The sequence below is a fragment of the Camelus dromedarius genome, chromosome 16 (genome assembly GCF_036321535.1).
Source record: "Camelus dromedarius isolate mCamDro1 chromosome 16, mCamDro1.pat, whole genome shotgun sequence".
NCBI lineage: Eukaryota > Metazoa > Chordata > Mammalia > Artiodactyla > Camelidae > Camelus > Camelus dromedarius.
In genome coordinates, this window is record NC_087451.1 from 29858277 (window position 1) to 30138067 (window position 279791).

The 279791-nt window shown below is 54.9% G+C and overlaps 4 protein-coding genes and 1 long non-coding RNA gene across 21 annotated transcripts; 3 read left to right on the forward strand and 2 right to left on the reverse strand.

Moving 5' to 3' along the window:
* The first annotated feature begins 8052 nt into the window (after positions 1-8052).
* On the forward strand, positions 8053-75747 carry CYTH1 (cytohesin 1). 4 transcript variants are annotated; one of them, XM_064495460.1, is made up of 15 exons: positions 8053-8202; positions 27114-27196; positions 28337-28401; positions 30176-30242; positions 30495-30613; positions 30938-31018; positions 31931-32043; positions 33175-33323; positions 33702-33813; positions 38880-38956; positions 41884-41955; positions 42635-42789; positions 46856-46936; positions 49284-49478; positions 75711-75747. In XM_064495460.1, the coding sequence occupies exons 1-15, from the start codon at positions 8175-8177 to the stop codon at positions 75730-75732; spliced, it is 1419 nt and encodes a 472-aa protein (XP_064351530.1). In that variant the 5' UTR covers positions 8053-8174; the 3' UTR covers positions 75733-75747. The 4 variants fall into 4 exon arrangements, with proteins under 4 accessions (XP_064351530.1, XP_064351531.1, XP_031325078.2 ...); XM_064495461.1 differs by lacking the exon at positions 75711-75747 and having other exon boundaries at positions 8054-8202; positions 33702-33814; positions 38878-38956; positions 49284-49565; XM_031469218.2 differs by lacking the exons at positions 46856-46936; positions 49284-49478; positions 75711-75747 and adding an exon at positions 44486-46386 and having other exon boundaries at positions 8060-8202.
* On the forward strand, positions 75729-180567 carry DNAH17 (dynein axonemal heavy chain 17). Of its 3 annotated transcripts, none has more exons than XM_064495447.1 (80): positions 75729-76073; positions 77249-77433; positions 78283-78475; positions 78661-78760; positions 79013-79098; positions 79305-79430; positions 81182-81334; positions 81458-81547; positions 83238-83405; positions 83649-83765; positions 94800-95065; positions 95747-95942; positions 98095-98241; positions 101749-101857; positions 102328-102431; positions 104242-104382; positions 105179-105322; positions 106055-106237; positions 108745-108999; positions 110484-110653; positions 111117-111339; positions 112925-113041; positions 113163-113249; positions 114125-114277; positions 115990-116238; positions 118025-118147; positions 119218-119565; positions 119666-119757; positions 120180-120306; positions 121053-121205; positions 122498-122623; positions 122769-122876; positions 123501-123758; positions 123894-124054; positions 124601-124757; positions 125441-125545; positions 127481-127638; positions 128104-128242; positions 128346-128573; positions 128943-129080; positions 129977-130109; positions 131270-131397; positions 131835-131983; positions 134140-134422; positions 134513-134686; positions 134912-135119; positions 135671-135836; positions 137889-137991; positions 138903-139050; positions 139428-139519; positions 140468-140629; positions 141123-141287; positions 141400-141591; positions 144628-144894; positions 146933-147094; positions 148660-148893; positions 150217-150381; positions 151955-152050; positions 152189-152406; positions 156082-156289; positions 156529-156644; positions 158029-158221; positions 158536-158771; positions 159294-159416; positions 160816-161020; positions 161488-161652; positions 162886-163026; positions 163119-163289; positions 164886-165008; positions 165560-165753; positions 168514-168662; positions 169514-169641; positions 170826-171053; positions 173598-173789; positions 176314-176493; positions 176773-176955; positions 178040-178222; positions 178525-178668; positions 179063-179288; positions 180111-180567. In XM_064495447.1, exons 1-80 carry the CDS (start codon positions 75729-75731, stop codon positions 180356-180358), a joined length of 13509 nt encoding a protein of 4502 aa, XP_064351517.1. In that variant the 3' UTR covers positions 180359-180567. The 3 variants fall into 3 exon arrangements, with proteins under 3 accessions (XP_064351517.1, XP_031325076.2, XP_064351518.1); XM_031469216.2 differs by having other exon boundaries at positions 123501-123632; XM_064495448.1 differs by lacking the exons at positions 75729-76073; positions 77249-77433; positions 78283-78475; ... (3 more) ...; positions 81182-81334; positions 81458-81547 and having other exon boundaries at positions 83217-83405; positions 177944-178222.
* Positions 155829-228204, reverse strand: PGS1 (phosphatidylglycerophosphate synthase 1). Of its 11 annotated transcripts, XM_064495450.1 has the most exons (16): positions 216115-216266; positions 207150-207339; positions 204747-204824; positions 203129-203228; positions 202113-202302; positions 201236-201414; positions 198598-199170; positions 189274-189422; positions 184692-184820; positions 180089-180203; positions 161288-162875; positions 159649-160581; positions 159298-159487; positions 158957-159165; positions 158298-158700; positions 155829-157772 (listed from the first exon to the last, which is right to left on the reverse strand). In XM_064495450.1, exons 1-9 carry the CDS (start codon positions 216249-216251, stop codon positions 184701-184703), a joined length of 1716 nt encoding a protein of 571 aa, XP_064351520.1. In that variant the 5' UTR covers positions 216252-216266; the 3' UTR covers positions 155829-157772; positions 158298-158700; positions 158957-159165; positions 159298-159487; positions 159649-160581; positions 161288-162875; positions 180089-180203; positions 184692-184700. The 11 variants fall into 11 exon arrangements, with proteins under 11 accessions (XP_064351520.1, XP_064351523.1, XP_064351524.1 ...); XM_064495453.1 differs by lacking the exons at positions 155829-157772; positions 158298-158700; positions 158957-159165; ... (2 more) ...; positions 161288-162875; positions 216115-216266 and adding exons at positions 179666-179722; positions 227783-228204; XM_064495454.1 differs by lacking the exons at positions 155829-157772; positions 158298-158700; positions 158957-159165; ... (1 more) ...; positions 159649-160581; positions 161288-162875 and adding an exon at positions 179666-179722 and having other exon boundaries at positions 189274-189349; positions 198725-199170.
* Positions 228205-228749: 545 nt separating this feature from the next.
* On the forward strand, positions 228750-231944 carry SOCS3 (suppressor of cytokine signaling 3). Its single transcript, XM_031469208.2, has 2 exons — positions 228750-228945; positions 229496-231944. The coding sequence occupies exon 2, from the start codon at positions 229584-229586 to the stop codon at positions 230268-230270; it is 687 nt and encodes a 228-aa protein (XP_031325068.1). The 5' UTR covers positions 228750-228945; positions 229496-229583; the 3' UTR covers positions 230271-231944.
* A 4565-nt stretch (positions 231945-236509) lies between these two features.
* LOC135323239 (uncharacterized) lies at positions 236510-243643 on the reverse strand. Of its 2 annotated transcripts, XR_010384542.1 has the most exons (4): positions 243591-243643; positions 241876-242058; positions 237024-237555; positions 236510-236912 (listed from the first exon to the last, which is right to left on the reverse strand). It is a non-coding gene; the product is annotated as an uncharacterized LOC135323239 (long non-coding RNA). The 2 variants fall into 2 exon arrangements; XR_010384541.1 differs by lacking the exon at positions 243591-243643 and having other exon boundaries at positions 241876-242855.
* Between the last annotated feature and the right edge of the window lie 36148 nt (positions 243644-279791).

Here is a 279791-nt window from a genome sequence, read left to right on the forward strand (position 1 = left end):
CTATGTGTAAAACACACACTGGATTTTGAAGCCCTAGTACGAAAAAAATGCAAAATATTTTAATTATTTATTATATTGATTATACGTTGAAATGATAATGTTTTAGATATAGTGGGTTAAATAAAATATTAAGGTTATGTTTACCATGTATCTTGTAGTTGTTTAACGTGACTACTAGAACATTTTAGGTATTTGGCTTCCACGGTTTTTTTGGACAGCACTGGCTGCACGTACCAACATTTGCGTGCAGATTTAATTGATAATGATAGGTAACGGGTATTAAGTGTTTACTAGGCGTCTGCGTTGTTTTAAGCACTTTTATAACAACCCGAGGAAGTAGGAAAATGTTCTCCGTTTCCTGGATGAAAAAAACGGAAAGACTTGGAAAGAGTAAGCAGCTTGAATTGCGCTAGCTGGTGCGCAGGGAAGCCAGGACTCAAACCCCAGCAGTTGACTCCTGGGCCTGCGCTTTTAGTCACTGCTGCGTGCTGATCATGGTGACACGTTGGATCTGCGGGGAAAGGATGTGCTTTTCGGTAAATGGTGATGACAACTGACCTTCTTTTCAGAAAAAGTCTAGATTCCCTTTGTCATTCTGTACGTGAAAAACAGACAAAAAATGAGTGATGTGTGTGAACACCAGCTAGAAGACGGGAGAACAGGTATTCTCAGTGTATTAGGCTCTTTTAGGTTGAAAGTAAGGGACTCTCGGGTTTTCAGGTTTTGAGACTTTCTCCTACGAGGACACAGGAAGAGGCAGGTTCAGCCCCACCATCGCTCTGTCTCGGAGCTCGGGTGTCTTCGTGGGGGGATGGCCTTGGTAACGCAGACTCACGGATGGTGCCCGTCAACGTGGTCAGTCCTCTTCGTGAGAGCGAGCAAGTAGGGGGTGCAGAGAGGGCGCACATGCACTTCGCGCCCCGCAGATCGGAGGGAAGGAAGCCTGTGTGGGGTCTCTATGCTTTGGGGACGGGCGGGTGCCCTGAGCTTCAGGTTTCATCTCCGGGAGCCTGTTGTGACCGCATGGTTACTGCTAGAAAAAGCCCCCTCCCCACCCGCGCTCCTGGGGTCCTTCCCCCCACAGCATGTGCCACTTTCTGGAGTGCTGGTTAATTTATTATGTATTGTGCGTGGTGTTTGCTGTCTGTGTCTGCCTGTAACAAGCTCCCACTGGCTATCACCCATTGCCATAAATTAGTCAGTGTGTGGACAAAGGGGAAACCCATTTTCATATTAACAGAACCCTTTCAGAGGATGAGTACAGGTGACTGTCACCAGAGCATGGCCTATACACGAGGCGGAACATGCGTTTCTTGTTTTCTCCTATGTACATTCGAAAGGTAATTTATTTGCAGAAAATGGCTAATTGTAAGCCTTTTAACAGTCTCTTCATGTGGCCAGCAGAGGTCAGCACAGGTTGAATTTACTACATCCAGTGTTTTTGACTTTATTTTAAACGGCATTTAAAACTGTAGTGACTGCTTTCTGGTGTTGTTCAATAATGTTTATTTCAACATCAGTTTTTTTCTTCTTTCTCATTTGTGAATCATCCTGTTGCTTCTCTGTCTTTGTGGAGGAAGGTGTTTCTGTTTAGCATCATGAGTGTGTCAAACACGTATTTTCTAAGGCGTACAGGACACGCTTCCAGTGTGATGATGCCTGTCCTGTGGGGGGCACCATTCCAGCCCCCGAGGAAGCGGGTCGTCATTACCTGGGGTTCTGGGGATGGTGCTCGCCTCACCTGCTCTTAGAGGGCTGAGTCCGGGTGCAGACTCTTCAGCACAAGGGGCCTCTCTGAGCACCTGGTGAGTGTGTTGACCTCCCCCCGCCCCCCGGGAGAGAAATGCACAGAGACTCATACATTTTTTTTCAGTTGTATGGCATTTTTTGGTATGGATGATGGATTTTCTTCACGTAGAAAAAAGGTCAGACTTTGTGAAGAATTGCACCTTTCTCATTTTTTTCTTGCAAAAGTTAATGACTCTTGGAAAAAATTGAAATTCAAATTGTGTACATAAACAAAGGGTAAAAGGTATGGTTTGGGTCTTTTTTTCTGTATCTAATTGATTTTGGCTTTTGATAAAACTGCTTGAAAGTTCTGCCTCTCCGAGTGCGCTCTGGCAGGTGTCCAGGAGCCCCTCAGTGAACCCTGTGCAGCACACATAGGGGGCTTCCCTTGTCCTCGGGTCTTTTTTTTTTTTTTTTTGTGCAGTATTGATTTGATGCTATTTATGTCTGTGAAGAAAAACAGCACATTTCCATGTTTTTCAGGTAACCCAAGTAGAAGTAACCTTCAAGAGAGTTTTGCAGTATATTTCCAGGCATTCTGTGGATCTCTGCGGAGGGTTGACGTCTTTGTCACTTTCCACCCCAGCTGACAGATTCAGTTCCGGGGGTTTTAGGACATGCACATGATGGCACACCCCCAGCCCCTCTCCTGTTGGCAGCTTGTCAGGAAAGATCTAAGCTGCACAGGGGGGAGGCCATCAGGAAGCAAAATGATTTATCTCCAAATCCCAGAAAGGCTTCCAGGCACCACGGGCCTCTGAGAGTGGAGAGGTGGGGTGAGGCTAGAAACTGGAGGGTGGGTCGGGAGTGTTCATGGCGGGCAGTGAAGACCACCAGTTCTCCACCTCCTGTAGCAAGGCTGGCCCGGCGTGTCTGACCACATCTGTGGTCTCAAGGCTTGGGAGAGACTTTGGCGACTCATCAGTGACAGACAGAGAGCAAACAGAAGTGAAGGACACTGGATGCCATTCTGTGGTCATTTTAATCACAGTACATCATCCAGCTAAGTGGTGAGCAGAGTTTATGGGACTACTAAACACCAATTTAACCAAAAACGCCTGGGTAATTCCCCAGTGTAATTCCCCAGTGTGCGCATGTAGGGGAAAGGCTGAGCCCTGGTCTTCCCTGGCAGGCAGCGGCCGTCTGGAGTTGGGGACTGGAGCGAGAGGAGTGGAGGGGAGACCACGTCTGTGAGCGAGATTCGAAGGTGGTGGAGTTGGGCAGGAAACTGTGGTTTTCTGTCCTGAGCCTTAGGTGCTATTTGCTTTTTACATGATGTTTGAGTGTTAATTTTCTTAGAAAAACAAACCAGGCAGGGTGGAGAGAGGGGAGCCTGCAGAGGCCTGGGTGCAGGTCCGAGCAGGAGGGTCTGGAGGCCCAGTGAAGACGGAGCGCAGATGTCGCCAGCAGAGGCCCAGACGTCGAGGGCTGGCTCCTGGGGGCCTTGTGGTTGGCGTCGTGCCCCAACAACTGCACTCCACTTCTCTCCCGGGCCCCCTGGCCCCGCTGGATTTGTCCGGAAGACGGCTGGGCCGGGGGAGAGCAGGTGGAGGTGTTTCTTCCCAGCAAGTAGTGGGGGGTCCCATTGGCCACCCCCTCCCGCTGGCCCCAGTGCTGTGTCATTTCATGCTGGCTTCCCCAAACCCCACCCGCACTTGTACAGGCCATCCCCCTCCTCACTCTCCGGACCTCGCTCTGGTGCATCTCTGTCTCCGCAGGGTGGTGACCAACCTGGGGGTTGTGCTGAGAAAAAGACTTTCCCCAAACATTACATGAATCTTCATAGAAATTTTCTTCTGGGCTCTTTTTTTTAGATTTATTTATTATTATTATTTTTTTAATGGAGGTGCTGAGGATTGAAACAAACCAGGCAGGGTGGAGAGAGGGGAGCCTGCAGAGGCCCAGGCGCGGGTCCAAGGAGGACCTCATACACGCTAAGCGTGTGCTGTACCCCTGAGCTATACCCTCCCCCCTCTTCTGGGGTCATTTTAAACCGTTGTGTCTTTGCAACATTCTCATCTGTTTGTCGCCAGATGAGATGGAGCTGGGGTAAAGGATTAGGGCTATTTAAAGTATTTTATTAATTGAAAATATAAAACGTCTTGAGTCCAAACACCTGCATCCAAGTGCCCTTATGTGTGGTTTCCGCTATGAAGAGCTCTAAAGTTTTTCTTCCATTTGTTGGGTTCACGCTTCCTACAGGACCTGGGCCGGTCCTTGGTCTCCCCGGGACTCAGACCCGGCCCTCAGGCCTAGCGGCCTGTTCTGTTCCTTGACGCGCCGCTGTTTGTCTCGTTGTTTCAAAGTGCGCTCTCAGCTTCTGCACAGCTTCCCTTTGAGCGGCTGCACTCTGACCTGCCACTCTGTCTGGGATCGGCCCTGAGGGTGTGCCCGACGAGCCGGGTGACGGTTAGTCTCCCTCTGCCCGGACGAGCCCGTTACACCGCTGGCCCGTGTGATTGTGAACAGCGCCCACTTTCAGTCTCAGAGATGTCCCAACATGGAGCACAGGTTATGTGGTCACTTTCCTTATGAGTGAGTCAAACATAGAGTCTGACGCTTCACTAGTTAAATTTCTATTTTAAGGAGTTAAAGACATGCCTCTCATTCATTCCTTCCCTTTTTTAACGCAGTGTTACTTGTTGCACTGGCTTTGGGGCTGTGGCCATGCAGCAGGCGGCGTGGCGTTGGGCCGCGGTGCCCGCCGCGCTCGCACTTTTAAGGCCTATGTGGCAGCTCTTCTACCAGCAGCTGATGGACGGAGCCAGGCAGAAACCTGTCCTGGAGGCTGGCCCGCGGCGCTGCTGTGTGAGCCAGTCAGAGCCCCTCTTTTGAGAATGAGAGCAGGGCAGGACAGCGGGAGTGCAGCGGTGTTGGCGGCGCAGTGCCGAGAGGCACGAGGCCAGGGGTGGACAGATGCGGTGGAGGCCGGGAGGCTGTGGTGTGGATGGATCCTGTCGCCACTTGGGAAGTGGCAGCTCCGTGCTCCTGCTTGTCCGGGTCAGAGTGCTCATGGTCACCCTTGACTTCTTCCACACCGCACGTGGAATCCATCAGTGCGCCCTGGGCTTTGCCTTACGAGTAACAGCGTGCATTTCACCACTTCCTGCTTAAGCCACCGCCATCTCCTCCCCGGATGATTGTCACAGCCTCCTCGCCTCTGCTTGGCCTCCGCCCAGCCTGCCTGCCCTATGGCCTGTCCTTCCCCACGCTCTGGAGTGGCTTCGTTACAAAGGAATCGGTCCCTCCACCTTGCTGCAGATCCTGGCAGCGGCCTCCCGTCTCACCCACAGTGGACACCTCAGCCCTTCTGGCCTCCAGGCCCTCGGCAGCCCTTCCCGCCCTTCTCACCCCCTCCGGCCTTGCCTCTCGGCCCCCGCTACGCTGGCCTCCCTGACCCCACGTGGCGTCTGTCATCAACACTTCTTGTTTCCCTGCCCTCCCGGCTCCAGCAGAGCATAAATGCTGGGCGGGCGGGCGCTGCAGCTCTCAGATGTGTCTCCAGTACCCACCAGTGTGCTCAGGGAACGTGGAGTGGGAAGAAGGAAGGACAGGATTGTAGGCTGGATTGTAATGCTTAAATGCTTCTCTAAGACAAAGGTAGCACGAGAGAGGTTGAAAACCAGTGACAGATTGTGGGGATGTGTGCAACACTTCATGCAAAGGATTGGTAATCTGCAAATCAATAGGGAAAGATGGCCATTGGGGAAATGGGCGAAGGATGTGAACAGGCAGTTCCCAAAGAGGAAAGTCCTCAAACTTACGAAAAGAGCATCAGCTCCCACGGCGGTCAGCAGTCAGTGCACCTGTGAACCACAGCAGGACGCCACCTCTCACCCAGGGGCTGGCGGAGCTGGCTCTGTGGTCTCAGGGCAGTGTCTGGGGAGGTTGCGAGTTCAGGTGCCTCTGGGGCCTGTCCTGGAGAGACTCCTACCATGTGACAGTGAGTAGGAAGCACAGGTGACAGGGTCAGCGTCAGAGATCAGCCCTGACACCTGAAGGTGGAGGTGCTGGTTTAGGGATAAATTTAGGATTTGAAGTGGAGCCATGTGGAACTTCCAGGGGTTCACTGTGGACTGAAGATGGAGAGGCGAGGCACGGCTGAGATTCTGACGTTTGGCACTGAAAGGTGAAAAGTTGGGTTTTTATTAGTTGCCTCTACAAAGCACAGCAGATGTTTGAAACATATGCGTATGTATTTATTTATCATTAGGCAGGACAGGCGGATGGGGCGCTGCCCTCCAGGTACCTGTGCCACCCAAGTGTGTGCCCCGAGGTGGTGTTCCGGTGACCCACCTTGACGTGCGTGTTTCTGTCCCGAGGCGAGGACCTGCCCCAGGATGGGGGCTCAGCTTCTGGCAGACCCGTGGCTGGAGTTGGCATTTACAGCCGGGACCGTCAGAGGAGCGGGGCTCGGGGCCCAGCGGTGTGGCTGGTGAGAGGCACCAGAGGCCCCGCCGAATGCTGGGTTTCCCCTCGGGGTCAGCCGGGTCAGGGCCATGGGGCTCGGGGACCTCGTGTCAGAGCTGCGCTGAGGTCACACTCACCTTGTCACTTGTTAAGTGTAAGTGACTGAGTTATGGCACCCTTCGTCCCTCCCATGAGGTTTAGACCTAACAATTCTCCTAAGAATTTTTGCTGGGGAAATAACGAAAGACGTGTCAGAATGTGTGCACAGGCATCGAGGCTGGCGGACAAGTTGGAAACTGTAGAAGTCTTACAGTAGGAGAGCGGTTAAGTGTTACGTCCATGTCAACGGTAAGAAACATGATAGGTGTCCACTTACAGTCATGGAAGAGTGTTGTGAGTGGACATAGCTAGTTATAAAACAGCATGTAAAATATTCAAGTTTTGTTTCACTCTCTTTCTCTTTAGATACACATACATGTGTTTATAGACTTCTCTCTCTGTCTCTCTCTATATATATATACACACACACACACTTGTCTCTATGTACGTATCTTCCTTGACTTACTGCAGGGTTGCATACATCCTGATAAACTCATCATAAGTTAAAAATATCTAAAAGTCAAAAATGCGCTAACACCTAACCTACTGAACATCATAGCTTAGCGTCGCCTGCCTTGAATGTGCTCGGAACACTAAGACAGCCTGCGGTTGGGCAGACTCGTCCAGCACAAAGGGTGCCTCAGAGTGAAGCGCTGGCCGTCGCACGTGACGGGTGGAACACTGCACTGAGGTGAAAAGCAGAGCGGCCGTCTGGGCCCTGGGGCTCGTCCCCGCTGCGGTCGCAGGCTGCCTGGGAGCTGCACTCGCTGCTGGGCCCAGCGTCGCAGGACAGGACGGCACTGCGCACCCCTAGCGGGAAAAGATCAAAATTCAAAGTACGGTTTCTACCCAATGCAGATCGCTTTGCACCATCATAAAGTTGAAAAATCATTAAGTTGGGGACCATCAATATATTTAACTCTTGAGATACATTTATCCTTCTCTCAAGGTATATTTATCTCTTACGTTGTATAATATCCGTGGTTATTGTATGTTCTATATATGACAGATACATGAGGTACAGAGCTATAAAGAGATGTGTGTATATAGAGAGTTAAATATTATACGTAAGGGAAGAGGGAGAAAAAGTTGGAATATAACACATACAACAAAGGTCTGTATGAATATGAAGAACACACACTGAAGTGTCAGCAGTGCGTGTCCCTCGGTGGTACAACTGAGCTTTTCGAAACGTCACCACTGCAGCCTGATTTCAACAGTGAACATGTGTCAGGAATGTCATAGTTATGAGTATGCAGCAAAGAGCAGTTTGGTGTAATACAGTAGAACACAGAATGAGGGCGAAATTAAACTTACATTGGGAGTGATGTGATGCCCTTGGGTTTCTCTTTTTCTTTTTCTTTTTTTTGGTCTCTAAAATCTGTCTCCTGCTTTCATCCTGTGACCTCGTAAGGTCTGTAATGATTACGATCTCTTAGTCACGCTCTTGGGAAATACCCTGTTACCTCGTTGTGAGCCAGCCAGGGGTTTAAGTGATTCCATTCTAAGAATCACTTAGAGTGAAGAAAGAAACACCAGCTCTGTCTGTTGCTTTGATCAAATCTGGGAAAGACCATGGTTCCTCAGACTCCAGCCTCAGACTGCTTCCAGGGAGGAGGTGGCTAACCTCCAGGACTGGGGCTTGACTTCAGGAACTGGGTGGTGGCAGCAAACTGGGAGTGACGCTTCTGTGGCTGGAGGCTGATTGGTCCAGAGTGCGGCCAGCGATTTCCCTGTCCAGGAAGCAGCGCTGAGCTGTCCTGGCGACGGGAAGGCCCACAGGCATTCCCGCCGCACCCTGCCCTGCCTCCTAGGGCGTCTTTGCTCTGAGTTCTCCTTTGAAGAGCAAAACCCAGCAGCCTTCTGTGACAGAAAAGATGGTCCTTAAAACCGAAGAGGAGGATGGTGAGTCCCAGTCCTGGCCTGGGGGTGTGGGGTGGGTCGTGAGTATCTCTTGATCAGTGTGTGAAATCGTGTGCCTCTTGGGCAGGGGTACCAACCGGACTCTGGTTTTTATCTTACTGCTTTCAGGAGAAAGGCTGGAGAGTGCTTTAGAGGTTTCGAAGCTCAGGCGCTTGCCTGTGTGTGTGTGTGTGTGTAACTCTGTGTTTTTAAACCAAGGACGTCCCTCCACCCCCATGCGCGCTCTTTACTTCTCTTTGAAGACCCTCCCTGGGCGCTTCTTGGTGTCACGCGCCCTCCCACTTGGCGAGTCTGCACTTCCTGAACCTGAGCAACAGTCTCAGAAGCTCTGGGAGGTGCGGGTGTACCCAGAGTGAGTGTGACACTGAAAAGGAAAGACGCCGGAGGCCGGGTTGAAAGCACCAGTGAGGTTCAGGTTAAGTAACAGCCGTTTCTATGAAGTAAAAGTGTAACAAAGGGAGTGTCCGTAGTTACTTGATCTTCCTCCTCGGTGTCGGGGGAAGACTGCCGCCTCGAAGGGTCTGTAGGACTTCCTCCGCCTCCGCCACACCCACACCGTCAACAGTGATGCTGTGAATAGAGGATGACAAATTTTGTGGATTATAAATCCCAAGAGCTTTTGCAGAAGAACTGGCTTAAAGCTCACCAGGTCAGGGCTTTCAGACGTTCTGAGGTCAGGAGTTTTGCGTGTGGATGTGTGTGCTTTATTGCGATGCCTTCACCGGATGGTGGTGTTTTAACACCGTAAGGCAAAAAGCAAATGTGTACTGGTCTGCAGCTGGTGATAAATGAAACGAATAACTCAGAAAGAAACATCAGGCTGTTTTTCGAAGTGGATTTTTTGAAAGTTATACTTAATGTTGGGGGTTCTTTTTATGCTTTTCCTTATCTGGTTCTCTGTAAAGCAGACTTTCAAGTTTCACCTCAAAGTCAGACAGAGTATCTTGGACCGTATCCAGCGGGTGATGGGAAAGCTGCACCATGTGTGAAAGCCTGGGAGAGGGGACACACGGTTGTTGTAGTGACATTTTTGCATGTGAGGAGGGGAGGACAGTGAGAGGCAATTCTAGGTCAGGGCTGACCTGCCGGTGTGGGAGGTTTGGCATCTGAAAGGTGAGTCTGCAGTGGGCAAGGTCTCTAGTTCAGAAGGGGGCGCTGGTGAGAGTGGAGGCCAGTCACTGAGATGCTGGGACAGGAGGCGTGTGCCCGCTAGGCCTGGGCAGGCAGTGGCTGCTGGTCACCGAGCCGTTTCTTCCCTCTCGCCTGCTGCTGCCCCCTCTGGGGAGCCTGGCTTCAGACCCGCCAGGGTGGTGCTGTTGAACAGCATCGAGGGGTCCTGTGTGGTCCACCTCTAGCCATCCTGAAGGCTCCAACACTTGGCATAAACTGCTCAGTGCATGTGCTCTTGATTCGGGGTGGGCGGAGGCTTTTAGAGGTCAGGCTCTGGAGGCAGAATTAGTGGGCAACTTCGCTTTGAGAAAGTAGCCTTCACGACTGGGCGGTTCTCCATTTCCCTCAGGCCTCCTGGTAGCGTCTTGTCTACTTGGGATGTTAGGGAGGGCTGGGTGGCTAAAATTGATGCCCCTCATACTGGGATGAGATGCAGAAATGGTGTCAGGAGGATGTGGAAACGAGAGAGCCGATGAGCCTTCCCGGGTGGGCCCCCAGCATCCTGGGGACGGAGGGTCCATCGTCAGCATGGCACAGAGCTGCGGTGACCACATCACTATGCAGAGAGTCGCCCAACAGGGTGATGAGTTAAAAATGTCCCTACAGACATCGGGTCCTACCTGCTGTACAGACCTCCAGGCTGAAATCCTTAGCTTACGGGGGTTGCTTTGGCCTCTGTCCTTACCTGGTACATATGCTGGTTGATTTCCACTCCAGTCACACGGTCCGCGTCGGTGAGGCCCGGCCAGTGCCGTCGCGCGGGTCCACGTCGGTGAGGCCCGGCCAGTGTCTTCGCGCGGGTCCGCGTCGGTGAGGCCCGGCCAGTGGCGTCGCGCGGGTCCGCGTCGGTGAGGACTGACGAGTGTGCTGAGTTGGGCACTGTTTTCTTAGCTGCCGTAGGCTGGGTTTTTAGATACTTAATCTCACATTGTTAATGTCTGGTTCCCCTTGATTTGCCTTTGCACCTTCTCGTGGGGTCAGAATCCAAGCTCCAGGGTGTGTGGGACAGGAGGCCCTCCCCAGCTTGGGCTCGGCTCTCTGCTGGGTGCCCTGGGCCCTGACCGGAGGTGGCTTATTGTCCCCAGGGACCCAGCCACTCCCTGGCCTCCTCACCTGGCTTGGGGTGTGCCTCCACCCTGGTCTCGGCTTCTCCGCTCGTCCTTCAAGTCCTGGCTCAGAGGCTTGACCTCTCTGAAGCCTCTTAGTGTCCCCAGGCGTCCTCTGAGTCCTGGGGGACGTGACCGCTGTGGTCGCCTGGGCCGCGCGCACGCCTGCCCTGCAGGCCTTTCTGTTCTGTGCAGGGCGGGGCTGGAGCTATTTAAATCCCAGCTCTGGCCCAGGCTGGGCTGTGTGGATGCGCAGTAGACACTGAGCTGACGTGAACTTGATTATCCCAGTGAGAGGAGTGAGGACTGAGGACCTAGCCAGTGAGTGTGAACTGGGCTCCGTCTGCTTGTAGGTTATTTATACTCAGGGAGCCTTACCTCATCAAACTGGAGGTAACAGTGTTCATTGTCAGGACATATGCAAAGTTCACAGTTGGGCTTTGTTGTTAAGTTCAAATAAAATGGAAATGAAAAAAGATTTTAAGCTGCAGATACTATGGGAGTACAAAATTGTACCATTTATAGGACATTATGTGAGTAGAGCAGAAGGAAGTAGAGTGCCCTCCACCAGGATGCTGGACTTTCAGGTTGCATCTAAATACTCTCTCTGATGTTAACTTTCCCCCGTCCCATTCTCTTGATGCATTCCTTGTAATCGTGCCAGCCTTCTGGCGGCAGGTAGCTTAGGTCCAGGCAAGTATTAAAAGGAAAAGCTAAGGTACTACAAGTGAACACCCCATAGATATTTCTCACTCCCTTCCTTCCTTATGGGTTGAGTTTGTGTTCTGCAAAATCAAAAATGGTTACCTCTTTATTTTTAAGCAAGAGCGCCTGGCATTGTGCAGAGCGCACCTCACAGCAGACCCACATCACCGTCTGCTGTGACTGCACAGAAGGGGACTCTCTGGTCTCTGTGGAGCACGCCAGAGGCGAGTGTCCGTGGCATTGAACAGAGGGTCGGAACTGCTAGCTTTTCTCCATGAAGAAGGTGAACAGAAACGACCTTGGCTTCTGCTCTGAAAAAAGCGGACTTTATCAGTTGTCTGAGGCTTTCTGCAGCTGCCCGGGTCCTCTTTGTCACGCAATGTGAAGCACAGGGCTGACTGCTGGTGGGCCAGGCTTAGCATCTGGGGGGCAGTGGGGTGGGGGGCAGCAGGTGGAAAGGAGGGGCAGGTGTGTGGGTCTTGGCAGGACACAGGTATGGGCCCCCCAGAGCCCTTGCCAGCCCGCGGGGCGATCGGCTGATGCCAGGATCTGGCAGGTGCTGTAGATCTGGACAGGAGGCGCCAGGACCCACTGTGGCTCTGGAAGGTTCGCCGAAGTATGTATGTGGTGGGGCTGGCAGAACCCGTGGATGGTTTGCTGCTGGTTATGTTGGAAGTGGAGGGCTAGACCTTCTGGAAGATTCTTGCAGTATCTGTTTCTTGCTTTTCTCTTGCATTTTGACCACCCTGCAGAGGTGGCCATGCTGAACTTACTATCCTTGTCTCCGTTCCTCCTCCTGTTTGGTGCAGCCCAGTGGAGGCTCCCCTTTTAGGGAAGTCTGGTAACCTCTGCTGTCTTCTGTTTACTTCATGGAGGGCTTCTGCCTGCAGGGAACTCATGGGGGTTCATCTTGCCACCAGGACAGTCCATGGATGCCGAGGGCTGCAGGCTTGTGTGGCTGTGGAGTGACAGCCACCGCTGCAGCCCGGGGCATGTGGGACTCGGCCGGGAGTGGATGTCAGGCTGCTGAGATGCGCCGCTCTCATCACCCCACGTGTCCTGCTCCCGAGTCCCTGCTGATGGCCTTGTCTGGACACAGGCGACTCCGCAGGGAAAACGAGGACAGAAAAGTCAGGGCTGTGGCCCTCGGCTCTGCTCGTGGTCAGGACGCAGCCTGCCCCTCCTTGCTGTGAAGATCATTCCTTGACTTTTGTTGGTTCTTCCTTACTCTGTGGAGAAATCACCAATGATTACCTTCTGACCTAGAAAAATGCAGGTGTTTCTTTTCCACGCCGGTGGCTGGTTCTGCACCTTCTCTCTTTGTGGCGTCTTAGGTCTCTTCTACTTCATCTTTTCTGTTAAGAGTGAGGATTCTGATTCCTGGAAATCAGGTGGCATCGTGCGTAGAAAACCACGGCGTGATGGCATGGCACCCGCAGGGGCCTCCCGGGCGTTATGACAGGACTCAGGCGTGTTCCTTCCACAAAAGGAATACTTAGGCACCCGTCTGAGCAAACGTTTTGGGGTGAGTGTTGGTGAAATTTCCATATTTTCTCTGAATAGAAATCCCAACATAAAATGTTACCTTAGTTGTGGCCCCAAACATACAGAACGGGAGAGAATGAAGCGTCACCGTCTGGCCTGCTCCCTTCCGCACTCCTCGTCTCTGAGGGGGCCCTGGTGACAGTGTCCAGGGAGTCCTTCCAGACCTGTGCATTTGCCAGCAGGGGTGCCTGCCCCTGGCCCCGAGCCTGGAGATCTTTCTGTGCTGGTGTCTACACATCAGCTTGTCCTTTTTGTGACCAAATCGCGTGTGAGTAGCTTTCCATTTGTGCAATTTGGGGAGTTCATCCGGTGGGCGAATCATTGAACGGAACTGCTGAATCAAAAGGTACTGCAGAGAGGTCGCGCCGTTTGCACCGCCCCGGCGGGCCCGCGCCCCTCTCGTCAGGGCCGGGTCGCAGGCGCGCTGGCGTCTGCCAGGCGGTTGGAGCGGGGTGCTGCTTGCGCTGCGCTGCAGGGAGCTGGCCTTGCGTCCTGTGCTGGCCGTCTCGGTGAAAAGAAGTCAACCCGTCGTAAGTTTGCACGTTTGTTGTCCAAGTGGTTTGCCTTTAGCTCATAGAACTCAACTTTCCATTTGCTGAAGCTTTCATGTTAATGTAGCAAACTGAGTAGATGCTCTAAGATGGCGGCCATGTTATTCCACGCTCTATTCTAGAGTTTTTGTGGTACGTTAAAATCTTTGATTTGGCCAGAATTTATTCTGATGTAAAAAAGGTACATTCAGCTTAGTTTCTTTCCCCTCTAATTGGCTAATTGCCCCAACACTATTGACCAAATAATCCTTTTTTCTTTATGTTTTTTAATCTTTTCTTTATGAGATTTTATGGCTTGAATTTTATGACTCTGTGATTCAATATTTTTTTTTTAAGTTGAAGTATAGTTGACATACAATGTATTAGTTTCAGGTGCACAGCAAAGTGACTAAGTTATACGTGTAAATTCTTTTTCAGAGTCTCTTCCATTATAGGTTATTACAGGATACTGAATATAGTTCTCTGTGCTCTACAGTAGATCCTTGTTGTTTATGTATTTTATATATAGTGGTGTATATACATTAATCCCAAACTTACAGTTTATCGCTCCCTGTACCGTTTTCCTTTTGGTTTGTTTCTTTTCTATCTCTGTGAGTCTGTTTCTGTTTCATTTGTTCATTTATATCATTGTTTAGATTCCACATACAAGTGATACATGGATGGTATTTGTCTTTCTCTGATTGACTTCACTTAGTATGATAAATCGCTCATGTTGCTGCAAATGGCATTATTTCATTCTTTTCTATGGCTAAGTAGTGTTCCTGTGTGTGTGTGTGTGTGTGTGTGCGCGTGCGCATGCGTGCGTGCGTGCACCACAACTGCTTTATCCTGTCACCTGTAGATGGACATTCAGGTTGTTTCCATGTCTTGACTGTTGCAGATAGTGCTGCTATGAGCTCAGAATTTTGGTGTTTCTTGAGTTTCTTTCCTGCTGTTTTCCTTCTCTACTGCTGTTTCAAATGATTGATGTCTCTCACAGACTAATCTCTGGCAGGGTGAAGCCCCCGTGCCGGCACCGGGCCCAGGCCTCGTCTGGGGGGCCGGAACCTGGGCCTCCCCAGCCTTGCTGGCTGTGTGTGGGCCCCTGGCCCTGGGTCCCTGTCGCCAGGCCCCCCGGCCCCTCCCCACCCCCAGCAGACCTTCTCTGGGCCCAGGGCAGCTCTGACAGGGTTTTGTCTGGTCCTGGGACCTGGCTTTTTCTACTCTGAGGTTAGGGTGGGAACTGCTACCCTCTCGAGAGCTTCAGCCCCTTCTCAGAGCTGGGGCAGAAGCCGGTCTTGGCTTCTTTGAAGAAACATTTATGTTCCTAGCTTTTACTGAAGAATAACTCAGCATCTTAAAGCACAAGGATGGAGTAGAAGGGTTGGAATGCCAGGCCTTGGTTTCACGTGACACAGAGCAGGGGAGGTGCGGAATGCCGAGCCTTTGCCCGGACGGCCAGCAGGTGTGATCTGCAGGTGAACCGAGGCACTGATCTGCTTCCGCTTGGAAGCCGTCTGTGGGACCAGCAAGTGTCGCAGGGCCCGGCGTGGGGGGGGGGCCTGGTTCCAAGGGCAGAGGCGCATGGCTCGGCGGGGGTGGTGGCGGAAGCTCTGAGCTACTGGTGGTTGCCTCTGCCCTGGAGAGAGCACCCCGTGTTCCCGTCACCGCTCCCTCAGCCCGTCCGGCGCCCCTCCCGTCCCTCTCCACGCCGTCTCTGCCTCGCCTCCCTCTCAGCTGCAGAGCGGCATCCACGTCTTCATGTCCGATTCGTGCAGCTTTTCCGGGCATTTCCAATTTGTTCCCCCGTCTCCCGTCTGCGGCCTCGAGAGCCCTCGCCCTCCCGCTCCAGCCTCAGCTCTTGGGACGCCCTGGCCTTCGCTGTCTCTGACCCCCGGCACTGTCGCCAGTGTTCATTTGGCACTTACTTCTTGCCTATCCTTCTATCTTTAAAAGGAACAGCAACATGCCAGCTCTTTGGGGGCCAAAACCATGTCTTACATCTTTGTGTCTTCTACAGTGACTAACAGGGTGCCTGGTTTATGGGTGACAACCTTTTTCCCCCCAAGATTGTTGAATGAGCCTGAGAAAGTAGGTTTTAAAGCTTTCATTTTCTCTGTTGGTAGATTTCCAGAGACCTGCTTGCCCGTGCGGAGTCTCTCCGACCATTGATGTGATTTCATAAACTTGATCGTGGGGCCGTTTGTCTTAGATTCACCTTCTTTAGATGTGAGGCAGGCCACACTGCAGACTTCCTGTTGGGGGCTTTTCCCCTCACTTCTTGTCTCCTCGCTTCCTTGGATCATACTGTTTGTGCCGAGAGTGGACTGCTGTGCCGGCTCTGCTGCCGGCCGGTCCAGCTCGGATTCACATTGAGGCCCAGGCTCACAGGCTGCAGGTCCAGCTTGGCAGTGGCTCCCCTGTTGCTCAGTAGTAGCTGGCGAGTTAAAGGTGAGCCGTGGCTGCGACTTGTAGCGGAAAGGATAGGTCAGGATCTGCCTGGTGGGACCTGTAAGTCCCTGGAGTGTATGTGCATGTTTGGATGTTACCCCAGAAAGGGGGACATAGCCCGGAGGACAGTGCAGATGTTGGGAGATTTACAGTGTGTTACTGGAAAGCAGGAGCTTAGCCTCCTGGGCAGGTAAACCCCTGGGAACAGGACAGAGCACAGCTGCATGATACAGACACATTCAGAGGGGACAGCGTGGATGAAGAAGGTCTTTAGGTGATGGTTAATTTGCGTGGCCACAGAAATCCGGAGTTCTCCCTGTAAGAGGTGGCTCCTGATGGCTGGCGAGGATGAGCCTCTGATCAGCAAGAGGGAAGCGAAGACACGTGGAGATGAGGAGCTCTGGCGGAACTGGGAGGGTGGAACCTCGCCAGACAGAGCATCCGAGAGGGGCTCTCAGTCCACATGTTTGTTGAAAACTTGCCTCCTTGTGCAGCTTAAAGCAAAGGTTTCATAAATAGTTTTAGGGCATGTTTTTCATAATCCAGTGTGATTCTTTTTGATGAGAACTGCCATTTTGACACAAAAATAAAACTGTGGCTGTTTCTGTAAAGACAGGCTAGGCTGCAGAGCCCCAGTGTTTGGTTGGGTCTGGTGACCCTGTCATGGTGATGAGGAAGCCTCAGAGTGTGGGACCCACATTAATGTGGCAGGGTGGGGAGGCTCCTGTCAGCAGTTTCCTAAGGACAGAAGCCTGGAAGGCAGGGGAGGTTGGGGTGTTTCTAGTTCTTGCCTCATTTTGTTGCATATCTGGAGCAGTGGTTCTGAAGCAGGGCCCTTCTGCCCTGCAGGGGATTTGGCAGCGTCTGGAGACATTTGGAGCGTGCTGTGGGGATCGGGGGTGTCACTGGCGGCCAGTAGGTGGAGGCTGGGGTCGCAGCTAAACATGCTGTGAGGCACAGGCACAGGCGCCCTCCACACAGAGCGCTCCCCAGGTGGCAGCAGTGCCGAGATCGAGACCCTCATCTAGTTAGTGATTTATTTTCTATTTTTCTCCTTGCTGATTTGGCACTTGTCTTAAGTTCCCTTATTGGTCAGAGGCGGTGCTTCCCAAAGCTGTCTGCGGGCAGCAGCCCCTGGCGCTCCTGGGTTCTGGGTTCACGCCTGTGGAACCTGTGTCCTGGGGACTGAGGTCCTGAGTCTGTGTGTCTGCTGGTGCCTGTGGTTACCCTCACACCTCTGGGGATCGAGAGCCACTCCTTTCAGGCTGCAGCGATGTTTCTGGTCACCAGCAGCTCACAGTGCTGTCCCAGGACCCTCCTGCTAAACTCACGCTAACAGAATGTACTGGAAGGCGGTGTTGCAGCCTCTGGTGAGGAACACCCATTGCTGATATGCAGAGACCCACAGGGATGCAGGCCCTTTTTGGTAAAAAGGCTGGAGCATCCATGAGGAGACGGGGCCCGGGGCCCCAGAGGACAGAAAGCGGGGGGATCGTGTTGGACAGTGTGGTCAGCAGCACTGCCTGCCAGCGAGGGGTCGAGCAGAGGGAGGCGGCCGGGTGCTGAGGGGTGACGGAGTAGCCTGCTCTCTGGATCCCGCCCTGCCGTGCATTGATAGGAAGGAGAGGGCACCTTCAGTAAGGGTTAACGCCCTCCCAGTGAAGCCTCCATCAGCTGTTTGCTTCTGAGGGGGAGAAGAGCCGGTGCAGCCGCGTGCGGCGGCGCCTCCCCTCCCCCAGGCCTGAGTGGGGGTGGTGGGGGGGCGGGCTGATCGCATTCATGGAAATCAGCCTGCTGGACGCGCAGCACACGCTCCCGGTGTCAGCTGGGCGACAGCTCCGCGCGCGGCCATCTCCGTCCACGCCAGCCGTGCCCACTGGGACTGGGACCAGGATCGGCTCCCTCTCCACCCGGGGTTCTGCTCAGCTTTTGTTTCCTGCGGCCGCTGCCTCCTCTGCTGGCCGGTGCTGGCACCCATGCTGTGCGCGCTGCGTCCCTCCCTCCGCCTGCAGCTGTGGGGGCGGCCGGGGGCCTGGGGCCGGGGGGTCGCGGCGTGGGTCCACCATGGCCTCTGAAGCGGGGAGCCGCCACCTGCCCCGACTTTGACGGTGCTGCCCCGGGGCTGCCAGGATCCTGGGGCGGCCGGAGAGGGGACTCGTGCTGGGTAAGAGGCCGGTGGGCGGCGCGGGCGAGCTTCATGTAGCTGCGGACCCCCCTTTTTCTGCTCCCTGCCTGCCTCTCCCACCCAGAAGCCGGCAGCAGCTCGGGGTGTGCAGCGGCTGGGTCTCTCTCTGCACGTCTGTCTTGTGGTTTCGCCTTCTGCTCTCTCCTCCTAGGATTCTTCCAGTAGCTCCTTCAAATAGATGTTTAAGGCTTCAATGTAGTTTCTTCTAGGCCTGAGATTGACGAACAAGCTAATAACCAGTTTCTGTGGTCCTGCTTCAGTGAGATTAGAAAAAGGGCAGCAGAAAGCAGAGGGCCAAGTCCAGGGAGATCCCACCCCAGGAATTTTTATTTGGCTCATTAAGAACTTGGGAACCTTTCTGGGTATGGGCACCCATCTTTCCAACAATACACGTGGAGGAGGGGCTGGAGTCCCACATTTATTTTGATGCCGGGGATCTGTCCCAGCCATCAGACTGAAGGAGAGTGTTTTGGTCTGCAGAAATCTTCAGGGTTTTACAAAGGGCCAGCGTACAAATACCTTCTTCCCCCTTCCCCGCCCCAGCCTCTGTTTTGGAAGAAAGGGGCGTGGTGGCGCAGCTGTGCGGTTGTCATGATTGCAGCTGTGTGGGGCGCGCAGTGCTCCACTTAGGGGGGGACAGATGTTGGGGTTTGTCTGGGCAGGGACTCCCCAGGCTCTCTCAGAGTGGAGGGCTCGGCCGTGAATTAAGGAGCCAGAGGTAGAAAATGGTTCTCCTTCTTGAGCTGGTTCCAGCTCTGCCTTCAGCTCCTAAGATCCTTTCGAACACAGCGCTGGAGACAGAGGTTGGAAGTACGAGTGCTGGGAAGGAAACCGCTGCAAGGTTCCAGCGGTGCCAGATGCTGTCACGGCGAGGTTTAGGGAAAGGTTGGGGTTCTTAAAACGATTGTTTTCTAGTTTTCAGCTTTTATTGAAAGCAGATGCTAACTTTATTTTTCTAAACTAAACTTTTAGGATAAAACTTCATGACTTCATTTCTTTTACTGCCTTGAAATTTGACCACCTTTCCCTTTGGTTAGCTGGCTGAATCATAACGTTATGCAAACTAAGTCTTTGAGTTCTAGGATTCCTTAGGTAAAATGTGTTGATCCCCCTTCCCTATGTAAGATCAGATGATAAAATACCTTACTTTCATAAGACAGTTTATGGAGCTGTTTAATACACATCTTCTGATTGGGAAGGACAGGGACCATCACATGCCCATTTGATGCCTCAGGAAACCAGGGCAGGGAGAGGAGGTGGGTTCCCAGGTCACAGAACAACTAGGCGGTGACAACCCACGCAGATGTACCCCCCACGCCTGCTCCATCCTGGGCACTGTCTCGTCTCAGTTAGTGAGAGGCCTGAGCTGTTAGGTAGGTGGTTAGGTGAGAGGTTGGTCTCTAGGACTGAGGTGGGAACAAAGTTTTCCTTAAAGAAGCAGAATATGGTAATAAAGCGTTTAAATACACTTACTTCTAGAGGGGAGGCAGGATGGCTTTTGTGTGGAAATAATTTAAGCTAGAAGAGTAAATATTCATCTTGGCAGTTTGCTAGAAGGCACCTCTCACCTCCTGCGTTCAGCGGCAGTTAGGCCACGTGCCAGTTTAATTCTTTTTTGTCCTGTTCCTGTGTCCAGATTCTTTTAAAATCACTTAGCCTGTAGATTGGTGGTGAGAGACTTCCTTTATAGTGCTTCACACGGAAGTCAGATCGTAGCTTCTTGGGAAAAGGACTGAGGTAAGGAGAAATCAGGAAGTCAAGGTACTGCTAGTTAATTTTCCTTTGTTTAACTTATTATTAATTATGGTAGAATATATAACACAAAATTTACCATTTTAAGTGCATAGTTCGTTACAGTAGCATTAAGTACATTCACAGTGTTGTGCAGCCATCCCCACCATCCATCTCCAGAACTTTTTTTGTCTTGCAAAACTGAAACTCTGAACTCTGTCCCCATTGAACTCGGACCCCCCTCCCCCCAGCCCCAGACACCTACCATTCCTTTTTCTGTCTCTGCAAATTTGGCTTCTCTCATGTAAGTGGAATCCTGCAGCATTGGTCCTTTTGTGATTGGCTTATTTCACTTAGCGTAATGTCTTTAAGGTTCCTCCATGCTGTAGCATGTGTCAGAATTTCCTTCCTTTTCGAGGCAGAATAACATGGTATTACAGTTTACAAAGGATTGCTGTGGTTTTGACTTAGCAGGAGGGAAAAGGGATTGTTTCCCAGAGTGGGCAGACTGTCTGCAAAGGTGTGAGGTGGTCCAGTCAGCACGCTGTTGGCCGTATGTGTGTCACCAGGGTTCAGTCACACCCCTTTGCCACGTCCTCGTGTGCCCTCTGGTCTTGAGGTCTGTTTCTAAGTGTAAGGCTGTCACCGAAGCCCCTTGGTCATTGCAGCTCTCTGTTTCACGTATCTCTGTGTGGCCTTTTACCTAAAGACCATGTGAACTTCAGTTGTTTTCTTATCCGTCGTAAAGATCTGACTTCAAGTATTTCTAAGGGCAGCACAGAATCGAGAGTTTTGTGAAAGTTTACTGAGCATTTGTATGTCTCCAAAGCTTGGGTTCTTCCTAGTCTTTTGAATTTTTTCCTGTTGGAAGGCACTGGGATCTCCTGGGTGGCCAGAAGACTTAGCCCCGTGGCGGTGGGGCAACGGGGCAGAGCGAGTGACCTGACTGGGAGGACCTGCACAGACTGAGTGTGGTGTGACCTGGTGGTGTGACCAGCACTCGCCACACGGGGAGTTCTGTTCGCAGGCCCTTTGATCTTTGTCTTTGGAGGCGGTGGACACACCGCCTTTCGTCCGCGGGCAGCTTCCCAGATTTAAGCTCTTGAACCGAAGAGCTGTTTGTCAATGGCTCTTGTTCCCTCCGGAGCCGGGAGCAGTTTCTGGAGAGGGTGCAGGGAAGCCCGGCGCTTTGCTTTCCCAGCTGCTGTGGCTCCAGGCTGGGGGTGGGAGACGCCATTTCTGAGGCTGTTTTCAGTTTCATAAACTCCAGTTTGGAAAGGATTCGGCCTTGCTTAGCACCTGGCGCACGCTCTGGAGGGCTGGGAGCATGTCTGCACCCCGGCGCCCTCCTAGGCTGTGTGGGGACTGGACTGTCTGCCTTCTCCACACGTCGGGGGCACTGAGGACTTTCTGGGCTCTTGGCCTCACTTTTTAAAGTGTTTCCCTGCTGTGCTGGTTTAAATTTGGACCCTTCTTATCCACTGAAATGCAGGGGCTATATATAAAAAGGATGATGGTTGATAATTATGGTGGAAAAAATAAGGCAAATGGTATATTTTAAAGCTAGGCAGAGGGACCTGGTGTAGCTGGAGGACCCTCCGGGAGCTACGTCTGGGTCCTCCAGCACGTGGATCTCTGTTGGCCCCGGGGATGTCGGACAGACAGTGCTGGCCTCTTGGCTGCCACTGCCTGTGTTCCTGTTGAGCAGAAAATGCCGTCAGAAGAACTGCCTTTGCAGTTGAACTTCATGGCAGGTCTCTGGGCACCTGCCTGCGGTCGCTGGGGAGGAAGGAGCTGGGCCCTGTGCTCATACACCCGCCCCCGCCTGTAAGGAGGGCGCTGTCCCTTTAAGACAGCCTCCTTTGTATGCGCTGGATGGAGCCGCCGCAGCTCTGGGCTTCTGCCGCTTCTTGGCTTCTGCCGGGTAAAATCTGCAGAGCAGCATTTAAATAAAGAAATAAATAGCAGCTTCCCTTGTGTGGCTTTTCTATTCACAGCTGAACACAATGGCCCCTTGTGGTTGGAGGCTCTTTAATCCCCTTCACAAAATTGGAACCCTGCGAGGGCATGGCGAGGGGCCACTCCTGGGCTGGTCCCCGCGCTGTAAGCACAACACCTTGTAAGTTAACCTTTACAGGCGTGGATTCCGGAGGCCTCCGGGTGCCCTGCTCCGTGCCTCCCGAGTTGCCATTCTTTTCAGGGAAGAGGGCTTAGCTGCCTTCCTGGCACAGAAGCGTGGCTGTAGCACGTGGCAGTCGGGAGAGGGAGGAGTTGTTTGTTGATGGGCCATCTGGCCCATCTGCAGATCTTCTACAGCTTAACCCTCGTGGCTACACAGGGAAGCCGGGACCTGGGCAGATAGATGCCTTTCCCAGGGGCATGTGCCGCTTCCCCCGAACCTCGAATCTCAGGGTGCAGGGGGCTGTGGTCGTTGCCGAGGACCAGCTGTTCCTTTCCTGTCCTGGCGGCAGTTTTCCAGGGTCCTCCAGATGCCAGCCCGGGGACTAGGTGTCACCCACACCTGCAGCTCTCCAGCCACCGGTTTGTTTTTCCTGCTGTTAAATGAAATCAAGCATTTTGTATGTGGAATTTTTTTTTTCCCTCCTGGGCAGTGTGGGAATGAAGGCTTGAACTGAAGATCTGGTGTCACACTGATGAGTTTAAGCAGAGGAAAATGCCTTTGTTAAAATGTTGGACTTCTTTTTTTCTCATCTCAGAGCAGAACTTCACTAGAAAAATGAGATCCAAATCTGCTTTTTTTTTTCTAGTTCTTACATGATTTTTTGAACCAAGAGGGAACCAATGCTTGATTTAAGGTAACTAAGTGTGGAATGAAGAAGCGATTTAGAAATTGTGTGGTTAATGTCAGGAGACTGCTTCAAAGTCAGCGTGAATAAATGTCTTCCTGGTTCTAACTGCGCGTTGGCTAGAAGCATCTTCTGTCTGACCACAGGCTGACAGTTTTATTTTTCTTTTAAAAAATGCAGTAGTACCGAGCTGTGTTTTTTAAGCAAGTGTTTAGGAGCTGGTACGCCCCATGTCTCTCCGTACCCAGACCCACCCCCCAGAAGCCACCACTCATAATTGATTTTTCTGGGTTTTGATCTTCTGATCGGTGCTGCCAAGTGTGTGTTCATGTTCTTGTCCTGCTGGTGATTTCATCAAAGTCAGAGATTGCTCCTGACCTCCTCCTCTTACATCATCCCTTCCTTCGCCCTCTCCCTGTTCATTTTTGATGGATTATCACAAATGTTGGTTCATTTAATTTTCATCTTGGAAACTTTCACAGACATTGACAAGTGTGTTTTGTCTGTGGTCTTTCGCTCCGCCTCTCGCCCCCTGTGTAAGAGGAGGCGGAGGGGCGCCTCCCCCTTTACCCCGCCCTCACACCGCTGTCAGCTCTTCCTCCCCTTGAACACGATCACCTCTCACCCTGTTGCTAACATGCAGCTTCTATTCTGGAACCTGGAGTGGCTTTGGTGCTGTGTGCGCAGGTTGACTCCAGAATTGCCCACTGGCACTGGCACCGCGACAGGAATGTGCTCGCCACCGCAGGAGCCAGGTGGCGCTCTGCCCCACTCCCTCCCGGAGCGGCTCCCAGCACCAAGGTCAAGGCTCTTCCTGCCTCCTGCCTCCCACCGAGGGCAGCAGCGGGCCCCAGTGGCATGCTCAGTCTGGGCCCCGATTCCCTCCAGCTTTTGCTTTGCCGTTTCCAGCCGCCTCGTTCTGTCGAGAGGAGCCGGGCTGCTGCCCTCTGACGTGGTAAACACCTCGGCTCCTTCCCACTCGCGCTCTGTCCACGCGTCCTGACCGCGTTCCCCCTGCGGCCCGGCGGCTTCGCGCTCTGCTCGGGTCCTGTCCGCCCCGTGAGCAGGCTTGCTCTCCTCAGGCTCCCGCGTCCAGTCCGTCGTCCCTGTGAACGTGTCTTCCTCCTCCGGAAGGGGTGCTTGGCAGAGAAACCTTCTGAGTCCTCCTGGATCTGAAATGATTGCTTTGCCCTCCTGCTTGACTGAGGATCAGCTGTAGGGTCAAAACAGGTTTGTGTGGGACCTGGAAAGCCCCCTGCCCCGCCTCACAAACCCACCTCACTCCAGCCCTGCCCTCGCCTTGTGGGCCCTCTGGGTCCCTCTCTACTGCTCATCACGCTTCAGGGTCGTCTTTAACCCTCCAGCTTTGGAACTTTACGATGAGTATTTCTCTAGGAGAAGAAAACATCTTTGTTAGAACGACTTCCTGCTTCTGTTTCGTTTTGCTTCTTTTTCCAAGTCTGTCTTTCTTTGGTTCTTTGTTCTGCATGAGTGCCTCGACTTTACCTTTTATTCCTTTACTGACTCATTTTTTATTTTGGGAGAGGCTAGAGGGGCAAAATATGTTTAATTTCCAGGAGCTTATTCTTTTCCTGTAATTGTCTCCTTTTCAGAGTTTCTGTTCTTTTAAAGTTTTCTTCTGTTCCCTTAATGACCTCTGTCTGCTCCAGGCAGATTTTCTGCTCCCAGCCCTGTTGTTTCCCCATCGGGCTAAAGGCTCAGCCATCTCTGAGCAGAAGAAGGACACAGTGGACAGCGGGGCAGGAGCCCTGCATGGGGGGACGGAAGTCCACTCTCCACAGGGCAGCGCCAGGCCTCCTGGGTGTTGGAAGGGGGGCTCTGCCTGAGCACCGGCTCCCTGCTCGCTTGCTCACCACAAGTCGTCCAGTTCCTTTGTTTTTGCCTGGGGACAAACACTCAGAACTGTTGGAGTCACGGACAAGGCAGTGACAGGCATGCGCGGTCCATCCCTCGCGCCCCCCCCCCCCCCCGCCCCATGGAGCCCACTGTCAGAAGGAGGCATAGGCCCGCTGCCTCCTCTGTCCTGGAAGTTTGTTGAGGTCTCTTCTGCCAATGGCCCCGCTCCCCATGCTCTTTGATATTGTAGGTTTATGCCTTTATTCTCTCTAAAGTAGCATCTGTCTCAGAAGGTGGAGGACCACAAGCTAGTTTTGAGTTTATAATCCAGAAACTAGACTGTGGCTTCCCAGAAAGCTGCCAGGTGTGGGCGCTAGTGCAGAGTGGCTGGGCGCTGGGGTTCCAGGAAGGAGGCCACTGCCGAGTTTCCAATTTGGAATGAAAACGATCAGCCTCTCAGGCTCTCCAGCAGTCTTGAGATACAAATTTCCCCCCATCGCAGTTCTGTTTTTCATCATCCTTATTATGAGGATTGTAGTCTTGCCTCTGCTTGGGGAGAGACTCACTGGTGATCTGATCAGGCCATCTTGGTTCAAACACAAAGCCAAGTTACTCAGTTCCCCAGGGAATAGCTATTAAAAAATAAGCAATTGCTTCAAAGTTTCAAAAACCATGTTATGTTAGAACGAATATTTGTCTTCTAGAACCTCAGGAAAGTAGTGTCTTAAAGGGTACTTCTCATCTTCATGGACTAGAAATTCTTCTGGTTTATGAAGCCAGAAAAAGTCAGAATGAACCTCTTCAGGCGTGCTTTCCCCTAGGATGAGAGATGAATCAGTAGGGTGTGTGCTGTTTCTGAAGGTGGTTTTTGCTCTAACTGGAGCTGACTTGTTACCGGTTAGCTTTCTTCTGAAGTAGCTGCTGGAAGGCTCGTCCCTGAGTTCTCAGAGGCACAGAGGCCACACTTGGAAGGCCTGGCCTGGACTTCAGTGGTCTGTTGGCATCTCTGGAGCGACTCTCTCCTCCAGCCTCTGGTGCACAAGAAGTGTGTCTCACACTGTAGAACTCAGTGTGTTACTTAGGCTCTGGAATCCATTTCATGGGCTGTAGCCACTGTTAAACTAAAATATCAATGGATTTCACATGGCGAGGATGTTGTTTTTGGTATTGCTGTGTATGGGGGAGATTGGGTCGTGAAAGCAAATGCATTTCCTAACTGTGGATCTGGGAGTTTGAAAGACACTTCTCTAGAGCAGGGTGGGGGAAAGTGAGACAGAAGAGGAAACTCAGCCTGGAGTCTCCTGTGGCGAATTCAGCCATGCTGCGGACTCCCGTGGTCTGTCGTTTCCACCCTCTTTTGTTGTCTTACCTGATTTTTATGAAATACTTGGGGAAAACAGTGCTCCCTGAGTGCAGTGGCTTCAGTCCCAGTGCCAGTTAGCGAGTCGTGCATCCTCACTGTGCTTGCAGACAGCGCTGTTACTGTGTGTGTGTGTTTGTGTGTGCGCGCACAGGAGAAACGGAACACAACCCAGTCCAGCAGCCCCTGTGAGATCAATTAAAACAACATATCCTATTTACCAAATTACCATTTCAATGTGGAATCAACATAAAGTGTTATTAAAGAGGCAGTTCACCTTTTCAGGATGAAGGCCGGTGTGTATTTTACATGCATAGCACACCTCGGATCAGGCTAGTCACGTGGCAAGTGCTTCATAGCCACGCGCAGGCCACGCAGTCACCACCGCGCCGCACAGGGCGGTTCTACCTCGTGGAGGCGCCTGCGCCAAGGTGGGAGGCATCCAGGTCCTGCCCCCTCCCCTCAGGCTGCTTGGGGCCCCAAAGGGAACGGGACTTCCGAAACCCGGGCAGGCTCTGAGGCACTTGAGCCGCTGGGGGACTTCATCCTCACAGCTGCCCAGTGACGTGCGTGGTGGTCTCCCCACTTCATTAGTGATGAAATGTGGCCCAAACGGGTCCAGTAACCTGCGCACAGTGACCTCACTGCTGTCTGGTGGGCTGGGCCCGCAGCCGCTCCTTCCGACGACCCCACAGCTCCTCGCGTGCTCCGAGGGGTCCTCGTGGGGCCTTGCCATCCCCAGCCCCTGCTTTTATGGGGGGTGAGGTCTTGAGGGGAGTGGGGGTGTTCCACGGCGACGGCTGTGATCGGGAATTCAGCAATTCTGTTCTGACGACAAGGGCCCTTTTAAACACATGATTCAGAAAATGTCAAACAGTGTAAAGCAGAGAGAAAAGCCCCCGTAGCCCCATGCCCAGGGTCCAGTGCGGTTTTCCAGTTTGGGGCCTACCCTTCTGTACATACCAGTCTCTCCCCTTCCCCCTCCAGAAACAGCATGAAACTGGCATTCACGTTGCTTCGCAGGTGCTCCCACTCCCGTGTCGTGGATGTTGCCCCGCATCGGGGTTGGGCTCCGTCCAGAGAGATTGACTGACCAGGGGCCTAAAGCCCACCCGCCTCCGCCCGGGACGGAAGTGGCCGGAGCCTGGCTGATGGCGTCCTCCGTCGCTGCTGGCCAGCCCCTCACTCAACCTTAGGCAGCCTCTGCTGTCTTGTGTTTTATGATGGCTGTTCCTTTATCAGGACTTTTCTCTGTGACCCAAGTTCCCTCCTAACCTGGGTAAACGTGGCAGAGAACGGGAGCCAGAGCTGTCCCCAGCGGTCGGTCATTTCTGACACGGGCTTGTCGCCTCTTCCGTGGTGTCTCTGTCCTTTGTGGTCTCTGGGCTGTATTTATTTTGGACTCAGTAACAGCCTTCCTAGTGACCTGGCCCTCCCTCCCTGTAGTTCCCAGTGACCTGACTGCAGAGGAGCGGCAGGAGCTGGAGAACATCCGGCGGAGGAAGCAGGAGCTGCTGGCTGACATCCAGGTAGGAGGCCGGGCGGCGGGAGTGTGGCCAGGGGCGGCGGGTTGGGGGGGGGGTGTCCTCGTGACACCTGGCCTGCTCTCACCGCAGCCCTGACGAGGCGCAGGTACTGATGATCACCTCGGCTTGACAGGTGAGAATGGAGTCTCGGGCAAGGTGCTCTGTGAGCTCCACCCAGCTGGTCGCTGTCAGGCTAGAGTGACCCAGGTCTCTTGACTGCCCAGTGAGTGCCGCGTGGCTGAGGGAGACCGTTAGAACCCAGGCTTCGGGCTCAGTAGGCCCACGTCCAGTCGTGGCTCTGCCGCTTTCTGGCAGGGCGGTGCTCGGTGGAGAATTCGGGTTCTTTGAACTTCAGGTCCTGCGTCTGTAGGATGAGAAGGTTCCCACCGGCTGGATTATTACTGGATGATAGGAAGCCACCTCTTCCGGGATTCTTCGTAAAACACTGGGGTGCCCAGGGGCGGGGAGGGGAGAGGGCACAGGGCACACCCTGAAACCCCCAGCTGTGGAGTGTGGACAGGAGAGATGGGCCTGCTCCGGGGTTGGTTTGTGTATCCCTGGGTGGCCCCTGCTTCACTGGTAAGTGTGGGAAAGCTTAGCAAGCAGTTCTTCACTCGAAGCCCCTCTGCCGCAACAGGCCGGCCGTCCACTCTGGAGGCCTGCTTAGGTGGGGAGCGGGGAGGCACGCTCGGGCGGCGGGCCCCAGCCGCTTGGCGGCCGTGTTGGCCGAGGACCGCTGGCTGAGCCCCCAGGGCGTGGGAGGGTTGTCCTGGGGTCTTCTGTCAGACCCTGCCCAGTGAGCTGCAGACACACTCTGACAGACTGGGTCGAGGCAGACGTTTTTCAGTGGAAAAACACACATTTTATGTAGTGCGTGTGATTATGAATTTCCTTCCTAGTCTGTAAAATCCTTGAGGTCAGGCAGGAGCTATCTTTCTTACCGTTGTATTCCCGAGAATACAGGGGAGCTCAGTATGTATTTGTTGAATAGATGAATTATCCAGAAATTTTATAGTTGGGGGGGTTGTCTTATTTACTTTCATTTTGCTTTATTTTGGTTTTGGTGGAAGTTTTGTGAGATTTCACAGCTTTTAGTTTGATCTGCATCTTCCTCCCAGTGACTCTGGACTGTGTGTTTTGCAGAGGCTGAAGGATGAGATAGCAGAAGTAGCTAATGAAATTGAAAACCTGGGGTCCACAGAAGAGAGGTGAGTCTGTGCTCTTCCCGGGGGTTCTGTGGTTGTCGCTGGGCCACGCGGCAGCCTGGCCCGCGCGCGCGGCTTGTTGGAGGGGAACGTGTGGCTTCTGCCCTGCTGCCGGCAAGCGCGCTCCTGGCCGTGCCCTCTGCCTGCGCGCACGCTCCCGGGCCGGCCGGGCTCGCCGTCGCTGGGAAGGCTGAGCTAGAGAGCTTGGGAGGTCCTCCGAAGCTGGAAACCTAAGTTGTCGTGTGACCTGTTTCTTCCCCTCTCTTGTCCACTGCATTTGTGTCTTAGAGTTTCTGTTCTCCCCTTTGGGTAAAGGAAAAGCTTCAGGGATGCTGCTCATGCAGTTCCCGAAGGCCAGGGCCCGGCTGTGTCTGGCCCCCCCGCAAGCTTGCCTGTAGCTCCCAGCACTCAAGGAAGGAGAGTGTGGAAATGCGATGACTGTGCAGAGACACGGGTGTCTGCGGGTTGTTGTTTTCTCTTAACTGCATGAGATGTTAGTTGCTTTGAGAGCTCCGTTTTGAATGGGGTTCCCAGACCGTTTTCTAACTGTTGAATGTAGTGAACGGGCTGTTTCTGATTCACTGCGTGTCTGTGTTTTCCTAAGCCTGAGTCTCCCCGTCTGGCTGCATGGGACTGTGTGATTTTATTATTTTAAACTTGTGTGGGCGGGGCCGTCCGGGATTAGTGAAGCTGCGTGTCTGGCAGAAAGTGGCTCACTCAGCACGTCCAGCCTCTGTATGGCCAGCTCTGGGCTATAGCTTTCTTACTTCCCGTTTTTTAAAAAATGTGGCTTAAAAGAAATGGGTACCTTGGAGTTAATCAGAATTTAAAATTTCTGGTCTTATAAAAGGTACTCTTAAAAGAAGTGAATAAGCAAGCCACAGACCAGGAGGGACTATCTGTGTTGCAATATTTGTGTTTGAAAAAGGATTTGTATCCAGAATATACGTGGGAAGAACACATAAAACTTATTAATAAAAAGACAGCTTAAATTAAAAATGGGCAACACGTTTGAACAGACACTTGTATACGTGTAATGAGCAGGTGAAACGTGCTCAGCATCCTTGATCCCGAGGAGGTGCCGCCTCGCACGCAGTAGGACGGCTGACTTTACATAGACAGGGCTCCTCGTGTTGGTGAGAACAGAGTGGTGTCCCCACTGGGGAGACAGCTCGGCTGTGTCTCATCATGTGGACTGTATACCTGTGCTGTGCCCAGCCACTCACCTCCCAGGGGCTTAACTCAAGAGGAATGGAAGTGTGCCCACAAAGAAATGTGTATGAGATTATTTACAGCATTCTTTTTTTTTTGTTGAGTTATATACAGCATTCTTATTTAAAGTAGCCCCAAAACTGGAAATAGCTTTAAATGTCTACCAGTAGACGAGTGGCTGAACAGGCTGAGGTAATAAGACTGTTAACTCACATGGCGTACACTTCTGGGGTGCTGAAGACGTGCTGAAACTGGATGACGGTGAGAGCTGCCACCTCAGTAAACTCACTAAACATCACTCAGTGCATTCAAAATGAGTGTATTATATGAGAAAAAAGTCATGGTAAAAAAAAAAATCTCACTACAGTAGTAGGAACAAACGAACGTGGGGTCAGGGTCAGGGTTTCAGTTGACCTCCCGCAGCCAGACCCAAGTATGCCTGTGCTTTCCTGGGTCGGTCTCAGGAATCGCCGTGAATCCATGGATGTGTGTGGGAACTCTATTGGTCTTTCAGAACCTCCCGATTACCTGAAGGGCTTCAGTGGCTGTGGTGGTTGTTTTACAGGAAAAACATGCAGAGGAACAAACAGGTAGCCATGGGCAGGAAGAAATTCAACATGGATCCTAAGAAGGTAAGTGAAAAGGAGGCGCCGCCCGTGGTCTGTCAGGCGGGGCTTCCAGGCCGTCAGCTGAGCCCAGAGGCGTTGGAGACGCCTTCCCTGCCCGTCTGCGCGAGCCCTGCTTCCTGCAGAATTTAGGAAGTGCTGACTCGGTCCTTCCTCTGAGTCCGAAGCACCCACACCCCTCCTTCCTCCGCCCTTTTGCCCCCTTTCTGGACATTCCCGGGGCCTAAAGCACCGCTGGGATCTTGGCTGTCCCTCCAGGGCATCCAGTTCCTGATAGAGAACGGTCTGCTGAAGAACACCTGTGAGGACATCGCCCAGTTCTTGTATAAAGGCGAAGGGCTCAACAAGACAGCCATCGGAGACTACCTGGGGGAGAGGTAAGGCCCGGAGACGGATGCCTGCCAGGGAGGTTGGGCAGCTGTAGGGAGAGCAGCGAGCTCCCGGGTGCCCTGAGCTCTCAGGACAGTCTTGTCCCCAGGCAGCAGCAGCCAGGCTGGTGCTGAGCCTCTGTCTGGAGACAGCAGCTGGTGTGAGGGGGGCAGGTGGGGGCTTCCCCTTTCCGTGTGTGGATGGTGGCCTCCCCGAGCCCGCAGACTCAGCGTGGGAGGCCGCCTGGCTGGGGGTGGGGGCGACCTTGGAGTCCCAGCATCGGTGTCTGACTCCTCCTTCCCCCACCCCATATCTTCTGTTTCTCTTGTTAGAGATGAGTTTAATATCCAGGTTCTCCACGCATTCGTGGAGTTACACGAGTTCACTGACCTCAACCTCGTCCAGGCCCTACGGTGAGTGTATTCGCAGTGAGCGCCTCGGCCAGGGGAGAGGCGGGTCTTCGGTTGTGCCTCTGTCCGGTCTGGTGTTTCAGTGAAATTGTACTTTCGGCGGTTATTTGAGTATCTCGAAGCGTCTTAAAGGAGAGCAGTTGGTTGGCCTGTGATTGGAGTAACTGGATGGCTAAAGGGAATTAAATTAGAAGCAAAGTGTGCAGAACTCTTCTTCGGGGCTTTCATTTCACATTTTGGAAGTTGATAAATGTTTAAATTTTGGATCTTTTCTAATTTCACTTTAGAAAACCCTTTCATTTCCTGCCCTGGAATAGGAAGTAGGAAGTATGCCCTTCATTTTAGAAAGAGGAAAGTCAACTTTAATTTTTCTTGCTCAGTCTGTTGTTGCCTTTTGCCTTTTGAGAAATTGTCGTTTGTGGTATTTTCGTCGCCGTAAGTGTAAATAATGGCATCATCTTTTGTGTTGTTGTTCAGACAGATGAAAATAATCCAGAATAAAACCTGTTGGCCCGGGGTCTCTCTCTGACTTGGAGGGAGGGATCAGTCATGCCCGCTTTAATAGAAAATCTCTCTTCCTGCCACCTCATCTTTCTTTCTGAATATTGGAGTGCTTTTAAAATGAGTGTTATGAAAAATAAATAAATGAGAAAAATAGAGAACATGTATTTCAGTCTTGAGTTTCAGTCGAAGAGAACTGTTCTTCTGAACAGAAACCTTAATTTTTCATTTTCCCTAAATATTTTACCTCTGGGTGAGGGAACAGTGATGTGGTAAGTCTACATCTGCTCAGAGTAAAGGAACAGGAGACCGAAGTCCCCCCGCCCCAGTCCCCCTGTGCCCTTTGCTGCGGAAATCACTTGTGGAGGGTAGACTGTCCCCCAGCCCTGTGACGCGCCCTGTCTCCCCCTCCAGGCAGTTTCTGTGGAGCTTCCGGCTGCCGGGTGAGGCCCAGAAGATCGACCGGATGATGGAGGCCTTTGCCCAGCGCTACTGCCAGTGCAACAATGGAGTGTTCCAGTCCACAGGTGCCTTCGGGGTCGGTGCCGCCCTCCAGGCTCTCTCCCAGCACACGATCATTTCTACAGCTCTCTAGGAGGGCTGAGGTTCTTGCCTGAGAACATTGCTTTAAATGTGGTTTATAACAGTCAAAAGTTGGACAAGGACCTACTGTATGGTGCAGGGAACTATATTCAGTACCTTGTAATAGCCCATAATGGAAAAGAACCTGAAAAAGAACAGACATGTTTAACTGGGTCACTTTGCTGTACACCTGAAACTGATATGACACTGTAAATTATACTTCAATTACCAAAAAAAAGATTAAAAAGACAGAGCTAGAAACAATCCAAAGTCCAACAATTTTAAGATAGTAAACATGTAAGTTATGGTACTTCTGAATTCTGAAATATGCAACAGTTAAAAATCGTGCTTTTAAAAAGAGGCTTTATATTGACATGGAAAAGTGCTATTAAGATTAGCGAAAAAGCAGACTTCAGAACTGTATCTGTGTTAATTCTCACTGTGTTGCGGTCTGTGTCAGTGGGATGTGTGTGTGATGTATTACACGGGCGCATTTATGTAAGAAAGCAGAGCATGTTGTTACTAGGCAGTGGGATCATAAGGAGTTTTTAGTTTCTTTATTATACATTGTGTTTTTCAGATTTTCTACTCAGTTCATGTTCTTTTACAATCTGGAAAAAATTAGCATCTCAAAGTCATTGTTTTTCAGTTTATTGAAGTACAGTCAGTTTACAGTGTTGTGTCAATTTCTTGTGTACAGAACTCTTCAGTCATGTAGGAACATACATATATTCATTTTCACCGTAAGTTACTACAGGATATTGAGTATAGCTCCCTGTGCTATACAGTATAAACTTCTTGTTTATGTATTTCATATACATATTTTTAGTTTATATATTTTTATGGAAGTATAGTCAGTTTACAATGTTGTCTAAGTCGTTGTTGATGCTGTATGTCCTTTCTCGTCCCCCGCGCTTTGCAGTTAGCAGTGTGTAACCTTTCAGTCTGAGCTCATCCCGACAAGTGGATTTTGCCCATTCCTTTGAGGGCACAGCCTGTTACTCTCAGTTTCATCTGGTGTGTCTTGTTTCTTCGGGTGGGATGTTTCTAACCACACTTCTGTGTTCCTCCTTTAGACACTTGCTACGTCCTCTCATTTGCCATCATCATGCTGAATACCAGCCTGCATAACCCCAACGTCAAGGACAAACCCACCGTGGAGAGGTTCATCGCCATGAACCGGGGCATCAATGACGGGGGGGACCTGCCCGAGGAGCTGCTCCGGGTGAGCTGTCTCTGCCCCTAGCCTGGGGCCCTGGGCTCAGGCGCCCCGATGGAGGGGAGGGTGGGGCCACCGGTGCATCCAGTGTCGGCTCCGGCCATTCATTTAATTATGTGAATTTCATTAAGAAATTGGCGTTGAGGTCCAGCAGTTTATCAGTCTGAAACTGGCAGCTCAGATAGGAGTCAGGCTGATTGCTTTTCTTTCTTGGTTGTCCGCTGGCCTCGTATTTGTTTTGTCTCTGTGAGCTGCCTGAAGGTAGAGACGTTCTCCACGCCTGCCAGCGCGGTGTCGCTGCGCTTCTCACATGAATGCCAGGGAAGGGGATGGGCAGGAGGCGCTTCTAGAATCAGAGACATGCAATGTCGTCTTTCATCCCAGAATCTGTATGAGAGCATAAAAAATGAGCCCTTTAAAATCCCAGAAGACGATGGGAATGACCTCACTCACACTTTCTTCAATCCAGACCGAGAAGGCTGGCTGTTGAAGCTCGGTGAGTAACGCCCTCCAGGTTGGGGCTCCTGAGGTGGGAACTTAGACAGTAGGGCCGTGTGTGCGCTCGCGCATGCGCTGTGGGGAAGGGGGCTGGCGCCAGAGGCCCAGAGGAGGGACTTTGCTGTGAATTCATACTGTTCGAACAAGATTGCCTCTAGGAGGGAGGTGACTGCACAGCCGGTGCCTCGAGACCGCAGGGACTCTGGGGCACAGACGTGCCCGCATAAACGTTGCCCCGGTGTGGGGCCCCACATTCCCGAGTGGGATTTGTTTCAAGGCGGTTCCCGGAGGACCTGGTCCTTTGCCCTTCCTGCTCCCCAAGCACCAGGGGGGCGGCCAGCTGTGCCCCCCTACTTCCCATCACGCACGGTGGTTCCCGGCGCCCCCTCCCCGCCCAGCGCATCATCACCTCCTTCTGCATCTGGCTCCCCACAGGCAGCGTGCATGGCAAGCCCGGGCCTGGCTGCAGCGCAATCACCGCACTCTTACTCATCCGCGGGCGCGGGGCCCCTCCTTTCCAACCGGAATCAGCCACCTCAGTGGTCTCATTCATTCAAAAAAAAACTGGTCCTTCTCCCTCTGCCAGAGTGAGCTTGTGCTGCAGAGGTTTGTGTCGTGCCTTGCCCTGAAGGGACGGAGAAACTGAAAGGGAAAAGAGCAGTGGGCTTCCTGGGCCATTCACGTGCACATGTGGTCCCTTCACTGCTGGGGGGGGCCGAGCGCGCCCCTGGGCGGAAGGAGGGCACTCTGGGGGCCACTGAGAGAGCACATTCCTCTGTTCCCTTCTGTCTTGGCCCTCCCAAGCTCCCCCAGTATCAGGAGGTGTCATTAGAACAGTCCTCCTCCACCCTTTCAGCTACTGGCGCCGGTGTGATCAGAAGCCATCACACCCTAGGCCGTTACTGGCACATCAGGGAAGCCCTGAAATGGAACCTTTAATTTCTGACTAAGTTTAAGTCAGAGAGCAGTAGGCTTTATTTTCCCTTTTCAAAGCACATCCCGAATCTTTGTGTTTACACATAATGACCTAAGTCATACATTCTCCGTAAAGCACCACTTCACTGATTGGAGCCTTAGAGATCTTGAATTTGTCAACACTTCACATATCTTTAAGCCAGTAGAATCTCTGAAGTTAAGGCTCTGAAATTACTTACCCCAGAGGCAGCCACTCTGCTCTGCATCTGTATTGCTGGGTGGATGGAATTAAAAGGAAACCTGCTGGCGATTTAAAAAGTGCACCCAAGTTTGGCTTTACTTCCGCCTCCCACAAAATTTGTTTAAATGCTGATACTGAGTGTTAGCTTTGACAGCCCAGATACTACAATTAGAACAGTACCAAGATTATCTTGGTTCTTACGCCAGGATGACATGTAAATTCATGAGGCGTCCCATATCTTTTAAAACTAAAAAACATTTCTGGTTTCTGGGTCACTGCATTACTTTCCCCGCACCTCCACCAAACCCTCCTAAACCCTTCACGTGTGTGCCCGTCATCACACACTTAGAGTCAGCCCTTCCCATGTATGTGCCGCAGAAGGCGGGCCTTCCGGCCGGCCACAGTTACATGTTTATGTCTGTGTGTGCGTGAAACCATGAGAATGTGTATTCTCGTGTGTACACTTATGTACAGTTGCATTCACAGGCCTGTGTGTGCACATTTTTACATACACTCTAAAAAGTCATAGCCATCCGAAGGAAGACATTTGATTTTCCCCAAAGTAATCTTCACCGTCTTTGCTTTGGATTCTGGATATACTAGTGAACATTGGTTTTGTGAGAACTGATTTGTGGCATCTTTGAGGCCAGCTTTTTGGTGGTGCCTTGACCTTGCCTTTTCCCCAGTACGATGTGGCTGGTGAGGCAAGCTCTTGCATCACAGGCCAGACCCTGAGGTTCGCCCCGCCCCACGCAGACACAAGTGACTAATACAGTGCACTTTAAGATGAAAGGAGTTGGGTTTAATTTCTTTGTTTTAATTTTCTTTTCTCCCTCATTTGTATGTTTCCATGATTTTGGCTCTCCTTTTCCTTGCCCCAAACTCCAGGAGGTATGTAATCCCCTCACCCTGCTCGCTCGCTCTGCCCAGGCCACTGTAACTGCTGCAGCGTTTTCTTATTTTGTTAATTTTGGTTTTTTTGTTTTTTTAATTGCTGGTGGTAGTGTTAATGCTGCTTCTAACTTACCGTACAGTCCCTAGGGAACTGGTCAGGATCAGGGGTGCAGAGCGATTTTCACGCCTTCCCTTTTTGGGGTAGTACATGGCGCATCCAACAGCTCAGGACCAAGACGTAGGCTAATTTCAACTTTTCCTGAGCACTGTAGTGCAGGAAAACATACTGAGAGTGGGTTCGCAAAAGGAGAGAGTACTCACTGAATTCTCTCTTGGAATCGCTGGCCAGGCATGCACTGTATTGTAGGTTCAAATTGACGCCCATGAATTTCAGAGATTTCTAACTCAGAGAAGAAAGGAAGCAGAGAGTCACCAAAAGCCTCTCCAAAGCCTCGTGCTTCTGGCTTATGTAAGTGATCGGAGAAGCAAAATCCAGGAAAAGAATTAGACATTTGCCTTTGCCTGAAAAAGGGAAGTGGTGTTTCTTAAACTCGAAATGATGCCAAGTACAGTTAAAAAGGAAAAGCCAAAACCCTCAAACCGCTGCTTAAGGCCCTCTGGTTAATTTCCTAGGTGTTCGAGGAGGGCGTTACAGCCTCAGCCGTTTTTCATGCTTTGTTTGGTTGTTCTCCCTCCTCTTTTTCAAAGAGTATCGTTAAAAACCCTGAGTCGGCCTCTCAGTTATATTGTGGTGTCTCCCCGCCACTGGCTGATTTGGGGAACATGTTTTCAAGATGAGGAGCCCTCAGGTGTCAGCTGCAGCTCACTTGAGCAGAGCTAGACAGGGAGGAACAGCTATTCAGACGTTCTGGGGACTCACAGGTTGTTCCCTGCCCCGGGGGAGGACAGCGTCTGGCCTGTACACCTGAAGGGGTGGGGCCCTGGGGGCTGGGAGGTGGTCCTGTGAGTTCCACAGGGACTGTCCTAGGTGCGCGCATCGATCTGTCTGCTTGTTTCATGTCTGTTTTTCTTTCAATATGGAAGTGTTCCCCCTGGGACCACATGATGCTTCACGGCAGGGGCCTCCTTAACCAGCAGGTTATCGGGAAGTAGCTGAGCTTTCGTCATCAGGGAGAGAACTTGTCCAGCTTTGCCTCTTTTGCTAGATTTCATCTTCTTCCTCTTGGCATCTGACCCCTCTTCCATGACCCGCCCCAGCCCCAAGGGCCCCCAGGGTGGTCCTGGGAGGGGAACGCATGGTGGTGGGGGTGGGTTGAGGTGTCCTTGTGTGCTGAGCGCAAGAGACAGAAGAGCCACCTCCTCAGACTCTGAAATGGGGAAGGGGGTTCCTTTTTACAGCAAATTGGCTCCAGTCCTAAATACATTCCTTGTCTTCTTTTTCCTCCTCATTTATTTTGATTCGGCCCAGCCTTTCCTGTTTCCACATGCATGTCATACTTCCATCCATGGTTTCTTAATTCATGCCCTGGGGCCTTATGGGGCCAGAGGCACGTGCTCATGGAAACTGACCGACCACTGTCGGGGAGAGAGTCAGTCCTTGCTGCACACCAGCGCAGGGCGGGCGGGGCGGCTCGTGTTTGCTTACGGCAGACCTCCTTCCCTAACTAGGTCTGTGCCACACAGAACCCTGGCAAGTAACGCCCAATCCCTGAGCTCCCTGAGACTCCAGGCACCTGAGCAGAGCCATGCAAGGGCCCAAAGTCCAGTAGACCTTATAGTTGCTGCCAGGCCTGATGCTGGACACATTGTCTCCACGAATCCAGCAGTCATCCTTTGAGGAAACCTGGTGTGAGCACACAGCCGTGCCCCGGCAGCCGGACCTGCCCGTGCTCAGCTGCTGTGCTGGGGGCAGGTGGAAGGCACCACTGGGTCACACTAGGTTTATACCCATAGGTCCTCACTTTGTATGAAGGTTGGGGAAGTGATGTTCTCTGTGGGTTAAATCTTAGCAGAAAGAGCTTGTCCTGTCCAAGAGCACAAGAAATATTCATGAAACACTGTGCATATGCCACCACGTGAAGGCCTTCGGGTAGCTTTCCTGTGGTTCACATTCAGAAAGCTTGCCCTGGACCCGGTGTGATTCGAGGAGAAGAAAAGTCTAGCTCCCGGTCAGACTGAGAGCAGGACGTGCCTTCACTCACTGAGGTCACAGTTAAGTCTCCCTTCCTTCATGTCATCTTGGGATACCTTCATGACTGGCCCCAGTGTTTCTTTTTACTGAGAAATATTGAAAAGAGCTGAGGGAGCTTCGCCAGCTCGCAGCCACCCTGTCAGAGCGCGCTTGGCCCGTGGCCGCCCCCTCAGATTAGTTTTGCTTCAAGCTTCCAGTGAGAAGTCCGGAACTGAGTAGGGACCTCTGCTTCCCGGGGGGCTCTTCCCGGATCCAGGAGTCCTGCTGTCTCGCTAGGGCTCTGGGGGAGTTTAGGACACTGGCCCAGAAGCCTGAAATAGCGGGTGCAGAAGCGCGTGACAGTCAGGGTGTTGTGAGACTGCAAGAACCTGAGTTCCTTGTTCCGGAAAAACCAGACTTAATTTGAGGGGTGAAAATGTTTTACTTCCCGTTTCCTCCTCCTGCCCCTCTGGGTGGAGCCCTGGGCTGGTGGGCCTGGCAGAGTAGCTTGGACCAGGGGCTGACCCTCTCCCCTCCTTCCCGTGTCGCCCATGTCCACCGCACCCATAGGCTTCTGCTGACGCTTCTGAGTCCATCGCCGCCCCGGCCCCCGCCCCCGCCATGCTCACCCTGCTGTCCTGACGTCATCTCTGGGGTGCCACCCGACTTGCTTGCTCTGCTTGTACACAGACTTTCACTCTGTGAAAGGTGCTTCTGTTTTGGCTCTGTGTCTTGTTACTGATGTAAGTTTTGCCCCGGCCTCCGTGTTCTCCCGGCACCCCGCCCCCCGCTCCCCCCACCCTCCGGGGGCAGAGCTTCGGGCCTCACGGAGCCTGCGCACCCGGTGGCTCCTGTCTGACGTGCTTGTCTCTTTGCTCCGCAGGCGGCAGGGTAAAGACCTGGAAACGACGCTGGTTCATTCTGACCGACAACTGCCTTTACTACTTTGAATACACGACGGTGAGTATGTGCCTGGCAGTCGGCTGGGACTCGGGTGGCCGGGCCTCATTTCTGGACGGCTCCGATCAGACGTGGAAGAGCTGCGGCGAGTCTCAGGCCTGGGCCCGGGGGTGGTGCAAGGTGTCGGGCTCGGAGCCAACTCTGTCTCCACCAGGATAGCAGGTGTGGCAGGAGACGGCAGCAGAGAACATCATACCTGGCCTTAGAAACTAGTCATAGGGCCGAGCTGGAAAGAATGAACTTGGATCTGTGGCCAGAGAAGTGTCTGTGGCTCCATTGAAAGGAAGATGAAGGTGATTTGGAGAACTCAGATTGTGGGAGCAGAAGTGCTGAAGAATCTTGACTCAGAAGGAAGAGCCAAGGGGCAAAATGTACAATAGAGGAAAAGAAAGTGAAGTGAAGTGGGGAAGTTAGAGATTACCTGGAGCTTTAAGAAATTGACTTTCCTTAAACTGGAAGTTTTGTTGGTTTTTATTCGATGGCAATGGAATTATAGCTGCAAATAGGTGTTCCATGCAAGTCTCTTCTGTAATGAGCCTGTGAGAATGGAAGTTGCACCAGAAAACCTTCCGAGCTCCTCTGTCAGAGCCCCGGAGGGGCTGTTCCTGCCCTTCTCCCTGGTCGTTGGAGAGCAGACCGTGTCCTGCTGGCAGCACTGGGCCTTTGTGTCAAATAGATCAAGGCAGCTGAGATCCTACCGAGAAAACGAAGATCTGGACTCTTTCCTAATGAAGGTATAGAAAGGCAGGCAGACCTCTGCACAGCTCGGTGGGAGCCAGGACGCAGGTCCACGTCGGCCTCTGCCACCCAGGGGCGAAGCGGGGTCCTGCCGCGCGGGTTTCAGCCGTGCGGGTCCGCGGCCCACGGGTGTCGTGGGGGAGGAGGGTCAGGGCCATATCAGCCTGCAGTCCAGCAGTTTTCCGGGGGATGTGAAGCAGGATGTTGTGTGTTATCAGGGCTAAACTCATGCCACATAAGCTCTGCTTTTCTGTTACTAAATGCATTCAGATTTGAGAGTCGGGCATTTCAAATACACCAAACACTGTAGAGGCAGAGTTTTCCTTTCTCAGCCCCAGAGTACCACTGTGAACAGCTGCTAGGTTCCTTTCTGTTGTGCCCCCATCCCTGCCCCATGTATTGCCTTTTTTCTAGGCTGGTGACTAGAATCTTTCTTAGGTCTTTTTTTTTTTTTTTTTTTTTTTTTTTTTTACTGTTCTTGGGGTCAAAACGAACCATCTGCGGGCCCCTAAGCAGTGCAGCTCTGAGTCCTGGGAAGGTCCCTGTGGCTGTGGGGTGAGGTCCCAGAATCCCAAGGTTCTTCGTGACGCTGACCTTGGTGGCATCACCTGAGTTCATTCCAGCAGCACACCAGTGTCTCATCAGGCAGTAGGTGTCCAGAGAGAGCGCTTCCAAAGGTGCTGGGGGGCCTGGGTTAAGGTGGTCGGTGGAGACCACCACACGGAATTACCTGACACAGAGGAAAAATCTACTAGAAATAAGTTGGGGACGTAGCCACCAGGTAAAGAAAGGGCAGAACTCACTCGGTACGTGCCACAGCTGGAGCCCCAGACGTCCCCATGCCCGCGAGTCTGGGAGAAGCAAACTGAGTAGGAATTCTTCCCTTTTGCCTCCCCTGAGGGGGCAGTAGTGAAGTCTGCTGCTGGCTGGAAATTGGAGAAATGGGAAAAGTGAAAAACCAGGACTCACTTTCTGTAGTAGCAGCAGACGCTCTGGACCGTGCGCTCCTTTGAGAGGCCTGCCCGCAGCGGCAGCACTGGTGGGCGGTGCGTCCGGGGGTGCCGGCCGCCCGCAGCCCCGGAGGCCGGTCTGAGGGGCGCTCCCTCCAACGCCTCTCCCGTCAGCTGTGGGAGTGGCCCGAACACCAAGTGCCCGGCCCGCCAGGGGGTTCAGACTTCATGCAAACGAGAACCCAAACTGTGCGTTAAGGATATAACTATATAGTTGTCGAATTATGCCTTACTTACTAGCAAATGCGGTGAGACAAAGGAGTGATTAGCCGAAAACATGACCCCTGAGGCGGTCACAGAGATTGTACCGGAAAAGGCAGAAGGGCGACCCTAGCACCAGAGCAGCTGGTGCCTACAAGTGCGGAGACAGCCTGCGAGACTGCTTCCCTGAAAGGATCGTTTCCCTGGACCCGCAGATCGAAAGCGCACGTGGGGTTCGGGAACACTGTCCTAGGCGCTTGGCGCCAGGCTTAGTCCAGTGAAACTGTTGAACTTGGAACAGAGTCGCTGGCTGCTGGTTGTCTGGATACCAGGGAGAGGAGGGGTGAAGGCCGACGGATGACGTCTGGCAGGTGCAGGGGTGCGTGTCGGGGTGGCCTCTGCTGAGTCGGGGAGCAGCTGAGGGCCAGGAGGGGTGAGGGGATGCAGGGCTCTGTCCTGGACGGGAGTTGAGGGGCCTTTTCCGGTTGAGGTGGCATTGTCAGGCGGGCAGTGTCTCTCCGAGGACCCTGCAGGCGGGAGGAGAAATGAAATGAGAGGGTGATGACCTGCGAATCAGCTGTTGTTCCAGGCATCAGGGGCACCGGGCAGGGTGCCTGGGTGAGGCTGGGGCTCGCTAGGCTGCTGAGCTGGAACTGAGGCTTAAAAGACGGGTAGGCGAGCCAGGCAATGAGGCAAGATGATTTTGTGTGAAAGGGGCTTAGCAGCTTCCCCGCCGGAGGGCCCCTGCCAGGCTCACCTCTCAGGCTACTGGCGGAGCCTCCCCAGGCACTCTCCTCTCAGAGGCCCCTCGGTTACAGGGACCCGGACATGTGCCTTGGTGACACCCACGCATTCCTGGACCCTGTTCTTGTTTCAGAACATAAGGTGCGGGCCCTCGAGCTGGTCTGTGGACTCAGTGTCCCCGGGGAGGCACCGTAAGGAATGTAACAGGATCCTCTCTCTCCAACCCTCCTGTAGGATAAGGAGCCGCGCGGAATCATCCCTTTAGAGAATCTGAGTATCCGGGAGGTGGAGGACTCCAAGAAGCCAGTGAGTGTTCTGGTGTGATGTTCTGGGGGGATGGACGGGGTGCGAGCAGCAGCTCTTGGATGAGGAATGAAGCTGCACGGGTTGACAGCTGACCCATGGACAGCACGGTCTGGAGGTCAGTGCCCCACCCCTGTGTCACTCAAGGGTCACCCGTGCTCAGGAAAAAAAAAACAGAAAGTGTGAATTGAATTGAATTTAGCCTAACTTTTAAAATCATCTTTACAGTTCAAGCCAAAGGCGAGACTGAGTGACCTCTTTGATTCCGTCCGCCTGCTTTAGCGTCACTGAATATCACAAGGTGTAGAATTGTCCCTCCTCAGAAGGCGGCAGCACGCACGCCTGGTTGGGCTGCGTGCTTCACGGTCTCCCACCCCTTCTTTGCGCTCCTCCTTTGTTCTGGGTACGCGTTGCTGGCTTGGCTTTACAAGGCGTTGGGTAACTTGCAGTTCTCTCCGTGTTTTCCGCACATGCCTGCCTGATGTCTTTGCTGACGAGACCCATTTGCACACAGTCTGCATTCCCGGCCCCTCTTCTCCACAGGAAAGAGGGAATGAATGCCTGTTGTCTGTATCTTACGATGATCAGAATGAAGAGTCTTTCAGGAAATAAATGAACATGTTTTCTTTGTCAGCAGCCTCCTCGCATCTTTGTCACGCTTTCCCCTCTTCTTTGGTCCCAGAACTGCTTTGAGCTCTACATCCCAGACAATAAAGACCAAGTGATCAAGGCCTGCAAGACGGAGGCCGACGGGCGTGTGGTGGAGGGGAACCACACGGTGTACCGCATCTCGGCCCCGACCCCTGAGGAGAAGGAGGAGTGGATCAAGTGCATCAGGTAGGCGGCGTGTGGGCGTGGGGGCCGGCTTCTGCCTGACAGCCCCTGCCCCTGCTCCCCCGTGCTCGGCCCGGCCCGCCTCCGCCCCTTGTGCTGAGTGGCTGTGACCCCCCCCAGGGGCCTTCCCTGATTCTTGACCACCACCATGCTTTTAAGAGAGCACCTCAAATCCAGGTCTCCCAGTGCAGCACACAGACCCAGAGAGGGGCAGACGAGCAGGCTTGTGGGCACAGGTACCGCTTGCAGACGGGCCTCCTCACGTCGCAGGAAGCTGGTCTCGTCTTCGTGGTGGCAGCTCAGCAGAGACAGGGCCGTTGCGTTTTCTCACTTCTTAACCCTGCACGACACTGTTGTCCCTTTTACAGACGGCACACCGAGGCCCACAGAGGCTAAGGAATGGACGCTCGTCACCTGCGGATCCTGTATGCTGTTTTTACCATTTAAAAGAAATTTGACTCTTGAATCCTCATGAAATTTATTTTTTGTACATAGTTTGAAGTAAAGGATGTAACTTTATCTTCTCAAGTGAACGGCTGGTTGGCCTGGTATCATGTGTTGATGAATCCGTTTCCCCCACCGATCTCTCTAGTGTGCATGCCCGGTCCCCACATGTCCTGTGTCTTGGTGTGTGGGCTGTACCACCCAGGGCGCTGGAGCATCGCGTGGTCCCGCGTAGCCCCCCAACCTCGGTTTTGTCTGTGCTGGTACCTCCCGTCCTCCATGTAAGCAGTGCTTCTGTGGCTGGAGGAGCTCAGCGCTCTGTGGTCACCCTTGGGGTCGTTCAGCCCCTCTGTTGAGGGGACTGTGGCGCCCGCCTGGGGGCGGCTCCTTGCTCTGCCGGGAGCAGCTGGGCTCTCCAGACACGGTGCTCCGGGCACTCTCCGGCTCGGCGTCCATAATCCTCACTGGAGCCACTGAAGGTCGGCGCAGCAGGACTGGTGTCCCCACTGGACAGATGAGGACAAGGCTCAGGGAGATGAATTAGGTTGTCCCCAACCGCAGACGTGGTGCCGGTCTTTAGACCGGAGCCTCCTGACCCGGGGAGCGCCCTCTTGACCCAGGGAGCGCCCTCTTGACCCAGGGGGCCGTGCTCAGCTCCAGTGCCCACGGCTCTGCCGCTCCTCCGGTGCGCGAGTGGGAGGCCCCGCGCTGGAGCAGGGGCCTGAGCCCCGCCCCGCTGCGGACACAGCAGGCCTCCAGCCACGCGGTGGGGCCCAGGGACAGCCCAGCTGTGCACTTGGCTCTCAAACTGGTGGGCGTGGGGACTCAGGTTGCTTGGTACAGACAGTGGTCAACACCCAGACGCACCACGTGCCAGATGCTTCTGGGTGACACACTGGGTTGTGTGGCGCTCATGGCCGCCCTCTGTGGAACTGGAGCCCCGCGGGGGCTGCTGCGTTAGAGCACAGCGGTGAGGGTGCACAGCCGCCCTAAACTCAATCAGTCACCAGGCTGAGGCGGCAGCAAACGCCCCACAGTCACCTTGTCCCACGTACCACGTGTCTCTCAAAGCTTATGCCGTGTGTGGACACGTGAAGGTTGACACCACGACTTGGTCTTTGCAGGGACAGTCGAGTGGGGAGGGGTCTGGGGTGCGGCTGCCACTGGGAGGCCCCTGCCCGGGGTCGTCTCTCCTGGTCCTGTTCCTCAGTCTCCTCTCTTTCTCCTCTGCTTTCTCCCCTCGTCTGTGTTGCAGGGCGGCCATCAGCAGGGACCCTTTCTACGAGATGCTTGCTGCGCGGAAGAAGAAGGTCTCGTCCACAAAGAGACACTGAGCCTGTGCAGCACACGGAGCCGGTGTGCCCGGCCTGGGGCCCGGCATGGAGGCCCTGTCCTCCGCGCCTCCCACACGTCGGGGGCGGCTGCTGAGCATGGGCAGCTTGCCAGGCATCACCCTGAATTCCTAGAGACTAGCTTCAGCTTCTGCTAGCTATTTAAGTGGGAGATTGGTGGGCAGTTACCGCTGGAAGAGAGACTCGACGCCTGTCGCACAGGGGTTTTGAGCCTTTCTCTCTAATGGGAACAGGGCTCCCGCTGGCCCACAGCCCCCCAGTCTCTCCTCGAGCAGGTCTGATAGCAGAGCTCAGAGCCGACCATTTACCTCTCGGTTATTTCCTGGGAAGAAGCCTTGAACCCTGCACCATAAATACGTGTATCTGTATCTTATTACATGTTAAGGAAAAAAGTGGAATGGAAGAGAAGCCACGTACTATAAAGATATATTTTTGTTTTTTAAAAAAAGAAAAAGATAAAGTAGAGCTGTCCAGCTGTGTTCTGCCTGGTCCGCTTTGAGGACCTTCTCCCTGGAGAAGGAGCTCCCTGGGGCCCCCGAGGGCGGGGGCAGAGCAGGCCCGCTTCCCCAAGCTTGTGGGGACCAGTGGGGGCTGGTGGGGGCTGGTGGAGGTGGGAACTCGTCTGGGGGGCGGGGGGTGGCGAGAGGGTGGAGGAAGTCAGTCCGGCCTGCAGGGCAGCGCCCCACTTCTCCCTCCCACGTGCCTGGGGAGCACTGCGGGGAGGGGGCGCCGGCTGGACGCCTGCCTGTTTGCTCTTGCTGAACTCAGTCTCCTTGGGCTTTACAGTAGAAAGTTAGCATCTTCCCTTGAGCTTCGTACCTAATAACCAAAACTGTGAGGAAGGTAATCCCAGCAGAGGTCCCAGGACGACCTGTCTCTCATTTGGTTTTCCTTCTTCCTCCCCCCAACTCCATTCCTCGTTTTAGAGGAGGGAGCAGGTCTTACCCGGTCACCTTAGGACTTCAGCTTTTTCTGCCTCAGCACTGGCCCTCACCTGGACCCTCCTGCGCATCTCCGGGTGGGCCCTCTGGAGGGGAGGGTGCCTTTACCAGCGCAGGGCGGGCGGGGCCAGAGGTGGGAAGGCTGGCCTCCTGACAGCAGTGATGGAGCGCTCTCCTCCGTTCTCTCAGGGACTCGTCCAGGGCCGGCGGAGCAGGTGGCTCCCCTACATCGCCCAGGACCGGGCAATGCAGAGCCCCGCGTCGCCGAGCAGCCTGACCCTGGTTCCTCTGACACCTTCAGGCGGGCTCGCATCTCTGGAAATAGCTTTTGTGAGGGGAGTGGTGGGAGCAGCATTGGGGCGGCCTCCTGGGGCCCCCCCTTCCTGTAGGTCTGACCTGGAATGACTTTGGACTTTTTCATGCCAGGGCTGGTGAAGGTGACGGAAGAGGGTCCAGGCTGGGAACTTGAACTTTCCGGGCAGGAGAACCAGGGCTGGGCAGCAGAAGTCAGGGCCTGGGTGGGGCTGGTGCTGGCGCCCTGGTGGCACGCGGGTCCCAGCGCCGGTTCTCACGGACGTTCCTGAGACAGACAGGCTCCTGGACCAGTGTTAGCCTATTTATCAGAGCTGTAAATAGTCCGTGTATAGTTTTTCTCTTTTCAGATTATTTTGTATTTGTTTAAAATAAAAGTTTTCTCAAAATATAAAGAAACAACTGAAAGTTGTTGACAGGGTTTTTAAAAAATTATAATTATTATTCCACTTGTTTTTTGTTTGGTTGGTTTTTGGGGTTTTGTTGTTTGTTTTTTGCATTGTAAACGAGCGCCAAGGAACCGCAACAAATAAACTCCAAATCTGCCCAAACCGCTTCGTTGCCTGTGGCGCTCCTTCACGCCCGGTGGGGGCTCTGAGCACGAAGGTCATGCTTGTCAGGTGTGCGCGTGGGGGACTAGGCGTCACTGTAACCTTTCGTCTTCAGTCTAGTGATGCTGTAAATCGGACGCGGGGGGCACAGTTCTGTCTTCTGTCAAGGGGAGCAAAGCAAAAGTAACTGGTGTGGTCGTCACCCCCATTTCTGGAAGAAGAAACAGATGTCATAGGTCTAACTGCGTTAAGATCAAGAAAGGGGTGTGGGCATAGCTCCGTGGTAGAGCGCGTGGGTAGCATGCAGAAGGTCTTGAGTTCAATCCCCAGTACTTCCATTTAAATAAATAAACAAACAAACAAACAAACAAATAAATAAAAATCTAGACCATATTATATTAAAAAAAAAAGATCAAGAAAGGGATCTTCAGCTTTTTAAATTCATCTTCAGTGTTATTTCGGTTTCCAGCTGTGCCCCCACGACGCCAGGGAAGAGGCACCGTGAGATAGCACCCAAAGGCCGAGAAGACACTCCGCGCAGCATCGCAGGGTAAGGAGACGGACGAGGCCTGGCCTGTCCCCTCAGCGGGCAGTCCTTCCACCAGCTGGTCTTCCCCTATGGACCGCAGCGCGTTCCCATCTTCCCTTCCCCGCCAGCCCCGCGTGACTGCGCTGAGAAGGGAGGCCTTCAGGTGCCCTTCGGATGCCAAACTTGGCTGTATTCTTTTTCTTTGTTTCCTCCCGTCTCTGGAAGGAGGGAACTTCCTTCCTTCTGCCTGTCTTCCCCAGAGCTCTCTGTCAGGTTTCCCCTCTCTTGTGCATGTCTCATTCCCCACTGATTCCTCTCCCTCAAATTACAAAAATGTCCAAGTCTCTCATTTGGGGAAAAAACAGGAACAGGACAAGGGGCTGTCCCCTCCAGCCCCTCGTGCTCAGTATTGTACTGAAGGCTCTCAGCAGGGCCGTCAGGCACGAGAAGGAAGTAACACCCGACAGGAAAAGGGAAAAACGGACTTCATTTGCGGGCGGCATTACCTTGTGTAGAGAGAATCCTAAAGAATCTACCAAAAACTATTAGATAATGAATGAATTAGCAGGGTTTCAGGATATAAGATCAATATACAAAAATCACATTTTTCAATACACTAGCAATGAACAATCTAAAAATGAAGTTAAAACAAGTCCACTTACAAATGGCATCAAAAAGAATAAAATAGGAATAAATTTTAAGGTACAGAATGTACACAGAAAACTATAAAACATCACTGAAACTTGAAATTAAAGAAGGCTTAAGTGGAAGCCTCCGGTGTTCGTGGTGTAGAAGGCTGAACGTTGTTGCAGTGGCTGCTCCCAAGCTGATCTGCAGATTCAGCACTGTCCCCATCAAAACGTCAGCTGGCCCTTTTGCAGAAGTGGAAAAGCGTATCCTAAAATTCATATGGAAATGTAAGGAATGAAGAATGGCCAAAACCATCCTGAAAAAGAACGAAGTTGGAGGACTTGCTTCCTGACTTCAAAACACCACAATCTAGAATGCATGTTCTTGGCGCAAGGACAGACGTACAGATCAGTGGAATAGAATCAGGAGGCCAGAAATCAACTCACATATACTTACAGGCAGTTGGTTTTAGATGAGAGTGCTGCAGTTCAAGGGTGGGGTTCGGGAGGATTACCTTTTAAACAAATGGTGTTGGAATAACTGAATATCCACATGCAAAGGAAGCAGGTTGGACCCTTACCTCACAGCAGCTACAAAAGTTAACTCAGTATGGATCAAAGACCTCAATACTACAGAGCGAAAACAATAAACTCAGAAGGAAACAGATGTAACTCATGACCTTGCATCAGGCGACGTTTTTGAGATACAACACCAAACCACAGCAACCTCCCCCCGACCCCCGCAAAAAAAAAAAGATGAATTGGACTTCATCAGAATTAAAGGTGCTTGTACTTTAAAGGATGCCACTGGGAAAGCGAAAAGGCAACCCAGAGAATAAGAGAAAATACTTGTGAATCAGAGAAGAGTCTGGCAGACAGAATACATCAAGAACTCTTAGAATTCAGTAAAAAGACATAACCCTGTTAAAAATTGGACAAAGATTTTGAGGAGACGTTTCTCTAGAGAAGACCTACAAATGGCCAATAAGCACATGAAAAGCTGTTCAAAATCAAGTCGTCAAGGAAATGCAAACCCAGCCACCATGAGATGCCACCTCACCCCCACCAGGATGGCTAGAATTAAGAAGACAACAGCAAGTGTTCGGATGTGGAGAATTTGGAGCCCTCATGAGCTGGTGGGACTGTGAGATGGAAACCAGTTTGGTGGTTCATCAGAAAGTTAAATGTGGAGTTAACCACATGGCTCAGCAGTTCCATCAAAGGTGGACACCCACGAGAACTGAAAACATGTCCTCAGGAAGCTTGAACAGGAACGCTTACAGCAGCATGAGTCACAGCAGCCAGAGGGAGGAAACCAAACGTCCATCTGCCAATGAGTGGATGAACAGACCTCAGTATATCCACGCAGTGGAATATTACGCAGCCATGGACATTTTGTAGAAATGGGATCACACGCTCTGCAGTCCCTTGTGTCTGGCTGCTTCCACTCAGCACAGCGTTTTTGCGGTTCCCCTGTGACGTAGCCTGCGTCAGTGCTCCATTCCCTCGTAGCACTGAAGAGTATCCTGTTTTACAGACATACCCCATTTTTATCCATTCCTCCATGGATGAGCACTGGGCTAATTCCACTTTTTGGCTATTATGGACCATGTGGCTGTGAGCATCTGTGCATGGATTCTGTGAACATCACGGAGTTTGACAGTTCATCCTGTCGCCTCTGAATCCTTGCTTCCTGCTCACTTCTCAGCCGAGTGCCTGCTTCCCCTCCCTGCTTTCAGCTTTGCTGGAAGAGGATCTGGACTCACCCACCTGTCTGCCATCTCAACGTCAGGCTCTTCTACCGACCTCTGCCCGCCCACCACCTGCCGACACTCCCGGGCGCTGGAGCCTCTCAGGTTCCTCCGCTGGCTTCCTGGACAGATGACCAGTCCTGTGGTCTCAGCTGCTGCTACCAGCGTTCTTTATGCCCTCAGGTGAGACGTAATGACCATTTATTGAGCGCCTGTGTCTCGGCGCCTTTTCATTCACTTCTCCACTATCCCCAGCTACCACCCAATAAACAAGCATCCTGCCAGATGTCACCAGGTGCTTCTGGGGTTACTCAGACAGGTTTGGGACATGCTGCTTTGGGCTGCAAGGCCGGCGGCCTTTCCTGCAGCCTCCGCGTCTCTGCAGGTGCCCCGAGCGCGTGGCGTCTCCTGGACCTGTGTGCACGGTGCTCCTTCGCAGGCAGCTTCTCAGGAGAAGCCAGCATTCCCTTGTGCACCTCGGGCCAGCGCCTCCCTCATCCAGTCCAGACTCTTTCCTCTGAGGACCTGCAGGCCTGTCCCTTCCTGACTTCGGACTGTCGCTACCTCTCTGGCCAGCTCCGTATTCTTTGGGATTCGGGCCCTGCTCGCCTCCCAGCCTGGGCTCTTTCTTGCCCCTTTCCCGGTTCCTTCCTCCTTCCAGCTTCTGGGTTCTTGCAGTGCTTCCGTAGACCGTCTGCCTCCTGCCTCCTGGCCCCCCAGGTCGCTCTGCCTTCGGCCTGGAAGTTACCCCCCTTCCCCGGGAAGCTTCTGTTCTTCTCTTAGACCCCAGCCGGGCCCCCCTCCCCTGGGAGTCTTCCCGCCCCTCCTCCGCCCCCTGCCAGCTCCCTGCACTCTCCCCGTAGGGATTCCCATCATGCTGACTCTTTTCTCTTTGGAAAGTAACACTCTTAATTGTACAGCTTGCTGAGTTTCACATAATGACACTGAATTTTAATTTCACGGTGGTTTGTCTCAGCCTAGGCCAAATGCATGGGAGCCCTCCTTGTTTCGTGCTCACAAAACGACCTGGGGAGAGGGCAGTGGTGCCTGGTCTTACACCAGCTCGGGGAACTCAGACCGGCTCTGTCCCAGGCCGGCAGCAAAGGCCCTTCTGAAAGCTCCTCGGGGCTCCTGCCATCATTCGTGGCTTGATTTTACCTGGGGGCCGTCCAGCTCTTAGGCCCTGATCTCGAAGGGCCCTGGCCTGTTTTACTGGAGGCCAAGGGCCTGAAAGGCAAGGGGTGGCCCGGCGCTCTCCCTTCCTAGTGAGAACACACGGGCTCAGGGGCCAAGTCTGACTCCCCGTCCCGACCCTGCGCCCTGGTTAGGGTGAGGCCGGTGGGGCAGGAGTGTTCTGAGTGGCCTCTCCGTGAGCACAGGCAGCTTTGCCAAGCCTGGTCCACCCTGCGGGGTTGAAGGGAGGGCCCTGCACGACCTTCCGTTCGTGACTGAGCAGAGTAAACCCGGGGCCTCTGGGAGCCGCTGTCTGGTTTGCACTTCATCTTGGCTGCCAGGGAGCCCAGAGTCTGGGGCACCCTTCCTCACGCAGCTCAAGTCGATCCTGCTTTGCACTTTCATTTTTGGTAGTCGACTTTATTTTCCCAGAACGGTTTTAGGTTTACAGTTAATTGAGGGGACGGTACAGGGATTCCCCCTGTGCCCCCAGCCCTACGCCGGCACAGCACACAGCACTCCCCCACCCCCGGCATCAGCATCCCCCACCAGCGTGGTGAGCCTGTTACAATCCGTGAGCCCACGTCGACACCTCATAACCAGCGGCCACTGCTTCCATCGGGGTTCACTCTTGCTGTTGTCCCCTCCGGGGGTCTGGATAAACGTGCAGTGCCACGCACCCCCCGTCACAGATTCGTGCAGGGTAGTCTTACTGCCCCCAGCCCCGGGCCTCCCGATCTCTCTGCGGCCTGCTGTCTGCTCTCCCCGCAGCCCTGCCCGCTCCAGAGGTCACAGCGCTGGGGTCGTCCAGTGTGTAGCCCCTACTTCCCACTTTTCGTCGTGTTTTTAAATTTTTCAATAGTGCCTTTTTAAGGGCAAACATTTTGTATTCTGATGAAGTAAGTTTATAAATTGTTTTTCATGTTATGGTTTGTGCTTTTGTATTCTAAGAAGTCTCTGCGTAACCCCAGCTCACAAACATTTTCTCCTCGAAGTTTTACAGGTTTACCCCCTACAGGTAGGTCTGAGCCATCTTGGGGTAGTTTCGGGCGTGGCATGAGCTGAGGGTGGAAGTGAGCGCCCTGGCCTCATTCCTGATCTGGCTTTTGTCGTTCAGTGGGGTGAGAGCTGTAGGTTCCTCGGGGATGCTTGTGATCAGGTTGAAGATGTTCTCACGTTTTCCTGCTTTGCTGAGAGCTTTCCTCCTGGGCAAGTGCTGACTTTTGTCAAATGCTTTTCTGTGTAGACGCAGAATCTCACTTGAGTTTCTCTTTCAATGTATTAATGTGGTGAGTTATACTGAATAACATTTTAGTGGTAAATCAACTTTGCACCCCTGGGATAAAACACATTTGGTCATGGTTTTTAAAAACATATTACTGGATTCAATTTGTGAACTATTTTGTTAAGGATTTCTTGTGTCTACAACTCCTGAGGGATGTGGTGATGTGGTCATTTCGGCCATTGCACTAGGTGGTCAGTTCCCTGAGAGCAAAGATTCTGCCTCTTCAGGTCGTCTCTGGGCACCCAGCTTCTGGACAGCGCTGGGCACAGGGAGGACCCTTGGGGCATGTCTGCTGAATAAATGGCAATAAATGAATGCATGACAATAAAGCCACGGGCTGCTCTGGGCCGGGCAGGGTCATACTACTAATTTATCAGAACCTGTTTCCTGTACCCAAGAGAATGTGATTCAGGCGTGTTAGTAGCTCACGGGGCTGGCGGTTCTGACTCTTCAAGTGGTCCAGAGTTTTAGGGATGGAGGCGCTCTGAACTTGTGAGGGGAGAAGTAGCATAAGAAGGAGGAAGAAGGAGTCAGTTTCTGGGGTGTCACCTCCTCTTCTGATCCTTGACCCATTTCTCCCCACCCGCTCACCAGGCTCCCCGCCCTGCCTGGGGCTTGGCAGATGCAGCCATTTCCCTTCAACACCTGGTCAAGCCAGGTGCCCTCGCATCACCTTTGCGCTGAGTCTAAACAGACTGAGGGCAGGGCAGCCCCCTCCCCCGGCTACAGAGGGGTCCTAAAGTCAGCTCTCATGCTACGGTTTCCAGCATCATCCTCACTGAGTGTTTGCTGGGTAAGTCCCACGTACACATCACTGCTGTGCTCCGGGCCTCTTCATTTGGCGTTTCTCATGAGAAATCATGACAATTATCCATGGACTTCCTACTGTTATAATAAGCATATTGCTCCTTTGGTTAAGTAAACCCACGACCCTCCTTGGAGGCAGACATATGCATAGCCAGGACACGGAGGTGGTGTAACTGGCCAAGGTCCCCTCATCAGCACATGGTTCAGGCGGCACCTGCAGGTCATTCCAATGAACGGGACACTCTCAGGCCAGTCTCGGACTCAGGTAAGCACCGTGGTCCAGTGCTCTCCAGGTTGCATGACCGAGACATCATTCTCTTAGCATGGGTTTGGAAAGTGGGGTGTTTTGCACCAATATGCAGAAAGGGAATGTTACATTGATCTTATCTCTCCCCATACAGATTTACTTAACAAGTCTAATCTAAGTGGGAGTTTAGGGGAAAACCCACGGAAACAGTGGGTGTCTGGTCAGGCCATTTCAGATGGCTGGTCTTTTGCTCTTGATCCATCTCCTGCTTGACCAGTCCCTGCTTCACTCACATGGCTACCCAGGCCTTTTCATTATTGGGCAAATCTCAACACTCTTAAAAGGAAGACAACCTAATCCAGATTGCCTATAATGCATTTTCACGTTTTCCAGCATATAATCCAAAATAACTAGACTTGCAAAGAAGCAGGAGCATGTGACTCATACTCAAGAGGAAAAACAGCAAGTATAAACAGACCCCAAGGTGAACTAATGCTGCAATGAGCAGACAGGGACTTGGAAGCAGCTATTATAAATACACACTCAGCTGATGTTCAGCAAAGTCACCAGGGCAACTCAGTGAAAAGGAAAAGGAAAGACTTTCCAACAACCAGTGCTGGGACCACTGTATAAATAATAGAAATAAACCAACCTCACCCTCTTCCTCGTGACATACACAGAGATTGAGATGGGTCGTGGACCTAGCCCCAAGCCCCAGACTATAAGGCTTCTAAAAATAACAGAAGAATATGGCCTTCGGAGGAAGAAAAAATTCCTTAGGACACAGAAATCACTAACTGTAATTGTTTTAAAAAAGGAATAAATCAGACTTCATCAAACCACAGCCTGGGAGAAAATATTTGCAATAACATAGAACTGGCAAAAAGTGAGGAATGGTAACTCATGGTAGTGTTGATTTGTATTTCCCTGACTCCTGGTGATCATGGACCCTCTTTTGCACTGGCTGTTTGAATTTCCTCCTCTGTGAATTGCCTGTTCATGCCTTCTGGCGCTTTTCCTTTAGGGTTGTCTTAAAAAAATCAATTTTAGGAGTTTTCGTGATATTAAGAGATCTTAAGCTTCCATGTGTACCACAAGTGTTTTTTCTAGGTCTGATATTGACCTTTTGACTTTATCTGTGTTATGTTTTCCAAAATTTTAATTTGACAGAGTCAAATATGTCCGTTTTCCTGTATAGTTCTGAGTTTTTCATCTTACTCAAGGAGGTTGCCTTCTCTCCAGGACAAATGAATCGTTCCCTCAATTTTCTTCTAATATTTCATTTTAATTTTCCTTTTTTAGCCTTTGGATTCTTGGTCTATCTAAAGTTCCTTTTTGTTTATATTATGAGGAAGGGATCTAAGTTTATTTCACTCCAGAAAAGTCACTGATGATGCCAACACAGTCCATTCATTATATCATCCTTTCCCCTTTGAGTTGAGATATTAGTTTTACCGTGTGTTAAGTTCCATATATTTTTGCAATTGCTTCTTTTCCTGTGCCAAGAATGCTCTTTTCACTACATTACTTCTAAAGGAGCTATTAATAGTTGGTGAGTCAAACCTCCCTTATTATTCCTTTATTATTTTGAGATGTTCTTGGCTATCCCCAGACGTTTATTTTTTTCTCAGAAGCATTAAAATGTTCGTCTCTAGTTTGAAAAGCACGGGTGGGGTCACGAGGCCAAAGAAATACCAAGACATGCTGCCCAGAGCGTAAATGGGGACTGTCATTTCTCTTCCCAGTCAGCTGTGTCCAGTTTCCTGATCCAAGTGGCCACTTAGGGGGAAAATGCTTTGAAAATCAGAGCAGCTCACCCGAGAACGGCTGCTCAGTGTTTTTTGGATAGAATTTTGAGTGATGGTGTCGTTCCTAGAGTCTTGGAAGAGCTGACCCCCGCCCTCTGGGCAGGACCGTGTTCTTTTGTCTCCTGGAGATGCCCCTGGGGGTCTGCCTTCTAACTGGACTGACATCAGCCTTCCAGTGCCTGGTGATTCCAATCTCAGCCTTGTCCTTACTACCCTGGTGTCTGGGCATCTCTCACCCTCTGTGACCTCAGCTCCACTTCATTGAAGTGGCTGGATGCTCAGGTGCTCTTCAGAGATCAAACAAACAGCATCAGTCTGCATTGTGCACAACCTCCTCCTGACGCCGTGGCTCAACACTGACCATCAGCAGGTGGCCACTTGGGAACAAAGTGAGCAGCTGACAGGACCCCCTCTCCAGCCCGTGCATCTGCATCGGGTGGGCGTTTCCCGTGCAGTTAGTGCGAGAGCAGCCCCGCCTCTGCGTGCGCTCAGCCTCCCTGGTGGACTCGCCCATTTGGCGGCATTGCCAGTGTCTGTGTGCCCCGCTCACAGCCCCTGGGCTTCCTGGCTACGGCTTGTTCTACATCAACAAGGGAAACTGAGAGGACCCCCCTCCCTCCACTCAAGAGCATGGGGTCTCCTTCATCATGAAATGGCTCAGGATTCCGAGACGTGTTAAGTCCTTCAAGTCAGGAGGGAGGGCGCCCAGCACGGATCAGCGGAATCAGCCCTGACGACCTGTTCTCCTCAGTCTTTTCATTCCATCGCCGATTCTCAGCCCTTCTCTCCTTTCCTCCCCGGACCTCACCTTCTCAACACACATTCACATGCGGGCAAAAGCCCTGCTTTTTATGATTTTTTCCTTTTTGCTTTTGGAAGAATTTCAAAAGCACAGAAATGTTGCCAAAAATACATAGTATAAAGAACACCTGTGTGCCCAGCCCCGCCTGCTGCTACTCTGCCCGTTACTGCGTGCTCTCCCTCCCTCTCCCTCCCTCCCTCCCTCCCTCTCTCTCTCTCTCTCAACCATTTAAAGGTTACTTGCAAACACCCAGCCCTTAGGCCCCAAACATTTCTTTCTTTTTTTTTTTAAAAGGCATTCTTTATTTCTCTCTCTCTTTTTAATGGAGGTGCTGGGGATTGAACCCAGGACCCCTGCATGCTAAGCATGCACTCTACCACTGAGCTATTGCCCTCCCTCTAGCCCCAAACATTTCTGCGCATAATTCCTAAGAATAGGTATATCCACTAGACATAACCATTGAGTTGGTTATTTGTGGTCTGTTCATTAAATGCATCGGAGAAGCCAGAGTTTGTCTCATCCACCGTGATGGTTCACTCTCAGGAGTGCTTGGAGCTGCCGGTAGCAGAAGCCCATCCAGCAGTGGCTTGAACAAAGGGCCAGTCTGGCTACAACCCCTGACCAAAGACTGTGGCTCCCATGGGTGGCTCCCTTCATACTGCTGGTCTGTTACCCTCCCTCCACCCTTCAGCCCAGAGTACTGGTGGCTTTCCGCTCTTCCAGCCCCGGATCTGGCACTTTGTGCAGTGCTGCTGCCTCGTGTCCGAGATCTGGCTTGGTCCTCTCTACTCAGGGTGAAACAGCTGAGAGCATCCGGAGAAGGAACGCCCTTCTCACCTCAGCCCACAAAGGTCTCTTCTTCAGAACCTCCTAGCACTTGCTTCCTTGCACCAGCTTGACCAAGCATCCCATCTGCCCAGGGGGGTCCTCTGGTGCCTCTTGTCTCATGGAAAGGGGGGGGTCTATAAACAGTCATGGTAAAACATATTACATGGTAGGACAACTATAGCTTCTCTGTCACTGGTCATCCTTATGTTTACAAGTATTCGTGGCCCCCACCTTGTCCGTCATCAGAGGAGGCTCGTGGCAGGTACTCAGTACCCACTTATGTGGCTGTAGGAGCGCGTCAGTGGTTCTAATCAAGCCTGGGTGCTTGCTCAGAAGGGGACGATCACAGCAGGCTGCCTAGGGGACAGACATAACCTGGATCCTGCCAGCCAGTACGGTCATTCAGCTCTGGCAAGAATGAGACAGGTGCCGAAGATCCAGAGGCCCAAGCAAGACTGCCATGTGCCGGCTGGACTCGACCTTCAAGTTCTGGATCCCCTAGTCTTTCCTTGTGTGGCCGGCAGGGCCCTGGAAGGATCGCCGCCGACTGAAAACGACACAGTTACACAGTGGTGGTGGCACTTCGGTAGCCACACATCCCAGCCAGACGTGTCCCAGTGGCCAAAGTAACTGGGTGTGGGGTGGAGACTGGTAGTTAAGTCATTCCACAAATAGTCTTGGGCCAACTCCAGCCCTAGGCCGTGTCAGGTGCGGGGGGTTCAGGGGTGATCGGAAACCCCGGTGGGTGGAGCTCTCGGTTCAGGGGGTGGAGCCTCGGAGCCCCTGGTGGGCAGCACGCGTGATGGGGGAAGTGAAGGAGCCACATGCCTCCGGGCTCCTCGAGGACCAAGGTGAAGGTGGGCTCCTCCGCGCAGGGTTTCTCCCGTCGCCGTGGTGGAAACGGCTGTGAGTCGCAGCCCGCAGGATGCTGCCCTGAGGGACCGTCTCTGAGAGGCCCGCCTTCTCCCACACTCATGGTTTTGGAAACCAGTTCCAGCCGCCTCCAGCGCAGGACCTCACAGGAGCGGGGCCACCGCGGGTGTTGAAGAAACGCTGTGAGCGGAACAGCCGTGGAAAAGCCCATCTTGTAAGGCCTCCGCTGTCCGCCGTTTTGCAAATCCCAGGACGGGAAGTGCATGAGACCGGCGTTGCCCCTTCTTGGCGACCCTTTCCGTTTGCGTCACGGGGGATGGCTGCCGTCTGCAGGTGCGAGCTCGGGAACCCCCAGTTCCTTTCCTCACCAGGGCCAGAGACCCGCGGGTGTCCGCCAGCCCCGGCCCGCAGTGACCCCCGCCGCCGCGCCTTCGCCGTAGCGCCCGTTCCGCCGAGGCTGCACGTTCCCCCCGCGCCCCCCCGGTGGGTTCCATCGCTGTGTGGCTTGCTTTACGGTGTTAGACGTGTCTCATTTTCGGGTCTGAAAGGCCCGAAGGTGGAAATGGTAACTTCAGTCTCTCGTCCGCGAAGATCCCCCTCCGTGGTCCTCGCTCCCTCCCTGGTCTTCCCGCCACCCCGTCTTGTCACTCTCAGCGAGGCCTGGCTCGCGCGGGGAGGGGCGTGGTTATTGGAATCATCAATGGGGTGGATTTAACCCCACGCTCTGGCCAGTTCTTTTCCGCTTGCCCCACCTGTTCTCTTGTTCCCCTTTCCTGCTTTCTTTTAGGTTACTTTTAGACCCCGTTTTATCTCCATGATCATCTTACCACCTGACACAGACTGAACTGTGTCGTCCCCCCCCCCCCCCAGAATTCACATGTTGAAGTGGTCACCCACTGTGCCATAGTGTCAGGAGGTGGAGCCATTGGGAGGTGATCAGGGCTAGTGGAGGTCATGAGGGTGGGGCTCCCAGGATGAGATTAGTGCCCTTGTAAGAAGAGACATCTGAGGGCTTGCTCTCAGCCTTTCTCTGCCAGGTGAGGACTTGTCGAGCCGCCTGCAAACCAGGAACCAAATCTGCCGGCACCTTCATCTTGGACTCCCCAGACTCCAGAACTGTGAGAAATAAATTGCTGTTGTTTAAGCCACCCTATTATGCAATTTAAAAAAAATTTGGATAGTAAATTTCCATCTCCCCTCATGTTGGTCAGGTTTTCTTATAAACTAAAGGGAAGATGTTATATTTTTAAATGTTTAAGAAAATGGTTAAAGTAACACTAAGAACAGTCCCCATGGTGAACAAATCTGAAAGATTTTAACAGGTGAAACAGTTATGTCATATTTGGTGACAAAGTCAGTATAACCATGGAGGTAATCCCTAATACCTGGCTTTCTAACTAGAAGGGTCTAAAAGAAGAATTTCTTCCAAAAGTGGTTATTTTCTCATTCACTGTTAAAATGTTATCTTTGTGTTACAGAAGCAGGTTTGTGTGTGTGTGTGTGTATTTAATTATCTTCTGGGTAGCAATTTGCTGACAATAAGCTGCAAAAAATTGCTGAGAGGAACTTTTAAAGACATAAATAAATGGAGAGATATATTGTGTTCACGGATCCGAAGACTTAAAATCATAAAGATGTCATTTCTTCCCAAATTGACCTATGGATTCAATACAGTCCTAATCAATATCCCAGAAGCTTTTTTTAAAAGAAGAAATTTACAGTCTGTTTCTAAAATTGCTGTGGAAACACCGAAGACCTAAAATAACCCATATAACTGTGAAAAAGGAGAACTAACTTGGAGAACTTACACTACCTGATTTCAAGGCTTATTATAAAAAGTTCCAGGAGCCCAGGCAGGGTGGTGTTGGCACAAAGATAAATAAATTAGTCAGTAGAACAGAATAGAAGGTCCAGAAATGGACACGAACGTCTATGGTCAGTTTATTTACCACAAAGGTAGGCGGCATCGCAAAGGAGAAAACATAGTCTTTTCAACAAATGGTGCTGGAACAAGTGGACATCCTCATGCAAAAGTATAAACCACCGTATCTCACATTCTGAAGTTAATTCAAAATGGATCATAGATCTAAGTGTAAAAACCTAACACTCTAAAACTTCTGGAAGAAAACATCAAAGAAAATTTTTGTTCCTTTGGGTTAGACAAAGATTTTATAGACAGAACATCAAAATCACAATCCATAAATGAAAAATTGATAAACTGAACTTCATCAAAATTAAGAACTTCTGGTTTTGGGGAAAAAAAAAAGACCTAAGAGAATGAGAAGTAAAGCCACGGATTGGGAGAAAATAATGTGATTGTCAAATATCTGTTAAAGGATTTATATCCAGAATACACAAAGATCTCTCAAAACTAAATAATAAACAAATAACCTGATTTTTTAAATGGACAAAGGATTTGAACGGACACTTTACCAAAGGAGAGATACAGATGGCAATTAAACACATGAAAAGATGCTCAACATGTTCATTAGGGAAATGCAAATTAAAACTACGATGAGATACATATTTCTACTAGAATGGATAGAAGTTAAAAGTCTGACCATACCAACTGTTTGTGAGGGAGAACTTCATATACCGCTTGCAGAAATAGCACTTTGGAAGATAGTTTGGCAGTTTCTTAAAAAATTAAACATGTACTTACTTACCGTATGATCCAGGAATCCTATTCTAGACATTCGCCCAAGGGAAATGAAAATGTTATATATGTAATAAATAGCGACTGTACGCATCTGTTACATCAAATTGTACACCCCAAAGGGCGAGTTTTACTGTCTATAATTTATACCTCAGAAAACCCTAAATGACAACATCCTTCATGATTAGAACTCTCAGGGTTTTAATGGGTATGGAGGGAACATACCTCAGTATAATCAAGGCCGTAAATGGCAAGCCCACAGCTGACGTCATCCTCAGCGGTGAAGGCCTGACAGCTTCTCCTCCGAGGTCCGGGACCAGGGTGCCCCCCTCCCTGCTGTTCAGCACAGCGCTGCAGGTCCCCGCCAGAGCAGCCCGGCGAGAAAACGCGTCACAGCCATTCAGACCCGAAAGGAAGAACTAAAACTGTCTCTGTTTGCAGATGACATGATCTTACACATGGAAAGGCCTACGAACTCCACCAAAAAACTGTTAGAGCTGGTAAATGAGTCCAATAAAATCTCAGGATACAAAATCAACGTCAGAAATCGGTGCATTCCCACCTGACTGTCCTTTATGATTGGATTGCCGCATTCTGTTGATTCTTATTTTGTCGTTCGCTTTATGCCTTTGATAACTACGTAAGTTTGAAAAGCTAAAGCTCTAACCTGTTCTTAGAAACAATTAGTACATATACGTGAACTTAAAATGTGCAGTATACTGTACATATGTATTTACTTGCAATGCAATGTGCAGTCCAACTGTAGTAATTCTGCCTAATAAAACTGGAAAAGGAAAAATTATATAGCTACCAAACAGAAAAAAAAGAAATCAGTTATTTAATTATAAAAACGTATTTCATAAAAGGTTTTGCAACTTAAAAAAATCAGTGCATTTCTATACACTAACAATGAACTATCTGAAGAAAAAAATAAGGGAAACAATCTCATTCACAGTATCTTCAAAAACAATAAAATACTCTGGAGTAAATTTAACCAAGAAGTGAAAAGCTCTAGACACCGAAACCTGCAAGACACTGACGAAAGAAGTTGAAGAAGAGTTGCATAAATCAACTCCATGTTCACGGGTCCCAAGAGTTAGTATTTTGAAAACGTCGTACCACCCGAAGCCATGTATAGATTCAGTGCGATTCCTGTTACATAGTCCAATGGCATTTTTCACAGAAACTTCTTTAAAATCCTAAAATTTGTATGGAACCACGAAAGACCCCAAATAGCCAGAGCAACCTTAAAAAAAGAACAAAGCTGGAATCATTGCACTTCCTGACTTCAAACCGTGCTAGGACGCTACAGCAGTCGGCAGGACTCCGGCATAAAAATAGACACAGACTCACGGGAAAGAATTGAGCGCCCAGAAATAAACCCTTGCATACGCCATCGACTGAGACTTGACAAGGGAGCCAAGAATACTCAACAGGGAAAGGAGAGGATGGTCTCTTCAATAAACGGTGTTGGGAAAATCAGATATTCACATGCAAAAGAATGGAACTGGACCCCTGTCTTGCACCAACTCACAAAAATTAACTCTTAAACACAGCACCCGAAACCATGCAACCCCCAGGAGTAAACATTGGAGGAGAACTCCTTGTCGCAGGTCTTGGCAATGATTCTTTGAATCTGACCCCCAAAAGCACAAGCAACAAAAGCAAAACTCAACGCGTGGGGCTGCACCGACCTTAACAGCTGCCCACAGCAAAGGGACCGTCAACCGAATGAAGGGACAACCTACAGAACAGGATAAAATATCTGTAACTCAGGTGTCTGAAAAGGGGTTAGTATCCAAAATACAGAGAGAACTCATACAATAAGTTAATAGCAAAAATACAAATAATCCAATTAACAATGAGAGAAGAACCCGAGTAGGTATTTTTACAAAGAGAAACACAAACGGCCAACAAATACACAGAAAGGTGCTTAACATCACTGATCATCGGGGAAATGCGAACCAAAACCGCAGTGACGTGTATCGCCTCGCACCTGTCGGGAGCACTGTTTGGTAAGAGAGGAGCTCGGCGAGGCCGTGGAGAAAAGGGAGCCCTTGGGCACTGTTGGAGGGAGCATGCATCGGTGCAGCCACTGTGGAGAACAGTGTGGAGGTTCCTCAAAAAACTGAGAATAGAACCACCACAGGACCCAGCAGCCCCACTTCTGAGTGTGTGTCTGAGGGACACGACAGCGCTGAGCCGTTTTCCGTGCGCTGTCCACTGCGGCGGTGGGGCTGAGCGGTTGCCGCAGAGACCGTCGGGGTTCCAAAGCCCACGCTGCCTACTGCCGGGTCCTCTACAGGAAAGGGTGCCGACTCCCAGGACCCCTGAGGGGGGCTGTGAACTCGAAGACTTTTACAGCTGGCTTGGCTCTGTGAAACCCTGATAAGGCCTGGGAGAGGCCAAGAGCTCGGGGTCCGGGCATCTCAGAAAACCTAGTCTCCAGGGGGCCGCCCGCTGAGTTCCCAGCCCAGCGTGGAATTGTGTTTTCCCCTCCCAGGAGGCCTGTGGGTCACCGGTGATGAGACCAGCTCTGTCTCCCCCAGGGCCACACCCTTGGGAAATGGGAAAGTCATCTCAGTGTCTGGGCAGAAGGATTGGGAAGGAGACAAACTGGGCATGGCCGACCAGGGCCTGGACCCATGGGGGCCACGGCAAAGGCTTGGGTGGGGCCGGGGTGGGGGGCTGGGGCCGGCTGCAGAAAGGACTCGGGGGGCCAGGCGGTCTAGGTGAGGGAGCAGGAGAAGGGACAGTTTTAGCATTCGACGCTGTGGGGTGGGGGGCTGCACTGACCGAAGCCCAGAGTCTCAGATGTGTCACCTGGGGCCCGCGCAGTCCGCCGGGAGTGGGGACGGGCGCCATCTTCACCCGTTAACAGTGACGAGGGCCCATGCTTCCCGGCCTCGCCATCTGCACAGTAGGATCACAAGCCCCGGCCTCGCAGGAGTCTGTGAAGCGAAGGTGGTGCGTCAGCCTGTGAGCAGGGGCCCTGCGGTGAGTCCTGGCCGGTCCCCTGCCGACGCTCCTTCCCGGGGGAAGGCCAAGCCCCCAGCAGGGGCTGGTGAGGGTCTTCGGAGCCCGGCCCTCCCCGCGGCGAGCCCGGGGAGCAGGCGGGGGCCCTGGGCCACTCCCCACCCCCCAACACCACACCCGAGCAAGCTGGGAACAGGGCCTGTGTCTTGGTTATACTGTTTGATCAAGTGTCCTTTTCAATTTGGGTTTCTTTGCTTTCACAGGGGGCAGTTTCAATTGTGGCACAGGAATGTCAGAAAAACAGAAGCTGTAGCTCCCTTGACATCCCCTTGGGACCATGGGTCCTGAACGGGGGATGGAGGGCTGACCTTCAACGTGATGCTAGGCGGAGAGGCGGGAGGTGAACGGGGCTGGGTGTGGTGAGGGGCCCTACTGGGGCCTGGGTGCTTCGGCTTGGGGGCATTTGGGGTGACTTTATGGGGACAGAATCGTGCCTGGATTGCCGGCACAGCCCAGTACAGAGAAGGGATCTAGGGCAGTGATTGTGACCCGGGTGGGGCAGGGGCAGCCTGGACCTTGAACGGGGAGGTGGAAGGGCATCTCCGGGAGCTGGGGGAGTGGCCGAAGGGGAGCTGCCGGCATCAAACCCTGTGGAGCCTCACTGCCTGGGCAAAGCCCCGGACTTACTTCAGTGTTTCCACACCCTCACCACAGAGGCAGCTTTTTTCCCTCTCTCTCTTCTTTAGATTGCAGTTAATACATCTAATACGATTTACCGTCTTAACCGCTTTAAAGTGACTCATTCAGTAGCGTTTAGTACATTGACAGTGTTGTGCAGTCATCACCCCTTGTCTTGCTCCAGAACGCTTTCATCTTCCCTGAAATAAGCCTGTACCCATAAGAAGTCACCCCCATCCCGAAGTTCTAATCTTTTCATGTGATTATTTGTATATGTGTATCTTCTTTGATAAGGTGTCTGTTTAGAACTCTGGCCCAGTTTTTAATCGGGAGGAGGAATCTTTTGGAACTTGATGTATTTTTAAAAAGCCGCAGCCACGCTGTGTATAATTCCATGTCTATGAAATGCCCAGATCAGGCAAATCCACAGAGACAGAGTCATTACTGAGTAGCTGCGGGGGCTGGGGGAGGAGGGATGGGAGTGGCTTGCAATTTACTGAGTGAAGGAAGCCAGTTTGAGAAGGCTGCTGTTTGGTTCCAACTATGGGATATTCTGGAAAAGGCAAAACTATGGAGACAGTAACAAGATCAATGGTCACCAGGCTTAGGGAAGAGGGAGGGTGATGCACAGGATTTTTAAGGCAGTGAAACTACTCCGTTACTATGGTGATGGACACGTGCCATCATACGTGTGTCCAGACCCATAGACTATACACCCCACCAAGATGAAACTTTACGTGGACTGTGGACTTCAGTTATTAAGAACAGCATATCAGTATTGATTCATCAGTTGTAGAAAATGACCCACAGGAATTCAAGATGTTAATTTGTTTTCCCAGTTTTATTCAAAGACGCATGTAACTGCCCTTCAAAACTTGAAATAACAAACTCTCTCCAGAGCACAGGATCCTGCTGGTTTGGTGTGCCCGGGCAGGCTTCTCACAGGTAAGTGCACCATTTTCCTGTGGTTTTAAATAAGATCAGTGCTGACTCCGGCACCCCCACCCCACCCCGTTTCTAGCTCTCTGTCTCTGGACCCGAGCTTCGTGCATCCCAGTCACCTGGGGGTTAGATGCAGGTTCTCAAGGGGCCACAGGGTGGGGCTGGAGAGTCGTGGTTTCCATCCATTTCGCAGGTGACCTGGTGAGAGGACCACCCTTCAGGTAGGAGGCTCTAAGGTCTGAAGACCTTAAAGTAAAGCTTCGTAATTAAAGTGGCCCCTTGAGGGGCTGAACCAGCAGCATTTGGTACGTTGGGAAATCAGCTTCCAAACCTGGCTCCCCTGATTACAAAGTGGGCGGGGTCCTAAGAAAGTTCCAGACCCCTCTGAGAACCATAAGGGAATGCTTTTGGATTCCAGGACTTCTGAGTTCAGTTCAGAAAGCCTCAAGTCCTGGGAGCCCCCTCGGTGCCAGGCACGCGGGACGGCCGGCTGCCTGGGATGATTCTCAGTGCTTCCGCACCGGCAAAGACAGACAGAGGTTAAAGGACACAGTTTCTTATTGCTTAAGAAGCCTTCAGGGATGGAGGCCAGACTGGAGGGACCGTGACATGGGTGACAAATCCCCCAGTCGCCGCCGAGACGAGAGGGGCGTCAGGAGAGGTGTTTGCAGAATCTCAGATTCCACTGGGGTGTCCGCAGCCACCCCCGGGGGCTGGGAGCCGCCCTGCTTCCCAGATAAGCTGCCCCCACCCCAGTCGTGCCTGGTCACGGAGGAACGCATGTCCTTGGGGCAGATTTAGCGACAGACCGGCTTTTCACACCACAGGCAGGAAACTTCATTTCCAGACCTCATTCAAATTCTTCTTTCCTGACTCACTACGTTCAAAGCACATGTCATTTTGCAGACAAAGCCGAGAAGGCCTTCCAGCAGAGGCCCAGTCCCCCGGCCCTCGGCTCCCTCTCCCTCCCTCCCCTGAAGTTTGTAATTAAACTTGAATCTCAGTCAGTCAGGACAATAGGGGCTGGGGACGCGGGACATGCTGGAGTGGTGGGGCTGCTTCAGTGGGAAAGCCGTGGTCTTGCAGCTTTTCCCCCCTGTTTCCACTCCCAGGCATTAATTTAGGGCAATTGACTTTCATCTTGGAGACTTTTTTTTCCCGGTGTGAGATATGATAAACTAAGTCAATGAAGAGATTATAACCGTTTAATTTTTTTTTTTAATATTCCAAAGAAAAGGGGTCTTTGTCCTTTTAAGAAAGAAATAGTTGCTCTTTCCAGGTCGCAGGTAGAAGTTGAGCCGTAATCTTTCGGAAGCTGTTGCAGGGGCGCTGGATCCTTTAAGGCAGCCTGTCCTTGACCGCCCCCGCCTCCCACATACGAAGGGCGCCCCAGTGGACCAGGTGGTTGAGGGGCAGTTGGAGCAGAGGAGAGCGGGCAGGGGTGGGGCTAGACTGGCCCAAGGGCAGGAAGGCTCTCCTCTAAGGGGCACCGACCCTCCTGGACCAGACCCCAGGGGAGCTCTGAACACCTGGGCACTTGGCCCTGAGCCCCTGGAGGTGGGGCCAGAACTGAGTTCGGGCAGCTCCCCAGATGATCCCTCTCCGCACCCCCCGGAGAACCACTACGTTAGATCACCTGCTCCTCGGGTAGCCAGTGGGGCTCATCGCAGGGCATTCAGGCCCTGCGGGTGGGCTCCCGGAACCGGAACCGTGTATGCGCAGGAGGGCCTGATAGCTCAGCATAGTTGGCTACTTCAAGTGAATTTTGTCGAAACAGAGACCATAATTTTACTCAAGTTCTCAACCTTCAGCGTGCATTAGCATCTCCTGGGGGCCTCTTAAAATTCCAGTGGCTGCCCCATGCCATTCCCCGCACTGAACTGTATTTCCTGCTTAGCAGGGTGGGGCAGGCCCCCCCAGCCCTGCGTCCGGAGCACGCTCCTAGGCGATGCCGACCGTGTGGTCCAGGGACCACAAAAACAAAAGGCTTGATTGAACCGTTTTTTTTAAAAAGAAAAGTGAAAGTTACAGAGGGTTTCTTTTAGCTCACGTTTGATAAACACACAGATTGCAGGTGCCGTAGGTTCTTAGAATAAAGAATGCATTGAGTGTGCGTGTAACGAGGTGAGGGGAAGGGCCAGGAGGTGGGGGCAGCCTGGGGTGCTCCCTGGGTTGGCTGGGCTGAGACCTGGACCAGCGAGTGTCAGAGATGGACTGGCATCATCCGCAGTGGTTTTGATGGACTCTTGGAGCTGGCAGGAGGGACGGGACACAGGTCCTGGATGAATCAGAAGTATAAGTGCCTGGCGTTGGGTTTTGATTGCCGGGTATCCGTTTCAGAAGACATCTGTCTTGAACGAACATACAGCCAGCTGCACAACACAACACATGCACAATAGCCAGGAGGGGATCTTGGCCCCCACACCCATGAAGCTCCTGGTCCAGAAGGCCCCAGGGGACCTAGATGACTGGGCCCATAGTGACCCCACCTCCAGTCTCCTGCACCCTAATTTTCGCTTCTATGCTTTGAGCCTGTGAGTGACCCCTTGAAACCCCAGACATCCCTCCCTCAGACCCTAATAAGGGCAGAGCCTGGGGTCACCTCTCTCTCCCCCTACCATTACCAAGTCCAAACTCGTTCTGCTTGCCGCCCGACAGGCCAGGATATCAGAAGACGAGGTGTTGGGGCAAGGGATAACGACCTTTTAATCCTGGAGAACCACCTTCCTCAAGTCAGAATTCAGGCTCCTTTTACACCAAAAAGGGGAGGGGTGTGGTTGTTTGCTGTAATCTTCTTGGTGTCAGAATCCTTTGTTCTGGCAGCTGTCCGGGCAGGTCAGGTCGTGGTGTCCCTGTGAACTGCCAACAAGACAAACGTTATTTTCTATCTGCAGTTTTGTGTCTCTGTCTGAACAGGACAGTGTTGTGCCCTTAAAGGTCAGAGCTTTGGGGATGGGCTCTCCTGTATTTTTCAGGCTACAGGCAACATCCTTCTACAGAAAGTGCAGAACCAGCAGGCAGCAGAGCACAGGGTTAGAGCCAAAGGAACAGATCCAGTATGGAGTCGGATGTGTTCCTCCCTACCACACCACCACCTTGTTGTGTGGTCCCAGGCGTGCCCTGTACCCTCCACGGCCCACGAGGAATAAGCCTTGTTCCCTGATCACCAGAGCTACGGGGAGGGAACCCTCTGTCTGGAGCCCTGCCTGCTCCCCAGACCAGAGCCCCTCATCAGGCCGGAGCCAGGCAAAGGCCGTCCTCGACCAAACCTTAAACACGTGTCCCCCAGAGCCCTCTTGTCGGCAGGGCTGGTCCCAGGCTGGCTAAGGGCCCGGCTAAGCCAGTCTCAGCAGGGAACCCGGCTAAGTCTCCCCTCCTTGGCTCCTGCCCGAGCTCCTCGCCCTCACCTTTGATGTCTGCTCCTTAGCCTGCCTTTAACGAGGATCGTCCCCCCGGTGTCTCCTGTTAGTGATTTTCCACCCACGGCCGCCCTCACTGCTGCCCGCTGCAAAGCCCCAGCTGTGTCTGCTGCTCGCACACAGCTCCTCCCTCCACCAATCACAGCAAGACCCAAAACAAGCCGCTCTGTCACCTCTAATTGGCTTGTGGCTGCGTTGCCCTTTGACCCTGAGGCGCGCCTGTTAAATACCGGCTTCCACCCACCGTCCGCTTCGCTGCTCTGTGCCTGCGAGGTCTTCCACTAGCCCACCCCGCTTCCCAGCCTGGATGGCACGTCCCCTGCCTCGTGCGGGCCTCACCTCAGGGCTCCGCGGTGCCTAGTGTAGCAGTGACCTTCAGAGACGTCTCTCTGGCCACACTGCCATCCTCCTGGAGCCTGAGGCCCCTGCTGGGCCAGCCTGGCCGACAGGGTTCTGCTCTTTCTGCCCAAGGCCAGGAGCAAGGACGTGCCTGGGCAGAGGACAAAGCCGCCCGGCCTCCTGTCCCCTCTGCCAAGAGCTCAGCGTGCGGACATGTGGCTGGGCCAAAGTAGGCCCAGGGAGGCTGTGTGTGGTGGGGGCGGGGACGAGACCCAGATGGCCCAGCCTCCCAAGCACCGCGAGCACCCCCGCAGAGGAGAACCAGCCTGCAATTGTATGTAATGACGGGTCACGTCTGTTGGAAGCTTGTCTTCCAAGTTGATTCAGCAGGAGCAACAGCCCCCAGCGGACTGTAAGTAGCAGGTAAGCCTTTCGGCTGGTCCCCCACGGCCGTGACTGTCAGAGCCCGGGAAGCGAGTAAAGCACGTGCCTCGGCTGGTGGCCCCGGCGGGGCGGGCGGTGGCCAGCCAGCCACTGCTGCACAAGGACACGCTGAAAGCTAACTGTGCCACCTGACCACGGGGGCCCTGCCCTGTCGTCTTTGCTCAGGTAGGGCCTCGGGTGTGACCCGCTGGGAAGCCCCTTCCTCCGCATCACTCATGAGTGTCCCCTCCGCGCCGGGCAGGGCGTCCGCCTCGAGCCCAGGCTGTGACATGATGGGCAGGGAGTTGTCTGCCCAGCTCCCTTTGCCACGACCATCATTCCACCTGAGGTTTGGCTCCCTGTGTCCTGGAACACATAGACCCCGGGGAGCACAGTTTTGGTGGAAGTTAAGCCAGCTAAAACCTTGATCTAAGGTTTCAAGCTCCTCTGAAAAGTGATAGAGCTTCAAGGAAAGAAGGGTTTCATGCTTGACTAAGCCTGAGGAAATGCCAGGTTAGATGAGGTTGAACAGTCTTTGCAGCAGGACCTCTCAGAGCCTTTGTTCCTTCAGAGATCATGGCCGAAGGCCTGCCTTGGGCCCGGGATGGGGCCAGGTTGTGGGGGGAGCAGTGCTCTTCAAAAGGGCTGGAATCGGGGAACCGGGGAAGCAGAAAATGGATGCCGAATTATGTGACTGACTAGCTGCAGCTGTGTGCACGTGAGAGCGGGAAGTGCGCCTGCGCAATTCCGTGCCCGGCAGGACGGCCCTCTGGTGAGCAGGTGTCTTGAGTTTGCTGAAAGTAAGCAAAGCAAGTGTGGCTGGAGCTTGCGGGGGGCGGGGGGTGGAGACCGCGGGCATGGTAGGAGCCAGGCAGGGGTCATAGCCTCCGAAGCCCTTCGAGGTTTATTTGGATTTTTATCCCAAGAGCAATAGGAAGCTGCTGATGGCTTTTAAGCAGGTGTTGACAGTTGTCTTTGGAAAGATGCTCTGAGACGTGCCCCTGGGGACAAGACTGGGTGTGGACAAGGCCTGGGGGTGGGGGAGGGTAACAGCGGCTTGGACCAGAGGGCAGTAGCCACGGAGGAAGGTGGACCAGGTCAGAGATGCCGAGGAAGCAGAACTGATGGTGTCCAACCAGCACCTCGCTAGTCCCTGAGCAGCTGGTGGGTGATCCATTGGGTCGCGGAATCCTAAAGGAAGGCCGGGTGTGTGGGGAGGGGAGAAGGGGAGAGGTCAGTTTTCTGCCCTCTGACTATTGAGGTGCTGCTTCCAAGTAGGAGCCTGGAGCTCTGAGTTTGGTCTAGGCCAGCATGATGGAGTAACCCTGGTTACTGTGCACGGGTCCCCTTCACTTAGTCACCTGTCAATTAAAAACAAAACAAAACCCACGGTGTAAGAACTGAGAGTTGAGTTTATTCCATCTTATTCGGAGGACCGTCACTCAGGGGACAGCCTGTCAGATAGCTCCGAGACACTGTTCCAAAGACTCAAGGGAGAAGCCGGGATAGGTATGAATTTTTTGCTAGGAAAAAAAAACAACACATATAGTCAAACATCAAAAGATTACTGCTAATTACAAAGGACAGACATCTCAAGTTTATGATTTTAGTGCTTTCTACATGTGGGAAGAGGCAAGAATCTGGGGTCACTGAAATCTTCCCTTATATCTAAGGGGGCTGGTATCCAAGATGCAGAAAGTTTCCTGGTTCTCTCCATCCTGAATTCCCCTCAGGTGCGCTGTTTGTGGGCAACTGCGGCGGCTAAGGGCTTGAATCTTGTAGAGCTGGAAAGGCACGCAATCTTCTCCTTTTCTTTACAAACCCAGCCCTCCAATTCTGGGCACATGGATGCTAGGTAGAGACTACACTTCCCAGCTTCCCTTGCAGCTGGGTGGCCACGTGACCAGGCAGCGGCCAATAGGATGTGAGCAGGGGAGCCTGGGTGCCCTCTGGACCAGTCACTGAAGAGAGGCCCCTCCCTCCAGCCCAGCTCCTCCTCTTCCCAGGTTCAGTGGGTGGAGAGAAAGCGGAGAGAGTGTCTTCATGGAAAGAAAGCGATGGAGACCGACATTCCAGGCAACTCTTTAGGGTGGCAGCCAAGGGAATGGAGATGGAGTTGCAGGGTGAGCTGGAGGAGGACTTTCCTCTAAGATGTAGTGGCTCACTCCTGTTTCAGAGATGATGGCAGAAAAGGAGAGGTTCAAAGACAGACGAGCAGGAGGAGGGGGGCCCGGGGCACCGTGGAAGGGGTGATCTACACAAGGCAGGGCTGCCACCTCTGTTTTCGCAGGTTCGGTCGTGGACAGTTTACAAAGTTGCTTCCAGTGGCTTCTGTTTTCTTCCTGAGGTGAAAGGTGTGGTCGTCTGCCAAGGGGAGGGGAAAGGTGAGGGACATGAGAAAAATCAAGACTCAGAGGAGCTGTCCTGGAGCACAGTAGAGTGAGCTGACATAAAACATTTAATTGGAGGGAGGAAAAAACCCAAAAACCCAACCACCCAGCAGCGATCCAGGCAGTGTGTGGACCAGGTAAGTGTACAGGTGTGACTCCCCCCCACCCCCCAGCAGCCCTGAGCGTGGGCACCAGTCCAGCAGAGGGGGATGGTCAGTGTTACTGTGGAGGGTGAGGTCAGAGCAGGAGTGATATACACAGTGTCCCTGGGAATCCCAGAGGGAGGGAGGGAGGGAGGAGAGGATAGTGGGGGGATGATGGAGGGGACAAGCAGAGGCAGCCCAGGAGCTGGAGGGGCCGGTTAAAGCAGGGCGTGGATGTGCTGGGACCAACTGAGGCAGCCAAGGAGCCAGGAGCGATGAGGTCATCTCTGCGGACACTGAAGTCCCCTAGGGTAGGCGGGGAGTGAGGATGCAGAGAATACCATCTGACAGCGTCCTAGACCCCAGGCTCCTGTGTGAATGCGGATGGCTGGGATGTGGAGGGGATGGCACAAATATAGAGGGAAATCCTGGTTTCATAGTGAAGTGTGGACTTGTGTGTGTGGTAAAATACACTGTTTTGTGCTGGTCTTAGTCTATCAATAACCAATGTCATGGCTGGATAGGTCCTTGTGGTTCTTACTATGATTACAAGGTGTCCTTCAGCGGTAATGATTGGGGGTGGGGTGCGGTGGGGAGGGTACAGCTCAGTGGTAGAGCGTATGCTTAGCATGCACGAGGTCCTGGGTTCAATTCCCAGTACTGCCATTAAAAAAAGTGAATAAACCCAATTACTCCCCACCCCGCCCACAAAGGCTAAAATACTGGGCTAAAGAAAAAAAAACGCTTTATCAGCAAGAACCATCTGGAAACCTTGAAAGAATTAGAAGTCTATGGTGGGGAGGGTATGCGGTGTATATGCTTAGCATGCATGGGGTCCTGGGTTCAATCCCAAGTCCCTTTAAAAATAAATAAACCTAATTACCTCCCATCCCCCCCAAAAAGAGTTTATTACAAGACCTGGAAATTACGCAGCACATCAGGGGCCGCACGGTGAGGTTGTGGGAGGTAGTGGGAGGCATGCCTGGGGTTCTGCTTTTATTGGGGTTGAGGGTGGGGGCCCCAGACTTGTCGGTCACGGGCACGTTTCTTGGAGAAACATCTACATTCATTACCCACTTTTAATTCGTTGTTTGTTTTTATTGTTGTGTTGTGCATTCTGTATATATTCTGAACGTACATCTCTTGTCAGATACGATTTGCAAACATTTTTCTCACTCCGGGGTTTTTTTCGTTTCTTCAGTGTCCTCTGAAGCGCGAAAGGTTTTAATTCTGATGATGTCGAATTCAGCCTTTTCTTTGGTCACTTATGCTTTTGGTGTCACATGTCAGAAACCGCTGGTTTATTCAAAGTCGTGACAATCTACTTCTATGCTTTATTCTAAGAGTTTTATAATTTGAGATCTTACATTTTGGTCTTTGATCCATTTTTGGTTAATTTTTGTAGGTGATGTGAGGTAAGGATCCAACTTTATTCTGTTGCACGTGCTCTCATACACAGTTTGCTGAGAAGACCCTGCTTTCCCTCATTGAATTGGCTTCACATCCTTGTCTAAAATCAGTTGCCCATGAACATGTGTTTCTTTCTGGTCTCTCAATGCTATTCCATTGATCCATACGTCTGCCCTTAGGGCAACAGCCCTCGGTCTTGATTATGTAGCTTTGTAGCAAGTTTTGAAATTGAGAATTGAGAGTCTTCCAACTTTGTCCTTTTTCAAGATTGTTCTGGCTGTTGGCTTGGTCCCTTGTGGTTCCCTACGAAATTGAGAAGCAGCTTTTCCACTTCTGCAAAAAGGGAGCTGGGATTTTGACAGGGGTTTTGTTAAGCCTGTAGATTGACTTGAATTGTCGTCTGAACAATATTAAGGTTTCCAATCCATGGACATGGGACGTCTGGCCATGTATTTGTCTTCAGTTTCTAATGATGTGTTGTAATCTCTAGTGCATAAGTCTTGCATTTCTTTGTAAAGTAATTTATTCCTAAGTATTCTCGCTGCTGCTGTTGTAAGTGGAGTTGTTTTGATTCTGTTGTAGACAGGAATTGCTTTCTGAATTTCATTATCAGGTTGCAATGAGTATTATACTAGGGTGAGCCAGGATGCGTGTGACTCTGAAAGATGAAAGGTATATAAAAACAAAGGTAATAGGGAAGGAATGAAATAATCATTATTTAATCTAGAAGGCAGGAAAGGAAAGGGCATCTAGAAGAGGCTTTTGACAAGCACTGAAGAGAATAGATTTAAATCCCAATATATTAGTAATTTCATGAAATGAAATGAAATGCTCCGGTTTCAAAGGCAAAGTGTGTTCAATCCAAGAGCCTTTCCGCTGTGGCAGGTGATGGACCGTTGTTCACTTGCTGCGCTGCCCACTGGTCACTCAGCCTTGAGGAGAAGGTTCCAGAAGCCCCAGGCCCCAGGGGAACTTGCAGAAGTTCCATGGCAGTTGGTGTCCCTCGAGGGAAGGGAGCCATCTCCGTTACTGGTCTGGGGAGAAGCTGCCCGTCACTTGGCTCTGCTCACTGCTGGGGCGGCTGTTACCTGGCCGTGAGTTGTCTCGGGGTGCTTGAAGGCAAGGCTGCAGGGGCTCCAGAGGGCAGAGGTGGGCCCCAGGCCTCGATGGAGGGTGCTCTGCTCCCTGCGTGGGGCCGTTCAGGGGTGTGCCCACAGCTGGCCAGGCCCCTCCCCGAGGTCTGTCTCCCTGGTGTCCTCACTCCAGACTACTCTCAGCCCACTGACTTCCCCCAGAGCTCCCAACCCTGGCTTCTCCTGGCAAGTCCCAAGGGCCCAGCATAGGGCCACCTTCTCAAGAAGTGGTCCCCGTGCCCCCACACGGCCGTTTTTGCCCTCCTCCAGAACTGTCGTCATGGGACCACGCTATTAACTGGGACCTCCTGGCCTCCCCCCAACATCTGGCTGGATGGGAGTTTGAGTAAGAGCAGCCAATTAGGAGAGAGACCTGGGGGGCATCGGGGCCTCTCAGGCCACGTGCTCTGGAGGGAGCCCACCCGGCTCCATGCTTGGAAGAAAAGCTGATTTTGTAGGAGCCTCATCTACAAAGCCAGTGCACCAGAGCATGCCCCCTTAAAGTCATGCCCGGTGAACCTCGAAGCCCTCGGGCTCCCCCTGCACCCCTGCTCCCTCGTCTGTAGGATGAGGACAGCGATGTTGGCTCAGACAGCCCGTGGGGGAAAGTTTGGCAGCATGTGCAAATCTCTTAGGGGTGCCTGGTACACAGTCGGTGCTCCATAAATGCAGAGGTGACTGGTGTGTCCCTCCTCATTCCCAGACGTGCCAGTGGCAGGTGGGCTTCGCTCACTGGCCACCAGAGCTCCTATGAGTCATGGTATCTGTTTTCCCCAAGTTTTCTCACAGAGAAACGTGACGCTCTGAACAAATCCCAGACCGTGGGAATAACCCGCATTAGGCCACTGCCTCTGGTCATAGAGCTGTAACACAGAGGACAAGATGAAGTGTTTGTGACGTGTGGGGGACTGCAGAGCGGAACCCTTTCAAAAGCGGTAGCTACGGTCAAACGAAAGCCGGACTCTGTGAGTCCGCCAGGCACAAGCGTGGCGCCACCAGCGGGTCTGCAGCAGGAGAAAGCTCCTAAGTGTTGTGCTGGACCAGTGACAGCTGCTGGGCTGTCCCTCCCGGTCACCCGGGGTCCCCAGGCCCCCCAAAAAGCCGAGCCTCCCTAGGCTCCCCCAGAAATCCAGGAGCTGCCTGCCTCCTAGGCTGTAATTAATAAAAGCCAGCAGCAGCCTCAAATGTTCACGCAACCGAGCAAAGACGGGTCCAGCCCTGCGGAACCCACTCCCTTACCTCCCCCAGTGCCAGTCCTCTCAGCAGAGCCTGTCTTTATTTGGAATTTTGTTGTTTTGTTCATCATGAATTTGCACTGATTTTGCTATTTAAAAATACTAAGATACCATTTGTCTTGATCACTGAGATTTTGGGCATCCCTTTAAATTTTGTGTCTGCAGGAAATGCCCCCTTCATCCTGGCTTTTGGGGGCTTCAAGGAGATCCCCCCCAACTCTCCAGTTAACCCTGCCCCTACGGGGAGGGCCATGAGGGGGTCTCCCCGGGGGGGTGTGAACAGGTTTCTGAGGGGTCCGTGGGGATCCCTTTATGGGCACATGATGGGGGACAGGAGGGTAGAAGGGAGGGCCGGGCCAAGTGGGGTGCACTGGCTGGGGTGAGGACAAGGGGGGCGGGGTGAACTTTACGCCTGGGTGTCGGGTCCACCCCCTCTGTCTGAGTTCGGCCCTCTTCCTAGGGGTCTGTATCACCTCCCTGGGGCTTTTCAGCCTGAATCTTCTTTCCTCATTTTGCCTTTCTCCACCCCGTCACCTGCAGACTATCTTGCCGCGATCCTTTCCCCCTTTTCTGCAGCCTATAAACTTCATGGTCACAACTAACACAGGCACACACCACGGCTGGGAGGCCCTGCACCACGGTGACAGCCCACAGCGGGGCAGCGCGTAGCCGTCCAGCCGCAGCAGACGGACGCGAGCCTCTGGTCCCACCCCCATCCCACCCCCAGCCAAAAACAATGTATTCACCATGAGTCTCTTCTTTCTCTTGTTTGGTGGGAACAGGGATTTCAAGTGGCCCCAGGGGTGGGGGGAACAGAGACCCCCAGGGACAGGCTGCTCCTTCAACAGGTGTGAGAAAACTTCAGGATGACAGTCACACCGGATGTCAGACTGGAGTATCTGGAGGGAGTGGCTTCCACCATCCTCAGGTTCAAGCCGGACAAGTGGAGTAAAATGGTCGGAGTGGAGGAGAACATGGCTCTGTTCACTGAATTCTTCGAGAAGCCCGACGTCTCGGTTCTGGTGCTGACGCTGAGCCCCGCCGGCACGGTCGTACCCTGCCTGGGCTTCCCGGCCTCCCTCAAGTCCAAGGGGCTGTACTTCATCAAGCAGAAGCCCGAGCAGGTCAGCAAGGACAACTACAGGGACTCCCTGGTCTACGGGGACATCAGCCCCGCGCCCGTGGACCAGCTCATCGCCGTCGTGGAGGAGGTGGGTGCAGCGGGCCTTACGGGGCGGGTGAGGGCTCATAGCAGCAACGTCTGTTTCTCGTACTTTCCATGAGTGGCCGAGAGCCCTGCTGCTCAGAGCATCACCTGGGAGCCGGTTAGACCTGTAAGAGCTCAGGGCTGGCCACCCCACTGGCTGAGACAGACCCGCTCTCTAACAAGACCTCCAGTGAGCTGTGCACCTGCAGGCTGAGAGGCCCCGGCCACCACCTGTCCTCTCAACACCCTTAGAACCTTCATACTGCGCTGGGTACAGCCCTACCTGTAGCCTCCGAAGGTGTGGGCCATTCCAAGTTCCAGGAAACTGGCTTCCCAATACTGAGACTTTGAGTCAAGAAAGGGGAAAAGCAGGCGCTGTCTTTCTGCCGTCCTGCCTCCTCCCTCCTCCCAGGACCAGCCAGAGCTCAGTGACTTAGCTTTCTGAGTGACCTTTCTCCTCATCTTTGAAATGGGAGTGTGCATCCCCTGCTCATGTGAACTCGGGCCACAGGGGCTGCTCAGCCAGGCCCTAGGCCAGCCTCCCCTGGCATCTCAGGAGGAGGCTGGCAGGCCGAAGCTGGAGCACATGAGCATCCGGCTTGCTCTGCTGGGGCTGCGTCTGGGAGCTGCCAGGCCCAGATCAAGGTGCAGGCAGGGCTGGTCCCTTCCGAGGCCTCTCTCCTTAGCATGTAGACAGCCAAGTTCACGTGGCCTTGTCTTCCCACGATGCATGTCTGTGTCTTATCCTCTCCTTCTAAGGTCAACGATTATATTGGGTCAGGGCCCACTTAATCACCTCCTGAAAGACCCTCTGTCCACATGTAGTCACATTCCGAGGTGCTGGGGTCAGGGCTCCCACACGTGAATTGGAGGGGAACACAGTTCAGCCTGTAACAGCACACCCAGGCGGCATGGAGCGTCTGCTCTCAGCCAGGAGTGCGAGCTGTCGTGGCCAGGGTCTCCCTGGAGATGGTTTTGTCATGACAGAGGCATGGGGGCTGGGCTGTCATCCCTGGTCTTGGCATCTGAACAGTTGAGATGACCCCCCCGCCCCCGTATTTCTGCAGTGGGAGAAGGACTCGGTTCCCCCAGGATCCAGACGCCCAGGGCCCCCCATCCTCCTGCTTGTCACCCAGGTGAGAAGGCGCGGGCAGAGCTGCCAGAATCCTCTCCTTTCAGGTCCTGTATTCTCTGTTTAACCAAAGCAAAAACATGAGCGGGTGGCCCCGCGTGGTCTCGGAAGATGTCGTGAAGCAGGTGCACAAGCTGAAGAACGAGATGTTTGTGATGGGGGGCAAGATCAAGGGGAAGACCCTGCTGCCCATCCCGGAGCACCTGGGGAGCCTGGACAGCACCATGGAGAGGTAGGGGCCCCGGCCCGGGGAGCCTGCGGGAGGGAGAAGCCTCTGATCCACGACCACCACGGATGAACTGTCTCCCTGCAAACTGGTTTTGGAGCTGATGAAACAGATGAGGGCAGGATGGCGCCTTTAGGTGGCGCTGAGTCTGAGGTCAAAGGTACAGGGACAGAGCTGGATGAGGCACCAGAGTCCTTGAGACTCTGGCTCTGGCACCTGCTGGACACCTGAGCCCCAGTCCCTCCCTCACCACACACGTGGACTGGTTCTGGCATCACATGGCATACAAAGGACACCACGTTGTCACACATGTCACACAGGAACAGGGGCACCCAGCTTTAGGAGGAGGCACTGAGGGGCAGTGAGGGGCTTGGAAAGGGTTTTCAGCAGGTGGACGCTGTGACGTCCCAGAGGCCCTGGGAAGCATGTGGATTCCGAGGTCCCCTCGCACCTGCCCATTTGCAGCTGCTTGGTGTGTGCAGCTCTTGGAGCTGTTGCAGTGACAACATGTTGCATTACTGCCATCAGAGGGCAGCCGCTCCTGCAGGGCCCATCCTAGGGGCAGGTCCTCTGTGGGTTGACCTCAAAGCTCCCATCACATGCCCCCAGGGTGGTGACCCCAACCAGAGCTGCCAGAGGAGCCATCATGAATGTGGATTTTATTCCAGATCTGGTCCTCATCCTCCTCCTCTTTCTTGGGGCCACCAGCATGCCTGGCAATGCCCAGCGCTGGCTCAGGGTCTCTCCTGGCTCAGGGCCGCTGGGGGCAGGCTGGTCCCTGCCCAGAGGGGCAGAGCAGGAAGAACCCCATATACGTGTGGCTGAGAGCATCACCCCCACCCCCCTGCTCTGCAGGACCCCCTCCACCCTGGACAACTCGCTGCTGCACACCATCGAAACCATCGTCATCGACTGGTCCCACCAGGTCCGGGACGTGCTGAGCAAAGACTCAGCCCAGGCCCTGCTGGACGGGCTGCACCCCCTGCCCCGAGCAGAGTTTGAGTTCTGGGACACCCGGCTGATGAACCTCAAGTGCATCCATGAGCAGGTGACGTCTCTGCCCCTGGTGCTGGGCACCCGCTGCTCAGCGGCTGGCAGAGTCCTGAGCACCCAGCCTCCCCCTCGCTGACCCCCGAGGGGACCTGGGGAACCCCTGTGAGCCCCTCAGCTCCAGCGGGGTTGGTCAGGCAGCCTTCATCCAGGGTCTGTGACTTTCTGCTTCTCTTGTCTCAGCTCAACAGGCCTAAAGTGAACAAAATTGTCGAGATCCTGGAAAAAGCCAAAAGCTGCTACTGGCCAGCCCTGCAAAACGTGTATATGAACGTTACAGAAGGTGAGCAGGGGGCCCTTCGAGAACCCCCCCAGCCCCCAGGAAGGTGTCGGCGCCTTCTGGGAGGGGCTGGGCAGGCCCATTGCGAACTCCAGGGGAGGGGAAGTCCTCCCCATAAGCAGCTTCCTTGGCCACTGCCCTTTGAGGAAGACCCTGTTTCTTGAGAGAGCTGGTGTTCATAAACACACAGAGCCTGACTGGGGATGGGGGCCGGGTTCCACTCCCACGCGGCTGAGCGCCTGTTGTCCTGGGCAGGCCTGAAGGAAGCCAGCGATATTGTCCTGTATCTGAAGCCTCTGCAGATCTTGCTGGAGGAGATGGAACAGGCCGACTTCACGATGGTAGGTTAGCAAGAGAAGGGTCACCTGGCAGGGGCTGACCTCGTGTCCTGGGTGAGCAGGGGCTGCAGGCTTCCTGCCTGGGATCAGGTGCGAGGACCTAGGGGGTGACTCTTCCTTCCACTTTGGGGAGGTCCCCTCCCGGAGCCACAGGGAGGGGAGAGCTGAGACTCTGCGACCCAGTGCACGCCCGGCCCATCTCTCCCCAGCTGCCGACCTTCATCACCAAGGTGCTGTGCACCGTCTGCTTCATCTGGGCCACCTCCGGACACTACAACACGCCCTCCAGGATCATCGTCATCCTGCAGGAGTTCTGCAACCAGCTCATTGAGATGGTAGCCCCACTGGCCCCGGCCTCCCTCCCTGCCTCCCGATGGCTCCTCCCCCTCCCTGCCCGCCCTTGCTCCCCAGCGGCTTAAAAACAGGCAAAGATGTTGGTACAGGGATGTACAGGCTCCGGGCTAGGGCTTTGAGGCTGCTTGGTGTGGCCACCTAGAGTTCTCCACAACCTGCCCCATGATGGCGGGGAGGTGGAAAGAAAGCGGGGCTGCCCACTGAGTCCCAGTGTCACCAAACCAAAACTCGGGTCCACTCGCCTGTGTGCAGTAAAGCCAACCTGTGCGGAGTTGATTGTAAGGTGCCACACAAGGAGTCCAGGACAGCTAGAGCTCAAAGCCTGCACTCCTCCATGGGTTTCAGCAAGGCATATATATATATTTTTTTTTTAACTGATGTATAGTTGATTTACAATGTTGTGTAAGTTTCTGATGTACAGCGTAGTGATTCAGTTATATCCACACGTACGTGTATGTGTATTTTTTAATATTCTTTTTCATTATAGGCCACTACAAGGGATTGAATCTAGTCCCCTGTGCTGTACAGTAGGACCTTGTTTAACTATTTTAGAAATAGTAGTGTCTGCCTGCTGGTCCCAAACCCCTAATTCATCCCTCCTCGTCCTCCCCCCCGATAACCATGTTTATTTTCTTATGAAACAAACTTATGAGTCTGTTTCTGTTTTGTAAATAAGTTCATTTGTGTCATTTTTTTAGATTCCACATCTAAGTGATATCATATGACACTTTTTTCTCTGTCTGACTTACTTCACTTAGTATGATCATCTCTAGGTCCATTCATGTTGCTGCAAATGGCATTATTGTATTCTTCTTTATGGCTGACTAGTATTCCAATGTGTACATATACCACAACTTCTTTATCCAGTCACCTGTGGATGGACATTTAGGTTCCTTCTGTGTCTTGGCTGTTGTAAATGGTTCAGCAAAGCATTTTTAAAGGCCAGTGAGGGAGGGGCTCTCAGAATGTGATCAGCTCATGTACCATTCTCTGACAGGTTGATGGCGAGGTAGCAGGGTGGTGTCATAGGGGTTAATGGAACCATCCTTAGACTCCAGTAAGTCTAGGGGCTACCAGCTCGTGGGCATCAGGGAGCTGACGTCTTCTGCTCGGTGGGGGATTTAGCACCTGCAGAACAAGTCAGGAATGTGCATCAGATGCTGTTATCTGGGTGCTTCAGGGAGGAGCTGCAGCAGGGGGTGTGGGGGAGGGTCTGTCCCTGGAGGGCCATGCAGGTCCTGCTCAGGTACACCAGCACCCCAAGACCTGGCTAGGGGCTTTGTGGGGTTCATCTGCTCCTACGTCAAGCTGCCTCCTGTCCCCCTCAGCATGGACCCCTTCCCTGTCCTCTCTGCTCGAGCACACATTAGCCAGTCACCAAAAGTCTTGAGTTGAAGCATTGCAACCCCAGGCTGTCTGCAGGCCCAGAAGGACCTGGTGACCCGGGATCCTGCGGCTGGACCCCTAGAGAGACCCTAGTCATCTGCCACCCAAATCAGGTTGTGCTGCAGCCTTAGCCTGGTCTGAGGGGCCTGGCGAGAGAAACGGCTCAGGCTCCCGAAAATGGCCCAGGGGTCAGTCATCAGGCAGCCTGGATAGGAGCCTGGGGGATAGCGGATGTGTCAGAGGGGCAGCTGGTCGGGGGGGCCATGGCGGGTTGTTCTAACCGGCCAAACGGCCGTGGGTGCTGCGCCTGGACGTCCCCTGACGGCTCGTCTTCCCTATGGCCCAGACGCGGACCTACCTGAGCCCCGAGGAGGTGCTGAAGGGCCTGGAGGGTGAAATCGAAGAGGTCCTGGGCGCCGTCTCTCTGTCGGTGAGCGTGCTGAAGGAGCTGTACCGGGCCTACGACTTCTGCTGCGCAAACATGAAGCTGTTCTTCAAGGTGTGCCTTGTGCACAGAGAGGGGCTCGGGCAGACACGGGGCCGGGGTGACGGGGGCCCCAGCGCTGGACCCCGTGGATGGGTCGGCAGTCATCGCGGCCTTTTCTCTCTCTCTCCCCTCTAGAAGGACAAGGAGCCCGTGCCTTGGGAATTCCCTTCGTCCCTTGCGTTTTCCAGGATCAACACCTTCTTCCATCGTGTCCAGACCATCGAGGTAAAGGGGACCCTTGGCTCACCTCCCCATGCGCTCAGGCCTCCCTCACCTCGGGGGAGCCCTGCCTCCATCCTTATCTGGCTTTCCAACAGTCTCCTAGGAGGGGTAAAAAGTCCCACTCAAACGTCTGTGTCATGGGGAAACTGAGTCACCGAGTGCCTCCACCACAACCAGAGCTCTTATCCCCGAACGAAGTGACCCATTTTGGTTGTTCCTCCTTGTTCTGAAGCTTTCTGTCTATAAGCCAGTTAATGGCAGGTTCAGTGACCATGGTCGGGAAGCCCGGAGGCCACAGGAGACTTAAGAAGGACCCTGTTTGGATACGTGGAATGACATGTAGCAAGTTAAAATTTTAAATAGGTTCAGGATGGTTTCCTTCGGGGAGAGGAGGCGAGGGGTGGAGGTACATGCAGGCAAGAAGGTTTTGCTTTCTGTTTTGTAATCTCTTGTGTGGTTCCCCTCCCTTTTTATTTTTATTTTTATTTCTTGACTTTGTGCATATACTCACACTATTAAAAAAAAAAAAAGAAAAAGCCATTTGGCAGGGATTTTTCGATGGCCACAGGCGGCAGCGGCTCCGAGAAGTCCAGCCTGGTTCTCCTCCACACCCTCTGGGAGGCAGAGCGAGGCCCGTTCAGACTCCAGGTTTCCATCACGGAGTGTTTCTTCATGCCTGAAGCCTCCCAGCCCAAGAACTTGAGGGTCTCAGCTAAGTTTCTGGCCAAGTAGCCTTTAGCCCCTACATTACAGATTCTGAATCAGGATGAAGAGAGGCTCGTGGGGGAGGGGGAAACGGCCACGTCGTCCGCCTGCTGCCCAGTGGGCCGGGCCGGCCTCGCCCTCCTCCTTGGGGGCAGGAGCCCCAGAGCTCAGGGCGTGGCTACACTGTGGCTCCCCAGCGGTTGGCTCGGGTCATCTCTTGGTACAGCTCGGACATCCACGGGGAGATGGCACCAGGCTTGGCACCGGCTCAGGGGAGGGATGTGCGAACCCTGTGGGCATCTTCCGTCTGAACGGCACCAGGCACTGTGTCCGGCTCCTGGAAGCTGCCTGTGGTCCTTGAGGAGCCTCTGGGGCCTCGATCGGACTCCACACTGAAGCCTTAAGTAACGCGATTGGACTGAATGTGGTTAAAATGCCAAAACTCAGGGTATAGATAGGCAGCAACTGGGGATTCTGGAAAAGAAGGCACCACTATAGGCAAAAATAGTTGGGAGAGCTTCCAGGAGAAGGCGGGCTGAGACCCATCCCACGGAGGGAGCGGGATTTACACATGAGCATCCACCAGGCACCCTTTGCGTGAGGCCATCGGAGATCACCATGTGCCTTTCCACCTGCCGCCTCCCATGGCCCAGGAGCTGGGGGCCCTGGTAAAGCGTAGGTGATTTGGTGGCACGTCTCGGCCAGTGTTGGGTCAGGGCAGGAATCCACCCTTCATCTCCTCCTCCACGTCACAACTGGGAGACGACCCCGGAGTCCTTCCTTCCCTCTGCCTCTCTCTGCATTGCAGAAAAACCTTTAGAGCACCTGAACGCAGAGACACAGAGGGTCCCTCCAGAGTGTCGTGTGGCCCCCGGGTGTCTCACCGCCTGGCTCCTCCCTGCTGGGGTCAGGGCTCGATTCAAGACGGCCCCATCGGGTTTAGTTGGGAAGATGAATTGATGAGGGGTGCTGGGTGTGCCTCCCCCAGGATCTTTATAAAACAGCCATCGAGTTTCTGAAGCTGGAGAAGATCGAGATTGGAGGCGTGCGGGGGAACATCCTGGGAAGCCGGGTCACTCAGCTCTGTGAGGAGGTCTTCGACCTGGTGAAGGTTTTCGCCGACTGCAGATACGACCCCTTGGACCCTGGAGATTTGGTAAGTCAGGGGTCTTGGCCCCGAGAGTTGGGAAGATGCACGGAGGGAGGGCGGGTGGCAGGTGACACCAAAACTTGTTTTTAAAAAAGATGTCACAGAAATTCTGCCTGGGGAGCAGCCCCAGAGACAGCTCGCCCAGTCCAGAGGTCACCCGAATCCTGGGGCGGGGCCGTGGGTGTCAGAGGGAGCATGCCCCTGGCTTTGCATGCTGGTGACAATGCTGGTGTTTTAATTCACTTTCAGAGTTTTGATGATGATTATGCTGATTTTGAGACCAAAATTCAAGACCTGGACAGGAGACTGGCCACTATCTTTTGCCAAGGGTTTGACGACTGCAGTTCCATTGAGTCCTGTGCAAAGGTACGTGGCGGGGGCGGGAGGCTCCACACTGACTGGGAGTTCGTCAGAGCAGCACCGCCCTGGTGCCGAGAACGATCCTAGGGGTGGTCTCATCACACGGCTTCATTTGTAGGCGAAGAGCTGGGGCTGGAAAGGGCAGGGGCCTTCCTCGGTGCCTCACAGCGAGTCAGCAGCCAACACCTCGAGTAGCTTCTGACAGGTGTGACTGCCGTATCTGAGAGTAGGAGGAGAGAGTGGGAATCAGGTGGTGGTGATTTACGTCGTGCTCCATTCATCCTTATTTGATTCAGTTCCCGCCACTACTTAATAAGGAGCAGAAGTTTGAGGCAACGTTGCTATAAAAATAAAACACGTCCACATTTTGACCTGCCGAGCTGAACTGACACTTTCCAACAGTTGAGACCCAAGAAGAAACTCAGAATAATTACGGGGAGCCATCTCTGGGCAGCAGGGGTGACAGTTCATATTTGTCTGTCTTCCGCACACTTCTACGATGCCCGAGTTGTGTGCGTGACGTGGGTAGTATTTTTACTGTTAGAAGGAAGACATGATGCTGTTTTAAAACGCAGATCGCAGAAAAGCACGAAAACCCCTAGAGAATGGCAATCAGGGAGAGAAACACAACCAGCCAATACGCTTTTCAGTTTGGCGCAACATGTAATCAGGAGAGCGCAAGTTAAAACAGCGAGGTGCTTTTGTCAGGGATCGAGCCAGCTGGCCTGTGAGGAGCCAGACACTTGTCCCCGCTGCTGGCACGTGCACCCCTCCCCGAGGATCCCTCAGCAGGGGGCACGTTGGGAGAGGGAAGGGGGCTCCTGGACCTTCCTGCTCCAAACCCACATTCAGTGTCAACCCGCCAGGTCACCCACGTACAGGCAGAACACACCACCAAGCACGTCCTGTCCCTGCAGATACACCTCTTTCCCTAGGGCACAACTCGCTCGCTATTCCCAGGACCGCCCGGTTTTAAAACTTAAAGTCCAGCTCAAAGTCAGAGACCTCCCTCAGCCCCAGGCAAACCGGGACCCTGGTCGAGCAGTCAGGAGGGGCCAAGTAAGTGTGGGTGAGAACAGAGTCTGTGGCAATCAAGCGTGGGGCAGCATCAGCCTCTGTTCCCTTTCTATTGCTGCGGTGACAAATGACTGCGAGGGAAGCAGCCAGTATAATGAGTAAACCCGGACAAAGTAAATTTGCACACACACACACTCACACACTCAAAATAGCTCTGCTCAAAAGTTAAATAGACAGCGATGCTTATTGGATTTTTCAGTGTTTTGCATACATCATAGTCTCATCAAATAATTTGGAACATGGGCGTTAATGCACATCCGTCAGAGACCACAGTGGGTTTCTTCTGGCCCGGGTGGTACTTTTGAGATATAATTCACATCCTGTACCAGTCACCCGTTTGTACTGTGTACCGTTCAATAGCTTTTAGTGCATTTGGAGTTGTGCAACCATCTCGATCAATTTTAGGACATTTTCATCCCTGCCGGTCACTCCCCGCTTCTCCCCAGCCTCCCGCCTCTTCAGCCATCACTTATCTTCCCCGTCTCTCTAGATTCGTCTGTTCTCACTTGGTCCTTTTCTCAGATTTTGGCTTGGTCATCAACATTTTAAAAATTGAGGGGAAGGGTATAGCTCAGTCATAGAGTATGTGCTTAGCATGCATGAGGTCCTGGGTTCAGTTCCCTCTATTTAAAAAAAAAATTTGAAATTAAGTAAGTATATTGAATTACCTCCCTCTCAAAAAAATTAAAGTTGAGAAAGTGCACTTTAAAGTCCAGATTTTCACCCTCTTTTGGGAGAGTTGATCTGCACACATGGTCCCTCATGGCAGCTACGAGGGAATAGCTGCTGTTCCCCCTAGACTACAGGAGTGGCCCCGTGTGCCCCAGTCCTCACCACTCCTTATCGTCCTAGCCCCGCATTCTTCATGTGTTTATGGGACCTGCCTTCCCCCACGACTCAGAGGGGGATCTCTGTAGGATGTAGTGTGTGTGTAGGGTGTGGGGGGGGTTACAACTCACCTGGAGAATCGGTTTGAATATTTAAATGAGTAGTATATGTATGTGCGTGGGCAGCATTTTTTATTTCTCTGCCCAGTTTTATCATGTTTTTCACCCATGACTCGGTAGGTCAGAGTCCTCTTCCCCTCACTTTGCAAGCCTCTGGGTTGCTGCAGGTAATGCAATGCCTGGAGGAGATGCCTGATTACTACTGTATTATCTCATTTCATTCTCACAAAACCCAAGCTCTTTGCTAAACTCCTTACCTACGTTGTCCACCCCATGTTACCAGCTCAGACAGGTCAAGAAACCCACCCAAGGTCACACAGCTAGCCAGCAAGTAGGGAAACCAGAGCTCCAAACCAGCTCTGAGCTTGACTGCTCCCAGGAACCTTGCTCCGAACCACTCGTCCGGATGGGCTCCTGTGTCTGGGGAGGCGGCTGGACTGGCCCCCGGCAGCCTGGGGTGATGGCCGTCCTTCCGGAGGGGGGCTAGGGCTGGGCTTCCTGGGACTGAGCTGGGGACCCAGGAAGCCTGCCACCCCTGAGCACAAAGATCTCTAACACTGATGCCAGGATGTTCCTTTGCCTTTTAGATTCTTTTTAAAAATGCAAATGCTTGGGAATTTGAGGCTCTGCAAGTGTAATGATCAATTAAGTCTTGGATGGAGTTGGTGCTCCAGGCAAAGTACCTGTGAATGCAAATTAATACAGTGGCCCCATGCTGTTCCAGCTCTGGAACACCCGTCGTCGCTGCCCCACAACTCCTCCTGCAGGTGGCAGCCGGCCCCTCCCTGGTCTCCCCTGACGCCGACCTGGGTTTCTCTTGTTGGCGCTCAGCCCTCCCTGGCATCTGTGGTGTGTGATCTCAGTGTGTTCGTCGTCTTCCCGGCTAGAATATAAACTGGCCAAGGGCAGGCACTCAGTTTGGATTCACACAGAATGAAGCCCAGCGCACAGAGGTGCCCCGGAGGGCTCCCAGCGGACGGTGCTTGCCCCGCCGCGGGAGCGGAGCTGCTGGCTCCGGGCAGACCTTAGGCGGGACCCAGGGCCACCCAAGGGCACAGGGTCCTGAGCGGTTTCCAGCCAACGCTTTCACGTGCAAACTCCGGGTCCTCCCCTGTGTTGGTGTCTCCAGAAAAAAACGAAGCTGGAGCTGACGGACTGGGGTGCCAGGGGGTTAGTCCCTCTCATCTCCTGTCAGGGCAAAACGGGGAGAAGTGGCCTTCCCCCCCCACCCAGCCCCGCCCTCCCACAGGCAATGTGCCCAGTTGCTGTGTTTTCCAGTGATGAGGAGGGAGCTGGGTTGATGTGTCCAAACCCACGCACCTGTTTCCCCAGTGATCAAGAGACAGGAGGTGGCCCCGAGGAGGGGAGGAGCTGGCCTGGTGGGAGCTCCCAGTGGTGCCCAGGGGACTGAAGCCCACCCCAGGAGCTCAAACCGAGGATTCCCTCACCTACCCCGGGCGTTGTCGTGGGGGCACATCCCCGCTCCTGCTGTGACCTAAATCCGCTCTGGGCTCCAAGAGGAAGTCCTGTTCTAGTACGTAGTTATGTTTGTGCTTTAGTTAAAAAAAAAAAAAAATTGGGGAGAAACAGCTCTTGTAAACCATCTCCATCTGCTCAGTGCCTAAGAACATTTTCTTCCCATTTGACAACCCTGTGCTCTAATTAGGACAGGCCCTGGGGGGTCCCCTCAATTCCCCGCATGCTCCCAGGCTGCCTGGATGCTCTTTCTCGCTGCCAGTAATTCACACGCAGCCGGGAAAGTTCTAGAGCAATTTTCCACATGATCTCCTCCTGGCAGAAAATAAGATTAGCCTCCTTCCTGGAAGCCAGAGGCCAAAAAATAAAAATACGTAAGGGAAGGAAGAGAGTCAGGCAGTCGTCAGCCAGTAAGAGGAGTGTGTTTGTCCCGACTGACCCAGGTCAGTTTTTAGAGGTGCAGCCTGGTGACCTAGTGCGTCAGGAGCCCCCTGCGGGCAACGGTGCTCCGAACACTGGCTTCCCGGTGTCTCCCCAGGACTCACTAGCTGCTCCCTCTGGCTCTGGGGGAACCTGAAAGTCTCTCCCTCTTTCTCTGTGGCATTATTTCACTTTCCCCCAAAGGCTACTTTTAGGGACAGGAGTCAAAATTGTCACACCAGAAACTGGAGCAAATCTCAGACTCAGGCCCAGCCCTTCTTGGCACCAAGGGCTGCAGCCAAGTAGCCCGGAGGAAACGTGACCACGTGGTCTGAGCCCCGATTACTCCTCCGGGAGTCCCCTGCCACAAACACCCGCAAGTTTTCCTTGGCTGGTCCAGTGGGGCGCCCGGACAGGAGATGGGAGGGGAGGGGAGGGGGTGGGGGGCCTCCCACCCCCTCCTCCCACCCCCTCCTCCCCCTCCCCCTGGCTCGGGTGTGTGGGTGGGCGACCTCAGGCTGGCCTCGGAGCTTCCAAAACTTGTGCCATGTGTCAGTGTCCACCCCCACCAGCTGTCCCTCCAGGTTGCAGTAAGGGCCCCTCCCTCACCTCTCAGGTGCAGCCCCGGGCCTGCGCCATCCCCCAGCCTTCCCTGCACCCTGGCCACCCACCCCTGTGCAAGTGTCTTTGAAGAAACTCCCCTCTTTATCCCAATTTGAGCCACCTTCCGATTCTGGCCAGGACCCTCACTGAAACACTCACATAATTCTATCTTACCCTCTTCTAAGCTTTTCATATTTATTTGTTTAAAACCGTTTTAAAATTTACCTATATGTACTATTCATTGCTTCTAAGAACAGTGTAGAGCTTTAGCTTTTTAAACTTACATAGTTAGCAAAGGAATAAAGCCAACCACAAAATAAGAATCAACAGAATGCTGGAATCCAGTCATAAAGGACAGTCAGGTGCGCTCACACATAGACAAGAAATCAGTCATCTAAGTCATAAATAAGTAGTTCATTTGTGTCCCTTTGGGGGGGGGGTTCCACATATAAGCGGTATCATATGGCGTTGTTCTTTCTCTGTCTGACTTACTTCACTTTGACCATCTCCAGGTCCATCCATGTTGCTGCAAATGGCATTATTTTATTCTTTTTTATGGCTGAGTAGTATTCCATTGTGTATATACACCACAACTTTATCCAGTCCTCTGTTGATGGACATTTGAGCTGTTTCTATGTCCTGGCTGTTGTAAATAGTGCTGCTATGAACACTGGGGTGCATGTGTCTTTTTGAATTATATTTTTCTCTGGATGTATGCCTGGGGGTGGGATTGCTGGTTCATATTGTAAGTCTATTTTTAGTTTTTTAAAGAACCTCCATACTGTCCTCTATAGTGACCACACCAATTTACATTCTCACCAACCCTGTAGGAAGGTTCATTTTTCTCCACAGCCTCTCCAGCATTTACTGTTCGTGGACTTTTTAATGATGGCCATTCTGGCTGGTGTGAGGTGATACCTCGTTGTAGTTTTGATCTGCATTTCTCTGATAATTAGTGACGCTGAACACCTTTTCATGTGCTTGTTGGCTGTCTGTCTGTCTTCTTTGGAGAGGTGTCTATTTAGGTCTTCTGCCCATTTTTTGATTGGGGTGCTTGTTGTTTTGATATTAAGGTGTATGAGCTGTTTGTATATTTTGGAGATTAGTCCCCTGTTGGTTGTATCGTTTGCAAATATTTTCCCCCACTCTGTAGGTTGTCTTTTCGTTTTGTTGACGGTATCCTTAGCTGTGCAAAAGCTTTTAAGTTTAATTAGATCCCGTTTATTTTAGCTGCTAATTCCATTACTCCAGGAGCTGGTTCGAAAATATATATTGGCTGTGATTTATGTCCAAGACTGTTCTGCCTATGTTTTCCTCTAGGAGTTTTATAATATCCAGTCTTACCTTTAGGTCTTTAATCCATTTTGAGTTTGTTTTGGTATGTTAGAGAATGTTCTAATCTCAGTCTTCTGCAGGCAGCTGTCCAGTTTTCCCAGCACCACTTGCTGAAGGGACTGTCTTTTCTTCATTGTGTGTTCCTGCCTCCTTTGTTGTGCATTAACTGACCATGAGTGCATGGGTTTATTTCTGGACTTTATCCTGTTCCATTGATCTGTGTCTGTTTTGGTGCCAGTACCACCCTGTTTTGATTACTGCAGCTTTGTAGTATAGTTTGAAGTCAGGGCGTGTGATTCCTCCAGCGCCATTCTTTTTAAAGATCGTTTTGGTTATTCGGGGTCATTTGCGTTTCCCTACCAATTTTAACGTTTTTTTTGTTCCAGCTCTGTGAAGAATGTCATTGGTAACTTGATAGAGATTGCATTGACTGTATTAACTTGGGTAGTATGGCCATGTTAACAATACGGATTCTTCCAATCCAAGAAATGGTATATCTTTCCATTTGTTTATGTCATCTTCAAGTTCCTCCAGCAGTGTCTTGTAGTTTTCAGGGGACAGGTCTTTTGCCTCCTTGGGAGGTTTGTTCCTAGGTATTTTATTCTAAATTTTAGGTGTGATGGTAAATAGTATTGTTGCCTTAATTTCTTTTTCTGCTATTTCATTGTTAGTGTATAGAAATGCTGCTGATTTCTGTATATTAATTTTGTATCCTGCAAATTTACTGAGTTCTAGTAGTTTTCTGGTCGCTTCTTTAGGGTTTTCTATGTATAGTATCATGTCATCTGGAAACAGTGACAAGTTTTACTTCTTCGCTTCCAATTCAGATTTCTTTTATTTCTTTTTCTTCTCTGATTGCTATGGCTAAGACTTCCAAAATTATGCTGAATAAAAGCGGCTAACGTGGGCGTCCTTGTCTCGGCCCTGATCTTAGAGGGCATGCTTTCAGCTTCTCACCACTGAGTATGATGTTAGCTGCGGGTTTGCCATATATGGCCTTTATTATGTTGAGGTATGTCCCATCTATGCCCACTTTCTGGAGAGTTTTTATCGTAAATGGATGTTGAATTTTATCAAAAGGTTTTCTGCATCTATTGGGATGATCATATGGTTTTTATTCTTCAGTTTGTTAATGTGGTGCATCGCAGTGATTGATTTGCAGATACTAAAAAAAATCCCTGCGTCCCTGGGATAAACCCCACTTGATCATGGCGTATGATCCTTGTAATGCATTGTTGGAGTCGATTTGCTAGTATTTTGTTGAGGATTTTTGCATCTATATCCGTAAGTGATATTACCCTGTCATTTTCTTTTTTGTGATATCTTTGTCTGGTTTTGATGTCCGCTTTCTTTTGGTTCCCATTTGCATGGAATATCTTTTTCCACCCCCTTACTTCCAGCCTGCATGTGTCTCTAGCTCTGAAGTGGGTCTCTTGTAGACAGCGCATATATGGGTCTTGTTTTTGTATCCATTCAGCCGGTCTATGTCTTTTGGTTGGAGTGTTTAATCCAGTTACATTTAAGGTAATTGTCAGTACATATGTTCTTATTGCCATTTTGTTAATTGTCTGGGGTTTGTGTTTGAAGGTCTTCCCCCCCCCACCTCCTTTTTGTTCCCTTTACTTGTGGTTTGATGACTAGAGAAGTTCCTTTAATATTTGTTGTAAAGCTGATTTGGTGGTGCTGAATTCTTTTAGCTTTTGTTTATCTGTGAAGGTTTTGATTTCTCCATAAATGTGAACAGAAGCCTTGCTGGCCAGAGTATCCTTGGTTGTAAGTTTTCCCCTTTCATCACTTCAAATATATCATGCCATTCTCTCCTGGCCTGTAGAGTTTCTGCTGAAAAAATCAGCTGATAATCTTACAGGAGTTCCCTTGCATTTTACTTGTTGATTTTCTCTTGCTGGTTTTAATATCTTCTCCTTATCCTTAATTTTTGTCCATTTGATGACTACGTGCCTTGGTGTGTTCCTCTTTGGGTTGATCTTGTGTGGAACTCTCCGTGCTTCCTGAACTTGGGTGACTGTTTCCTTTCCCAAGTTAGAGAAGTTTTCAGTAATTATGTCTTCAAAAGTTTCCTCAGGTCCTTTTCTTTCTCTCTTCTCTTCCTGGGACTCCTATAATTTACATGTTAGCACACCTCATGTTGTCCCAGGGTTCTCTTAAACTGTCTGCATTTCCTATCATTCTTTTTTCTGTTCTGCAGCTGTAATTTGCCCTAGTCTGTCTTCTAGCTCACTGATCCGTTCTTCTGCCTCATTTAGTCTATTCTTGGTTCTTTCTAGTGTGTTGTGCATTTCAGTGATTTTATTCTTTAACTCTGGATATTGTTTATATTTTCCAGTTCTTTGCTAAAAACTTCACTCTGTGCATCTGTACTCCTCTTGAGTTCTCTGAACATCTTCACCATCATGACTTTAAACTCTTTGTCAGATAAATTGCCTAGCTCCTCATTGCTTATTTCTTCGTCTGGGATTTTATCTTGTGCCTTGGCCTGGGAGATATTCCTCTGCCACCTCATATTATCTATCTTTCTATTTGTATTTTTAGGTAGGTTACTTACATTTCTCAACCTTGGAGAGGTGGCCCTCTGTGGGAGACAATCTGTGCGTCCCAGCAGTGCACGCCTCTTTTGTCGCCCAAGGGCCAGGGTCCAGCCGGTCCCAGTGCAGAGTCTGGCCTGTGTGTGTGGGCTCCTTCCACAGGCTTTGGGATTATTGTTTTCTTATTTCTGGCATCTTCCCCTTGTGGATGAGGCTGGACTAGAGGCTTATGCAGGTTTCTTGGCAGGAGAAGTGCCTGCCCACTGCTGGTCCTGGACCAGCTTGAAGCTTGGTCCTGGACCTCTGGTGGGTGGGGCTGTGTCTAGAGGTGTTTGTGGCTCAAGAAGTCTGCTGGTGGGGGGGGACTGTGTTCCAACCCGGTGTATTGTTTGGCTTGAGGCTTCCCAGCTGTTAAGTCTACAGGCTATTGGGTGGGGCCGGGTCTTGGTGCCAATGATCCAATCAAGATGTCAGCCTCCAGAAAAGCTCATGTAGGTGAACACTCCCAGAATGTCCACCACCAGCTTTTATGTCCCCTGGGTGAGCTGCAGCCATCCCCTACCTCCCCACGAGACGTTCCAAAACCAGCAGGCAGGTCTGACCCCAGTTCCTGTGAAATCACGGCCTCTGCCCTTGGACCTGGCACGCGTGAGATTCTGTGTGTGCTTCCCAAGAGAATGAAGTCTCTGTCTCCCCAGTCCTGTGGGGCTCCTGGAGTGAAGTCCCACTGGCCTTCAAAACCAGATGTCCTAGGGTCTCCTCCTCCCAGTGCCAGAACCCCAGGCTGGGGAGCCTGATGTGGGGCTTAAGGCTCTCAGTCCTGTGGGAGCACCTCTGCGTCTTAATTATCCTTCAGCTTGTGGGTCGCCCACCCGGCAGCGGTCTGGGGCCCAATTATATCATGAGCAGGCCCCTGCTAGCGTCCCGCTGAGGTTCCCTCTTTATCTTTCCAGTTGAAGATCCATTTTGCCAGGTTCCAGTCTTTTTTTTTCAATGGTTGTTCAGCAGTCAGTTGTGGCTTTGCTGTAGTCGCGAGGAGAGGCGAGCTCGTGGCCCTACCACTCCGCCATCCTGACTGGAAATCAAAACGGTCTCTTTGGGAGCCTCTCACAGCCCAGTGAGCATCTCCTCTTCATGAGCATCTCCAGTGAAGCAGAGTCCTACCTGGTTCGTTGCCAGCTGCCTACGTCCTAAATGAACTGCCTTGCCTTGCTGGGGCTCTGAAATAAGCTTTTCGTTTTTTAAACAACTGCCACTGTGTCACGTCCACAGACCACGGGGGGGATGAGGTTGCCACGAGTGCTCCGGCGTGGTTACCGCCCTCAGGCATGTGTGGGGTGCCCCCCACCCCAAGTAATCAGGCCAGGGCTCTCTGGCTGCTGGGTCCTAGACACAACGCATGGAAGGGGACCCAGGCTTAACCTCAGTGTCATGGCCTGTGACCGTGGCAAGCTGTCCCAGTAATTTCCCCAAATCCCCAGGGGCTGAGCTCTCCCAGGCAGCGCTGCCTGCTGTCAGCGTCTGTGTGTGTGTGTGTGTTGTCTGAGCCCCGTCCCCGCCACCACCTCCACTCGGCCAGCCCCACGCCAAACACGTGCCCCTTTGAGCAGGGGTTGAACTGTGTCCTCCAGAGAGATGTGGAGATCCCGCCCCTCCCGGGACCTGTGAATTACTGGTAATAGTGTCGCTGCAGACGTAACTGAGATGTAAGTTGACGTCCTACTGCAGGGGTGTGGACCTTTGATCCAGTATTCCTGGGATCTGTATAAGAGGAAGAGGAGAGGCACACCCAGGGGAGATGGCCTCATGACAACGCAGGCAGAGGGTGGAGGGATGGGTCTACAGGCCAAGGACTGCCGGCAACCCCCAGGGGCTTGGAGAGGGGCCTGGGACAGACCCTCCCCTGGAGCTTTCAGAAGGAGCCCAGCTCCAACCGCCTTGACTGTGGACTTGTGGCCTCCAGGCTACAAGAATAAATTCCCCTGTTGGAGCCGCCCAGTTCGTGGTGCAGTGTCGCAGCGGCCCCAGGACGCTTGAACAGACTCCAGCTCACACCCAGCACTTGGTGAGCTGAGTGGTTTGGAGACCCCACGTGGTGTCAGATCGGCCTCCCTCTCTCCCTGCCCCTCTTTCCCCCGTAGCATTTTCCAGAGCGAAACAACCTTCCTGATGGCGGTTTCTCTTGCCCAGACAGGCCCTTGAGCACCAGTGCTCTCCCCCTAGGAGGAGTGATTCTTGAGACTAAGACATTGCTCCATCCGGTTTTAGTGTAAGCCCTGGTTATACAAGTGCTGTATCGTGGCTGGTGTTTTTTGGTGTTTTAAATGATAATTCTTAACTGTTTAAATCTTCCTTGCCAAAACCTCGATTTCTTCTGGGCCTGGAATAAATTTCTCCAGACCTTGGACCTAGTTTGTCTTGTGGGTTTATAAGCTAAGTATTTGGGAATTCATGCATCAGCACGAAATCAGAGGCGTCCGTTTAACAAGTTGTTACACAGAGCGAGCTTCTCCGTCTCAACGGCAGGTGTCTTCTTGCTCCTGAGGCTTGGCAGCGCACGTGGTGTCTGCAGCCAGGCGCCTGGGCACGTCGCAGGGAACAGGGCAGGCGGTGATGGCACATATCTCGCGTCTCCCCAGCTCCTGTACATGTGCGGTGGCCTCTTGGAACGGCCACTGATCCTCGCCGAGGTGGTGCCCCGGTACTCAGTCATGCTGGAGCTGTTTGACGCTGAGTTGGACAACACCAAGATCCTGTATGACGCCCAGATTGCGGCCTCGGCAGACGGGAACATCCCCCCCATCCATAAAAACATGCCTCCGGTGGCCGGACAGCTCAAGTGGAGCCTGGAGCTGCAGGAGAGGCTGGAGGGCCCCATGAGGGACCTCAAACACATCGAGCACCCGTGAGTCCCAGTGCCGGGCAGGTTCACCTCTGAGGGGGTGGGACTGTCCCATCTCCGAGGCCACGCCTTTCCTTCCTAGAACACCCTCCCAGGAGTCGTCCCATTGGTGCCCGCCGCCTCCTCTGGGCCCCTTCCCAGGGGGTGAGGTCAGGATGAACCCAGCTCACCCTTCCTGAGACGGTCACCCCACTGCAGATGACCAAAGACGCCCAGAGAACAAGCCCGGGCTACGTCCTCAGCGTGGGCCAGAGCCAGGGGGTCGGCCACTGTCACTTGCCTTTGCAGAGCCTGGAAAGCGGGGGGAGGAGTCGGAGAGCTCATGGCAGGACCAGTGGGGCTCCAGGTCGCCTGGATCGGAGGCTGTCAGCGTGGGGGCTGGAGGACAGGGTGTCCTGTGTGGTTAGGTCTGGCCCTCTGGTTGGTCCTCACTTGGCGGGGAGGGCTGGGATCAGGGAAGGCGGCAGTGATGAATCAAGTCCTGGCCTTTGGGGGCCAGTCCTGCAAGGGGGATCCTGTGACCTTCTGCTCTGGGTGCTGCCTGTAGAGGGGCCGTTGCTCATCGTAGATGCAGTCTCTCAGGCGGGAACAAACAGAGAGCCTGCTGTCGGCTGAGGCAGCCCGAGATCTGGCAGCCATAGTTGGGGTCATGGTGCCTGACTGTCCTCCTGACTCTGATTCCAGGGTCATGTCCAGCGTGGAGGCCAAGCTGATCTACCAGAAATACGATGAGATGATGGAGCTGTTGAGAAGCTACCGAGAGAGGATCTACCAGCAGTGGGTGGCGGGGGTGGACCAGGACTGCCACTTCAACCTGGGGCAGCCCCTGATCCAGCGGGACCCCGTCACCGGCCTCATCCGTGTCAACTTCAGCAAAGCGGTGGGTGCCTTCTGGCTGCTGTGTTGGGCGGGCGGCTGGGCCGGAGGCTGCCCTGGGGACTGACCTGGTGTTCCCCATGGGGGGCGCCCGTGTGGCTCTGAATCCAATCCCCTCTTACCAACAGCAGGGACTTGTAGGGTTGGCATTTATGTCCTGTTTAGCTAAAGCTTTATTATTTATTTTCTTAAGCATGCCCAGGACATATTTAAGATATGAGACAAAATCATAGCAACCTTGAGAATTTTTTTAAAAAAAAGATCTTGCAGGATCTGAACAAATGGGCCCCCTGTTCTGGCTGGACAAGCTGGAGGGAAACCCACACCGTCCAGGGCTAAAACCCGGGACTGTTGACCGTGCCCAAGGGCAGAAGCAGGAGCAGCCTGAATTCCTAGGAGCACCTGCCTCACAAGAATGCGTTTGTCCTACTCGGAACTCGGGTGGTGGCACCAGGAAGGCAGGGAACCCAGATGGGACTTTTCCTCTGAAACCTTCTCTGTCGCTAAAATTCATTCTTTCATTCAACAAATATTTACTGGGCACCTACTTTGTGTGTGTGTGAACCAACAGGGGTCTCTGTCCTGAAGCCTCCCTCCTGCAGGGAGGAGGGGAGAGACAGACAGGACAGAGAGGGAAGAGGGCGGGGCTGGAAGGGCAGGGAGAAGGCGTGGAGCGAGCCGTAAAGCGAGGTAAAGCGAGCTAGTAATGATGGTGACGATCAGTACCTCGAAGGAGGGGAAGGGCCGGTAAGGGGGCCACTGAGGGAACCAGAGGACGGGGACAGGTTGCTGTTTTGGATTCAAGCAAAGACTTGCAGGAGGTAAGGGAGCTGGCCAGCAGAGATGGGAGGAAGGTCTTTGAGGAGAACAAACAGCTAAAGCGAAGGCTGGGAGGTGTGCGTGCACCTGGCGGGTTGTGGCAGCAGGTGGCCAGTGGGGCCGGGTGGAGTGAGCGGAGGGGAGGGGAAGGGAGGATGGAAGAGGGGGAGGACGGGGCATGGAGAGCCTCATGGGCCACAAGAGGGACTTGGATTTTGTTCTGCATGAGATGGCAGCCTTGCAGGGTTTCGAGCTGAGGGAGCCCTGGTCTGATTGGTATGTTTCCAGGGTGTCTCTAGATGCTGTGTGTGAACAGACTTGGTTGGGGGGAGGGCAGGGCTGGAAGCCAGGGGGCCACTTAGAGCAATTTCCTGGCATCCAGGTGAGAGCCTGTGAGAGGGTGGCGGCCTGGACCAGAGCAGCAGCAGGGAAGGTGTGCAGAGTGACCAGACTTGACCCTGGTGCCAGTGAGGTGCTAGGCAGGCTGGGATCTGTGCAGGGGTCAGAGGGGGCAGCCTCTCTGTTCAGGAATGGGGCAGCTGGAAGCAGGGTGTTGCCAGCAGCTGAGACGGTGGGGGGAGGCAGCAGCCGGGGCCGGACCACTGCTCTGTTTCAGTCACATTGAGTTTAACATCCAAATGGAGATGTTGAGTTAGCAGATAGACGTAGGAGGCAGGGGTCAGGAGAAAGATTTGAGTTGGGGACGTGCTTGCCGGAGTTGTCCACCCATAGGTGGTTCTTAAAGTCGCGATGCTGGGTCAGTCAGCAAGGTGAGCAGAGGAGGGGGCCCCCCATCTGCAGGGGACCCCCGTCTGCGGCTCTGCAACACGCAAATCTCAGGAGCCTCTGAAGAGACTGATAACGGGAACCAGGAGGGTCTGGTGTCCTGGATGCAGATAGACCATGTGCCCAGGAGTGGGGGGGAGCCAGCTGCTGAGATGAGGCTTGGAAGCGACCAGTGGATTCAGACTTGAAGGTCACTGGTACCTTAACAAGAGCAGCTTTGGCCGAGCAGCGGGGCAGAAGCTCTGCTGGAAGGGATGCCCAGCTGTCCATCTCCTGGGCCGTAAAACTCGGGGCCAGGAGAGGGACAAGTGCAGGTCAGATTCTAGGGAGGAGCCAGGCGAAGCCCTGAAGCCTGGGGGTTATGACAGTGTCACTCACGGCGCTGCCTCAGGACCAGTCAGTAGGGCACAGATGGCCTGACCGCCAGCAGAGGCTGGCCCCCGCCACGCCTCCCCCCAGGCTGTGGAAGCGCCCCGGGGTCGGACCCTTGCTCGTGTGGCCTGCCACTGAGGTCACCCCCCGCCTGCTTCTGTCCTCTTCATTTGCTCTAGTTGGTGGCAGTGCTGAGAGACGTCAAGTACTTGAACTTCCAGCAACAAAAAGAGATCCCCAGCAGCGCTGAGAATCTGTACTCACAGTATGAAACCTTCCGGAAGTTTGTGGGCAACCTGGAGCTCATCGTCGGCTGGTACGATGAGGTGAGCCGGTGTCCTTTGGTTTCCTTTTGCTCGCCAAGCCGGGGGTTTCGTTTAGAGCAAATGCAGGAGTCACGTCTCCAAGTGGAATAGACCTGAGGATGTTTTCATGTTTGAAGGTGGCTGGAGCCCCTCCCCGGGGCCTCGCCCTTCCCGCCTTCCTGGGCTCGAGGTCATGTCACTCCCGCTTCAGATCACACCATCCAACCTCCGCCCCCATTGTCACCTGCCCATCTTTTCTTCTGCTCCTCTTGACTCCCTCTTAGAAGGACCTCGTGATTGCATTGGGCCCACCAGATACCAGGGCCCTTAACTGAATCACGTCTGCAAATTCTGTCTCTCCGGGTCTGGTGACATAGTCCCAGGTCCTGGGGATTAGGATGTGGGCGTCTTTGGGGACCATTATCTAGCCTCCCACAGTCTCTCCTTGGGACCCTGGGGATTTGGACTTGGGGAGCAGAGAACCCAGAGTGAGCAGAAACACAGGCTGCAGACGGAAGGGAGCAGGAGGGGCGGCAGAGGACGGGAGAGGCGGAGGGGAGCCCGGGCGCAGGCTCTGCGGGTCCAGTCCCCAGGGCTCCACCGGATGCACAGATATCTGTGTGCTTTCCTTCCTCCAACCCCGGCTCCTCCAGCAACCCCCACCCCCGCCCGTGACTGCAGGCAGCTTTACTGGGCTTACGTTTCTTGCAGCCAGCTTGCCCCCAAATGGAGCAACTGTCTGGGACCTGGGACATTTCCATTTCTGTGTCTTGGGGTTGAGTCTGTCCAGGAGATGCTTACACACTCCCAGACCCCTGGAGTGAAAGCCCCTTTCCTAGAGCCCTGGGGGGCACCCTCCCTCAGCCTGCCTTGTGGGGCCTTGAGCTGAATGTCTGGTCCCATCCAGGGTGTGAGGAGGGAATTCCCTGTCCTGCCCCTTCACCAGCCCCTGCTGAGTGTGCAGCTACACCGTGCACCCCCCTCCCACGAGAGAAAGAAAACGTAGTATTGTGAGTCCAAAGGGTGTTTCTGTTATGCAACACCGGCTGCCAGGACGCCTCACGTAGGGGATGGTGGCTGCATTCACCCCAGCCTGGGAATTCCATGCCGAGAGGAGAAGGTTGATGTATCAGGATACTCAAGGCCAGGTCTTGGGGAAACTGGGGAGGGCTCCTGTTCTTGCTAGAGGTGACCTCTCCTACGTGAAGGTGAAGTGAAGCGGGACGGGTCGTGCCGGCACGTGGATTTGTCAGAAGTAGCCCTCGCCCCAGCCCCGCCTCCGGGGCGCCACAGCCACCAAAGCCTCGACTGCAGGCCCGCTCCTCAGTCTCTTCCCGGATTAGGGCATGGTGGTAATGGAGCCTAAAATGTGTTCAATATAAACTAGAGCAAGCACATTTCCATTACTTTCATTTTTTTAAGATAAAATTTTAATCGACTCACTCCTGGGAGCGACGAACCATGAAATGCCAGGGCCTTAGTGCATTTCCTTGAATGAGCTTTCTCCAGAGTCTTCAGGCTCTAAGAGCACGCGTTCACCCGGCCCCTGGAGCACCTCCCAGCCACGGTGTTTAGGAAAAAAAGGAGGCTTTACGGATGTAGTAACGTGGGAAATGTTTGTGGGTTACTTTCAGTGCAAAGGATTTTTTTTTATGATGACACAATCAGAAACAAAAAAAAAAAATCCAACAGATGTTATTGAGAATAAAACCCCAGATTGACCTTCCACTTCTGAATTTCCAGACAAACCCCAGCTGAGCTCAGGCTGGTGCGGCGTGCTAGGGTCGGCCACGAACGCCGTTGTTTTCGCCGATAAAAGTGTCGGAGTCGGGTGAGGAGCGGGAGAGTGAGGTCGGCACCTGCAGCGACTTGTCACGGGCGCCGGTTCCCCTCTCCAGAGAGGCTCTTGGGTCCCTTAGGTGCCCTTCTGATGTCTAGTGTGGTTGCCGACGCCGAGAGAGACCCCGGGCTGCCGACACCCGTGCGCGCCCAAGCGAGGCAGCGGGGGTGTGTGGTGCTTTAAAGAGCCTGCTAGGCTGTCTGGGGAAAATGCCGGGAAGATGTGGATTTATGGCAGAGGCTGCTGAGAAATTAAATAAACAGGGCATGTTAGGGAGGTCTCATCACCACGAGCTTTGTTTACTCTGGTCCATTGCAGAGACATCATAATATTTAGCTATTGTCTGGGCTGTTTAATGTTTCACTGTTCAGACTGGTGAGTGGGACCCGTATTTCACGCTGACCCGCTCTGTGATTGCATCGATGCTTCCTTTTACTTCTGTCTGCTCTCCACTGGTGATAGCTTTTAAGCTTTATTTCTTTCTCTGCCCATACCGTGCCTTTTCTAAGAGATCTTTGTCTGAAAAGGAAGACGTGGGTAGGGGTGGGGTGGGGTGGGGCCACCATTTAAGGTACCAAACTTTTCAGGGGAGGGTGCAGCGCGGTGGTAGAGGGCGTGCCTAGCTTGCATGAGGTCCTGGGTTCAAGCCCCAGTACCTCTATTTAGATAAATAGTGAACAAAACTGACACAACATTATAAACTGACTACACTTCAGTTAAAAAAAATATACCTATGTATACAAAAAATAGTGAATAAACCTAATTACCTCTCCCCCTCAAAAAAGGATTAATTAAAAAAATTTTTAAATAAAATCAAGAAAATAAACTACCAAATGTTATGTAGTAAAGAACTATTGTGAAAGGCAAATAGCCTCTAATGTACGATTTTTTTGGCCTGATTTTTTTCTTAACTATTTTTTAACTGAAGCACGGTCAGTTACACTGTCAGTCTCTGGTACATAGCGCAGTGCCCCAGGCATGCGTAGACACACAGCGACGTACAATTTCAATTCTATATGCATCTCTCCCTTTATAGAGTAGAAGTGTCCTCGAAAACTTAGGTATAAATCAGAATGTTGCCAGATAGGACAATATTGCAAAGCGCAAATGGTGCTTATTATTTAAAGGAATGATTTATGGAAACCGTATGCACCCTCTGTCTTCTTTTTCTGTTCTGTGTGTTGAGCTTTCCAAGCATTAAACGAATCTCTTGGAGCGGGGTAGACCTGCATCACGCCTGGGCGGGACCCGCACGGCTCTTCACCCCGACGCCGTCCGGAATAGCTTCTCCCTGCGCAGATCCTGGACCTCCCTTGCTTGTGACCACGGAGGTGTGCTGAGAAATGCCCCGGAAATGTCCCAGCTACCCGTGTGTGTTTCTCTGATTTTCCTCTCAGGAGTCTAAGCCAGATTTTGTGAAGTTTGGGACTCTATATGCACTGTTTTTGCACTAGCGAACTTCCTTCTCTCTCTGCCCCGTAACGTGAGTGATCAGGAGTTAAGTATCGACATAAATCCTTGGTGATGGGAAGTCACTTTGCAAGTCGGGGTCTCCCGAACGTCGGCGTGCATGTGAACTGCCATCGGTCTGGTCAGTGTTGAGTGCCGAACACCCTCAGCATGAAGACAGCGTTACAGCTGGTTGGATTTGCAACACGGGCCCTGAATCTGTAGCCTTTGTTTTGCAGATAAAGACCACCATGATGGACGTAGAATTTCCACTGATAAAGTCAGAGTTGGAAGCAATCGATGTCAAATTACTGGACGCCGAAACAACATTGTACTGGAATGGAGATGGTACCAAAGCCACATTCATTTTTTTTTTTATCTTTTTGTGAGGGGAGGTGATTAGGTTTACTCATTTACTTTTGATGGAGGTACTGGGGATTGAACCCATGACCTTGTGCATGCTAAGCATGTGCTCTACCACTGAGCTGTACCCTCCTCCTCAAAGCCACATTTGTTTCCCCTTGGGTTACACCTGGGCGGGGTGGACGTGGATGGAGGGGAGTCCAGCCTGTCTGGCATCTGGAGTTCGTGGATGGAATTAATGGTCCGCCCGCCTGGGGACGGGAGGTCCTGTTCTGGAAGAGGCACGATGTGTGCGACGCCTCAGCCTTGGTTTTGGGAAGCTCCCCAGGATGACTTCCGGCTCAGGCCCCGGGAAGTGGATGTCCTCGCCGAGCACTGCGTCCTAACCATGAGTGTGAAGCCAGCACTTGCTGAATCGTCTATTTTCTAAGATTCCTTTCCGCTTCCATTCTTAGGTGTGTTTGAATATATTCAGGAGATGCGGGAAATTCTACACAACTTGCAGAACAGGATACAGAAGGCAAAGCGAAACGTAGAGGGAATTTCCCAGGCCATGAAGGTAAGTCGCCTGCAGAGAACAGAGTGGGGCTGGAATGGGGGCCTGGGAGGCGGTCCTGGGGAAGTGGCCCCACGGAGATGCTCACGGAAAGTGCCCAAGGCGGCAGGGTGGGGGGCTGCTTTCTGAGGCTCTGGTTCCCACGGTGATGATGTCAGGGTGGCCCCAAGCCACAAGAGCCCCAGGTCACTCTGTGGAATTCCATTCTGTTTGCTTTTATTTAGCCCACAGAGTGTGTGGGCAGGTCCCCTCTGCCAGGTGGGCTCTTAGGAACAAGGCAGGGGAGCCGGTGAAGATCGCTAAGATCAGCACCACCAGAACACGCTCATCCCTTGATGCAGAGCAGCCCAGGTCCTTTCTCTCAAGCCTGATCCAGAAACCGGGGGGTCAGCCTGCACTAGCGCCACCCCCCGCCACAGTCTGTCCTCAGCGCCAGAATTTGCAGACACCTGCAGTGGGGCCGTGGCTAAGTTGCTCACGAGAACACAGCTCTTCTGTCTTGAGACTCCTGGGGCTCATCAGGGTGTGAAACGCTCCTGTGTTACAGTTCACATGCATTTCATCACCACCCGCTTAGATTTAACTCAGTAAATTGTAGGCAAAAGCCATGGCTCACACCATTTTTTTCTGATGCAATTTTTTATTTGAATGGACTATTTCCACATGTTATTGCCTCAGAAAGGTGACCTCCTTTCAGAGTCCTTGCTTGTCCAAAAATATCTTTTGATCTCACCTGTAGCTCTGTTGTCCAAGTGAAGGACTTTTTGATATGGTCCTTTCCTTCCAATGGTCTAAAAGCATCCCTGGCTTTGCTCAGGCCGCCATGATTAAATGCTGGAGGCCGGGCTGCTCAAACCGCAGATGTGTCTCGTCTCACAGTCCTGGAGGCTGGAGGCTGGAGGCTGGAGACCGAGGTGCCGGCAGGGCTCGTTGCTTCTGAGGCCTCTCCCCTCGGAGTGCAGACGGCCATCTCCCCCACACCCGCCGCGTCCGCACACAGTCGTCCCTCTGTGTGTGTCTGTGTCCTCATCCCCTCTTCTCATCAGGACACCAGCCATATGGGAGTAAGGGCCCCCCTCACAACCTCACTTTAACATCATCACCTCTTTAAAGACCCTCCTTTCAAATGCAGTCACATCCTGAGATGTTAGAGGTTAGGACTTCAATGTGTAAAATCGGTGGGGGACCTAGGGGGACGCAGCTGAGCCCGCAGCCACCCCGTCTCATAGCTTCGGTGTGGGGAAGGCCGGCAGCGGCCTGCCTCCCCTTTGCTGCCCCCCCGACTCTGTCCGGAGGTGGGCAGAGCCCTTGATCATCTCCGGGGCTCCAACAGGTCACCAGAGTGTATCCAGATGTGTCCCCTAGATTCATAAAGTGCTTTTAGTTTGAAAATGGCAGCAGCTCCCCAGCCCCCGGGCACCTCCTCCGGTCACTCATACTCTCTCATGTGGCCCTTTCTGTCCTCCTGGACTCTCACCGTCTCCATGTTCGTCTCCGGGTCTGGCCACCAGACGCCCTCGCCCCCAGCTCCCAAGGTTCCCGGATGAAAAGCTCAGACACGCCTTCCCAGGAGGGGCTCCTTCCAGGCCTGATTGCGGGGGAGCACCCGGAGGTGTCTCCGTGGTCCCCCGAGGCCCCGGCTGGTGTTGAGTTACATCGTCTGAGGCTCACTGGCCAATGGTCCTCACAGCCCCTCAGCCTCTGCGGGGTCAGCCCGGGACAAGGGTGCTCGCTCCAAAGGGTGTGTCATGCAGGAGCCGGGCCCCAAGCCTTTGCTCCAGACGCTCTCCTCACGCTTGCACTATCCTCCCAGGACTGGTCGGCCAACCCGATGTTTGAGAGGAAGGACAACAAGAAAGAGGCCCTGCTCGACTTGGATGGGAGGGTGGCCAATCTGACCAAGCGCTACACTGCGGTCAAGGATGCCGGCCTGAAGATCCAGGCCATGGTCGCGGTAAGGAGACACCCAGGGGGACCGTCAAGGGCCCGCGTGCTTTCAGTAGATGGGGAGAGAGGAGGGAGAGAGACACGTTTCTGACAACCTCTACATCCACCCACCCACCTGCCCATTCACCCACCCACCCATCCTCCCACCTGCCCACTCACCCATCCACCCATCCTCCCACCTGCCCATCCACCCACCCATCCGTCCACCCACCCACCTATTCATCCACCCATTTATCCACCCACCCATCCATCCACCCACCTACCCATTCACCCAGCCACCCATCTGTCCACCCACCCATCCATCCATCCACCCACCAGCTCCTGCCCGGTCCCAGGCGTACTGCTGAGTGCTGGAGATATAAGGGTGGAAAGAACAGTCAACCCCTACCCTCGTGAAGTGTGGCGTCAAGGGCAGGTCTAGACCAAAGACAAACACATAATTCAGAGTTGTCATCGTTGCCATCAGAGGCACCAGTATGGATTGCTAGAGGGAACACAAGCGGGGGGGGGAGGCAGGGACAGGAGCCAAACCTGAATGGCCACTGGGGGGCTTTGTGCAGAGGTGACGTTTGAGCTGAAACCTGAAAGTTGGAAAGAAGCAGTACCTGGCGTGAGCGGGAGGGGGCAGTCCGTGCAGTCGCTGACGTAGGACAGCCTGGTGCGTTGAAGAAGCTAAAAGCAGACCTCTGTGGGTGGAGTGTGTACGGGAGGGCAGGGGTAGCCCAGAGAGTCACTGAATAAATTGATGAAAGCGAGCACGGTGCACCAGTGAAGGGACAGCCAGCCATTGGTTCTGTTTGCAGGAAAACGCCGACCTCTTCAGAGCCGACGTGACAAGCCAGTCCTGGAAAGATTACGTCAACTACATTGACAGCATGGTCTTAGAGGAATTTGAACGTTTCATTCGCAAGTCTCTAAATTACCTAATGGACAACATGGTTGTCGATGTAAGTTACAAATGTGGGCTATTATGCGTGCTCGTATATGGGCGTGATCAACATAAATAAGAGAAGGTTTCTGTTGGGCACACCTCCATGCCGCCACCTGGCACGTGAGGCTGGCAGCCTTACGGGGGGTCCAGGGACAGACAGGGTTCCGACGTGCACGCTTGGTCAGCGGAGCCCCAGGGGACAGGAGGGCTTGTCCTTTCTGAATCTCAGTGAGGGCTGCCCTTCCCGGCTGTGACCACCCTCCGCCCGCCCCTCTGTGGCTGTGGCCGCCACACTAGTCCTGAGCCACCACCACCCTACATGCTCTGGGTGGTAGCCATTCACTTAGTCCTCACAGTGACCCAGAGGGATGGGGGAAGTTACCTCCTTTGTTCTACGAAATGGCTCTTCTCCTTTTATATACTTGGGGAAACTGGGAGGTCAAGGTTCTTGCCCAAGGCCATGTAGCTGGTGAGTGACAGATGAGGACTCTGGACCAAGGAAGCCGGTCCCTCCTCTGCACTCACGCTGCCCTACCCCGCCCTGGATGCCCAGCCTGCATTTGGCCCTCAGGTGATGCATTTGGCTGCACATTTCTTGCTCAAGGGCCCCCTGGGAAGCATGCCCTCTGCAGTGGTCCCAGCCAGCGAGAGTTGGCCTGGTAACTTGGATGCTGCCGGGGTAAACATCTCTGTGCTGTGAACGGTGCGGCTGAGGGGGAGGCAATGACCCCGTGATGGCCTGTTTCAGGAGAGCGTCGCGCCGCTGTTTGAGGTCCACATGGAGCTAGAGGAGGACGGGCTGGTCTTCAGTCCGTCCCTGGAGGTCAGCGGGGACTATGGCTTCCTGGCGCTGATTGGGAGCCTGGTCGCTGACATCTACAACGTGGCCAAGCTCATCCCCCGGCTGGCCAAGGGCAGGATGAGCTACAAGGTCAGTCTATCTGTCCCTACCAGCGAGTGCTCTCCTGGATCAGGACTGCCTTCCTGACTTGGCACATTTTTCATGATGATGGTTCTGAAGCTTCTGTTATCTCAGGAGCTGGTGGATAGATGGGGGGGGGTACGGGGGTGGATGGGTAGATGGATGAATGGTGGGTGAATGACTTCTCCATCCGCCTGGCTTTCATTCCCCGGCCACCTCCCCACCCCCAACACTCTGCCAAGAGTGTGCCCCTCCTCCACTTCCTGTTACTTCACTCCCTCCCTTAATTTAAACCCTGTGATTCTCTGAGCCCTCAGGCCCTTTGACAAACGTGCTTGCCACTGGCTGCCACGTCTGTTTGCTCCCAATGCGTTAAATACCCACCTACTACATAAAACGCAGTCAGGTCAGATCTTGGGGGTGTGAAGGTGTAAGAAGCTCAGCCCCACTGAAGGGAGGTCCCAGCAGGTGTGTGTGTGAGCACAGTCTGTGTGACAGTCAAGCGAAAATGACCGCCAGGTGGGGGAGTCCTTCAGTGGACTCCGGCCCATGCAGGCAAAGGCATCTGGACGAGGCACACCAGAGCCCAGGACGGCTGGACACCCATGACATGTTACCCGTGTTTGTCATACGATTCCATTCATACAAACAAACGAAAGCCTGTCTGCCTGTGGACACACTCCGAGAACCGTTAAGAGTGCTTGCTTCTGGGAACAGGATGGGGGTTAAGGATGGAGGGGGCCAGGGGCTGCAAAGGGGCTTTTTACTTCATATGTGTTTACTTTGTTTGAACTTCTCGATAATGGGCGTGTATTATTTGTAATAACAAGTATCGACAGCAAGATGCTCTGTGCTGTTAGGGAGGGGGGCATGTGTGTAGTGAGGTGAGGACCAAGAGGAGGCACCTGGCAGGGTCACGGTGGGCTTCCCGGAGGAGCTGATGTGCGTTCTGCGTCCTGAAGGGTGAGAGGGGATTCCCAGGCAGAGAGGATGGCTTGAAGATTCCCAAGCTGCAAAACGGTGGTGTCCCCGGCCCAAACGCACGCAGCAAAATGCTGCAGAGTTCAGAACAGTTTGCCACCAGCTGTCAGCTCAGGTACAGACGTGGGACCCGACTCAGGCCGGTGAGAGCCAGACGCCGACATGAGCTCCAGAATCTGACAGAATGCCCGTCTGGGGCTCCTGCTTCCTCCCCGGGGCACTGATGGGACAGGACAGGACAAATGAGGACAAGGGTCCTGGCGGTCTGGCCACGCCCCGGGCTGTGCAGAGCCCTGCCCCGCTCTCATCGGTACCCGTGAGGTTTGAATTTATGGAGGTGACTGCGTGACAATGTGGAGAGATCAGAGCCATTGACAGAAAACTTGAATGCCACTCACGTTGCCCCCAGAAACGAGAGGCGCAGCAGGCCACGCGGGGCTGCAGGGGGCAGCGGGTCTGGGCAGGAGCGGGAGCAGGTGGAGGGAAGCCCGGCCCGGGGCTTTGCTGGGGTTTCTGCAGGAAGGCAGGACAGGGAGGGGGAGCAGCTCGGGTCTGGACGGTCTGTATAATGCTAGGGGGCTCTGGGCTCTAGGGGTTGTCTCCAGTTACCTGGTACCTGGCCTGGGATGGTCATGGCAGGGGGAAGGTTGGCTTGGAGCGCGAGGGTTCGTTCGATAAAGGAGGTGGGTGCGGAGCTGGCTGATTTGTACGCGCAAAGCGAGCTGCTTCCCAGCTCTTTCCCCTCCTAGAACTGGCCGGCGCTGTGAGGGGCAGTCTCTCCCCAGCTAGCAAGACTTTTTAAGATGTCAAAGCTTCTTAAGAGACAGAACATTTAAAAACATGATTAAGATGCACCCCGACCTTGAGATTCTCCAGCTGCATGAGCCCAGTAGCTATTTTTTTGCTGACACCAATTTGGGTTGAGTTTTCTGTCACTTGAAACTCAAAAGATCCTGCGTAGCCCAGATCCCTCTCAGTGCTCCTGCTCTGGCCGTCCATGTGGTCCTCATTCAGGTCCTCAAACGCCTGCCTCCCCCGGCGCAGGGCCTTTGCATGTGCTACGCTTCTCCTCTTGCTCTTTACCTACATCCAAGAGCTCCCAGACCAGCTCCTCAGGGAGCCTTCCTGAGACCTCCTCCCCATGACACCCGAAAGCGAGGGGCAGAGTCGTGATGGCTCATTTCTGTGATTTTTTTTGATGAACGTCTGACTCCTCTCCTGGACTGTCCCCACCATATGAGCCCTGTCCCCATCCCCAGTGCCCCCTCCCCAGCGTGCACACAGCAGGTGCTGAGTAACTCCTGAATGAGTGAAGGGACATGTGAGTCTCCCAGGGGCCTGCTGGGCGAAAGGCAGGGGCAGCGTGTCTTCTCAGGAGAACATTGCCCTTTGGCAACTTCCCCCACGTCCCATCTTGAGAGGTCAGCGACGCTTGCACCGACAGAGAGCCCCTCCCTGGGGCTGGGAGACCAGATTCAAGCCGTGATCAGCGGGCAAAGCGCTCACAGGTCTGCTCCCCTCCCGCCCCCTCCCAGACCGACCTGGAAGACACAACGGACCTCATAGAGATGCGAGAGGAGATATCCAGCCTGGTGATCACCGCCATGAAGGAGGCCGAGGAGTACCAGGACTCCTTCGAACGCTACTCCTACCTCTGGGTGGACGACCCCCAGGAGTTCATGAAGAACTTCCTCACCTACGGGCGTGCCATCAGCCCAGAGGACCTGGACGCCCGGGCCGAGGAGACCCTCCCGAAGACGCCGCCCACCCTCACGCAGTTCCAGCAGCAGGTGTGTGTGAACCTGGCCCCACTGGCTTCCTCACCGCCAGGATCCCCCCCGTGGAGGGTCCCTGGGCTTGATTTAAAACTTGGTGAGCTTTTTTTTTAATTGAAATACGGTTGATTTACAATATTGCATTGGTTTCTGGTGTACAGCAGAGCGATTCAGTTATACTTTGCTACTTCTCATATTTTTCATTAAAGGTTATGAGAAGTTAGTGAATACAGTTCCCCTGTGCTCCGTAGCAGGACCCTGTTTATCTGTTTTATATATAGGACATTCTGTATGCTAATCCCAAAGTCCTCAAATTTATCCCACCGCCGTCCCCTTTCCCACATGGAAACTATGAATTTTCTATGCCTGTGAGTCTTTCTGTTTTGTAAATAAGTTCATTTGTATCATGTTGTAGATTCCACATCTAAGTGGTGCCCTGTGGTATTTGCCTCTCTCTGTCTGACTTACTTTACTTAGTATAATCATCTCTAGGTCCATCCATGTTGCTGACAATGGCATTATTTCATTCTGGGTAAACTTTTTTAAAATGTAAGTTTTAGTATCATTCAAGTACAGAGAGACCAACAGATCAGGAGACGACTGTTGTTGAAAAGAGAGTTTGTGACTCGCAGTTCCCAAGAGGAGGAGGGCACACCGTGTCAGGCAGGGCCACTTGGGGAGGCACCGGCGTCACTCAGGAGGCAGAGGGACTGAGGGGACGTCATGGCTGACAGCTGTACCGTGGTCTTCATGGGGACGAGCGGGCAAGGTGGAGCGAGCGGGCTTCGGTTGGGCCGGAGTGCGTCAGCTCGGTGGACTCGGGTGTGTGCGGGCTGTCCCGAGCTGTCAGGCACCTGGCCCTGGGGTGAGTAGGGCAGGTGGGCAGTGGCCTGGAGTGTGACAGCCCCACAGAGAAGGGGGTGGGCTCTGGTTGGTGGTTTGCATATGAGCGGTGTGGTCCTAGAGGGTTGTCTGCCATCTCTAGGAACTAGCCAGCCCTAGGATGGGCAGTCCCTCCAGGGTCAGTGAGGCCCCAGATGCCAGAGCATCTTTAGAGAACGTGAGAAAACATAGCTCGGTTATGAACCTCCCCTTTTTTCCCAAAGCGTGATGAAGGTGACCCACCCATAGGGGAGATGTGCGGGGCTGGGGGTACATTTTGCCCCACAGCGGCGGGGACAGCTGGCTGGCAGAGCTTCAGATCCCTGAGGATGTGCAGCAGCGGGAAGAGGGCTGAGTTAAGGGAGGCCTCGAGGGCGCCGGGGACCCCATCGCCTCTTAAACCTTCCATCCTGCTCTTCTTCCGAAGCCCTGCGGGCTTGCTGGGCCGTGTCCGTTTCTGACAGACTGTCCGGTGTCCGGGGTGGACTGCTGGGCCCCCGGGACCCCTGGGGTGTTGGGAGAAGGCCACCAGCCTGCCGTAAGGGCCTCCCAAGTGCCCGCCCCGCCCCACCCCCGGCCACAGCAGCCCGACAAGCGGGTGGGGCCGTGTCTTCCAGATGGACTCCTACGAGAAGCTGTACGAGGCGGTGTCCAGGTGCGGGAACACCAAGGTGTTCAGCGGCTGGCTGCAGTGTGACTGCCGCCCCTTCAAGCAGGCGCTCCTCAGCACCATCAAGCGCTGGAGCCTCATGTTCAAGCACCACCTGAGCAACCACGTCGTCAACAGGTGGGTGCGGGGACCCGCCCCCCCCCCCCCCCCCGCCGGACACGGACCTGCCCCCAGAGAGCCCTGCGCTGGGGCACCCGGAAGTGGCCTTCCACGAAGTCTGGCCGGTCGGGCACCTCCCCGCACCCCGACTACGCTGGGGGGCGGAGGTCAGGCCCACAGGCCGGCAGAAAGGTGGCCCCTGGCTGGGAGTGAAGGCCGTCGTCCCCCATCTGTGGCGTCTTTACTGAGCACTTACTGTGCCCCGCGTTGGGCAGGGAAGCCTGGTGTGAAACGAGCGGACAGGGACCTGTGCAGGGACAGGTGGTGCGGGGCCGGGAGAGCTGCAGTCCAGCTCCTCCATCCGGGGGCCCGACTGAGGCCTCTCTGGGCCTCGCCCATCAGCTTAGCTGGTGAGGCGCGGGGTGTGTGCAGGCAGGGAAGGGGAGGGCAGGCCTGTCACCGGCCACCTCTCACCCCTCAGCCTTGCTGACCTGGAAGCCTTCATGAAAGTCGCCAGGGCTGGCCTGACGACGCCCGTCAAGGAGGGGGACTATGACGGCCTCGTGGAGGCGATGGGGCATCTGATGAAGGTCAAGGAGAGGCAGACGGCCACCGACAACATGTTCGAGCCCCTGAAGCAGACCATCGAACTGCTCAAGTCCTACGGGGAGGAGATGCCCGAGGAGGTGCACACGAAGCTGCAGGTAGACGGGCCGGGGCTGCGTCATCGCGGGAGCGGGAGCCGCGGGTGCAGCCGGAGGAGGGTGGCCGTTGGGACACGAGGCCTGCGGGGCCAGGCCTCCTTCTGGACAGTGGTGGGGAGTGGGAGAAGGCTGCCCGGAGAGGACGGGACAGGGAGGTGGCCTGCAGTTCTTCGACTTGATTGGTGTTTCATTGGATTAAAAATGCCTTCACATCCCACGTCTCCCCGAGGGCAGCGGGAGCCTGGGCGCGAAGGATGGTGGACAGAATGGGGCCAGCAGCCCGGAACGGCAGTGGGGCAGCTGCTTTCAGAATCCCCCAACCCAGAAGGCCGCCGGCCAGCTGCACTCCCCACGTGGGACAGACAGGCCGCAGCAGGGTGCTTGAAGGGGACTTGAAGACGCCCAGTACTTTACAGCTAATCTAGAGAATGCTGGTGTCAGAGCAGCTGTGTGTGCAGCTGGGCTGGGAGCAGGAGGGGCGGGGGGGGGACAGAGAAGATGGGTCCTGAAGCCGCGGCCCAGACACCCCCCCCCCTGGAGTTTCAGTCTCCTCCCAGGTCTGGCTGCCTCCACCCCCTCTCTCCTTCTCTGCTGGCACTGGTACTGTGTCCAGTCGCATTGGCCTCACTCCCCCTGCGGGGAAGTGCTGACTCCAGCCAGTGGCCAAGACCCCACAGCAGAGGGCAAGACAGGAGTGTGTGTCAGTGGCTTTGGTGACACCGGGCTGCCCAGGCCCTGCTTTGGAGCGTGTTATGTTTGGCCCCTGCCACCCTGCCCAGGGCTCAGCTAAGGTCTAGGGTTTTTTTTTTAACGGAGGTGCTGGGGAGTGAAGCTAGGACCTCACGCATGCTGAGCACGTGCTCTACCCCTGAGCTGTGCCCTCCCCTCGGGACTGGGATTTGAAGTGTGTGTGGCCAGGCCCCCAGGGTTCTGGGCCGTGGACAGGGAAGGGGTTCTGATAAAAATTTGGGTAAGCGTTTGAGGTGTGCCACTGCTGACAGAGACTTAGTGAATCGCAAAAGAAAGTACAGTGTCCATTTGTGGGCTGGAAATTTTAAAAAAATATTTTACGATTATTAGTACAACATTTGCCCGAGTGTGGGGAACTTGGAAAATCCAAAAATTCATCTGATTGTTCAAGCCACTCTTGAAATGACAAAATCATAGAACTGGAGCACAGGTGGGTGGCTGTCCAGGTAGGGTGTGGTGGGTGCAGATACAGAGAGCAGGCAGTTCCTTCTGATGATGGACTGCGGTTACAAGAAATCTATACGTAAGATAAAATTACCTAGGACTCCACACGCCCAAGACGCATGCACACACACGTACGCATGGATCCAGCTTACAGCGCAGGGTGAAAACAGACAGGCTCTGCCCGATGTTAGCACCGACGCCGGTTGCCTGGCTTGGCTACTGAACCACGGCTGTATAAGATTCCGCCCCCGGAAGGCGGCTGGGGGCGGGGAAGGCACACAGGACTCTGTGCTTTTTTTTTGCAACTCACCGTTGAGTCTGTAACTATTTCACAGTAGAGAGTTCAGAAAAGAACAGGAAAAGGAATGGTCCTTGGCCTTCACCTGTGCAGGAACTGCCGGAGCAGTGGACGAACACCAAGAAGCTGGCCATCCAGGTGAAGCAGAACGTGGCGCCCCTGCAGGCCAATGAGGTCAGCATCCTGAGGAGGAAGTGCCAGCAGTTCGAGGTAAGGCGGGGCTGGGGCGGGGCCGGGATAAGGGCGGGGCTCTGGTGGGGCGGGGCTTGGGGCACATCCTCCCAGACCCACTGGGACGCTGACAGTGTCTGCCCGTGTGTCTCTCCCGCAGCTCAAGCAGCACGAGTTCAGAGAGAAGTTCAGACAAGAAGCCCCATTCAGCTTCAGTGACCCCGACCCGTACAAGTCCCTGAATAAGGTATTCTTGCCCAGAGATGAGAGGGCATAGTCACTGTGGGGACCCTGACACCTTCTGATCTTTTCTCAGGCTGTCATCTTTGTGAGTCCAGAGACAGGCCCGGTGGGACCGGCCTCGGGGCTGTGCACGTGTGTGCATGCGTGTGTGTGTGTGTGTTTGACTGTGCACGTACATGTCAACTCGGGCATCCCACGTGGTCTCCCTCCAGGCCCACAGCCCACCGCATCTGAATATCCTGTAAGCTCACAAGCCCACCCTGCCACTCGGCCCCCTCCCTCTCCAAGGACCCCATCCTGTTCACAGTCTGCAGTTGGCTGTCCCCCAGGGTTTGCACTCAGTCTCCTCCCTGACCTGCTATGCTCAGCTGGCGGACAAGCCTTACCTGTATCCCCCTTGGTTCTCACTGCCCAAGTCCACACCCAGGACCCCCCTCTGCAAGTGGTACTGACATGGTTCAGGCTGAATCTTTTTCCACCTCCTCTTTGCTGCTTTTCCCTCTAATTTTTCCCTAATTTTCAAGGCAATTCAGCATTACTTATATAAGTTTTAATACGATAAAAAAATATATATATATAGTGAGAAACTTAGGGAAATTCTGGGAAGTCAGGAAATCTGGCATTGATACAACGTCCATTAAGAGTCAGTCCTCACACCTGCACTCAGAGATGAGTCACCTTCCCGTAAGATGAGAAGCCAGGCAGGGAGGGCACTGCTCTCCTGGGTGGGAAGTTTGCTGTCATCTTCTGTACTCGGGGTTGGAGGACAGCGTGCCGGTGGCTCTGAGGTTTACTAGGATGTGGCGGGGTGGGAGGCTGGGAAGGCTCCACCAAACGTGGGCAGCCCTGTTCACCAGCTTCCTCTTCATTCCCCTGCAGCAACAAAAGAGCATTGCGGCCATGGAAGGCATCATGGAGGCGCTGTGCAAGTCCGGGAGCCTGTTTGAAGTCACCGTCCCAGACTACAAGCAGCTCAAGGCTTGTCACAAAGAGGTCCGCCTGCTGAAGGAGCTCTGGGACATGATCATCATGGTGAGAGAGGCAGCAAGGGGCCTCGGGGGACTGGGAGTGGGGCGGGTCAACGCCAAGGGTGCCCAGGGTCAGGGTGGGGCGCTCTGCAGGCACGGCTCCCAGCACCAAGAGGGGATGCTCCCGGGATCCTGTGGTGACAGCCACTTTGATGGGGGCACCCTTTCTTCTAGAAGGAGAGGGTGGGAAGCATCACTCTGCGGTATCCAGGCTTTGTGGGTCGCCGGTGCACGCCTGTTAGCGTAGTCTCTCTCCCCTGTGCTCCTGTTTTCAAAGATAATTCAGCTCTTCTGGCTTATGCTCTTGAATGAACTTCAGAACCTCTGTCAGTTCCTTCTCCCCTCCACAAGAAAGCTCTTCAGACAGTAAAGAGAACTCAGTCTGCTCTGTGAGCTCGTCTGGGGAGAATCGCCCTGTGGGCAGTATTCAGTGTCCCCACCCAGAGCAGGCTCTGCCTCTTCCTGGATTTTATTTTTCATTACATCATAGTAAACTATTGTAAATGTCTTCATTCTGACCATGCGAGTCTACCTGTTTCTTACCTGGTCGGCGGGGGGTGGGGGTGGGGTGGGCAGTCTTTGGAGCCACAGGCTGCATCCCAGCCACCCCTGGAGAGAGAGAACCAGTCAAGCCTCTTGATATCTTTTTCCCCCTGCAGTTGACTGAATTCACGTCTCCTGTATAGGAGGGACATTACAGAAACACAGTCGGTGAAATCGGAATAGGACTTTCCCTTGATGAACTCCAGAATACAGGTTACCATTCCCAGGAGACAAGCGTTTACGGTCAGGGTGTTTCAAGAAGAATTCTCCAAAACAAGCTAGCCAGGACATTTTTGTGATAACAAGTTCCAGAAGCAACTTAAAACTACCAGAAAGGGCCACTGATTCCTGTGGGGATTTCCACATCCAGTCTTGGGATCTTCAAGATAAATCTCTCGTAAATGTCCCAACTGTTTGTCTTCATCTGACTTGGATGTCTGTCAAGGTCAGGCCTTTCCTCAAGCCCGTGTCAACCACCTCTCATTCCCCCTCAGACTAGCCCTTCCAGCTTCACAGCCATTTTCAGCCCACACGGGATTAAAGACCACAGCTTCATGGCATTCTTGGCACCCCGATGGAGTTGCCCCCAGTGGTTCCTGTGCCTTGTTTCATCCTGTTGTGAAATTTCTTCTGGCATATTTTTATCAGTCGGTATAAGCTAGGTTACTCTGCAGTAACAAACAACCCTAAAAAAAAAAAATCTGATTCATTAGCCAAAAAAACGTATCTCTGGTTCATGCAAAGTCCACACTCCTGTTCCAAGAAACCCTTGAGCAATTCAACACGTGCTTCCATGATGGGCAAGGCAGGCAAAGGGAATCGTGTGTCGAGCATTGGGCAGTTAAATGCTTCTACCCCCTAGAGTGTCAGGTGTCACTCACGTTTCACCGGTTGAGGCAAGTTCCGTGGCACCAAGAAACTGGGTCCTGGTGGGACGTGACAAGGCCCACATTTTTCCAGAATCTGTCTTAACTGCTGACTTTCAAGTTGAGTCCTTTATGATACAACTGTTTCTTTTCTTTCCCTTGCATCCACCCACTTTACCAAACTCTGTTATTGGTTCTCAGTACTCCTCACTGGATTTTGCTCCCCGAGAGCAGTGGTGGGAAAGTAACCCAGGCGCCTCCCCAAACCATCCCCAACAAGAGGAGACAGCGGGTGTCCTCGTCGCAGGTCAACACCAGCATCGATGGCTGGAAGACCACAAAATGGAGGGACATCAACGTCGAGCAGATGGACATTGACTGTAAGAAGTTCGCCAAGGACGTGCGGTCCCTGGACAAGGAGATGAAGAGCTGGGACGCCTTCGTGGGGCTGGACAACACCGTGAAGAACATGATCACGTCCCTGCGCGCCGTGAGCGAGCTGCAGAACCCCGCCATCCGCGACCGCCACTGGCAGCAGCTCATGCAGGCCACCCAGGTACCGCGCGTGGCCGGGAGGAGGGCACGCTGCTCGGGCGCTGGCTGCGGGCGGGCAGGCCTGCCACCCACGAAGCCGGGCGCTCCCCACGCCATCCCACGGGGCTTCGGGGCGCTGGGTTGAATACTTTGGCGTCTTGAAATTCTTAATAATTTTTTAACAAAGGGCCCCACAATTTTCATTTTGCACTGGGCCCCACAAGTCACGCAGCCAGTTCTGGTTGTAGGGTGCACGTCCATGGGGCCCAGGAAGTTTGCTGTAGATGAGTAGCTCCCCGGGCCAACATGTATCCCAGAAGCACAGAATCCTAGCAGCCAAATTTCCCAAATTTTCTATATACAAAATAGATAAACAACAGCTCCTACCGTACAGCACAGGGACCCACAGTCGGCACTTTACAATAGCCTGTAACAAAAAAGAATATGAAAAGGAATATATACACATAAGCATGGCTGAGTCACTACGCTGTCCCCAGAAATTAGCACAACATGACAAGCCAACTATACTTCAATTATAAAAAAAATTTTTTTGAGTCCTCTGCTGAACGATTCCTCTGCAGAGGCCCCACATAGATGCCAGGGATGCGGGGACAGAAGACAAGGGCCCTACTCTCAGGGAAGCGAAGGAAGAGGGAACAGCACGGGCAGTGTTACTGGGAGTGCCGGGCAGGGCGTTTGGGGCTGGTTCCAAAGGCACAGCGGGTGCGGCCCCCCGGCCAGGGGAGGAGGGAGCGGAGAGGCTTCAGGGGCACATGGAGTGTGGCTGGGCCTTGGGGGAGAGAAACACAGACAAGCAGGGTTGTCCTGAGTACCTGAGTGCTGAGACCACGGGCCAGCAGGCTCGTGTGCCCCAACCAGGGGCCGGGAGAGACCCCCGGGGGCGAGCAGTAAGCAGCTAAGGCGTCCCGGGAATTGGGCACCGCTGAGGACTCAGTGAGACCTGAGGGGGTGCGGATTTTCCCAAACGTGGTAGAGAGACACTGGATTCCACCCATAGGTTAAACCAGTTTCCATGGTGGGCTCAGGACCCAGGCTAGGACATGTCTGTCTACGTGTCAGCAAGAGGGATCTGAGGACTCCATGCACGGAGCTGGTGTTGTTACTAGAGTAATGGTACCTGTGACTCGTCGGCACCCGTCATGATCGCAGCAGCCACCTGAGGGGGTTGGTCGGGCCCTGCGGCTGCAGCAGCAAAGCCCACGGGCCGGGGGCTTGCTTAAAACCACAGAAACGTATTCCTTCTTGGCCCTGGAGGCCAGAAGTCTAAAATCAAGGAGTCGGCAGGGCTGCGGTCCCTCTGACCCAGTCCAGCTTCCGGTGGCCACAGGCGGGCCTTGGCTTGGGGCCACATCCCTCCGGTCCCTGCCTGTGTGGGCACGTGGCCTCTTTGCATTTCAAATCTCCCGCTCCTTTCTCTTCTAAGAACTCCCCGTCATCGGATTTAGACCCCATGCAGTTGACCCGGGATGATGTCATCTCACGATCCTTAACTGCTGCAGAGGCTCTGGTTCCAAATCGGGTCATGTTCTGAGGTCCAGACGGACGTGAACTTGTGGTGGGGGGTGGACACTTTTCAACCCACTACAAGAGGGCTCTGCAGTCACACACTTCCACAGGGAGGAGAGGAAAGGGTTGGAGAAGTGACCTGCCCAAGTCACGGAGCCCACCTGCCCCCTCTGCAGCCTGGGCCGCTCGCTCACCTGCCTCTCCCTGAAGGACAGAGGCGTCGCTCCCCTGGAGAACAGGTGACCTGTTGATGTGGAAGGTGCCTGTTTCTTTCCCCGTAGGTGAAATTTAAAATGTCCGAGGAGACCACCCTGGCAGATTTACTCCAGCTGAACCTACACAGATACGAGGACGAGGTCCGGAACATTGTCGACAAGGCCGTGAAGGAGTCCGGGATGGAGAAGGTAGCCCCTGTCGTCAGCGAAGTCCGTTCTGGACGGGGTGATGCTGACTCGGACCCACCAACCCAACGTCCACGAGTCTCTCCTCTCCCCTGGGGTCCAGTGGTCATTTAACATGAAGGCGAAGTTCGGTGGGCCTTCCCTTACCCAGCCTGTGACAGAACGTTTGTAAAATATTTCCAGAATTTATTAGTGGGGCAGGTGGGCAATTCCTGGCTATAGCCATCTCCTGCACGCAGTCGTGTGTGCGTGTGAAGCCAGCCTGAACTCCCTTCCCCTTCCACGGAGCATCCTTGATGTGTGGTTTGTGGTCCAGGCTGCCTCTGCCTCTTCTGAGATGCTGAAGGAGGGAGGCGGGAGGGCTGGCCATCGGCTGGTCCCCAGGGCTGCGTCAGGACACAGGCAAACCCTGGAGGACTCCTTTGCAATTCAGATCTCTCTCCTCTCCTGTTTTGTGAGTTTGAATGATCACATTTTGGCTGAAATTGGCACTTAAAAAAAAAAAAAAGCCTTATTGAGCTATAATTCACATACCACACCATTCACCTATTTAAAGCGTATCATTCAGTGTCTTAGCGTATTTACAGATAGGCACCCCGTCACCTGTTAGTCAATTTTAGAACATCTTCATCGCCTCAGAAAGAAACCTGTGCCCTCTAGCCATCACGGCCCCCTCCTGTCTTCCCACGCCCCCCCCCCAGCTCTAGGCAACCACTAACCCACTTTCTGTCTCTATCGGTTTACCTGTTCCAGCCATTTTGTATAAAAGGCAACACAGTATGAGGGCTTCCTTCACTGCGCATGTTTTCAAGTTTCCTTCCTTTTGTAGCACGGTCTGTGCTTCATTCCTTTGTGTGGCCAAATAACATTCCATTGTACGGACACATCGTGCTTATCCGCTCACCCATTCACGGACCCTTGGGCTGCTTCCACCTGTCAGCCTTATGAATAACGTTGGTGTGAGCACTGGGGCTTTCTGAAAGCAGGGCTTCCTTCCACGTTTTAGGAAACCCTGGGTGCTTCTCCGCCCCTCAAGCCAGACGCTGTCTGACCTGAGTTCCGTCCCCCCGAAGGTGCTGAAAGCCCTGGACAGTACCTGGTCCGCCATGGAGTTTGAGCACGAGCCACACCCGCGGACCGGCACCATGATGCTCAAGTCGGACGAGGTGCTGGTGGAGACGCTGGAGGACAACCAGGTGCAGCTGCAGAACCTGATGACGTCCAAGTACCTGTCCCACTTCCTGCAGGAGGTGACGAGCTGGCAGCAGAAGCTGTCCACGGCGGACTCGGTCATCTCCATCTGGTTCGAGGTGCAGAGAACGTGGAGCCACCTGGAGAGCATCTTCATTGGCTCGGAGGACATCCGCACCCAGCTGCCGGAGGACTCCAGGCGCTTCGACGACATCGACCTGGAGTTCAAGGTGAGCACAGCCCGCTCCCTCCTGCCTGGGCACCTTCGGAAACGGCGACGTTGGAGGCCACGGGGCTTTTCACGCCTCGGGGGGACCTCTCTCTTCCCAGGCCTTGATGGAAGATGCAGTGAAAACGCCCAATGTGATTGAAGCCACCAACAACCCTGGCCTCTACGACAAACTTGAGACCCTGAAGAAGAGGTGGGTCCCCACGCCTGTCCAGCAGAAGGACTTTGCTGTGGCAGAAACCCGTGTCTTGTGCCCCCTGCTGGCCAGAATGGGGCAACTGCCCCCGCCCCGGGCCCCATCCTGGATTAACACGCCCCCTCCTGAGGCACTCGCCCTCCCTGGCCACATCCGCCACAGCAGCCACAGAGCAGGCCTTCAGCCTCAGAGGAACAACAACCACAGAGATTAAGCTACACCCCATCCTCTCTAGGAACGCCTGCGAGGTCAGGGGCTGCCAGAGAGCCGGTATGTGGGGCTGGCAGGTTTGAAGCAAGCTGGGGCTATGGACAGACTGGGTGTCTCCGGGGCTGTCAGTCCAGCATGCGGGCAGGACGGGCTGGAAAAGACGCTCTGCAGAGCAGGACTCGGCAGCCTCGTCTCCTCCCTCCCCACAGCTTGGCCGTGTGCGAAAAGGCCTTGGCCGAACACTTAGAGACGAAAAGACTGGCTTTCCCAAGGTTCTACTTTGTCTCCTCGGCTGACCTCCTAGACATTCTGTCCAACGGGAATGACCCTGTGGAGGTAGGCGGGCCCCCGACATTCCGAAAACAGGCCGACTTCAGGTGCAAGCTCCAGCCTCCAGGCGGGCCGTGCTTGGCCCTGTGTCTGGGTGGCCCTGGGATGTTGTCTGCAGATGTCCCTGTATGACCTCCACGGGGTCGTGTAGTCCACACCAGAAGCCACCCAGGAGCCTTGACAGAAAGACCGGGCCTGGCCCCGGATCCTGCCCTCACCCTCCTGACCCTCATCTTCGTCCTCTGCGAAACGGGGTGGATGCCAGGGGCTTAGGGACACGCTGTTTCGCAATGACACGCCCACACACAAGGTCGCCACCTGGCCCATCCCAATAAATCCCAGGCGCCGGGAAGAAAAGAAGTTCCTCTGAGGCTCCCGTTCTGAAGGAGAGAAGGAGAAACGACTCTCCTTCTTAAGCATGAAGTTGCGGGCGCACAAGGAGGGGCCGCAAGGCTGGCCTGCACTTCAGGGTCTGAGCGCTTGCCTCAGGGACAGAGCCTCCTCAAGGAGAGAGATCTTCAGGAACTGGGGTTTGTCTCTAGGGTGCTGGCTTCTGGTCCCGCCTGAGAGCAGTGTTTGCTTCTTCCCTTTGTTGCTTAAGCATGTTTAGTTAATGTTGATCAGAAAAGGAGGGGGTCTGAGCCAAAAAAAAAGTTTAAAACTGCCGAGGATAACTCGGGCTGCGTGCATCCCCCTTCGAACCCCCTTGGTTGCAAAATGAGGCGATTTTCCCTACCACCCCCTCAACCCAGGTGAGCCGCCACCTGTCCAAGCTCTTCGACAGCCTGTGCAAGCTGAAGTTCCAGCTCGACACCTCCGGGCAGCCGCTGAAGTCCGGCCTGGGCATGTACAGCAAGGAGGACGAGTACGTGGACTTTGATCAGGAGTGTGACCTCTCGGGGCAGGTGAGTGTGTGCAAGTCCCAGGGCGAAGGGACGGAGGCCCCACTGCCACCCAGATGACAGGGCCGCATGCGTTTGGGCCATGTGGCCTCGGACAGGACCGTCCCTCTCTCCTCTGCCTCTCAGAACAAATGCTTGAAGAAGGTCTTCATAGAATATCTAGCACAGCCTTGCTCACATAGTACGCGGTGTGTCTTGAAACAAATAAAGAAGAGAAAGGAGGAGAGGGAGGGGGAGTGGGGATGGACAGAGAGGTTTACTAATGCCGGTGAAACTATATTATCATTAATGCCAAGGGGACTGCTTAGAAGGGGGCCACGCACACCTGAACTGCCAGGTTCTAATCCCTGTTCAGCATTATTGCCTTATCGCTTTGATTTAGGGGCCCCCTTCCCTTGGGCAGCCCCAATCCCATTTCCAGCTTCCCCAGCCCAGGAGGCTGACGGCAAGCTTCCTGGCTGCCCTCTGCCCTCTGCCCGTCTCATTGGCCAAGTACTGATCAAGCACCTGAATCGATCTTGATATTAGCCTAAGCAAAACAGAATTCAGAGGTAAGTCAGCTTGGGAGGGAAAAAAATCTCACGTGAGAACACCTGAGCTTCCACAGCCCGATTGCGGAGCACCCGGCCTGGCGGGGCTGGCGGGGCTGGCGGGGCAGTGACAGGCCTCATCCGTCAGTTTGTTCAGATTCGTTTCACGCACTTAACTCCTTGCGGACACAACGAACTCCAGCGAGCTGCACCTGCACTGGGGTTGTTCTGAACAAGAAAACCGACCCGATTGTCCCGTTTGGGTATTTCCCCCCAAGCAGGGGTCAGTTGAAGGTTCATAGTTTAAAATACACACAAGGCTTGTTGACAGGTTTGCCATCATGACGATCTCAGCCCCTGAGATGATGCACTTGAGGGGCAAGTGGGGATCCACCAATCAGAACCCGCCGGGGACACTGGGCGGCGGGGCCCGGGCTATGGATGCCGAGGCTCCAAACATGGGCACCACCTCGGGGGCTTGGACGTAGACTTTCCTCTAGAGTTTCCTCTGAATCCCTCTCCCTTTTCTGTTTAGAAAGTTACTGCTCACAGACGCGCAGGGCAGCCAGTTCTGCGGGGTAGAGCCAGGCTTCCTGACCCCATCTGTCAAGTGGGTCTTTTGCCCCGCTCCACGAAGCCTTGGCATCTCTACCCCCAGGATGACTGTGGTGGCGATGACAGTCATTGATTGTTTGAAATGACAAAGCAAGCTGTCGGGACCAGGTGTGCTCACGGCCTCTCTGGTCCACGTGGCTCCATCCCCAGGTGGAAGTCTGGCTGAACCGGGTCCTGGACCGAATGTGTGCCACCCTGCGGCACGAGATCCCGGAAGCCGTGGTGACATACGAGGAGAAGCCGAGGGAGCAGTGGATCTTTGACTACCCCGCGCAGGTCAGGGGCCCGGGTGGACGGCGCTCCCCGGTCCCGGGTTAACCATGGTTCAGCGGAGAACAGCCACCTTACTGGTGTGAACTCTTCCGCCGGACAGAGGGTGATGCTCACGCGGGGGCACCTGGGGGGCCCCCTCTGTTTTCAGATCGCCCTCACGTGCACCCAGATCTGGTGGACCACCGAAGTGGGCCTGGCGTTCTCGAGGCTGGAGGAAGGATACGAAAACGCCATCAAAGATTACAACAAGAAGCAGGTGCGTGGGCCCGTGTCCGCCCGAAGACCTGCCTCCGTGGCCTCAGCTCGTGCAGTTGCCGGTTCTCGGTCACAAGCAGCCACACGTTGGCACCCCCCACTACCGCCTGCAAACGATTGTACTGCCCGAGAGTAACCCCTTTAGAAAAATGTGGCCTTAATTTCTCCTTTTTAGTTTAATTTTTAGAAAGACTCTTGGCTACAAATTAAGAAACTAAAGATAAAATTTTAAAACAAAAGGGAAAGCTACACAAAACCTCACCACCCAGATAGAACCGCTGTGGACAAATTCTCATCTAACCTTCCAGTCCTTTGTGTGCATGTAATTGATTCCTAGGTGAAAAGAAACCATCCACGTGCTTTAAAATCCTGTCTTCACTTGGTCTTCCAGGGCATCAGAATTTCTTCTTCACCATTTTTAGTGGCTCCCTGGTATTCCGTCAGGGCCCTGTTGCACAGCTCTCCCCACCTCCAGCTGGGGGATACCGAGACCCTCTGTGTTTCACGGTTATGAACAAGAGCGCCAGGGGCCTTCCCTACCCAACCGAGAGCCCCCGGGGGGCCTGCCCAGCCCGGAGGCCACCCTGTGGGCGGTGTCCCAGCCAAGGCGCCTTTGCTTCTGCAGATCAGTCAGCTGAACGCCCTCATCACCCTGCTCATTGGAAACCTCAGCGCCGGGGACAGGATGAAAATCATGACCATCTGCACCATCGACGTCCATGCCCGGGATGTGGTCGCCAAGATGATCGTGGCTAAGGCACGCGCTCCGGGGAGGGGCCCGGAGCCGGGGTCGTTACTGCTGCTTCCTGAGTGGTGGGGAGGGACACTGTTCCTGGCAGCGGCAGCCCCCCTCACCCCCCTTCGTCCCGTAGTCTCACCCCTGGTAAGTGATCAGACCAGCAGCCTGATTAGAGGTGCCCGCTGTTCGGGTGAAGTGGGCGCTGCGGGAGGAGCAGGGAGTGGTGCGCACCCCCGGGGTCAGGTCCAGCCTGGCGGCCAGCGGGCCTTCACCCTGCAGGTGGAGAGCGCCCAGGCCTTCACCTGGCAGTCCCAGCTGCGGCACCGCTGGGACGAGGAGAGGAGGCACTGCTTCGCCAACATTTGTGACGCCCAGATCCAGTACTCGTACGAGTACCTGGGCAACACGCCGCGGCTCGTCATTACCCCGCTCACCGACAGGTGGGCACGCGCCGGCCACCCTCACGCCCGCCCTTAACGCAGGGGAGGGAGACCGCGCGTCTCTTCGGGGCTCTTCCCCACGAGTCACCTGCTGAGGCTGAAGGGTCCAGGGACCTGGGTTCAGATTCAGCCCTGCCGCCAGCCAGGCACCCGGCCTTGAGGACTGAGCTCTTACTCCCGTGCTCCGACGCCGGCTGTGTGGCCTTGGGGCTGTTGCTTAGCGTCTCTGAGGGCCTGTGGAGTGGGGACGATGTTTTACGAGTGCCAGGAGCTTGTGGGGGGTCAGGTGAATTATTTAAGGAAAAAAAAGCACTCAGAGCAGACGCTGCTCAGAGCGAACCCTCAGTGGACGTGATGTGACTGTTGTGTGACTGTTGGAGCGGCCTCTGCCCCTCAGGCCTGCTCCTTGGGCCCATCATGGGTCCTTCCCAGCCTGCTCCCTTTGGCGCCTCCTTGGGGCATGGTGGGTGTCACTGAAGCACAGTGAAAGAGAAAGCCGGCAGCTGTGGGGCTGCCACCCACGAGGTGACCAGGGGTCCCTTGCAGGTGCTACATAACCTTGACCCAGTCCCTCCACCTGATCATGGGTGGAGCCCCCGCTGGCCCCGCTGGGACCGGCAAGACGGAGACGACCAAGGACCTGGGCAGAGCCCTGGGCACCATGGTCTACGTCTTCAACTGCTCGGAGCAAATGGACTACAAGGTAGGTGGGGAGGACCCCAGACAGCCCCTCCCCCAGGAGCCCGCAGCCCCCATCCCCCAAGGGAGCTCTAGGTGTCTAGACACTGCAGGCCGACCCTGGGCGGGAGGTGCCTGCTCCCCAGTTTGCTGATGGCGTCCACCAGACAGGCGGGCTGAGCAGCTGCACCCCCCTGGCGGCCTTGACCTTCCTGGGAGGCTGGGCCTCTTGGGCATGACCAGTGTGTCTGGCAGAGGCTCCCAGGGTGGACAGCCCCAGCCTCAAGCGTCCTGCCCTGCCCTGCCCTGCCCATGGAGAATCATCGTGATTGTCCAGCTGGGATCTGGAGTCCCTCCGCCCTGCCTTAGACCACAGCCTCCCCCTTTGCATGCTGGGAAAGAGGCAAGGGCTGAACTTGACACGAGCGTGCTTATCCGAGCCCAGGCAAAGCCCCCATCCCAGGGAGGGACTGGGAGCCAAGGGCGTCACGGGGAAAGGATGGGCTCTTCCTGGCACCCGGCCTTGTGCAGCACTAACCCTTCTGGGGGAGCGGACGTCCTGCCTTTAGCCTTCCGAGGGCCCCAGCCTTCCCGAGCTGACCGCCGGTCCAGGGGCCGTGGACGGGCCTGCGGGTGAGGCTGGCGGGGCCAGGGGAGGCTTCCCCGCAGGGTCTCCCACGCACGCTTCTCCCATCTCACCCGTTCTAGTCCTGTGGGAATATCTACAAGGGCCTGGCCCAGACGGGAGCCTGGGGCTGCTTTGATGAGTTTAACCGAATCTCCGTGGAGGTCTTGTCGGTGATTGCCGTGCAGGTAGGAGCTGCGCGGTCTCTGGGGCATGTATGGGGACTCACTGCTCTGCGGGCCCAGGGCTCATCAGCTTCCTTGTAGGGCCAGCCTCCGGGAGTGGGGATGTGGCACAAACCTGACCCCAGCCCTGCCCTCTGGGGACTCGCACCCTGGCTGGGCATGTGGGAGGGAAACAGTCGGACACGGTGGCATATGTGTAACCGAATATAGACCAGGGGTAATTAATCTTGCTTAGGGGACCAGGACAGTGGGTTTTGTTTCTGTGGCCAGTGGAGTTGGGCGTTGAAGGATGCATAGAAGTTTATTAGACAGGGAGCTTGGAAGGAGGGAGGAAATATGCCTGGGTATTTTGGGAACACTCGTGACAGAATGCAGGACCCACAGTGAGGACAGTGTGGAGCAGGGTTCTCAGATACAGGGAGCAGCCCACCCCAGCATGACCCCTGCTCCTTAAAGTCACCCGAGTGGGCCCCACCCCACGTGTTTTAAGCACAGAGGTTCTTAACTGTTCTGGCGTTGAGAACTGCTGGGCTTTCTCAGGTAAGATGGGCCAACATCTTCGAGGTCCAGTTCGACCTTGATATTCCAAAAGGAAGGGGAAATCGGGTTGCTAATGGCACTGAGACCCCTCCCTCCACTCCCACGGTCAATGAGTAAATACAGGCTTCCTGGGGCCACCCTTGTAGACCACAGGTGAGGCAAGGCCGGGGAGCCAGGCTGAACAGCCCCTCTGGTCACACTGAGCAGGCGGGAGGAGCAGAGGAGGGTGTGGGCATGGTGAAACCAGCCCACCGGCCACCCAGGACCCGCGGTCTGGGTGCGGAGCCTGATTGAAATTTACCAACTTAACTGTAGTTCTGCTCTTTATTTAGACTCTCCGTGCCTCCATTCTCTAACCTGTGAAGTGGGTTTACTGGCAGGCTTAGCAGTGGATGTGGGTAGCTGGCCTCCTCCCCTGTCGTTTCCCTCCTTAGACACAGACACTGAGCTGTCCCTGGGGCCGAAGGCCAGTAAGGCAGAGAGGATGAGGGCGGCCAGTGTCCCCAGACCCATGGGCAGTGCGGACCCCCGCTCCCCCAAAAGGCGGTGCACAGACCCCAGAATATTTACATAGAGCCCAGTTAACTCACAGGGTGGAGCGGGAGCTGGAACAGCTTAGGAGAGACTCCACGTGGAGGGGAGGGGTCCCACCGCTAGCCCAGCCCACCACCCTGCAGCCTGGTCTGGGAGGAAAGTCCAGGACAGCCAGGCAGCTTTGCTCCAAAGCGGGAGGCGCAGGTCAGGCCTTAAACATGAACATTAGGCGCCCTCCAGTGGTGGCTTGGAGGCTTGCAGCTGCTCAGCAGCCAGGAGGCCCCCACGGTGCTCATGGCCCCTGAATTCAGATTTGACCCGGTGCCGACTTTCTGAAGACCGATGTCGGGGGCGGCTACTAATCAGCCCTCCCACGGGTTGCTGCCCGAGCAGGAACGGGGCACACCAAACGGTGGGGGTGGGGCCCCGCTGGGTACCGAGGCGGGACAGCCACGACCTGGAGGAACCCCCCCCAGGGGGTCTCAGATTAGATACCCTAGGATCCCGCTAGTCACCCTCACGAAAGACAGAATCACAGACATGGGAACAGATCAGTGGCTGCGGAGGCTCGGGGGAGGGCAGGGTGGGGGAGCAGTGGGTGCGGCTCTGTGGAGAGTGACACCACCTCGAGATCATGGGAGTGCCCGTGGTCTCCGCGTCCTGTCCTGTCTGGTTGTGGAGCTTCCCTCCGGTCACCCCGGGGCACGCAGGGTCTCCTCCTCTGCGTCCTTTCCTACAGCTGTGTGTGCATCTACAGTTGTACTGAAATTCAGAGTTTAACTGGGAAAGAGATCACAGCCATGTGCTTTAGCCTGCCGAGGCTGGTCATCCCCCCGTGAATGTGTCCCTGTGCCACCTGCTTAGGTGAAGTGTGTCCAAGACGCGATTCGAGCCAAGAAGAAAACGTTTAATTTTCTGGGAGAGATGATTAGCCTCATCCCCACTGTCGGCCTCTTCATCACCATGAACCCTGGCTACGCTGGCCGCACGGAGCTGCCCGAGAACCTAAAGGCCTTGTTCAGGTGTGCGGGTGGGGGCGTCAAGGCGAGACTGACCCAGAGCAGGCTGGGGGAGAGGAGGAGTCTGGAGACAGGTGCCCAGGGAGAGGGACTGGGCAGCCAGAGCCTCCCTGAGGGTAGACGGCAGCCTTCCCAGTTTCCGACTCCTCGGGGTGGAGGTCCCATTTCAGATGCAACCTGCTAATCGGTACAAGACAAGGAAGCCTGGGCTCAGGTGACTCAAAGGAGTCGAGTGAAGGGATGCAGGGCCTGGAGACCCCCCTGCAAAGGGTGTAGGAGGAACAAGTGAGGGGGGAGGGGGAGGGGAGGGCTGGGAGGCTGGGAACCCGGCTCCGCCCCTAGAACCTTGCCCAGTGATGCTGTGGTCCTCCTGGCCAGTGAGGCGTGCACCCAGGGAGCAAGGGGCAGGTGGGGGTATGGGTGGAAGAGGCAGAGAAGCCAAGGCGGACCCTGCTGACTCCCCCCTAGACCCTGCGCCATGGTGGTCCCTGACTTTGAACTGATATGCGAGATCATGCTGGTGGCTGAGGGTTTTCTGGAAGCCCGCCTCCTGGCCAGGAAGTTCATCACCCTCTACACCTTGTGCAAAGAGCTGCTCTCGAAGCAGGTGGGTGTGATGGTGTCCTGGGCCTACAGGGCTGGAGGCAGGCAGCCTTGGTCCCAGCACCCCCAGGCCTGTGCCCACTGCTTGCCCCTGCCACCCCCCCCAGGATCATTACGACTGGGGCTTGCGTGCCATCAAGTCTGTGCTGGTGGTGGCCGGCTCCCTGAAGAGGGGTGATCCCAGCCGGGCAGAGGACCAGGTGCTGATGAGGGCACTCAGGGACTTCAACATCCCCAAGATCATCACTGATGACCTGCCTGTGTTCATGGGGCTCATCGGAGACCTCTTCCCTGCCCTGGACGTGCCTCGGAAACGGGACCTGAATTTTGAGAAGGTGGGTACTTGCCAGGGTCACCACGGGCCAGGAAGCCACACCAGGGCTTCCCTCCTACCACGGGTGTCTCTTTCCACCACACGTCAGATGGGTACCTACGTGGCAGGAACCACACTGGGGTAGTGGCCAAATCTGCCAGCCGGCGATGGTCACCGAGGCCCCAGGCTGCCTCTCCAGCCGTGCTCTCAACACTGGCGGGTCGGGAGAGGAACTGGAAGGGCTTTGGGCGAACCCACACCCCGCACGGAGGTCTCCATGTCGTCCACGCAGGACGCGTTCACAGCCCCACAGGCAGGGCCGCTGTTCCCTCCTGACGGCCCCGCCGGGCCGGTGAGCTCGGCGCCCCCCTCCACATGCCGTCCCCCCCAGGTCATCAAGCAGAGCATCTTGGAGCTCAAGCTGCAGGCGGAGGACAGCTTCGTGCTGAAGGTGGTGCAGCTGGAGGAGCTGCTGCAGGTGCGACACTCGGTGTTCGTCATCGGGAACGCGGGCAGCGGCAAGTCGCAGGTGCGTCCTGCCCCGGAGGACACAGGGTCCCCGGTGCATCCTGGGCCTGAGGTGTGTCATGGCAGGGAAGGGGGCTGTGATGGGCTGGGGGGCTGGGCCGGCAGACGAGGAGGTGACCCTGAGTCCCATCAATGAGGCCCTTCTCCTGGGACGTCCTCTTCCCTGCTTCTTCCATCTCGACACTAATCACCCACCTCTCTGCAGCCCGGCCCCCTCCCACCCTGCTGTCCCCACCCACCACCCTGCTGTCCCCTGCCCCCTGCCATTGCCTGGGCCTGGTGGAGAGCAGAGGGTGGTGGCAGCTAGTGTTACTGATATCTGCAACACCGGAAAATTCTAAACCAGCCAAGTGTTCAGCTAGACACCCACGGGATGGACCACCGCACTGTTATTGTTAAAGGTCACTTCCAAAGACTAGTAACGTGGGGGGCACGCACAGCACGTCATTGTGAGAAGGCGGACACTGTCTGAACCCTGTTCTCTTAAAAAGGATGCGTAAGTGTGTGTCCGTCTCCACGCGTATCCGTGTGAAATGTCCTTAAAAAGCCCGTCCTCTGGGTGGGGGAATTCAGGGTGGCTTTCTTCCCTTGAATTTCTGTTCTCCAGCAAGCGTACGCCGCTGTGGTTGTGGGGCACCAGTGGGCATTTTCAGCCCTGTTAGTGTTCAGGAATTCTCGGCCGCCCTCCGCTGAGCACAGGTGGGAATGACCACACCGTGCTGGCCACCCCCGAGGACCGGGCTTGGGGACGCAAACGCACCTGTGTGCCGCCAGAGCAGTGCGGGTCCCCCGGGGGAGCTCTGCTGTGGGTCACCCGAGGGCCCTGTGCAGGGCTTGGACGGGGGCCGTGGCTGCCCCAGCGCCCCCCGTCAGTGACCTCCCCAAACCCCGGGGCAGGTCCTCAAGTCCCTGAACAAGACCTACCAGAACCTCAAGAGGAAGCCAGTGGCCGTGGACCTGGACCCGAAGGCCGTCACCTGTGACGAGCTTTTTGGTATCATCAACCCAGCGACCAGGGAATGGAAAGATGGTAACCAGTGGGTCTTCTCTAACGGGCCCCAGCGGGGAGGGGTCCCCAGCGGATGTCCCGGGCCTGGGTCCTCGCCGCGCACTTAATTCTGCATGGTGAACACACGCTGAGACTCTGCCCCGTGCCTGGCCGGCCCGACGGAGACCGTCAGCAGGTCGTACTGGGCTGAGGGGCCTCCGAACACACATGGTGCGTCATCACGGAGCCGGGGCAGAACAGCGAGCTCACAGGGGGAAGGCTGCTCCGCTCCGCTGGGCAGGAGGGGTCCGGGAAGCTGCGCATCGGCAGACCCGCCCCCAGCAGGGCCGGGGGGAGAGGGGCCCCCACCCCAAGATGGGCCCACAGGAGGTGAGCCCAGGAAGGCCGGCTGGAGCCGGGGGCGCTGGGAACAGTGTTTCCCTGGGGAAGGGGCTTGATCAGACTGCGCTTCACGACAGGAACTCGGGGCACTGAAGAAAGGGAAGGTGGGGGGCCCAAGGGTGGTCCCGGTGGAGGGAGGGGCACCGGAAAGGAGGGGAGAAGCGGGACTGCGCTGCTTATCGGGGGACCCACCCCCACCCCAGCTTCCGAGTGTCCTGCTCCTGGATGGGGGCGTGGGGAGGCTCTCTGCAGTGCCCCCTACAAGAGGATCCCTGCCCCCACACCCCCTTTGCCCCTCCCCCTGCTTTTTCTCAGACACATCTGTTTCTGCAGGTGTATCTGTGTTTCTCCTGCACTGGGGAGCGAGCTCTGTGGGATGGGCAGGGGCTTCGATTGACCCCAAGCCCCCTGCTCTGAGCCTGACGCTTCAAGAGTCCTTGGCAAACATTTAAGCGAATGAAGACGGGAGGGAATGAGTGAAGGGGTGGCGTGCTGGGCGGGGAGGCAGTGCTCCGCTTGGGGCTTTTGAACCTGAGAAATGGACCAGACTCGGGGGCTGGGGCTGCAGGTCAGGTCGGAGCGTAAAGGAGGGTCCGCAGGGTCAGGAGAAGGGCGGGAAATGAGCCAGGCCCCCTCAGGTCTGGGGGCCGCCTCTGTCCCTCTGAAGTCAGGCACCTCTGAGAGAGTCCGGGTTTGGGAGGGAGAAGGTAGGTCTCGGCTCCTGGGGCTCCGGAGAGCCCCTGGGCTGCTGTCCACCCCGCCCTAGAGACGGGGGAGCCTAGCGCAGCCCCTGCCCGCAGGCCTCTTCTCCACCGTCATGCGGGACCTGGCCAACATCACTCACGACGGCCCCAAGTGGATCGTCCTGGACGGGGACATAGACCCCATGTGGATCGAGTCCCTCAACACCGTCATGGATGACAACAAGGTGCGGGGGTCGTGGGGCCCAGAGCAGCCCCCAACCCAGAGCCAGAACCGCAGTGACGTGGGGGAGGGGGGCTCGTAGGTAATGCCACAGGTCTTTGAGAAAGTGATTCTCAGTCCCGGGGGAGGAGGGAAGCCCAGAATTCCCGGGGAAGGGGAGGGGTCGTGATTCCAAAGGGCAAGTTTAGCACCAAAGTGAGGTCCTACGTGGTACACGTGTCTGGACGTCTGGACACTCTCCGTGGCCCCGGGGTGGGTGGGGCGAGGGGGTGCTGGCAGTGAGGAAGGCGGAGAGACGCTAGGTTAGTGAAGCTGGTCGGGGGCTGGTAGAGGTGTGGGGTCCCAGACTTCCTCCTCCTCTTCTGAGATGCTGCCGCAAGACAACCTCTGGACAGAGGGGGCCTAGGCAGCTGAAACCCGCCGGCCTGTGTCCCTCGCTAGGTCCTCACCCTGGCCAGCAACGAGCGCATCCCCCTGAACCGCACCATGCGGCTGGTGTTCGAGATCAGCCACCTGAGGACGGCCACACCGGCCACCGTCTCCCGAGCCGGCATCCTGTACATCAACCCCGCCGACCTCGGGTGGAGCCCGTGAGTTGGGCTCTGCATCTCCTGCTCCAGACTGTGCGGGGAGGGGTTCAGAGTTGCCTGTGCACTCGTTCATTCATTTATTCATTCACTTGCTCGTTCATTCATTCATGAAATGAATGCCGTGTGCCGGGCCCTCCCCATGACCATGTCATGCCCGGAGACTGCAACATGGCAGCTGATGAAACGATGTTTGCACCCTGTGCAGGGAACTCCGAGGCAGAGGGAGGGTCTGGGCCTGTCGTGGAGACAGGAAGTCTTCCTGGAGGAGCTGGAGTTTGGGCTGACCCCGGAGAAGAGAGGGAGCTTTCCGGGTGGACAGAGGGGGAAAGCATTCCAGATGAGGACCAGCAGTTAAGGGGCATCGGGGGTGAGAGCGGGAGGTTCTGGGGTGGGCTGTGCTCGGGGCTGGGGAGGGTGTTCGTGGATGGGGTATGAGGTGTGAGGGCGCTCTTGGCCCCTGAGCTGGTCCTGAAGGCTGGTCCAGGGTCAGTCCCTTCCTGCCAAGAGCACCCTCATGCGGCGGGACATGTCTATTGAGGGGCCTGCTACACGTGTCTGGGAGCTTTCAGGGTGGGCAGCAGACAAGGCAAGAGAACTGGAAGGAAGCCTGGGTGGGAGCTGCTAAGAGGCAGGGGGACAGAAAGAAGACGGGGTCAAAGGGCGCCCCGGCAGTGGGGATACCCAGTGGAGACGGGGAGGAGAGAGCCGGAACATAAGCAGGGATGGGGCAGAACCAGCGACTCGCCCTTCAGCCAGATGTGGTTCTCGGGGCTCCAGAAGGATAACCATGGAGTGAGCCGCTCCTTGGGGGCCGGGAGGAGACCTGGGTTCTGCTGGAGAGAAGTGAAGAGGCTGAGAGCCAATGCAGGGGTCCCCCAAGAGAGAGAGCAGCCCCCGACCTTCCCCTCACGGCAATGGCAGCAGTCGATCAATGCGAGGGTAGCAGAGCACATCCGAGGCGGCGAAGTGGAGCAAGGCTCCAGGGCCCAAGGGCCCCCACGGGCAGGGCTGGAGCCCGCCGGGCTGGAGCCGGGAGGACGCCCAGCTCCCCGGGGTGGGGAGGGTGTGTGTGTGTGAGAGTGAGAGAGCTGGCTTTTCAGGTCAAAGCCAGCATGCACATTTGCCTGCACTAAATGCCTGCAACGAGACAAAATGTAAAATTTTGACACGTACGCCTTCAAGATGGAAGTTAAACGCAGCAGTCTCTGTAGAGTGGCAGACTGGTCTCCATTCTGAAGGCCTGTGCATGGAATTCGGTTCCTAGCTGGGCACCGTGCTTGCTTGCAGGCATAGACCGTTCAGAGGTTTGCTCTGTTCTGTGGACAGCCAAGTGCAGCAGGGCAGAGGGTCTCTGTGCTGCTGGGGGCGCAGTGAGAAACAGGGCTCCCAGAGCACAAGGTCACTGGCAGAAAGGCGCGTCTGCCGGGGCTGCGGACGGCCCGCGAGCGGCGTTGGGTAACCCGGGCTTCCTGCCTACGCTCTGGCGTCCTGGAAATGGCAGCTCACTGAGCTTATTGGCCCGCGAGAGAGCTGGCTGCTTATTTATGCTTTTAGTAGAGGCTTATTTCTTTTCCTTGAGCTTTAAAAATATTAGCCCTGGTAGTCCCTTGAAATGGGAGTTATATCATCACGCCCATTTGCAGATGAGAAACCTGAGACCCAGAGGTGGTGTGTAACTTGCCCAAGGCCACAGCTGGCCACCTTAGAGCCCATTCGTGCCAAGCAGTAGGAATCTAGAACCCATAGCCCTCATAGCTGTGGTGGGCCGCCTCTATGTGACCCACTCCAGAGATGTACATGTGCCAGACAACCCAGTGTGGCTCCTCTGGAGTACTTGTATTGGTTTGGACTCCCAAACCAATGTGTCAGTTGGCTCACTTCACCAAAACATGCTTCAGGCATGGCTGGATCCAGGAGTCCAGATGATGTAATAATGTGTCCCTGCTCCTCCTCTTTCCCTTTTCTTCCCTTCCCATCCCCCTCCCTCTCTCCGCAGGTGGTATGAAACCTTTCTCTCCTCCTCTCTTCTGTATCTAGTCCTACCGTCCTCAGTATTAGCTGCATTTGGGGGGAGCAAAGATGGCTCCCAGTTGTTCTAGGCTGACGGCACCCTACAGCTAGACCACAGTCCTCCCATACCTCCCCACCTCCCCCAGGGTGGTGAGCAGCTGGATCGAGAGGCGCAAGGTGCAGTCAGAAAAGGCCAACCTGATGATCCTCTTCGACAAGTACCTGCCCACCTGCCTGGACAAGCTCCGCGTCGGGTTCAAGAGGATCACACCGGTGCCCGAGATCACAGTCATCCAGATGATCCTGTACCTGCTCGAGTGCCTCCTCACAGAGGAGAACGTGCCGCCCGACTCTGCCAAGGAGCTGTACGAGCTCTACTTCGCCTTCGCCTGCTCCTGGGCCTGCGGGGGCGCCATGTTCCAGGACCAGGTGAGCGGCCGCCGCGGAGCGCGCGCCCAGACCAGGCCGCCCCTGCACCCACTCAGCCAGGCCCTCTCTGTGCATCTTGGTTTCGAGCAGCTGGTAGACTATCGGGTCGAGTTCAGCAAATGGTGGATCAACGAGTTTAAGACGATCAAGTTCCCCTCGCAGGGGACAGTCTTTGACTACTACATAGACCCCGACACCAAGAGGTTCCTGCCGTGGACGGATAGAGTGCCCGCCTTTGAGCTGGACCCCGACGTCCCGCTGCAGGTAACCGCAGCGTGGAGTGGGGCGGTGACCGTTCGTGACGGTTTAGGAGCGGGCCTCATTCAGCAGGGTGTCCGCTCACAGGTGATTCTGAGTAAAACTGGGGATCTAACCAACTGTCCAGGTGGGCAAGTCGGTCGCAGGCTGGGATGGGGGGCTTGGGTATGCCTGGGGTCACAGCTCCTCCCTCCCATCCCCCCCGCCCTTCCCCCCGTCCCCTCCACCCAGGCCTCTCTGGTGCACACCACCGAAACCATCCGCATCCGCTACTTCATGGACCTGCTCATGGAGAAGTCATGGCCGGTGATGCTAGTGGGGAACGCGGGAACGGGCAAGTCAGTGTTGATGGGGGACAAGCTGGACAGCCTGAGCACAGATGACTACCTAGTGCAGGCTGTGCCCTTCAACTTCTACACGACCTCGGCCATGCTGCAGGGTGAGGCCGGAGCAGGGGTGCAGGGTGGGGTGGGGGCTGGGAGCTGGGGTGCAGAGTAAGGCCAGGGCCGGGAGCAGGGGTGCAGGTGGGGACCGGGGCCAGGGTGAGGTTGAGGACCAGGGTGGGTCCTCGGAGCCTGGCCTGGACACACCCAACCCCACTCGCCCAACGTGGCTGCCCCCGCCCCCCACCATGATGTCCCCCACTGTCCCTTCTTACCACAGACGGGGGGGACTTGCCAGTTGCCTCTCCACTTCCCATGCCCCCACCCACTGGTCTCTGTCCCCAGAGTAGGGGGACCAGGGTGGCAGGTCCCACAGGGAGCTCCTCTTCTATAAGCAGACTGAAGTGGCCCCAAGGTCAATGGGGCACAAAGTTCTGGCCCTCCCCCTGCTGCCTTGGACCTGTGACACCCACGACCCCCTCCTTTCTCCTGAGCTGGATGGAGTCAACCCCCGCCCCGTCCTCCGCGGCCCAGGGCTACTGCTTCTTGGGCTGCAGCCTCTGGGATCCGCCGGACACCTTGGTGGCCACCCCACTCCCATCTCTAGGGATTCTTGAGAAGCCTCTGGAGAAGAAATCCGGGCGGAATTACGGGCCGCCAGGCACCAAGAAGCTGATCTACTTCATCGACGACATGAACATGCCCGAGGTGGACAAGTACGGGACGGTGGCCCCGCACACCCTCATCCGGCAGCACATGGACCACGGGCACTGGTCAGTGGGCGGGGCGGGGCCACCTGGGGGAGGGTGCAGGGCTGGGAATCAGGACTACGGGGATGGGGGCACAGGCCTGGAGGGGGCGAGTCAGGGTCTCCTCCCCTCACCCATTCCACAAACATGCCCTGGGCGTCTTCCAGGCCCTGGGCTGGTGGCTGTGGCCTGGAGCATCCGTGGAGCGGGGACAGGGGCCCTAATCCCACTGAGGTGTCCATCTAGCGGGGAAGGTTGGGGGTACAGTTTCTGGATGAAGGGAGCAGTCACAGAGGAGCCCAGCGACTGGGTCAGTGACACTCCGGGAGGCAGCTGGAAGTTGCATCAGGACTGGCCATGGAACCTTCAAGGTGGGCATTCTGGACACAGCAGATGCCATGTGCAGAGGGAGTTTGGTGCATGGAGGGACCAGAGGAGCCCATCATGGCTGGAACATGAGAGCTGGAGGGAGAGGATGCCCAGGGCAGGGGCAGCCAGACCCCAGGACCCAGGGGCTGCCAGACAGAGAACACTTTCTCCCAAGGACAATTGAAAGGCGACAGTGGCACATTTACATTCACAGTTTGGAAAGATTAGAACATGCAGTGCAGTTAAAACAAGCATCACTTTAAAGTAGGGTCCCGTGATGGCCTGGCAAAACCTTGATATTTTGAGACCACAGGAACCTGAGAAATGTCATCAGAAGTCAGTCAGTGGATACGTGCAGCATCCTTACTGCCGAGAAGTAGGGCGCGGGGTTGGGGGGGTGTCACCTGCTGGAGGTCACAGCCCTGACAAGGGGCCGAGCTGGAGGTCAAGCCTGCACGCCTGACTCCATCACTGGCCTTTCCCCGCTACATGACGCCGACCCCAGAGCTCATGGGCTGCAGGAACCCGGCAAGGACAGCAATGAAGCCATGGCGGGCTGGCTCCCTGGGGAGGCAGCAGAGCTGGGCTTGCGGGGGGGGGCCCTAGAACTGGGGCCTTGGGAAAGCGCGACGTCTCTGTGGACGCGCAAGTGGTGTGGGCTGGCCAGGGCCAGGAGGGGTCTGGGGAGGGCGAGGGTAGGAGGCCAGAAGGGAAAGCGGAAGGAAGACCGTGAGGGCGGCCCACACCCCCACGAGGGGGATCTGCTGGGAGAGCCAGGAGGGCCGGGAAGGCTGGACGGGCCAGCGGCTCCGTCAGCAAGCATGGAAGAACACCGCCTCCCACGTGGACGAGCTGCACGCCACGTGGAGGGCAGACCTACAAGCAAAAGGAGAAACTGAGGTTGGTGGAAAAGCGGGGCCTGGGCAAAGGTGTGTGGGCAGGAGAGACTTGTCAAGCCTTGGTTTCAAAAGCCTGGACCAGACGGCCAAAAAATAGCTCCTTTGACTTGCGTGAAACTTAAGGAACGTTGTTCACAAAGAGAAACCACGAACACACCTACGCGGTACGGGGTTAAACAGCCACAACGTCTGACCCTGGCAGTGGATTAATATGTGGGGTGTTACAAGAATTCCTACAAATCAACAAGGACTGGTGCCAGCTCCCAAGGGAAAAAAAAAAAAAAAGAAACACCTAACAGTGGGGAAAACCCAAAGGGTAAAGAGCGAGTGAAAAGGCGCACAGGATCCTTGCAGCCTCTGGACTCATCTGAGTCCCTGGGAGTTCTCTCGGTGCCCTGGCGTCAAGGAAACCCTTCATCTGTTTGATCGTCACTACCTTGATAACTACAGCGGTAGCGGTAGGGGTGGTAAACATTTAGGGAGCACTGGCTCTATTTCAGGTGCCCTTCAGAGTGTGTTTTCACGTGCTAGCGCAGTTTGTCCTTGTGATGACCCATTGCACAGATAAGAATACTGAGGCATAGAGAGGTCATCCAGCCTCCCCAGAGTCCCAGTGCTTGAATGTACACCCAGACCCACACATTGAGCCACTCTGTTGCCCCCATTTCAAGATTTTTCTTGAGAGTAAAAGTACACGTGGCCATTTCACATATAGTTGCTATTTATTGCATGACCGGGATGGGCGAGGACCTGGGGGGTGGCTCCCTGGGGCTGGTGGCATGACTTTCCGCGGGCCTTCCTCGCGCAGGTATGACAGGCAGAAGCTGACGCTGAAGGACGTCCACAACTGTCAGTACGTGGCGTGCATGAACCCCACCTCCGGCTCCTTTACCATCGACCCCCGGCTTCAGGTAGGCAGGAACCATTCACAACATTCCGGGGGGGCAGGGGCATAGAGAGGCAGGCCAGCCCTCCCTGTGACCCCCTAGGGCTGCCAGATTTACCAAATGAAAAAACAGATGCCTGGCCAAATCTGAATTTCAGATAAACAACAAATACCTTCCATGTTTGGGACCTACGTGCACTTAAAAAATAAAATTACTTGTTGTCTATGTGAAATTCAGATTTAACAGGATATCCTATACTGGATCTGCACCGCCCCGCGGGCAGGTCCTTACCTATGAATCATCTAAGCAGATGGAAATCTGGAATTTAAACCCAGGCTCAGGCTCTGAGACGCTCTTTAACCTCCGCCAAATTTTTTCTTGAGGGTGTGATGTGAATCTGGCTGTTAGAGGGATAAGCCATATTTTGTTTTTATTGAAGTATAGTCAGTTACCAAGTGTCAGTTTCTGGTGTAAGGCATCATGTCCCAGTCATGCATATATAAGTGTATATATATATATTTCTTTTCATGTTTTTTTTCATTAAAGGCTATTACAAGATATTGAATATAGTTCCTTGTGCTACACAGAAGAAATTTGGGTTTTTTTAAAATCTGTTTTTATGTATAGTGGCTAACATTTGCAAATCTCAAACTCCCAAATTTATCCCGTCCCACCCCCTTTCCCCCATTAACCGTAAGATCATTTACCATGTCTGCAAGTCTGTTTCTGTTTTATAGATGAGTTCATTAGTGTCCTGTAAGCCCTGTGTTTAGCGGGGTCTTAACACACACAAGGCACCAGGAGGGAAACTGTCCCTTCTGACCACGCCTGCAAGGCATGAGGCGACGTGGACAGTCTGTGCCCCAGGCGGGCAGCCCTGCCCTGCGCTGGTCCCCACCCACTGCCTGACAAGGGTCTGTGGTTGTTCCCGGCAGCGCCACTTCTGTGTATTTGCCGTGAGCTTCCCGGGCCAGGAGGCCCTCATGACCATCTACAGCACCATCCTGACCCAGCACCTGGTCTGTCGCTCGGTCCCCATGGCGGTCCAGAGGATGAGTGGCCAGCTGGTGGCCTCCGCCCTGGGTAAGCTGGCCAGCCTCGCCTCCCCTTCTGTTGGGAAAACCCAGGGCTTCTGGGGCTGGTGGTGGCTTCCTACTTTCCCCTGGTAAATATTTTATTTATACTTTTAAATCAATATTTTGTAAACGATGATGTGCTTCAGCAGGCGATACTGTGAAATCCAGTTGCTGGAGGGGGAGGCAGAGGAGGGGAAATTGGGTCCACAGAAATGACTGACACATCAGTAGAGCAGCAAACTTCCTCCCTCCTCAGCCGTGCAGGTTTCTCGCTTAAATTGTCACCGTCTCACAGTCCATTTGCTTTAGAAACTAGCTCAAGCTCTCCGCTTCCTGAGGCCATTAAGAGGGCACGAGAATTGATGTGTCTTTTTCCTGTAACAGCCCTGCACCAGAAAGTCACATCAACGTTTCTTCCCACCGCCATTAAGTTTCACTATGTCTTCAACCTCAGGGACCTCTCCAATATTTTCCAGGTACTGCTACTGCTCTTTTAGCTCTGTGTCACGCCAGCTGACGGCCAAGGCCTGGTCCAGAGGTGCTCTCCTCCTCTGCCACTCTCAGGAGAGAAAGCAAAGTGCCCTGTGGGCTGGTAACTGTGATCATGGTGATGATGGTGGTGGTGATACTGACGGTGACAGTGATGATAGTGATGGTGATGGCGATGGTGGTGGTGTCGACGGTAGTGGCAGTGATGACGTTTCCTCTTATGTATTGACTGAGCCAGAAACTGGGTTTGGGCCACTTCTATCCCCATTTTCTCCTCCAAACCACATGTAATCTCCAAATCCCCATCCTCCAGTTGGGGAGTCTAAGGCTTGGCGCGGTTAAGTCAGACCTGTCTCCTCCCACTTAAAGTGTCAGCTCGAATGTCGAGCCCTCCAGAGGCCCCTCCCACCCCATACACTCTGCCTCACTGCCCAACATATGTCATTCGCAGCAGCACCCACCACCACATGGAATGACCTTGTGATTTTGTCTGTCTGGTTAGTCTCCCCACTCGACCGCACATGGTCCCTCTTGTCATCACCGTGTTCCCAGAGCCCAGGACAGAGGCCTGGGAAAAAAGCACCCACTGGATGGGCGGGTCACTCGGTTAGCGAATGGCCAGGACCACACACGGGCGGGCTTGCTGCAGGGCCAAGGCCTGCAGCCCCTGCTCTGTGGCCTCCCATCGTGGGCTTCCCGCTGTGATCAGCCCCTTTTGTCCCTTTCTCTGCTGTCCACCCCGTTAGAGGGCGGAGCTCCCCTCGTGTTTCAGGCCCAGGATACACCCTGCAGGATCCCTGGCCCTGAGAGGACCCTGTGCCGCAGCCTCACAGATAGATCCCTCCCCGGGGAGACGGGTAATTTGATACGCAGGTGGTGCTCTGCCTGCCTCCTTGACGCAGCTAAGGATGCTGACCCTCCTGCGTCCGGGGCAGGGCCTCTTATTCTCTTCCGCAGAGATCCTGAAAATCCCACTGGACCTCGTCCGCCTCTGGCTGCACGAAGCCGAGCGAGTGTACGGCGACAAGATGGTGGACGAGAAGGACCAGACAACGCTGCTCAGGGTCACCATGGCTTCCACCAAGAAGTTCTTCGACGTAAGCCACGCCCCTCCCCCGTCCTGCAGAGCCAGGAAGGCTCCCTGGGGCAACGTGCTGGGGGCCCAAGGCAACCCCCGCCCTCTGCAAGGGCGCTCTGATGGGAATGGGGAGGACCGCGTTGGGTCCCACAAGATGACTCTGCCGCGTGGGCGTGGCCTGAGTGAGACGGGGTGGGGCCTTCGGGAGAGCAGGATGTGACCACCTCCCTCCACCCACGCGGCAGAGACAGCTCTGCTCCTGTCCACGTGGTCTGCCCGTGTGTCCTGGGTTTCCGGGGTAGAATGGTGGTCCTGGACTGTCGGTTCATTCCCAGTGTGATGGGGACCAGGGGATTTCACCCAGCGTTCTGCAGGGCCCTCTGGACTTGGCGGCGCATCTGGAGGCTACGAGGGCGGGGCGGTGGCGGGGGCGGTGCTGGGGCTGCTGTCGGTGATTTGTGTGGCCGAGGCCCAGGCCGGAACCGCAGGAGCATCCTCTCCCTCACGTCCAGGACCTCGGTGAGGAGCTCTTATTCGCCAGACCGAACATCTACTGCCACTTCGCTCAAGGGATCGGCGATCCCAGGTACCTCTCGGTGACCGACGTGGCTCAACTGAACAAGCTCCTGATGGACGTCCTGGACAGTTACAACGAGGTCAACGCGGTCATGAACCTGGTGAGCGGGGCTCCGGCGTCGGCTCGCGGGTGCGGGCGGGGGCGGGCGCGCCGCCCTGGAGGGAGGTGCGTGTGCGCGTGCGCGACGCCGCCGGGCCCTCCGGTCTCCGCAGGTGCTGTTCGAGGATGCGGTGGCTCACATCTGCAGGATCAACCGCATCCTGGAGGCCCCGCGGGGGAACGCCCTGCTGGTGGGGGTGGGCGGCAGCGGCAAGCAGAGCCTCTCGCGCCTGGCCGCCTACATCAGCGCGCTGGACGTGTTCCAGATCAGCCTCAAAAAGGGCTATGGGATCCCCGACCTCAAGGTGAGACGTCGCCTCTCGGTAATCCGCCCCCGGGGAAGGGATGTGGGGGAGAGCCGAGTGTCCAGCACGGAGAACGGGATGGTCACCGGCGGCGGGGTCTTAATCTTAGACAGGAAAGGCCGGGGAGGCATTCCACCAGTGCCCGAGGCCGGGTGACGAAGGTAAAAGAAAGTGCGGGTCTCCATCACCGGAGAGGTTGGAGCCTGTAGAGTCGGCGCAGGTAATAGCGGCAGAGGGGTTTGGTTCAGGCCCGTGGTCACCGAATTTTGCCGCGTGGTTCTGGATTCTCCAGGTTAAATAATTCAGAACCAGTACTAGCTGCCTGACCACCTGCTCAGGGTTCTGGAAAGGGTGCTTTTTGTATTAAATAAACATTAGTGTACAGGTCTCCCATGCCTAAGACAGGCCACCAGGGTTTTTATTGATTTCTTTTCCCAAAAACTTGCTCTCTCAGGGAACTGTGTGCTAGTCAGACACAATTCATGCAGAATGTATGACCGCAGTGCCTCAGATTGGAGCTGAAGTTGATTTGACCACGTGACACGGCTCGCCTCTCTGCTTTGGTGCGGGGGCTGTTTCTGCCACCAGGACGATGCCAGATGGGGGGAGGGTGGGGCAGGGTGGAGGGACCCTCCCTACCGAATGTGGCTCCGAGGCAGCCCCTGGCCAGATGGCCTTAGCGGGATGGTCTGGATCTCAGCCAGAGCCCGGCGGTGCCCTGGCATCTCCGGGGGAGGGTTCTCCCAAACACTGCCTCCTGCACCAAGCCGGTGTGTGGTGGGTCTTACCGGTTGTCAGCTGAGCCCACCTAGTGGGTTCACCCCGACTCCTCAAGGACACTCGGTGTAGTTGGAATCCTTGCATCTGGAGCTGTAGAGTTGTACTGAGTTTCTTCCACTGAAAAGGTTCTGCTCTGTTAGCTCAGCTGCATGGCTTTATTTTCAGGATTGCATCGTACTCTGTCCTTGTGAGGATTTTGTTCCCGATACCTCACTTTGGGGCCAGCCGTGGCTGTGGTTAGTTTATCCATGGGCATTAGCTGCGGCCACTCTGTGATCTGTTTCATCACAATTCACTACTCCTACACCCACAGCAAACTGGCTTTGCATTTGTTACCACTTATTAAGCAGCTTCTGTGGATTCGGAAGTCAGGACAGCAATAAACAGGGCTACAGGACCTTGCATCCTATCAGGGGAGGCGGACTCCTGAACAGTTACAAGCTGTGCTATTGTTGTTCTAATAATAGCGTCAGTAAGATGTTAAGGAGGCGCATATGTTCTTGGTATAACACTTGTGTTCCCGATGGTATAATGTTGTTATAAAGTCATATCCTAAGCTGTGGGCCTCCCTGTAGAGGTCAGAGATGAGGCAGGAAAAGGGGCAGGATCCAACCTCAAGGGGCATCAATGTGCGTCATGGAAAATCCTGGACTTGGTCCCAAGAAAACAAGATACTGTCAAGGATGTTTGAGCAGGGGAGGGGCAGGACCCGGTGACGTTCTGGGATAAAGTGGAGGGTGGTTTAAAGACAACAGGGATTGCCAAGGGGTGATGGGTGGGGCGGGGGTCCCACAGGAGCCCCGGTGACCCCACAAAGTCTGGCACCGGGCAGTACAATAAGAAGGGAGAGATGGACCATGACCCGAGTCACAGGCCAGTGAGGGCTCTTTTTCTTTCTGTGAGACTGTTCCTCGGGGCCTGAGTAGTAGTCCAGAGAGCTGAGCTGGACCCTCTGGAGAAACGCTGTAAGCTCAGTGAGGGGCCAGCTCGTGGTCTTGGCAGCTCAGGTGGCCTCCCTGACTTCCAGCCACTGCTGAACCGGGAGGGGCGAGGAGCAGCCCTCAGATGGAGGGAGAGCGGGGGCAGACCTCCCGCTGTGTTCCCGCAGCCTGGGACGCGGGCTGGGACACTGCACAGCCCATCCCAAAGCCTCCACCTCACCCCTTCTACCTTCCTCCCTGAGACTCACCGCTACATCTTGGCTTGGTTTTCCTCTGTCTACCAGCAATGACTGGCTACAGCGAAGCCAAGGGCCCGGAAGTAGGTCCTGTCTGTAAAATAGACGTTATAGATAAACAAATCACCAAACCCCTGAAATTTTACGTTAATACTTGAATGACACTGACGGTCGTTTTAATGTATATTTACAATTTACACATGTAAATTGGCATTTTTTTAAGTAGCAAGCTATTTTTACTGCTCTGTAACATGCTACCTTTTTTTAAACTAGTTTCCCTTTATTCTCCCAGAATGACCATGCAATTGTTTTTTCAAATTATTTTTCTAAATCCTTCTAGTAACATGAAAGGAGCTCTGAAAAACGTAGGGGTTACTTTGAAGTGTACTCACTCTTTTCAGTAGTAAGTCTCCCCCATCCAAGCCTGTGGCGTATTTATTTGGGGGTCTCTTTTAGGTTCTCCGTTTCAAGTTTCTTATTCCTGTTTTGGGGGCATAACATCCCAACACAGAATTTCCTGTTTTAACCATCCAGTTCAGCGGCATTAAGCACGGTCACGTTGTTGTGCGGCCAGAACCAGCATCTGTCTCCAGAACTCTTCTGTCTTTCCAGACGGAAACTCTGTCCGCTTTAAATGCTGACTCTCCCTTCCCCTCCCCCAGCCCCGGGCAGCCACCACCCTACTTTCTGTCTCTATGAATCTGACTCCTCTGGGGACCTTGTGTGAGTGGACTCCTACAGCGTTTGTCCTTTTGTGACGGGCTGATTTCAGTCAACATAATGTCCTCAAGGTCCCTCTGTGTTGTAGCAGGAGCCAGAATTTCCTTCCTTTTTAAGGCAGAAAAACAGATATTCCATGGTATGAATGGACCCCACCGTGTTCATCCATCCATCCACGGACACCTGAGTTGCTTCCCCTCTGGGGCTGTCATGAGTAATTCTGACTCTCCTGCTGCAGACCCTGCCTGTTTCTTACGGAGGCTGATCTCTAGGCGTCCCCGTCCTGGGTGCTTGTGGGAGATGCTTCTACGGGAGCATCTTCCTGGCGAGACCCCTGAGGGTGTCCTCCTTGGGTCCAGCTTGACCTCGGTGCTCAGTACATCAAGTCGGCCGTGAAGAACGTTCCCTCGGTGTTCCTGATGACAGACTCCCAGGTGGCCGAGGAGCAGTTTCTGGTGCTGATCAATGACCTGCTGGCCTCGGGGGAGATCCCGGGGCTGTTTGGGGACGACGAGCTGGAGGACATCATCTCCTCCATGCGGCCCCAGGTGAAGTCCCTCGGCCTGATGGACACCCGGGAGGCGTGCTGGAAGTTCTTCATCGACAAAGTGCGCAAGCACCTCAAGGTAGGGGCGCCGGGCTCAGCGGGGTCCCGGGGGCCTCCTGGGGCTGGGTCTTCACCTGGGTTGGAGTTGGGGGCTGTTCCCTCACGGAAGGTGGGCTGCCTGATGGACGTGGGCTGTTAGAAGAATCTCGAGGCCGAAAGAAGTGTTTTATGCACATACCCCCCACCACCCCTACAGCACATTTAGATAGAACAGTTCACCTTGACCTTCAGCATTCCCACTGGGGAAGCTGGCTGAGCTCCTGAGGGACTGAGAGCACTTCCAGTCCTTCCTCCTCAGCATCCCGGAGAACGATGGCTGCCCTGCCAGGTGGCGCTGCTCCTCTAGGTACCTGCAGGCTAGCATCCCTCCCCCCCCCCCCCCCCGGGACCAGCCCTCCCTGTTCCGGGGCCTCACCTGCCCAGCGTGGGTGCCCCCTCCCCACTCCATCCTGCACCCAGCCCTCCTTCCCCCTTTGCAGGGACCACCCCACGAGGGCTTGGGGCTCACCCCTACACCGTCACATAGCAGTGCCACAGCCACAGTTCCAGCCCAGAACAGGCAATGTTCTCTCTGCATGCTTGGAGATGGAGACCATGCAGAGAGCTTTTACTTTTTTTTTTTAAATTGAAGTATAGTTGATTTACAGTATTGTTTTATTATCATTTTTGGTTTGTTTTTGGGGGGGTAATTAGATTCTTTTACTTATTTATTATTATCATTTTTTAATGGAGGTACTGAGGATTGAACCCAGGACCTTCTGCATTCTAAGCACATGCTCTACCACTGAGCTGTACCCTCCCCCTTACAGTGTTGTGTTAGCTTCTGGTGTACATTGTGGTGTTTCAGTTATACAGATGTATGTTCTTTTTTATATGCTTTTCCATTATAGGTTATTACGAGATATTGAATATAGTTCCTTGTGCTGTACAGCAGGACTTGGTTTATCTATCTTTTTATTGAAGTATAGTCAGTTTATAATGTGTCGGTTTCTGGTGTACAAAATAACATTTCAGTCACCCGCATACATATATTCATTTTCATATTCTTTTTCTTATAAGTTATGACAAGATATTGGATAATACTGTTCTATACAGTATAAACTTGCTGTTTGTCTATCTTATATGTAGTAGTTAGTATCTGCAAATCCCAAACCCCCAATTTATCCCTTCCCACCTCTTGAACCCCCTGGTAACCGTAAGTTTGTTTTCTATGTGAGTCTGTTTCTGTTTTGTATATAAGTTCATTTGGTCTTTTTTTTTTTTTTTTTTTAAAGATTCCACATATGAGTGATATCATATGGTATTTTTCTTTCTCTTTCTGGCTTACTTCACTTAGTATAATTATCTATAGGTCTATCCAAATAGTGCAGATGGCATTATTTCATTCTTTTTTATGGCTGAGTAGTATCTCATTGTGTGTGTGTGTGTGTGTGTTTATACACAAATACACCACATCTTTGTTCAGTCATCTGTCAATAGACATTTAGGTTGCTTCCATGTCTTGGCTATTGTAAATAGTGCTGCTGTGAACATTGAGGTACATGTATCGTTTAAAAATTTTTATTTATTTAATTTTTTAAATGGCAGCACTGGGGATTGAGCCCAAGACCTCATGCATGCTAGGCATATGCTCTACCACTGGGCTACACCCTGTCCCCCTGCATGTATCGTTTTGAATTAGAGTTCCCTCTGGATATATGCCCAGTAGTGGGATTGTTGGATCCTAGGGTAAGTCTATTTTCAGTTTTTTAAGGACTCTCCATACTGTCCTCCATAGTGGCTGCACCAATTTACATTCCCACCAGCAGTGTAGGAGGGTTCCCTTTTCTCCACACCCTCTCTAGCATTTACTGTTTGTGGATTTTTTAATGATGGCCATTCTGACTGATGTGAGGTGATACCTCATTATAGTTCTGATTCGCTTTTCTCTGATAATTAGTGATACTGAACAACTTTTCATGTGAGAGCTTTTACTCAAACAGGCTTTCTGCAAAAGCACACAACCCGGCTCCTGCAGTGCTGTCCCTGACGGTAGCATTTCTGTGTCCTGCCTCCAGGTGATTCTATGTTTCTCCCCCGTGGGCTCCGTCCTGCGTGTCCGAGCAAGAAAATTCCCTGCTGTGGTCAACTGCACGGCCATTGACTGGTTCCACGAGTGGCCAGAGGACGCCCTGGTGTCCGTCAGCGCTCGCTTCTTGGAGGACACGGAGGGGATTCAGGTGAGTCCCCAGGCACAGAGTCAGAACTCAGGAGGAGTCAGCAGGTGAGACACTCACTTTGGGCGCAAGATTTAAGGGGGCACCAGCGACTTAATCCAGATTGGTGATGTTTTGATGCAGCAGTTTTAAAAACCAAAATGAATGCTGAACCATTGGAAATACCAAAATTGTTAACAAAGACAGGCTGCCGTTTGTTGGTTTCTTGGGACCGAGTTACGGTACCAGTCATTTAGCTCAGCTGGGGGTTCCGGGCCCCCTGTGGCTGCGGCCCCACAGGGCTGGTTCAGGGGGTGACCCCCCCCTTGCCTTGGGCTCTGACACGGCTCTGCCCCAGGGGCCAGGCCCACAGAGCGCCCTCACCTCTGACCTGCATCTCGGGGCGTGACAAATGTGACCGGGCCATGTAAGCCTTCTGTTTTCTGCTCCTTTTCTTTTACACTCTTTTTCTTTTTCTTTCTTCTTTTTTTTTCATTGAAGTGTAGTCAGTTTACAATGTTGTGTGTTTTTCTCTTTTTGGGGGGGCTGGTAATTAGGTTTATTTATTTTTTTAACGGAGGGGCTGGGGATTGAACCCAGGACCTTGTGCGTGCTAAGCATGTGCTCTACCACTGAGCTATGCCCTCCCCCTATTTTTCTTTGATTGAAAGATGGTGCCCACACTCACCATTTGAGCCCATTGCCGGCCTAGAAATTGACCTCTAGATGAGAAATTAACTGGCCTAGGCCATGACCTCTGACCCGGCCGATGCGCGTGATGTGCAGGCCTAAAATAAATCCCACTCGGCTGTCACGTCTTACTTATTTTGAACACATACGCAGTTATTAAGAAGGATGAAATAAGCCTGAAATTAACCTCTTCCCCGGTTTTTTAAAGATGGGTAGATTCCCCTGCCTGCCACCATTGGTTCACTGGCAGGGGAGACGCCCCCAGGGTGCTGCCGACACGGTGTGTCCTCCAGGCCCCGCGTGAAACGTGGAGATGCCTTCTGCGATGGGGGAAAGTGTCCCCAGCATGCGCCAGCAGGGGCCGTGAGAGATGCCCACAGAGCGTGTGTCGGACGAACTCCTTTTCAGATCCGCCTGCATTAAAGTTAATGTTGCGTGGATGATTCCCGGGCAGAGCTCCCGGTGCCTGTCTTCGGGCAGGTGGGGCGGGCCCAGGCCGTGGGGGCGGTGAGCCTGGTGCGGACGGAGGACAGAGGAGACTGGGAAGTGAGTTACTAAACCCCGGGGTGGGGAATGTCCAATAAGTGCTTGCAGAATTACCCGGGTTATTCAGACGTACTGAATATGCGGGTGTGAGAGAGAGAGAGCAGTAACCACCCTGCTGGACGCGGGCCCCTCGGGGATGCAGTGTCACCAGCGCCACGACAGGCCCTGCTGTCTTGGGCATCATTTGACGGCTGACGGCAAAGGCTGAGAGAGAAGGTACCTCTCACCTGGGTCCCCAGCAAGTGAGGGCGCCCACCTTGCTGATCCACTCTGCTCAGCAGCCTCCTCCTCTTCCCCCGGGCTGCTCCCCACAAGGCTCCCGGGGGATGAACGGCCCCGTCTTGTCTTTGCAGCCAGAAGTCAAGGCCTCCATCAGCCTCTTCATGTCCCACGTGCACACGACCGTCAACCAGATGTCCAAGGTGTACCTGGCCACCGAGAGGCGCTACAACTACACCACACCCAAAACCTTCCTGGAGCAGATCAAACTGTACCAGAGCCTGCTGGCCAAGAAGAGGATGGAGCTGGTGGCCAAAATCGAGAGGCTGGAGAACGGCCTGATGAAGCTGCAGAGCACGGCCTCCCAGGTAGGGGAGCCAGGGCCTCGAGATATGGTTCTGGAACCTTCCCCCACGTGTGTGACGCGAAGCGATCCCTGCCTCGGGGGGGCCTCCACACTCACACCAGGGCGAGTGCAGGGGTTGTAACGTGGACGGTGGACCCTGCACACTTTCGTGACGCTGACGTTGCAGTGGGTGCTTCTCATGGGCGTGGCATTGGCTCGTCCGGTCCAGTGTGGCCCACGAGGCCTGGTCCATCCCGAAATGCCGTTCACGCTGTGGTGCCCAGATGGACGTCTGCCACGCTTTGTTTCAGGCTGTATTGATTTTTAAGTTTTCCACTGGCTTTAAATGTCCTCTGTGGGCAGCCCCCTAACTCACAGCCACAGAGGCACAGGTGGGGGGCAGCCCAGCCCTTCTGCCCCTGGGGAGGCCTGAGCCCGAGTCCCACCAGCTCTGGTGGGGGCCCTGGGTCTGAGCCAGAGCTGTGCCACGGGCAGTGGTGCTCGGGTCAGGGCCACCCCCGTGGGGGCGGGGAGGGGAACATGGTGGTGGGATGGTGTCCAAGGAAGACAGAACTTGCAGGAGCCCAGAAGGTGCCTGCTCCCTCCCCAGACAGGAACAAGGGAGGAGCCCGGCCCAGCAGGTGTTTTTTTCCCCTCAAATGGACCTTTCAGAAGTGGCCCTGGGACACAGTGCGTGTGCCCAGCAGAGGGCTGTCACAGCAGCTGCGGGGCCTGCTCGTGGCAGAAGTCGTCCAGAGCGGGGGAGGACGTCTCAGCCGTCACTTACCACTCCCCAGCACTAGCCCGCTGCCCCCGTCCCCCAGCCGCCCGGGGCCTCGCACGTGCTCCCCAGGGGACTTTCCATCCCCAGCTCCAAGCTCCCTCCTGGGGCCCCACTGGCCTCCCCAGAACTCCTCAGCACGCTGGCTCTGCTGACATTTTTTTTTATCCAGCCACCTTGATTGTCACCTCCCTGAGCAACAGGAATGGGTCTTCTTTTCCTTCCTAACAGAGGGACTGGGGATTGAACACAGGACCTCGTGCGTGCTAAGCACGGGCTCTACCACTGAGCTCTGCCCACCTTCCGGGAACCGGTCTTATGCTTGCAACCCTGTGTACACAGTCGGTGCTCAATAAATACTTACCTTGGAGAAGTTGGAAAAGCACTTAGAAGTGAGTCACAGGGCGTGCAAGCAGCCGGCCGCCATGGCCCGTGACCCGGCAAAGTGGAGGGCAGTGTGCGGCCTCCAGGGCCACCAGGCTCTCTCACCTCCTCTTCCAGGAGGGCCGCCGGCTCTCTCACCTCCTCCAGGTGGGCCGCCTGCTCTCTCACCTCCTTCTCCAGGTGGATGACTTAAAAGCCAAGCTGGCGGTTCAGGAGGCTGAGCTCAAGCAGAAAAACGAGAATGCGGACAAGTTGATCCACGTGGTGGGCGTGGAAACCGAGAAGGTCAGCAAAGAGAAAGCCATTGCTGATGAGGAAGAGGTCAAGGTGGAGGTCATCAACAAGGTAGGCAGACGGGCACAGCTTCAGGAGGGAGGCGGCATGCGGCTCTGCTCGGCCGGGCCTTCCCAGGGTGGCCGGGATCTCCTACGGGGCCCCGGCAAAGCTGGGAGTTGGCCCGAACCAGCGGGAACCCGGAGGGAGGGCCTGTCTCCCAAGCACAGGCTCCCAGCTCAGCAGAGGGCTGCCCTTCAGAGAAACGCCCGTCCTGGAGGCTCGCTCCGGGAAGTGAGGCCCCCAGGCCCCAGACAGCTCTGCCGAGTCAGGTCTGCATCTTAGCAAAATGCTGGGGGTCTGGGAGCACAAGGAGGTTGAGAAGACGGCGTCGGAGCCCTGGTCCTCAGACTTGTGCACTGGGAGCCCCCACAGGTTCCGATACCACTGGCCCAGTGGGCTTCTAGCTGAAGGTCCACGTCATTGGGTTGATTTCTCATCGCCCCTCCTTGTGTGACGTTTGCATGTGCGTGAGTGTCTAAGTGTCCCCGTAATTGTCTGCTGTCACTTGAGATGGAGGATGGCCGGGCAGCACGTTTGTTTCTTTGTGTGGCCTCCTTCCATGGCCGCCTGGAGGAGCACAAGTTGGGAGAGCTCCTGGGCCGGGCCGGGTGGCCAGGAGCCCCGCTCCGTCCCTCACTGTAACCTGTACAACCACAGCCCCATGAGGCAGATCAGACCACTGGGGTCCAGGGTGGTCAGCCGTGTGCCCAAGGTCTCACAGTTAGCAAGGGACAACATCAGAGTCCGAGCCAGGACCCACACCTGCACCCTGAATTCTGGGACCTGCCATCCAGTACTCACATGCAGCTTGTAATGTCAGGGCGCCCGCCCCTCTCCACCCCCGATCCAGAAATGAGCCCCCAGGCAGGCTCCAGGGACGCAGGCTCAGGTGCTGCGCCCAGCACAGCCGGCCGGGTCAGTGCCTTCTGGGCCCGTTCCCTTAGCTGTGGCCCACGTGTCCCTAAAGCAGGGTGCGGACTGGGGTTCTCCAGGAGGCTGTTCGCTGAGAGACCCTCTTCTTTCTTTCCTCCCTGCGCCCGGCGAGCCCCCGGCCCCAGCTGGCTGCTTCACCTCTCCCATCACAGAGGCTGCTCCTGCCTGATGGATACCAAGCTCCTCCTGGTCTCTCTGCTTGGCATCTGAAAGCTCAGAGGGGCTCTTCTGACCCGAAGAGTGAATGAATACATGCATGAATGAATGAATGCACAGGCATGAATGAAGGGGAGGGTGAGCTGTACCACTGAAATGGTCCATTTTAGAGGGATTACACGATGGTGCCAGGATGAAAGCCTTGGTGCCTCAGAGTGGGGTGGCCTGCGCGGCCCGAGGGTTCCATCCAGTCCTGGAAGTGGAGCCCACAGAAGGGACAGTTCTCATTCCTGAATCACAAGTCGGTGGACGCCTGGCTCATTCTGACCTGAGTGAGGGGCAGAGGAGGCTCGGAGGAGAGAGGCAGGCTCCAGGGGCGACCCAGTGCCCCCGCCCCTCCCCTCCCCTCCCCATGCCGCCCGTGCCCCCCCGCCACCACACACGCTGCCTGAACGGACCCCTGCATCCATCTTCCTGTCTGGCTTCCTTCCAGAATGTCACTGAGAAACAAAAGGCCTGTGAGATGGACCTGGCCAAGGCAGAGCCGGCCCTGCTGGCTGCCCAGGAGGCCCTGGACACTCTGAATAAGGTGAGGGAAGGAGGAAGATACGGGGGACCCCAGCCCGAGCAGAGAGGAGACGCCGAGGGGTCGGGGGCTGCCACTGGGAGCCTCTTGGTTCTGCTCGGGGCTACATCCCCATTCGGGTCCGTCCGTCTGTCTTGGCAGAACAATCTGACAGAGCTGAAGTCCTTCGGGTCCCCCCCAGATGCCGTGGTCAACGTCACAGCCGCCGTCATGATTCTGACCGCTCCCGGGGGCAAGATCCCCAAGGACAAGAGCTGGAAGGCTGCGAAAATCATGATGGGCAAGGTGGACACCTTCCTGGACTCCTTGAAGAAGTTTGACAAGGAGCACATCCCCGAGGCCTGCCTGAAAGCGTTTAAGTGAGTCAGGACGCGGCCGCCCCAGGGGGCCAGCTCAGTCCCTGCGCCTCCTGGGTGTTCTCCTGCCTGGCCCCGCCCCCGGCCCCGCCCCGCCCCGCGTGGTCCCAAGTGGAGCCTGTGCTTGCGGGGGGTGGGGAGGGGTCTGGGCGGCACAGAGCCACGTGGGACCCCAAAGACCTGCCTGCACCTGAGCTGCCCAGGCGTCGAGGTGAAGTGTGGGCCCAAGGCCACAGGGAGCCCCATTCACCCGCTGTCTCCCCGCCCTCGCTCAAGGGGCGCGAGATGGTCGCTTAGATGGGATGGGGGCGGATCCGTGGGCTGGGCCGGAGGGGTGGCTTCGGTGGTCTGCCCGCCCCCTGGGTGGTGCCGTGTGCAGGGATCATGGGCAGTGCTCTGCCTTTGCTCCCGGCATCTCCAGAGTGGCAGTTGGGTTTTTGGTCTTTTCGTATCTTGTGCACAGTTTGCCCCAGCTGTGCCTGAATGTAGTTATTTTCAGTCCCTATATTTTCTTGGTATTTTGTTGCTTGGAGAGATGTTTGTCTAGATGCAGGCACTTTAGCAAAGGGTCCCAGGTCCCAGCTCCCAGCCTGTCGCAAGGTGGGGCTTGAGGAGGGTGTACAGCGGGGGGACTTCCACGTTTTGCCCCATGAATTCCAACACCATTGATGCTGAGCATTTTTTTCATGTGCCTATTGGCCGTTTGTATGTCTTCACTGGAGAATTGCTTGTTTAGGTCTTCTGCCCACTTCTGGATTGGGTTGTTTGGTTTTTTGTTATCAAGTTCTATGAGCTGTTTATATATTCTGGAAATTAAGCCTTTGTCAGTCACATCATTTGCAAATATTTTCTCCTATTCCATAGGTTGTCGTTTTGTTTTGCTTATGGTTTCCTTTGCAAAATCTTATAGATGTAATTAGGTCCTATTTGTTTATTTTTGCTCTTATTCCTATTGCCTGGGTAGACTGCCTTAAGAGAACATTGCTAAGATTTATGTTAGAGAATGTTTCGCCTATGTTTTTTTCAGATTTATCATGTCTCGTCTTATATTTAAGTCTTTAAGCCATTTTGAGTTTATTTTTGTGTGTGGTGTGATGGCGTGTTGTAGCTTCATTGATTTATGTGCAGCTGTCCGCCTTTCCCAACACCACTTGATGAAGAGACTGTCTTTTCTCTGTTGTGTATTCTTGCCTCCTTTGTCAAAGATTACTTGACCATAGGTCTGTGGGTTTATTTCTGGGTCTCTATTCTGTTCCGTTGATCCATACGTCTGTTTTTATGCCAGTACCATGCTTTTTCGGTTACTGTAGCTCTGTAGTATTGCCTGAAGTCTGGGAGGGTTATTTCTCCAACTTTGTTCTTCTTCTTTAATATTGCTTTGGCAATTCTGGGTCTTTGGTGTTTCCATATAAATTTTAAGATTGATTTAGTTCTGTGAGAAATGTCCTGGGTAATTTGATAGAGGTCGCATTAAATCTGTAGATTGCTTTGGGTAGTCTGGCCATTTTAACAATATTAATTCTTCCAGGCCAAGAGCATGGGGTATCTTCCCATTTCTTTAAGTCATCTTTAATTTCCTCAATCAGTGTTTTGCAGCCCTCCGTGTATATAAGTCTTTCACCTCTTTGGTCAGATTTATTCCTAAGTATTTTATTGTTCTGGATGAGATTTTAAAAGGGATTGTTTCTTTACTCTCTTTTCCTTCTAACTCATTGTTAGCGTAAAGAAATGCAACTGACTTTTGTATGTGAAGCTTGCATGCTGCTACCTTGCCGAATTCTTTCTTCAGCTCTAGTGGTTTTTGTGTGGCGCTTTTAGGGTTTTCCATATATAGTGTCATGTCATCCACATACAGTGACAATTTTACCTCTTCTCTTCCAGTTCGGATCCCTTTCATTTCCTTTTCTCGTCTGATTGCTGTGGCCAGGACTTCCAAGACTGTGTTGAATAGAAGTAGTGAGAATGGGCATCCTTGTCTTGCCCCAGATTTTAGAGGGAAGGCTCTCAGCTTTTCACCCGTGAGTGTTATGCTGGCCGTGGGTTTGTCACAATTAATTTTTATTACCCTGAGATATGTCCCCTCTGTATCCACTTTGGTAAGAGTTGTTATCATAAATGGATGTTGAATTTTATCAAATGCTTTTTCTGCATCTATTGAGATGATCATGTGGTTTTTGTCCTCTCTTTGGTTGTTGTGGTGTATCGCGCCGATTGATTTGCGTACGTTGAACCATCCTTGTGTCCCTGGGATGAATCCAACTTGATTGTGGTGTATGATCTTTTTTATGTGCTGCTGGATTCTGCTTGCTAATATTTAGTTGAGGATTTTGCATCTACGTTGATCAGTGTTACTGGCCTATAATTTTCTTTCTTGGTAACATCTTTGTCTAGTTTTGGTATCAGGGCGACAATGGCTTCATAGAATGAGTTTGGGAGTACTCCCTCCTTTTCAGTCATTTGGAGGAGTTGGAGAAGGACCGGTATGAGCTCCTCATCGTATGTTTGGTAGAATTCCCCAGTGAAGCCATCTTGACCAGCTTGATTTTTAACAGTCGTAACTCACTTAACCATTCCTGCGATGTTGGGGATTTAGGCTTGTCTCCACCTCTGCCATCAGACATGGTGCTGCGATAGATGTCGTCTCCTGGTCACCCAGCAGACTCTGGCCCACCACCTCCCCACTCACCCTGGAGTGTGTTTAAGAGATGCAAACCCGTTTTAATGATTAGCCTAAACAAAAGTGTAAAATAAGCCAGAGGGAGGAAATGACAGGCTGTATTCCCCACCTAAATTCAAACCACGCCTCAGTTAGGGTTATGAGTCACCCATTCGGAATTCCTGCTGCAGACAGCTCAGTCTGTTACACTTAATGATGTTGTCATCACTTTAAAAACACTTGTTCCTAGAGCGTCTTAACTGCATCTCTGGGCATTTTTCCTCGTCACTCTTGTAAGGTGATGCCTGCAACATCACCTCTTTTAAAGCCTCATCCTTAGCGCCTTAGCCTCACGGGTGATCCTGGGAAACTGGGCCCAGGGGGAGGCAGAAGTGGCCAGTGGTGGGCAGGACAGGGTCTTCTGGGGCCGTGTGAATCCCCGCACTGCCCCATCCAAGTGGTGTCACCTTGGGGGAGACACTCAGCCTCTCTGGGCCTGTTGCCCCCAGGTAAGATGGGGTAGTGACACTGGCCCAGGTGGGGGTGCGCTCCAGGAGCTAACACTGGGGAGGCACTCAGAATAGCACCTAACACTCGGCCCCCCACGGGAGAACTTGGTGAAGAGACCCTGGTACCACCACTTCCTGTCAGCATTACTCTGGGCAAGTCGCTGACTCCCCCCGCCCAGACCCCTGTTTCTTGCCTCTGCATGGAGTCCTTGCAGAATGAAAACATGACCAGCTATATGAAGCACCGAGGACACAGAGGGTTAAAGAAATGCTGGTTTTCTTCCATCATCTAGAACATGGGACTGTAAATCACAACTTCCTGTTCCCGTGCACACCCCAAATTCTACTTCAAAGGCCAGAATTCTTTCATTCTTTTCTTCTTAATGTAATTGTTAAGATGCAAAAGAAAGTTAAACATGCTCCCCCTGCTCTGGCTCATAATCTGGGCCAGAGCCGCTGATGGTCACAGAGCTGGGAAGGGACTGGCCCCCGTCACCCACTGTCCCCCTCCAGGCCCTACCAGGGCAACCCCACCTTCGACCCCGAGTTCGTCCGCTCCAAATCCACGGCCGCCGCGGGCCTGTGCTCCTGGTGCATCAACATCGTGCGCTTCTACGAGGTCTACTGCGACGTGGCCCCCAAGAGGCAGGCGCTGGAGGAGGCCAATGCCGAGCTGGCAGAAGCACAGGAGAAGCTCTCCCGCATCAAAAATAAGATCGCGGTGAGTGCGTGCCCAGCCCGCCCCCGTGAGCCCCGGAGCCCCTGCGCGCAGGCCAGTCCATGTCTCCCTTTAAAAGAGGTTGGCTCGGTCTCTGCCATGAGTCATTCAGGGGCGAGAGAGAGCCTGCAGGCTGACATTGGGCCCCGATCACCCCAGGAGGCGGCCCGTGTCCTGTGCTCCGTGCCCTCCGGCCCCATGGGGACCCCTCATTTCAGGGCCTTTCCGTCTTATTCCTCCAGGAACTCAATGCCAACCTTAGCAACCTGACATCAGCGTTTGAAAAAGCAACTGCGGAGAAAATCAAGTGTCAGCAGGAGGCAGACTCCACCAATAGGGTGATCTCGTTGGCTAACAGGTGCCTTGCTCCCCCTGCCCCCAGTCCCGCAGGCCCCCTCCTGTCCCTAGACCCCTTGAAAGGGACGAGCCCACAGAATGGCTCTTGTGGGGGGCACAGGGGATAAGCCCGAGGTTGAGGCATCAATGCCACAACCCCCACTTTTTCAGCACAAAGTCATGAGAATAAACCCACTAATTGTTAACTGGCGCCTCCCCATCTGGGAGCTGGTAACCCTCCACATGGGACCTACTCGGTGATCTTCAGGAAACACGACCTTCCCCAGGGCTTCCTGGGACCTGGTGTCCACTGAGGCTCATTTTGGGTGGGGTCCCGCTAGGGCCCACTCTCAACCACGTGCACAGCGTCTCCAGGGTCATCTCAGCACGCTTCTGTTTTATGGTTTATACGGGTACAGGTTTCCAGTAGGCACCTTGAAACCGCACAGGGAAACGGAATCAATGTTGATGCTATATTTGACTTAACCCAAATCTGATCGTTCTGACGCAGATCAATCAATGTAAGAATGATCACTGAGAGGGTTCACGTGCCTGCTCTGGCTCTGAGCCCCAAAGTCCGTGTGTTTATGCCTACGGCCCGTCTCAGCTCAGGCCCGCCACAGCCCAGGCAACCGCGTGTGGCTTGCAGCCGCCCAGTGGGCAGCACAGCTTCAGGGCTTTCTTTTCATACTTTCAAAAGCGAGGCTGGGAGCCTGGCACAGGGCAGGGGGTGGCGCCAGTTCCAGGGTGTGGCTTCTGGTTGTGTTTTCTCCTCTCCCATGGGTTGGCGACCGCTGAGTGGTTGTTGTCAGTGTGATGTGGGGGACCCTGGGAGGTCCCCAGGCTGCATGACTGGCCTCCAGCGGGATGTGGACTCCCCTCTGTCCAGACAGAATGGTTTTTTGGTCCATGGGAGGAAGGGCTGCTTGGCTGATGCTGAAGACAGACCTCAGGGGGCCTCGTCAGGCACCCACACTTTCATAAATGTGTCGGCGCTCTCAGACTCCCGGGGTTTGCACTCTGTGCAGGGCCAGGTGGCCACCACCCGGCTTCCTCCAGCCCAAAGCGTGTGCTCAGTGACGTCCAGGCAGCATCCTCCGCCCGCGGGTGATGTGGTCAGCTAGCATCAGTGTCCAGGTGACATCAGCGCCTTGGGAAAAGGGAAGTCCCATGTTCCTAACCGCAGCCAGAAAGTGTTAGTTTTGCTTCCCTAAAGCATTCATTCCCCCAAGCTCCCCTCAAAGCACATTTGTTCCTGAACAGCTGAGCAAGGTAAGGATTTGAAACCGGAACTTCCGCAGGAGTTAAAATGGAGATGCGCCTCTCCTGGCCTTGCGGTCTGTCCTCGCTTCTGCCCGGGCGCGGGCTTCTATCCCTCCCTGAGCCCTTCCCCCGCCCCTTCCCAGGCTGGTAGGAGGACTGGCTTCGGAAAACGTCCGCTGGGCCGAATCGGTGGAGAACTACAAGGGCCAGGGGGTCACCCTGTGCGGGGACGTACTGCTGATTTCTGCCTTCGTGTCCTACGTGGGCTACTTCACCAAGAAGTACCGAAATGAGCTGATGGAGCGCTTTTGGATCCCTTACATAAATCAACTGAAGGTAAGGGGTCCAGTCACGTTCATTGCTTAGGAGATCCGGGGAGGCTCCTAGCAGGGCGGTCACAGCCAGATCTCACCTGCACTCCTGCGACGGAGGCTCCAGCCAGCCATTCGGGGTGTAGCCAGTGGCCCAGTGTGGCCCATGCCGACATCCTCTCTGGCTGGGTTCCCAGCTGCTCCATCAGGGAGACGCCATCTTCGCCCCCTGCCCCCCACCACCTTCAGGTGGCCCAGCAGCCACCATCTAATAGCAGGGTTACCGGGAGAGCTGTTTTCCGTCGAGCGATGAGTCAGGCCGTGTCGCCCCCTCGGCAGGCCCCCATCCCGATCACGGAGGGTCTGGACCCCTTGAGCCTGCTGACCGACGATGCGGACGTGGCCACCTGGAACAACCAGGGGCTCCCCAGCGACCGCATGTCCACGGAGAACGCCACCATCCTGTGCAACACGGAGCGCTGGCCCCTCATCGTGGACGCCCAGCTGCAGGGGATCAAGTGGATCAAGAACAAATATGGCAGCGAGCTGAAGGCCATCCGCCTGGGGCAGAAGAGGTGCGCGGCCGGGCGGCCGGGGGCGGGACACGCGCCCTGGGCCTTTCACCCCTGTTGAATGGGTGGGCGGGTCTTTGGGAACAAACTCGGGCCCACGGGTGGCTTCTCTTAATACTCGGCCCCGGGAAAAGCGCCACGGTGAAGAGTTAACCTCGAGGCTCTTCCCTCCCTGGTTACCCGCTGACCTGGGCTCTGCTGGGTTGGTCCTGCCGGCCGGGGGCGCTGCAGGCCACCATCCACCTCCCCTCCTCTCGAGAAACAGTGGCCACAATGCAGCTGGGCGATGGGAGGGGACGCAGACGTGGACTGTCTGGCTCCACAGTCACACGCGGCTCTGTTTTCACCTCAACTCCTGCCAGCCCAGGGCTGATTTCTGGAGAAGCCCGGAGCTCCCCTGGGGAAGGACAAGTTGGGGAGGGGAGTGAGCCGTTGGCCCCCAAGTCACCTGTCCCGGTCACTCTGAGGCGGCCTCGTGGGGTCACCGGGCCCCATGGCATCGTGGCCCCCGTGCTGTGCCCACAGCTACCTGGACATCATCGAGCAGGCCATCTCAGAAGGCGACACCTTGCTCATTGAGAACATTGGCGAGACTGTGGACCCCGTGCTGGACCCTCTGCTGGGCAGGAACACGATCAAAAAGGGAAAGTGAGTTGCGGGGTCTGCTCTGGGGTTTCACCCGCATCGGCGTCCTCAGGGGTGGGGTCTGGCCTCTGGACCTAGAGAAGGAGCAGCGGGGAGTTTGCTTCCTCGGAGGCCTCGGGGCTTCAGCAAAAGGCCACTGGGTGTGAAGGAACCCCAGCTCCCAGGGGAGAGACTGGAAGCTCGGGGGCCACATCCTTGTCAGGAAGCTCCACACCAACATTTTATGAGCAGCTACCTGCAGAGGGCGCTCCTTAACGGTCGTGTTCTGTGTTTCTGCTTCTATGCATTTTGCCAGCCTTGAGTTGTATTACTATTCCTTTCTATTCAGGTGAGAGTCCTATGATGTAAAATTAACCGTTTTAAAGTGACCAGTTCAGTGGCATTTTGGACATTCACAGTGTTGTGCAGCCATCACCCCTACCTTGTTCCAAAACACTCTCATCACCCCAGAGGGAGCCCCTTACTTTTTAAGCACTCACTCCCCACGTCCCCACCCCCAGCCCCCGGAAGCCACCAGTCTGCTGTCCGTAGGGATCTGCATGTTCTGGGCGGTTCGTATCAATGGGATCCTACAATAGGTGTCTGTTCTCGGCTGGCGTCTCTCTGTGCTGTGTTCAAGGTTCCTCTGAGTTGGAGCGAGCATCTGTACTATGTGCTTTTTTTGTGGCTGAATAATATTTCATCATGTGCAGCTGCCACATTTTGTTCATCCAGTCATTGGTTGATACATTGAGCTTGTATTACTCCGATATTAGAAACATCAGGTCAACTTAACAGATGTAAAGGTCAGAGTTGATCGGAGCCACGGGTAAACACAGGTGCACGCAGAAGCCCGAAACGGAGGAGGCAGATAAATATGCTGATATCCAAGACTCTGAGAACGGCCCAGAATGAGTGCTGATACCCAGGGGGTGATGTTAAAGGCCCCCCAAAAGTGAACTTGGCCAGTAGGAGGGGAGAGCAGGGCAGGGAGCTGGAGCGAGCACCTCCCAACAGTGGATTAGCAGACCTGGTTCCCACCTGGGCCCTGTTAGGAGCTCCGAGGATGTTCTGAATAGGTGTGTTGGGTCTTTGTGATGTTAATGGCTTTGGGGTGGAGCCCAGGCTAGAGCGTTTCTGCAGAGGCTCCCGGTGAGTGAGACGTGCAGCCAGAGTGGGGTAAACACTCCTATAAAACCAGAACAAACCAGCCTGAGAAAAAGCAGGTGCATCTTATAGAACGGCCAGTCTTGGGCCAGAGAGGAGGACAGGGACCAGGAGAGTCACAGTCAGACTCCCAGTGACCAGAGGGCTCCGGGCGGCAGCCTGGCCTGGGGGCTGGTGGGAAAGGGGGGTCTGCGTGTGCTGCTGCCCCTCGGTCGCCGGGGACCCTCCTAACCCCTTCCTCCGGTGACCCCCCCAGGTTCATTAAGATCGGTGACAAGGAGGTGGAGTACCACCCCAAGTTCCGCCTGATCCTGCACACCAAGTACTTCAACCCCCACTACAAGCCCGAGATGCAGGCCCAGTGCACCCTGATCAACTTCCTGGTCACCAGGGATGGGCTCGAGGACCAGCTCTTGGCCGCCGTAGTGGCCAAAGAGCGCCCGGATCTGGAGCAGCTGAAGGTACACTGTCACACGAGGAGCAGGGCGGGCGGCTCAGAGACGAGAGGGGGCAGGGTCACTGTGATGAGACATCGAGACATCTGGCAGTTTCTCTCTGAGGTTGGCTCGACGTGTCACCCTGAATGTGTTCTGTATGACAGAATGGGTCCCTGCTCCTCCCCAGCCACCTCCCGAATCTCATTCGAAATCAAGTGACAGCTTCACCGAGAGAACAGTCACAGCAGGGCCCCGGGTGGCCCTAATGCCCAAGTCCCCCCGCTCACTTACTTGGCGGTCCGAGCCACTCACGTGGGCTCACAGGGGTCCCAGGCCGTTCTGGAGGTCCCACTCCTGACCCGTTCGTCCAGGCTTGCTGTGTTCCTCCCGGTCCGAGTCCTGGGGCCCTGTCGCAGCTGTAGAGGGGCCCCCCAACAGGGGAGGCCAGGCTGTGACTGATTTCCCTGCCGGGGTCTCTGCCTCTCCTGCAGGCAAACCTCACCAAGTCACAAAATGAATTTAAGATTGTCCTGAAGGCACTGGAAGACTCCCTGCTGGCCCGGCTGTCAGCCGCGTCGGGGAGCTTCCTGGGGGACACTGCCCTAGTAGAGAATCTGGAAACCACCAAACACACGGCCAGCGAGATTGAGGAGAAGGTAAGACATGGTCTTGGGGGGCCCACACCCTCACACCCCGGCCGGAGCACACTGGGGTTGGGGGGACGGCAGCTGGGCTGATGGTCACTCAGAGTAGAAGCCACAGCCACGTGAGGGCCCCTGGCAGCCTCGGGTGAGGACAAGGGGCACAGATGCCCAGCGGGCACCCCAGGTATTTGCTGGGAGGCCCCCAGGACGGCCTCTGACAGAGCCAAGGGCTGTGGATGGGGGCAAGGGGGGCCCCTCTGCTGACCGGCACTGCCCACCTGCTGTTGGTCTCACTCACGCTCCTTTTCTTAAAATCAGTTAATTTTTAAACTGAAGTATAGTTGATGTACAATGTTGTGTCAGTTTCAGGGGGAAAGCAAAGTGATCCAGTCATTTTTTTTCCAGACTGTTTTCCATTACAGGTCATTACAGAATATTGAACATAGTTCCCTGTGCTGTACAGTGGGTCCCTGTTTATCCATTTTATATACAGTAGTGTCTGTTAACCCCAGACTCCTGATTTATCCCTCCCCCTCCTCACTTCCCCCTTTGGTAACCATGAGTTTGCTTTCTGCATCTGAGTCTGTTTGTTTTACATATAGATTCACTTGTAGTATTTTTAGATTTTACATACAAGCGATATCATATTTGTCTTTGTCTGACTGACTTCACTTATATGGATAATCTCTAGGTCCATCCAAATAATGCGAATGGCATTAATTTTTATGGCTGAGTAATATTCCATCGTGTGCATATCCACCACATCTTCTTTATCTAATTATCTGTCGATGGACACTTAAGTGGCTTCCATGTCTTGGCTGTTGTAAACAGTGCTGCTGTGAGCACTGAGGTGTGTCTTTTTGAATTAGAGTTTCCGTCTTTTCCAGATACATGCCCAGGAGTGGGATTGCTGGGTCATATGGTGGCTCTGTTTTAACTTTGTAAGAAGCCTCCATACTGTTCCCCACGGTGGCTGCACCAAATCACACTCCCACCAGCGGTGCGGGAGGGCTCCTTGCCTCCACAGCCTCTCCGGCACTCACCGTCTGAGGACTCTGTAGTGACGGCCGTTCTGGCTGGGGGGAGGTGGTACCTCGCTGTGCTTCTGATTTGCATCTCTCTGATGCTTAGCGACGTCAGGCACCTTCCTGTGTGCCTGTTGGGCGTCTGTGTGTCTCCTCTGGGGAGATGTCTGTTTAGGTCTTCCACCTGATTTCTCGCTGGGTCCTTCTTGTCTGCTTTGAGGTACAAGAGGCCAAAATCACAGAGGTTAAAATCAACGAGGCGAGAGAGAGCTACCGGCCGGCGGCGGAGAGGGCGTCCCTGCTGTACTTCATCCTGAGCGACCTCAACAAGATCAACCCCATCTACCAGTTCTCGCTCAAGGTGCGGCCGCGCCCGGGCCGGGAGCCCGCCATGGGCAGCGTGGGGCAGCCCCGCAGGCCCCCTGAGCTCGGTGACCGCCCCCACCTCCCCAGGCCTTCAACGTGGTGTTCGAGAAAGCCATCCAGAAGACCGCCCCCGCAGACGAGGTCCGGCAGCGTGTCATCAACCTGACGGACGAGATCACCTACTCCGTCTACATGTACACGGCCCGCGGGCTCTTCGAGCGAGACAAGCTCATCTTCCTGGCACAGGTGGCGTTTCAGGTAACATCTGGCCTCAGCGCCCACAGTGGGGTCCTTGGGCCGGCAGCCTGAGCCCTCCAGGGTAGGGGTTGGGGGGAAAGGTGGGGAGCAGGTGGGGGGGTGCTTTTTGGAAATGCAGAGTCCCAGGCCACGGTCCAGACCCCTATGGATCCCAACCTGCACTTTAACAAAATTCCTGGGTGATTGATGAAGTTTGTGGCTGAGTTGATGTCAGGGAAGGTATTGCAGTGGGAGCCGTTTGGGCGGGTGGGTGGGGGAGGCGGTTCAGTTACAGAGAACTTACGAGGAAACGTCATTCTGTTACGTTGAAGTGGTGCTGAGTCAACGGTCCCACCCTAGTGCTTAGTCTGCTGTGGGTTTGGAACAATGGTTCTTAAGGAAGTACAGGCACCACTGAGTACACATCCCTCCTATTCATGCTGACAGATTTAAATAATTTGCTCACCACACAAAAGGCCAATAAATCAAGAGTTGAGGTGCTGGGGTAAGGAATAGCAACTTTATTCTGAAAGCCAGCAGACCGAGAAGATGGCAGATTAGTGTCCCAAAGAACTATCTTCCCTGAGACAGAATTCAGGCTTCTTTTACACTAAAAGGGGAGGGAGGTGTGGCTGGTTGTTGCAAACTTCTTGGTGCTGGAATCCTTTGTTCTTGCAGTTGTCCATGTAGGTGTAGTCACAGCGTTCCTATAAACCTCCAATAAGACGAATGTGATTCCCTGTTCTGCAGCTTTTTAAGGAAAAGCGTTACACCTTTAAAGGTCAGACCAGAGAATGGGCTCTCCTGTATATTTGAGACCATAGGCAACATTCTTTTACAAAAGGTGCAGAGCCGGCCCAGGAGACAGAGCACAGGGTTAGAGCCAAAGGGACAGATCTAATGTGGAGTCAAGTTCTTCTCTGTTACAAATGTATACAGCCAAAAGAGAGCGATTGGAAGCACGTATTCAAACAAACACACGCATAGAAACCCTCACGGAGGCATTATTCACAAGAGCCAAAAGGTAGAAACGGCCCACGTGTGCAGCGACAGGTGGTGGGTAAGCAAGGTGCGGTCCCTCCACACAGCGGCACGTTGTCTGTGCATAAAGAGGAGTGAAGCCCTGACACGTGCTGCAACACGGATGAGCCTTGGAAAACACGCTCAGTGAACGTAGCCAGATGCAAAAGGCCTTGGATTGTGCGACTCCCTTTCCGGGAAGTGTCCGAAATGGGCAAATCTGTAGAGATAGACGGCCCAAGGCTGGGGCAGGAAGATGAGGGCGAGACTGCCAAAGGGTCCAGGGCTTCGCTTTGCGGTGATTAAAAGCAGTTCTGGCTCCAGACAGTGGTGATGCTTATAGAACGGTGTGCTCTGGATTTTAGACTCTTAATAGGACATTTTTACATTATGTGTGTTTTACCACAATTAAAAGCAAAGAAAGGCGCTGACAGGTTCCGCCCCGACCCCAAGGGGCAGGCCAGTGCTTCCGCTGCAGGCGGGGCTGTGAGCCCCTCTCTGCCCGACCTGCGCCCGGGGCTGGGGCGCTCCTGCCGGGGGCTGTCCCCCGCCCAGCGCTGCTGTGGGACAACATCTCAGTGCGCCCACGCCCCTCAGGTATTGTCCATGAAGAAACAGCTGAACCCGGTGGAGCTGGATTTCCTCCTGCGGTTCCCGTTCAAGGCCGGGGTCGTGTCGCCGGTGGGCTTCCTGCAGAATCAGGCCTGGGGCGGCATCAAGGTTGTGCTCAGACTTGAACGCCGCGTGCTCCCCGCGCCGCGGGCCTTCCCTGCTCACCCTGGGCTGGTTCATGGGGCCCCCCGACCGCGACACTCAGAGGCTCGACGTGGCCCCAGTGGAGGACGGGCTGCCTGCTTGGCTCGCGGGGACTGCTGTCCTACTGGGCCCAAGCAACGTGCACCATCATGTCCTCGCGCGCTCCCTGCAGGTGGCAGGCTGGGCCCCAGGGTGTGTCCAGAGGCTGCCCCTCCCCTCTTCCAGGAAAGTGCCCAGTGTCAAGGTTACTCCTCAGGGCCCCGAGACCTCACTGTCTCAGTTCAGAAAGACCAGAGGAGGGTAGTCCCCTGGGATGAGCAGGGTCCCTGTTCCAGGGTCACGTCCCCGGACCAGACTCTCCCTCCCAGGGCCCAGCCGCTTTCTCTGGTTTGCTGGCAGATGACACCAGCAGCTCATGGTTTTAGCGACAGGCCTGGCGGTCATTCTTTTCCTGGAGCCCAGGGGAGGGCACCCACTGGGACCGGGGGAGAGCTGAAGGGGTCGTCCGCCCCCAGGCCCTCGCGGAGATGGACGAGTTCAAGAACCTGGACAGCGACATCGAGGGGTCTGCCAAGCGGTGGAAGAAGCTCGTGGAGTCGGAAGCCCCGGAAAAGGAGATCTTCCCCAAGGAGTGGAAGAACAAAACGGCCCTGCAGAAGCTCTGCATGGTGCGGTGCATGCGGCCAGACCGCATGACCTACGCTGTCAAGTGAGTGTCCCCACCCGCCCGCCCCGCGCTCCCTGCACACAGTGCCCCGCCCACGGCGTCCAGGGCGCCAGCCCGCTGCCTCCTCCCGCCCTTTCACGGAGGGAACGGTCAGGGCCAGGGGAGCGGAAGCCTTTGCCACACGTAGTGGACGGGATCCCACCGATCCAACAATTTCTCCTGGGAGTTTCCTGAGCTCGGGGGTCTCAGCCAACAGGTCCCTCTGCCTCCCGTGACCCTGGGTGAGGAGGGCACCCCGGGGTAAGCGACAAGAAGACAAGAGTCCCCACGTCAGCCTCCAAGATTTAAAAACCCTTGGGCGTCAATGACGTCCACCCACAGCCACGCGGCGGCCTTTTAGGGTGTTGTGGGGAGGAAGCCGTGGCCGAGGGAGCCGCGTCCGAGGACTTTCATGGACTCAGCAGCCGGATTAAAAGTAAATCTTTTATTTTTACGGCCGGTTTGTGAGAAGAGCCACTCTAATTCTGTGAACAGCCTCTCTAGACATGAAAAGCCTCCACTGCTGGAAAGGCAGTCACTGTGTTTCAGCTCCCGGCTCCTTTCCCTCCCCCATCGGGCCTGTCGCTTCATAGCAGGACTCCAGGAGTGGCAGCGTCTCGTGACGTCTGTGCAGCCCCGGGGGTGACACCTCTGTGACACCCCATCCACCCTCCTCTGGGCAGAGACTGCGGCCCCTCCCGGCCTCCCTCCCACGCAGAGGAGGACGGAGCCTTCGCAGGCAGGGGAGGCAAGCCCCCTTCTCAAGGGTGTGTCTTGGTTTTCCATTTGTCCTAGTGCCCCAAAAGCCACCAGACTTCCCAAAAGACGCCCACGTCCCCGATAGAATTCCCCTCTGACAAAGCAGAGGCCTGACTCACACCCACCCACTGGTGGTTCACAGACTTTTGTTTCTGTTTTGCTTTGTTTTCTTGGGACCAAAGAGGAAAGAGACCTGGAGGGGTTATGGGTGCGGGTGGAGAAGAAAAAAAAAAACATCATGCTGGTCCGGGCAGAATGCTGGATGGCATCCTGGACTCAGTGCCCGAAGGAGGTTGGACAAAGCTTGGGGAAGGCCAAGGTGAAGAGCACCTGACCATTGCGGCAGGACACTGCCCGCAGGGGAGTCATGGTGTCCAGACCCACCTCCCCCAAAGCTCTTTTAAGTCACCCAAGTCACCACGGAAGAAAGCGCATCAGTATCACATGGGTGGTGACCACCAAACACCAGGCGAACCCCAGTCACGCTCTGCGACGGCTCCGCGGGGTTGAGGAAAGCAGGTTCACCTCCCAGCAAGGAAATTCAAGCTGACGGCGAGCAGCAGTAACAGCTCACGGTCGTCAAGAGCGGCCCACCGGGTCCACTTGAGGTGGATGCCCTCCCTCCTCCAGGTCCACAGGCACAGGGAGAGTAGCCCGCACAGCAGGGCGGGCACTGGCCACAGGCTCCCCGGAACACCAGCCCGGGTTGGAGCACCTGCCACTATGGCGGTCGGGCTACCAGAGGTTTACGGCTCCAGCTCTCCTGTGTCCAGGACGTGGCACTGGGAGTGGTGGAGCCCAGTGGGGACCAGGCTCGCTACTCTGTGTCATCAGTTCATCCGCAGAGAATGGCCGTGTGGCCTGGCTGTGTCATGAGCGACGGTGAACTTGTGACGTGCCTGCCCAGGGCAGGACTTGGTACATTCCAGAAGTGTTTCCCAGCAGAGACTCCAGCATCCACATTCCAGGTCACTTCCCAAGGCCGGAATCAGCACCCTGGGAGACCTTCAGCAGGAGCTGGTTTGGGGAACTGCACAGAAGCCGGCGAAGGCCAGCCCGGGGGACGAGGGAGCGGGAAGGCGCGCTCCTCATGGCACCCGCCCGCAGATGCCCCGCTGAGTCACACGGAGGCCTCTCCGTGAACAGGTCCCCCCTAGGTCTCCCACGACCCTCGGAGCATCCAGACTGCCGGCTCCTTGAGGATGGACACGTTCCCTCCCCGGGGAGGCTGCCCTCTGCCGTCCTTTCAAAGACCTTGCCAGACGTGATGTTAGCGCCTGTGATTCATCCAGAAGACAGAGCTCAGCCGCCTGCGGTCAAGGGAGAGGGGCAGAGAGCTGAGGTCCCAAGGTCACCCGAACAACACTACTTTTCTCGTAAGAGGGGCCTTGATTCACCCCAGCCTCCTTGGGGGCAAGACAAAGCGGGATTTGGAACAGAGAGGTGCTTGTGTGAAGAGAAGCACTGTTCTTGTCTCCTGTGATCTTCCTGATGATCCGTGTTTTGTGGTCCTCGGAGTGCACCCAAGCGGCTCTGATGCCAACGTCCTTCCTCCCCCGACCCCTCGTCGGGGAGTGACAGCGCCAGGACACAGAGGCCCACACAGGTCCTGCTCCTCTCTGCTGCCAGGGTCGGGACAGCCGAGATGAAGTGTGCGGGAAGCAGGAAGTCGCTAGAAACCGATGCCTCTCTTGGGGGCACCGAGGGCTTTAGGGTGACCTGGAGAACCCTGGGTGGCTTGGGTTCCCTCCCTGTTGACCTCGTGCACCTCTGAAAGCAGAGCAGTGCCAGCTGGCTGAGCCTCTCACCTGTCCGGGCGCAGGTGGACGCAAGCAGAGGGTGCTCACAGCAGGCGCCACCAAATCCCGCCCGTGCTCCCTTCCCCTGCCAAAAGGAGGCTCCTGTAAAGACTTGATTTCCAGCCCCAGACCTTTCCCTGCCTAAGGAAGTCTGCCGGGGAAAGAGGCCCTCCCACTTGGGTCTGACCAGGCACACGTCCCTCAGGAACTTCGTGGAGGAGAAAATGGGCAGCAAGTTCGTGGAGGGCCGGAGCGTCGAGTTCTCCAAGTCCTACGAGGAGAGCAGCCCGTCCACTCCGATCTTCTTCATCCTCTCCCCGGGGGTGGACCCCCTGAAGGACGTGGAAGCCCTGGGTAAGTGTGGCCAGCGGGTGTCCACGTCACAGGTCCTGGGGACACGGGCATCGAGACCACGGCGAGACGCCACGTCACACCCACTAGCAGGGCCGCCATGAAAATGACAGTGGTCGGGAGGCTGTGGAGAGACGGGGCCCTGGTGCACTGCCGGTGGGCGTGGGAGATGGGGCCGTGGCGGAAGGCAGTTTGGGGGTTGCTCCTCAAGTGACGTGCAGGATCACCATACAGCCCAGCAGTTCTGCTCATGGGCACGTTCCCAGAGGGGCTGAGAGCAGGTGTCCAAACAAACACCTGTTCACGGGGATGTTCATTCACAAGAGCCAGAAGGTAGATACAACCCAAATGTCCGCGGGCTATCACAGCAGACGATCACAGGTAGGTTCATACAGTGGACGTTATCTGCCCTGAAAAGGAATGACGCTCTGACACGCAGTCCAACAAGGACGGACCTCGTGCCACAGGGAAGAAGCCAGACACACAAGGCCACGTATTATGAGATTCCTTGTATCTGAAACAGATACGAGGAGGGACAGAAGGCAGATGAGTGGCTGCCAGGGGCTGGGGGAGCAGGATGAAGAGTGCGTGTTTAATGTGGACGCGGTTTCCTTCTGGGGTGATGGAAATGTTCTGGAACCAGGCAGATGGTGGCACAACATTCTGAATTATTCAACATCACTGAATTGTACCCTTTAAGATGGTTTTTAAAAGGGTACATTTGATGGCACATGTGCTTTACAATTTAAAAAGCAGGGTGGGGGAGGGTGTGGAATTCCCCGCTGTGGGACCACGGAGCCTCTGCCTTTGCCATTCAGCTGTCCTCACGCTGTTCCCGCCTTGCCTTCCTTCAGGGAAAAAACTGGGATTTACCATAGACAATGGGAAGCTCCATAACGTGTCCCTGGGGCAGGGGCAGGAGGTGGTGGCGGAGAACGCCCTGGACGTGGCTGCGGAGAAGGGACACTGGGTCATCCTGCAGGTACGGGGCCAGGGAGCCGTCACCACTGCTTGGGCACAAGTGTGGGTCCTTCAACCATGAGAAAGACGCTGGGGTTTATGCTGGTTGTACCCCTAAAGAGGAACTATTTTTAAACAACCCTGAGTGGACACAAGCACCCCCCGCCGCCCCCTCCTCGGCCCCGCTGCCCATTCTGGCCTCCGCACACCCCGCTGCGTGGCCGGCCTCGGTCCACGTGGGGACCTCAGGTTCAGGTCTTTTCTTTCTTTTACAAAGTGATGACCACAAGTCTAGTTACCGCCTGTCACCAAAGATATTCTGTCATATTCCCCACACTGTGCATCGCACGCCCGTGACTCACGTACTTTGTAACTGGAAGTTCGCCCTCACCTACTTCTCCTCTCCCCCCACCCTCGGGCAACCGCCTGTCTGTCCTCTGTATCTGTGACACTCTCTGTTGTCATGTGTGTTCACTGGCTTTTTAGATACCACACGCAAATGAAATCATGCAGTGTTTGTCTTTCCGTCTGACTTACTTCACCATGCATAATGCTCTCCAGGGCCATCCATGTTGCTGCAACTGGCAAGATTTCATTCTTTTCATGGCTGAGTAGTATTCCCTTGTATAAACACAACACATCTTCTTTACCCAGTCACCTGTTGGTGGACACTTGGGCTGCTGCCGCGTCTCGGCTATTGTAAATAGTGCTGCTGTGAACGAACACAGGGGTGCATGTATTTTTTCCAATCAGTGTTTTCAGTTGCTTGGGCTAAATGCCCAGGAGTGGGACTGCTGGATCATAGGGGAGTTCTCTTTTTAATTTTTTGAGGAACCTCCAGACTGTTCTCCGTAGCGGCTGTGCCAGATGACAGCCCCCCCAACAGCGCACGAGGGCTCCCTTTTCTCCAAGTCACTTCTTTTTACCCAGGCCTCTCAGAGGAGGGGTGGGGACCATATAATCTCAGCCTTATGCAGGGGGAGGGCGGGAAGGACTTGCCATGAGGCTGGAGGGCTTGAAATAACTGAGCACAAGATGCACCTCAGAGGCCTCGGTGGCATGGCTGAAATTCCCCTATGTGTCCGGCACCAGGGGGAGGGTGGACGGCGGGGTGGGGAGTGTGGGTGCCATGAGGGAGAGCCCCACCAGGGGACACGGCAAGGCGGGGAGGGGTGTGCGGGCGCTAAGCCCCAGTCTTGGCTGCAGAACATCCACCTGGTGGCCCGGTGGCTGAGCACCCTGGACAAGAAGCTGGAGCGGTTCAGCACAGGCAGCCACCATGATTACCGCGTGCTCATCAGCGCCGAGCCGGCCCCGAGCCCAGAGGCCCACATCATCCCCCAGGGCATCCTGGAAAACGCCATCAAGATCACCAACGAGCCACCCACAGGCATGTACGCCAACCTGCACAAGGCCCTGGACCTCTTCACCCAGGTAGGGCGGCCGCCTCCTGCGTCCCATGCACTGCCCGCGCCGGCCAGCGCTCTCTCATCCACAGCCCCCCAACCCCAGCAAGCACACCACCCGCACCGCAAAACGGGCAGATTCCTGAAGACCCGTGTAAGATGCCAGTCATTTAAAGGCTGTGGGAGCCTCTGTCACATACAGCCTCGTAGGACAGAAATGCCTGCTTCTCATCTATTTCACGCCCCGCACGTCAGCCCAGGCCTTTGGTGTGGCCAAGCTCCCGAGGTGGTTCCCCAACCGTCAGCCAGCCTGGCTGGGGCCACAGTGCCTCCCAGACCCCTGCTCTCATCCCCGTGAGACCGATGGGAAGGCTGAGTGCAGGTGGACGGGCTGGAGGGCGACGGGGACAGACGGGGATGGTGACGCCAGCCTCGCAGGGCTCTGCGCTCTGGCTCCAGGCCCGGCAGGTGGGCCCCCACTGCCTCCTACAGGAGCGCCGGGTGACTGGTCCTCCGGGGTGGGGTGCAGGGGCCTCAGCCTGCCCGTCCACTCTGCTTGGGTCTTTGCCCACATGACTCATGCCACCAGCCAAACCTCACAGTCCCCAGTGTGTCACTTCCTCTGTGTCGTCTTCCCTGGCGTCCTTGAATTAACTGAGCACAGCGTTGACTGGGGGGGCCTCGGTGGGATCAGTGCGAGGGGACATGCGTGAAGCCCCAAGGCACGCAGCTCAAACCGGGGCCTGTGTGGGTCCCAGAGCGGCCTGCCCAGGTCGGTGCCGGGGCCTGTACAGAGCAGGGTGGGGCCTGTGGTAGATTCTGTAGCCATTCGATGCTGCTGTGAATCCAAGCACGTGCTCTGTTTTCCCTTGTTACGGGATTTTGCTAAAGTATTAGTCCCTGAGGGAGAGTGGTGATGTGCGCAGGAAGCTGCTCCCCCACTTGCGGGAGTTGGGGGCCTGTGCCAAGTGGGCACACAGCCCTGGCTGGGAAGCGGGTGCCCAGGCAGGGACGGCCGACGCCTGAGGGGCAAGAAACAGAAAACGCAAAAGCCTCTTAGCCTGGGAGTGGTGGGGCCCCTGGGGCCGGGAGGACACAGAGGGGCTGCTGGGCCTCAGACTTTGGGGAGATGCCTTGGCTGTTGGGAGGCCGTGGCGGGGAGACCAGCCAGTCACTGCCTGGCAAATGTGAGTTGGGGGCGGCTGGGATGAGGCTGGGACTTGCTGAGATGCTGGAGGCTCCATGACTTTGTCACCTGAGGCACCTAAGATGAGGGGGGCCAGGAGGAAGCATGTGCAGGACCACAGAGGCCTGGGAGGCCGGTGAGGGGCAATGTGACCAGAGAGAATCAAACGCCGCAGGCTGTCTGTCCTCATCCTGGGCAGGGGCTGGTTTCTCCCTCCCTTTCGGATTCCTCTCCAGATCCCACCCCCTCTGCTGATCGCTCTCCATCTGCCCACTCCTTCTCCATCCCTCTCCCTCTCGAGCTCCCTCTCACTCTTCTGATTCTCTCCCTGTCCGGCTCTGATACCTTTACCCATCCCTCTCCCTCTGCCCATTTCTCTCCCCACCCCCTCCTCTCCGGACCCCTCTCTGGATCACTCTGGCCATCCCGCTCCTGCTCCCACCCTTCTCCTCCTCCCACCCTTCTCCTCATCCCTCTTGGATCCCTCTCCTTCCCGTCTTCCTCTGGGGTCCCTCTTTGATCCCTCTCTCCCACCCATCCCTTCCTCAAGTCCTGATCCCTCTCCCATCTCTCGCCCTCTCAGATCTCTCTCTGGATCCCTCTCACTCCGTGATTTCTCTCCCTCTTCCGTCCAGTCCATCTCGGGTCTCTCTCAGGTGCCTCTCCCTTCCTGCTCCCTCTCGGATCCCTCTCCCTCCCTTCCCCTTCTTAGGTCCTTCCCCTTCCCTCTGCTGACTTCTCTCCCCATCCCTATAGGATCCCGCTCAGGTCCTGATCCCTCTCCCTACCCTTCACAGGTCCCTCCCCCTCGGATCCCTCTCCCATCTCTCTCCCTCTCCCATCCCTCTGCCTCCTGGGTCCCTCTCTGGCTCCCTCTCACTATCATGATTTCTCTCCCCATCCCTACAGGATCTCTCTCCCTCCCCCCATCCCATCCCCTCCCCTTCTGGGAATCCCTCTCCCATCCATTTCCCTCTCCTTCCCCTGTGCCTCCCCCCCCCATCTCTCTCTCTCAGATCCCTCCCCCACCTGGGTCCCTCTCCTGGACCCCAATCCCTCGCCCTCTGGGGTCCCTCTCCCGTTCTCTCCCCCCCACAATGGTCCTGTACTGGGGAACATCCTACTAGGAAGCAGTACCGATAACTTGACTTACAAGTACTACTTACGCGATACAACTGCATTTCTGCAGAAAGCAAGGACAAGGAGGCATCCTCTAGCCCAGCCTTTACAGCCTGGGAGAGACTTGAAAGACCAGCCCACAGCAGTCCATGGCTTTATGCCCCAACCCTGATCCCCACCCCACCTCCAGCTCCACCTCCCAGCCCAGAAGCAGGTGGCAAAGAGAGACCCCGGTCCTGCCTGACCCGGAGCGTGTGCCTCCCGCAGGACACGCTGGAGACATGTACCAAGGAGATCGAGTTCAAGTGCATTCTCTTCGCCCTGTGCTACTTCCACGCCGTGGTGGCCGAGAGGCGCAAGTTCGGGGCCCAGGGCTGGAACAGGTCGTACCCCTTCAACAACGGGGACCTCACCATCTCCATCAGCGTGCTCTACAACTACCTGGAGGCCAACGCGAAGGTCAGGCCCTCCCCTTCCTGTGTGCCCTCCCTTGGGCCATCCCTCCCCTTCCCTCGGCCTCTGTCGTATGTTTAAGAAATGAATAGGTTTCGTAAGTCAAAGAAAACCTGAAATTCTGAGTCTCCCCTGTGGTTCCACCAACCTGATACAGTGATAATCATCCATACCATGGCCATCATCTCCTCAGTTGTGAGCTGTTTGGCTATTTTTCTGACTCCGTAGGGGTCAGTATCCTTGGGGATCCACCTGTCCTTACCCGAACTGGAGTACCCCTGCAAAGGCCAGCACCCTGGCATTCTGAGCCGGGAGAGGACGGGCCTCCCGGCTGCAGGCCTTGCCAGTCAGTGTCTGGGGACAGAAAGCAGATTTAGAGGGAAGGCCGAAAAATCTGCTGGAAAGATGGACCGCTTTCCTTTCATCTTTATTGAAAATTGAAACAAACATGTCGTGTGCTGTGCAGGCAGCTGCGGGGGACTGCGGGGAGCCAGCGTCCTCAGGGGACACCTGAGGACACCGAATGGGTGGCCAGTCCACAGGCTCAGAGCGGAGACGCCCAGGTAGGGGGCAGGTGCCAGGGCTCACAACAGGGTCCGAGCTGAACGCTGGTGGCACATCTTAAGACACACACGTGCAAATAAATAAACACGAGATGTGAAAGAAGAATTTCATCATCACAGCAGCTCCATCAGAGCAGTTCTCTCCCCGGAGTCCTGCTAGAATTGTTAAAGGACCTTTGTTTATGCAGACACTGCCCTCCTTCGACACACACAGAACCCAAGATGAGAAAAAAACTGCTCAAGAGAGTGCATGCCGTGTGGTCTGGTGACGAGCGGGGTGAGGCCTAGGTGACGCCCGCCGACCTGCTTAGCAGGGTATGAGCAGGCTACTGGACCTGCACAGTCTGAGCTCACAGCCTTATGGAACCACCTGGATGATGTCCCCCACGTCCACAGCCTGTCCCATAGCCCATTCCATCCCCCTGACTTGGAGGAAGTCAGGCCGTGCTTCCCACACCTACTGGGTCTCTGAGGGTGAGGCCTGGGAGCGCCTCTCTGATGAGTGCTCTGGGGAGCCCATCCGCCCCTGGTGGCTGGTCCCACTGCCCCCACCCCACGGGGGAGAACCGTCCCCCCAGGAGACAGCTTGTTGGGAGCTGCGGAAGGCGGAGCAAGGTGGGCCCAGCCCCACTTCGCAGAAGACACAGAAGCTGTCCCCAAAGCAAATAAGCAAAATGCAGAAAACGCAGCTCAGCACACGCCCAAGACAGCCAAGCCCAGAGAGACGACGGAGCCATGAGGTGACGATTAAGAGAAGATGAATGTCTTAAGTAAAAAAACCACGAGAGCACATCACACCACTGATACATCAAGTGCTCACTCAGTGGACTTGAACCGGCCAGTACTGGGAAAACAGGTGCCACAGAGGCAGGACCAGTAGAAACACCACACGGATGCACACCTTGCCCTTAAGGAGCCTCCACCCTCAGGGAAACAGCCATGTGTGCAGCTAGGTACAGCGAGAGACACTCTGGATTTCAAAAGCTCGGTGCCAAAAACAAGAACTTAAATACCTTATTAATAGCTTTTCTGCTGAGTATCTATTGGAACAATCTTTCTACTTAAGTGGCTGCTAGAAAATCCGAAGTCATGCACATGGCATCCACTGTTGGGCAGCACCGGCTCTGCAAGAACAGCTCTGCTGGGGACGTGGGAGCCGGGGGAACGGATTTCTGGCTTTGGGGAGGAGGCTGCATTCCAGCCGGCGTCAGAGGAGGAGTATGGCCATGGTGCGTGGTGGCTGAGAGTGGGCATCCCAGGCTGCGGGCCTAACAGGGAAGAAGAGGCAGGCCCGATGGCAGTGGGAGTGGCCAAGGGCGGGATGCATGGAGAGACCCGCCACCAGGGGGTGCACTTGTGGGCGCTGCCCTCGTGGTGGTGGAGAGAGCTACTTCCAGCTGGCGATGCTACACCGAGCTCTGGGACACACGCGGGCAAGGCTGCAGGAGTAAACCACTGGGCAGGTTCTGAGGTTACAGCAAAGTGGACTACACGGCCAAAAAGATCTTCGGTCCTAAGAGCCATCACCCCATCCATATAGAGATACTACCCTTGTTGGAAGTGGCCAGTGAAGGGAACGGTCACAGGTGGCTCCACATTTCTGAGCATGGAGAACAAAGCGGGCACAGGTGGAGGGAACAAGTAGGGGCTCAGCAGGCTGCGGGGGTGTCTGCGGAGTCTGCAGTGCCAGCAGACGAGGTCCGGTGGGGTCACCACCAAGGGAGAGCACGGAGCGGAGGTGTGGGCAGAGGGCCAGGCGTCGTGGTGGGGGCGGAGGCAGAAGCCCAGGGGGAAAAGCGTCAAGGAGGGGCTGGCTGCCAGGCCAGAGGGGAGGAGGGCCGGCCTTGGGCCTGGTGACTGAGGGCAGCAGGTGACCCTGCAGACCTGGTGGGTGAGGAGGAGGCAGGGGTGACCAAGGAGAGACTAGCAGACCCAGGCAGACCCTGACGGCGGCCACCCTTCCCAAGGTGCCCTGGGACGACCTCCGCTACCTCTTTGGGGAGATCATGTACGGCGGCCACATCACCGACGACTGGGACCGCCGGCTCTGCAGGACGTACCTGGCAGAGTATGTCCGGGCAGAGATGCTGGAGGGGGAGATCCTGCTGGCCCCCGGCTTCCAGATCCCCCCCAACCTGGACTACAAGGTCAGTGCCTACCCACAGGCTCCCCCGCAGATGGGTTACCCGTTATCAGTCCGGCGGCCAGGCTGCCCAGACGCGAGGGCTTGACACACAGCGTCTACGGAGGGGAGTGGGGCTTCCTCCGTGTAGCCGGGCAGCAGCCCTGAAGGGGGTTAGGCAACCAGTGGGGTCAGTGCAGAGGGCACGACGCGGGCAGAACATTCTGGTACACAAAGCCCAACAAGTAGAGGACACGGGTCCAGCTGGCACAGCCCCACCTGCTCACCTGCCTCCCCACTGCAGGGTTACCACGAATATATCGACGAGAACCTGCCCCCTGAGAGCCCCTACCTGTACGGCCTGCATCCCAACGCGGAGATTGGGTTCCTGACAGTCACCTCGGAGAAGCTGTTCCGCACTGTCCTGGAAATGCAGCCCAAAGAGACTGACTCGGGAGCAGGCACCGGCGTGTCCCGTGAGGAGAAGGTAGGAGCCGGGTTTACTACCCATCCAGCGCCAGAGGAAGGGCAGGGCCCAGGACCTGGGGTCGCAACGTGTGCCTGACTGATGAGCAGCAGCCCCTGGGAACTTGTCAGCAACCGCATGGGACCCTACCCCAGACCTCGGAATTGGGACCTCTTTGGGGGGCCTGCAGGCCAGCTGATGGGCCAGGGCCGAGCTGCAGCCTCAGCAGGACCCGCACAGTCAAGCTCCAGAGGCTCAGCCTCCAGGATCTGGGGGACCTCCGGGACCCCGGGAGCAGTCCCGTGCCTCCCTCTCTGCAGCTTCTGACTCTGCGAGGTGAGCGCCCACGAGAGCGCCTGCCCCTCCCCAACCGTGGGAGCGCAGCACGTGTCGCCCCCGCAGGGCAGCCCAGACACCAGAACAGTCCCCCTGGATGAGCTTAGAGGATCATGGTGGGCAGACCTCACACACTCAAAGCAGCAGAAAAGCCCAGGCAATGCTGGAGCATTGAATAAATTCCCGTTGGTGAGGTTCACCTCTGCCATTTCCAGAGGGATCGGCACCCTGGCACTTTTTGAAATAATCCAGACAAGTTCTACTAAAAATTACGCAAATACTGAGCTTCCCAGGAAGCAGACAAATTCTTGATTGGAAGACCCTCAGTGCTGCGAGGCGCCATGATCTTTTCTTTGTCTAATGATTCAAACCAGAGGTCTGCTGACGGGCAGTGGGGTTCAGGACCATTGTGTGAGCCACCCCTGGAGAGGGTGTGACCAGCAGTCCCTGCAGACAGCCCACCTGGAGGACAAGGTCATGGTCCCCCACCCAGAAGCCGGTGGCCTCAGGGATGTCTGAAGGCACCAGGCTAGTGCAGCCAGATGCTCGCACGGCCACGGCCACAGCCACGCAGCCTTGGCAACCAGACCAGAACGGCAGACCCTGAGGGCCAGGATTCCCTCCTCCTGGTCAGACGCGGGGCTGCACCTCCATGGTCCTGTTTTTCTGGCAGCTCCACCTGCCCTGCTCCAGGGCTCGGCCTGGCGCGGGGGGGAGGGCTGGCCAGTGCAGGTGCCGTGACGCGGGCTGGCTGGGGACTGGCTTCCAGGTGAAGGCCGTGCTGGACGAGATCCTGGAGAAGATCCCAGAGACGTTCAACATGGCTGAGATCATGGCCAAGGCATCCGAGAAGACCCCCTACGTGGTCGTCGCCTTCCAAGAATGTGAAAGAATGAACATCCTAACCAACGAAATGCGCCGCTCGCTAAAGGAGCTGAACCTGGGGCTGAAGGTAAAGACACGGTGGGCAGGACCCGGGGCGTGACTCAACGGGGGCTGGCCACCGCAGGCCAACCTAGCTCAGCTGCAAAACCAGCTGCCCCGGGCTGCTGGGCCTCGGCCCGCTGAGCTCCCTGCTTTGGAGCAGTGGGCACCACTGGGCATCTCTGAGGTACCGAACAGACCTACATCCAATTCACGACACACATGGTGGGGTGGGGGGGCACCTCCTGGGAGCGGATGAAACGAGGCCTGGGACTGACTGGGTCTGCATCTGTGCCGATCGCCCCAGCACCCTGTCCGTGTGACCCCCAGGGAGAACTGACCATCACGACCGATATGGAGGACCTGTCCATGGCCCTGTTCTATGACACTGTGCCCGAAACGTGGATGGCCCGGGCCTACCCCTCCATGATGGGCCTGGCGGCCTGGTACGCTGACCTGCTGCTCCGAATTAGGGTAAGGACAGTCGTCCGAGGAGCCGCTGCCCTGACTCTCAGCAAACCTGCCCCCAGAGCCTGGGGAGTGATGCTGTGAAGGGGGAATGTGCGTCCCCACCCGCCCGAGGCCCCTACTGGCCTGGCCTTTGTTGGAGCAGGTCTGGAAGGGCCGGGCTCCAGGAACCCCGTCAGGGCGAGCGCCTCCTGAGGGCGGCAGGGGTGGAGAGCAGCCGCCTCCTTCAGCCTCCCTGTTCTCTTGTCGCTGAACCACCCCTCCTGGGGCCTGCTCTTCCCGTCCGCACATTTAAGAGCGAGCCAGACAGTGAAGTGGCGACTCAGGCAGCCCTCCCCTGACCTCGGTCCGCCCTGCGGGGCGTGGGGATCCAGCGCTGTCCTGCTCACATCCTCTCCAGGAGCTCGAGGCCTGGACAACGGACTTTGCGCTGCCCACCACGGTGTGGCTGGCCGGCTTCTTCAACCCGCAGTCCTTCCTCACGGCCATCATGCAGTCCATGGCCAGGAAGAACGAGTGGCCGCTGGACAAGATGTGTCTGTCCGTGGAGGTGACCAAGAAGAGCCGGGAGGACATGACTGCGCCCCCTCGGGAGGGTTCCTACGTGTACGGGCTCTTCATGGAAGGTAATGGGGGCACAGGGGGAGGTGCTTGGGCCCATGGGGATGGGGACACCATCTGAGAGGGCCCTACCTCTGCCTCTGTCCACATCTCCCTGAGCCAAGCTGCTGCCACTGCCCATCTTGGGGACCAGGTTTCCAGGGAAGGGAGGCCCTCGCATAGCCAGGTCCCAGCGGAGGGTGGGGGGGAGGACATGCAAGGCTGGCGCTCATTCAGCTCCGCCCACGTCACCCCAATCCTGCCAGACAGGACCACCAGGCAGGCGGTCCATTTCCTTAGCCAATTACTCCAGCAGGAGCCCGTCCCTCTCAGCGACTGCCATCACCCCTTTACCTGTGGGGGTGTCTGGGCGCCCCAATGCCCACGTCACCACAGCCAAGCGTTGCCATAGCCATTCTCCATGTTTATTTTGGAATTACAGACAGGAAACAACCATGAGCTAGGGTGAGTAAAAGAGCAGCAGGCTGGTTAAAGGCAACGACAGCTCCACGTGCATACGTAGCTATTTACACTGCGTATGGGCGCGTGGGACAGTCCAGCGGAGGGGGATCGGAGCGTTAATCTGTAATCTTCAGCTGGAGTTGTTATGAGTTCCTGCCACTAAAATTAAGAAGGCTGACAGGTATTTGAGACTCTGAAAACACCCCAACTGTAAACAAGGGCTCCAGGAGCTTCAGGGCTGAGCTGTCCCCGACCCAGTCCTCTGACAGCCCCGCTTTTAGCGATGCCCGTGTCTGCACGGGCGGTGGGGTGCCAGGCCCCTCCCCTCAGTACCCGCACACAAGACAGGAACCAGTCGTCTCACCACGGCCGCCCTGTCCCCACAGGAGCTCGCTGGGACACCCAGACCGGAGTCATCGCCGAAGCACGGCTGAAGGAGCTGACGCCAGCCATGCCTGTCATCTTCATCAAGGCCATCCCTGTGGACCGCACAGAAACCAAGAACATCTATGAGTGCCCGGTGTACAAAACCCGCATCCGCGGCCCCACCTACGTCTGGACCTTTAACCTGAAGACCAAAGAGAAGGCAGCCAAGTGGATCCTGGCCGCCGTGGCACTGCTCCTGCAGGTCTAGCTGGCGCCGTGGGCTGGGTCCTGACCACAACTCCAAATTTACAGTTAGAAACTCAGCCTTGCAACCACCTCTTACTTTCACAGGAACTGATGGTTGCTTTCTGTTCTCCTAAATAACTGAGACTTTACAGCCACGCACATCTGGGCTAGCCAGAGGGTGGAGGGCAGTGTGGAAGAGGGGGCGTGGGTTGGATTAAAACAATGAAGCCACTCACTTGTGTCTGATTCGCTTGAGCCAGCAGCCACCAAGGGCCTGGTACAGCCTTAGGGTGAGTCCCCCAAGCCCAAGCAGCCAGGTGAGCATCCTAGGAACCACGCCCCCCAACCCTTAATTCCACTTTTTCCCACAAGCAGCATGGAGGGTTAGAGCTGGAGGCCTGATGCGACAGGCCAGCGACCCCTACCCCCAACGAGGGGCCAGGGTGTTCCCACATCCACCGGAGCTGCCCCTCCACGGGCACCGTCCCCTAAAGCAGTCTACCCTTCTCTCTAGGAAGAAAATTATAGTCATGCCTCCTCCCTGCCCAGGAATTTTGAGAGCAAACTATTCCACGGAGGCGCCATTTCCATGCAGCTCAAGAGCTTCCCTGGCACCTGCCCACTTTCTGAAATTGTGGGAACGGGACATGATGAACACAGACTCAGGGACCACCTTAAACATGTGTTTGTGTCTGGGGAGGTCATGGGTAAGTGGCCCACGGCTCCCGTCTCAGTTCTGGGGCAGCATCTTCAAGGTCTTTTGTCTCCCTCCCTCCACAATCGGTTCTCACTTCCTGCCTCCTGACAGTGGGTTTTGTGTTAAACTCTTTAACAAAAGAAAGTATAACGATAAAGGGGTCAACACAAGAGGATACAACATTCGTTAACATGTACACACCTAACGTAGGAAAGGTGTAGAGCAAACACTAACGGAAGTAGACAAAGACGCTGGCGGTGATACAGCAATAGAAGACTTTAACACACCACTTATGTCAGTGGACAGACGATCCAGACAGAAAATCAGTGAACAGTGGTCTTAATTAGACCAGCTGAACTTAGTGGATATCCACAGGACATTCCATCCAAAAACAGAACACACGTTCAAGTGCACATGGAACTTTACCAGGATGGGTCACATGCTAGGCCACAAAACAAATCTCCACCAATTTAAAAGGATACAAAGTGTATTGAGCATTTTTTTTCCAACCAGGATGGTGTCTGGCAGTAGAAACCAATCACAGGAAGGAAAACAGGAAACACACACACACACACACTTAGACGATAAACGACATGCTACCGAAACACTGATGGGTCAATGCAGAAATCAGAGAAGATCAGAAAACACCTCAAGAAAAATGAAAATAAAAGCAGTTTTCCAAAATCTATGGGATGCAGCAAAAGCAGTTCTAAGAAGTTCACAGCAACATAGGCTTCCTCAAGAAACAAGAAAAACCTCATACCGCCTAACCTACCATCTAAACAAACTGGAAAAAAAGAACAGACCAAGCCCAAGTCGGCATAAAAGCGAGAGCTGCTCAGGAGCCAGGAAACCCCAACTCCCCGAGAGGCAAGCTGGTCCGCAGGCGTCAGAACCGGGGGCTGAGCACAGCAGGGGCCCGGGTGGCTCAGGGCCCGGCCTGTGCTCCAGACGCGGAGACGAGGCTAAGGAAAGGCAGTCCACACACACGGCCCGCTGCGCGAGGTGGCCGGCAGCCTGCCCACCAGCCAGCAGGAAGGGCCGAGTGGTGGCCGATCTCGTCCCGCCTCCCTCTGTGGGCTCCTGCTCCCAGGCAGGTGGGAGGCTGCCCTGGGACAAACCTGGCCAAGACCTCAGGCCCCCCCGTCTGACTGGCAGGGGGTGCTTCTATCTGCAGCCAGAATGACCTCAGCAGGAGTGGAGCGGCAAGCCCGAGACCTGCCTGGCTCTGTGGCCGAGCTGATGCAGGGCCATCCAGCAAGGCAGCTGGGCTGCCACTCGGGGCAGGCAAGGAGAGCGGGATGCGGACAGAACAGGGAAGGCAGCTGAAGGGGCCCACGAACTCTAGATAACGTGGGCCCCAGGGGGGGCCCCTGCGCCAGCATCCTCGGTGGTTTCTGGCCTGAGAGCGGAGGCAGGCCCCGGGACTACCTGGCCTTGCTGATCCTGAAGGCCTGTGAAAACTCTGAGTATTCTCACCTAAACCATGGGTGAAGAAGAGGCCCCAGAACCCCTAACTCTGAGGGCAATCATTTACAATGAGCCTGGGGCCCAGAGAACCCACTCCTTTGGAAGGCAAAAAGAGCCTGGCTTCCGGACAACCACCTCTGCTGGCCAGGAGGGGTCGCTGCTGCCCTTCGTGTCCAGGCCGGAGGGACAGGGGAGCCACTCCTCTGACTGGAGGAGATAAAACTGCCAGTGGCCACCAGGAAAGTCGTTTTTAATCCCTGGTAATAACTACAGAATGGGAAGGTTTTCCAATTTTGCCTTTAAAGCCTAGAACAAAATAGTCAATTATCCCACACTACATGTTGTGGGTAGTTGATAAAATTCTCTCCAAACTTTGCAAGAGACAATTCACCTCAGAGTTGCAATCCAGTCTCTGGGAGACACGGACTGGGACAGGAGGAGCTCCGAGGCCACAGCGGCCTGGTGGACAGCAGGGTGGGGCCCGGGCTGGGGTGAGCTCCCGGCAGAGGGTGGGGAGAGGAGAGCCCCCCAGGACCGCCCTGAAGGCAGAAACCAGGGGAGGGCACCGATTGCTCAAGCCCGGCTGTGGCACAGCGCTCACTCTGGTCCCACAGCAGCTGCAGGGACACAAATGCCATTTACTGAAGCCTCTCTCCAGACAGAAGCCCAGGGCCCTAGCACATTCTTTTGGCTTTCCTCCTCTAATTGTCCCACAGGACAATTTAATAACTGGTTTGAAGACAAACAGTGTTAACTGATGTGCCGCTGCCCCAGGGCGGTGTGGCCACCACTCTACCCGACTCCCAACCACAGAGCCCGGCAGATGGGCCCGGCCCCGGGGGAGGGGCTGTGGCTGCGCCTAGTCTAAGAGGTGCTCCCAGCACTGGAGCCCCTCCACACACAGCAAGGCAGTGCAGTCAAGGTTAACCGCCCGCTCCTGGGAGGGAAGCACAGGAAGCAACGGGCAGGAATGGAATCTCGCCTCGCCCCCGAAGGATGGGCTGCATGCCCTGGGGCTGCGAGGCCTTCTCTCTGGAACACTCCTCTCTGTGCAAGGTTCAAGCACCTGAACATGTGGACTGAGCAGTGGTTTTGAAATCTGCTCCTGGAGACGCTGGGGGCAGGGGAGGAGCACAGGCTAAACACCAGAGGGGACAGATGACAGGACCGTAAGTGGCTGCTTGGAGGGGAGGAAGGGCAGGAACAGCTGCACTGCTGGTCTTTTAGTATCGTTTTACCCTCTAAATGTGCGTGGTATTTGAATAAAATGAAAAGTAATTAAAATGTTGAGAAAAAACTAAAAATGATAGAAGAAAATAGTTCTTCAAAATGAAGGTGAGAAGAGAACCAGGGGCAGGTACCAGGCCCTGTGGAACATACTCCGCACGGAGCCAACGCGCTCAGCCCCACACCTCGTGCCCTCGTCCTCACGCAGCCTGTCCCTCCCTGACCCCCACCATGCTGTGGGCTGGGCTAGCAGGGTCTATCTCAGAACATCCCACCCGGGGCCACTGGGGCTGAGGTCCAGGTCCGAAGGGATCTGGAACACGGAGGGTCACTGAGGAAAGACCCCAGCTCTAATGGCAGCCGCACCCTGCCCGGCTCCCCAGCGTCCAGAGAGCCCAGAGGCCACTCAGGTCAGGCCTCATCTCATCCCCTGGGAGCACAGCCGGCAGCCTCTGCGCAGGGCAGGCTCCTTCTGGGTGGGCAGAGCTGCCAGCACGGAGGACAGCGTGTCTCCGCAAGAGCGCGTCACAGGAACGTCAGCCCCAAGGTCTGACCCGCACTCTCATCCCCGCAGCTGCAGCTGGCCCGGGAGACAAGCCAGCACCGCTCCCCCACCCGCCCCCAAGGCCTTCAGGAACATGCACTTGGCGGGAGGCGGGGAGCGCAGAGTCCCCAGCCCCAGGGACAGGAGGACAGACACGCACCCAGACACGGACCCCACCGCTGCCTCCCCGGGACCCGGGATTCGCGGAGAGTTGGGACCTGACAGAAGGTGAGAGGGCTGCCTAACTTAGAATCAGGCTTCAAAAGGCACTGAGAACCGTCTGCCACCCCAGACACACGCCCCTTGGTATATAACCAAGGACAAAGCACCCCGGAAAGCCGCCAAGTGGAGAGCTCCCACCCCCTGACTTCCCCAGTGAGCCCCTGGTAAACCGCACTGGTGGGCTGGGGTCCGCACCTGTTGTCCTCAGAAGAAGTTCTTAATCAGTGGGGTCACCATCTTCACCCACAGCTTCACCTGCCGACTCGGCTGCTCAAAGGTGGCAGAGGACACCACACCTGACCTCAGGTAGAGCTGCTCTTGCTCCTGGGGGGGAGGAACAAACAAGAGTTAGGAGTCAGCAACCGTGCCGGGTGTCCGACTCCGCGCGTCCGGCCGGCCCAGAGGCTCGGGGGCCGGGACGGGTGGCCCTGTAAACATGCTTTCGAAAAGCTAGGGAAGCCAGGATGTCTGCACGTTGAAGACAGAGACGCATGTGGAACAGGCAACTCAGAGTGAAAGAAATACAGCTGGTGGAAAAACTGTTCAAAAGTTCACCCTCCCTAACTGATATAGTGCCAGTTAAAATAATGAGTTTTTTTTTTAATGAGACAGTTCTTTTTTTCTCTTCTCAAACTGGCAAAAGGTAATTTTGTAATAGTATCACTCCCTGCTGATAAAGGCAGAGGGAGCAGATGCCCTCAGACGCTGCTGATGGAAAGGGGAGGTCAGATCATCTGTCTCGAGAGCGATTTGGCAACAGGTGTCAAAAGCCTTGAAAAGCTCCACTTGCAAGAGTTTATCCCAAGAAAATAACCACGCACGAAGGTTTCTGTGCACTGGTATTTATCACACCGAAGTTTGTAACAGAAGAACTGGAAACCACCTAAACGTCCAACAACCAAATATAATAAACACCAGCGTTCACCATAAAATCATCATCTTCTAGAAGAACATGTTCTTAGTGATATGGAAAGTGCGCAATATATTAAGTCAAAGACACCGGACATGAATTAACATACACAACATAATCTTAATTCCATGAAGAAGAAAAGGCACGCCTCTCCACGTGCACACAGAAGAAGACTGGCCAGGAACGACCAAAACGATTTCAGCCACTCTCTCCGGGTGAGAGGGTTAGGATCTTCTCATTTTTCTCAGTTTTTACCTTGAACAATTATTTTCATATTTTAAAACAAGTTAATTAAAAAATACTGATCTAAGTCTTATCTTGAATTGTGTTTAGAATCTTTGAGAGGAGAAACTGCCTCTTTTTAAAACACTGACTCCCGACAAAAGTGCTGTTTCCTTAATAAGGTATGGACGCATTCGAAGGGCAGGAGGCAGCAGTCAGGGTGTGTGATTCTGCTTCCACCGCCAGAGGCCGGGACGTCCCTCTCTGAATCTTATGTCCCTTCATCTAGCACGTACTGACCACCCCATGCCATCGCGAGGACCCCACAGCAGCAGCTTGGAAAACTGTCCCCTGTGGGACCAGAAACACCAGGAAGCACCGGAATGGTACCACCCCACCCCACGGGGCGCTGGACGCTCCCTCCTCCGGGGGCAGGAATGGAAGCCGTGTTCCTGGCAGACTCCTCTGCCCCCACGAGGACAGGGGATGGAGGGCGTCTTGCCCTCCAGAACACTACGGAATCTGTCTGCAGCTCTTCCCGTCAAGGGTTGGAGAAATTCTTTACTCGCTGCAGTCTTCCACGCTGACTCCCTGGTCAAGAACGCGGTGCTCCCAGGGCCAGGGTCCCCAGCACCTCCGGTCCGAGCAGACCCGCGCCGCTCCACACCCTCTGCCCGCTGACCACAGCTGGATGGCCGACAGAGGAGCCAGCCCTGGGCTCGGGGGGCTGCTTTGCTGAAGTCTCCACAAACCCGGCTCCGGCTTTATGTTTTCAAATGAATACGCAGCCAAGATTTCAATTAAATTACCAGAAACACTTAAGTTTCCTCCCAGACTCCACATAGGGACACAGAAGGAAGTCAGCTGATGGGGGTTACAATGCCGTTCAAGAGAGTCTGTCTGAGGTCACGAGTGGTAAACTGTGTTCTCCGAACAAAACCAGGAAGCTTTCAGTTTTTACTGTATGTACTGAGTAAAAGGGAGGGACTTCGGATTCGGATAAAAAAAAAATCTCCCCACCCCGGTGCCCACTGTGACATGAACAGGGCCCTTCCCTGTGTCCCAGGGAGGACTCCAGAGGCGGCTTCTGAGAGCAGGAACCGAGGCAGCGGGGTTTTGGGGACTTTCCAGGCTGTGGGAGGTTGTGCGGCCAGGCAGTCCCAGGACCGGGCAGCATATGGGCCTCTCCAGAGGGTGGCTGCAGTCCCAGTATATAAATACACAGGTGGAATCATCCAGAAATGCATTTTTGCATTTCAAAGGCAGAGAAATCAATGTGCCTCTAAAGAACAGAAGGGCTGCACGGCACCCTCCCACCATCCAAAGCCCCTGGGATTCAGGTTTGGAAAGAAAAAGAAAATATCCCAAATATGTCACTTGGGAAAGCAGCTCCTGACCACAACCGGCCCAGCTCTTCTCAAGATCCAGGATGTGGGTTCAGTCCCCTTACTCAGGAAGTGGTGGAGAGGGGCCTGCACAGGACCCTGGGCAGAGACTTGCTCTCCTAAATCAACCGAGACTCATGGAGACCTGGTCCTGGCCCGAGGCCACGTTCACACTGACCACTGTCTACTGTCTGTGCAAACCCAGCTCTTAGCGACCGAGTGAAAGTCCCAGAGATCCTGGCGTTGAGGCTGGTCTGTCCTCCCCCCACTGCCCCAGCCCACTCTGAGGCCAGCCGGCGTCTACTGGAACCTCCTGGGCCATTTGCTGGAAGCTTCACCAGAGCATCTGTGATCTGCTGAGCAGATCAGATTCTCCCGCCGGCCACCCAGGGCCCACCGCTGCCACTTCCTCTCTGCCCTGGTCATGAAGCCCTTCCCGGCACGGAGGCCCCATTCAGTCACTGACAAGATTCCCAGATCGCAGGAGGCAGATCCCAGGGAACAAGGCAGTTACCATTTCCTCATCCATCAACAAAGGCTCCAACAGTTTCGCAACAGCAATTCCCAAACACTGGAGAATAAAAGCTTAACACAGGCTGACGCCCTGAGGGCCGGCCTACGGCAGTGCTGCCTGCGCTCCCATGACTCAGGTAGGGAGCCCGCACCTTCCCTGGAAAGGCTTTGTTGCAAAGGTCACAAATTCTTGAACCCCAGGGATCATCCAGGTTTCATGTACACACACTTCTCAAAAGTCTATCAGCCCTGCAGGCAACCAGATGCAAAGATTCACGTAAAAGCACTAAGGAATCCCAGGCACCCATGGTTGCTCTCGACTTTAAACAGAAAATGAACAACCGCTATCACGGAATGAGGCCTGCCCTCTTGGGAATCACCACTGTGTTCCGTTCCTACCTGGGTCAGCAAAGCATGTGCCCTCCCTACCTCCCTGTACCTGACCGTTGGTCCCCGGCTGGCCGGCAGCAGGGACTCAGGGCCCCGCCCCCGTGACACCCCAGCCCCAGCTGGGGAGAAAGGGCTGCTCTCCCACGAGGCCGCTGGGGAGTCTCCTCCAGTGGAGCAGGAGGTGCCCGGCGGCCACGGGCTGCCGAGCCAGACAGCTCAGCCCCACCTCCCCACCTCCGCACTCCCAAGAAGGATGCCTGCCTTCCCCCTCACGGCCGCAAGGAAGGAAAGCCTGTTACAACTACGAGCATGAGGAAAGCAACGCAGAAATTCCAAGACACCCTGGAAACAGGGGCCTGCCTGTCACCTGCCCGACACGGTAGAAGGCAGACACAACCCACGAGCTTCCACTGGGTCCCGCACACCGCCCACCTCCAGACCCCACCCACACACCACAGGGGCCCCTGCTGTAGGCCAGACACACCTCCATCATCTCCTGTGTATTCAACCCTAAACCAGGTCACTACCAAGTAAAACAACTTTACTTTTTATTTTTTGAGGGGGAGGTTAGAGTGATTTATTTTTAGAGGAGATGCTGGGGATTGAACTCCGGACCTCATGCACGCTGAGCATGCGCTCTAACACTTGAGCTATATCCTCCCCCGTCTCAAACAACTTTAAGTAAATAAAATAGAAGTAAAATGAATAGAATCCAAGTTCTTAGTGCAGAAGGACCGTGCACGCTGGCTCAAGGGCACAGGAAATGTGAGCTGGCTGTCAAAGCCCTGCAGTGGCTCAGCCCACTAACCCGTCTGCACCGGCCTCCAAGTTCTTTCTCCAGTTTGGCTCTTTTCTGGCTCCCTGTGCGCCCTCCTGTCTGTTAGGGGTGTCCTCTCCTTACGCCTCTCTCCCCCTCGACTCTGAGGCACCTCCTGGGAGGGTCTTTTTCAAGAACATCAGATGCTGCCTGAAACTCTTCCCAAACAGGCCCAGGTCCTCAGCCACCACGGCGCCTAACCCCTTTCACAGGTGATCCGCAGACTCAGAAGAGGCTGGGAACCAGCGCTGCGCTCATGTCCCAGGGAGACAGCAGTGTTCCCTTCCTATGCAGGGAATGAACATGTCCCCCAGGACGTAGGCGGCACAGGCTGGAGGCAGAAAGGCCAGCACCCTCAAAGGATGGCCCTGCAGCAGGTCTCCCCCAGGACCAGCCCCAGCAGGCTCGAGAGAACCCCAGTTCTTTCCTGCTCTGCTTAGCCCCAGATGAGCAGGAGATGGTGGCAGGAGGCAGCCCTCGGGGACCCGGCCCCCAGCTATGCCCCCAGCCCCCCAGGAGGTCCCACTGGCCCCAACCAACCTGGTGAAGCTGCTGCTGCAGGGCCCGGCTCTCCGTCACGATGGCGATCTGGGCCTCCAGGTCCCGGTGAACTGACCTGTACCCAAAATTAGGAGAGCCAATCAACGTGAGACAGGGCAGGCTGCTCCCTGTCAGGTACAGCCAGAGGCCTGCAGGGAAAAGGAAACGTGCAGACAGGAAGTAAGCACGGCACCTGCCACCGCATCTCCACGCCGCGCTCCAACCCGAGAGGGGGCAGCCCACCACGGGGTTTGCGGGAACAATACACCAGGTGACAGGCTGATGCAGGGCTTGCTCTCCGCCCAGGGCTACCTGCAGCCACGTGTGCCCTAGCCCTGGGTGCTGCGGGAGGTGCTGGGCCTGCAGGGTCTGGGGGACAGCCTGGCTGTGGGGGAACAACTTCTCTTTCTGCCGCGCTGCACGCTGTGGCCTCTTTTCCAAGCAGGACGAGGAGTGGGTTCTTAAAGGGAATCTGGTGATGCCTGTGCTCAGCCTCTACCCTCACCCCCTGCCCGATGCTCACCAGAGCCCCTCCCAGAGCGCACAGGACCTCTCATCCCCACTCCCTGCACTGCCTCAGCCACGTCCTGGCCACGAGAATGCTACCCACTCTGGCCACTGTCCTTCCACAGGCACGGGACAAAAGCAGCCTACCAGAGCTCAGCTCACACCTGCTTCTCAGGGAAGCAGCCAGCTAACCCTCAGGAGGGGGAACAGCGATGCCTTCCCCTAAGCAGACAGGGGCTGCGACGTGGGGTGATGAGGGATGTGGTATAAGAACAGGGTACTCCACGCCGCATCTACCTGAAGACAAGCTGGGCCTTGCCTCCCCAGGGCCACATGACTCTCCCAAGCTCAGGCTGCTGACACATAAGGCTGCGAAGCTCACAGGGGTGCCAGCCGTGAGCCCTGCTGGGGGCTTAGTAGCCTCCGGGCCAGACAGGCAACGTCTGCTAGAAGCCAGTGCAGGGGAGAACCTCAGAGGCCCTGGATGTTTCAGGCCCACCCCAGAGAACACTGTTTCCTCTTTTTTGCTAGAAAATGAGCAGATGACATTACAGAGGAGGAGGAGGACATGGTGGAAGCAGCAGTCTGGCAGTGGGTCCTGGCTCCACCCCCACCCTGGAAACTCGCTGTCCCTGACAGTACCACAGTGACATCCGTGCAGTGAAGGTCGCGGATTCTCTCAGAATCCTACATGTCACCTCAAACAGACACAGGCCCGCTGCTTTGCACCCCATCCCCCTATTCGGCCCTCCCCTGAGTTCCCAAGCACATCAGAACTACGTCTCCTAAGAAGACAATTCCCAAAACCTAACCTCCCAAGGGCATCTGCTGCCCCAGGCTTCCTTCCTCCTACGGGGCCCAGGCTCGGGTCTGGCCTGTCTTCCCCGCAACCAACGCCGGGCTGTGCCCAGAGCACCCAGCCCAGAGCACCCAGTGTGACTCATCAGTCCTGGGCTCCCCTGCGCAGGGCCAGCCTCCTCACACCCTCCCACCTCCTCTGCCAACACGACCCTTCAAAGGGCCCACGGGCACGCGGAACAATGACATGCTCTACACACTGAGCTCCCAAAATAGAAGGCCGTTTCCTAATTCTCTCAGAACAAGAGCATTTCCAAGAACACGTTGGGAAAGAGATGACGACGCTCTGCTGCCTATTCCTGTGACGCGCCTGCCACCCCAGCACACGCAGGGGCCACATCAAAGCCAGTCGCTTGCCCACGGGTACTGCTCCATCCACCGGCCCCGCCCCACTGGGCCGGTGCATGCAGCAAACCTCACCACGTGTCAAGAGACCAGGGGGTGTGCAGGCGGCCCCCGGCCCTCTGCTCCAGATGACAGGGACATCCGAGCCAAAGGGCCAAGCCCCACCCTCTGCAGGAAAGGCTCCCGACCTGCACGAGGCCTTGCCTCCATGCCCCACCTCTCCACAAAGCCGGAGCCAGGAGGAACAAGACGAGATCTCCACCTGCCTTACCGTTCCCACTCTTCTGACGCCAAGATTGGCTCCTTAAAGACTCTGAGTCTGCTCGGTGCCACCTGTCCAGCTGGCTCTCCCAAGCCGGCTCAGAGAGGGGACAGGTGAGAGCTAGGACTCGGGAGACCTGACATAGGTCACGGCTGACGTTAATCGTGACTCTGTGACTCTGTCCATCTCAGGCTCCCAGACCACAGGGCCTTGCAGGGAAGGTTGGAAGGGACTGGTCCTCATCTACTTATCTGTAAAATCTGCCTGAACGTGATGGCTCCCCTCAAGGGACCCTCCGGGCCAGCCAGCAGAGGCAGGCAGCCGTCACACAGCCCCCCACCCCCGCGCACCACTGCTTCCCAGCTCGTCCCCATTACTGAGAGAGCTTTCCTAGTTTTTCCAATTGCCGCCCCCGAAAGGAACGTTACCACAACAGGTAAACTGTGCATCTGTCTGTGTCCTATGCGAACCTCGGCTTGGCTTTTTATACAGTAAGACTAAGATGTTTTCAGCACCCTCCCCTAGAAACAGCCTCTGCTCTGTGGGGTGCGATCACCCCTGTTGGGAACATATGATACACCTATTTTTTATCTTTTCTCTCTTCTCAGCCACCTCTGCCTCCCTCAGCTTCTCTCCTCTCTGGCCCAGACGTCAGGTGAGTGCTTGCAATTAAAGAGGTACCACTTTTTTTTTTTTTTAAACCTACGGACCCCCTGGTGAGGTCTGCCATCACCCCATCAACTTCCCCAGGAGTCTCATCTGCAGTCTTTCTCCATCAAAAGACCACAAATGGTGATACCCCCACCCTCCAGCAAGCCTTGGAGGGACAGTGTTAGTGCAGCGAGGGAGGCCCAGAGAGGGAGGCCGCGCAGGGCTCCCGGTGGCTCCACAGCGTCCCCGCCTCAGAGAATCTAGAACACAGGGCTGCTGTGAACGCCAGTCCTTCTAGACGGAAGCTCACCGAGCCAGGAGTTTTCAGCTATTGGTCTGTGCCCCGAGGACAGCTGGGAAATTTTCATTTGGGGAGGGGAAATCAAGAGGCCCTACTGAGGGGTCAGAAGCTCTGGCCAGACCCGTGCTGCCACTCAGGACGTCAGGGTGAGGACACACAGCAGGTGAGACCGACAGGCAGGGCCCCGCTGTCGGGAAACACAGCACTTCCCAGCCCGGCCGTGAACCTGTTATCAAGCCCCGAGTCTTCATCCTAGGGCCTGACCTTTGGGCCCAACATCTCCAGCATTCCCGGAACCACCAGACCAGGGAGACTCTGCAGCAGGAATGACAACACTGGGATGCACATCACGAGGAAATGAATCCAAATCTGATGTTAGGTAGTGGAGAGAGGGGAGAGCGTGCCCGGGGCTGAATGTCAGCACTAGGTACCAGGGACAGCGGGTCTCACCACGAGGGAGCAGAGAGGACTGGCCTTGGAGGCCGAAGACTTCCGCAACCTCCCAGCCCTGGGAGGAGACACCCTGCTCTGCGCCCCGGGACTCGTCTTTAGGAAGGGGGACACCGGCTTCCGCTCTGCTAGCAAGGACGGCCCCTTCAGGGCCATAACCGCCAGGCTGCCCGCCGCACTTGTTCACCCTGGTTTCTGAGCCCTTTCCAACCTCGCCGCCCACCCCCAGCTCCGCTCACATCGGTCCTGGGGCTGCTCTTCAAGCCAGGCATGGTCCCAGGGCTCCCTCCACCCAGACTTCTCCTGCCAGGGTCTCTGCTCAGTGTCACCTCCTCAGAGAGGCCCTCCCTGACCGCCATCCACCAGACCCCCAACAGCCTGGAGCCCCCTCCTCCTCTGGTTTTCTTCACAGCCCCTTCCACTACTTAACAGCAAGTTTGGATTCATTTGCTTCTGATCTGCATCCCAGTAAGCGACACACCTCACAGGGCAGGCAGTTGGTATGTCTCGCCCCCAGTGATGTGCTCCCAATGCCTAGAATGCTGCCTGGCACACAGCAAGCACCCAGTAAATACTTGTTTGAACAAAATAAACAGAATAAAGATAATCATGTCTCTTCCAACAAATGATTAAACATAAAAAGGCTTTGAGGTTCTACAGCAGGAGCTTGTGAGCATTTCAGGTTAGAGGCCTTCTCTGAAGGACCTCTCCAAGAAAAATTCACAATTATGCACCCCTCCCCCTACATTTTGCATGAAAGTTTAGAGGGTTCTCAGACCCCTGTGAAAACTAGAGCAGACAGAAGGCATCTCGGTCCTACCCTCAGATGGGTCAGCATCACCTGTTCTGCTGCCGAAACAGCACAGAAACCCTCGAGGAGGCACAGAGGCTGGTGCCCGCTGTGTCTAAGGTGAGCGGCGCTGCGCCCAGGCACACCTGCCGTTCCCAAGTGAGAACTGCCCCACGTGTGCCCGGCAAACAGGGTGGAGCTGCCCCGGTTCTCACTGCAAGTTCACCTTTGGGCGCCATGCCAAGCGGTCTATCGGGAAGGCAGTAAAAATAGTGACAATGCTCACAACCATTAACAGAGTCCTCTGTCAGCAGGAGCCAGAAATCTCTCAATCCAAGGGCCCTGCCCCGCCCTAGCCACACACAGTGTGCTGTTAGTGCTCGAATATTGCATCCAGACGAAATCAAAGGCAACATCTCAGCAGCAGCCAGAGCCCATGCCCCCCAGCAGGGGTGTGGTCCTCGCCTGGAGGGGCTGCTGGCTGGGCTCTCGGCAAGAAACCCCGTGAGGGTGCGTACACCGCCTCTCCGGCCCCCTCCCCTGCCCCGACCAGAAGGCTAAGACGATGTGCGATCCAGGCCCGATGACACTTCATACGCAGACTCCCCCAAAGCTGCTGCCTCTCCAAGACCTAAAGTTAGTTTGTTGGCACAAGGCAGACACAGTGCTTACAACTGCCAACAAAGCTGTCCTGCTCCTGCCCCGCCCCCCGCTCCAGACCAGGACCAAGTTTAAAAGAGGAGTCCCCAAAAGCAACTGGGATGTGCTTTAGGAGGCGAGTAGAGAAACTGGTCCGCCCAGACAAATGGAGTACATTCAGTGCTAAAAAGCAATGAGCTCTCAACAACAAGTTTATTCTGTAGAGCACAGGGAACCACATTCAGTATCTTGTAGTAACCTGTGGTGAAGAATATGATATGAGAACGAACGTATGTTCCTGTGTGACTGAAGTCCTGTGCTGTGCACCAGAAACTGACACAACATTGTAAACTGACTATACTTCAATAAAAATAAATTAAAAAAAAAAAAAAAAAAGCAAGGAGCTCTCAAGCCATGAACAGACATGGAGGCAGCATAAATGCACATTGCTAAGTGAAAGAAGCCAATTTGAAAAGGTTACAGACTGCACGATTCTACCTACACTACGTTCTGGAAAAGGCAAACCTGTGGAGACAGTTAAAGAATCTGTGGACGCTGGGAGTGGGCAGGACGCGGGGAGAGACAGGCAGAGCAGGGGGGTTTGGGGCAGTGAAGCTACTCTGTCCGATGCTGTAATGATGGAGACGTGTCAACATACGCTGGTCCAAACCCACAGAACATACAACACCAAGGTGAACGCTGACGTAAGCTGTGCACTGTGGGTGACACTCTGGTCTTTGTTGGTTCCTCAACTGTAAAAAATGCAGCGGAGGTGGCTGTGTGTGGCTGGAGGCCACGAGGTGTGTGGGAACTCTCCCTACGATTCTTCTCGATTTTGCTGTGAGCCTAATGCTGCTCTAAAAATACTAAGTCCTTAAAAAATAAATACAATAATTAAAAGAGATGGGGAGGGTACAGCTCAGTGGCACAGCGCGTGCTTAGCACGCACGAGGTCCTGGGTTCGATCCCCAGCACCTCCCCTAAAATAATTAATTAATTAAAAGGTAGCAGCCATGAGAAGCCATTGATTACAGAGCACCCAACACAAGCAAAACCAACGACAGCAGACACAAAAACACGAAGGTCCTCAAACCCCCAGCATCCACTCCGGGGAGTCTCCTGCTGGGTTTGAGGCACTCCCCGTTAGGTCTAAACACTCCTGCGCCCCCAGAGCCCCGTCTCACCGTACCCACTGGGTGAGGAGCGAGGGCCAGGCCACAGGAAGCTGACGAACCATGAATAACAGATACCAGCTGCCTGATATTGAACGTGGACCCCAACCTGGCCCGCACCCCCGAAGGGCAAGAAGATGCTGGTAAGACTTCCAGCTTCAGTGTCACCCTTCACTGACCCACAGCAACAAAACCACAGGTGACCAGGACACCTCTCCTTGCTCAGGGGTCCAAGATCTTCACTGCCGTGCGCATCGCCCCTTGGTCCCCAGGACCCACACGGCTCTGACCGCCACACGAGGGCACGCAGGTCGCCCCTCTCCTGACTACGATCCAGAGGCATCACGCCATTTTACAGGCTGAACCAGGTCCCTCCACTTCTGCCCAAGGTAAGTGTGCGCAGAGAACCAGGCTTCAGGACCCCAGGACTCCCCTCCACCAAATCATGCTTACACAGGGTCTCCCTGGTATTCTAAATAGGCATCCTTTGCAAAACTCCAAATAAAAACTAAACGGATAAACCACATCGCCAAAGGAGCCTCCAGAGTGTGCCTTTAATGGGTGGAAGGTCCCTCAAGGTCTTTAAAGCAGCTCAGTTTTATTCAAATGTGATACATATTCAAACTGAAGCCCGCTCATAAATCGGCCAGGTATTCCAGTGAGGCACGCCTCCACGTAGTCGCCTGGGCAGAAGCAGCGCGGCCGCAGCACACAGTGGGCACTACCAGACAGAACAGACTAAATACACCCCAGACCTGCTGGCTTCAGACTGGACTGCTACCCACAGGCACCTGCTGGCCGGCGTGGCCATTCCCACAAGAAGGCTGTTTCTCCCCAACTAGCCTGTCAGCTTCCGCGGCCCAGACCAGACGGAGCTTTCCTGCATCGCCACATGCACAGGGCCACCCGCAGGTTCAACACACGGTCAGGCTTCAGGCTGCATGACTCCCAGGGGCGAGCAGGGCTGACGGACAGAAGGCTGGTGTGGGGCAGGGATCTGGGAGCGGGGACACAGTTTTCCAGGCCACTCTCCTCACCCAAGGGCTTCTGGGAGCAGGGGGAGCTATGATCAGCCCAGGCCTATCCCACAGGAGCTTGGGGAAGGGAATCATGGCACTGGCTTCTCAGCCATTGGCAGGAATTTTCTGGAACCCAAATGCAGACACACTACTTGTACCCAGCACAGGCCCTGCAAGGGGTAGGCAGTCAGTAAAGGGACCACCACTTTGACCGTCCAAATCCACGCCACCCTCTGCACTGCCTGCTCACTGTGCTAGGTTGCTTTGGGGAAGTGACCACCAAAAGATGAGCCAGAAAGGGGGGTCTGACTTAAGACCCCCACTGTCAACCGCGGCCACTAAGCAGGGAAGGACCTGCCCTCTCACTTTAGTACTGAGTGATCTGAACTTTGGCTCCTGAATTAGGGTGAGATGCTCTCTGTGCACAAGCCCCTCTCCACGTGCCCACCCCCTACACATACATACACACGTGCACGCGCCCTCATGCTCCCACACTGGGATTCCTGGCCTTCCCCACTAAGCCAGCACTCCCAGATTGTAGGGCCCCACCCGCAGCAGAGTGGGAGGGAGCGGCAGGAACACACCAGTCCGGGAAAGGGCGTCGAGAAACACTGGAAAAGCCGGTTGGGTGTTTCTGTTTCAACGGTAACCAGGGAGTCACTGCACGTTTATCAGCGCAGCTTCAGGGAAATAACCCACAGCACAGTCAGAACTGACGGGTCAGGCTGAGCTGGGGGCCCCAGAGCAACAAGGGACCCCCCCCCCACCACTGGCGGACCAGCCACAGGGCAGACAAGGAGCTCGCGAGGCCGAGCTGTTCCTCCGTGCTCCCTGGGCCACACACACAGGCACACGCATCCTCTCGGAGCTCAAAGCTCCTGCTGCAGTCCAGCTCTGTCTGCAATACCCCACCCCAGGCACTCCTGTTATTCTCAGGAAGTAACAGAGTCAATCCTGAAATACTTTCCACATCCCCCACTGGCTAGCCCTACCTGCCCAGAGATGCCTGACCACCAGTGGCGCTTGGCCCGTGACACATCCAGGACCAGCCTGACAACACAACGGCATGCCTCACTGCCCACATCAAACACCTCCGCCTGCCCCAGCAGGGACGTGGGCCTCGCAGTGGGAAGCAGGAACCACCCAGCCAACCCGCCGCCTCACTACCCTGAGCTGGAACCATGGCGCTTAAGGCATCAGGGTCTGCTGGGGGGCTTTTTCAAAGTTAGCATGGTGGGGTCGACCCCAGAGAGCTGAACCCAGGAGGTCTAGGGCAGGCTGGGCTTCAGGGTTTCTGGCAGGGCACCCCCAGATGGAAACAACTGGTTGAAGCAAACAAGAGTTCAACCTGAGGGTTCAAAGATGACATTGAGTCTGAACAACGCAGATGAGTGGCCATGGCCATGCCATACCCACCTCCCTTGCTCCGCCCTTCCGGAAGCCCCTGGGACCGGTGCAGGAGCAAAACAGGCCTTTGACCCACCAGCGAGAACTTACGAAAGCCAGGCACCTCCCCGGGGCCCAGGGCCCGTGCTGTGCACCCCTCCCCCTCACACAGGCTAACCCAGTTGGCTGTGCGGTCCTCCCGTGCACTTGGCGTGGGGCAGAGGCCGGCGGTCCCCCCACTAAGCACAAGTTCTGAACTCGCTGATCCACGCTGTGGATCATGCACCTGGGATTGGGCTGCATGTAGGCTGCCCCATAGACGCACACAACTGCCCAAGACAGATGGTAAAAAGTGTGCAATTCAGACTGTGAGCCATCACAAGGCAATCTTGCACGTTTAAGTATTGTATGTACATAACCTCAATTTTCTTAGTGTTATAACAAAATAAGGAGTGGAGGTCTGGCACACAGAGGGATAAAACAGCAATGGTGAGGAAGACACTAAAAACTGGGCTAAAAACTGCCTACCCCTTGCAGGGCCTGTGCTGGGTACAAGCAGTGTGTCTGGAACTGAAAGAGACTAAAAACTGATTCATTAGGGATCAATGCCAAATGAATGATCCCTAACGAATCCTCTCTGTCCCCAGGAAGGGCAGGGCCGCTGCAGGAGAATGCTGATGAGCAAGGGAAGGCCGAATCACATGTCTCTCTTATCTAGTTGACAAGACAACTTATGTGCACATTTTTTTTAAACAGCCACCCAATGATTTGAGTTTATAAGTTTTGGGTGCATCAAAGGGAGATCCTGCATAACTGAAATGCATGTAAGTGGGATGATCGTGCAGCGCCCGCAGGGCTGTGGACGGGAAAAGGGGCAGGGCTGGACCTGGCGGGAACCAGCACCATGGGCAATGGCGTGTGGGCAGGAGTGTGGGGGTGCTTGCCTGTCCCCCGGCTGTCCTGTGTGGGCCGGCTTCTGGCCAGCTGCCATGTACCTTTGGCATGAAATGTCCAGCCCCTCCGCCAGTACTCCTGCAGCTGCACCCGTGCCTGCTGCCCCAGGCTGCACACCTCACTGAAGAACTGCTGCTCGATGTGCACGTAGGCGGCCGGGATGGCGCCTGCCACCCCCTTGGCCCCGAAGAAGCCGTTCACCTCCGGTGAGGCCAGCAGGATCTGGTACTCGGCCCGCGTGCCCAAGACCAGGTCCATGTAGGCCTGGGTCAGGTTGAAGTAGCCGGTGGTGAGGTAGACCTTAGCACCTCGCTCAGCCTCGGTCAGCAGGGTCTCGGTGACAATCTCGTCGATCTGAATCTCAAAAGGCTTCATCTGAATCAACGGGTAAATCCAGGTGTCCGGGGCCGGCCTCCGGTCACCAGCAGCTGCTGCATCTTCATGGGTCAAAAGGGAGTCGCTGTGGAAGGTCTGGGTGTGCAGCATCTGCTGGCGGGTCCTGGCTGAGTTGATCACATCCATCACCCTCTTGTTGGCAGCCTTGCAATAAGCAGCCCGGTCACCTAGAGGGAGATATGGCAAAGGACAGAGAAATGGAGGCTCTGGACATACGGGACAGGGCTCGTGGTACATGACAGGCAAGCGCAGACGCCACAACACATCCTTCACTGAGCGCGTTCTGACCGAGCACAAGGCGCCAGGCCTGCAGGAGGCTCCTCTGTGGACAGAAATGCCCGAGAAAGGGTCACAAGGAGCCTGCGCTCAGAGAGAAGTGAAGAGGCCTCTGCCAAGTCCACTTATGGAAAGTTCAAAAACAAGCAAGCCTAGATATGGGCACCAGAAATCAGGACAGTCATGCCTGGCTGGGGACCTGAGGGGGCTTCTGGGAGCTGACCCATCAGGAACACGTACACAAGCTGCACACCAGTGACTGGTGCGTGGTGTGTGTGCCCCATGTTAGGGAGAACACGTGTCCGATAGAGACACAGGTGGGTAAGCGTGACCGGACAGCAGGGAAGCAAGCCTCACGGGGTCAGAGACTAAGCAGGCTGGGAAAGGGCCAGTGGTGGTGACAGCCCAGCTGGGCCTCAAGGGGCAGAGGTGAACAGGCAGGCTCCGGGCCTTCGTTTTCACACAGACACTGGCGACACGCGGCTGCAGGGACAACTGACGAGGAGAGCAGTGAGTCTAAATGCTATCACTAGATGGTAAGAGAATTGGTGAGCTAAGCAGCCAACTCAAGAAGTCAGGGGAAACAACAGGAAAAGATAAAAAATACAGTACAGGGAAAGAATTTACAAAAAGCAAAAATTAACAGAATGAAAACTATATAAAAACAGGGAATTTCAACACTCAGAAGTCGATTCTCTGAGGCTGATGCAGAGCATGCCGCAGGCAGGGCTGAAGGAGGCCGAGAGGGGAGGCCAGCTGCCCTGGTCCTCACTGGCTCACGCGCTCTGAGCTGGGAACACGGACACTCACCCGAGTGCCTTCCAGGCCTGCACGGCCGCACAGAGGGGAGGAATGTTCCAAGCCGGGATCCCCCCTTACTGACAGCAGCTGCCAGGTGAGGGAGGCAGGCGCCCCCAGGCTGTCTCAGGCTGACTGGCCCTGCGGCTCTGCTCACCCCAGCTGTCCTGGTCCCCGGAGCACATCTGGGCCCAGCCACCCCCTCGGCCCCAGGGTGTGCTGACTCTCCTTCTTCCCTGAACTGGGGTGGGGGGAGGGGGGGGCCCTGTTCTTCGCATGTTCATGCCGGGCCTGGTAAGTTAGATCAGGGGTAAGCCAATGCTTCCTGCTCTGGCCAGACAGAAAATACTTTAGGCTTTGTGAGCCAAAGGGCAAAGCTGAGGATAACATGTTGGCACTCATATAATGAGAGAAAACTGATTTCCACACACTTCTAATGATGAAATTGAAAACACGATAGTAATCACTACGCTACGGTATAGCGCGTAGGCACGGGGCGGGCAGGGCAGCACACAGACCGCGGGCGGAGGTGGGGGGCATCCACGACCCCGGCCCTGGGACAGGGTTTCCACCAGGCACGCAACTTGGACTCTTCCCTTCTCGCTCCTCTCCTTACATAGTCTGGGTTTAACCCGTTCCCCACACGGCTGGCACTGTTGCAAATGCAGCAGCAGACCTTAAAGGCCAGCAGGAAGCCCTGGCCACAGGAATCACAGGAATGCAAACACCCGGGACGCTCGCTGCCAGGGTCTGCCTGCTCCCAGTGAGCAGAGCTGAGGGCGCTCCCATTTCACGTTCCAGGCAGGAGGCCACAGACCTCAATGGAGCCGAGAGCCACAGAGCCTCAGTACCTAGAGTCAGGGTGGCTGCCCTGAGGGGGGTGGCCACTGGGCAGGCTGCTTCTTGTAAGTGCAGCGTAGGCCCCCGGCTCACTCCAGAGGGCACCCAGACTGAAGCCCACACTCCCACCTTCTCGGCAGCTCCCTCACCCGCAGAGTGTGACCAATGGCCAATGAGTCACATCTGTCTGGCTCTGGAGACAAAAGCAGAACAAGGCTCTGCCACCCAAGTCTCCCAAGCCCGCGGCAAGGCCACCAGGGCAGTCTCCTCGCCCTCATCACCCCCAGACTCGGGAGGCGGCAGAGCCCAGGACCCTACCTCTGTAAGGATGCACCATGCCCTCCACCACCTGCACCGTGTCGTCCCCCTGCAACTGCAGGGACACGTCCCCCACCGCGTCCACCAGCTCCGTGAAGAAGTCGGCTATCTCGGGACAGTCCTGCAAGAACACGTAGCGGTCCTGCCGGTTGGTGAAGTAGGAGTCGCTCAGGTTTGCGCTACAGGGAGGAAAGTGGCAGGTGAGAACTCGGGTGAGAGGGGGCGACAGCAGGCCCTGGGGATCTCAGTCTTAGGGCCACCAGCAGGAGGAGGGCAGTGACCAACTCGTATCAGGACACACCAGTGGCAGCAGCCAATTAACAAACAGCTACTGCACCTGGCCACTGGTGTGTCCTGCTATGGGTTGGTCACTGCCCTCCTCCTGCTGGTGGCCCTAAGACTGAGATCAGGCGGGGGTGGCACTAAGGTGACACAGAAGAGTAACGTGAAGCCCTCTCCCAACCCCAAGAGGATGCAGCTGGCCCCCAGGGTCTGTGCTCTAGAACCAAAGGGCCTGGATTCCCACCCGGCTCCATCTAACAACGTTATTCATCCTCTGGTTTCTTGTGTATGAAGCGAGGAAAGACCACGCCGGGTCACAGTGAGCAGCAGAGGAGCGGAGCTGGCCCACACCAAGGACCTGGCAGAGCAGCGAGCACACACGGAAGGCTCAGTAAACCACAGCCAGCTTTTAATCGCCCTTCATGGCTTCTGGCTCCGGCGTCAGCCAGGGCCCCGTGGAAGACACCGAGAGGGTAAGGCAAAGGTACAAGCAGGTCCTTGAAGGCTGGAGGGGACGGAGCTCCCCTTCCCCGTGCTCTCTGGCTTCTACTCGGAGAACAGTACGGCAAGGCGCTGACAGAGGAAGCAAGCTCACCCGCTCAAGATGACGCTGTTGTCAAAGAGGTACACCTTGATGTGCTGGAGGCCGATGGTCTCATTGAAGCGCTCAGGGATAAGGAGCCGGAGGAGCCCGCGGAGGTTGGGTGTGTGGAAGAGGGAGACTCGGACCTGTTCTGGAAACCTCTGCAGGAGGGGGAGCAGCATCGTGCGCGAGTTCTTCCTTCCTGAACATGTGGGCAGCAGGAGAAAGGACGGCAGAGTCACACCAGGAAAAACACCCAGCCTGCCCGTGCAGAGCCACCACCGTGGGCCCACAGGTGCCCGTGCTGCCTGTCCAAGCCAGACTGCCGGGTGCTGCTTCCAGCCAGAGGGGCTCCGGGACAGCTTCCATTTGGACGCCCACCACATCTCGGGGCAGGACTGGAGGGGCCCGTGTAGCAGACAGCTGTCTTTCAGCCACCCAGCACCATCCACCCGCCTCCTGGTAACTGTGCCCAACCTCCTCCTGGGGGCACCACCCGGCTCACTCGGCACTTCTGCTCTGGGTGAAGATGACTCTGTCCACGCTGAGCCCTCACCCCAGCCCCAGGGGGGAAGGCACACAGCCCCGGGCTGGGCGGGTCAGGCACTCGGAAGCCCTGGAAGCCCTGGCACGAGCCCGAGGCAAGCCACTCAGGAGCTCTGATCCGACCCTCAGGGAAGCAGACGCTCTTCCGATGGACAAGGTGCAGCAAGAGGGGCTTGGGCTGCCAAAGGCCTCCACTAAGAGCCTGGGAATTGAAGTGAGCCCAAAGGGCTGAACCCAAATACACCTCCCCCCGAACCGGGGAGTCACAACAACTCTCTTTTTCCCTAGGTTGTTTTTATTCGGATTTTCAGTCACTTGCCGCAGAAGAAAGCCTGACAGACAATCAGGCAGTCCTGGGCCAGCCCAGACTGTCTTCAGATAGCCTTGACCCTACCTGAGCACAGGGGAAGCGAGGCTATAATCCCTAAAACAGAGGCCCTGAAAGGGCAAGAATCAGGGGCCACGGACTGCATCCGACTTACCTCTTGAGCCCCGCGTGAAGTCTAAGAGAATGGACACCTTGAGGTCAGAGGGAAACTTTGCTTGGAGTGACTTTTCCAGAGTGCTTTCCAGGCAATCCACCTATCAGGAGAACAACCCCCCAAAAGAACAGAAGTGTAAGATCTGAAAAGATGATTATGCGCTTAAAAAAATGAGCTAACTTGTCAACTAGTGCCCCCAATGTCTTCTCTGAACACACATGTGCACGCACGCACGCGCACACACACACACACACCCCATCTGTGCTCGCCCAGAAGTCAACGCAGAGAAACTTCTTCATCTGAGGCCACCGCAGGAACGGTGATCAGACGACCCCAGGTCAGCAGGCTGGGCCTGGAGCAGGAGAGGGCTCTGCAGGTAGAGGCACTCGGTCCCAGCAGTCCGGAGCCCGCCACTCCTGGACATGCTAAGACCCTAGCTCCCACACGCGTTCCAACAGATCGTGCTCACAGGACACAACTAGCAGGGCCCCGCACACGGAAAGCACTCGGTAAGTACTTGCTGAGTGAATGAATCCCAGACACAACCTGCTCACTGGCCTCTCCCCACGGGTTGGACATGGCATTCTTCTCCCAAGAGAACAACAGGCTCCCCCAAGCTGGCAGCTGAGAGTGCCTCCTGAGAACAGGACGGCCCCCTTTCTCCGACAGGAATTGGGGGCCTCTGATGCTCCCCCGCCTGTCCCCTCGCTCTCCACACAAACCCTGTTCTCTCCCAGGTCCTACCTGGGGGTTTCTGAACAAGGATGAACCAAGAAGCAACACCTACTATGGGCAACGGGCCCACGTCACTACCACAGAGCACAGAGCCGCCCGGGGACTGAGACAACACCACGATCTCACTCACAGCCACGTCAACTCAACCCACAGACCCGGCCACCCTCCCACCCCGCTGGTCTCGTTGTGAGGGACGAGTGCGGCCCAACAGCACGTTCAGGTGGAGCCAGGCTGGCCGCAGGCCCAGCACCTGGCACCAGCCCTCGGCAAAAGCAGGCAGCCTGCCCGACCTGGGCTCCGGCTCATCTGCCTCAGACAGAGTCAGAAAGCCCTTCTGGAAAGGACCAGACAATAAGTATTCTAGGCTTTGCAGCCAGATGGTCTCTGTCACAGCTGCTCAGTTCTGCCACTGGAGCAAGAAAGTGGCCATGGATGGACAAGACAAAAGGCAGCGGGAGTGCTATGCCCCACAGAGTGTTATGTACGGACTAGAGAGCTGACCGTCACATGCCTCTCACGTGACATCAATGTTACTTCTCTTGCAATTTTTTGCCAAACATTTGAAAATGTAAAAACCATTCTTAGCTCACAGGCCACATACAAATGGGCAGCGGACAATCTGGCCCACGGGTCCTAGTTCACGGAGCCCCGGCCTGGAAGACAGTGCAGCCCAGGGCCCCGGCACGGAGTGAGAAGGACATGGGCCAGCGAGGCCAGAAGGCCCAGGATTAGACATCGCCGCCCCCTCACTGGACCCCTGATGTGCCCCAGAATTTGGAGCAACAAGAACAAGACCTGGCCACAGCCCCCCACCTCCACGGTGCCACAAGGCCCGAGGTTCAGGATGACTCGCTGCTGCCACTAGGACCCCCACCAAACTTACGAGTTCCTGCTCCAAAGGACCCGTGCCCAGGTAGAGGGATGCCATCACGACCCGCCTCCTGGCTGCTTTTATCTGCCCCTGAGAAGAAGAAACATTCAAAATTCATACTCATCATTTTCACAGTTCATGGAAAAAATACAGCCCTTCGATGCTGGAAGCAAATAACACTCCAAGCTGAACTATCCTCTATCTTCACCAATTAATATTTAAAGCACGCCCTAAATGTGTGTGATTACCTACCAAATGAGGACCCACAACCCCAATCTAAAATACTCAGCTTGAAAATCCAGCACACACACCCCAAGAGCGAGCAGCCGTGAGAATGGAGGAGACCTGGGCCAGCAGACCTGAGGGGATGCCCACAGAGAACTGCGGGGACAGCAGCAGGTCACCGTACAGAACACAAACCGTGCTCCCCCGTCTCCACCCCCCGCACATCCCGTACACGGGTGTGTGTGTCCAAGGAGCAGAGCCAGAGGAGGGAGTGCAGGTGCAAACTTGCACCCCACCCCCGTCTGCACACCTGGAGTTTTCTAATGAGAATGGAGTTCTTCTGAAATGCAGACAGACAGGTGCAGACACACACACAGAACACACCAACGTTCAAAGAAGATGCGTCAGTACCAAGAGCCAGTGTCCTCGCCCTAGACCAGCTCCAGTCGCGGGAGGACAGCGGCCCCTCCCCAGAGCTGAGTGGCCAGGACCCAGGCGGCAGCGCCGGAGGGTGGTGAGGGGCGGTGCTGCAGGCTCTGCGACGCGCGCCCGCAGCCCGTGCTGCCGGCGGAGGGAGGGGGCGTCTGGACCAGATGAGCACAGCAACACACCACGGAGAAAGGCTTACATGTAAGTGACAAACAAGAATTTCCAGCGTTTGCTGTTTCCCTCATTTTGTTATTTATTAAGACAGTCGCTGGTGCAGAAAGCGAGTGTGAGGACAGGAAAGCAGGGAGGGAAACAACAAATTAAGTGTAAGGCGATAGAGTTTCAGCAGCAAAAGACCGTGTGACTGCCAGCCGTGATGCCGGGCTCTCGGGCACAACCTCAGCTGGCGTGGAGGCCTGGGCACCAGGCAGAAACCACGCTGCACGCTCTTCGCAGGGAGCACGGGCCGCTCCGCCTGTCCCAAGAAGAAACAGCTCCTGCTCAGCTCGGGATGTGCCGAGAACGTGCCCACAACTCAGCTCAGCAGGCAGGGGACAGAGGCCTCAGCTTCTCCCAGCCTCCCTGGCCCCACCACCCCAGGCAGGGGCTCCACACAGCTGGGTCTCCAGGCCAAGGGATCCCGGTGTGTGGACTCGGCCCAGCATTCACCAGAGTGGACTGGGACATAAGAAGAACCTCCTTTGAAAACCTATTTCTTCAAGCCAAGCAGAGGACCAAGAAGGAGCAAAGAGCAGCCTCAGCAGCAGTTCTACACAAACAAGGAAACACGGGAAAGTCGAGGGTGCAGGGAAGCAGGGGAGAGTGTGCACACACATGCACACACAGCATTCTGGAATGGGCCATCCAGAAATTAAGCAAAGTGCGGATCTATACAACAGGCAAAAGGAGAGAAGACGCGCAAGCGTTCAGACAAACGAGTTTGTTGTGCAGGAAAAGGAACGTCGATGTGTCCCCTGTCATCTCCCAGCCTCCCTGACCTCATCAGGCCTTAATTCTAACATCACTGTTAACAGGAATTCAGAATTCATGTTAATAAAAATTAACTCGCGTTGAATTACTTTATTCCAATTAGCAGTTTAACCACACGTAACCGGGCATGAACCCCTGAGTAATGCACTGAAGGCAGACTCCCCAGACACCAAGTTTAGCATCTCCACCAGGAGAGAGAAATTACAGAACAGAACTAGGATCTCGCGATCAAAAACCAGATGTGCAGGTTTTTCAGTTACCTGTAAACGCTCTTTATTGAACAAAAGTTTTCCGGCCACTTCCTACGTATCAAATCCCATCTGTTGGTCATCTGGGTCTTCACTTCCTGTCCATTACTAGATGGAGCTACTGTGTTTTGTATATGTTGCCAGGGACAGGGGTCTGCCACGCCCTGACTAGAATAAGGTTTGTTTCTCCCCAAGCTCTCACTAACCTCGAGTTCAGGCTACATCTTCAACATTGAACAAAGGGAACCAATCTGAACACAAGGACCAATATCCGGGACCTGACCCTCACCGCCCCCAAGCTCTGAGCTGCTCCCCCTGAGACATCAGCCACCAAGGGAAGCTTCCGACCACAGCTCAACTTGGTCATTTGTGAAGCTGAAACTAACAGGCAGAACCCAAGGGAATAAACTGAGCATCCATCAGAAGCTTCTAGAACAGACTGTTTCGGCCCATGATTCACCCAACCTCATGCACCCAAACCTCTAACTCAAATATCTGACCCTCTCTCTCAGACACAACTGACCTTCATGAGCTCAAAAAACTCTGTCGGTGAAGAAAGCACGCTGACATGAGAACTGGAGACTCCAAACTCTGGAACCAGGTTTCGGATCCACTGGAACCGGTGCACACCCTCCGGACACAGGCAGCAAGGAGGCGAGGTGACCTGGGGGACAGCTGGGGACAGCAAAGGAGCCAACAACAGCCATGGTGACCTGGTAAAGAGACACGCAAAGCGTCATACTTCTCAAATACTTCCTTAGAAGTCTCTCAGCTCCCGTGGGTGAAGAGGGATTTTTCTTTTGGCCAATCTCAGGTTTTCCGGAACATTTTAAGTGAGCCCCAGTCAAACTCCGCAGAAGACTTCTACAGCCCCTACTATCTGAGCACCTTGAGAAGTGCCAAAGCCTGTGCATGGGTGGACCCCAAACTTTAAACTGATTCCAAACAACTCAAAATTCAGAGCAGCCAGAAGTCAACTCAGAAGAGCCACTGCCTGGTTAATTCCGCCCCCAAACCCACCGGGAGAAAGCTGCCAAGCTGCCCCGGGCTGCCCAGAGCAAGGGCAAGCCTGGTCGCAGCCTCGTGACTGCAACCCAGACCCCCCACGCCCCCACCCCCACCCCGCAGCCTGACTGACAGGACAGACGGGCTTTCATTCAGCGAAGGACCCGAAAACCAAGTTTTTTCTTTAACACAGAGAGAAAAGCTGGAGCTGGAAGAGGCTGGGGGAAAGGTCATCTCAAGAAGTGCCAGTGGTGACAACTGCCCCTTCACCACTGGACACATCCTCGGGGGAAGGGTCACGCCCCGTCTCCAGCGGGCTCCAGTCTGCTGACTCTGGCAGGGGACGGAGGACTGGGTGCCTGCAGGGGGTGGGGGAGACGGGGGAGAAGCACCGCACACCCGGAACCCCACCCAGACCAGGCCCTCGTCCAGCGAAGAGCAGCAGGCCAATCCTCTTCGCCTGTGACCTTCACCACGGCCTCAAGAGGGACTCCAGAGAAGAGATGCTTCAGCACCCCGAGGCCTGAAGGGCCGCAAATTCCAGGAAGATGATTTCACTCACTCATCTCATGACACAACACTGAACCTTCCCAGGGTTTGTAAGTGTCCCTGCACACACCAGATGGCCCACAGCTGTCCTTCCCAGAATGCCCACCGGCCTGTCACAGCCGACTCACTGCCAAGAAAACTGTACTCAACAGGGGGAGGGTACCGGCTCTGAGGACCCCGGGAAGCCGGGCTCTGCCGCGGACCTCTGAGCGCAGGGCGGGGAAGCAGCCACCCTCTCTGGCCACTGCTACCGGGTCAGGGCCCACACTCTCAGGCACTGTCTTGCTCCCGGGTAACCAGCAGCAGCTCAAAACAAAAGGCTGAGCCGTGTAAACGAGGGGCCGTGGCCTCAACCTCCCCAAAGCGGGAGTGCTCCTGCCGCACTCAAGGCCGCCTTCCAGAGCGGCAGGGAGAGATCCAGATCCAGTGGAAAACCACACGAACGGGAAAGCTGTGTAACAATCTATCCACCTGAAGCCCCAGAGAGGGGCCTAAAGTCTGATACTCATTAATTAAACAAGGCCTGTTTGAGGTGGAAAACCCCGCAGCACCGTAAGATCAACCCAGCCGCCAGCCTCACAGCACTGACCACAGCTCAGAACCAGGGAGAGAGACGCAGGCCGCACCTTCCGGCCCCGCACTCAGCAGATGCGCCAGCGGACTCGGAGCAGCTCCCGAGAAGGTGAGGAAACACCGTCTGGCACAAGCGCCCCGGGGGAGGCCACCATCCAAGCCACCACGTGAGCCGACGGCGAACCAGCCAGGGCCCTGCCTCCCACAAACCTGGCGGCCTCACCAGCTGGCGCACCTGAAATCCTCTCAGGACATGAGAGAAAATGCTAGAACTAGTTGAACAAGGGACAGAGTCGACACACAGGGCATGAGCTTCAAGTGATCAAAAAGGGAGCTGCTGACGCCTGAGCTCCTGGGGGGCTTCCAGACACCCCTCCCTCCAGCTGGGCCCTGAAGGAGGCAGGACTCGATGGGACGTGCGGGGGCCCTGGGAGGGAGAGGGCTGAGCAAATGGGAGAGGCGGGAGCTGCCCCAGACCACCACCACCAGAGAGGCCCAGAGGGTCTCAGCGGCCGGCCCGGGAAGACCCGCAGCAAGTTCCCGGCCGCAGCGCCCCGGAAGACATGCCCAGAGGGACGGGCGCAGGCAGCTCTCCTGGGAAGCTTCCACCAGGGCCTCCGTCCAAGATCTGCTAAGGGCTTTTTGACGTTGCTTCCTGCTTAATCTGCGTGCTGACAGGTTTATTTTTGTCAGAGAGGAGAAGGAACTGAAAGCCAATGAGGTTTCAGGGATTCGCTGTAGAGGAGTCCCAGCCCTCGAGGGTAACTTCACACTCCGAAGAGGAAGGTGCTTTGAAAAGGTGCAGTTTTACAAAGGCTCCACCCACAAGGACGGCACAGGCAGGGAGGCCACATCCAGATCCGCAACACTCAAAATCGAACCACACAAAACCCCAGGCAGAGCCTGCTCAGAGACCCTGAGCGTCTCAGCCAGACCCACGGGGTGAGAGCTCGCTTCCACGACGTAACTCCCGGGCATCGTCCCTGGAGAAGCTTCTCCCTGAGCCAGCCACAGCCCCTGCTGCCAGCAGCCCTGTCTCCAGGGCTGACCCCTGCACAGGCCAGCCCCTCGCCCCAGGGAGCTTTTCCAAGAAACCCACATCCCAGGTCAAAACCCTCACCCGAGAGACGTGAGGAGGCAGGGAGCTGCGGTTACTCTACGAAGAAAGCAGAGCTGTCACGCTCCCCATTTAGAGAACTAAACCTCACACACACAATTTCCACATCCAGACCTGGGCTCCCTGAATCATCTCTTTCTAGATACCATCCAGCTCCCACTTCTAGTTATAGGGAGGAGGAAGTGGCCGGGGCTGGGGGTTCAGATAATAGGGTTTGCTGCCCTCTCCGAAGGCCCACATCTTTACTCCAGATTATCAGGGAAGCTTAGAGAACAGGGCTGGGGCCAGAGCAGGGGCGCACCTGGTGCTCAAACTGAGGCAGGCGCAACCACGTCAGACAGCCCTCAGCACAGGCGGCAACAACAAACAGCGCAAAACAGTCCTCAGCCCACTGTTCTCAAGGTGAAGCGGGGAGGCCTCCTCTGCAAAGGGCAGGCTCCAGGCACCGCTCACACGACACCTGACTCTGGGTGAAGGTTCAGCCACGTGACTGAGGGCTTCCCCTGGAATATTCCCTGAGCTGGGGAGCGGGCTGGGGCTAAGTGCTGAGGCCCCCTGACCTGGGGCTCCTTCCTCCACCCAGAGGGGCCTGAGGACGACGGGAGGTGACTCAAGGAGGGCGCAGCGAGTATGAAGGGGAGGGAAGGGAAGTTTCTTCGCACCATCTCTAAAAGGAATCCACACCTGCACTGCCTCGACCAAGGGCAGCGTGCAATGATGCTCCTGCCCCAGGACCGGGGGACATCACAAAGCAAGGACAGCAGAAGCCTGCCTGGCCTACCAGCAGTCCTAGACAGGACGATGCGCCCCATCCCCAACTCACCAGAGGCAAAGGATGGCGGCGGGACCTGAGTTCCGAGCAGCCAGCCGAACCCAAACAGCAGGAGCAGAACAGATGCCAAGATGCCATGAACACCCCATTTACAAAGGAAGCCTTGGGAAATGCGAAAAGGCTATTCTCCGTTTTGTGGGGAGACAGGAGTTTTTCATCTCACCAGATACTGAGAAGCTGCGAGTGCCCCATGGGAAAATCCTGCCACACCTTGCCTGCATTCGCCCTCTGTCTGAGCGAGCGACACCGTGCCTGGAGGCCAGACCAAGCTCCCACCTAGTCAGTGGAGAAGCCACTGAGGAAAAGCAACACCAGAGAATCCCACCTGGGTCTGCACTCACTCCCGCCCGGCCCCCCACAGCTCCCACAGCTTCAGAGGACACAGGCTCCCCTGGGGCCGCAGCAGTGTCACCCGTTACCTGCGGGACACAAGTGAACAGGCCAGCCTCCTGGGGTTTTTTCAATAGGGTCTGTGGGGCTCTGAAGGAAGAAAACAGTGATGCTGGAGGACTGTCCCCTCACTGACCACGAATCTACCACAGACAGCACGGGAGCCCTGTCCCCTGTGGTGCACAAGGGCATGAATTAAGTGTCCCTCACCGTGCAGAGTCATGGTCTAAAGGCCCACAAGCTCTTCGGGAGCTGTAAGATTCGTGGTACAAACTCTGTGGCTTGGATCCCACCCAAATCTGTACAAAACGACAAAAAAGGAAAGAAGTTTTTAAAAGAAGCAGACTGCAGTGTTTTCAGAAACTACTCTTTTAAAAAACCCACCCTCCCCCCGTCACACACATTTAAACGTAAGAAGAGAACTGGTGAGAAAAGAGGAACAGTCATAACGCTTCCTGAGAAGAGCCCGAGAAACTACACGAAGGGACCAGACTTCCTGCAGCCCTGGCAGCAGGCAGTCCTTCCTGACTAACGCAAGACCCAAACCCAAGTAAGGGAAATGAGTGTGAATTCCCGTAGGTTACAGGAGACCAACGGCCCGCTGAACTCCCACAAGAAGTCCGGCACGAGAGGCCACATGCTGACCAGATGACTCTCCTCCTGGCTGATCCAAAAGGAAGTCAATTACAGTGAGGGGCCAGAAATCTAATATATATTTATAACCCTCAACACACCTCGGCAGCCAAACGCACCAGGCATAGCAAAGTGCCTGCCGAGAACCACTCACACGTTCTACTCATCCAAAGGCTTCCCAGCAGCCTTGCAAATGACTCGTTTACATTCGTCAGATCACATGTTTACAAGGGGATTATCTGTCAGAACACTTTAATCCCAGGCTAGTTTCTATCTGTCCACAAGCACACAACTAATGGACCCAGCCCACTTCCTCCCCAGCAGCAATGGTGACATTAACATTAGCTCATGTTAGGGGGGAGGGTATAGCTCAGTGGTAGAGTGCGTGCTTAACATGCACAAAGTCCTAGGTTCAATCCCCAGTACCTCCATTAAAATAAATAAATAAACCTAGTTACTTGCCCCCCTCCAAAAAGCCTATGAACATTAATTCATGTTAATGCTAACTCAATAAAACTATAATTAAAAGGCAGTCAGTTGCAAATCTGATTTTAATTCTCTGCAATATCAAATTTGAATTGTCTGGGAGCAATCATACTTTGATTCTAAATATCCCCCCTCCCACCCATTCTACTGTTAACAACTAACCCATATTTATACAATGGAATACTACTCCGTCATAAAAAAGAATAAAATGCAATTTGCAGCAACACGGATGGAGCTAGAGATCGTCATTCTAAGTGAAGTAAGCCAGAAAGACAAAGAAAAATACCATATGATATCACTCATATGTGGAATCTAAAAAAAAGAAAGGACACTATGAACTCACCTACAAAACAGAAACAGACTCTCAGACTTAGTAAACCATCTTATGGTTACTGGGGAAAGGGAGAAGGAGGGGATAAATTTGGGAGTTTGATAGTTACAAATGTTAGCCATTATATGTAAAAATAGATTTTTTTTAAAGTTTCTTTTGTATAGCACAGGGAACTATACTCAATATCTTATAATAACCTCTAATAAAAAAAATGGTATTGAATATATGTATGCATATGCAAGACTGGGACATTGTGCTGTACACCAGAAACTGATACACTGTAATTGACTGTACTTCACTTAAAAAAAAAAAAAAAACCAACTAACCAAGAGGTGGCTCTACTGAACTCTAATGAGTTCGGGGGACTGGGTCCTAGCATCAGAAAGTTCAAAGAAGAAGTAATTTCTGGAAATCGGGTGGTCCCTCAGAGTAGAAACTACTAAGAAATTGAACAAGAGTATGTTGATCTGGCATTAGAAAATCGAATTGAAAGAACAGTTGGCTGGTTGTTTCCCTCTCACAATTCAGGAAAGTCAGGACCCCTCCACCCGACCCCACCACACACCTAGAACAAAGCAAACAGAACTTGGGTTTCAAAAATAAAGACTCTTCTGCACACACAGCTCAAACTGAAAATAGTTTTTTAAAAAGATCATTTCCTTGTATGGCAGGCAAGCTTGATTAGGAACTAACGCCCTCTTGACACATTTCCCACTAGGGTTCATCTACTCCAAATAACAAGTCAATTCTGTGTAGTCTGATGACTCCAAAAAACTATCAGAAGTTTCTGTCTCCCTCTACCGAGTGCCAGGCTTGCCACAGTCCACTCAATAGTGAGCACCTCCATCTGACCCACCTGGACATTAACTGACATGCCCCAAACTCACCTCATCATCACCCCCTAAGCCTGTCCTCCTTCTCACTCCACTTCACTTTTAGCGAAGTGTGTCACCATCCATGTGATCACCAAGTCAGAAACATGACCTACCTCCTCAGCACTCCCCCAGACAAGCCACCACTAGAGCTGATTCTAATCCAACCCTCTCTTCTATTCCCACTGTCCCTGACTTCATATAAGCCCCACCACCTCAGGCCAAGACCGCTATCAAAAGAACTTGCCCAAGGAATCTCAGAGCTTGCCCCCCGAGGTCCAGCCCAGCTCCCCTCTCTCCCTGCCATCTCTCCTCAGTACCCCAGTCAGCTCCTGGAAACGGTTTGAGGGCCTGCGGAACCTCCAAACTGCCTTCAGCTGAGGCTACACCATCAACCTACATCACTCACTATCCTTCCCTGAAGACTGGCTCTGCCCTTTCTCACCTAGCTGCTCCTATACCCCTCCAAAGCACAGCTCCAAGACCACCACCGTCAGGAAGCCGTCTGTGACTTCCAGGTGTGCTTCGGGTGCTGCCATGATCTTTTCTACCTTACTTAATTATTGCTGTTTATGGGGCTGAGCACCCTGAAGGTGGGGCTATGTATTTCCTTGTTATCGAGCAGAGCACAGCAGTGCTCTATACATGCATGCTAAATAAGTAAATGAATTCAGCTGTACATAATGATCATGAGTCAGGTGACTGCTTAAGAAAAAACAGTATTTCTAGATTACTAATTAGAAGCTATTTTAAGTAGAATTCTCTGTCACTGTGGCTGTCTCTGTAACAAAAAGGGAAACCACTGCAGTAAAGAACCTTCCCTTCCCACCACTCTGCTTGCTCGCCACGAGGATTCTCCAGGCACTCCAACTGCTGAGTCAAACTGGCAAGCTAAAATCTAAAATAATTTAAGTTCATGACTACACAGAACTATTATCAATGAATCAATGAGCAGAGTTACAAGAAACCACATCATTCGGGGAATGAGGAATTGGGAGGTGCAACCAACAATGGAGAAGAAACGAAAGTCAGCAGCCAAGAGAGGCGAGTGGCCATACAGACATGAGTAACCCCAAACACCGTGGCCACAAAGAAGCAGAAGGCACTCTGCAAACTGAATGAGGCAAAGAAAGGGTCAGAAACCTACAGTGTTGCAGTCATACTGGTCAACGCATTTAGTCCCAGTCCTAGCACAGGCAGCACCTCCAAGGATTATAAAACACTAATCTCTCACACTTGGGTCTGTAATTGAACTGCGTTCCTGGTTTACCTGTTGACCATGAGGAACATCTCTCTCCCCCCCCCAACTTAAAAAGAAATATGCAGCCACAACTACTACATCCATTGGTACCGTTTACAAAAAAGACTTTGGAAAGTCAGTTTAGACTATCCCCACCTCCTCCACAAAATACACGCACAAGAAACTCCTTTTTAAAAAGAATTTGTGGTGATTGGCCCAACATCAATTAGTAATCAATTCCAGTGTTAAACAATGATTAATCATGAAGTGTTTCTGTAGTTTAAATACATGCAAGGAAATGACAAAACTGCCGAAACAGCTCGTCCTTGAGAACGTTTTTTGAAACTTGAAACTAAATTTCTCAGTGGGTTGATACCAGGATGCAGAGTCGTCTGACTTCACTACCCACCAGAATGAACAGGTCTTTATTAAGCACCAATTACAGAAAAGGGGGGTCAGCCCTGCTACACTCCCCTCCCACTGGGCTCACTGTTGGGAAACATAAAGCCGTTTTGATCAGTAGAGCTTCCAGGAGCTCCGTCCTGTGCTGATTCTATCACCTAAAAGTTCCCCTAAATCAAACTTGAATTTTTGCTGAAAATCTTCCAACGTAACCCAATATGAAGCAAGTTCCTTCCCATACCTAGAATCAGCACACATGACTGGACCACAGATCTCTGCACCAAAGGCCAGGAGGTCAAATCTCACCCAAGTAGCAGATAAAAATCTAAGACAGGCACAAACTCTACAGAAGGATGCAATTCTAAGTTTTGTTTATTTTTTTTTAAACATCAAGTGTAAGGCTCGAGTCTCTCTAATTAAGAAAACTATTTGCACACAAGAATTTTCTCTTTTTTTTAACATTAGCAACAGCAGCAGGCCTCTTAGGTCAGCGTGTTCTCGGCAAATGTTTACTTTGAAAGACCACTGCCTGAACGAATTGTTTCAAGGCCTACTTCACTATTTCCATAACTCACTTCAGTACTTTTCCAGAACACAGGCCCTTTGGAAAGCGTAAAGGGGTTTCGAGTGGTTCCTCTTCCCTTGCCCGAGTGTTACTGACTCAGGATTGCTTCACAGCTCTCTGGCAGGATGTGAGAAACGCTGCATGCACAGAATCCCAGCAGGGCTGATTCACTCCCGCCAAGTCACCTCGCGCAGCCAGAATTACTTAAGCAAAAGACCCCTAGGACCCAAACAGTATCTCTTGCGAAGATTCTCCGAAACACAGCTTGCGGCTCAAACCAACGCGCAAACTCAGACCCTCGGCCCCGAGTGCACACACAGCCCCTCCGCTCCAGCGTCGGAGAACAGAGGCCGGGCTCGCCTCCCGCAGCCCAGGGCCTGCCCGGCGGACCTCGGGGGCGGCCGCCCCCTCCCCGGGCAGGCCCGCGCGGGGACGCCGAGGGCTCGCTGCGACGCTGTGGGGTCGGGGCCGGGCGCGCCCGCAGCCCTCTCACCTCCTGCGCCGGCGGTCCCGGTTCCTGCCGAGGCGGTCGGACAGGCGCCCCAGGAGCGCGGCCAGCCCGGGGCGGCCAGGCAGGAGGCCCAGCAGCCGCCTCCAGAACACCGGCCCCGCCGCTGCAGCCGCCGCCATGGAGACTTGCCGCTTCCGCTTCCGGCGCGAGAGAACTTTATTGACAACGACGCGCACGGACACGGGCTGCGCGGGCGAGCTGCGCGCGGAGGCGGCCCCGCCCCGCCCCGCAGCCTCAGTTTCCCGCCAAGTGGGGTGCAAGTGTGCTGCGCGCCCGGAGGCCAGGCCGCGGAGGAGCGGGACGCTGACTCGGCCTCTATACGGAATGGGGGAAGCGGGAGGGGGACCTCACCTCTCAGACCCGCCGACCGAGTTCAGGCTGGACCCCACAGGCCGAGGCCTCCACTAAGGTGTTAGATGGGCTTGTACAGAACTGAGTGACGGCTGACTCACCCGGGCGCACGGAGCACGGAAAATCCCCATCGGCCCCAGGCAGGACCAGCTTTCACCTTGTCAGCCCCGGGTCTGCAACTCCAGGAGACAGAGCAGCTCACCCAGTCCAGGTGCAGTGAAGTCGCCTCCATCCACCCGATGCGCCCAAATGCATACACACACTGTAACCTGCCCCTGGGAACGTAAGGTTCCCTGGCCAGAAAAGCTGAAAGAGCTCATCCCCATAGCCAAGAACATTTTTTGTAGCCGATTTTTTTTTTTAAAGAAAAACGTTGCAGTATTCAGAGAGGCAGGACGATGACTCTTACCTGTAACATGTAGTTCCTTGGCAGAAGCCACATAAGCTGGGCCTTTGAAACTAGAAAAGCTGCAGGAGATAATTATATCCAACTTACTGGAGGGGGGCGAGTTGTGAGGTTAAAAGGATATGGATACGCTGGACACAAAACATTCTGAATTCCACGTCCACCAAATTATCCCAGGGAAATCAATCATACGTCTCCTACAAGATTGTTTACCTCAGCCATTGTTCATATCAAAAATGTAGAAGCAATCAACAATGGGGGAGTTGGTTAAATAATGGTACATCACCATATTGGAAGACCATATTCCAGAAGAATGGTTCATGATATGAAATGTAAAATCCAAATTTCAGAATAGTATAGAGCTTATCTCATCTTGTTAAAGATTGGAAGGAGAGTGTGTGTACAGACAGACTGTAAGTAAATATACCAGAATGGTAACCTTGGTTATTTGTTGCTACTTAAGAATTTCCAAATTGTTGTAGGGGAGGGCATAGCTCAGTGGTAGATCATGTGCTTAGCATGCACAAGGTCCTGGGTTCAATCCCCAGTACCTCCACTAAAAAATAAATAAACCTAATTACCCCCCCAAAAATAAAAAGTACTTCCAAATTGCATAAAATCAGTAAGTGTTTCAGATTTCAATTTTTCCTTTAAGTTCAGAGAACTTTGCAAATACAAGGTGGAATTTGATTCAACTCTTCCAAGTTAGAAGTGGTGAATCATCCAATTGCCTAATTTCCAGGAACTAGAACGAAACCATCGCCTTGCTTGGTTCCACTTTTGCACGGTGCCTGGCACAGGGCAATTGCAGGGTCAAATTGCTGAATGGCTGCACTATGATGGAGCAATGGGTATCACATGGACCACAGGAGCATCCTAATCATCCCGAAAAGAGCTGGCCGCTTTTTGCATGTGGTGCTTTACTGCTTGAGGTATGAAGTGAGACGGTCGTAATACCATCCCACTGGGAATTTCTGATCTAAAGTAAGCTGTAGTAGCACACAGAGATATGGACAGTTTGGTAAGTTAAACTCGTAAATATTTGCGTTAAGTATAAACAGCAGGCAATGACCCTAGTCCTTTCTGAAGCCGCACCCTGGGAACCACTGGCCTTCGTGGCTGGTTTGAAACAGAGCTACAACCAGAATGAAGCAACTACTGACTTTGCCCTACAACACGCACATTTAGAGGTTGCAAAAATTTTAAACCATGGTTTTCGGAGATTGAGCAATTTTTGAAATGGTTACATTTTTACGTGATGACAGCACAAACACTCTTTCCTCTGAGAGGTCCCATCTGAGCTAGTTTGTGAGAATAAGCAGAAGAGAGAAGAAAGCCTCAGCTAACACAGGTGGCCCAGAAAGTGTGTCTGGGAGCGCCACAAGCTGCTTGAAGGACAGGCAATCTGGGCAGACACTGCTACAGCTGCTGGGGCTTCTCGGGCCACACCTTGATGACCTTGGAGGAGAAAGCATCTGTCCTCTGAAACCACCCCACCCCAGGTGGCTCGGAAGCCCATCTGCCAAGTCCCCGTCACCCTCCTGTCCTCACCCACTGCCTTCTCATTAGTCTGCTTGCTTCTTCCCAAACAGGAGGTGCCAGGGTGAGAATGACAGGGTCGATAGACTGAGGACGGAGATCATGTCTTCCAAAACGGAAAAGGAAACCCATTCATTACAAGGAGAGTTGACGTCAGGGAGTGGTGGGCTGCTGACCCTGATAGCGGGGCTGCTCTCCCAGGCAGGAAACACCAGGAAATCCTGAGCCAAGGGCCCCGTGCCTCACTATCTGTGATTCACTCCCTGAACCGAAAATCATGCCAGTGTAAGAGGAAGGCCCCTCCTTCCCCAGCTTGCTTTGTGAGTGAGGGTCTTTCCCCAACACAGGGCGGCTGCAGACTCAAGATGGGGCAACAGGCTGGCCAACCCATCTTCCACCTCAGTGATGGGAAACTGTCCTATGCTGGTTTCGCTTGGGGGTCTGATCAGCTGTTTTTGAGTAGCATGCTCTTGTTTTGTAGGGAATGTAGCCTAGATACTCAGGGTAGCACGAAACCAGCCTTAGGGCCACTACCAGCATCCCCTCTATTCTCCCACTTGGGGCGCCTCCCCAGCCTGGCCTTTTTTCAACCCTTCAAACTCCCCCCACATGTTGCTGCCTTAGGATCTTTGCATTGGCTCTTCTATCTGCTTACAAGTGTCCTCCACCCCCACCCTCTTATCCTTCTGAGTTGTGTCCCAACATTGCCTTCCCCTAGAAAGGCTGTGCTGGGCCCCATAACAGGATTTTATTTTCTTTCCCTTAAGTGCTGTGGTCTCATCTTATTTTTCGGGTGACTGCTGTGTCTTTTGCCTCCCTGCCCCACCCCCAAATATGAGCCCTTGGAGCCTGGTGTGCTCCGAGCTCCCAGAACAGGACCTGGTACCAGAAGCAGCTCACCTGCCCAGGTCTGATGAATGCATGCGTGGCAGGAGGTGGGGAGATCCGGAGCCTCCCAGCTGCAGGAGGAAACCATCCAGTTGGTGCTTTTCCACTGAGGGGTGGGGGGCAACGGTGGCTTGGCCTCCTGGGATTTTACTGACCTGTGGCCACAGGTCCCTTGGCAAACCTGGCAGCTCACAGAGCCCTTGGTCTCTCTCCCTTTGGGCCGGCAGCCCTTTGCCTGCCTTCATTCTCTCCGGGATCTGTTCTCCTCACTGAGCTGTTCCTCTGATCTTTTCCAGCCCTTAATACTCCTTCCCCCAAAACTAAGACCCAATCCCTGTCCTCCCTCACATGAAGCAGACTACTTTCCCCCTGGAGCAGGAGTTGCCAAATGTTTTCTTTCTTTTTTTTTTCAATTCAAGGATAGTCGGTGTACAATGTTGCGTCAATTTCTGATGTACAGCATGATTCAATCATACATGGACACGCATATATTCCTTTTCATATTCTTATTAATTATAGGTTATAAGATACTAAATATAGTTCCCTGTGCTGCACAGTATAAACTTGTTGTTCATCTAGTTTATATATAGTAGTTAGTATCTATAAATCTCAAACTCCCAATTTATCCCTTCTCACCCCCTTTCCCCTCTGTGACCATAAGTTTTTCTCTCTGTTAATGAGTCTGTTTCTGTATTGTAAATAAATTTATTTGTTGTGTCTTTTTCTTTTTAAGATTCCACATATAAGTGATATCATGTGGTATTTTTCTTTCTCTTTCTGGCTTACTTCACTTAGTATGATAATCTCCAGGTCCATCCATGTTGCTGCAAATGGCATTATTTTTTCCTTTTTGTGGCTGAGTAGTATTCCATTGTATAAATATATCATAACTTCTGTCTAGTCATCCGTCGATGGACATTTAGGTCCAAATGTTTTCTTAAGAGGCCTAACAGTAAATATTTTCACACTTTGCAAGCCAGACAGTCTTAGGGGCAACTACTCAAGTCTGGTGCAAAAGCCACAAGCAATATGAATGAGTGTGGTTGTATTTTCAATAAAACTTTATTTATAAAAGCATTCCACCAACCCTGCCAATGTCTGCTTCAGGAAAGAGCTTCTCCCTGGCCTGCAGCAGTGGACTTGGCATGGGTCCTGTCGGGCCTGTCTGGCCCTAAAACTAGGAGAGATGAGGTCTTCCAGCACCAGGGGCCTGCCTCAGTTGGGAGCTGTGAGTTGGGAAAAACAAACTGGCTAAGCACTGAAGTTCAAACCAGCAACCTCAATGCTGGGGTGGGGGAGCCAGGTCAAGGTTCCTGCATTTATCATTTAAACTTTTCAGTGTGGAAAACCTTGTCATCTGCAAAACAAAACACCTATTGCTCAATGGCTCTGTCACCACAAAGAGGCCCCAGATAATCTGGCATTTCACCAACAAGCAGCCAGAGCCCAAATTTCTGGAAATGCCTCCCAGGCAGAGCGTGCTGGTTTGCTTCTCTGTCCTGGTGAGAGATAAGTGCAGCTCTGGGCTTCAGGGGAATCTCAGCCTCCTGTGGCGTGGCAGGCGGCCAGCGCCACCCCATCGAGGAGCTGCGAGCCTCCTCCGGACCCGGCAGCCCAACGCGTGGGGAACACGGCTGCCCGAGGCCAGTCATGCGCCAGGGAATCCCGGGCTCCCTGAGCCCCACTTGGATGGCAGAAGGGAGCTGCTGGGGAGCCGCCTGGCAGAACCCCACCCTGCCACCACCTTCCCCAGCTCCTCCTTGCCCAGTCCCCACGTGGACCCAAGAGGCTCAGAGGGTGCCAGGGCTGGCTCCAGAGTCTCCAACAGAACAAGTCTTGCTTGAGATGAGGCCAAATCAGACCAGGCCCATGCGGGTTGGAGAGGAGGCTCTGGGCTCACAGGCCTGGGCTTGATTTATTTCCAGTCTCCTGGAATTTAGGAAAGAGACTCAACATAAATCTCCAAACTCAGTTACCCTTCCTGCCCCTCGGCCTAGAGAGGTGGGAGGACAGAGGCCAGGCAGAGTTGCTGCTTCAGTGCCTGCGGCTCCTGGAAGTGCGGTGGGGGTGGGGGCCGGCAGTCACCCTGGGAGGGGTGGGTAGGGGTGCCCTGCTGAGCTGGAGAGCCCAGGTCCCATCCAGAGGGCTAACAGAAACCTGCCAGAACATAGCCCCATAGCTGCCAGATCATCCAGTTTTTCCAAAAAAAAGTCCCAAATTCAAATGTCAATGTGAAATTTCCAGATTTTTAAATGCCCCAAATTTTAAAATTCTGTACAGGCCAACCAACGCAACTACAGGCTACATACAGCCTGCAGCTCCCCACTTCACAAACATGTTTTGGGCATATAAAAAAATGCCCCAGGCAGTGCAGATCACAGCTCACCCTTTTGTACCTTTTGGGTATTGAACCTTGGGTCCGTCTTGCTTGCTTATGAAAGTTTACAGCATATCAGAAAACAGAGATTTGCCTAACCCACTTCCCACCGGTAGAATGGGGTAGAATATTCCATCTTCTCAGCTCATGGCTACCTCTGGTTGAGCTCGGAAGCAGGGGGCTAAGGCGGGAGGTGGGCGGGAGGGAGAGTGAGACAGTGGAAAAGACGCTTGGTGGCAGAGCCCAGGGGCCCTGGCATGTCTGTCCTGGGCTCTGCTAACTCCTAGCACCTAGAGGCTTGGAGATGTGGGGAGATGACCTCTCCAGACCTCAGCTTCCCATCAGCCTGCATGTGTCTCTTCCTCAGGGAATCCCCTCAGATGTCCCCCTCCATAGGTTGGGTCTCCCCATAATATTCTCACACAGCCCCCTGGGGACTTCTCTTTCAGAGCACTTAGCAGAGTCGAAATTAACTAGTCATGAGGGCAGGGTGTAGCTCAGTGGTACAGCATGTACTCAGCATGCACGAGGCCCTGGGTTCAATCCCCGGTACCTCCACTAAAAAAAAAGAAAAAGGAAAAAAAAGAAAAGAAATTAACTAGTTATGACATCGTGGGAGAACCTTGTCCTTCTGGAAAGAATCTAAGCTCCATGAGGGCCCAGACTGATAAATTCCAGGCATCCAAATCAATCTCTGACACACAGGAGGTGCTCAAAAATTCTCTCTTTAAGGAATGAATAAATGGTTTTGTAAAATAAATCTTGCAGGAGCAAGAAGTGACTCTGGGCAGGTCCACTTATCCCAGAAATCTGGACTGCTGCCAGCATTTTGTTTACAATTATAGGGGTCTTATGAAATCCTGGGCAGGGGCAGTTCCTGCACCCTGGGTAAGGACACAATGAACTCCACCCAGGTGTGTGCAGTGTGGGAAAGAGATGTGGAAAGGCATGGCCTGGGAGAGCCACCCCTCAAAGTCACACCTTCGAATCTCACCTCTGTCCCTGATGGAGACCCCCACTTCCCACTCCTCCTGACCCACTTCTCTGCTGTCCCAGCTGGTTTGGACCTCGAGAGCCAGAAGGAAGATATATCGCATTCCTTTGAACTTGCCCAAGCATCAGTGCGTGACAAAGTGTGCATGCCAACATGTGCTTCACAATTCGGGGGAAACAGGGACCTTCCGAGTGGTGTCCCACACCTGGATGGGGGACCCAGGAGGTTTTCGTGGAGACCTGCTTCTGCAGGGAGCCTGACCACAGGCCCAGTAGGTCAGTTCAGATGCTCCGTGCACACCCAGAGAAGGGGATGAGCAGCACCTGACCCAAGAGCCCCACAGGTGGAGGGGGTCCCCACTGCCTTGGCTGGGGGGCCAGCCTATTTGGTTACTGCAGGGCCAGCCTGACAATTGCATCCACCAGCCAGTCCCCCGCCCATCCTGGCTCCTGGAGCCTGCCTCACTCCTCAGCCCAGGCTGTCCTCCCTCTCTCGGGGCACTGCCACTTCAGCTCCAGGCGCTGGGCCAGGCCTCATCTGCATTACAGCCCAGATGGTTCACCACAGCCTCGCTTCCCAGAACTGCCCGCTACCCGGGTGTCTGTTCCCGGGCTCAGAAAAGGGCACAGACGCAGGCACAGGGGCCGCTTTGGGGCAGATAGAGACTCTTCCCATCCCAGCCCGGGACAGAGCCGGGTTTGTTGGTTTGGGGTCAGGGGAGAGAATTGGCTGGAAGTGAACTCCCCTCAGTCTCTGCCCCCAACTCAGAAGTTGTAACAGATGTAGATTCGCTCCCTTCCCAGATGCACCCCACACACTTCATCCTCTCCAGGCTCTCCAAGAGTCACCCCCACCCACCCCCCCTCTGTCCCTCCCCCTCTGTCCCTCCCGGCTCCTCTGCTGGTGGAGGAAAGCCCCCCACCCCAGGGTAGGGGTCTGAGCTCTGGCCCAGCCCAAGGGAAGGCCTCTGAAGGCAGGGTGGGTAAGAGGGTGGGTGGGTAAAGTGTTTTCTCCCCCCCCCACCCAGCACTTTTTCTGGGAAATGCCAGAGGCCGGCTGGGCCAGGAATGTCAGGCTTGAAAGGACTCCTCCGCTGCTCACAGACATCTGAGCCACAAACCTTTTCATTAGCTCCTCAGCCCCTCCCGGCAGAAACAAAGGCCTGAAAACTGGAATGCCACTTCCCGCTGCAAGCCATTGTCCAGGCCTCCCCAACTCCCTCCCCTCCATTGTCTAAAGCAGGAAAGAGAGATCAGAGTCAACCTGGGATGCTATGCAACCCTTGGGCCTTTCTTCCTGCACTGGAAGGGTCATCCCTGCCATCGCCCTGGGGCCAGCAAGGCTGGCTCCCACCATCAGTGCTGGCAGGCAGGGGCTTCAACTCAGAGGAACTAAAATGCTGATCAGGGCTGGACAGTCTAAGGAAGGCCAGCCCTCGGAACGCCTCACTGGGGCAGTGGGGACAGGGCTTCCAGGAGATGGGGTGGGATGCACCCCCACCCCCCGTTTTCTCCAAATTGTCCAGGAGAAAGGGTAGCAGAAGCACAATCAGCGCAGGCAGTTGAATCCCGGGTGCCTCCTCGTGCGGTAGAAAGCCCACCAGTCTTGAGACAGAGGGAGGCCTCAAGCTTGGCATTGAGCAACTCTGTGGTCTGAGGCCAGTCTCCTCACCCATCTGGCTGCAGATGCAACCACCCAACAACACAATGGCGACGTTAGTGCCCGCCTCCCAGCCCAGCCTCTGGAGGGCGAGGAGATCATGCATGCCAGCGTGGGACCCTGTGTTCGCTGAGCCATGCCATTGCTTCCTGCGACCAGCCCCCGGGCGCCGGCGTTCCCATCCAGGAGGTCTGGGGAAGAGTCACCATCTGTCACATACCATGAGTAAGTAAGTGAAGCCCCATAGGCAGCTGAAACCACTGTGTACTTCCCCTCCGTCATGAATGAATATCTTTATCTTTATGACCAAGTACCTTTGCCTGGAAATGGGATTTTGACTTCGCAAGAAGTTCTGCAAAGGGAGAGATTAGGAAAAGGCAGGAGGCTCCTAAACCCCTTAGCCAGCAAAGCAGCAGGGAGGGGCCGAGGGGCCAGACCTGGACAGTTTCTCTCCACAGGAGTCCCCAGCAGACACGTAAGGTGCCTTAGGTCTGGGCATCTCTCTTGCCTGGAAGTGGCTCCCTGGGAGTGTGCCCTGTATTGGCCTGATGTCTCCTCCCTGACTCTCCCAGCAAAATTTGAGTCTTCACTCACTTTGTCTTCAGAGTCGCAGGCCAAGTAGTTTCCACCAACCACACAGGGGCTTCTAGAACCTCTTTCCCAACTATACAGTTGCTCCTGAGCCCTGCAGGAAAAAACCAAAAGCTACTCTAGAAGAAAAGAGTCGGCGGTATCTAAAAATGATGGAAAACAGAAGTCAACACAATCCTTTATGTAAAGATGTATTGAGTACTTTCTAGGCTTATGAAGAAAAAATAATCAAATACAGTCCTTTTCCTCTAGGTTACTACCGGACAAGTAGTCAGAGTGTGTTGGTCAGCACAGAAAGAGCTATCCTTAAAGTTTAGACTGTGTCTCTGCCTAATCTTAAAGGAAAAGTAGAAATCAGCCAAGGCGTGGAAGGCAGTTCCACCCAGAGGAAACCGAACATGCAAAGACCCAGGCCTAGGGAACATTCTGGACACAGCCTGGAGCTCCATGGAGCTGGAGCTTGAAGTGTCAGTGGGGCATAGGCAGTTGATGAAGCTGAGATGGAACAGAGAGCCTTAGGTATACACTCACTGAGAGGTTCAGATCATCCCAAAGGCAATGGGAAACTCCTGGGGATACTAGAAAGCCAAAGGGAAACTTGGTGACTGGGTGAACTGTTTGAAGACAAGGAGCTTTTTGGAATGTATCTCAGATAGGAGATATATAGCTGTCCAAAACATAAAGCCATTCATAGTCACATCGATCCCTTAGTAGCCTAAGCTGTAGTCGATCAGCTCCCCATAAAAAACACCCCAGTGCTTTCAAAATAATTATAGCTAACATGCATTGAGCATTTAATCATTGCAAGGCACTATTCTAAGCATCTTGCATGCATTAGCTCAGTCCTCACAACCACCGGATGAAGCAGGTACTATTATCAGCTCACTTTACAAATAAGGAAACCGAGGCACAGCTGGGGAAGTCAGTGGCCCAAAGTCATACTGCTACTAAGGTGGTAGGGCCCGGACAGCAGTTCAGTATCAGGAGTGTGTAGGCAGGGAGCCCAACCTCCCTTCCCTACCCTTCTGCGACAGGACAGCTTCTTTCACGGTCTGGGCATGTGTGCTGCCCCCGCCCCTCCTCTCTGCTCTTCAAATCGTCCCTGTGCTCTTGGACCCGCTCTAAGCTCCCTGCCAGTCATGCAGCCTTTGCTGCTGGCCCTCGGCAGAGCCCAGGCTCCCTGGGGTACCACACCATTGACATTAGGACTTACCTGTTTCAGAGGTATGAGTCTCTCCAACCAGACTGGGAATCCCAAGCTCCAGGGCTGTTTCTTCCCCCTTACCTCTCCCCTCTCTTACTTCAAACTCCCTCTCCCCCCTCAAAATGAATTACCACGGTCTTCTAGGATTGTAATTACAAACACCCCTTTCTCATGGCACTCATCACTTGGGGACCCCAAGTCTCTTGCTTCGCCTGTGTCCCTGCAGGATTCACCCAGCACATCTGTCTTCCCAGCACTTTGCCCCGTGCCTGGCAAAAGCAGGCACTCAATGAGGGTTTGTGGAATGGATGAATGAACCTGACTTGTGTCAGAGCCTTATAATTTACAAAGCATTTTCTCTTCCATTAACTCAAGGGCTGTTCCTTGTCCTCTGCAGGGCTCAGCACAGAAGCGGACAGTCACGGTGCAGCCTCTTAATCAATGGATGAGAATAAGAATGAACTCCTGATTCTAGAGAGAAGGAGAATCCGTTTCTTTAGCTCACACGTATCCTGAGGGCAAAGACTGGGTCTTATTCGTCATTGTATTTCGATGCCCAGCATGGTGTCTGGTACATAGAGCCCACTATCTGTGAAATGTGATGAATAAATCAATTTCCCCTCTGCAGAAGTAACAAGACTTCCTCCTTGCAACTGCTCTCCTAATAGAACTGGAAGGGAGAACTGGACTGAATTACTTCCATTTCTAACACACTTTGAAATGTGCAGAATCTTCTTTTTTTTAGTCTCAGATCTCTGATGGTAAAAGGTTATTATTCCCATTGTACAGATGGCAAAGCTGAATCCCAGAGAGGCTAGCTGTCCTGCCCACATCTCACTTAGTCCCCTGACATCTCACTTAGTCCCCTGACATCTGTCGGGGAGAGAGGTAATGGCATAGACTGAAGACACAGTGGCAAATCGAAGTCACAGTAAGGTGCCTATCAAATCCCAGAGAAGCAATGGGGCCAGCTCTCCGCATTCCAAACTCCTAAGCACCTTTCCTCTCCTTTCCAACCCATTATCCTCAGTGGTGTGGCATCTGGGAAGAAGGCAGAGTCCCAAGCCCTCAGCCTCTGCGTCGGAGAGATGACCGTCTAAGTGCCGCTTAAGCTGGTTCTCAGGTGTCTGCAGCACCCTCACTGCCTGTTTAAGGACAGATTGCAGAACTTCCCATCCTTTGTAAAGCTGGCTCTGGTTAGCCCCAACCACCCACATCCATGCCAACGTGACCAAGAACAAATCCATTGTTTACCTCAATCACGTCTTTTCATCCCCAGGGAGCGATCAGACCCCCCCCACCATAAGTTGGGGGGCCACATTCTAGGCGGAACTGGACCACCTGGAAGTGGGTTGAACTCCTGAACACTGCTTTCTGGAAATCCTCCCCTGCTGGATTTTTATTCCCAGGGTTAATTTCAGGCTGTGATGTGAATTCTCTCTTCGGTCCCCGGAGAAGATCCCCCGCCGCAGCTCCTGAGCCAGCATCCCCACCGCCCCCTCGGGTTCCCATTCCAGAGCTTGTGGGGAGCAGCACCAAACTTCGCACCACCCAGCAGTCCCCAGGGCGCCCTCTAGCGGACGCGGGGCGCGGAGTGGGGCCATCGCTCGCCCTCGGGCCAGTGTCGCCGCATAAGCGTACCTGGCAGGACCCACACCACACATCGCAGGTTTGGAGACCCAGAAGCGTGAAAGCGGTTGTTGTTTGTGTTTTTCTCTTCTTTTTTTTTTTTGCTGGTAGGAGGCGGCACCCGTGTCGGCGTCAGCAAAGAATCTGGCAGTGGGCGGATGGGCTGAGGTGGGACAGCTGCCACGCAGGCTGCGTCCCCTCTACCCTTGGGACTCGCGGCTTCGCCTCAGGGACGTGCCCACAGGTGACTGTCGCGCGTCCCCGTCCCCAACCCCGGTCTCCCAGGTCCAGTCCCAGTTTCTCGGCCCGGCCTTGGGGTGTCCCCTGTTCCCCTGAGGCAGGCCCGGGCCTCCTGGGACCGCGATCGGGACCTCAGGCAGGCGCGGGTGGGGGCGAGGGGTTGTCCCCGCGAGGTCCGAGAAGAAGGGAAGGGGAGCTGGGAGCCTCTCCCGCTCGGCCTCCTGGAACTGCCCGCGCTCCGGGAGCTGCGCCCCCGCCTCTGCCAGAAACTGGCCTTCTTAGAAGGGAGGGGGGAAAGTGTGAATGAGAAGTTGGGGGCGGAGCGCGCGCGGGGGAGGGGCCGCTGCCAGGAACGCGCCGCCGGGGCTGGCGCCGCGCCCGCCGGCCGCCCTGGCCGCCTCGCGTCGCGCTTTGTCTCTGCGCGCGTCTCTGCGGGTCCCTAGCCCTGCTCGCGGCCCGCCCTCGGCCGCCCGCGGCCCCTCCCTCCCCTCCGCGCGCAGCCTTTCATTGCTGCGAGTAGTGACTAAACATTACAAGAAGGCCGGCCACGCAGTTCCAGGAATCGGGGGGCGGGGCGCCGCGGCCGTGTATATACCCGCGAGCGCGGCCTCCGCGGCGGCTCCGACTCGGACTCCCCGTGCCGCCGTCGCTGCTGCCGCCGCCGCCGCGACTCCGGCCCCGCACGCCGCCCGCACGGCCCAGCTCCAGCCGCGGCCCCTCGCCTCACCCCCGCCCCGCCGGCCCGGGGGCGCGCAGGGGGCAGGGCGGGCGTCCCGGCGAAGCCCGAGGGACGCGCGCGCGAGGCCCCTTTGTGGACTTCACGGCCGCCAACATCTGGGCGCAGCGCGGGCCACCGCTGGCCGCCGCGCCGCCGCCGCGCCTTGGGGACCGTAGGAGGCGCAGCCCCAAGGCAAGAGACTTCGGTTTGGGACCAGGTAGGAAGGAGGGGCGCGGCGTGGAGGGGGGTGGAGTGCTCACTAGTCCCGGGAGCTTTTCCCGGTTTCCCCTCCCCTTCCCGGGTCATTCCCGGCAGGGAGGGGACGAGGTAGGGGGCAGAGCGGATGGAAGCTGGAGATCCCAGGTTCCCGGAATAGCCAGGCTGGGGCCCTCAGGCTTCTTGGGTCCCCTCCCTACCCCCCATGCCTCGGATTTCTCTCTCCGTCCCCGCCACCCGGGGCCACCGGACTGAGCGGCGCCCAGGAGCGTCCCGGGGGCCCTTCTCCGGCTCCCCACCCGGCCACGCTCCTGGAGACCCAACTTCCGCGCCCGAGTTTTCCACTCGGCGCCTTCCCAGTGCGTGCTGGGGAAGGGGCTGCCAGGGGGAGGGGGCTGGGCGGGCTCCGCGGTGCGTCCAGGTCGGAACGCGGGCCGAGACGAGCGCCTCCGGGGTGTCCCGACCGCTTGGAGGAGGCAGGGGAGCCGGGGCGGGCCGGGCGCGCTGGAGGATTCCGGGCACTCACGCGGCGCGCGCCTTCCTCCCCGCAGCCCCCCGGGATGCGGTAGCGGCCGCTGTGCGGAGGCCGCCGAGCAGCTGCAGCCGCCGCCGCGCAGATCCACGCTGGCTCCGTGCGCCATGGTCACCCACAGCAAGTTTCCCGCCGCCGGGATGAGCCGCCCCCTGGACACCAGCCTGCGCCTCAAGACCTTCAGCTCCAAGAGCGAGTACCAGCTGGTGGTGAACGCAGTGCGCAAGCTGCAGGAGAGCGGCTTCTACTGGAGCGCCGTGACAGGCGGCGAGGCGAACCTGCTGCTCAGCGCCGAGCCCGCCGGCACCTTCCTCATCCGCGACAGTTCGGACCAGCGCCACTTCTTCACGCTCAGCGTCAAGACCCAGTCTGGGACCAAGAACCTGCGCATACAGTGCGAGGGGGGCAGCTTCTCGCTGCAGAGCGACCCCCGGAGCACGCAGCCCGTGCCCCGCTTCGACTGCGTGCTCAAACTGGTGCATCACTACATGCCGCCCTCCGGCGCCCCCTCCTTCTCGCCCCTGCCTGAACCCTCCTCCTCTCCCTCCTCCGACGTGCCCGAGCAGCCGCCCGCCCAGCCGCTCCCGGGGAGTCCCCCTAGGAGAGCCTATTACATCTACTCGGGGGGCGAGAAGATCCCTCTGGTGTTGAGCCGGCCCCTATCCTCCAATGTGGCGACTCTCCAACATCTCTGTCGGAAGACGGTCAACGGCCATCTGGACTCCTATGAGAAAGTCACCCAGCTGCCTGGGCCCATTCGGGAGTTCCTGGACCAGTACGATGCCCCGCTTTAAAGACCAAAGTGCAGGGGTCGGGGCGAGGGACCCAGGTCCCCTCTCCCCCGTGGCACATGGCACAAGCACAAGAATCCTGCCGTGAGAGTCCTGCAGCTCTGGGCGAGTCAGGGGGCGGACAGGCCCCTCCCTCTGGCCCTCCCCCCCACCCCGCAGAACGGGGTGGGCAGGACCAGGAATGTGTTTGAGGGGAGGGGGAGACACCTGAGCGCCCCTCCCCCACTCCAACTTCTCCGGAGGAGCCAGCGGGCTCTGGGGGACAACAGCAGCGACAGCAGTGGGTTCTCTCTCCTCTCCGCTTCCTCGACACCCCCTGCCCTTCCAAACGGGGGACACTGCGGGAGTGCTGAACTAGTGAGAACTGCCCGGGAATCTTCGAACTTTCCAACAGAACTTGTTTGCTCTTTGATTTGGTTTAAAACAGAGCTTTAAACCTGAGCAGGTCTGGGGCCTGGAAAAGGGTGGATTTGGACCAGAGAGGGCGCCTCAGGGGCCCAGGGCTGCAGGCTGGCCAAGGAAATGGCCACTCCCACAGCCCAGCTCAGGTGAGGAGGGTGGCTGCCTGCTCCACCCCTGGCTCTGGGGAGGAGGGCAAGGGGTGACCTGAAGGGGGCTTTTCTGCTCCCACCCCCGACTCCTCCCCCTCTCCCTTGGGACAGCCACCAGGAACACAGGTCCTAGAGTCCAACTAGTGCCTGAGAGCCCAGGGCCCTTCCCCCGTTTTAAGGGGGCGGTGGCATTTGAAGGGGGATGGATGGGCTGGTCAGTTGTTCTTCTTTCCCCACCCATGCTATTCCTTCCAGCACCTGGTGGGTGGGGGGAGGATGGAAAAGATGAGCCACCTTTGACCCCAGACCCAGGACAGAGAAGATGGGAGATTCTACTTTGTGCCTCCTGACTATCTGGCTAGGAGATTTGCCTTAAATGCTCCCTGTCCCATGGATAGGGACTGGCACACAAGAAGCCACACACTCGCCAATCCAGGCAGAGGCCAAGGAATTCTCGGAGGGGCTCACCATTTGGCTGGGGGGTTGGAGATGGGGGGGGGCAGGGATCCACGCCTTCCAGCTGAAGGCAGGAAGGATACTCGCCCAGTTGGTATTGCCTGGTCAGTGGTGCCTGGGCTCTGGCCAGAGCAGAGCCACCAAGTCCCACAGCCCCTCAGACCCTGCACAGCCCTCCCTCCTCACTTTGGGGGACTGGCACAGGCAGGAAGTCGGTGAGAGGCCCTGCCACCCAGCTGCTCCCGCTCTGCAATAGCACTGATCAGTGAAAACTTACAGGAATGTAGCGGCGATGGAATTACCTGGAACTGTTCTTTTTTGGGGAAAACTAAGCAAACACAAAGTTTTCTGTGTCAGGTATTGGGCTGGATGGGGCAGCTGTGTGTTGGGGTGGTTTTTTTTTTTCCTGTTATTTTGTTTGGGTTTTGTTTTTGTTTTTTAATAATGTTTACAATCTGCCTCAATCACTCTGTCTTTTATAAAGATTCCACCTCCAGTCCTCTCCCCACCGCCCCCCCCCGCTCCCCCCACCCAGGCCTTCGAGGCTGTTAGGAGATGCTTGAAGAACTCAACAAATACCAATCCAAGTCAAACTTTGCACATATTTATATTTATATTCAAAAAAGAAACATTTCAGTAATTTATAATAAAGAGCACTATTTTTTAATGAAAAACAAGACTTGAGCCTTTTTCCCCCTGCCCCCTCTGCCTTGCTTTCTCTTTCACCCACACCCACACTCTGCATGGGGTGGGGGGAGAGCCCCACAGAGGGTGGCAGCTCTGCCCCCTTGCTGTCCTGGCTGGCGCTGCTCACAATGGACTCAAACTCTGGCTTCACGTCACTGACAAATGAAGGCAGCTACCTAGCTGGTACCGAGAGGGGTAATTCCTGCTAGTCTGATTCAGATCTGACCAGAATATGCAAAGCAAGTTCGAAGGAAGCGCTTCAAAGGGCTTGCAGGGAGTATAAGCTGAGCTGTGGTCAAAGCTTTTAGAGGCTCCAAGCTATAAGCTATTAGAGGCGCTGGGCTCCTTGGCAGGGAGGTGTTCCGAGAAAGCCCAGGCTACAGGGTCCTGGCGGTGACCCATGACCTCGCCACAAGGGAGGTGGGGGAAGGGATAGTCCCAATGCAAACCCTGCATGCAGTGGGCTACCCTCCCCCCAACCGGGACACTGCCTTCCCACACCTCCAGCTTCCCTCCCAATTCCTGGGAGCCCCAACCTGAGCAGTGGATGGGGCTACCTGCCACCCAAGAGGGCAGTCATCTATTCATCTGTTTTTCAGCCACGCCCAGTCCCTGAACACTTAAGAGACCACCTGGGTTAAACCTTCCCAGCCACCCCCACAAGGCAGGTGTTGTCACCCCATGTTCTCAGACACTGCTGTGTGCTACATGGAAGCGGGGACTTGGATGGGTCACTTCTGATGCCTAGAATGGTTCTCAGTAAATATGTGTTGGCTGAGTTGGGGGAGCCACTCGGGTTCATAGAAGTTAAAGCGGCCTGCCCAAGGACACGCCACTTGGGAATGTGGGAAAGACAGGCTAGGAATCCAGGCACTTTTGATTTTCCCAAAGTCTGTGAACTCTCTGCCTCCCTAAGTAAGCACCAAGTATATGGCCCCTAGGTGGGTACCCCCTGCAAAGCCAAGAGGTTGGAACACCCACACACACACACACCACCATGTGCCTACTCAGCACTAGGGTTCTGCTAAAAAACAAACTAAAAATGCCTTTTCTGTGACATATTCCTCCCATGTTTCTTCCTCCCCCAAACCTCCAGACCTGACAGCTGGAGAGATGAGGGTTCTCCCCAAGTCAGGGGTCCCATCTCCTCCCCTGAGCCCCAGGTGCCTGAAACAAATGCCCTCTTCCCGGCCCCTGATAAGCTGCTCCAGGAATCAGTGTCCAAAAGGCAACAGAGAGTAAATAAACAGTCATTTTTCTTTCCCATTTCCTGGACTTTTGGAGGAAAATAACCTAAAGTAACAGCAAAGGGCCAGGCCAGGTGTGAGACTGCTGAGTGGACAGAGCACATGAGACCCCCACCAGAGAGACCTCTGGAACTGAAGATGCAGACCCAGGCAAGGTCACCTTCTAGAGGACAAGGTCAAGTGGAGGGACCCAGTGGGGCCCGGCTCCCCAGTGCCTCCCAGGATGATGAGAACCTGGGACACTTCTGGCAGGCTCTTCCCCACCTCAGGGCCTGCCAGCCTGCCACCATTTGCCTTCCACGCAAACAGGTCACATCTGCTGGTACAAAACCTCGATGGATCCTTGGAACCCAGAGCGCACCAAGGGCCTGTGCTCAGCCCAGAAGGCAGCTGTTCAGCCAGTGTTCAGAGGGGGCTAATGAATGGGATTGGGTTGGGGAGGGTTGGTTGGGGTAGGGGGACAGCTCTCCCCACACCCTGGAGGTTTGAACTCAGACGCAGGAAGACCCTTGACTCCCTTCCCTGGCTGCCCACCCCAGCCTTCTTCCCATAGTTCTCTCCATTTTCAGACCACAGACTGGACCAACTCCCTTTGCAGACGAATCAGACTGAGTCTCAGAGAAGGAAAGCAACTTACTCAAGTTCACACAGCAAATTAATGGCCACACCAGGACAAGAATCTCTCAGACTGCTGCTCACCAGCATTTTTTTCCTCTCCTCATCCCAACTCCTGTTGCATGAGGGGACTTCTGTACTTCTCAGTCCTTTCAGGGGCAGACACCCCTCCTCCAAAGGACTCCATGAGGGACCCTCTGTCCTGGCCACCAGGGGAGGCATGTGCCTGGTTCCAAGATTTGCTAAGAAGTGTCCCGCAGCAATGGGGACAATTCTCTGTGGCTTGAGCAGGAACCCATGCCTCAGTGGGGTTAAGAAAAGCACAGCTGGGGGGGGGGGGGGTCCCTGGCCAGCGGAAAGAGAGGGGATGGCGCTCCCCTGGCCCTGTGCGCTATTATGTGCTCCAGGCGCTCCAGGGATCCACCCCCAAGAGGCCATATCCTCTCTCCGGTGGTGCTGTTTTAGGGCAGGCCTCCTGACGAGTTAGAGCCAGGCCTGCTCTGGGGGAGGGAAGAAAAGAGGCCACAGACAGGAGAGCTGGAGATGGAAAATAAGAGGGCACGTGTGTCCTAGTCTAAGGGAGGAGTAAGGATGTTTGGGAGGGGGCACTGCGGGGCTCCAGGCAGAGAGAAAGGGGCAGAGTCAGACAGACACAGAGGGAGTCTAAGCAGACAGACATCTTTGGGGGTAGAGGACGACGTACACAGGGGCGGCCCGGGAAGACGAAGACAGAGGTGGGAAGCGCCAGGTCCTGGGTGCACCTTCCCTAGCCGCGTTCCACTCCCTCCCGTTCGGGCGGCCGCCGGGCGGGCGCGTCGCTCTAAGACCGGCCTCTGCCAGGAAGAGTCACTTCCCGGACACTGCGGGAGCCCTGACGGAGCTATGCGAAGAATGTCCGCGAGGAGCCGGACGGGTGGCACCTCCCGGGCCCGCGCCGCTGTCGCCGCCCAGCAGTGCGTTTGCGCTGGCAATCCCGCCCCGCCCCCGACACGCCCCCGACACGCCCCCGCCGCCCGCGGAGCGGTCGCCATGGCAACGGGATTACAGGCGCAGAGTGCTGTTTATTCTCAGCCCAGTGCCAGGAAATTCGGCCGGGAGGCTGCCAGGCGCACCTCCCTTGGGTTGGGGGCGGGAGAGGGAGGAGAGAGGGTGGACCGGCGTGCACGGGGCTCCTGGGGGGAGGGAGGGAGAGAGGGAGAGAGTGAGTCCTTCGTCACTGGGGGTCACTGACCCCTCCAAGGGGAGGCTCTCCGAAAGCCCTGACTCTGCTAGCCTGGGGTGGATCAAGTTTTCTCCTCCCAGAGGAGCTGAGGTCCCGCCCCCATTTCCCCCTCCCTCAGCCGCCGAGGGCTGGTAGCCCCTCCCCACCACATACCACTGTCCTTGGAGCCCCACGGCCCTTTGCCTCTCAATCCACTCATTCACTCATTCATTCATTCACTCATCAAGTACCTACTGAACACATCTCGTGTGTCAGGGGATTGAGTTTGAACAGGACAAGGCCCTGCTCCTCCTGCTTTCCTGAGATTTAGGAGTGACAGACACCAGTAAAAATGCAAATAAAAGGAATAAACTGCTCTTTGTGCTGTACATTTCCAGTATCTCGAAAATCCACAATCCTGTCTCACCCTCAGGTATGGGGATCAGCTTGTTCTGGGTTAGTAGCCCTGAATGTAGCAAACCAAGACAGTTGATCACCCTTCCCGCGGGTCACACACCCATTTCAGAGATGGAGAAACTGAGTTTTGGATCCCAAAGGTAGTTCTGCCAGGGTCCAGGGGCTCCTTAGAGCTGGAGGCCCTACCTGGGAATCCGGAGCTCTTTCCACTCAACCCTTTTCCCCGCCCACCCGGCCCCTCTCCCAAAGCTCCCGAAAGCCACAGAACCACCTTTGGCCGACCCCCAGGGAGTGGATGAAATTGCTGATTCCCGGATTCCAGCCCCTGCTTTTCTGAATCAGAACCCCCAAGGATAGTCAGGAACCTGCATACTCAACACCTTGTCAGGTGACTCTCAGACCACTCTCCGCTGCCTTCGGGGAAGACAACCCTGGATCCTCCTCTCTTCCTGGGCCAGGGAGTATTCTCCTTGAACCTTGACTAAGCCTCCAGAACTGGGAAATCAGCAGGGAGGGAAGGACCAGGTTCACCGCCAGCACTGTGGCAAGTGTGGACAAGTGCAGCCCTTCCTTCTGCTGGGCTCCAGCCCCTGGGCCCTGGGCCCGAGGACAGCGGGGGCCAGGGGAGGAGGACGGGGCTCCTCCACCCCCCACCCCCCCAGTGCTGAGCCCTCCCAGCTGTGCTGTGCTGGGAACAAGCCAGGCATTTGTGAAACCCAGGGTTAGCCTGACCCACTGTCATGAGGGCTGCCTGTGGAAACTGGCATGCGGAGGGGGATGGGGGGCTGTTCCCAGAAGTGGGGAGAACTCTGGACTTCCCACTCCTGAGTACTCTGGATTGCAGCACAGCCTTAAGCAACAGCAGTGGCCTGGAAGGCTGCACTGCAGAGAGAATCAGAGGCCCCCAGCCCTCATCTGAATAGAAACCAGGGCTCCGAATGCTAAAACTGCGTGTTTTCCTCATTAATACCATCACTGCCACTAGTCATAGTAATCATCAGGCCCAGCCTTAGAAAAAGACAGAAAACTCAGACTTCAAAAAACACAACAGAATGCGAGTTCGCTATTTACATTACACAAGATAATGTGTTTCCTCTCTTTCACCTCCCCTCCCCCCAAATCTCAAATCTTTTCATACAGAAAACGCTCTTTGGTATCCAAAATGTACAGGATGATGAAGGTGTAGATGTGAAATGTAAAACACATAAGGACAGGGTCCTCCAGGAGGCCAAGTCTACACAACCACAGGGGGCGCTCTGCACAGTATGATCTTTGTGGATGAGGTCCCCTGATGTTGTGGGAGGGGGGCTGCAGTGCTTCTGAGCTTTAGGGTGCATTGGCACTTGATGCTTTCCTGACCAGTGCTTCAGGTGATACCAATGCCGGTGGGAACCCTGTTCTGGGCACTGTGTCCAATGGTGGAGAGATCATTGCCGACCAGGAAACACTCAGACTTCAAGAGGCTTCCAGTCTGAAAGGGGAACCAGACGTGAAAACCAAGAAGTATCCTAAAAAGGAGTGGGTATAAAAATAAAATGGTATACAGGGTACAGCTGGGGGCCTCCAGGAGGAAGTGACCTACCGTGGTTTCCCAGAAGAGGTGACTCCCGAGATAGGAAACAGCAGGTGTTCCCTCGTCAGGCGTGGGAGAGAGGGGCAGTCTGATGATCAGAAACAGGGAAATGGCCAAACAAGAGGAAAAAAAAACTTCGGGGAACTTTAAGAAGTCTGTGTGTGTCCCCATTGGGCACACCCATGCCGCGCTCATCTTCTAAAAATACCACCTTCGTCACACACACAGCCCTTGCCCATGGGATGCACACTGGTTCCTGGGGTACCTTCCCGTAAGCCAGTTCTAACACTCCTCAGACGGTCACCCTGGTGGAGAGCTCATCTTCTTCAGCGGCCCCACCTGCTCCACCCCACGCCGGGAAACTGGCTTCCTCCCACCAAGGTGGTCTCCTCACCTGTCAGCCATATGCTTCACACCTGGGCTCACCTGTGAGCCCATTTCACATTGTGGTCATCCCACAGGCCCCTCGGGCCCTTCCCCCGCTTGGAATTCCACCTCTTCTTTGGAGGCGGCCGGTTTCTTCCAAACTGGACTGTGAACTCTTTGAAGGAAGAAATCACTCTTACTCATTCCTTCGATGATCATTTATTGAATGCCTACAGGCACTGTATCTTCAGCTTTTTTATATTTGTCATAAAATCCAACAGAGTAGGTGGCGCCCGGTGGAAGCCCACCAAATACTTGACCCCCGACTGTACAAAAGAAGAAATCTCTTTAAATAATGGGGTTTCTGAAGCCATTAAAATATTATTATAAGTCACTCACAACTTTTACTTGGGGAAGCAGATAGGCATCTTTTTAAGTACCTTGTGTTGGTATTTACTTCATAAATAGCTCTTTTGTTTTTCTCGAAACGCATCCTAATATGCTATCTTATTCCATCCTTCCTGCATGACTTGGATGTAAGTGAGGCAGCTAAAATGAAATATATTGCACTTCCCAGATGATCAAATTAAGGTGTAAGGGGGATTCAGGTTGGCCTCAAACCACAGAGATGATTAGTGGAAGAAGCAGGCTCAGAACACTGATCACCTGACTTTCAATCCACTGCCCTTTCCACCACTATTTGCATCTGCGTGTCTGAGCCCCCACCATCCAGGACCTCCACTTAACAGCTACTGTAAAGGTTCCCCAAGGGATGCAAATAGTGGCTGGACCTACAGGTGGCTCTCATCAGAGACCAGTCAGCCCTGAGGGACAGTCCAGGGACTGCCATTTCATCCGTCTAGACCATAGATGCTTGCAGAGAACACCAGAAATATCCCACCTTCCAGCGGGCGGGAGCCTCAGATGTTCAGAGTGGACATAGAATTCCCAAGGAAACTCCAGCGAGACCTCTGGCCACCCAATGTGCAGGGTTTTGCTTAAAGCCTCAGAGAAGCCCAATATCACTCTAAACTCTTCCAGAAGCTGAAGGATGGGTGAGTGACCTCTACATCCCTGTCTGTTACAGAATTCTATGAAAAGGAGGCTGGCGGGAAAGAAGCCAGCTCGGGAGGGAGGCAGGCTGGATTCTGAGTGTGGCCCTCCAGCTATTCATTGCCCTTTTCAGTGTCCCTTGGCACCTGGTGAAAGTACGCAAGGGGCTCTGGCAGGAAGGCCACCCAGAAGCTATTCAGAGACCAGCCAGCCTTGCCCAGTGAGGGAGTGGGGACTGTCAATGGCTGTGGAATACTGCCCTACACACTGGGGCTTCCCCACTGGACTCCTCAGGCCATCACTCCAGGGTTTGGCTGAGAACTCAGCCAGGACCCTGACCAGACTCTGGCCAGAGCCCGGGAGTGGAGAGGAAGAGCCCAGGAGAGTAGCCCCCCCCCCCCCAACCGCAGGCACCCTGCCAGGCCTCTCCAGTCTAAGACAAGGAGCTGAGAAGGTCAGCCAAGGGGCCCAGCTGCAGCAAGAGACCTCGTGCCCACACCAGGATAAGAACTGCGGAGCTGGTCAGTCCTGAGTGGGGGCGGGGAGGGGCCTCAATCCTGGTGGAATAGACAATGCCCTGGGGCCATCAGGCCGGACTCTGTGGCAGATAGGCTGATCTGGATTTTAGGAGGAGCCAATTAAAAGGGCCAGATGTCCGGTAGAGGCTGCAGCTCCCCCGCCCCACCAAAAGAAAGATGGGGAAAGGCCAGAGATGACTGGAGGACTTCCCGGACGTGCACACGGTGGACACGTTGCCACACGCACAAGCTGCCAACCCATTCTGACCTCAGTCTGCAAATGCGACACACAGCACCATCCCTCGATGTGCACTGTGGACAAGCATTCCACGGGGTGATGTATGATGGTGAATCACCTTAGTCTAGCTTCCCACTGTGAGGATTTAACCGACCAGGATTTCGGGGGAGGGGATGCCAGGGGTCTGAGCTTTCCTCCGAGAGGGAGAAAACTGGCCTGGACTAAGATCAAAGGTGTTCTTGGCCTCGAGGGCAGGATTCAAGCCACTGAATCAGTCTGCCCAGGACTCTGCTCCCTGGTCTTGGGGGCCCTCCCTGCGGGGCTCACAAGGGTTCTGTGGGAAACAGACAAGGATTGCATGAGAAAACTCTCGGCCTTGGCCTGCCCCTGGCCTGTACACTGAGAATAAGACAGGTTCCCCATCCTCTAGCCCTTTTCAGGGCCCCGACCCTGCAAGAAAAGAGCCCTCACCCACGTGTTTTATTTCACATAATTCTGTGGCCTGCTTCCGGTGCGCCGAGCACTATTCTCAGCAGGCGCAAGGTAGGAACGCATTGAATTCTCCAGCAACTCCATGAGTTAGGTGCTATTTTTGTCCCCATTTTTACAGTGGAGGGGACTGCAGAACAGGAAGGTGATGTGACTTGCCCAAGGTCGCACAGTGAACCAGGAGCAGAGCTGGGTCCGGATCCAGGCAGCGGGCTACAGCATCCCTGCCCACAGCCAGCACCTGCCAGCACCACAGAGGCACTGGGGTGGGCACCGGAGCCTGAGTCTGGCCGAGGGCAGAGTGCCGGCGGCAGGGCAGGAAAGCTGGGCGTGCGTCCGAAATCACTGCTTCCTGGCAAACGGCCTTGGGCGAGTATGTAAGGGTTCTTGCCTTGGTTCCTAGTCTATGCACGGGGATCTCAACCAAACCTGCTCTGTGGGTTGTCGTGAGGTCAAAAACAAGACCACGTCACAGGTTTATGACTATTAGTCGGGTCTCCCTGGGACCAGCAAGATTCAAAATGAGCTCCCACGTTTCACCCCACACCCAACCCCACACCCTCCTGCCATGAGGAAAGTGGAGACGGGCCAGGCGTGGCCATGGTTTCCTGTCCCGGGTGGGAGGAAGATGCCTAGGAAGTGTCCCTTCCTGTCTCCTCCTCGGCCCCTTCCAAGCCTTCGCTTTCTGTGCCTGCTGAGCTTCCTTCTTGTTTTCCTCAACTGTCCTCTGTTTGACATTTGGCGCTGGTGTGAGTTTCCTGGGGCTGTTCTAACAAAGGACTACAAACTAGGGGGTTTAAGACAATAGAGACTGATTTTCTCACAGTCCTGGAGGACAGAGGTCCAAAATCAGGGTGTCAGCCGGACCATGCGCCCTCTGAAGCCTTTTTCTCTTACTTGATTTTATTTTTAATTACTAATTTTTTTTAACGGCGGTACTGGGGATTGAACCCAGGAGCTCTAGCACTGAGCTGTACTCCACCCCCATCTCTGAGGTCTCTGGGGGAGAAGCCTTCCTTGCCTCTTCCCAGCTTTTGGTGATTGCAGGCAATCCTCGGCTTGGAGACGCATCACTCCAGTTTCGGCCTCCGTCTTCACACGGCGGTCTTCCCTGTGTGTCTGTGCCCAAATCTCCCTCTTATACCCAGTCATTGGACTAGGGCCCAAACAAATTCAGTATGACCTCATCTTAACTAACTACCTCTGCAAAGACCCTATCTCCAAATAAGGTCATGTGCACAGACTCCATGTGGACGTGAATTTGGGAAGATGCTATTCAATCCAGTACCACTGGCTGGTCCTGCAGGATCTAAAACGAACAACATTTTTTTTCCCCTTGTATCTTCCAGGAAGAGCCTGAGAAAGGCGTCCTTCTTTGCTCTTGGGCAGAGGAATGAGAGGGATGCCCCTTGCTGCTCGATCAAACATTCCTTGAGCAAAGGACAGGCTGAAAGGCGTTCAGGGATGGAGCCCAGCAGATAGCCTAGCCAAGGGCAGTGCCTCCTGGGGAGGAGGGAGCGTGCGCTTGCTGCCTGCCTGGCGTGGCCTGGTCCTCCACAGACACTGCCTCATTTAGCTGCCGGGACGCTTCCTCCATCTCTCTGGTGGACAGCGTCAGTCTCGCAACCTCGGATGACCCTTCATACAAGAAAGAGCATCCTCCACAAAGCTTATCCTGAGCTTCCCTGGGCAAGAGACAGAGGTGGAGCCTCAGGGCTAGGAACTCTGGCCAGTGCCACAGTTCCTTGGCATTGTCACCCCGGGAGAAGTCCAGGGGATGCCCAAAGTCCTGGGTGTCTGACGGTGAGGTGGACCTGAGAGCGCAGTAGCCTCCATCCCTCAGATATTCCTGTTGGACCAGACAGCCAGGTTGGGGAGAGCTGGGGATATGAGGTTAAGGGAATTTCACCTGCATCTTTCATCACTGCATCCTTCTCAATCGTCAGAGAGGGCGCGTGATGAAGAAAGCTCCAGGTGGTCCAGGATAGCTGAAGGGAAAGTCCTCGGGTCGTACTCAAATCCTCCTCAACCAGGCCTGCAGCCCCTTCTCCCTGTCCACCTGGCCCCTCACCCACAACTGGAGACTCTGGACAAACCTCCGTTCCTGAGAGGCTCCCTGGGGTACCCATGTCTGACTTCTGGGGCCTGGGAAAGGGGAGAGGGAGGATGCCAAGAAGGCACGGGGTTATGCCCTTACCTGAACCACAGGAAGGAGAGCGCCCTACCCCAGCACACCCGCAGCTGCTCTTCCAGGGACAGGAAGTCAGCTGAGTACCGAGCAAACAGCGCGCCTGGGGGAGGGGCTCAGGCACCTGGCAGTCAGGTGGGTCAGCTCTCCCCTCGCTCGCTGCTCTTCTTCTGGGCCACACTGGTTCCCACACTGAGGAGGCCAGAAGGAGTGGCAATTAGGAGCCTGGGTTTTCATCTCCAGTTCAGTTTGCCTCCTCCAAGTTAGGAGACCAGGGCAGGTCTCTGAATTGCTCCCCATCTGTACAATGGGGACAATAATAGCTCCCACTTCCTAAGGTCATTGATCAGTGAGCAACACCCATGTTGCCCAGGACATAGTGAGCACTGGTGAACACTGGAGGCTCTGACACCCCTGCGAAGGGGCTGATCCGTGGACAGACTATTTCTTGCAAATAATCTGACACTTAAGTAGTGCCCTGACCCACTTAGGGGAGAAATGGTGACCTTCCTGGCAGCCACACCTGGCCCACTAACTCTCCCTGGGAAAGCGGTGATGCCGGCCTCCACCTCTCACACACTCCGCGAGCTCTCCCTCCACCAGGGCCCCTCTCTGGCTGGCCTGCCCAACCACAGGACAATCAGGCTTTTAGCCAGGCAGTTACAGTAAGCCAGACCCGCCCTTCCTTACATGGGGTACCACCGTTCCCCGGGCCTAAGCCTCGGCTCCCATAGAGGAGAAGAAGGTGGCATTGGGAGCCCCTTCCCAGCCTGGTACCCTGGGCTGGCTCTTGACCCCATCCCCAGGACATGCTGGTCTTCCCAGCAATTTCCAGGGGCCACTCAGTCCTGGCAACCGACGGGCCCAAGCGGCAGAGGGCAGCTGAAGCAGCCACTAACATTCAGAAGGAGCAGTTGACTCACTTCAACCAGGCTGGGCCCTCTGTTAATACTCTTGGACCTCAGCCTGGGATTCCTGCAGGTTCTGACAGCAAGTTGAACCATCCTCTTGTATAAGGCGGGTTCCAAGGTAACCCTGACGGGAGAGGAGGAGGAGAGGGGCCTGGACAGGGTGTTGATCCACCTGAAGATATTCCAGGCCTGGGGGACAGGATAGGCTAACTGATCCTGGGCCTGACTGAGGAGGAAGGTGGGGTGGGGGTGGGGGGATGGAAAGTAGGGGAAAAGGACCCCGTCACAAAGCCCAGAGCACATTACATAATTATTCTATTTTAATCACAGCCACCCTGTATGGTAGATATGACTAATCACCAGTTAATAGATGAGGAAACTGAGCCTGGGAGAGGTTAGGGAGGTTAGCAGGTGGGCGGAGGTCGGTGAGGGGTGGTGGCTGCAGGGGCAAATTGTGAGGTCAGGCACCTTCTAAACAGCCTCAGGGTCCATGGTGGATAACAGTGGGGAGCCTGTGCTGGGGCCCCGGGGTCCGAGGTACCCCCTAGGAGGCAGGGCAGGCACAGAGCCGCCCCAGGCAGCCCTGGTCCAGGACTGCATCTGATCACAACGCCCACAGGAGCGAGGTGCGGGCCCAGGTGGGGGTGTCCCTGGAGGCGGGTGTCTACCGCCCCTTCCCGCGCCTCCGACTCCTCTGCTCAGCCCGGACCGGAACCGTGGTCCGGGAGCGCCTGGGTCCCCCGGCCCGGTGCGTGCCGATGGCAACCGGTCCTCTCCCGGCAGCGTTTAAAGGGGAAGTGTCCGCACACTCACACGCCCGACCGCGCCGCCAGCTGCGAATTCCTCAGCCCTTCCATCAGCGCGCCGGCCCCCGACGGGCTTCCTCGCGGGCGGTGAGGTCAGCGCCCCGCCCCGCCGCCTCGAGGCTGGCCCCGCGCCCGGGATCCCGGCCCCCCCCCCGGGCCCGGCTGTCCGCCTGCTCCTGGTCCCGGATCCCTGCCGCGCGCTCCGCGCCCCGGAGCTAGGGCGGCCCCTCGCGCCCGCCGCCCGCGGGCCTCCCGGCCGAGCCCTATTTCGGGCGCTGGCGCGGAGAGCCCGGGCAGCCCTGCCGGGAAGGGAGGCTATTCTGGGCCAGGCGGCCCGAGCAGCTGCGGCCCCAGGGCTTCCCGGCAGGGTGCGCGCCCGGGACAGAGGGCACGCTAGGGCAGGGCTCCCCTTCCTCCCCAGCGCCCCACCTTTCTCCCAGGCCGCGCCCAGCTCCCTCTCCCTCTATGACTAGACCCAGGTTCTTCCTTATGCCTGGAACATTCTCTGGTGCCAGGTCACTGCCAGTGTCCAGAGCTTGTGGCCAAGGTGCTCCCTCCACCAGTGCCCTCCATGCAGGTGCTGGTACCTGAGCCCCTCTGCCCTCTGCTCCCATCTCTCTGACTGGGATGGCCTTCCCAGCATCTGGGCTTGCCTGGGCACAGCCGCTGTCTCCGCACGTCCCATTCACCTGCCCTCCCTGACTGTAACCCCTCACCATGTGTCTACATGATACAATGTTGAATCCCCAGTGCCCCCAGCACAGGACGGGTGCCCCCAAATGGTCATTAATGAAAGTTGTTGAACTGTCACATTCAGGACCCAGAACGCCAGCCCCTTGGGGTCTTTTTATATCCTGGCCAACTAATCCTTATGATGTGCCCCTCGGCCCCTTCCTTCACCAAAGGGAATGACCGCTTCCATGGGTGGCCCAGGCTTGGTGGACGAAGCCTTGTGCCTGTGCACACGTGGCCCCGGTCCCCTTGGGTCTACTCTGTAACCTTAGGACCCACTGGTGGACTCCTCAGGGCTACACTCTACCATCTGTGAACCAGGAAAAGAACATCTGTGGTCTATCCCACATCACAGTGTAACGCAAGTCACATCCATTATCTAACCCCAATCCCTCCCTCCAGACCAAAAGGCTTCCCAAAGAGAGTGAGAATGCTCGGGGGAGGGAGCAAGAGAGAAAAGAACATTTCCCCACCCTCTACTAGGTGTTTTAAATACGTCACACGCCCCTCAAACCTCAGTGTCAGAACAAACCTCTTGGATCTTGTTAAAATGTGGAGACCCTGAGATGCTCTGTTTCTAACTAACCCAGGTGGTCTCCATCCTGTCAACACCCCACTGCGTTAGAAGGAGGGAGGGTAAATTTATACAATGGAATACTACTCGGCCATAAAAAATAATAAAATAATGCCATTTGCAGCAACATGAATGGACCTGGAGAATGTCATTCTAAGTGAAGTAAGCCAGAAAGAGAAAGAAAAATACCACATGATATCACTTATATATGGAATATATAAAAAAAAAAAAAGACATGAACTTAGTTACAAAGCAGAAACAGACTCACAGATATAGAAAATAAACTTTTGGTTACTGGTGGGGAAGAGGGTGGGAAGGGATAAAGTAGGAGTTCAAGATTTGCAGATACTAACTACTATATCTAAAATAGATAAACAACAAGTTTATACTGTATAGCACAGGGAACTGTAGTAACTTACGGTGAAAAAGAATATGAAAATGAATACATGTATGTTCATGTATGACTGAAGCATTATGCTGTGCACCAGAAATTGACACAACATTGTAAACTGGCTATACTTCTCTCTCTATATATATATGTATATAGATTGTATTTATATATATATGTATATAAATACAAAAAATAAAGAAGGAGGGAGGGACAGGCCACACAGCAGTCTGCCTGGTGTTCAGATGAGGAATCTGAGGTTTAGAGAGATTAAGTGGCTTGCTTGCCTGGCGAGGCCAGCACCCAGGCCCAGCTGGGCCACAGATTGTTCCCCCCACTCCTGCCTCAAGCCTGAGCTGCTGGGTCCCCAGATGCTCTACCCTTAGCCCCAGACTTTTTCTCCCTGCAGTTTACACCTGTCAACAAATTTTTCCCTCAAATTATTGTACTTAATATTGCAAATTAATACCCATGAGTAAAACATGTGTGTACTAAATGTATACTTTTATTTATTGATTGATTTTAATTTGGTGGGTAGGTAATTAGGTTTCATCCATTTATTTTATTTAAATGAAGGTACTGGGGATTGAACCCAGGACCTCCTGCATGCTAAGCATGCACTTTACCACTGAACCATATACCCTTCCCCTTAAATGTATACTTAAACTCAGTTAAAATAAATAAAAAATAAATTCCACAGGAATAAAAAAGAAAACTTATCCCCAGGCCCAACTCCGCTCAGCTCACTCCCTAGAAAAAGGAATACAGCCTGCAGTTCACTGCTGATTCTTCATGATGCCATATGGTTTTGCTTACGCCTTGGGTTGGCCAAGGTTAACCCCGTCGGATATGGGTAAAAGGTCAGGCAAAAAGCCACCAAACCTGGGATGGAAATGGGGGGGGGGGTGATGCGGTAGAGAAAGAGAGAGAGTGTGAGGAGAGAAAGTGTGGTTCAAATATGGGCCCAGGAACTCAGGAAACCACTTTCTCCCCAGGGCCCTTGACTTCCATTTTCCAAGGCAAGCTGGAACAGGTGAGGGGAAACCCGGCTCCGCAGGCTCTCTGGCTCATGAATAAGTAACAGCCACCAAGTGCTTTGTCTCACCCGTCGTCGTCGTCGATAAAGAGTTTACTTCCTGACAGAGAGGCTGAGCCCTCCCACTCCCACGTGTAAGTGAAAAGGTAATCAATCGCCGACTAATTACAAGCGGAAGTTACTGGGAACCCAGAACCACTCATTCAAAACCCCGCGGATAAGCACGCGTTTTCTGGATGGGCATCTGTGTCAGGGGCCAGAGCGGCAGCTGAAGTACTCGAAGTCATATTTTAGTTTCCTGAAAGATTAGCGTCTGCCCAGTCCTGGTGGGGCTTACAGTTCAGAGGTGCGGTGGCCCTGGGGCCAGAACGTGTGGGAACTTGGCCAGTTAGATCAGGTCCTGGCCCCGCCTGGACCTGCTAATGATGCTGGTGACACCCTGCAGAGGGCTCTGGGTTCCAAATCTGATGCATGGCAGGTGCTCACTGGGAAGAGGGGAGAGGTTACTCCTTTCCTCCTTTGGCCTGCTCAGCCCCACTGGTTGCTCCAAATCGATTCCTCAGTTCTGGGGCCGAAAAGAGCCTTACGAGTCTAGTTTCCTTTAAAGACCAACATTTCCTCAGACTTGGGCAACTGGGGAAAAGTCACAGGTCTCATTTCTGAGAGGGAAGGAGGCCCACAGTGGGGTTTGTGGGGGGCAGGGAGGGCTGGGAAATCTCACCGATCTCACTTCTGCTTTGTGGGTTATCAGCGCTGAGCTGCCCACAGCCTTCTCCTCTCACTGGCCATTTGCATATGTCTCGTTGAAATTCCGGATCAGAGCGTCACCGGCTCCTCCCTCCGGGCCCCCAGAGGGTAGCTGGAACTTCACTGGGGAACCAAAGAGTGGGGACAAGTGGCCGTGGGACAGCGGTAAGGGCCCCAAACCTTCCCCTGGTTGATTCACCCTTATTCAGTAGATGGCCCGTTTTCCTAGAATGTTGCAACAGGGGTACTAGGGTTTTTCCAGAAATTTCCATTCTTGATGACCCAACCCCAAACCCCTCAAGTGAAAGGAACTCAAGATGACTCCCACTGGCGAGGGCTGGGCACTTGCCCTCGACCATGGTGTCCCTTCCATTTCATGCTTTCTCAAGGAGCAGAGAGCTCAGTCTCTTGAGAATGGACTCGTTGTCCATACAGCTGTGCACACAGCAGGCTCTTGGCCTGGGTCTTTCTTTCTTAATACGTATTTGTTTAATGGATGGGATGACTGGAAATTACTTACCCCTGATGAAGAAACAGGAAAGCAACACAGTTTTAAAATCCTTAAAAAAACAAAACCAAACAAAAAAACACAACACTAAAAAACTATCCACTTAAGATTTAGAATTGGAGAGCTGGAGAGCAGAAAGATGAAGTGGATAGTTTTTAGTCCTTATATTCGAAGCTCTTTGAGGGCAAGACCGAGTCTCATCTGTCTTTTCTCTCCCCAATCCCTGGTTCATAGTCACAGAGTAGATGCCCAGTAGATTTTGTTGTGTTGGATTGCGTGGCCTTTCTTAGCCATTATTTAGAAAGTCAGCCTCTTAGAAAGCCAGGCATAGCATCAATAGTTAATCTGGAGCTGGGTTTATGGATGACAGAGACGGGGTTGGGGGTGAGGGGGAGGATGGTGGTCTTTACTCCTGTGAAGAGTCTGATATTTGAACTCCAGGTGAGGAATTTTACTGTGGGGTCACTTTTCACACAGGGTGATTCCCTGTGGTTTTATGATAGATGAGGAAAGAGATACTGGGAATTGTCAGATGGGTTCCTTAGACTTTAGGGGATATTTTACCAAAAAGTTCAGGGAAACTCTGGCCAAAAAAAAAAAAAAAAAAGAGTCAGAGGTCCTAAGAGTGGAAATGGGTCAAGGAAAATGATGAACTAGGAAAAAGAAATCCACAATTCAGACAGTGTAATCATAAAAGAACTCTATGAGAAAGAGCTTTAGTGGTTGGGGGGACTAAATAAAGGAAGTTGAGGGAGCTGAGGTCATATTACAAAAAGACGAAGAGAGAAGAAGGAGGGAGGAAGGAAGAAAGAATGGAGGGAGGAAGGAAGAAAGAATGGAGGGAGGTGTGGGGGAGGTGGGGGTGGGGAGCAGGGACTGGTTGGGGGCAGGCAGGGCCCTCTACCAGTAGTGATGACTCAAGGGCGTACCCAGCCCTTAGGGGAGAAGACAGAATTGTGTCAAAAGAAGGAAGAGGGAAGAGAAAAGTGCCTTGGCTGAGCACCTACTGTATACTGGTCTGCCCCAAAATTCTGTCAGTCTCACCAAAACCTGAAGGTGGGGGACATTACATCTTTCTTACAAGAGAGCAACTCAAGTTGGTCACACCTTTGCCACTTCCCTAGATGGCCTCCCAAGGCCATGCAGACCTGCTCCAAGTTTACCTGCTTCTCCATCAAACTCACAAAGAAAGCAGGGCAGGTCAGGGTAGGGCTGTGTAAAGAGGGAACTGAAGTCTGAGATAGGGGAGGAGCCAGTGAGAGTGGACAGGGAGGCTCTGAGTCAACCCGGGTCAGCCCAGGGCTACCCATCCCCAGTCTGGGACTGGAGGGAGCTTGCTGGCTCGGCAGTGGTACACTTTCCGTCATCTCTGAGATCTGGAGAGGGACCAGAAGATGGGCAAACCAGGCCCTGCTGGGGCAGAAACCAGACTTGGGGAACTGGAAACCAGCGTATGATGTTAATCACCAGCAAAACTCTGGAATGAATCATTAAGCAAATTCATTTATACATGCCCTTACTCAATAAATATTTATGGAGTGTCTCTCAGTACAAGCTACTGTGTTGGGCATTAGGGGTAAAACCCTAAATTGGGGTGGACTGCTCCCGAAAGGATCTTAGAGCTACAAGTAGGGAGATGAAAGTATATAATTATTGTAATAGAACTAAATTTACAAGAGAAGTACAGATAAATGCTATGAGGATTCAAGGGACACTTAGAAAAGGCAGAATATAATATTTGAACTTGTTTCAGAGAAGGAACAAGATGTGTTCATAATAGGTATATGTAGCAATGTTTACAGAGACAAAAACATTACCATCCAATAATGTGGGATCTGTTGAATGTGGCTATATCCTTGTAATGGAATACTACACAGCTGATAAAAATAGTTAATGTAGCTGTACACCTATTCATATGTGAAGATATTCACAAAACATTTGTAAGTTAAAAATAGCAGGTAACAAGAGAGTGTTTAGGTTTGACTGCATTTCTATGAGTTTCTTGGCACATGTACTTCTAGACGTTTCTACTTGTAGAAATATATAGTAAAATGTTGCAAGTGCTTAGCTCAACCTTGGGGGATGTAGAATGTTTTACAATTCTTTTTCATCTGTCTGTATTTTGGAATCTTAATAAAATGAATACTGACTATCCTTTTTTCAAGGATAAATTCTTTTTAAAAATATTTACTGTCAGCAACTCAAGCCAAATAAATCCTTTCTTCTTTGACAGGATTGTCAGATTATAGAAATGCTATGGGTATAGAAGACCTTGATTCCATCAAAACATTTGAGTTTCTATGATCACCTTCGGGAGACGGGGGAAAAGTAGCCGAGAAAACAGTGCGGTTCGGTTGTAGCAGGTAGAGAAAGTTACTGAAAACAAAACAAGAGGCTGTCAGCGGGAGGGTTAAAACAAAACAAAAACAAACAAAAAACCCCCCAAAGGCTGTATCGATCAGTACGCAGTGCCCATCTCCAGAGATGCGCCACAGGCTCTGATCTAGACCACTTCCTGTTAAACAATTTCATCAGTGACTTGAATGGAGACCATGAAGGCATATGATCAGATTTTCAAATAAAACAACTTGAGGGGGGCTTAATCCTACTGATCTGGATTCAGAAATGACAACTGGTTAGAACAATAGGTTGAAAGACAGATGAAATTGAAAAGGGTTGAATATACATACAGTTCTGAGTCACATGTCCCAGGTGCCCCAGAACCAGGGGGCCCGGGAGGAAAGACCTGGAAGTGTGAAAACTCACACTCCGTGAGGGGCAGGGTGCCTCCCTGAGAGAAGAAAGGGCATGAGGCCTTTCACCAGCTAACTGACAATCACGGAGACGGGCCCCCCGCAGAGCTGAGACCAAGGGAGTTTACCAGGAGGCTGATTTCAACTCAATACAATAAAAGGGGAAACAGCCTTCATCTGAGTGCCAGATACTCAGAGCACCGTCTCAGCCAGCCGTCCCAAGAGCCCACCACGTTGTCCCCTCAGGAACACAGGACTGTGGGAGGCCATGAGCCTGCCTTCGACAGGACTGCTCTGGCAGAGGCCGGCCGACCCCTGGGGAGGCTGGACCCCCAGAGGACCCCTAGGTCCCCTTCCAACATACTGGGAGCACCTCTCCTGGGTCTGTCTGTCCCAGGGAAGTGGCAAGTGACCGTGTAAAGCCGAGACAGGGCCCTTGAGTGGGGGTGGGCCCGAGGAAGCCAGCACTGGCCTCCTGGCTGTTGGAGGAATGGCTGCAGCCTGCTAACTACACAAAGGAAGTGGAGGATCAAGGAAAGGAGGGAAAGAGGGGACAGGACGGGAAATCAAAAGAGAGGGTAGAGCTCAGTGTTAGAGCACGTGCTTAGCATGCATGACGTCCTGGGTTCAATCCTCAGTCCCTCCATTTAAAAAAAAATTATAAAAAAATTAAAAGAGAGAAAGAAGAAAGAAAAAGAAAAGGAAAAAAACAGAAAAAAACTTAAAGACAAAACAAAAAAAGGGAAAAAATTTAAAAAGAAAAAATAACAAAAATTAAAAAAAATACAAAGAGAGAGAGAAAGAGGAACAAAGGGAAACACATGGGAGAGGGACAGTCGGGGACAGATTGGGAAGCGAGAGGCTGGAGGCTTCAGAGGAGGCAGGAAAGAGGCCTCGGAGGGGGCTGTGGGTGCAGAGCGCTGGAGGTGGGCACCAGCACCAGGCCGCCTGGGCAGGGCTCTCCACCCACCACGGGAGGCGGGGTTAGGGGCAGAGGACTGTGACTACTCCCAGAGTCGCCCTCCCTCAGACAGTCCTCCTGAAGTCATGCCCGAGCACCCGATGTGTCAGGGGCTTCTGCGTGCTAGGAAGGAAGCCTCGGAAAACAAGGGCGCCCTCCCGCCTGCTGACCCTTCTGATTCACCCTCGAGTTGGTAGACAAAGTGTGGACACAAGAAAGCCCACGAGGAATAAAGGAGAACACACAGCTCATGACAAAGAGTGATAAAGGCAGGGTGGACCCCGGAGCCAGGAAGACCCGAGTTCAAGTCCAGACGCGGTGCTGTGTGGCCTCAGGCAAGCTCCTTAACCTCTGTGAGCCTCCGTTTCCCTCTGGGTTATGAGAACAACCGAGACAGTGGTAGTGCAAGCCCCATAAACGTGCTCAGGCCTCAACTCTGGCGTGAGTAATCCCAGCCTGAAGTGGGAAGATAAGCCGGAGAGGTCGGGGTGTCTTGGAGGAAAGACACAGCCTGGCCCCTGAAGTAACTAGTCCAGGTGCTGGCTTTGGGCCCACCGATGGCAGAATAGACGTGTTCCTGGCACAGACCTTCGAGGCAAGAGGGAAATGCCATAGAGACTGAATCTTCCCGGGCTGGAAGGCCCTGGGCCCTGGGGCGTCTGCAGGACTCCGGAGTGCTACCAGGGCCTCCGCGAAGGCCCTCGGCTGGGGGCAGCCGGCAGGGTCAGGGGCTTTGGCAGCAGCTGCGGGCTCTGCAGACGGTGGCGAATTCTTAAGGAGTGTCCAGCATCGTGCGCATGCCCACAGGTGGCCACAAAACGCCACGGGCTGTGGGCAGAGCTGGCAGAGGGCACGTCCAGCCAAACCCCAGAGGGCGAGCGAGGGCCCAGCCAGCGGAAAGTTCCAGGCCTGTCCTCTAGGGCAGCACTGCCCGAGTTATCACCGTGGGGAGCAGACCCCCCTCTTTCAGAGCTGTCTCTGGCCTGGGAGCTCAGCTGTTATCCCAGCCTCCAGCAGGGAGGGTGCAGCGCCACCCGTGAGTCACTGTGCCCACTTCCTGCCACATGGAAACCGTGGCTGAGTCACCAGCCCCCCAAAGGGAAAGACTGGCCACAAGGCCGGAAAGCTGGAGCCCGATGGTGGCAAGAGTCGGGGTAGGGGTGCTGGCACTGTGGTGCCACCGCCGCCCTGTCCTATGGCCGAGGTGCCCCCGTGGTACCTGGGGTCCTCCCAGGAGCACTGACCCACCGCCAGCAGGACTGGCTCTTTGCGGGTATACACCCCCCTCCCCAGCAATAATAACAAAACAAAACAGAAAAACCCAACTTTTTATTTTGAAATAATTTCGGGCTTACAGAAAAGTTGCAAAAATACTACGACGAATTCCCGTATGCCCTTTGCCCAGATACCCCAATCGTTAACATCGTACCACGTTTATGTTACCGTTTTCTTTCTCCTGCTCTTGGCACTTTTTTCCAAGGCTGTTTGACATGATGACACCTCTTTCCTCTGAAACACATCAGTGTGTGTGTCCTCAAAACAAAGTCCTGTCTCACAGACTCACGGCACAGTAAGCAACGTCAGGAAAGGGCTAGCACATCAGATGCTTTTCATGCTCCCTCTCAGGTGCTCCAGACCTGCCGTGGGGCCCCACCTAGCCACACCTAGCCCGGGACCAGCACCCCCAAGCTCCTCCCCCCTGCCCAGTCTGGAGTACCAGAGGGCCGCTCAGCATTTGTGAAGTCTGGGACGTCAATTCACTGGAGGGTGAAGCTGTGTATAAATTCTCCCTTCCTTCCAGCATCTGTGCTCCGGTGCATTTTATTCAGTCTCTTGGAAGACATCCCAGGAGACGGCAATCCTTCCCATGACACACTCAGGGGCAGGTTGTCGCACAGGGTCCGCACTAAGAAGCAAGCCCATGCTTGGGTGTTTGTGTTCTGCAGTCATCTTGAAATTCTTCACAAGTTTATTTTTCCATTGGTGTTTTCTACGTGAAGTCTGACGGGGCCATGAGCTTGCACTAGGGGTTGGTGCCTCCGCTCCCATGTGGTCCTGCCTCCCGCCTTCCGCGGACGGGTTCTTGGTCACGGCTGTCTCACCCCCAACCCACAACTCCCTCAGCCCTGCAGCTCCCACGATGCCCTTGCTTCTGCCCTCCTGGACCACACTCATGCTGCCTCCAGATCCCAAACCCCTAGGTCTCCAGTCTCCAGGCCACCGTGGGAGAGGGGAACAGAGACTCCTGTCCTGATAATCACAGCAGAAATGTCCTTTTCATTTCTAGAGCCACTCCCCAGGCTAAACCCCAAGCCCTTTGTCAGCATCCTCTCCAGCGGGTACTGTTCTACCCATTTTATGGACAAGATCATGGAGTCTCAGAGAGGTTAACTCACCTGAGGTCAGCTGGTGGTTAGTGGAGCTGGATTCAAACCCGAGCTGTCCCTCAGCCAGGGAGCTGGTTGTTTTTAAGCTCCCTCCTCTGATCATCTAGAAAGAGCATCACTGATCTCATTCTGTGCACCCTGCTGGGATGGTGGATGCCGGAAAAAGCTTGGGACTTGGAACCAGGAGTTAGTTTGGTGAGACCCACAGGAGCGATGCTGGCACTAAGCCACTTGGGCCCAGGACAGGCTCTCCGAGGTGGCTGAGCTGGCGCTGGGCCTGGGCCAGTCCTGGGTTCTTGCCTGAGGCCCAATTCTCATTTCCATCAGCCAGGGACAGCAGGTCTGAGTCATCAGGGTCCCTGTCCCTGACTCCTCACCCATACGACATGCATTCTGGTCCCTGGACCTCAGCAAAATCCCACTCACTTAGCTCTCCCCACCCTCTTCCCTGAAAGAAATCAAAGTTTCAAGCTGGGGAGGTGGTCACTGGATCCACGTTCTTCAGTCTGCAAGCAGAGGGCGTGGGGTTCAGAAGGGCCATGTGGACTGGAAGGAGTCTGGGCTTGCGTCTTGGGTGGACTTCCATCCCTGCTGCTAAGCGCCTGTGTAGCCCTGCGCCAGTCAAGCTCTCAAGAGTCTCAGCGTTCTCCTTTCTGGGGCTGATAATAGTGGTAACCTGTGGGTAGACTCCTGGGACCGTGAAATACAAGCGCCTTCTGAAGCGAGCTCCGCTGATGGCACCAGACACTGTGTGAGGATCATTGCCCACTGGGCAGGTCTGCTAGAGAGGCATTATTAGCATCCTCATTTCACATAGCATGAAACAGAGGCTCAGAGAGGTTCAGTAACCTGCCTAAAGCAACCCAGCTAGCAAAGCAGAGCCAAGGTCTACCAGACAACTGTGCAGAGCAGCCACCCTTCCCACCAGGAGCTGGTCCTAGAGGAGCAGTGGACACTGGCCACCCACCCGCCCGGGGCTCCCAGAGTCGAGGGCCGCAGCCATCCCACACCAGCCAGCCCTGGAGGAGCAAGGAAACTGACCCCCTCCAGATAAACAAAGCACTTCCTCCCCAAATCCCAGGCCCAGAAGGAGGAGGTGCCCTGCACAACTGTTTATAGAGACAGATGTTTGGGACGGAAAAAGAGAGACAGCCCTCCTCCATCCCCATGGAGACAGAGGAAGTTTGCAACTTGGGCAGAGGCAACTGGAATTGAAAAAGGAGACGGGGAAAGAAGGGAGGGAACCAGATCTGACCCTCTGGAAACGGTTTGACATTTTCAGATGCTGGTGCCTAACAGAGAGGTGTTGCCATGGCAACCGGGCCCGCGGGCACAGCGCTGCGCGGGTCCCAGCTGGACCTGGGGCCAAAGCCAGAAGATAACTCAGCACACTGGGATAAGCACCTCCAAGGAACAGATAAATATGCTCATACACACCTAGGGGCCTCTCAGCCCAGGGGCCTCCCAGGGACCTCCACAAAGTGGGGAGGCTACTCACAGCCCCCTCCCCTTCCCTCTTTATTTCCTTCCTTCCCTCTCTCTCTCCCTTCTCCTTTCTTCCTCTTTCCTTAGTTCCTCCCTTCCTTCTTGCTCCCTAGGTATTCAACCTTGCTCCTGCTCTGGCCAAGGAACCATGTCCCTATCTTCCTGGTGGCAGTTGGCAGATGGCCCTTGGCAGAGCTGATTCCAGAGGGCTGCTTTTGCAGTAGAGTGAAGCCCCTGGGGGGCCCAGCAGGGCCATATTCTAGCTCTCTCTGGCTGGAGACCCCAAGCATTTCAGGCTGTAGTTCCAGGGAAGGAGGGAGGCAGCGGGGCAGAAGAGAGTTTCGGGCTTCTGCTAAGGAAGCACAGCTGGTTCCTGGGATTCCTGCCTGCCTCCCCAGCCCCTTCATCGGCCTTCCCCGCCCGCCCCTCCCGGGCAGAGCCAGCCGCCTCCCTGGGCCTGGCATTGCTCTCTCAAACTTCCAGATGAGAACGGGTGACCTCTGAGGGTGATATCGTCACCTCACTGCCCCCTAAGCAGCAGTGTCCATTGCGGGACCCACACTACGGCTGTTGGCAAGCTGACCTCCCCCTGAGACCCAGCTGCCTCACCACACCCTCATCACCAGAACCCCAGCCCTCTTCTTCTCCAGCTCCACTGGTCTCTTGTTTCCTTGCCTCTCTCCTGGGGAGGGGGGAAGGGGAGGACAGGGGAACTTCCGATGAACTCTGGCCGAGGTGATGGGAATCCCTGAAGCCAGGATGTTCTGTGGGAAAGAGCTAGAATGGGGAGCGGAGCTGCAGTGGTCCTGGGGTCAGTGCCTGCGGGTCCAAAGGAAGGGTCCGCACCTCCCTGCCCCTAACCTCAGAACGCCCCCTCACAAGACACCCCGTGATGGGAAGGCAGCCCACAGCTGGACCACGTGTTTATCCAGCCTGGCCCGCCCAGGACTGCACCCCAATTCCCAGGGTAACTGTTCTCTAACATGTGGGGAGAGTCACACTTGGCAAGAAGGACTGGGCTAGAGGCCGAGTAGCGGCCGTGGCCAGTGGGGACGTGTCCACAGCGGGGGGCGGGGAGGACAGCTGTTACTGGCCCAGGCTGAGTTAAGGGTGGCTCAGATGGAAGGCTGGGGAGGGGCAGCAGGGGACTACAGAATCAGGGATCCAGAATCCCTGTGTCTAGCCCTGGGAAGGCAGGACTAAGCCCAGAATTAAGTTACAAAGAATGCCACCCCATGGAAGGACAGGGGGTTCTTTGGGAGCATGGAGGCTGATGGGGGCCTCCATCTGCTTCCAAGTAAGCCTGGCACCAAGGATGAAAGGCAGGCTGGACTCCCTGATGCCTGGAGCGACCTGGCCAAGCTTCTGGAGGCCGAGCTTCAGGGCAGAGGCCCGGGCCCCGGCCCCTGCTGCCCAGACACCCAGGAAACAGGCGCAGGCTCAATCCCTTCCTCTGCCCCAGCTCCACCCTGGGCAGGTTACTTACCCTCTCTGGGCTTCAGTTACCTTGTCTATAAAATGGAGATAATAGTGATGCCTCACTCGGGTGTTTGTTGGAAGCATGCTTAATTGGCAACCATTTACTGAGCACCGACTGTGTGCCAGGCCCTGTGCTGGGCTGTCTGTTAGGAAGGAAGTAATGCAGGGCATTGTGGGTATGTCCAGAGGGATGTCCCCACGTGGTCAGGGAAGGGGTGTGTCAGCCGCAGCCTAAGGAGGAGTTAGCCGAGGGGGTCGCCTAGGACCTGAACAGCAAACGCAGCCCACAGGCCAAATCCATCTTAACGCCTGTTTTGGTTCAGCCCAGGAATAAAGACTTGTTTCTACATTTTTAAACAGGTGAAAAACAAATCAAAAGAATACTATCTCATGACGTGAACATTATGTGAAATTCCTCATCCAACTCAACAACAAACCCAGTCAAAAAATGGGCAGAAGACCTAAACAGACAATTGTCTAGTGAAGACATACAAACGGCCAATAAGCACATGAAAAGAAGCTCAGCATCACTAATTGTCAGAGAAATGCAGATCAAAACTACCACGGGGTACCACCTCACACCGGCCAGAATGGCCATCATTCAAACGTCCACAAATGACAAATGCCGGAGAGGGTGTGGAGACAAGGGAGCCCTCCTACACTGCCTGTGGGAATGTGATTTGGTGCAGCCACTATAGAAAATAGTATGGAGATTCCTTAAAAAACTAAAAACAGACTTACCCTATGATCCAGCAATCCCACTCCCGGGCGTATTTCCGGAGAAAACTCTCATTTGCAAAGATACATGCACCCCAATGTTCACAGCAGCACTATTTACAATAGCTCAGACATGGAAGCACACTAAATGTCCATCGACAGATGACTGAACAAAGATGTGGTGTGTACACACACACACACACACACACACACACACACACACACACACACACAGTGGAATACTACTCAGCCATAAAAAGAATGAAATAATGCCATTTGCAGCAACACAGATAGGCCTAGAGATTATCATATAAGTGAAGTAAGTCAGACATAGAAAGACAAATATACAATATCACTTAGATGTGGAATCTAAAAAATGACACAAATGAACTTATTTACAAAACAGAAACAGACTCACAGACATAGAAAACAAATTTATGGTTACCAAAGTGGGAAGGGGTGGAGAGGGATAAATTAGGAGTTCAGGATCAGCAGATACAAACTACTCTATATAAAATAGATAAACAAGGTCCTACTGTACAGCACAGGGAACTATATTCAATAGTTTGTAATAACCTACAATGAAAAAGAATATACATGTATACATGTAACTGAATCACTACACCATACACCAGAAACTAACACAACATTGTAAATCAACCATACTTCAATTAAAAAAATATGAAATTCAAATTTCAACGTCCATAAATAAAGTTTTATTAGAACACAGCCATACACATTGGTTTGTAAATTCCCTACAGTTACTTTCCTGCTACAACAGCAGAGACGCAAACATGTACCACCTGGCCCTATTCACAAAAAGTTTGCTGAGCCCTGGCCTCGGGGAAGCATGTTCAAAGGCCAGGGGGTGAGAAAGAGTAGAACCTTCTGGGCGCTGGGAGAAGCCCACTGTGGATGGAGTGAAGAGGTGGAGAGGTCTCGGGTTGGCAGCAGCGGGAGGGAGGCCGCAGAGATGAGTTGCCCACTGTATACCAACAAAGCTTGCTGGTCCCCGCCCAGGAGAGGACCAGAGCTGAGGGTGGGGGGGCTTTGCCAGTCCCTGTTCCTCACCACCAGGAAGTAAGGAGCAGCCCGTGGGGTCATGGGAGGGCTTGGGAATCCGAACACCTCCTGTCCTTCCCGAGGAACTGGGAGAACTCCCTCATCTCTGTGGAGCGTGACTACATGCCTTCCTCTTCCGGAAAACCGGGAGCTCAGGGGCTCGGGGAGCAGAGAGGGAGGGATGCAGAGGTCACCAGAAGCTGCTGCCCCGATTCCAGGGAGTCCCCCTGATAAGGCCTGTGGGGTGCTCCCTCCTCCTCTCCCCACTCCGGCTCAGCCACAGCTGGAGTGAGACTGACACAACAGATCGAGGGCCGTCCCTGGGGGCCTGGGATGGGCCCACATCTGGTCAGGGGGTGCAGAGGTCACAGCTGGGCCCCACACAGACTTCTGGGAGGAAGAGGAGTCAAATGGGGGCAGGAGGGCCTTGACCTTCACGGGGGCTCTCAGGAGACCCTGGGCATCTATGGGGCAAACCATGCCATCTAGCTGGGGGAGAGGGGTGCCCTCTGCCATCCCAGTGCACTTCAGGGCTGCACCATAGGGTGGAAAAAGTGGTACAAGCCCACTCAGGAGGGGGCTGGGAGGCTTGTCTTCCACGCAGCTGTGGGGTCCCTGGCCTTCACTGGAGGGCAGAGCGCGCAGTGAGGAGGAGAGACGGAGTCCTCCAGGGCCTCGCCTCACCCCGTACAGACCTGCGATCCGGGGGGCGGTGAGGGGCAGGTCAGGCCTCCTTAAGGCTCCACCTTTCTGCTTTTGTCTCCGAGCTCCCTTCCAGAGGTGGGGGCTCCTGCACAGCTGCCTAAGGATGAGACCCCCTAGTGTCACCCGCCAGGGTATCTGGCATCAGGGGAGTGACTCTAGAAACCCCTGGTTGGCAGTCATCTCTGGGTTCCCCCAACTTGGGGGGCAGTCTCAGAGGTGGGGGTAGGGGTGTCAGTCAGAGCACAGAGGAGAGAACTGAGAAGGGGGTCTCCACTCCCAACCCTCTCAGGCCTGTAATGTATGCTGTTTGCTCCCTTTTGGGGAGGACGGACAGACACGGAGGGCACTCATGTGGCTGCCGGGGGCCAGCTGAGCTCGCCCAGGTGGAAATCAGTGAATCAGGTAGAGGCGCAGGGCTGCAGGTAGAGGTGGCCTGGGGGCAGCTGAGGTGTAGGAAATGCAGGTCCGTCCCTGCGAGGGGGCTGTGAACAGACTCCTCCAGTCAGACGGGGAGAGCAGGCTGGAGGCCGGGATTTCTGCTGTGAGGGCTGAGCCTGCGCTGGGCCTGACTTCAGAGGCTCCTTTCCCGCCCTCCCTCCTCTGCACCCCCGTTGCAGGGAGGGGGAACCTGCTACCTCAGCCCTCCTGGATCCTCGTCCTCCCACCATCCCCCACCCTGGGCTGGGCTGCAGGCCCTCCCGGGACGCTAGGAGGCCTCCCTCAGTGGGGCCGAGGCCCAGGGCCTGGTCTCCAGCACTCTCCTCTGGGCCCACACCCACCGGGCTCCATCACCGGGGGAGCCCCACCTCCCACCATCCTTAGTCTCAGAATCAAGCCCTTGATATTGCCTCACTCTTGCCCTCTTAGTCCTTGCCCTCTCCCTCTCCTGCCTCCCTCTCTCCGAACTTCCTAAAGCCCCTCCCCTGCCTGCCTGCAAGTCACCTGACTGGGCTGCTGGAGCCCAGCCGCACCCGGATTCCCCACCCAACTCTCCCAGTTCCAGGGTGGCAGCTTGAGAGCCACCCCAGCCCTGCCAGCCCCCACCCCATCCCAGCCACACACTCGCTCTCCTGTCAACACTCACACACCCATGCACATACACACACGCACGTGTACATGGGGTGCACACGAATGCACATGCGCACCTGGGTGCACTGCAGTCACGGGTCCAAAATGCACACATGTGGATATGCACATATATGTGTGCACACCTGCATATGCACGCGCACACACACACACACTCTTGCACCATCCAGTTGGTTTCATGCCCCATGCTCCTTCCTCCCAGGCCCACGTTCTTCCTGCATCTCAAATCCCCTCCCTGGGAGCTGCACTTGTGATGTGGGGATCAACATTAGCTCCCAAAGGCTCCTTCCACAGCAGCTCCCGTCTCACTCCTCAAGACAGTCACATTCTCCTACTCCCAGGAACTGGTATCTCAGCCTACAATCCATTTTTTACAGCTGAGATGAAAAAACACAAGTCAATTCCTTATTACCGTCCAGTATTGGTGAATGGGGGGGGTCCCCGCCCACCGGCTGTTTCGCTGGGAAAGGGACTTTCCTTAGAAGGAGCCAAGGCGGCTTGTATCAGCTCTTAACAATTTGGGAAGGGAAGCTGAATAGCTCTTTACTGTAATTCGAACAACTGAATTATTCATCGGGAGCGGCAGACAGAGATTGGACAGTGACCAGAGAGACAGGAGACCCCAGCCCAGCCCTGTGACCTAGGTCTGGGGCTGCCTCCCCGCTCCTGAGGGGCCAGTTAGCTCGAGGGGTCTGGGAAGGTAGTGTTCCCAGGGGTCCCCCGGAGTGGAAGAGCACTGGTTCCATCTGGGAGGCGGAGGTGGTGGTGGGAGGAGACTGAATCAGAGGGTGTTGGCTGTGTGGGGACCCACATCCACAGGCACCCCTGGCCCCCTGGGGACTTGTCCTAACAGAGGGGTCTCATTTGGTCCGGCCAGATGGACCCCAGGCCACAGCAGACTGGCACTGTCCTGAGAGGGCAGGTGTCCAAGTGCCTGAGTCTCCTGTGCCATCCCCTTCCTGCAGCCTGGAACCTTCCCTGCTGCTCTTGGGGGTTGGGATGGGAGGGAGTGCGCCAGATTCCTAAACAAAATTGAGGCCTGGCCTCCTCCTTCCATGGGAGGCTCAGGAAGGGAAGACAAGGAACAGGTGGACATCAGAGCAGGTCCCTCATATTCAAAACCCAGCCCCGACTCTCCTGGCCTGCTTGGGTGGGCCTCCCCAGGCACCCCCTCAGGCCGTGGCCCTGCGCTCTAACCTGGAGGGAGGCAGGGACAGAGAGCCAGGCACGAAGTCCTCAGGCAACTGAGGCCTTTTGGCTGGGGGCCCAGCTTGGCCCGTCCCAGTGGAGGGAGGGACCGGAGGAGCAGGGGAAGGTGGGAGGATAGCCTTTTAGTCTCCAGCAGGAGCCTCCTTTCCCCACAAGCATTGGGGTGGCAGACGAGGTTTTCTCCGCTCGTCTTCCCGCCAGCCCACAGCGCCCGAATCTGGCAGGCGCTCTGTAAATATGAATGTAGCGAATGAAACCAGTGAACGCACGAACGAAAGATGCAAACCCGGGCCGAGGGAGGGCATGCGCTCAATGAGTGAGTGCGCATGCGTGAGGTCTCAGCCTCCGCGTGGGAGGTGAGGCTGCGGAGCTGGAGGGGAGAGTCAGGAGGGGCCAAGAGGAAAGTCAGAGAGAAGAGGAAAAGCGAGGGGGACCCTCGTAGAGGCGGCAAAGAACGTTCTTCGATGGGAGGTGAAAATCAGTGTCCCAGGAGCGGGGACAGGGAAGGGGCGAAGGGGTGCAGGGGAAGAGGGCGCAGACTTTTGGAAAGTGGAGCCCTGGGGGCAGCACGTGCTGACTCACCGCCTGCCTTCAATTTTCCCTGTTTCCTGGGGATTCTCATTTTATTTTCGGGAAAGCTGCCTGCTCCGTGACTAATTTGTTCTTAAACAAACCAAACCCAGGCAGTGAGGAGGCTGGGCGGGGCCTGAGTCACTCTCCGCCCAGGAGGACCACACCTCAGCTCTGGGCCTGGCCTCCCCACAGCTGGGGGGCGGGTGTCTCTCAGCCCTGGCCTGATGGTGGCTCGGATGCTCCCTGATGGGGACACCCTGGGCTGTGAGGGATCCCAGGCTGCTGAGTGAGCGTCTTGATTGTCTACTGCCTAGAAACAGTGCCTGGAACAGAGCTGACGCTCAGTTCGTGTTTGTTGACTGACTAACTGACTGGCTCCTTACTCTTCTCTCACCAATCCCCTCCTTGAACCCTTCCTCTCCTGAAGCCCCTCAGTTTGGTGACACGGATTTTACTTAAGAGTTACCCTTCACCAGAACCATACCCTAAGCTAGATAGGCAATCAGTTCATTCTATCCAAGTCTCTATGACCTTGTCTGGCCCCTTGGGATGTGCTTCTAACTGCTTAGGCATTAGAGTGGCTCAGGGGTGTCCATCCCACAGCCTGCCTGTGCCCAGCTGGCCACAGAGCCAAATCAGGGGGCTGCTTGCAAACCAGGCACTCTGCTAGGCAGGGGAGATGCTGCTCCCTCAAGTTTACATAAGAGGACACTGAGGCTCAGAGAGGCCCGAGGTCATTGAACCAGGAAGCAGCAGATGCAAGATTTGAACCCAGATCTCAGAGCACCATCCAGTTTACTAGCCTGCTGTCTGTTACCCTCTGTTGAAGTGGAATCTGAGCCCCAAAGACGGGTCAGCCTTGGACATGGTGGGGCATGATGATTTGTACCCCAGTGGGAGGGTGAGGGTGGGGATGTCTTCTCCAATGGCAGGTACAGCCCAGATGCTGGCACCAAACCCAGGTCCCATAAAGGGGACGTCTGCAGGACAAGCCACTGGCATATGGGAAGACGCAAAACCTCTCTATTTCTACTTTTATCTCATCCTTTTAAAATGTCAACTTTTGTGGGTTCATAATCTATAAACCTAGTAATAAAGTGCCTATGGTTTATAAGTAAGTCAGTCCACATATTCTGGAACAATTTCCTGAAGGGGAGAAACGGGGGCCCACACCCCAGTCGGCTGCACCCAGGGATTCACGCATAAACAATCTGCGTCCGAAAGCGTTCCGGAGCCTCGCGCCGTTCTGGTTGGGAGTTAGCGGGGAGACAGGACCCCGCCCCCAGCCCCTCCTGGGGCCCAGGCCCACCTGCACCCTTCTCAGGGCGTGGCTGCTGCCTGGCTCCTGCCCCCGCCTGGCGCGATGCCACCTTCCTCGGGGTGGCCGCGAGGTTACCGGGAAGGGAGGCGGGCTCGCCTGGCAGCTGCTGACATCCCGCCCCACGGCTTCCCCAGCGGGTCCCCGCCCGCGGCCGCGCGCCAGCTCCCGCCCGCCTCGGCGCCCCCCCCCCCCCCCCGCCGACGCTCCGGATCCCCAGGGGTTGACCCGCGCCCAGGGCGGCCCGGCGGGGGCGGGAGCCCGCGGGCGCCGCGGTGCCCAGCCCAGCCCTCGGGCGAGGCGGCCCCGGGCTGCATCCACCGAGCCGCTCCTCGCCCGGGAGCACGTTTCCAGGAAGCGCGCGCAGCGCGGCTGGAGTTCCCGACAGCCGGCCCGGCGCGGACGCGCAGAGAGGCTGCGTCTGCACCAGCGATCAATGCGCGCCGGGCTCTCCTCCCTCCGCGCGCCCCCGTCGCACCCAGATCTGGGCTCATTGCAGGGGTGGCTCCCTTACTCCTTTCTTGGTGGACAAGTCGCTTCGCCTCCTTGCCTGCCTGTAAGAGGAGGGTGCCAGTCAGCCCCACCCCAGAACGGTGTGACCATTACCGGTGCAAGGGTTCAGGACCCTGCCTGGAGTCCCTGCAGAAGTCATCACTTTTATCCGAGGGCCAGGCCCACTGACCTGCAGTTGAACCAGCCGGCTCCTCCTCCTTGACTAGAACTAGTCTCTCCATTCCCCCGACCTCGCTTTTTTTTTTTTTTTAAGAGGTTCGAGTGATCAGCAAATATTTCCTTGGAACAAACTCTTAAAAGGCGAACAGGGACTTGCTCTAATCAAGGGTTGGGGACCTCCGATTTGTGTCTGTGGGGCAGCAGGGAAAGAGGGGGAGCCGGGAGACGAGGCCGGAGAGGGCTCTATCTCAGCTTGGGGGCCCCCTACTCCTGATCTGGGATACTGGTGGGGAGAGAGGGGAGGAGGGAGAGGAGGGGGTGGAAGACCCAGGGTGACTGGGTTTTGGGGAAGGCTCAGGGATGGCACATGCCCTGCTGGGGAGGTCTGACGGGAACAGAAGAGGGGGCGCTGCAGGCCCTTTCCCCTCCCTGGGGGTAACTCTGGGACCTAAAGCAGGAAAAGACCAGGGGGGCTCCTGCTTTTGCCACGCCGCCTGTCTCAGCCCCGGTTTCTGCTCCTTACCCAGAAGGCAGAAACGAGGGTTCTAACAGGGACCAAGTGGCAGAGTAGGGACCATGAGGCTGTTCAGCCCCGCACAGGGTTCTCCCCCTTTCCCCTGCCCACCCCTCCCCCGGGGGGCTCTCCAGTTCGCCTGGGTGGGGAGAGAGGCCTAGTTCTGGCAGGAAAGCCGGCTCTGAGGCCCGAGGTCCCTAACTGCCTCGGACCCCACTGGGCTTAGTGTCCTGCTTCGAAGAGATAGCCCTGTGGAGACTGGGGGTGGGGGGTGGCGTGGGGGCTCAGGGGCCCTCAGCCCGGGGAAGCTTAGGGGTGTTGGGGTAGGATGGTAAGAAATGTTGCTGTGGACTGCAGATTCACCTAAGGGTGTCTGGGAATGGCAGACTGGGGACCTGCCCCTTGAAGTTGTTAGTTGCAGGCAGGGTTCCTTTGAGGGGACCCAGGTCTCAGGCTAGGCATTTCCAGGGAGGGCTGGCTTTCCAAGGTGTTGTGCTGTTCCAAGGTCCAGACAGGGTTACCCTCCTTCCTCAAGCCTTCGCGCCATCTTTATCCTGCCTGGGGCACATCCATGCAGGCATTCATTCACCCATCCATTCACACATCTGTCATGTGTTCACTCACATTCATTCATGCATTCACTCACTCACTCATCCACTCATTCCATCTCTCACCCCACCTCTGCTGAGTGCCCCTGGCGGGTCAGACACAGGCTAACCCTGGAAACACTGTGAAGGAGCCCTGATGTGGAGGAGGGGGAGCCCCTGTTTCAAACCTGAGCAGCCATGGGCACAGGGGAGAAGCCCCTAAGCCTGATGTAGGCACCCAAAATAAATTTTTTTAATGGAAATTTGTATTGAGATCATTGCAGAGTCACAGGCAGTTGTAAGAAACAGCACAGCAAGATCTATGTATGCCTGCTCAGTTCCCCCAGTGGTAACACCTTCAACAGCACGTACAACATCCCATCCAACGTACTGGGCTTCATGCAATCTGTCCATCTTCTTCTCATTTCCCCAGTTCACTTGCATTCATTTGGGTGTGGGTCTGGTTGATATGATTCTGTCACCTGTGTTGATTCATATGTCTGCCATCAGTTGAGATGCTGAACAGTGTCACCACCACAAGGACCCCTCTCATGGTCCTGTATAATCACACCCACCTCCCCTCCCCTCCCCTCTGCATCCTGCCCCCCTACCCTAGCATCCCTTAGCCCTTAGTCCCTGTGGGTGAAGATTTGGGGAGTGGTTTGGCTGGGCGGTTCTGGCCTGAAGTCTCTCATGAAGCCGCAGTCAGATATGGTCAGGACTGTTGTCATCCGAAGGCTTGACTGGGGTTGGGGGACCCACTTCCAAGGTGGCTGGTTCACATGGCTGTTGGCTGGAGATCTCAGTTCCTCTTCCTGTGCGCTCCTTCATGGGGACAGTTTGAATATGCTCATGGAATGGTGACTGGCTCCCCCAAGAGCAAGTGATCCAAAAGCCCAAGATGGAAGAGGCAATGAACACTTCATGACCTTGCACCAGAAATCACACTCAGACACTCTGTCATATTCTATGGGTCACAGAGATTGTCCTGACTCAGTGTGGGAGGGCCTACTGAGGGCATGAACACCAGGAGATGGGATTGCTGGGGCCATATTGGAGACTGGCCATTATACGAGGGACAGCAGCTGATGGGGGCTTGGAGAGGGCTATGGACAGAAGACTGGGCACTTGAACAGCCAGGAAGACGTCCCCAGCGTGCACCCCAAGGCCCTTAAGTGTGAGGCCATCCTCAGCTCTTTTCTTCTAGTGGTTCAGGGAACGAGCTGGTTGAAGGAAACCACAGCTTCCAGTCTTGTGTCTCCAAATAGGGCCCTGGAGCCCCAGGGAATCAGGGCCCTACAGAGCGAGGTGAGGGGAGGGGTACCCCGTCCAGGTCCCCCCCCACCCTTTGCCTTGTGGAGCTCCTGTCTTGCTACTCTCGATGACACAGGCAAGCTTCTCTGCTCCCTCACCGTAGAGATGGGGGAACTGGGGAAGGGACAGGGTTGGGGGTTCACATCCATTGTGTGTTGCCACTGGAGGCTCCCTACAGTTTCTCCCATTTAAGCCTGGGTGCCCTCTACCCACATTATCCAGATGAGGAAACTGAGGCTCGGTGGTCCCTTGGTGAGTTGGGTGGAGACTGGGGAAGATGCAGTCCCGATCTCCTCTGGCAGTCGAATCAAGGCTCCTGCACCCCGGGCCCCCCTCCCTGGGCTGAGCTGGGGGCCAAGGGAAGAAAGAGGGAAGGAGATGGTCTGGGGAGGTCAGTGCCCAGCAGGGGGTATGGGGCTGAGGCCGGAAGAGGGCTGGAAACCCTGCCCAAGGCTGATCCCAGACCTGGGCTCTGACGCCATGGGCCAGCCTGCTGGCTGCCAGCCTTCCCCCCATTGATCTGGGGAGTTCAGGCTCACATCTCTGGCTGCACAGGCTTCCTGGAACCAGCCTGCTATCTCCTTTGCAGCTCGCCCAACCTGGCGGCAGTGGGGAGGACCCCATGGGAGGAGGTGGGTGACAGGCACCCCTAGAGCAGGCTGGATATTCAGATCTCCTCTGTCCCCTGGAAACCCTGGGTTCAGCGTCCTGGAAAAGGTCTGCGTAGTTCAAAGGGAGGGTCCAGGGGGATGCTGAGGCCAGATTCAAGCAGGGAAGAAAGCTCGTGGACCTGGAATCCAGGGGGAAGAGCAGGATCATCTCCTGGTCCCCTAGATCAGGCGGAACAACGTGCCCCAGGGGAGGATTCCTGAAGTCTGGCTGGGAGCCCGAAGGAATGATACAGGGGAGGGCGGAAGTGAGGAAAAGCTGAGGTGTCACAATGGAGCCCAGGGAGGGCGTCTCCTGCCATCACCTCCGAGCTCACTTCCCCAGGTGGAGCCCCATCTGCACAGAGCCCCCCCCAGCCCCCCGACTACCACGCGAGCATCCTAGCCACGGCCCCATGATCTGGCTTATTCTGACTGACTCCCCATTCACCAGCAGTCAGAGGTGGGGTCTCCTGCCCACTCCACCCCCTCCCCCTGTGGTGGCGGGTCCAGAATCTAACATGAAGGCCGACCTCTGCGGGGACAGGACCCACTGCCGCCCCTGCCTGACATCATCTAAACATGAGAAGTTGGGGGCTGGGGCTGTTCCAGATCCCCCTTCATAGATGAGCGGTCCAGAGGCGTCCAGTCCCGTGCCCAGGTTCCCACTGCTGCTTGGTGCCAAGATTAACGTCCAGGCATCTCACAGTAGCCAGAAGGTGCGAGCCACCAGGTGCCCGTAGACGGATGGATGGCTGAGCAAAACGTGGTCCACCCAAGGGAATCTTAGTCCAATGGAATCTTCAAGAGGAAGACATTGTGACGCACGCAGCAACATGGATGAACGCTGGGGACACTGTGATTGGTGAAGTAAGCCAGTCACAAAGGGACCAATACTGTAGGATTCTACTTAATACAGGGGTATTCAGAATAATGAAGTCCAGAGGCAGAACGTAGGATGGTGGCTGCCAGGGCCCAGTAGGAAGGGAGGAATGGGGAGTGAGTGTCAAGTGGGTAGTTTCAGTCTGGGGAGGTGGAAGTCCTGGAGACGGAGGGGGTGATGGTCGCACAACAGGACTGTAATTAATGCCGCTGAACTGTGCGCTTCAACACGGTTAAGACGGTAAATTCTATGTAGTGTGTGTATTTTACCACAATCAGAAATAATAAATAAAAACAAAAAAGCCCCTGCATCGACCTCAGTGTCCCTGGCACAACCACCAGCCTGCCCAAAACCAGCTACTGGGTCCAAACCTTTGCTTCTTGCTGTCCCCACAGTCCCTGGGCAGGGGAACAGTCAGGGGATGGGGACACCAAGCGATGGAACCCAGGTCCCACAGTCCAGGAGCCCTGAAGATGTTCTGGGAGAAGCCCCAGGGGCAGCTGCCAGTCAGACCCAAACCATCCCTCCTGCCTCCCCCACATTGGTTGCAGATCCAGAATCTGATATGAAGGCTGACCTCTGTGGGGACAGTGCACATTGCACCCCTCGGGACATCCCCACAGAGAAGACAGGGCACGCCCGCCCTCCCCCTCCAACTCACCTACACACCCTGGGATACTGGGGCAGACGCGGGCCCCTAATCCCTGGTCTCGATGCAATGATCTTGGAACATGCACGTGCGCACACATACACACCCCGGTCCCCTCACCCAGGACTGCACAGGGGACAGGGGATCCCTGCCCCTCAGAGTATCCTGCCCAACCCCCACCCACCCATCTCAACTGCTCCTCCAAATGAGAGTTCCAGTGATGCCAAACACGGGCCCCATGGCACCAGGCTCAAGGCAGGCCAGGGCCAAGACCTATACAGAGACTGCCTGGAAAGAGGAGGCCAAAGAATGCAGTGGGCAGCTTGGCAGAGAGACAGACAGAGCTGCTGGGCTTCCAGTAACACGCTGGCCCTGCCCTGACCTCGCCCACCAGCCCAAAGACTCAGCCAATAGATGCCCCGTCCCGGGCTCCAGCCCCCAGCAGCGCCCGGCCCAGCATAGCTGCTGCAGGGCCCTCCTGGTCACCGCCCCCTGCCCTCTGGTGACAACAGGACGGGAACTGGATCCCTGTCCTCTCAGGGTTCCAGCCGTGCCGGGAAGGGGGTATCTTTAGCTTCCCTTCCTGGAAGCCCACTGGCTCCCGTCCCACCGTGGCCCAGCAGCGTGGCCTCCAAGCCCAGGCCACCTCCCCCTCCAGCACCAATTCCCTAGAAGAGGAGCAGGCATCCCAGAAAGGTCTGCTTGGCCAGCTCGTCTCCCGCCCGGCTCAGGACCCAGTGCCCAGCCTGACCTGAGCCGGCTGACCCCAGTCCCCCGCCCCATCACGAAGCCCTTGTCTGGGGGTATGGGCCAAAACACGCCGGCCCTGGTCTAATTCGAGGACCTTAAATACCATCCAGGTGAGTTCCTTTGCCAGAGGAGGAGACTGAGGCCCCAAGGGAGGATGAGAGTGGCCTGGGGTCACAGAGTCACAAACAGGGGCAGTTTCCCAGCACGCTCGTGTGTTTTCCTGGCACCAAGGTCTGAATCATGATCTGAACAGCTGTCCATAAAATGACCTGGGCGGGGGCTCCTACCTGCACACCGCCTGCTGCTGGGATGGGCAAAGTTGGGGCGAGGCTTCGAGAAAGTCGGAGTCCAGAAAACGAAGAAGAGGGAGGGGCCCGCGGGCTGCTCCGAGGAGAAAGGCTTGAGTTCCAGAGGGAAGAAACAGCTCCCACCTGTGGGGCTTCTACCGGGAAGAGGGCCCAGGGGAGCACAGGTGATAAGGAGCTGAATCAGCCACAAGGCAGAGAGAGAACAGGCTGGATTTCAAGCTGCAGGGTGGCCCTGGGGCCTCAAAATGGGGTGTGGGTGCACTGAGCCTCTGGCCCAGGAACGAAACTGGGAAGGTCAGGCCTGGCCTCACTTCCTGGCCCAGAGAAGACACTCAGCCTGGATCTTGTGCTGGGGACTGGGATGGGGGCAAGACTGAGAAAGTCATGCTGTAGTTTGTGGGGGGAGGGAGGGCGGGAGGGGGCGGGTAAGAAGAGAAACAGTGGGTGGCCAGTTAGCTGCAACGGGGGCAGAGAGCAAGACGCGTCAGGAAAAAGGAGTGAAGAAAAAACGCCTCTGTGCAAAGGTGAGCGGGTCTGCACTCACTTGAGAAGCAGCTCAGGAAGCCCTCAGGGAGGAGGTGGCCGGGCAGGGTGACTGCAGAGCCACAGGCAGACGTGGGGGTCAGGGCACACAGTGCTTGGAACAACATAAAAGTAAGAGGTGGGAAAGGATGGGAGGTGTGCAGCGCTCATGCCTGTGATTTCAGCCGTAAATAACAAAAGAGAGATTTAAACTTATCATTGTGTTTTTTGAAAATTTTATTTTTAAATTTTTTTTGTTTTTAAAGGTTACACTCCATTTACAGTTATTACAAAATATGGGCTGTCTTCCCTGTGTTGTACAATACATCCTTGTAGTCTATCTTATAATAATCATTGTTTACATAGCCCCAAAATCCAGAGCTTAAGGGTTCCGCAGCTGGTTAATAAATAGCACAAGGATATTGGCAAGGGCCCAAGTTCTCTCCTTCCATGCTACCAGTTTAGGGTGACCAATCATCCTGTTGCCCAAGACTTTCCCAGATTTCGTGCTGAAAGTCTTGCATCCCGAGAAATCAAATCCAGACTTTCAGTTACCCTAGTATTGAAGCTGGTGCTCCTCATGGGCACAATATAGTTGCCACAGCTCCAGGCATCACACCCTCATGAAATGACAGTGCACTGAGCAAGAGCAAATGGGGTGCAAGGAAAACATATTTCTCCTTGAACTTCTCAGAAGCCTACAGAGACACCCCCCTTACATTTCACTGGCAGGCTTGAGTCTCACGGTTACCTTAGAGCAATTGCTGACAAAAGAACAAGGGGTTGTTACCACTGGCGTAGACCCATCACTGCTCATCCTCAGGGTGGGATTCTGTTAGTGAGGAAGAAGGGGTTTGGCTGCTTGGTGGCACCCAACGGCGTGAGGCCAGGCTGGACAAGGCACACAGGGAGACTTAGGCTGCTCGGCATCCCAGCTCTGCCCCACCTTTGTGGGTTACTGGTGCTTGCCGAGCCTCATGCTTGTCACCTGAAATAGGGACAATAACAGTAGCTGTCCTCGCAGAGTTCTTGGGAAGAGCTGATGAAATCATGAAGTAAAGTGTTGAGCACAGTGTCCAGCAAATGAAGCAGCATGGCAGCAGGTATCAGTGCAGACCCACTGTTTTCAGTTCAGTTCAGTTCCCGGGACAGCTGGTGGTCCAGTGCAGATCCTTGCTTTGGGGCCTCAGTCTCCCTGCGGGATGGTGTGCTGGAGGGTGGGTGACGGAGGGTCTTCGGGGGGGCCAGATCTGCTCCATGGAATCTTCTTCCTACACAATTCGTTTCTTCTATGTAGGACTATTTCTTTGGGGTGTTTTCCCAGAAGTGCAAATACTGAATCAAAGAGAATGGACTTGGAAATGATGCTTTATTTTAAATTATGTATGTAATAGATGATCTTTGTAGAAAGTTAGAAAACACAGAGAAGGGGGAGGGTATAGCTCAGTGGTAGACTGCGTGCTTAGCATCCTGGAGGTCCTAGGTTCTATCCCCCCAGTACCTCCACTGAAAACTGAAATGATACTCATAAACCTAATTATATTAAGGAAATAAAAATAAATAAACCCACATAAATAAAAATAAGTAAACCTAATTACCTGCCCCCCAAATTTTAAAATAAATAAATACAATTAAAATAAATAAAAAATTTTAAATTACCGATTCTTTTTAATTATTAAAAAAACATAGAGAAGCAGAAAAAAGATTATGAAAACTGCCTGGTTGGCTTTTTAATTTTTGAAAAAGTAAATCATTTTTAAAGACAGGCCTGTTTGGGGAAAGAAATGACTGGTACCTCACCCCAGTCCTGGTGGAGGCCCCCAGCCAGGCTAGCCAGGGGACCAAGGTGTCAGGGTTTGGGGCTGAGCTGGGGAGGGAGAGGCTGGAGCGGTCTTGCCCCAGGGGGACTCAAGAAGTGGCCAGGGGAGGGGCAGGGGGGCGGGGTGTGAGACACAGGCTGCGCCCCTGGGGGGTGGCCCCCACCCCGCAAAGCAGGGGCAAAGGAAGGCGCAGGTTTTCCCCGGGGCTGAGGGAGAGGGGCTCACACTCAGAGGGGCTGGAAGGTGGAGTGGAGCCTTTGGGGGCAGGAAAAACAGGGCGTCTGGCGCTGGGCATGCACCAGTGCGGCTGAGCCCGGGGAGGAAGCAGAGAAGAGGCTGACTCCCACAGGGCCTGGGGAGCCCTGGGAAGGGGCTGGGGTTATTTCCCCACTGTAACCTGCAAGCTTTGGAGCCAAACAACAGAATAACTAAGTGCACGATCAGTGTCTTAGAAAGGCCGCCTTCCTGCTATTGGGAGGAGCCCCCACAGGGAATGAGGAAGGAGGACCAGGAGGGAGGCCACTGTGGTTCTGCAGGTGCAGGGCGCTGGACCAGGACCAGGGTGGGAGAGGCGGAGGAGGAGGAGGGGCCGGCTTCTGGACCTACCCTGAAGGCAGAGCTGGCTTTACTGCTGGATTGAATGGGGGATGCAAGAGGAAGACAGGGGTCAAGGATAAAGGCACCGTCCAGGTCCTGATGTCTGGCAGCTTGGAGTTCCCTGGAAGACGGGTGGCAGGGGAGGGAAGTGTGATGAGGAGGGTGGCACCAGCTGGGCTGGATGCTGACGGATGCAAGGGCTGTGTCCGGCTGTCCCATGTCAACAGTGGATCAGCAACCCAAGCTCCATACCTAGTAAAGCGGGTTGTATTTTAATCTCTTTTTTTTTTTTTCTAAAATACAGCATACATATTGAAAAATACAGAAATCCCAAGGGTGCAGCTGGGTCAAATTTTAAACTTAACACACCTGTAACCAGGTCGAGACAGAGGACACCAGCACACCAGGAGCCCTCTTGTAACCCTTCCCAAGATGTCCATAACCACTCCCTGGACTTTTTTTAACGCCATATTCATTTTCCCTGTTTTTGTACTTTTGACATCGATGGAATCCATCGATCTGTACCTGTTGGTGAACATGCAGAGTTTCCGCTGGGCGTGCACGGGGTGGGGGTGGGGGGATGGACCTGCTGGGCCCCGGGCTCTGCACACATTCAGCTCTAGGAAGTACCTGGAGGCAGTTTCCTAGGTGGTTACGGCAGGGCAGCGTGGCTCCCACCGGCAACTGATGACAGTCCCAGGGGCTCCAATCTTCACCGATGCGAGGTGGCCCATGTCCTTTCCACCGAAACCATTCTGGTGCGTGGGCAGTGGTGGTACCCTGGGGATTTAATCTGAGAGCCTTTTTTAGGTTTACCAGCCATTTGCCATGTGGGCATCCTGTTTGCCCAGCGCCCCTTCCAGTCTTTTGCCCACTTTCCTTTTTCACCCTGTCTGTCTTACTGATGTTTGGGAGTTCTTTATTAATTTTTTTTTTCTTTCTTATTTTTTGCAGGGGCGAGGAGGTAATTATGTTTGTTTGTTTGTTTTATTCTGTTTATATTTTCAATGGCGGTACTGGGGATTGAACCCAGGAGCCCAGGCATGCTGGGCATGCCAAGCCCACACTCTACCACTAAGCTATCCCCTCCCCTGGGAGTTCTTTATACATCCTGAATCTGGGTCCTTCAACAGCGGTGTGCAGCACAGCGGTCTCCTGACACTCAGTGACTCGTCCTTACTCTCATAACAGCCAGGTGCAGGCTAGGGATGGCTCAGGGGACTTCAGCACCTCTCCCAAATGTCTCCCAGGCCTCCCCAAGGAATATTCCACCTGTGTAGAGCAGTGCAGTTGCCAGGCAGGCCCAAGGTCGCCGACCCCCCGTGCTCCCTGCAGTGTAGCCCTCTAGCCCCCTTTGTAGAAACTTCATAGAAATTCTGGGACTGCCACTGTCAAGGGCTCAGCGAGCATGTGTCCATCCGGAATGTGTCCAGAAGAGAAGGTGGGGGTCCAGGCTCAGACCTGAGCACGTCCCCGGCTCCACTCCTGCAAACAGCTAAGCAGCAAACTGGGCGCGGCTTCCTTTACACGTGTGGCCGCAGATCTGGGGGTCCACACCCCCAGGAACCCCACGTCCTTTCCTGAGTGCCTGCCTTTGCCGGCTCACTCCCTTGTGACTGTTTCGTACCTGCCGGGACCTTTGCCCTCCCCTCACACCTCCCTGCCCCCTTCCTTCACAGAGGAACATAAAACCGAATCCATCTCCCTACTCCCCAGCCTCCCCAGTTTTGCTTCTGTTTTTTGGTATAGCCTCTAAGTCATCATGTGTCGATTTCTATCTAGAGCACCCATCACACGATCGAGGTGCTTACAATTCAGGAAACATCACAACAGAACTCACAATCAGTAGTTAAATACAATCAACAAATTACAGAACTTAAAAAAAAATCGGAACGAAGCAACATTATGTCAAATTTCAAAGGCGCTGAGAAGTGGCTGGGTCACCTTGCAGGATGACTGGTGCTCGCCCCAGCTCGGGCCCTCTCTGATGCCAGGGACCTCCCTTGTCCCCTCTCACTGTCACCTCCCCAGCAATCTTCCTGTGCCTACTGCCTGCCGCCACCATGCACCCCCGGATGCGCTGGGCCATTGCCCATCTCCTAACCCTCCCAGGGCCCCACGGGGCTCTGCTCACAGGCCTGCCCCCTTGGCAGAGAAACTCCTTGAAAGCAGCATTTGTCCTCGCCCCCCACCACCCGCCCAACCCCGCACAGCACCTTCTCAGTCAGCTCGGGCTGGCTTTTGTCCCCACTGCTCTTGTCAAGGTCACCAAAGTGCCAGCCCTGTTCCCATTTGTGGCCTCGTCTCTGTCCTGGTCCCTTGGAGCATCTGCAGCAGTATCTGACCCCGCTGCCCCCTCCCTCCCCTCGGACCTGGCAGCTCTCTCCCAGGCCTTTTTTCTCCCACACCAAGCACTTCTCGGTGGCACCAGTCTCGCAACTTAACTCAGTTCCGACACCAGTCCACGTGGAGAAAGTGCCACATCCCCCAGGTCAAGGGCTCCAGCCCACGAGGCTGTCCCCTACTTCAGATGCAATCACAAGCGGTGGGTCCCCGGCTCCCCACCACTTCCGTCCCACTTGGCTACATGACCTACTACCCCTTGGCTTCAATCATTTGTTAGAAGGGCTCACAGAGCTCAGGGAAACGTGCTTACCAGCTTATTATGTAATAAAGGACAGGAAAGTTCACAGAGCCACAGCCCACAGGGAGACACACAGGGTCAGATCTGGGAGGGTCCCGAGCAGGAGCTCCCGTCCCCGGGGGGCTGGGGTGCGTCACCCTCCCGACACGTAGACGTGGTCACCACCCAGGAGCTCTCCAAACCCTGCACTTTGGGGTTTGCTTTGGAGGCTTCCTCAGGCAGGCGCGATGGACCATTAACCCCCCTGCCAGCCCTGCTTCCCTTCCCGGAGGGTGGAGGTTGGGCTGCACGTCCCCAGTCGCGGCCCGTCTTCCCGGTGACCGGTCCCACCCAGAGTGACTATCGCCCAGGAAATTCCAAGGGGTTTAGGGGCCCTGCGTCAGGAGCCGGGCGGAAGACCAAGTGTTAGAACAGAAGACAATCTGTGTGGCCTTATCACTTAGGAAATGACAAGGGTTTTAGGTGCTCTGTGCCAGGGACTGGGGTCAGAGCCCAGCATATATAATAATATGTAATACATGACAGTAACTGTGTATACATATGTGTATATATATATATTTCTATTACTTCCCACAGACTCCCCTCATCATTTCCAACACCATGAAAAGTGAAGACAGACTCAGGAAGCAGCATTCTCTCTTTTAAACGGTGCAGGGCACAAGGTACGGGAGGGGTTGGCTGGGAGTCACCATGCAGGCAGCTGACCCCGAAGAGTGTGTGTTTGGGGCACTGGCCTGGCAGCCTGCCAGGACCCACGATCGGCCTTATTTCTGGGGTATTCTCCCCACTCAAGGAGCGAGGCCCTGTCCCATGGCCACATGCAGTGGAAGTTAGCCAAGGCCCGGGGGTGGGGCGGCCGAGACTGGCACACATTTCACTACCCGATGCCCACGTGTCCCGGGAGTCTGAAGCCTCACAGGGCCCAGCTTCCACGTCCCAGCTGTGCCTCGCCCGCAAACCCTCTCCCTTTGGACCGGGCTCCTCCCCCAGCTCCGGGGGCATCTGCTTCCCTTCATCCCTCCATCTGCCCCCTGGACCACCAATTACAGTCACTCACTGACCCTGCGAAGCCCTCCACCCCTTGGAGCACCCTAGGGACCTCTTTTACCCTCCCTACACACATCATCACCTGTGTCCGTCTCCCCCCGCCAGGCTGCCCTGAGCGCCGGGTTGGGGTCGAGCTCGTGTGGACTCGAAGATCCTCTGGCAGAGGGATTCTGGAGAGACCAAAAGCGGGTGGCCTGAAGCAAGAGTTTGAGAACCCAGGGAAGGGGAGCCAGGGCTTGGACCCCATAGTCCTCGGGAGGGGAGCGCAGGCCCAAGACAGCTCTTGGCTGCCGGCCCTGGTGTCTTCCTGCAGGTCCTTCGCCTCTCCGCCTCCCTTCCCGGGGAAGAAGGGACTAATACGCCTGTCCTGGGGGTGGGGGGAGGCGGTACTTAGAGGCCTAACTGAGACGCAGGATGCAAAGGGAGGCAGCTCCAGGCTCTTGGTCCTCGGGGCCTTGGTATGTTCCTGGGCAGAGAGGGCTGAGAATTTGGGGGGTCGGGACTTTGTGCATATTGAGTTGGGGAGTAACTCGCCCACAACCAAAGGTAGAAAGGTCAGAAAAGTAAAATGGCAGATCTGGGGTCAACATTAGCGCTCCTTCCCTTTTTTTTTTCTTAACGGAGGTACTGGGGGTTGAACCCAGGACCTTGTGCATGCTAAGCGTGGGCTCCAGCCGCAGTATTAGTGCTCTCCTGAGTCAGAATGTTCCAGAAACCAAGTGGGCTCCCTCGCCCAGCAGCCAGCTCCCCAGGGGTGGGCCTGCAAGGAGAGGCTGACTCCTCCTGGGAAGACAGAGAGCTGTCTGCTAGGATGCTCTGGGTGGAAAGGGCACAAAAAAACCACGCTGCACCCAGCTTAGACCTCAAGGTTAGGGATCAGCTTATGTATCCAAGTCGTCCAGGGTCCCTGGAGGCTCCCCCACCAGAGGCACAGCCATCAGAGGAGCCGTGCTTCCCGGGAGCCAACCTCACCCTCCCTGGCTCTCTGTGGGCGGGGAGATGCCTTTGAGGCGCCCCAGAGCCCGCGCCTCCAGGTCCAAAGCCAGCGGAGAAAGAGTGCATCTCCTGCCCACGAAAGCAGAAATCCGGGGCCCGTCTGGCCTGAGTTGGGATCTATGTCCTGAGTTACTGTGACCAAGGGGCTCTGAGACATTATTAAATGGGCTTAAACCAGTCAAGGCTCACCCCTGTGGGTGGGGCTGGGTCAGTGGGGAAAGTGGATGGCGGGGAGGAAAGCAACAAACGTCTGCTCTAAGAGGGGACTGGGCGGGCCCTAAACGTCTATGATTGTAAGTGGCCGGGGGACTCTGGTAGCAGCACAGTGCGTCCAGGTAACACCTGTTTAACGAATGGTTGTTGAGTGAATAAATGAAAGAAAGAGGAGGGAGGAAGGGAGGGGGAGAGCAGAGCCCAGGGCGGGGGCTGTTAGGGGTAGAGGAGCCCAGCAACAAGGGAGGAGCTCCTTCTGAGCTTGGTCCTCCCTGGGAGGAGGCGCCAAGCCGAGGGCAGAGAACCAAGCGGGAGGGTGAGACCCACGGGAGACAGTTTCTTGGACCACCAAGCTGTGGCGTGGGGCCCAAGTGGAGAGGGCGGGTGTGGTCTGAAGAGGAGGTGGGCTGACCAGGGCTGATCTGGGAGCCGTGGCCCCCACGTTCCTGAGAAGCCCATCTGGGCAAAGTCGGCAGACCCAGAGGCAAATTCTCAAATCAGCGAGGGGTGGGGCAGGTGTGAGGGACACAGCAGGACCAGCCGTGGTGGTGGGAGACCAGGTAGAAGAGACTGGCCCCCGTTCCCTGCCACCCGGTGACCTCGGGGTCCCCTTGGACGGGCTGTAGCAGACGAGTGTCCACGGCACCTGGGGAAGGCCTCGAGGGCCCCCGGGGGAACCTTGGAGAGGCCTCCGGCTAGACTCCAGCTCTGGCGGCTCTCCTGGCCAGGACACCGCCTGTTCCCAGAACACTGCCCGCCCCAAAGGCCATTCACCCTGGCGGGTCAGGCTGGGCCAGAGGGCAGGGGACCAGCCTGGGAGCCAGGGGTAACGAATGACAGATGCCAGCTGGGAGGCCCTGCGTGCCCTGCTCGGGCTGCCTGACATGGATGCTCAGAGATGCAGGTCTGGAGACGAGTGCACTGTCTGAAGGGCCCAGACACAGGCTTTCTCTTGGAAACAGGAGAATTTCTCTTTCCAAACGGTGCACCACTCAGGCTGCCGCTCTGCCTGTTGGCCTGGGGGCTCCCAAGTACCCAGGGGAACTGGGGGGCTGGGGAGGCCCACAAAGCTTAACAAAGGTTTGGGACTAGGATCCCCGCTAACCATCCAGGGTGGACTCAGAGTTTAGGGGGGGCAACTGACCCAGAGGCCAGACGAGCTGCACTGAGGAAGGAGGGCTGCCACTGGGGGAGGGGAGCTCCTGGGAAGTGGGGAGACCCCCCTTCAGCGTTTCTTTGTGCCCTGGCCCATGGAGGTGGCTCCTTGTCTGCTGCACCCGACGATGCAGGGACGGGGCCATGACAGAGACAGGAGAGTTGGTCACACATGCAGGACCCAGTGCAGAGTGAAAATGCAGGGCCCTGGGGTCAGAGAGTATTGAGAATCTCAAGATGATGGGAGCAGAGCATTAAGCCCAGCACAGGGTCCTCTGTGCAGCCCTGTGAAGCCAGCCCTGCTGCAGAGGGAAGAGGAGAAAAGTCCACGGTGGGGGAGTGAGGATGTTACATTGGGCATCTCAGGGGTACACACGACACATACCAAGGCTCTGAGGCCTCAAGAGCCTGGAGCTGCCTCCTTTTACATCCTGCGTCTCAGTTAGGCCTCTAAATACCGCCTCCCTGCCCCCCCAGGGGCGTACTAGTCCAGTCCAGTCTTACCAGGGGAAGTGAGGCGGAGAGGTGAAGGACCTGCAGGAAGACACCAGGGCCGGCAGCCAAGAGCTGTCTTGGGCCTGCGCTCCCCTCCCGAGAACTATGGGGTCCAAGCCCTGGCTCCCCTTCCCTGGGTTCAGATCCCAGCTCCTGGCTCTCTTACTCAGGCTCTCTGGGCCTCAGTTTCTTCATCAGTAAAATGAATCTGATACAAACAGATTCTTCCCTCTATAGGGTTATTTCTCATAATATACACAGAATGCTTAACACCGCATGGGGCTTGGAAAAGGCCCCCGAGACATGTCCTCCACTGAAGCCACTGTGGTTCTTATTTGTGAACTCCTGCCCAGTGCCAGTGCCCCCCTCACCCCCCAGCTTCTAAATCTCACCCACTATCTAGTAAACAGAACTCCTCTGCCTGCAGGAAGCCAGGCCACTGCCCACCGCCACTACCGCTGACAGGGGACACACACACACTTTCTCCCGCACACACACCCTGTAGCCACGGCTGCACCCGGTGACTCTGGCCAAGCTGGAAGCTGGGCTGCAAATGTCTCCCTCTAGCGGCCCCCGAAGCAGCAGCTGCTCGCCCGGGCCTGACGCCGGACCCTCCGCAGCAAGCAGCGGGAACCTGGCTCCGACCCTGGGCTGCAGCGGACTCCCGAGGGGCCC

Bases quoted from the DNA above. Each gene is read 5' to 3' on its own strand.
- DNAH17 (XM_064495447.1), top strand. From the start codon at position 75,729: ATGACAGTCACACCGGATGTCAGACTGGAGTATCTGGAGGGAGTGGCT. The intron at 102,432-104,241 runs GTAAGTCGCCTG...CTATCCTCCCAG, and splicing joins GAATTTCCCAGGCCATGAAG to GACTGGTCGGCCAACCCGAT. The intron at 139,051-139,427 runs GTAAGCTGGCCA...TTCCTGTAACAG, and splicing joins GCTGGTGGCCTCCGCCCTGG to CCCTGCACCAGAAAGTCACA.
- SOCS3 (XM_031469208.2), top strand. From the start codon at position 229,584: ATGGTCACCCACAGCAAGTTTCCCGCCGCCGGGATGAGCCGCCCCCTG.
- PGS1 (XM_064495450.1), bottom strand. From the start codon at position 216,251: ATGGCGGCGGCTGCAGCGGCGGGGCCGGTGTTCTGGAGGCGGCTGCTG. The intron at 207,340-216,114 runs GTGAGAGGGCTG...TCTCTTTACCAG, and splicing joins CGGGACCGCCGGCGCAGGAG to GTCACCATGGCTGTTGTTGG. The intron at 199,171-201,235 runs GTAGGGTCCTGG...ATCTCCCTCTAG, and splicing joins CATGGTGCATCCTTACAGAG to GTGACCGGGCTGCTTATTGC.
- CYTH1 (XM_064495460.1), top strand. From the start codon at position 8,175: ATGGTCCTTAAAACCGAAGAGGAGGATG. The intron at 32,044-33,174 runs GTGCCTTCGGGG...TTCCTCCTTTAG, and splicing joins TGGAGTGTTCCAGTCCACAG to ACACTTGCTACGTCCTCTCA. The intron at 42,790-46,855 runs GTAGGCGGCGTG...TTCGGTTTCCAG, and splicing joins GAGTGGATCAAGTGCATCAG to CTGTGCCCCCACGACGCCAG.